This window comes from Lepus europaeus, chromosome 11 (assembly GCF_033115175.1).
Source record: "Lepus europaeus isolate LE1 chromosome 11, mLepTim1.pri, whole genome shotgun sequence".
Lineage (NCBI taxonomy): Eukaryota > Metazoa > Chordata > Mammalia > Lagomorpha > Leporidae > Lepus > Lepus europaeus.
In genome coordinates, this window is record NC_084837.1 from 20080270 (window position 1) to 20368627 (window position 288358).

Consider the following 288358-nt stretch of genomic DNA (forward strand, 5'->3'; position numbering starts at 1 on the left):
TTAGGTGGAAACTGACAATAAAGCACAGAAGTTAAGCGCACAAGTCAACTTTGACCGATCAAAGTCATCGATCCACTGCAAAATAGCAGGAGGATCTTTGGCCTGGTCACCTCTTTGGGCCTCACTTGCTTCATCTGTACAACGGAGATGACAGCAGTGTACATAAGTTTGATGCAGAAAAACATTCCAGGTATTTTAAGTGGAAATGGTTTTAACAGAGCAAGTGCTTACAAAATTATTGGAAGAGCTGGTGCATGTTCTAGCACCAATGACAGCGAGCAAATAGCCAGCACTTCATCTCTATTTTTCAAATTTTGAGCCATTGCCTCTCAGAGGTGGAACTTTCCTGCATCTGGCGCCCTTGATTTGAGGGAATGCGGCTTTCAGATTCCCAAGACCAGCAAGGTAAGCATGTCCCTGGGAACGGGTGCAAATGGATACTAAATGGCAGTCAACAATGTCAAGGGCAGGACACCTACCCCACTGACTGGCTGTTGGGACCATAGGAGGGAATAGGAATAAAGCACTCAGCACAGTGACTGGAAGCTACCAAGCACTATCCTTGTGGTGATTTTTATTTATATTTTTTATTTTATTATGTTACTAAAATGTGCGCACCCCTGAGCATCAGACATCTCTTATTCCCACAGCCCCTTCCTTGCAGAAGGCTCTCTCTCTCTTCTTGAACAACTTTTCCAGTATTAATTCCTAGATGTCCCAGCCCCAATTCCAAGGCCCTGCCTCAAAGCCATCTCATTTTCTCCTAGTTTCCAGCTTGCTCCAGGCTTTTCTCAATTCCCAGTTTCACCCTATCTTTATCCCTCAACATATCCTCAACTGGAAAAAAATGTTTCTCCTGTTTTTTTTTTTTTTTTCAGCACTAGAGTCCAAATTATTAGTAGTCAATCAAACAAACAATCCTCCTTTCCTTTTGGACAGAGAGGGGTTAATCTTCAAACATTCCCAGAGTGAGAATATTTTCTTTCTATCTGTCGATTGCGGAAGAAAAGGGAGCGCAGCAAACAGGCACTGGTCCATTTTGCAGTGGGCTCAATGGCAGCACCTGACAGAGTGACAATCAAGACTGGAGAGGCCAAGGACTGCTCAGATTCCTAAATCGGAATCTTGACTATGTTCTCTGCTGACCTAAGGTTTCAAAAGCCACAAGATCATCAAGAATTTGCATGACATCACCCAGTTCGAGACGGCAAATTCAGCATGTGTAATTCTTTGCTGTCTTCCAGAAAGTTCTATGGAAAAGGAAGGACAACGTAAAAGGAAAGCCAGTTGTGGCGGTACTAAAAATAATACAGTGCTGCCATGGTCTCAGTATAGACTCCCCAAATTCATATGTTGAAACTTAAATCGCTGACACAATCGTGTCAAGAGGCGGGGCCTTTTGGGGGTGATTAAATGATGAGGGCAGAGGCCTCACATATGAGTAGTGATCCTTATGAAAGAGGTGTGAGGGAGATGTCCACCCTTTTTCTTCCTTCTGCCCTGTGAGTTCGCAGGAGGCCCCATCTCAGAGGAGCAGGCAGCAGACCCCAAATCTGCTGGTGTCTCCAACTTGCACTTCTTCACCACTAGAGCCACGAGAAAGTTCTCTTGGCTGTGAATTACCCAGACTGTGGCAAGAGCCCTGAGCAGATCCGATGTCTGATGGCTTTCCTGAGAAAGCAAACAGGCATTGGATGGATGGATGGATGGATGGCTGCATGAGCCAGAGCAGCAGGAAAGAGGTCAGAACCACGGACAGCAAGGACACTTGAGGGGCTGGTGCTGTGGCATAGCCGGTAAAGCCACCGCCTGCAGTGCCGGCATCCCATATGGGCGCCGTTTCGAGTCCCAGCTGCTTCACTTCCAATCCAGCTCTATGCTATGGCCTGGGAAAGCAGAAGATGGCCCAAGTCCTTGGGCCCTCACACCCACATGGGAGACCTGGAAGAAGCTCCCAGCTCCTGGCTTTGGATCAGTGCAGCTCCAGCCATTGTGGCCAACTGGGGAGTGAACCAGAGCATGGAAGACCTCTCCCTCCCTCTCCCTCTCTCTGCCTCTCTTTCTCTCTCTGTGTAACTCTGACTTTCAAATAAACAAATAAGTCTTTCAAAGAAAAAAAGAAAGATATGACAGAGAAAATCGGGAGAGGTGATTCTTTTCAAGGCAAATGCAAGAAAACTTCCCAGAGATCTAGGTTTTCGGGAACTTTATGCCAGCAAAAAAACCTGCCATCTTAGCCTGAAAGGGTCAGTGAGGAAGAAATGGAAGGAGGTTGTCAGATCTCCTGATCCCGCAGACAAGAAACAGGCTGGTAAAACTATACAGCTGCAAGCAACGCTACACTTGACAGGAAAGGAAGAACTACGGACGCAGGTGGAGGGGAAATCTTCCTCGCCGTGTAAGAGTTGTGTCTCCTCCACACTCCTTCAACTCGCCTTCCTCCTCTCAGCCCCCCATCCCACCCCGCTCCGCCAGGCTGAGCTAGTGCATCCACAGGAGCCAAATGCACAGATACTGCAGCTCCACCACCTTCGCCTCCTACGGCAACGAGTCAAGAAATACCGTCCACCCCTAATAGAGTTAGAAGTAGAGGCTTGGCCACGCTATTCACAGGAAGCTGATGGATAATGCTTAGAGTCGATCACCGGGAGCAGCACACCCTTGGCAGTCCTTACACACATGGAGGGAAGCACTTGAAGACCTAACATACTGAGAGAGGGAGCGCAGGGAGGGGAAGGGATGAAACAAGAGCTGGCCAATGTTTAAGTGACTGCCATGGACGGCACTCGCAGCCCACGGTAGGAATGAGGTGGAGTTAGACTTGTTCTTCATATGAAAACTTTAGTGCCTTGTGCATTCATTTTATAACGCTAGGACTTGTAAGATCACCAGTTAAATAGATGGTTTCTATTTTTATAATTCAAATTAGACGATTTAGGCGAACACTGTTGTGTGAGCTTTATTCCTGGGATCCTGAAAGTCCCTACCTTTCCCCAGAGTCCCACTGCCTGCAACAGCGACTCCCAGTGGGCTGGTAATGTCCCTGTTGCTGCTTCCCCAGTGCCTGAGCCAATCCCCAGTGCCCCTTATGCAGTTCATTAGGCCTCACACTTCCCACATCGGAGGAAAATTCCCTTTCATGCATGCACCCATCCATCGCCATCCAAGTGATGTTACCGGAGAAATTGCAGGGTTCTTGTCTTCGCGCTAGAAAGAATTCAGGTGTGAGACAGAGAGTAGTGGGAGGTAAAATAGCAAGGTTTATTAAGGAAGGAACATCTGTAAGGATGGATGGGCACCTCTCCCGACAGAGCCCGAGAGACTGGGGAGGAGGAAGGAGGGAGGTTACATGTTGGGTGGAGAGATTACACCTGACCAGGCCAGGCGGGCGGCTCAGCAAAGATGCAGAGAGCTGAGCGCGCAGTCAGGTTGAGGCTGGGGGTTTTTAAGGAGATGGGTCTTGCTTCCCCAATTCTGCTCCTGTTGGAACAAAGGGCTTTTTGGATGTAAATAGAAAAACTTCTCTTGAAGGCGTGAAACAAAGGACTTTATGGATGCAAATGTTATCAGACAAGAGGAAGGGAGCAGGGTGTTTTGAGATGCAGATACTAGGCTGCACCTGGGAGATTGTGGGAGATTGGCAGGCAGAAGGGGTGGGGACCTCCACCTGGCAGGTTATCAGGTAGAAGGGGGCAGGGCAGGATGCGAGGGCCAGGCTGCCCCTGAAACGTTATCGGGATGACTTTGAGATGCAGATGCATATGCTGGACATAGATGTCTTCTCTTTAGGCCTGTTACACACACATAAGCTCATAACTGACTTCCTACCTAACAGTGAGACCAGCTCTTGCCTTCAACTTCACATGGCTTGAAAATAACTCCCGGCGGAACTTGCCAGAACGCTCGGTGAGAAGCGGAGGAGCGGCGACTCCCCAAGCTGCGCACAGTACGCACTCCTTCCAGCTCCCCGACGCCGGCTTCGGCCTGCTCACCGGCTGTAGTAGAAAATGGTGAAAGAAACCACTTACTATGATGTTTTGAGGGTTAAACCCAATGCCACCCAGGAAGAACTGAAAAAGGCTTACAGGAAATTGGCCTTAAAGTACCACCCTGATAAGAATCCAAATGAAGGAGAGAAGTTCAAACAGATTTCTCAAGCTTTAAGAAGTTCCTTCTGATGCAAAGAAAAGGGAATTCTATGGCAAAGGAGGAGAACAAGCAATTAAGGAGGGCGGAGAGGTGGTGGTTTTGGCTCCCCCATGGACATCTTCGATATGTTTTTTGGAGGAGGAAGGATGCAGAGAGAACGGAGAGCTAAAAATGTGGTTCATCAACTCTCGGTAACCTTAGAAGACTTATATAATGGTGCAACAAGAAAACTAGCTCTACAGAAGAATGTGATTTGTGACAAATGTGAAGGCCGAGGCAGTAAGAGTAGAGTGCTGTCCCAGTTGCTGCCGAGGTACTGGAATGCAAATAAGGATTTATCAGCTAGGACCTGGAATGGTTCAGCAGATTCAGTCTGTATGCATGGAGTGCCAGGGCCATGGGGAACGCATCAGTCCTAAAGATAGATGTAAAAGCTGCAACGAAAGGAAAATAGTTCAAGAGAAGAAAATTCTAGAAGTTCATATTGACAAAGGCATGAAAGATGGCCAGAAGATAACATTCCATGGTGAAGGAGACCAAGAACCAGGCCTGGAGCCAGGAGATATTATCATTGTGTTAGATCAGAAGGACCACGCTGTTTTTACCCAACAAGGAGAAGACCTTTTTATGTGTATGGACATACAACTGGTCGAAGCATTATGTGGTTTCCAAAAGCCAATATCCACTCTTGACAACCGAACCATAGTCATCACCTCTCATCCAGGTCAGATCGTCAAGCATGGAGATATCAAGTGTGTGCTAGATGAAGGCATGCCAATTTATCGTAGACCTTATGAAAAGGCCTAATCATTGAATTCAAGGTAAACTTCCCTGAAAATGGCTTTCTCTCTCCTGATAAACTCTCTCTGCTGGAAAAACTTCTCCCTGAGAGGAAGGAAATAGAAGAGACTGATGAAATGGATCAGGTAGAACTCGTGGACTTTGATCCAAATCAGGAAAGACGATGCCATTATAATGGAGAAGCATATGAGGATGATGAACATCATCCCAGAGGGGGTGTTCCGTGTCAGACCTCCTAATGGGGCCAGTGAAGAAGCACTGCTGGCATTTTGTGTGCAGCAGTGGATGGATGAGTGAAGGACTATAGCCGTAATATGCTCACTACTTGCTATTGTTTTTGTTTTAATATTCAACTATAGTAGTGTTTTAAAAGTTAAATGAAGAATAAACGCAAATATAAAAGCTCAAAAAAAAAAAAAAAAAAAAAAAAGAACTCCCAACCTTTCTTGCCTTTTCTTGGCACCATTCCCCGACCCTTAAAAAAAAAAAACTTCCAACAACTACCACAAGGGTTAGACTTGAAGACATTTGAGAAAACGAATCTCCTCTGCATTGTAAGTTTCCTACCCACTGGACCCTTGATAAGTCCTCACTTACCCCCACTCTCAAATTCGGGAGTAGATTAAGCTCCAGTAATACTGGATGGGTACCCTACAAACAGGCTCAGCAAGTTTCCAAACAAACAAGAGTGTAACCAGCCTCACCACGGTGACTCCCAGCGCCACGTTCTTCTGAGTGACTGACACTTCTGAGGGCCAGGGATGACTCTTGCCACTCCAAGAAGCCTGGGTGTCCGATTGTGGACCATCTCAACCTTACACCTACCAGAGCCAGTAGTCAAGGCCTCGGCATCCATGTAAACCCCTGCCTGGAATGATCTCTCCGAATCCACAGCTGCAGGTTCCCCAGGGGAGACGCTGGAACTTGAAGCTGCAGTGCGGATGGGCCCAGCGGATGCCATGCCCAGCACCACTCGCTCAGCTGGGCCCACTGTGTGCGGATGGCCCCGAGTCTAAACTCTTGCCTTCCATTTTTGAGCTATGAGACTTTGGGCAAGTCCCAAGCTTCCCGGAGTTGTCTAATTTCCCCCATCTGTACCATGTAGTCTATTAATAACATTTGTACATTTATCTGCTATGGGGTTGACATGAAATGGTGTTCAACATTTGCATAAAGTACCTGATGCGTATTCACGGAATGTTAGCTTTTAATATCAACAACGTCATTTTTGTTCTTATTACAGTTGACACACAGATTATCCGGCTTTACTAAAATGGCCCAGGAGACAGAGGTGAAATCCCAAGCTGCCATTAGAAATAGAGAGAGTTGAAGTCCAAAGATTGATCCCTTCGGTGGGGAAGGCGTCTCAGCGCAGGCAATGTGGAAAGAGCACTTTGACATTTGGATCACTTTCAACTTCCCTGTCCATTATCACAAGCAACTTCGCATGGGTCACGCCAAGGACATCCCAATGAAAAGCTAGAAGGATGACTTCCAGCAAAAGCCAGGGGGAGATCACTCCTGTGCGCTGAAGGCCCACTCAAGGGTTAACATCCTCGGGGCAGAGCAAAGCGCGGTGACAGCTTCCAACAAGCAGCTATTTTTATCTTGTGTTTTGAGCATCTGACTCAAGCTGGGTAAAAGGTTCATTTTCTCACTTGGAAAGTTTTCAAAACACCAAGAGGATTTGGTCAAAAGGGAAATATACCCACTACAGCCAACTCTTTCTCAGTGGTCAGAAAAAAAGCACCGGCAAAAAAATTCATCATCAATCTGCTTCAGGCGATATATGGACCCATTCAGGGGACGTTGTCACTTGTTTATCAGTAGTGGACAGCAGCTTCCTGCACCCAACAGCAGCTGTCACCCTGCAAAAGGACATCTTTTCATTTTCATGGAGAGTAGTGAACATTTTAAGGCAAAGCAAATGACAAAATATTGGACTGCATGTATCTGCCTTCTGGCTATTTCTGCCCCTGTGCCACGCGGATGTCTCGCAGGCTTCCCTGACAACATCTTACTTTTCTTTCCGGTCCTGCGCAGCGGCCAAGGCGCAAGTGTTGCCATCTACATACTGTGGATGGAGAAGCTGAGACCCTGAAACCTGGTTACACAGACACAGCGGGGCCAGGCAGAGCTGGGAACCACTCCATGGTGGACTTCCCCCCAGGTCCCGATGCAGGGACAGTGCAGTGCCATCAGGAAAAATGGGGACGAGGGCCAAGTTCATGAATAACAACTTGCAGCAAGGCAAGATGTGAATGTGGTGACTGAGAGAACCAGACAGCCTGACTGCTCCTCTTTTTCCCCAATGAAGAACTTGATATCCAGCACCCAGAGCATCCTCCGCCCACAGGGTAAGAATTCTGTTTTCATAGTGGTGAGCAAAGAATGAGGTCCCATGCCTCTTGGTGCAGTTTATGCCCCACAATTTCTTCTGCCAGATTTGTAGTGTGGGAACTTCGTCTTCGTACTTGTGCCGGGCTCCGTAGTTCTGTCCTTGTCGGGAGTTGCTCTAATGACTTTGCTGAGGTCACTGAGCCCACTCACCCGTTTATTCATCACACTGAGTCCCGGCTGCAGGGCGTAGGGCTGAGATCCTGGGGACACAAAGATGAGCATGTCTCTGTTGCTAGTGGCAAGGGGTTCAAGCCTAGCTGGGGAAATGGACATGGAAACCAGCAGATCTGCAGAGAAATGTCCTGGAGGCGAGGAAGCATCCCTCGGTGAGCCGTTCTGGGTTTCTCCCTCCTGGTCACCTGGTGCCACCGCAGCTCTGCCCTGCCTGCTCTGCCCAGTGCCCCTTCGGTGTTGACATTACTTCTGCCATCTCCCTCACTGCACTTCCGGTGTAGACCTACACCGCCTATAGTTAACATATCTAGACCACAGAGGACAGGTTCGCGCCTAGAACACCGAATTTTCCAGATGTTTCGCTCCTGGGCAGTGTTCCCTGCAGAGTAGATCAATGCTAATCCTTTAACTCAAAGCAAGGTCAAGGTCTTATTTCCCATCCCCCCCTCCCCGCCCTGGTACACATCTGCAGATTATAATCTACAAAGGATATGAAAAGAAAGGATACCTGGGCTGAGCCTGGTACTAATTCTTATTTGTCTGATGCACAGCGATGATAGGTAAGGCAATGTGCTCCTCGTCTCTGCCTTGAGCATGTGCTGTGGCTCCATCCGTCAGGCAGGTTGTCAGAGCACAGCATTTCACAGAAGCTGGGAAACGCAGGGCTGGCTGCTAAACAATTCGAGGAGATGAGAGAGAAGAAAGTGAGCCTGTGTGCTGGCAGAAATGTGTTCCATTCAGCCAGCAGGGGAATAGGCATAGCAATAAAGTCGTTAGACAGAGGTACTGGATTGCATTTTATATATTTTTTAAAGATTTATTATTTTGAAAGGCACAATTATAGAGAGAGGTACACACACACACACACACGTCTTCCATCTGCTGGTTCACTCCCCAAATGGCTGCAATGGCTGGAGCTGAACTGATCTGAAGCCAGGAGCCAGAAGCTTCTTCCAGGTCTCCCATGAGGGTGCAGGGGCCCAAGGACTTGGGCCAACTTCTGCTGTTTTCTCAGGTGCATTAGCAGGGAGCTGGATCAGAAGTGGAGCAGCTAGGACTTGAACCGGTGCCCATCTGAGATGCAGGTGCTGTAGACTGGGACTTTAGCCCACTGTGCCACAGTGCTGGCCCCAGAGGCATTGGAATTTAAAGACAAATTCCAAATTGATGGCTGCATTTCTCTTTCCTTTATGATCCTGGGATCAATCTCTGCTTGGAATACATTGATAAATAGCCAGCCAGCAATGACAACCTCAATGAAACTAACATCCATATGCATTAGCAATTGTAAAGGTCAATACGTGCGCAGAGAAAATGCAGAGAAACACCCCCAAGCCACAGTTCTGCTGATTCACGGAGTGGCTGGACCTTAATAAGCAGGAACATGGGAGTAGGACAGCCACCACCTACTCGGTCACATTAGCCGTCTGGCTGGTGATCATTTTATGGCATCTTGAGGAATTTTAAACACATATAAAACATCCAAAGGATATATTTTATCTGCTAGACTTAGTGTATTTTTTCTTTCTTATTAACACCTTCAACACCTTTCAACAGTGTTGCATCCTGGTGAGTTTTAGATTACCCAGGTTCTTCCAGGACAGAGAACGCTTTCATGAGGGTGTGAGAGAGACTCATAGTATGACCTCTTCCGAAGTCAAGGTCAAAGAGCCAGCCAAGTGTTTCCAGTGGTGTCAGAGACCTTGGCCAGGCTTGGGGCCTGGAGTAGAGCTTCTAGGTAGGGACGCATGTGACAGTAACACAAAAGGGCTCTCCACCTGCAGGTGGCACTGCAGTCCTTGGCGATGGAGCTCCGGGGTGCTCTCTAATTGCGGCCTTTGTTCATCATCACTCTAACCAAAGGGTTCCCTTTCATTGGCTTCTCTGCCCTCATGAGTCATTCATGCTGCGTCCTGAAATCTGCTGCAGCAGGAAAGTTAAAAGCAGCTCTAAACCCTCTGTGGTGGTTCCCAGGTCACCCCCGGTCACGCCCAAGAACCCCAAGGGAGTGACAGAGGAGAGGATCTGCTCACAGAAGCAGTGCAAAGCTCAGGGAGGTGAGGGGGCCATGATGGTGGTGCCGAACACACCTCTCCAATGCACGTTCCAGCCCCAGACACCGGGCGTCCACAGGGCATCGGCAAGCGCATCACCACTTGGAAAGACTCCAGCTGTAGGGCAACCCCGGGCACCTCACAGAGAAGGGGATGTCCCCTCTTCCCCCTGGGCCTGGGTCAGCTGGACATGGAGAAAGCGGCGGGCCACACTCTCCCCAAAGGCACAGGTCCACCCTTAAGGAGAATCTCTTTGCTTGCTCTGCTGGACTGGTGAGGACGGGGAGCTGGTGGGGGGAAGGGGAGAGTTTTACAAGCCCTTTCTGATTTCTAATGGGAAGGACCCCAAAGAAGAGCCCGTTAGGAGCTGGGGAAGACGAAGGTGTTGGGTTGATCTAGGAGAGAGGATGCACACTGGTGGAGGGGCACCTAAAATATTCTGTACGATAAGGGGAGGAAGTGGGGAGGGCAGAGGGGAGAAGGGGGAGACTGTGAAGTTTCTCTGGGCAGGGTATGATACGATGCAGTCTCTCCTTCTCCCTAGGAAGCCATCTATGAAACCAACCTCACAAAACAGTGCTTTTGGAGTTCTCTTGTCGGGGGTCGAGGGGGAGATGGGAGTCTGAGGAGGGGCTCAGTGTTTGAGCAGGTGCTGGGGCACCAGCACAAGGCAGGAGCAAGGAGCGCCTAATGGGCTGAGTCTGAACCGGACATAGTAAGGTCAGCGCCAAAGCAGTGAGGGGCAGCACTCCACGTAGGTCTGATATGTACATGGCCAAGATCATTTGCAGGTGACAGGGCCACTTTCCAGGAGAGTCCTGGGAGAGATCACAAGGGACCTGGGGACAAGGCTCGCTCAGCTACCTCTGCCGGGGATCTGAGAACAGAGGCCCTCTCAGGCTGAAAGCAGGATTTCGTGGGCTTCCGTGGAAATGTCCATGTTGATAAGAAGCTGTTTTAAGCTCACCAGATGTTTGGTATGATGGTTACACTTGCCTGTAAGTACAACCAGGTCCAGCTATCATTAACTTAGTGGTTTTCTAATGTGAACCGTAGTCCTTAAACATCAGTATTGGGCCAGCACTGTGGCATAGAAGGGTAAGCCTCTGCCTGTAGTGTCAGCATCCCATATGGGCACCAGTTTGAGTCCTGGCTGCTCCTCTTCTGATCCAGTTCCCTGCTAATGTGCCTGGGAAAGCAATGGAAATGGCCCAAGCACTTGGGTCCCTGCACCTGTGTGGGAGACCTAGAAGAAGCTCCAGGCTCCTGGCTGCAGATCGGCCCAGCTCCAGACATTGCAGCCATTTGGGCATTTGGGGAGTGAACCAGCAGATGGAATATCTCTCTCTCCTCTCTCTCTCTCTCTCATCCCCACCCCCTTCTCTCTCCATATCTCTGCCTTTCAAATAAATAGATCTTTTAAAAACATCAGTATCAACTGGGATCTTGACAGAAATGCCATTTGTCAGGCCACACCCAGAGATACTCGGGAAGAAAGTCCCGCTGATGTGGTCACATAAGTCCCCTTGGTGATCCCCATACACCTTGACCCTGCAGAATACTTGTCTTACATGGTCCCTGATATTTGGTGGCATCAGAACTCTCAGTAGTCACAGAATGCCTGGCACGCACCCCAGGAATTTTGGCCTTGTAGGCCCTCAGTGAGCTTGGTATCCCATGTTCAGCAAGCTCGGCAGAGGATTCTGGTACCTATCTGTTGTGGGTCTCCCCTGAACTCATGTGAATGTTTAAACTCTGGTGTCTAAATATTAATTGATTGGGGGCAGAGACTTGATCTAATGATGGCATCTAAGGGAGGGCGCTGGTGTGAGATCTTTGGATTGTTTGAGGGGGTGTTTCTAGTGAGAGGTCTGAATATTTAAGTTCCAGTTCTGCCTAGGTTCTCTCTTTTCTCCTCCCTGCCTCGCCATGTGATCAGCTTCCTGTAACCCAATCCTGTAACCTCCAACTGTGAGCTGAGATAAACCTCTTCTCGGGTATTACAGGTAAAGTAATGAAAAGTGGGCTACTAAACCATCCAAGTTTGGAAAGTACTAGAATAGTAGTTAAGAAGAGACTGAGTCCCAGAGCCTGAAACTACAAGCCAATGTTGCCGGCCAATGAAACCAGGTACTGAAACAAGTATGGCCCTCCAGGTTGGGTAAAGTAGCTTCATTAGCACACTTCATTACACAGAGTGTCCTGCAAACCACGGAGAGGAAGCCATGGAGATTGTATACAGGGAAGAACGCTTCATCTACAAGCCTGAAGTGCAACCTCAGAGAACTCAAGTAGCCATGGAATGAATGGGGCCCGAGATAGAGAGAGAGGGAGAGGGAGAGGGAGAGAGAGGAAGGGAGGGAGGGAGAGAGAGAAAGGGAGAGAGAGAGAGAGGGCGAGAGAGGGAGAGGGAGAGGGAGAGAGAGAAAGGGAGGAAGGGAGGGAGGGAGGGACCCAGAGGCTAATTCACATCTCACAGGGAGATGGCAGATGTGGTCCAAGTGTCCAGTGCAGACATGACAGGGTGCTGTGCCTCTCCAGGCAGGCTCTGGAGTCCCCTGTAGTGGTAGGGGCTGTTACAAATGCAGGTCCCTAGGCTCCTCTCAGTTGAGCTGAATTGACTGAGATGGGGGACCAAGAATTTAAATTTGTGTTAGACCACCTTAGCTGTGTCACACACATTCACCTCTGAGACCCACTGGCCACCAAGTGTAGAACAAGGTGTAAAAGGCTGCTTAGGGCCATCTACGTTCTAGCATGAGGGCAGGGAAAATCATCGCAGTCCCAGGGCCAGAGCCACGTGGCCTGGATGGAGGCGCATGGAGGACCCAGGTCTCCCAGTCCCACCCCAGGAAGGACAATGGGTCGCTTGCTCTCAGCAAGGCCACGATGAATTGTTGGTTTCCATGACTTGGCTAAGAACTACTGCCTGAGATCGGCACTACATAGGATCTTAAGTATCTGAAGTGTCGTACAGCTCTGTGGTAAGAGTGCTTGTCTGATATTTAAAATATTCCTCAGGGTGCCAGCAAGGTAAGACAATGCCTACCCAGCAATTTACTAAGAAATTTCCTGGGGAAATTGCTCCGATATAACTATAAATAGAAGACGTCCCATAATATTTAATTCCCTTGTTTCTTATTCTTTTTGTGATTCCTACTTTACTTTTGGTGCCCATGCTAAAAATACCTTAAGAAATAACAAAAAAGACTATAGTGGGTACATAATTTGGAGAGAGCAAGGAAGGGGTGCTGCTACAGAGGCTGGAAAATCGGTTCCATTCTGCGGGGGTGGGGGTGAGAGGGCGGAGCGTGGAGGTCAAGAGGGGGACTGGGGAAAGGAGCTCCTATCCTTGGGGCTCCCGGAAGTGGCCAATGGGAGAAACTGTCCAAGCGTTCTATTCCCATCCCCTACTGTCTCCTTACCAAAGAAGGAGCTGGCCGAGGCATGGCCGGAATGTTTATCACCGGTTACCCTATTGGACAGCAGGTGTTGGAATACACACGCCTATGAGCACCGGAGGATTGAGAAGTAACTAGTCACCTTACCAATTTTCCTAAATATTTGCAGGCCTGCTTCTGCAGTATAGGCTGGGACTATGTTTTTAAAAACCTACTGCTTAGAGTGCAGCTTCATGAGAAGTCAGCTGGCCTTCGCACGAGCGTTTCGGACTGGTGATTTCACCCAAATCCATTAAACACATAAAATCTCTTATCGGAAACTCCAATTAAAACTTAAGACTCATAAAAGTGGATGGAGTGATTGTAGGAAAGCGATCTAACACGGTGCAGAGTGTGAGGAATGATAATGCTGGCGATGTTCGCAATGCCTTTTGCCCAAGGAGCTAAAAGCATATTCTCTAAGGGAGCAGGTTTTCGTGCCTATTTTGTTAATTATTTGACCTTGCATATATCCAAGTTTTTCTACCTGTAAAAAGGGTGTAACTGCTTAGCCTAACATCTAGAGATAATAATTACTTTATATGCGGTGTCTTCAGTAAGTTCATGGAAAATGAATGTTATGGGGGAAAATAGCTGTACATGGATTTCAAGGTTTTTTTGCACCCAAATCAACTTATATATATGAATTCTTCTTCCAAGAACTTTTTGAAGTGCCCTCATACAAAGCCAGGGACCAGGTGTCTTGTTCATAGCAGAAACCAGGGTAGGGTGGTCCCTTACCTTCAGGCTTGTAAACCTTATGATACACTCAAGGGAAGCTTTTAGGCTGCCAGTACCTGGGGATTGCCAGTGTCCATGCACAACAGGGCAATGGTTCTCATACTTAATTTGCCTAAGAACCAACTAGAGGGTCCTATAAAAACAGACTCTTGGGCTTACATCAGAGATTTTTTTCAATGACTTTGGATTGGGCTTGAGAAATTCATTCATCCGGGAATTATGTGTACCAGACACCATTAAAGACATTGGGGGAAGGGAGCGGTGTGTGGCATCGAATAGACAAGAATCCATTCATAGCCCTGGCGATCTACTTGCATTTGTAACCAGTGTCAAACTCTGAAGGGGCCACCCCTTGAGGACCAGAGCAGCAACAAAAGTCAGCAGGCCAGACGCTCTGCCACACCGTAGAAACTTGACCACATTTCCGAATTTTGAGTATTGTTCTTCTCCATGGGGACCCGCTTCTTGGCCATCATCTCTGGGGTCTTTCTATTGAGGAGCACAAGATTCAGGAAGGAGGGCTCATTCCTCCCTTGCTTTTCATCCCGGTGCCACACATCATTTATCCCTGTTTCCCCGGCGCTTCCCAGAGGACTCTGCTCACATCAGTCTTTAAGGAGCCTGTGGAGAGGGGCCTGGCTTCAGGCGCTTTCACAAAAGGACTCCTTGTGAATGGGCTCCTTGTGAATGCGTGTGGATTTGGCCCCCCTGGGGGTTCAGAAGGGAATTCCCTTGTCTGGTTCTCTCCTGAACCGTGTGTTTTCTTTGAATGGAAATTAGCCTTGGACTGAACTTACTCCAAGTCATTTCGTTTACATTTTCCTTTCCGTACCATTTTGAGTTGGGGAAATTGGTTTTCGTTCACGCCTCCCGCTTCCTGTGGCACAATGGCTCCATTCTGGGCTGCGGTGGATTGATTTCTCTTCGGCTTTGGACGCATCCACCCTGAGGATGTCCGGGAATCTCAGCTGACCCAAAACGAGAGCAGAGCCAAGGACGTGCAGCTGCATTGTAAGCTCTGGCATTTTCATAAAAAGCAAAAACAAACAAAACAGTTATTACGTGCAGTGCCTACCTTTAGACGATGTGTTAATACACAGAGCAGCAGAAAAAGAAAAACCATCATTTCACTCCAACCAACCTCCAGTGCCCTAAGATGGCAGCAGATGATCCAGTGAGCAAACTGAAGGGAGAACAAAGCGACAAGGACAAACACGACTTCAGGGTAGTGAAGAAAATGAGGAACTAAAAACGCCCAGATCTCAGGTTCATTAACAAATGCATCTAGCCAGTCACATCTGACATCCACGTTTTGTGATTTATGTCTTGCTTCCTTCCCAGAAGGTATTGAGGCTGCTCGTGGAGGCGGCGTAGCTAGCACAGCTAACATTTGAAAGGGAAGGATCATCTCTCTACCTTCAGCTCGGCCCTCCTCACCAGTTCTCCAGCCACTTAGGAATTCAGATGGATCGGGACAGCCCATGACTCACTTTTCCAACACCTCATCTATCTCAGGCTAGCAGCCGTTCTTAATCTCATAGGCCTCCCAAACAGCCCAGTCTACATGCACACAGGGGGTTTGTAAGGACAGCAATAAAGAGGTCCAAGTAGACATCTCACTTTAGTTTCATTTTTAAATGTAATTACAGAACTTTAAGACAGGATTCTCCAGTTTTGACAATTTTCCTTTTCCATGTCCCTCCAGGGCCCTGTCCTCCTGTGTACATATTATATACCCATGCCCACCTGGTGTGCAATTATTCTGCACAATATTATATTGCAAACATTTTCTACATTGTGTCAAATAAAGACTTCAAAAAATGAGTAACACAGAGTGTAAAAGCAAGCAAGCAAACTAACGTGGTACGGGAGGCGGGCAGCTCTTCCATCTACTGGTTCACTCCCCCAGATGCCCACTACAGCCATCACTGAATCCAGGAGCAGTGACTCTATCTGGGTCTCCCACATGAGTAGCAGGAGCCCAAGGACTTGATCCATCCTCTTCTACCTCCCTGGCACATTAGTAGGAAGCCAGATCAGGGGCAGAGTCAGGATTCAAACTCAGATCCTTTGATATAGGATGTGAGCGTCCCTAGCAGCAGTTCAACGTGTTCAACAGTCTGCACTCCCCCTTCAGTTTTAAGTTGTCACACATTTTTAGATTTTTCAATTGCCCTTTGTAATGGCGATCTAATTGCCTGTACAGTCGCTGTATGGTGATAAGGAGGGAAAAGGAGGCGGGTGGGTGAGCAGGTGGCCACGACACAGAGTGGGAAATGAGCTGTGTTGCTGTTCTTTACTGAGTCCTGGAGCACTTAATATTCCAGGGAGAGCACTCTGCCGCCGAAGAGTTTATTTCTGTGACAATTTATCTACCACGCCTAAGACGGAAGTTGTCCTGGTCACGGTTTTGTTCTGAATCCCCTCTGTATTCATTTCCTGTATTAATATCCTGCAAGTTCTGTGAAAAGCAGACACAATCGCTGGCATGAAACACCCCATCCCCAGCTTCTGCACGGTGGCTTTGCTACGAGAGGAGGACTGGGTGCTCCTTCACAGCCCAGCAGCCTGTGGGTGCATACATGCACACGCACATACGTGCCCATGCACGCACACGCATGCACACATTCCGCTTTAGCAGAGTCACAGAGAACATAATTATGAAGATACACAGTGCAGAGGGAGCAGGTACGTACCCCCGTACCAGGCGCTGCCAGCTGTGTTCTCACAACCTAAACCTTCTCATCTCTAAAATGGGGCATATGATAAGGTAAAACGCGTGGACATAAAGATGGGTACTTGGCACACGGCAAACACCGTGTACATGTTTATTATTGATATCACCTTTCCACTCACCTTACAAAGACAGCAGAGCAGAGGTCAGAGTGGCAGGACACTTCTGGATGACAGTAATGATGATGATAAAAATAACGATCAAGGCCGGCACTGCGGCTCAACAGGCTAATCCTCCGCCTTGTGGCGCCGGCACACAGGTTTCTAGTCCTGGTTGGGGCACCGGATTCTGTCCCGGTTGCCCCTCTTCCAGGCCAGCTCTCTGCTGTGGCCGGGAAGGCAGTGGAGGATGGCCCAAGTGCTTGGGCCCTGCACCCGCATGGGAGACCAGGAGAAGCACCTGGCTCCTGGCTTCGGATCAGCGCAGTGCGCCGGCCACAGCGGCCATTGGAGGGTGAACCAACGGCAAAAGGAAGACCTTTCTCTCTGTTTCTCTCTCTCACTGTCCACTCTGCCTGTCAAAAAAAGATCAAACTTTCCACTACAATCCTCCTCCCATTTCCCTGTATCCACTAGAGATAAAAAAAAAAAAAAAAATGGCACGGGCTTTACAAAAATTTTAACTCAGGGACAATATGCAAGACCATGTGGATGCATTTTGAGCCCATCACCTAAAGAGCAGCTCCTGGAAGTTTAAGCTTTGATTTTGACTGCAAGCACACAAGTGAATGCTTCTATCATTGGCTGGAGGAAGGTTCTCTCAGCCCCAGTACTTTCCTGTTTGTGCACCATCTTCGTGCCAGGACACTCTCCCCTCCACAACAACCTATTTATAGGCTAGGTATTATTATTCTGGTTTTTATTCCTGTTTATATATATTTCTTGTTTTTAGAGGTGTGGGAACTTGAGGACAGAAAGATTAAGTGATTTTCCTAAGGCCAAGTAGACTCAGAATCTGGAATTTAAATTCAGGTCTGGGTGATTCCCAAATCCATTCTTTTCCCACTGCACCCACTCAGGCTCATTGTGTTGTTCGCACAAAGATGACTTGAGCCCTGGGGGCTTGTGCGGCTGACTAAATACCCCCGCTGATGCCCACAGCATCTTCTCCGAACTTCTGGGTGCTGCCCACACATCCTGGGCTCAATGTCAGCCTTGTAAACCCTGCTATTCCTCCCTACACTCACACCCACTCTGCTACTCGGCATCTATATTCTGCCCTTGGCCTGTGTTGGCTCCTCCCTCCCACCGACCCCCTCAGGGAACAGAGGGGTGTGTAGCAACACAGAGACAATCAGATAAAGTCTGCTGGCTCTGGTCCCGCTGTCTGCTGCCCACTCTGTTCCCACGTCTCTTGACCTTTGGTCTTACTTTGCCTCCTCTGCCCATGTCTCCCCCTCTCATTGCTAGAAAGCAGGCTTTGGGGGCCAGCGTTGTGCTACAGCAGGTGAAGTCACCAGCTATGACACCAGTACTCCACATGAGCACCTGTTCAAGTCCTGGCTGCTCTACTTCCGATCCAGCTCCCAGCCAGTGCACCTGGTAAAGCACTGGAAAATGGCCCAAGTGTTGAGCCCCTGCTACCCATGTGGGAGAGCCAGAAGGAGTTCCAGGTTCCTGGCTTCAACCTAGCACAGCCCCAGCTGTTGCAGTCATTTGGGGAGTGAATCAGCAGATAGAAGATTGATCTCTCTCGCTCTCTCTCTCTCTCTGTCCATCTCTCCCCATTCCTCTCTCTGTAACTCTTTCAAATAAAAAAAAAAAAAAACTTTTAATAAAGAAAGGCTTTGAAGCATGGGGGAAGACTCCTTGCCTTTGTCCCTTAAATTCCATCTGAGGGGGCCGGCACTAAGGCACAGCAGGTTAAGCCACCACCTGCAATGCCGGCATCCCATATGGTGTCTGTTCAAGTCTTGGCTGCTCCACTTCTGAGCCAGCTCTCTACTAACTGCCTGGGAAAGCAGTGAGGATGGTCCAAGTGATTGGGCCCAGCTAGGAGATCCAGATGAAGCTCCTGGCTCCTGTCTTTGGCCTGGTGATTGTGGCCATCTGGGGAGTGAAACAGAGTGATGGAAGATTTTGTCTGTCTTTCTCTCTTTGCAACTCTGCCTTTCAAATAATTAAATAAATCAAAAAAAATCCCAGCTGGCACTGGGAACAGGGACCCCTGATTCCACTCTGGTGGTGAGGGTACATACCCTTCCCTCGTGATGGAAGCTGGGAGAGATGAAATGAGAGATGGATGGGGGCCTCACGCTGAGTTGCTGTCTGAAACATCAGGTGGAAGGGGCTCACGCTAAGATCACAGGCTTAGCACACACTGTTGTGGGGTCAACATGCCCCCTCCCCTCTCCTCCAACGAGTCCTGTGTGGAAACCCTACTTCCCAGTACCTCAGAATCTTTGTGACCTCATTTGGAAACAGGACCAATGTAATTAGTTGAGGCATCTTACTGTTTTCTGTTGGTATAACAAAATACCACAGGCTCACTAATTTCCAAAATAACCAGGTGGATTTTGGCTTGTGGATCTGATAGATCTTGAAGCTGGGAAGTCCAGGAGCATGGTAGTAGCATCCGGTGAGTACCTGGGCTGCCCCAATTCATGGCAGAAAAGCAGAGTGGCTAGCACAGCCATGGGAAACAGACCAACACGAGGAGCTGCTTCACTGGATGGCAACCTGCTCTTTCCGGGGCTAATCCAGTCCCGAGGGAGTGAGATTCGCCCAGTTCCTGGGAGAGTTAACATACTCCCTCGCGAAAAGCATTAATCCTTCTTTTGTTTTTAAGATTTATGTATGTATCTGGAAGGCAGAGTTACAGAGAAAAGAGGGACAGTAAGAGAGCTCTTCTACCTGCTGGTTCACTCCCCAAATGCCTGCACCAGCCAGGGCTAAGCCAGACCACAGCCAGAAGGCCAGCATTCCTGGTGAATATCAGGGACCCACGCACTCACCTGCTACCTCCCAGAATGCGCATTAACAGGAAACTGGGGTGCCAGACCTGTGGCGTAGCGGCACCCCATATGGGTGATGGTTCAAGTCCTGGCCGCTCCACTTCCGATCCAGCTCTCTGAGATGGCCTGGGAAAGCAGTATAAGATGGCCCAAGTCCTTGGGTCCCTGTACCTGTGTGGGAGACCTGGAGGAAGCTCCTGGCTTTGGATTGGCCCAGCTCTGGCCATTGCAGCCTTCTGGGGAGTGAACCAGTGGATGGAAGACCTCTCTCTCTCTCTCTCTCTCTCTCTCTCTCTCTCTCTTTCTCTGCCTCTCTCTAACTCTGTCTTTCAAATAAATAAATAAACCTTTTCTTTTCCATTTAATTTTATTTTTAATTTCAATTTTTGAGAAACTTAATTAACTTTAATGAAGCACCCAAGAATGATATATCTTTTGGGAGCACTAAGACATATAGTCATAATAGAACTCTTTGAGGACAGAAGTCCTATGTGGGAAGTTAGTGCACAGTGACTCCTGTTGATTGATAACTTAACTAGCACTTTTTAAAATTTTTTAGACAGGCAGAGTGGACAGTGAGAGAGAGACAGAGAGAAAGGTCTTCCTTTTGCCGTTGGTTCACCCTCCAATGGCGGCCGCGGCTGGCGCGCTGCGGCCGGCGCACCGCGCTGATCCGATGGCAGGAGCCAGGTACTTCTCCTGGTCTCCCATGGGGTGCAGGGCCCAAGGACTTGGGCCATCCTCCACTGCACTCCCTAGCCACAGCAGAGAGCTGGCCTGGAAGAGGGGCAACCGGGACAGAATCCGGTGCCCCGACCGGGACTAGAACCCGGTGTGCCAGACTAGCACTCTTAATGTATGATATTGGTGATCACTCTAGGTTCTTGACATGAGCTACCTAGGCTATGGAAGCCTTTTGAATCCACAGACTCCATCAATATTTGGACAAGGCCATAAGTAAAGTGGAAGTTCTCTCCTCCCTTCAGAAAAAAGTACCTCCTTCTTTGTTGACCACTTCTTTCCAATGGGGTTTCATCCTCTGAGGTCCTTCATGTAGGACATTTTTTGCCACAGTGTCTTTGCTTTTCATGATGGAAATGCTCTCATGGACTTTTCAGCCACACAAGAATTCCTTCAGGGCTGATTCTGAGGTCAGAGTGCTATTTAAAGAAATGGGCATGAATCTGCTGTGTGGACTGCTTCCCATGTTAGATTTAAAAAGGAGTGACTGCTCTATCTATTATTATCAGACCCTTAATCCTATCCATATGATCACTTTAACACTTAAGATGGTATTTTTACCACCCAGCTTAAGGGGATTTGGGATCTCATGGCAAGTTTTAAAACTGTACCCTTAGAAGTAAGTCCATAGGAATGTATGCAGAACTGTACAGCTTTACAATTATAAGCATCATACTCTTCATAATTACAACTTTAGGAACATGGTGATTCTTCCCACCATTCTCACCCTCCCACCCATACTCCGAACCTCTCTTCCTCCTCCCTCTCTTATTCCCATTCCTATTTTTTTTTTTACTAAGATCTATTTTCAATTGACTTTATACACATATGTTTAACTCTATGTGAAGTAAAGAGTTCAACAAATATTTAAAAAAAAAAACCCTCTTCCTCAACAGTCAAGACAAGGGCTGTTCAAGTCATTGCTTCTCAAAGTGTCAATTTCACTTCTACAGATTCCCTTTTAGGTGCTCTATTAGTTATCACAGGTTGGGGAGAACATGTGGTATTTGTCCCTTTGGGTCTGGATTATTTCACTAACTATGATATTTTCCAGATTCATCCATTTTGTTGTAAATGACTGGATTTCATTTTTTATTGCTGTATAGTATTCCATATTGTATATATCCCATATTTTCTTTATCCAGTCTTCAGTTGATAGATATTTTGGTTGATTCCATGTCTTAGCTATTGTGAATTGAGCTGCAGTAAACATGGGGGTGCAGATAACTCTTTCATATGCTGATTTCATTTCCTTTGGGTAAATTCCCAGGAGTGGTATGGCTGGGTCACATGGTAGGTCTATTCTCAGATTAATGAGGTATCTCCATACTGTCATTCACAGTGGCTACACAAGTTTACATTCCCATCAACAGTGGACTAGAGTGCCTTTCCCCCACATCCTCACCACTATTTGTTGTTTGTTGATTTCTGTATGAAAGCCATTTGAACTGGGGTGAGGTGAAACCTCACTGTGGTTTTGGTTTGCATTTCCCTGATAGCTAGTGATCCTGAGCATTTTTTCATGGGTCTATTGACCATTTGGTTTTCCTCTTTTGAAAAATGCCTGTTTAATTCCTTTGCCCATTTCTTCACTGGGTTGTTTTGTTATTGTTGAGTTTCTTGATCTCTTTATATTAATCCTTTATCAGTTGCATGGTTTGCAAATAATTTCTCACATTCTGTCAGTTGCTTCTTCATTTTCCTGAGTGTTTCTTTTGCAGTACAGGAGTCTCTCAATTTGACGCAACCCCATTTGTGAATTTTGTCTTTAAATAAGTCTTTAAAACCCAGGTAACTGGATTGGAAGTGGAGGGGAGACTTGAACCCAAGCACTCTGAACTGGGTCACAGGTGTCTCAAGTGGCAGCTTAACATCTTAAAAGGCCCTACTGCTTGATACCGCATGATAACAATCAGATTTCAATGTGCATTTCAGGGGGACACGAACCACATCCAAACCATAGCACATGGTCCTAGTGGAGTGACCCCTAATTCAATATGGCATGTGTCCTTGTGCAGAGGGAGCTTCAGACCCTCCCAGGACGATACCACGTGAAGACGGAGGATCAGGGTGCTCCTCTACAAGCCACGGATGTCAACAATCACCACCATGGGGCGGATTCTTATCCACGGCCCTGGAAGGAGCCAATTCTGGCAGCACCTTGGCCAGAACGGCCAGCCTCCCTCAGCTGGGCCAGCCCCCAGTGTGTGAACTTTGTGAAGGCTGCCCTGGGAAGCCACTTGTTAGAGAGAGGCCTCTAGGAGTCACCTGGAAGCTCATGAGGAGCCAGCCCTGGGGCAGATAGGGTGCGGCAAAGTCAAGGTAACACGAGTGCTGCCAGGAGGGACTACAGGTAGTAACAGGTTCACAGCCAGCCCCCAAGGCCTCCCCGAGTTCTATGGAGAAAGATCCAGACCAGAAACTGTTTGCCTCCACCAAACCCCTGATGCCAGGGGCAGGCTCGTGTCTGCCTGGGGAGATGCCAAGAAGTTAGATTTTAAGCTTGGCATGATCTTCATGGCACAGACTCATAGCTTTCAAGAACCTTGGGCCTTTGTGGCCCATTAGAAAAAAAGCAATTGAAATATTTTATGTTTCCTTGGTGTAAAGACCAGTGTATATACTGGATCCATCACTATATGCTCATTATTATTATATTCACTTTCTTTTGATTTTAACAGAAATTAAAACATGTTTATGGGCCCTTGAAGCCTGATGGGCCCAGGCACTATGCTTATTGTACTTGGAAAAGTCAGCCCTGCCACACAGATGGAATGAAGACCCACTGGGGACACAGAAAGCCGCCCTGCACTGTATGATTTTGCACAAAGAACCTGACCTTGCAAAGAATCACCGGCAGGTGCACTGTATTAAGCTCTCTCTCCATTCTTCAAAAGTCATGCACTCATGGCACAGGTTGCATTTCTTGTTTTCAAAAGTCCTTAGTTTGCCTTACAGCTTTCCTTTACCTCAGGGTGAACCAAAAATAAATAAATAAATAAATAAACACCCCAGGTATAGGAAGAGAACCAGGCTACATATTAGCTGCCACCACCTGCAGGTGTGGGACCATAAATCCACACCCCTCTGCCAAGGCAGCCATTGTACATTGTCAGGACCATACATAAAACATCCCCTATGCGCTGTATTATTGGTCTTCCTGATTTACTGTATATACAGTCTCCAAGCTAAATACCAATGGAAGTGCCCAAAAACACATTCTCTCCCAGCCCCTGTCGGAAAAGCACATTGCCCAAGTAATGTGTGCTCATTCATCATCGACTTCCCCTTCTCCGACGTGCGTCTCTACAGCAGCGCCCTGGGAAAACCAGGAGCACAGAGAGGGGGAGGCAGACTCTTGGGCCCTCAGGCCCAGGCATTGTAACAAGCCAGCCTGTTTCAGAAATGAGGCTAAGCCATTCAGAGAGTTGGCATCTGAGTCCTCGTTAGTGGGACTTTCCCTGGGTTTCCTTGATGTACTATCTGAATCCATCTTCCCTGGGTGCTCACATAACAAATTGCGTACATAAGCCCACACCAAATGGCTCTTCCCAGAAACCACTGGGAAGTAAGGGTCCGTTTCTGCAGAATCCCAGTGACTTTCTGTGGGGGACCCCAGAGCATAGATCCCTACTCAGTGACAAGCCACTGGAACACAAGCACCAGGAGCTAGAAACCCGTCCCCTTGTTACAGGGTATCAGGGTGCAGAGGGGCGTGTTGGCATGGAAAAGCACTGGCTTCCTAAACCGACCTGGACTTGAACATCAGCTTCCTAACAACTGCACAGCTGACATCCAGGAGCCCCCGACTCCTAATCTACACAAGGAAGATCCTGGTGATGTCAATTGGGAAGTCAATCAACAGGTAACTGCCCACCCCAGGTTGGCAGGCCTGACACTTAGGAGGGCCCTGTGCTTGGATACATGCTCTGTTGTCACTGTCGTGCTATTCTGTGTGCTTTCATCTCCCGACTTGCCATCGGGACGTGCACTGAATGGACAGTGGAGCGTGCACTGAGCGGAGAAGGTGCTCATGATTCGCACATCTGCTTCTGTGACCTGCCTACCTTGTGCTCCCCTCCAGGCTTGCTGAACTCCTATCGTTTCGGGGGGATAGAAGGGAGAGTTCCTGGAATTCCATGATCATGTTCTGTAGCGACACGTGTACAACCGAGTGGGAGCTGACAGCCCCGAGTGGCCACACTTTGCATGTGAACCAAACTTGCTTTGAAAACATAAAGAAGGCAACAGGTGACTCAGAAACACAGATGACCGAGGGATCCTGCCAGAGTTTGTCTGATTGATGTAACTTCCTTGTATTAGCCAACCACTGAGGCTGAAAAGGATGTAAGGGAGAGCGAGACAACCCAAGGTTCTTTGTCCTTTGGATCCTCCGTTATTCAGTGAGAGTAGAAATGGAGAGTATTGGTCAGATGCGTACATACCAAGAAACAAAATAAAAACCCAGGTGAATGCTTTGTGTAGCTTATCTCTGGAAAGAACAAGATACCTGTGTATGTGCGAGCTACAACTTACGAGTGAGGTAATTTCATAGATTCCACATGGGAGTTAAGCGCTGTCATACAAGGGTCTTCAAAAATGCACAGAAAAAGTGTATTATGCAAAAACAATGCACAGCTTTCAAAACTTTTGTACCAAAATAAACATCCCATAATTCCATTTTCCGTGAACTTCTTCATGTGTTCTGAGCACACCCTGCTCTCCAAGTGTGGTACCGTAGGGCGGGGGTAATTCCATCCACTTGCCAGTGACTGGCTCAGGACTCAGCAAGAACTTCAAATCTGACCAATGAGAAGCTCGCCAGGAGCTCCTGGAAAAGTTCTGTCTTTTGTTCCCAGAATGCACTCTCTCTAGTTCATCTTTCTAGAGGAGGAAGGATAAACCAACAGAGAGGGCACAGAGTCAAGAATTCATAAAACGCATTTGCAAAATAAAATGCAGAAAAAAGTAGAGTTTAAGCTTCCTGAATAAACCACCTAAATGCTGGCCTTCCCTATGGACTGCCAGTAATGCGCACCAGCTGTTTCATCCTCACTAATTGAGTTCAAGATGGACTTCCTGTACCCCGATGCAGAATGAGTGTTGATAAATGTTTACTGAGTCGGTGGGAGGATCTAGCATTGAAAAACCAGCAGTCATTCCTGGCATGGACTTTGTGAGTCTTGTAGGAGGGGCAGATCCAGCAGGTGAAGAGCAAGGTAGAAGGGCATGCTGGGAGGAAGAGGGAGAATGGCAGGTGCAAGAGCAATAGGCAGATAGGCAAGGCGTGTGGGAGGGACATACTCTGGAGAGGCAAGCAGTGCCTTCGAGGACAGTAGGTACCAGGGAGGGGCTGCCTTGAGTTATGGTAGGTCTGGGGTTTGCTTGGGGCATGCAATTAGTTGCAGGAGAACCCCATGCTAGGGCATGGCTCAGAAGGACTTGGGGGTAAGGATAAGATCTGCAGTCATGCAGTCCATGGTAAGATCGTAGGAGATCTTCCTCTCTCTTTCTCTCTCTGATTTATTTATTTGAAAAGCAGAGTGACAGAGAACTAGAGAAAGCAAGAAAGAGCAAGAGAGAGACTGCAACAGCTGAGGCTGGGCCAGGCCAAAGTTAGGAACCCAGAACTCCATCTGAGTCTCCCACATGCGTGGCATCTTCTGCTGCCTTCCCAAGCTCATTAGCAGGAAGGTGGATCCAGTGCCTAGGGCATGTCATGTGCCATTGGTCGAGCTGCCCCACTTAATTGTATCCTCCATACTATACACCTTGTGACTGATGATCACGCAAATATACTTCTGCATTGTCAAAAATAGCTCAAACCAAACCACAAAAGAAATGTGTAATTCACCCATAGGCAACCCATAAAAACTTCCCTTCCAAACTCTTAGTCAAGAACTGGAGGGTCTGAAATTCAACTGATTTCTAACCTCTGGATTAGTCTAAGCTTTCTGAATTGGATATGGAAAGGTAGCTTCCTCCAGCCATGGTTACTATTGAGATTTACAGCTTTCCTTTACAAAGCAAAAAAAAAAAAAAAAAAAAATTAAAAATGAAGAGGAACCAGAAAAATCTGACTTCCTATACAGGATACAGCAGGCTTAACCTGCTGTGTCACAATGCCAGCCCCTCATCTGAGTTTTTTCCAATCACACTTCAGCCTGTGATGGGGAGTGTGGCACGGCAGGACTGCCTTCCTCTACATGGATGGGACTGTGGTTGAGGGTGGGGATCTGAGGACCAGACTGGACTAGGGCCTGTAGGGCACAATCCATCAACGAGAAAGGGCAGGGCTGGGCAGTGATGCTGGGGTGGGGAGAAATGTTGAGCTTGCTGTGAGGTTGTCTTGGTTCATCATCCACAGAATTTGGATATAACACTAGTCATATAAGAGACAGAACACAGCCACCAATAGCCAGCTTTAATTACAAGATCCTAGAATACTGGAGTTTGGGATCAGTTTTTATTTGGCAGCTTTCCTAGAGCCAGAATCAGAGACAAAATGAATAAACACTTTGTGCTAAATTCCGAGATGCAGATCAGAGCTCTGGTTGAATGAATTTTCTTAAAAATGGGTGCCTTCTCGTGCATCCAAGCAGCCTTTACACACAAGTGAGTGACACTTGATAGCTTTCTCTGTGGACTCACTTTCCCTAATTATGATAAAAATTATGCTGTCATCTGACGCAAGTCAAAAATGAAAATAGTGGGAGAATCTGAATATGCATTATTATATTCATTACCATGATTGAACCATTAATGTATATCAAAGTCTTGATATATATAAAAATAAACATGCCTTTGTTTTAAAAAGTCAGTGAAAAATCATATTATCCTCATTTTTGTCTTTGCTGTTCCCTTTTCTGGAGGAACTAAGAAGTAATGAAGCGTCAAGAAGGTAGTCTAACTTCAGGGGGAAGCTTCTTGGAGCACCTGTTGTCTTGGGCACAGAGCCCTCTATCTGCAGGGTGGCCCCTTGTCAGAGTCCACACATCTCTCCTTGCTCCCTACAGGAGGCTGAAGGGGCTACTTTTCCTTCAGGCCCTGTGATGAACGGATTGGTGATCCCCACCTTGAAGCTTTCCACTCAACCCTCCTAGAAGACTCAGCAATTCACTCCCGATAGTTCCATAGGGCAGGCACGGTCCCAATCAGGAACAAAATGAACAAGCACTGGTAACTAAGCAGCTTCCTGAAAGGGGCAGAAGTTCCCCCAGGAAGCAGAGGGTCAAGTGCTGGTGCCTACTGGAAGAGGAAGACCAAAGTCCTTGCAATGGACAAGCTATTCTTTGAGATGTAATCAGGCAGTTGACTCTAATAAAAAGACCACTGTTGACCTTAGCTGCAGCTCCCTTAGGTGGGGGAATCGGCCTGGGATTGGAACGCCCAATTCTTCCAATGTGTTGGACCCATCACTATCTTCCACCATAGTCTACAACATCCAACAAGAGGAGAATACCAACAAGCTCTGGTTGCTATGTGAGGCAGTTCTTAGACTGCAAGTCGGAGGAGGGGGTTAACAGCATCCTACTCCTCTCTTGGGGAAGAGGTAGAGATTTTGAAGGAAGGGTCCAGGCTGCCTGTGAGAAGTGAGGGATGGGGAAGGGACTTGAAGCCAGGGAGTGGAGAGGGATGGAAGGACTGTGGTCTAGAAACACACGCATCATAGATATCTGTATGGGGAGCTGCTTCCCATTGTGCTACTGTAGGCAGCCAAGCAGACTGCTGTTGTTGCTTGTTCCAACCCTTATTTGTCCCGGATGTTAATTGCCTGACATTCCAGAAAAAGCCCCTTCCACCATGCTACCTCCACCCTCCTAGAACATGGAGTTCATTCCAAACTATTCTTGGTTGAATGCAGCGGGCAGATGCTAGTGGTTCTGGAAAGCACTAGAGAAAACTCAGGTGGCTACAGACAGCCTGACACGACCTCCTGCTTCTGGAGGTTACTGCAGATTCCCCAACAGCAACATGCACAGTCTAAGTCATACTCAACTGAGCCACCAACTAAGAGTGCCACCCAAGAGGCCACACATTCTTAAGTGACTTTGAAACAAAAATCTTTTTTTTTTTTAAACAACCTTTCTTACTGGAAGTGTGTTTTTCTCCCTAGAGAACTTCCACATAGCTTTTTAAGATTTATTGATTTATTTGAAAGGCAGAGATACCGAGAAAGAGAGGGAGAGAGAGGTCTTCCATCCACTGGTTCATTCCCCAAATGGCAACAACAGCCAAGGCTGGACCAGGCCAAGCCAGGAGTTTCTTCTGGATCTCTTACGTGGGAACAGGGGCCCAAGGACTTGGTCCATCTTCCACTGTTTTCCCAGGTGCATTAGCAGGGAGCTGGATCAGAAGCAGAGCAGCCGGGACTCACACTGGTTCTTGTATGGGATGCCGACGCTGCAGGCAGAAGCTTCGTTCTATACCACAGTGCCAGCCCAAAACAAGAATCTCTTTAAGAGCAACCACACTTAGTGGTGAGGGGCATGTGGCACACTTGACTCGAGAGATCACAGCCAAGTAAAAGTAAGACCCGAGGAGTGTGGTGAGAACCACAACAGCCCCAAACAGCAAGACTCCAAGATGCTCCGGAATGATCACAGGGATGCAAACCCGAAAACTCACTGAGTGTTCACAAAGTGCCAGGCACTGCTCTCAATGCTTCCTCAGTGAGAACTCATTTCACAGTACGTTTGCAAAGCCAGTACAAGCAGAAGTTTATGCATGGTCTCGACTGTTCCTCTTACAAAATACATCAAGCATTCAAATGATCTCTTCTCTGCTATATGTACTCCATTGTTCACCCATCACAGTTGGCATCCCCAGACAACCAGCAAGAGCCAATCCCAGACACCCATGTGGCAAGGCCAACTCCAGATTTTCCTAATGATGAGGCTCCTCGTCCATGTTCCAGAGATCACAGACAGCTGTGAAAGTCAGCACCCTTCCTGGGTGATAAGGATTTGCATTGAAAGAATGGTCTGTTGTTTGAGCAACATGAATCAAGCAGTGTTTCTAAACAGGCTATCTTTTAACCAAAACCAATTTAACTACCTTTTTCTGTTTACAATTCATTAATTTTAAAAATATGTTATTATACAAAACATAGACATCATTAATTAAAATCTCTACAATCAATTTAGGCTCTGAGGGTCTGGAACATTTAAGAGATAATGTACATGGGTTGCTATGGTAACTCGTCAAGTGGTAATTCTGAACCTTCCTGAATACAAGCCGATAAAGAAGACGCCAAGCAATCTGGGGACATAGTGGCACCAGGAATTGAGTTCATCTGTGACTTACGCCCTCTGCCATGTTGTTTACCAGTTATCTACCATGGGGAAGAAAAACAGAAGGCCTAAGAGATTCCATTTCAAAGCTCCTTAAAATCGCCTGTTTCGATCTATGGCTGATTCTCAGCGGAGGAAGAAGTGGAAAGGGTACACAAGGAGACACCACTGCTATCAAATGCCGAGCTGGAAGCAGCAAGACCAACCACTGCTTCAGAATGGCAGGAGGCAGGTGCTTTCCCTTGGGGCACGGATTCTGTTTCATGCTTAGATTAGAACCCATCGTCAACTCAGGACTCCAAGCCAGTTACCAACCCTAGACAACGAGGAACCAAACTCACCAGCTGGACCCCGTTCTTTTCCAGCCCACCCCGGGTGGGATTTCACCAGCCACTGGGTGAAAGACAAGGCCCCCTCTCCCCTCGTCATACGTGTGGTTCAAGATACCTGGATGAAAATGGAGGGGGAAAACCTACCCAAGGTGGTCGGGAAAGACGGACAGCCAGAACAATTCCGAGGACATTGTGAATGGCAGGTCCCGAAATGACTAAGCTGGAGAAGTTCCGAAAGAATGGAGATGATGGAGCCCACGGTGTGGCTGTGTTGCTGTCTACAGCGGACTCACCTTCCCCCCGCTGGCGCTGCAGCAGTTTGCGGTTCTTACAAATCTTTCTCCGCTGGGTTCGTGTCTCGTGATCACGAGAAATGAGGAGCACAGCCAAGGAAGGGTGTGGAAAGCAGCAGCGGTTTGCTTCAGAAGGCAAAAGTAAAGGAGGGGGAAAAATACAAAACAAAACAACACACCTCAACAGCACTAAGGATCCCTAAAGAAAGGGACGGGGCGAGGAAGACTCTATAGACAGGAGCTGTGTTGAAGGCTGATTGTCAAGGGTTTTATAGGCTGTAAAGGGGCCATTCTCATGATTGGTCCAGGAAAGGTACGGTTTTCATTGGTTAATTGGATAATAGTTCCAATCAAGACTCAACAGAAAGCACATGAAATTCCCCCAAGACACAGAATTCTCACTACCCAGATCAGTTACTAAAGTACAGAAAAACCTGAATTACAAGGACTAGGACATGACATCACACCCCCCACCCCCACAGAAGCTGGTGGCTTGAATTTTCCGACCTCCAGATAGGGAGATGGGCCCCCTGGCCCCTATCTATCTAGCCAGAAGTCTCTCTCTCTCTCTCTCTCTCTCTCTCTCTCTCTCTCTCTCTCTCCCTGACTGGATGCACTGGTGGGGTGTGCTCCTGTGCCCAGAGTGAGGCCACAGAGGGGTCTCCTTTGAGAAGGTGTGTGAGTGTGCTGAAGTTGTCTAGAATGCAACTGGAGATAACACACCGACCCCCAAAAGGGCAACTATTGTCCTAGTTACCAGCACAATTCCAATACTTGGAGTTGCACTGGCGACTATTTAATTTCTTAGGAACTTATTCAGCTTCCTACCTTGGCACTGGGGAGTTGCTTATAAAACGACTAAGGGAACTGGAAGGAGATCTAGTGCTAACCTAACTCAGTGTTGTCCACACCTGGGCTCAGTCTACTTTTCAACACAAACCAGCAGCCACACATTGATAAGTCACACTGGCAATGCAAGAGTTACTCTTCTCTGAATGGCAACCTCGGCTGGTACAGCACAGCATGGGAAGGTGCACCCAGACTTCCTTCCTTGTCAAGGATCATGTCCCACCCTAGCTTCCACAGAATGACCCCAGCCCCCTCTGACTGCCTGCACCAGAAGAGGAAAAACTTGACTCAAGTCAACTTGCTATAGAGCACGGTGATGGCTATATGACATTGCAAATGTACTTAGTAGCACTGAATGGTACACTTAAAAATGGCAAACTTCATGCTATCTATATTTTATTATAATGAGAAATTGCTACCATCAAGGTTTTTGAGAGAGAGAGGGGGAGAGAGAGATGTTCAGTGTGGTGGGAACTTATCAGGCAGAAAAAATGATATATTACACAGATGTTCATTTGCACATTTCTCTCCAGCTGCCTGGTATCTGGACACCTTTACCATGGAAGACTCTGAGCATGGAAACCATAGGGTGGCATCTGGTGGGGAGGCGACTGGACTGTATCCAGAACGATGCTCCTGCCCAGGACTCTGAATCTCGAGGGAGGGTCTTAAAGCTGCAGGTGCAGCTGGAGACTGGCTCCACAGAGTGGCAGGGCAGTGCGGGGCAGGCTGGTGCCACCAAGGCTGCCTCCTAGGCCAGCCAGGGGAGCTCCACTGTGTCCTGTGGTTCCAGCCCACTTCCCTGGCTCTTGTTGGCTCTGCAGTGACATCCTAGTAGTTTCTTTTCCCCCATGGAAATGACCTTGTGTGAGTTTTTGTGTTTAACAATGTTAAAATGCAAAGAGGATTATCCCCTTGTTGTGCAGCAACACAGTGTTGCTGTGGATTCGTTCTGAGAGGAGGAGTGTGGTGGGGGCAAGAGGCGTGGAGTCCCCACACAGACCCCGGAATCCAGCGAAACCAGGCCAGAAGTGAGCAGCCTGCAGACTCTTTTATTTCAGTTGCTACAGCAGCTTATATAGCCAAGGCAGCCAATCCGGTCAAGGGGCGGTCTATGCCCTAACCAGTCACAGCCTGTTGCTAGCGGTTTCCTAAGCCATCCAATCACAGCCTATTGTCAGTCAGGCTCTGTTGCCATGTGGTTTCTGAAACCATCCAATCACAGCCTGTTGCCAGGCAGGCTCCATTGCCAGCGGCCATCTTGGCATGGCCTTCTCATTCTACCATAATACAGTTCTTCAAATCAAGTAAAAATGTGTTTTGTAACTGAGAATCTTTTTTTTTTTTTTTTTGACAGGCAGAGTGAATAGTGAGACAGAGAGACAGATCTTCCTTTTTGCTGTTGGTTCACCCTCCAATGGCCTCCGTGGCTGGCACACCATGCTGATTCGAAGGCAGGAGCCAGGTGCTTATCCTGGTCTCCCATGGGGTGCAGGGCCCAGCACTTGGGCCATCCTCCACTGCACTCCCGGGCCATAGCAGAGAGCTGGCCTGGAAGAGGGGCAACCGGGACAGAATCCGGCTCCCTGACCGGGACTAGAACCCGGTGTGCCGGCGCCGCAAGGCGGAGGATTAGCCTGTTGAGCCACGGCGCCGGCCGTAACAGAATCTTAAAGTGATTTTGTAGCTACGAGTCTTCTGTGGCTCCCAGCCATTGACCCTGTCCATTTTCACTGGAGCAGGGGCTCCGACCATCAGGGCATGGTTTCCTTCCCTACCACAAAATGCCAATTCCCCAGAAGATGGGAAGGGTTGGTTTCATGTGCTCTGGTTTTGGTTTCGCTGCCCCCATTGTTGCAGTGGGACTTCCCAAAGAAAAGAACATAGTTTTCCCCCAAAAGCCTTAAGGACAATGGTGCAAGCAGCAAGAGCTGGGTCACTCCTCCAGGGTGATGCAAAAGGAGCCTTAGACTACCTGGGATCCAGGATCCAAAGGCCAAACCAAAGAGTCCTGTGTAGAGACAAGAGCTCATTCCTGCTCTGGAGCCCAGAAGGGGAAACTCCCTGCACCTCAGTGCTGTGGGATTGAGGGCTGCTGGCTGACCGACATGCCCATGTTCCCACCTGTCCATCCTCCCTCGCTCCTTCCTCCCTCCCTCTCTTCCTTCCTTAAATATTTATTTACTTGAAAGACAGGATGACAGAAAGAAAGAGAGACAGAGATTTTCCATCTGCTGGTTCATTCTCCAAATGGCTGCAATAGCCAGAACTGGACCAGGCTGTGCCAGTAGCCAGCAGCTCCACCTAGGTGGAACCTCCACGGGTGGAGGAGACTCAAGGACTTAGGCCATTGTCCACTGTCTTCCCACAGCAAGCAGCAGCAGGGAGCTGGTCCGGACACAGAGCATGCAGGACGTCAATCTGCTCTCTGCTATGGGATGTCATCTCAGTACCCGGTCCCCTCCATCACTCCAGCCAGGGTGCCTGCGTTTGGGAGATCCGGGAGCCTGCAGGACGGTAGGGTGTGGCACCAAGCACAGCGCCCCCTGAAGGTGAATCGCGAGCATCGTGTCTGATGGGAGTGCTTGAGGCCAGGCTTCGAAGCTAGCAGGTGGACTGTTAAGGGGTGAAGGAATTATGAGAAAGCTTCCATTTCTTGTCGTAGAGAAGAGAAAACAGATGGAAATTCAGAACGGGAAGGACTCAGAGGTAAGCCGGGTCCTCTCTGGGAAGTCTGAAACACAGGCTGAGGTGGAAGTGACCCTAACGGTATTGCCATTTTCTTTCCTTAGCACCAGCCTCCTAGTTAGCCTCCCCTCGCTTTGCTTTCCGTCTGCCTGCTTATTCCACTGGAGGAATTATGTGCTTATCCCAGGGAAAGAGGAGGGGCAAAGACAGGGTCGCTAAGGAACAGGCTGTTACTAAGGCATCCTTGTGATGGGGAGTAGCCTTTAGGAGGCTGCCCAGTGATGGTTCTTGACCAAAGTAAAAAATAATAATAATAATAACAACAATAATAACCAGACAGATTCTGTTATGGAATTGGCACTGTCTTTTGTAGCGATATCATACTATTTTCCATGACAATTTTATGGGGTTTGCAGAAATTAAAATAGTCATTAAAATGATTACATTAATGCCCACACAGGCATGCTGGTGTTTGATATCCTTGTAATATTTTAAGCTCTCTGCATAATCAGATTAGGTAACATGAACACATAACTCCAGTGCTAAGCGCTAAAGGCCGCTGTCATCCCAGGAAAGATTCCAGCATCGGCAAACAAATTAATTCCTGGGCAAACCAGAGAGAAAGAGCAAAGGCTCTGATCCAAGGTTTCTTGTTTTCACAGCATGTCCAAGTTAAAGAGACACGTCCTGGAGCCAGTCATTGGAAATCGGGGTGCAGGTGCCACCCCCTTCACTCCCACTCAAGCTGCGTAGAGGGAAACATGCTCTTAGGAGAAAAACACGTGCCAGTGTGGTAGGAACTGCTGCTACATTTGAAGCTGTCAGCCAGCTTTCCCCCTTCATGCCCTTGGGTGAATGACTTGAGCGCTTTGGAGCGGGGAGCTGCCTTTCCCACACCATGAGAATGGAGATGGTGTCTGCCAATCATGCAGAGGTGCCGCGAGGATTAATTTAGTAGTTAATGTTTCTGTTACACTCTGCCGTGCTTGGATGGATGGTGCTACGGAAGCACAAAGCAGCGATAGATGACCTCCACCCACCACTGCTGCCTCCAACAGCTCTCTAGCAGGTGTGTGTTGCTTGCACAGAAATGATTGCTCCAAAAATGGACGATTTCATCCAGGTCCTTCTCGGACTGTAAATTGTTCCCCCTCCTCTCACGGCACACAGAGGCTCTGTGCAGAGTTCACAGTGCGTATTGTCCCCCAAATGGCCATGTGCACACTCTCCCTTGCGTGCGTGCCTTATCATCATTACTCACAGGTCTACCGTGTTCCTCCCCATGCCATGGGGCCTCAGAATCTGGTTCTTCCTTTGATGTTGAATTTTGTACATGGGCACATTTTATCTAGCCCAAGAGTCTGGTGTTTTAAAATTTGGCAGTACGACCAAGAGCAATCCCTTAAACACGTCTCAAAAATAAAAGAATTCAAAAAACATTGATTCTCCAAGTCTGAACATGTTCTGATGAGATTAAATTAGCTGCTGCATTGCTGCTGCTAATAGTGGACACGACTTCTGCTGCTGTTAACTCTGCCTATCATTTTGTTAAAACTCTAGCAAGAATCCTACAGCAAGTGGCTAATAATCCTGCAGAAATTCCATAGCTTCACTACATGTGGGGGCAATGCAAAAAGTTTATGGAAAACAGAGTTTTTTGAAATGTGGTCATTTTACTCATAATATGCATCTTCATGAATGTTTTGAGGCCCCTTCATATGTATGGCTTTCAAACATTTTTTTACACCAACATAAAGTTTTGTTGTAATTCCATTTTCCTCTAATTTTTTGAAGTCTTTATATGTGTTTGGATTTAGTGTCTTTTCCAAACATGATTAGAGAAGGAAAGAAATTATTTCAATTATTACATCCAAAGGTTTTACTCCTCCCATCTTTTTACTTCCAGTTCAACTTTTAGAGTATATTTTTTTCTCTTTGCATATTATTCTTCACTCCTATGGTTTGTGCTCCTGGGAGTGTCTGACCACGTACTGGGGACTTGCTGGAGTCGGGGATAGTAAGATGATAGAGGTAACTGCTTTTGAAAGAAGAGTTTATGACTTACAGTTCCCAAGAGGATGGGCAGGCCATGTCCTGGAGGGTTCCTGGGGCACCCAGGTCAGGCAGGAGGCCTACGAAGCGGGGAGAACAGCATGACCCACACACTTGGCTTTGGTTTCTGTGGGAAAGGCTGGGTGTTGCAGAGCAGGCCAGCGTGAGAAGGCTTAGGATCGGATTGCATGAATCATTCCAGTGGGCTCCAGGCTGTAGGGCTGGTCTCTGGCTGCCTTGGGATGATTTAGGACAGATGAAATATTGGCTGGGTGTGCAAGAGTTAGGTCAGGGAGGCGGCTGGGGGCTGAGGCCTCGTTGGTCTGTATACAAGAGGTTTAACGCCAAGAATCAGCAGTTTTGGGAAGGGCACTCCCTTCCCAAGTCCATAAGGCCTCCAAGATGTTAAAGCATTGCAAGATACAGAAAATTTAAAAAATATTAATAAAGGGAGCTCTTCTGGCATCTTCCAATAAATCTTTAAAAATAAGTTTGGCTCCATAATTCACTTTTTATGTCATGATCAAATCCATGCTTTCTAAGGAAGAAAAGTTACAAAATTAATCACAGAAACTGCTTCCACTCTGTCTACCCCTCGGTGAAATTGCTAGATATGTACTTGTGCCATAAAAAGTTTGTAGCAAGTGGATTTAAAGTCAATTTATTTTGGTGCAAGAAATTGGAAATTCATGCCTACAAGTGGTCTTCAGAAAGTTCATGGAAATGCAGTTTATAATAAAACTATACATGACTTTCAAAATTTTTTACACCAAAAGAAACTTAACTTTAATTATATTTTTCCCTAGACTTTTCGATGTACTAAACTGCATGAAAGGTAAACATTTAAATTACTTGTTTGTCTTTAACTATTTGTTGTCCTCCATGAAGTGTTTCAAGGTAAAACCGGTTTGTGAGAAGCTGACGCGGGGATCTTTGCAAGAGCGAGAAGCTGACAGGCATGGGGACCGCCTCTCTTCCCCGTGGAGGTGAATTGGGTGTGTGGCGGGGTGCAGCTGGCCCCTAGGGGTGCGCTCTGCCACACCTGGCAGTGAATGGCCAACGTGCATGAGTTGCGGCATTGTTTGGAAGCTCCGTTCTGACACGTGGCTCTGGTTGGAAGCCCTTCCATGCAGGCGACCTCTGTGGGTGAGGGTTCCTATGCTGGCGCTATCCAGGCAGGCAGTCCCTGGCAAATGGGACCGTGTACCATGACGCCCCAGACCATGCTCATGGCACATGTCATTCTGTCTGAGCAAGGATACAGCCTCAGACTCTCAATCCACCGTTCTCAGGAACTCATACACAGTTTCCTGGGGTGGTGTGAAAGAAGAAAAATATCTAATATATTTATACAGAGGAATGAAGATCTTGTTTTCATATATTATTTCAATTAATTTTTAGAGTATTGTAGATTTAAAGACAACCAATACATTATTGGTATTATTATTATCATTTTAAAGATTTATTTTATTTATTTGAAAGACAGAGTTACAGAGAGAAAGAGAGAGAGAGGTCTTCCATCTGCTGGTTCACTTCCCAGATGGCCACAATGGCCAGAGCTGCGCCATTTCAAAGCCAGGAGCCAGGTGCTTCTCCTAGGTCTCCCATGTGGGTGCAGGGGCCCAAACATTTGGGCCATCTTCTACTTCTTTCCCAGGCCATAGCAGAGAGCTGGATCGGAAGAGGAGAGCTGGGGCTAGAACTGGTGCCCATATGGGATGCCGGTGCTTCAGGCCAGGGCTTCAACCCACTGTGCCACAGCACCAGCCCCAATACATTATTATTGTTGAAAGGAAATTAGAGACCTAATTAGATATTTGTGTTTAAAATAGATCGTTGTCTTATGAAACATGCAATGTAGCACCCAATCCTTTCCAACTTAGCATCAGATGGTCATCTATTGCTTTACACTGTGTGGCATCACCCCCAATAGAACTGTCACATGGGGACTTGACTCTATGGTCGTGTTGGCTCGGTTTGGTGTGGGGTGATTGAGTTGGAGTTGTGCTATCAATCTCGCTCTCCCTGCCCCGCCCACAGCCTCCCCCACCCCCTAGAAGCTTTGCGGAAGAAGGAACCTGATCCTGGTTAGATACTACCCTTGCATCCACGGTGACCAGTTCTAGGCTGAGACCATCAGGAATTCTTCATGGAGTTTCTTTGCGGAGCATCAGGGGAGCCCTGTTAGCTGGGCCGGGAGGGTGCAGGTTGGTGGTGTGGACAAGTGCAGGCCGGAGTCTGCAAACACAGCCAAGAGATGGAGAACTGGAGACTTCCCAGGTGCAAGAGGCCATTAATTTCCTGTTTCATCCCCGTAGGCTAGTTCTGAAATTGGATTTCTGAATGTTGAAGCAATGGGGTTTAAGCTAATACAGAAGCATTTAGAGGCCGGTGTTGTGGTGCTACAGGTTAAGCTGCCGCCTGTGACGCCTGCATCCCATCCCAGCTGCTCCACTTGCAATCCAGCTCCCTGCTAACGTGCCTGGGAAAGCAGCAGAAGATGGTCCAAGTGCCACCCATGTGGGAGAACTCTTGGCTCCTGGCTTTGACCTAACCTTGTCCTGATCATTGTGTCCATGTGGGGCAAACCAATGGATGGAATATCCCTCTCTCTGTCTCTGTAACTGCCTTTCAAGTAAAACAAATAAATCATTAAAAAAAGATCTCTGTCTCATCTTTTAAATAAAATGAAAAATAATTTTCAAATAATTTAAAAATGATATTTAAAATATATAAAAGGAGTATAATTATTTTTTATGAAGTGCTATTTTGTTGTGTTTCAATTGTTGGTGCTTATTATTGAAGAGATATAGGAGTTATGTACAATATGGTAACAGCATTTACTGTCCACCATGTGATAGGCATTGCTCTAAATACTTTCCATGAAGTGAATCACTGATTCTCACGAAATCATTTATGATGTGAATTCTCATCACTGTTACACAGATAGACACTGGGGCACCCAGGATCTGAAGAACACAGTCAGGTTTACACAGCCTTCAGTGGCAGAGCTGGGACCTGAATCGAGGCAGACGGGCGTGGGTCTGCATTTTTAGTCACTATGGTGATACAAATTTACAACCTAGTTTAATGCTAGTGTGAAAGTTTTTCAAGATCATGTCTAATAACAAGCGAACAAGGCATAAATCCTGGCTCCTTTGAATGTCTGTCTGGCCCCTTGTCCAGCCTCCCAAGGTGAGCAAGAGCACCTGTGACCCTATCCACAAACCTTAGCCCAAACTGGTGCAGCCCTTCTCCCTGAAATTGCCCGTCTTCCTGTAAGTTAATTCCAGAATGTTCTTACACCAGCAGTGAATTAACGTGGATGTATTAGGTGCACTGCAGTGTATCCTATGGGGTAAATATATCTAAGAAAGCCAGGTGTTATGGGCTGAGAGAGGGGATCCCTTCTGTTCGGGGATCGGAGTCACAAGCAGTGACTGCCCTGCTCAGCTGGGGAAGTCCTGGGGCTGACGTTTCTGGCTGATGGCTGTGAAGCTGGTCCTTGCAGCTCCAGTCCTCGCCGCCCTGGGTCTCGGGTCGCTGTGGACTTGTCACATCCCGTGCTGCACGGAGTGACTTGATTACCGGCTCCACTCCTGAAGTCGCCCCAGCTGCTGCTCGTTCAGCTCCTGCATTCATGAGCAGCAGTGTGCTCCCCGCAGCTGCTTCTAAAATGAGGCACGAGCACCAGGGGTGGCTCGCACAGTCCTCGGGGCAGCGATGACCGTCCGCATCATGGCAGCAGCGGAGGACGTTAAGTGAGCACTGGCAAGTGCTTTTACAGAGTCCTGCCTCGTCGGGCAGAAACACAAGAAGGCACACGGGACGCAGTTGGTGTGTGGCTGCTCTGCAGGGGATGACGGCGAGGGGTCAGCTTCTGAAATCCAGGAGTACCCGACACCAAGAAGACCATGGACCTTTCTCGAAAGGCCCCTGGCAGCCCAGGGGCTCCTGCTCTCAGATGGTTGATAGGGAAGGGCAGGGCTGCAGGGCAGGGCTGCAGGGCCGGGAGGGAGACGGGTATGGAGATGGAGAGCGGGGTTGTTGTCTCCGTAAGCATTTTTCTCTCTTCAATGGAAATCAACACTCTGGCTTCTTTAGGCTGGGTGACTTTAAGCCCAGGGCCAAGCCCACCAGACACCCTTGACAAGTCCCCCGTGTGGGCTTTGATTGGGGGTGGCCTCTTCTCCGTGTTTGTTTGACCTTTGTCCTATCCCTTTTTCCCCATGGACTCAGAGGAAGGCTGTGGCTGAGCGCTCACACACGATTCGGAGCCTCAGCTCAGCCGGACGTTTGGGATCTTGACAATGCCATCATTGGGTCCACTGGCTCTCCACACACGAGTGCCACACTCACCGACTGAAGCGCCCCGAGTGACACCAGCGCCGGACCCGCCAGCACCTGGCTGTCTCTCCGCTCCCAGGCACAAGTCTCCTGGTGACAGAAGGAGAGGACCCACTTCCCCACCAAAACCAACGCTGGCCACTCAGCCCTTTAGGTGCAAAAGAGGGTTCGATGGGCAGAATTGGATCCTATTTGAATGATCAGAAGCCCTGAATCAATGGATTGATTACAAATTGCAGGTGTCACCTGTGGTGTGTCAGGCCACAATGGGACCACAGCTGTGACACAGCTGTGAGTACACTGCACGCGGGGCTCTCCTAACACAGCCTCTCCCCAAATACCATTGTTTCTGTTTCTTTGTGTGTGTGTGTGTGTGTGTGTGGATATTTTGCCTGTAGTAAGAATGTAGTCTATCTGCTTGGTGTCTACCTCTACTTACTGGCTATGCCAACACGAGCTATATAGACGTCTTTGTACATAGGTGCCGTTAGGTGATTTTTGTCTGACACTAATAGGTATGATACAATTATTAGATATCATAAATTATTTAACTTCTAAAATGTTCTATTACTTTTCTTTCAAACTTCTAGTATTGCTTTAATTCAAGAGTATTAGGATGGCAGGTGAACCACAAATCATTTTTTCTCCAACACACACACACACACAATGAAAAATGTTTGCTATTTTTCCAACCATTTGACATGTTTTCTTACTAGATAATTTTCCCCGCTGAGGCTTACCATGCCACTAAAATATTGCTTTTATCTTTTACCTATTGGGAAGCTACGTGGGATTTTGGTGGGTTTTTTAAAAATTTTATTTATCTGAAAGGCAGAGTTACAGAGATGGAGAGAGAGATTGTCCAGCTGCTGGTTCACTCCTCAGATGACTGCAGTGGCTGGGGCCGGGCCACCCTGGAGCCAGGAGCCAGGCCATTTCACGGCACGTCCTGTAACTGGCTGTGGGTGTCCAGGCTAGCAACAGAGTCAGGATTTTGCTGAGGTTTACAGCTTGGCACTCACAGCAGCCCTGGCCTCCTCTGTGAGTCTCAGACGTGTTCCTGCTACAGACGTGCAAGACCTCACCTTTTCCTGCTCTCAAAAGTACATCCCAGAACCAAGACAGAAATGGAAGTCTCAATATAAAATTACTTTAAGTTTAGAAAGATTACTTCCAGGGGCTGGCGCTGTGGGGTAGTGGGTAAAGCCGCCGCCTGCAGTGCCGGCCTCCCGTATGGACACCGGTTCAAGACCAGCTGCTCCTCTTTGGATCCAGCTCTCTGCTATGGCCTAGGAAAGCAGTAGAAGATGGCCCAAGTGCTTGGGCCCCTGCCCACACGTAGGAGACCTGGAAGAAGCTCCTGGCTCCTGGCTTCGGATTGGCCCAGCTCCAGCCGTTGCGACCAATTGGGGAGTGAACCAGTGGATGGAAGACCTCTCTCTCTCTCTGCCTCTGCCTCTCAAATAAAATCTTAAAAAAAGAAATTACTTCCACATATCAACAGTGTTATCCTCTGGGTGATGGAATTATGTTTTTTTTCCAATCATACTTCCCATGTTTTTAATTGTTTACATTAGCCCTATATTGGTTTTGATTTTGATCACAGGCTTATTTTTTCAAGAAAGTGTGTTTTGAAATCTTTCAAAATAGTGTTCTAGGCTTTCATCCTAATAGGGAAAAAGTCATTAGGGCCTTGGGAATACGCAGTTGTCTTCTAAGCTTCTTTGGAAGGCCTATTTGTTCTTTTTTATCTAATGGCGAGTGGCAGTGCGTCAGGAAGGAAAAGACCATGCGTCCAGACTCTGCAGAACCCCCCGGCAAACACGGGGGGATCCCAAATATTCCCACGCGAACAACCAAGCAACGATTATGGTATTTCAATTCTAAGATGCAAATTCTTCACAACCTAACATCTCTAAATTTAGGATGTATCTTGTTAAAAATAGCTTTCCTGAGAAACAACTCACATACTATGAGTCACTCTGAAGTGCACTGGTTTTTAGTATATTCACATAGTTGTACAAGCGTCACTCTCTCGCCCAGAGAAACCCTGCAACTATTAGTAATCACTCCTTATTCTTCTCTTTCCTTAACCTCTGACAACCACCAGCCTACTTTCTCTCATGGATTTGCTTATTTCTGACATACAGTATGGGGACTTTCATGTCTGGCTTTTCACATATTATGCATTGGAGGCTCTTTTGTGTTTGAACTGTGTACCGGTATCTCTATTAATTTGTATGGCTGAATACTACTACACTGTATGGATACAAAGATACTTTAAAATGTTCAAGGAACAATGGGATTAAAGGGTATGTTTATTCTGGTGCCAAAAAAAATTGAAACCCATGCAGTTTCTCACATGCATTTTTGTGAACTTTTTGAAGATCTCTCATATGCATGGCTTCTCAATTTTCTTTGCATCAAAATCAACATTTTTAATTCTATTTCCCATAACTTTCTGAAGAACATTCATAAGCCATGATTTTGCTCAGTTGGACATTTTTGGGTTGTTAACACTTTTTGGCTATTATGAATAATGTTGCTACAAATAGTCATGTATGTGTTTTCAATGAACATTTCTTCAATTCTCTTGGGTATATACCTAGAAGTTGAATTACTGGATCACACAGTAATTGTGTTTTCTGCCAAACTCTTTGTCCGATAAAATAATCTCCAGTATTCAATATCTCTGTCAACATTTGTTAGTCTTATTGGCTTCGGCCATCCAAGTGAGTAGAAAGTGTTATTGTGTGGCTTTAACTTGCATTTTCCTGCTGGCTAAGTTACTGAACATGTTTTTAATGTGCATATTGGCCAGCTGCATATCTTATTTGAAAGATATCTAGTGAAATTTTTGCCCATTTTTTTAAAAACATGGTTTTTATTGGTAGTTGTAAGCATTCTATGTATGTATGTATATATATGTGTGCATACATATACACAATATATACACACCTGTGGATGCAAGTCCTAAGTTAGATTTGTGATCACCAAATATTTTCTATTTCATAGCTTTTTATTCTTTTGACAATGTCCTTTTTAACTTGAAGTTCAACTTGTCATTTTATTGTTGCTTACGGTTTTTAAAAAAATATTTTTATTTTACTTGAAAGAGAGACAGAACAGAGAACTTCCACCTGCACCAGCGAGGGCTGCTGGGTCACAGAAGCCCATCTGGGTCTCCTATGGGGACGGCAGGGCCCCGAGCTCTTGACCCATCACTTGCTGCCTTCCAGAGTGCACGGCTGGAATCCCAGGAGGTCGGACTTGACTCAGCACTCTGAGACTCGATGCAGGCGACCCAAGAACTACCTGTCCCCGCTTCTGGCATTTTTTTCACATTGTATTTGAGAAATTTTGGGGTCATCCAAGGCTGCAAGGGTTGAATCTATGTTTTCTTTCAGGAGTTTTGCAATTGCATCTCTTTGATCTATCTTGAGTTAATTTTTCTATGTGTGAGGTGGGACTGGCACATGCTTTGCCTGGTGGATATCCCTTCGACCCTGCTGTTTTTCCTCCTCACTAAGCAGTCCCATCACCCTTGCCAAATGGGACATATCTTAAGATCATAACTGGCTGTGGTTTTTAGAATAATGCATCTTAAAATCTGTGACATCTTAGATTTGATGAAGTATGAAACATTTATTCCTTTAAATGAAAACCTATATAAATGAGCATTTTCTTTTTTTGGAAGTGAAACACTTAAGACTCTATGAGTGTCAATGCAATGAGAAAAGTGTCATAAATACATATATTTCCTTATGACAGATACACTATTTTAAGGCTTGAAGGCTCATACATTATCTCTGTTGCCAGAATGAATGAAGGTTGCCACAAAAGTAGCAACGTGACTACAGCAATCATGAAGGAAGTCCATTAATTCTACAAGCCAGGTTATGTTCTGCTGGATGTTAAATACGTGTGACAGGTGTACTCACAGAAATAGTAATACACACACCAAAGGAGGTTCTTCAATAAAACAAAAGTGGAGAATTTTCAGGTTCCGGATTTAAACATGTATTGTGCAGGATACAAATAATGAGTAACTCACTCAACTGGGACGAACTTGCCAAGTTCTAGAAATGCCAAACTCCTTCTGTGTCAGCTTTCTATTCAATGACCTGAGGAACCCAGTGACAACCACAGACCCCAAAGACAAGGACTCACACATGTACGGAGATCCATTTAATAGTTTCTGAAGATTTTTCCTGTAAAATGGCTTGTATTTCCACAGGTACAATAGTGAAGAAATAAAAACTTTTCAATTTGACATGAAATATAAAAGAACGATTTTACAAATATATCCATAAAATTTAACTGCTCATAACACTATACGTGGTAAATATGACCACCCCCTTAATGTCCGGACTGTTTAATACAGAGAAGCAATCTGTCATCTCAGCTGGGAAGAAGTGACTTCCCTTTTGTTCAGTTTTGTTTAGAAACATGTTTAGAAACAACGAAGTAGACCTGGAAAAATAGTTCTTCCCCATCTTTCTCTAGGGATTCTTCATGAGGGTAAAAACGTATCTGTGAGGATGTACGTCTCACTAAAAGGAAAATACTGAGCCGCCTTGTGTGTCACTGCTTCAATCCTGTTTACATTCTTTTCAAAAGTTCCTGATGCTGTTCCCTGGGACTCCGGGGCACAGAGAAATGGTCACAGAGCTGTGCTTTATTTCCAGCACCGGAAGAGCTGCACGCTCGGAGCCGGCAGAGGCGGCACAGCCACGGGAACAGGACAGGATGTGGCTTAAAGGTCCCGTGGTTTGTCTCTCAGAGATTCCACTGCTGTGGGGCGAGACTGCACGTAGCCCTCCTGTCTTACCCAGCACTGGCGATGGTGTGGCCACACACTCTCAGAGAGAGAATGGCTTCAAAAGAGAAAACAAAGTGAGCAGAACCACACAGAACTGGGGTCACAACTCCAAACCTCGATTACACATAAGTAAAAAAAAAAAAAATGTTCTCCTTACACTCTCAAAAGTGCCCAAACACCACCACCAAGCTCCCCAAGAACAGAGGTTTGAGTTTTTCTATGTATGCAAAAGTAAAAGGCATTGGAGCTTTATGAAGACAAGAGTTGCCCTCACCTTTCCAACTACGGTACAAGTAATAACTTAGAAGAATGATTGCCCTACTGGTACTGGAAAATAAATTCTACTACAATCATGTTTACGCCAGGCCCTGGCATATTTCTGCATCCGGATTCATTAGTCTCCTGAATGGAGCCCATCGTTTTTCCAATGGCTTTCTCCTTTCTTTAAACCCTAACCCTGAAATTCTATAACCAGTCATACCACGAGGCTTCCCTGAGGCACAGAGGTACCAAACTCTATAATTAACTATCGAGGAATGATAAATATGCTTTCTATTTATATTAAAAGATTTCAATTCTTTTGGGCCACAGTTGAGGGGGAACCCAGAAAGCTAAGTACTTATTCTGCAGTGTGAACTGTAGCCCTTTTTGCAAACAGTTTAGCCAAATAAGAGAAATGTTGAGAGTTACAGCATACATGACCCGACAGCACCGATTAGTAATAATAAAAAAATTTTGGATTAGAAAAATACTCAGAGTTATAACCAGTTAACTCTGAATCATTGTGGTTTTTTTTTTGTTTGCTTTGTTTTTGTAGTAAATTGACATAAACAACTGAAGAAAAAAAAAAAAAGAACATCACCTATGGGAATACATCACTTGGGATTCTCTCCCGGAAACTTACTCACAAAGGCATCTTAGCCAGGATAAGTGGGCAGCAATTTCCTTCCGTGTCCACAAGGGGCCTGAGACCTGCCTTGTAACGTGACAGCAAGCAACACTGCGACACAAAAGTGGCCTTTTCTGAACTGTATTATTCCACTCTGCTGAGCTAGAGTTCTTCATTCCCACACACAGAGGTGTTTCAACCCTGAAAAACAAAATCTCCTTCGTCCACATTTTAAGGGAACCACATTGAAGGGGGCCACGCTGAGCATGGTTTCCTTGGGGCAGACCAGGCACCTCTCTGTGGTCCCCTGGGCAGGGGGAGAGGAGGCCTCACCTGGGACCCAACGGGAGAGATGTGGATCCCACAGAGGGTGGCTTTGCTGTCACCGCTTGAGAGTCATTACCCAGAGTTCAACTTACACTTAAACTCTCTGCGCTTATGAAAGTCAGAGACTTTTCAAGCGGAAAGATCACTTTATTTTGGGGTGCATGTCTCAGGCCCAACTACTAGACATGGCCCCTGCAATGGTAAATCATGACATTGGAGCATAACTTTCTGGAAAAAAATATTCTTTTTTTTTTTTTTTTTTTTGGTAGGTAAAAATCTGGCTTTTCTTGATGTGAGGCCATTTATCTTACAAGATGATTTTTAGGGTGTCAAGAATCCTCCAATCAGCTCCTAGCCACAAGCAAAGGGAACAAGCTGCCTCCTTTATTATCCTTTGGAGCCCAAAGAATCACAGGCTAAACAGACACTCTGTCTCGGGCAAAGTGAATCACAGGCGACTCTGGCTACGTCAGAAGGCATTCACTGTATTATTCTAGGTTATTCCATGTTTCCGCCTCTCATTTTCTGGGCACAGGAAGTGGAGGCTGCACAGAGCAGAGGAAGCCACCAGGAAGAGGACTGTTGTTGGATTTTTGCATTGTTAAAAAAAAAAAAAAAGGACAAAAACAAAACCCAAAGCCAAAAACGCCTCATCCTACACAATGCTCTCCATTGTAAATAAAGCTATTTTTTAAAACGGAGAGGCTGAACTTTGAAAATATGAAGTCCAATTAAGCAGCAGCGGTCACGAGGAATCTGTCATCACTTTTAAGGAAAAGGGCAGTCAATAGATCAGAATGACTGAACAGAGGCAAAATATTTGCCAGTAGGCAAAATGTGGAAGAACCAATTCAAGTAAGGATATAACAGTATATTAGAGTCATATAAATTACATATGTCTATATACAAACATTAAAAAAGGTAGCTCAACTCTGCAGTGGTCAGTGTAAGAGGATGTTAGCTTAAATAGAGACTAGCCCCAGGTGGCAGGGACCTATTTTATCTCAGCCAGCCCCTAGCAGTCCACGTCTTCAAGGATCTCTACTGTCTGGGTGTGGTGATGCTGGTGGTACCGAGAACAGAGAAATGAGCATCCAAGAATTATTAATCAAAACGAACGAAGCTAACGGAGAGGGATGCCGGTGCACGTGAAATTCTGGTTTAATTATTCTTCAGTAAACACTCGCTCACTCTCCCAAAATCAAGAATTTCAAATTACCTCTGCAGATGTACCACTTGGTGTGTGTGTGTATCTAATGATCACATATAAATTTAGTCTGATTTGCAAACATTTTCAAAACTTCCAGAGCTCCTTAGGCAGCAGGGGAAGGTGACAGATGGTGGGAACTAAGTGAATAGAAATGATTTTCGCTCTGATTTGTTGCTTTGAGGCTCAGGGATTCTTGGCTTTCTTATGATCCAACAAGTGGCTTCAAAAAGCAGCAGCTTATTTTTAACCACTCTTGTATCTTACACAGTTCAGCAAGCAAAGGAGGTTGGTATCACAGTGCAGAGGCCACGCCTCCTGCTGTAGGAAGCACCCTCTGTTATGGAAGCTTCGAGAACTGCTGCGGTTTAGTCCACCAAACCGTTCTGGCTAAGCGAGATGGGTATCATGGACCAAGAACGATGCGCACGAGTAACAAAAAGCTGACGGAAAACTTGCGGGAAATTCTTTGAAATGCCAAGTTATTTGATGAATGAGTATATAAATTCCACTGAAGTAAAAGCAAAATTAGGTGAATATTGTCTCCCCCAAAATTAAGAAAAATAAGTCAGAAGAGAAGCCCCAGATTCTGGGACCCTCCCCCGACTTGTGCCTAAGGCCCTCTGCTCCCCCCCACACAGAGGGAGCCCCCTTCGGCCTCCGGTGGGGTTCCCACCACCATAGAGGCTGCCCAGGGGCGGCCCCCTCGGGTGCCCACTGAGCGCCAATAACCGGCCAATGCATGTCTTCTACAGGTGTAAAACAGGACTTGTCCAAGTTTAAAAAGGAAGAAACAACAACAACAAAAACACTTGGTTTAAAAAAAGCCCAAGGTTACAAACCAAAGCGTGGCATCGGCAATGCAGTTCTTAAGAAAGATGTTATGCTTGGATCCAGGCAGAGCCCGCGGGGGCTGGGACCCCTGCCCGGTCCCTGCCCCGCCCGCGCCCTCCTCTCATCCACAGCCTTAGGAAAAGGTCCACTTGAGGGCCAGGGGCGGGATCTTCACAGTAACTTGTTAACAGAAGTCGAGGGGCGCGGGCGCGGGCGCTAGTCGATCGGGCCCTGGAAGATGAGTTTGATGCAGTTCTGCTCCCCGACCAGCTGCGTGGCGCAGAACGGGCAGGCGGCGTGAAAGGCGTGCGTGCCGTGGGGCAGCGGGATCTGGGACCAGTACTTGGCCGACTTCTCGGAGCACACGTGTCCGCAGGGCGTGAAGGCGTGCGTGGGCGGCCCCGCGTCCACGTAGAAGCCCGCCTCGCAGCCGAGCCACAGGGGCACGTAGGGGCCCACAGTCCTGCACATGGGGCACTCGCGCTCGTTGGCCTCCGCGTCGCTGCGGTGGCCCCAGTCGTGGTAGCCGTGCACGTGGCCGCAGCTCAGGTAGGCCCAGGGCTGCTTCTCCTCCACCACCTCCTTGCGGCTGATGCTGGGGAAGGCGAGCGTGTTGAGCCCCACGGGGCACTGCGGCCGCGCGGCGTTGATCTCCTGGCGCAGCGCCTCGATGTGCTTCTGCGTGGGCGTGTGGAAGAGGCCGTCGGCCGTCCTCCAGAGCAGCGTGGCCCCGCACAGGTCGATGAGCGAGCCGTCCTGCAGCACGTTGCTCTCGTTCTCCACCTGCACGGAGGGGGCGCGGTCAGGGCAACGCCCCGCCCGGCCCCGGGCACACGGGGCCAGCCTGCCCGCCCCCTCCCTGGGAGCACAGACGGGGAGGAGGCAACCCACTGCACGGAGAACCGGCCCCGGGCGTGCCTCGGGTTCCCCTCGGGCCCCGCGCACGGCTGACCCAGCTTTACACGCCCAGTGGACACGGGGGCTGTTCTCGATGAACTTTACAAATCTCCCTAAATTTTTATTTTTCATACTTTTGTATTTGAAAGGCCAAGTTAGAGGAGAGAAAGACAGAGAGAGAGAAATCCATCTTCCATCTGCTGGCTCGCTCCCCAAAGGGCCCCCGCGGCCAGGGTCGCGGGTCAGCACAGGTTTCCCCGGATCTAAGCATCACTTCAAGGGGCTATAATTCAAAACTAGCCCGTGTGTGGAGCCCACGACATTCTGGCACTGCCTCTCCTCCGCCGGGCTCACCCAGCTGCCTAGGTGAGCACAGCACGCGGCCCAGAGCCGAGCGCTCCTGCTCTCACCTCGCGGGCCGAGGCTGCGCTGTCTCCTACCCCAGGGCGTGGGTCCCAGGACGTGGCTCCGAGTGGCAGGGAGCCCAGGCTCACGGGCGTGAAGTCCCCCATGCCACACCGTCCCCATCCCTAACAGGGACGACACCACTTCCCTCGGAGGGCCACTGCACACACGCACACAGGCCTGGAACCAGGGCACAGCACGGCTCCCGCAGCCACAGGCTTGCACGCTCCTCTCTGGTCCAACGATCAGGGACCAGGGCGGCCAGTCGAGGTCAGTTTTGTGCACAGCTATCCGATGCTCAGAAACAAAAAGTTACTTGGGAAAAGAAAAAAAAAAAAAAAGATCTGCGTTCACATTCCTTTTCCCGTTTATAATTCTTTGAAAAACGTTCCAGCGAAATTTCTGGAATTTGCTTGGCCTGAGAAAAGCCTCCTGAACTGGTTCAGCCGAGATGCTGCAAGACCAGGCTTAACTGTGCGATGCAGAAGCTGGGCCCACGGCGGGGACGTGGTGGACGATGGCCCCCAAAGCCAGACTGTCTAAGGACAGACGTCCAGGAGAGAGCGGCAAGGCGGGCGGGCAGAGCTGCCTGCCCTCTGCTGTGTTTCCAGCTTTCCCCCGGGGACGCACGCAGCCACTGTCCCCTACATTTTCCTGTGGGAGGGCCCGAGAAGGCCCTCTTTCCTAGCTTCTTCCTAAAAATCAGTGAAAAGTAAAGGAGGGGAGAGTTTAGCTTTCTTTGGTGGCTGTGCCCTATGGCTCTGGCAAGACCAGAAACCCAAAGTTTCCCATAGAAGGTACTAGAATTGGTCTCCATAGAAGAAGATTAAAAAATATACACCACTTTAGGACATGGTGGTAAGTGTGATATTTTCAAGAAAACAGTCACATGGAGTTTAGAAGTCCTTTCAAGTTAAGACGTCAGAACCATGGCTCTGGAGAGCAAGACACAAAGTTCCACGTTAATGCTTACTATCATGTTGGGGGGGGCAGTCCATTGTCTAGTGGATCATATTTTCATTCATAAGTGTGACTAATTAGTGTTGGAAGACTCAGGATTTTTTCCCAAATCTGTGAGGTCTTACACCAAATCAAGCGAACCAAAGCAGAACTCTGGTGAGGAATCTAAGGAAAGACTCCGTTCTTAAGCTGGTGAGGAGGGAAAGGTAATTTGCTTGCCCTACCGGAAAAGCTTAATCCCGATGGCCAGGTCGTCCTCCTCCTCCAGGGGCTGTGGGATTCTGCCCTGCTCCGGGAGAGACCACAGTCCCCCCAGGTAGGGTGCGGCACGGCGCCGGCTCCCTGGGTGGAGGCCACTCACCAGCTTGCCCCGCTGCTGGGCCGACCTGGTTTCCCGCAAGGTGTACACGTCCCCACAGACGGAGATCTCGCGCCAGGCCCCGGGCTGCGACTCCTCGGTGAAGCCGCCCCGCGGATGCATCACCAGCACGCCGTTGGTGGTGAGCCCATCCATCTGGCCGTCGGGGTTCTTCCACTTCGCGGCCTTTTCCTGCAGAGTGGTCACAGAGCAGAGCAGTGACGTCACGGCCACGAGACGGCGGCCAGAGCCTGGGCACTCAGCAGTCTCCTTGCAAGACTGAGCAGGGGCAGGGAGCTAATAATCACGGGGAAAGACCGTGCAGCCGCCCAGGACACGCCCGGTGTGCACCTGCAGACTTCCAGAGCTGCCCCCCGCCCTTGCTCCCTACCCAGCCCCGCCCTGTGCTGAGCCTGGGAACCCCGCGCTTGCACAGTGCTCTGTGCCTGTTACCCAGAAACGCTCCGTATGCCCTCAATGTTGAGCCCCAGACGGCAGGGCGGTCATCGAGCCAGGCCTCTGCGCCAAAGGCACAAGCTTCCAGCAGCCGTGAAGCCCAGCGCGTCCACACGTTGGCGTGAGGTTCTCATGGGAGGGGTGCCCTCACCCTTCTCTGGTGGTGACAGAGCCCAGACGTGGCCCACGCGCCCAGGCTGACTGCCACGCCCAGTCCCTTCCCAGCGCCCGGCTTCGGGGGGCAGGTGACTGGGTCCTGGCTGACCAGACACCAAAGACGACTCAGAGGCGGCTCCTCCCTCATGCAGGAGAGGCCCCTTGGCTCCAAGAGCCAAGGAGGAAACAGCAGCTCTGCAGCTGCTCTGTAGGCTGTGCGTTATCCTGTTGCAAGGGGATGCTGGGGTGCCCGGGACACCTCCTCCAGGAAGCGGGCGCACTGAGAGGACAGAGAGCAGAGCACGGAGACCTGAGTCCCTGGTGTCCCAGAGGCCCTGCAGCGAGCAAGCCTGCACCTGGCCTTCCCTCGGACGACGCGGGCCAGTGCCCGGGGAAGCCATGTTAGTGTGTTGTCCCCTGCAGAGATACCCTGACTCCAAAGGGAATCAGAGTAAAGCTAATAGTCAATGGAACTTTTGGGGTGATTTATATGCGGGCAGAGGTTCTCAATGTCTTTTGTCCTCTGTGGTATCACGTGTCTAACAGCCAGCGTGGAACACAGCCGAGGGCCACAAAACACTGCTGAATGAATGAATGAGTGAAGGAGGAACTAATGTTCTCCTTTGAGCCCTGCCCCACTGGCTTAGATTTGGCCATCTACGCTTTTCTCTGAAATAAACCTCTTGAATCACCCGCAGATACAGAACCTACCTTGTTCTTTGTTGTATTTCCTGTACCTAGCACAGTGCCTGGTTTCTAGCAACGTACACTTGTCAGTTATCTGTTTCTGTGTTAGTAAGTGACCCCAAATCTTAGAGGCTTAAAACAAAAAGGAAAAGAAAAATCCAAAACCCTACCACAAGCATGCTGCACACAATGTTAATACACATACTTTTAAAAAAGTAACATACACCTTACCATTAACATAGCAAATGTAACAGATAACAAGCAATGCCTTAATACTCACCCCTGGCAAATGATCTGTAAAACAACAGTGGCCACTTTGGGGACAGTACTTACCCCAAGGAATATGTTTCTGGAGGAGTCGAACCCGGCCGCAAATATCCGTGCGGTGTAGGGTTCGTTCCTGTCGCACACGATCCTGCAGGCGAACCTGGAGATAGTGCTCTGGGTGATCTGGGCCTCCTCGGCGCCCTGACTGCCGGAGATGGTGTCGGTGACCACGAAGTCGATGGGGCTCTCCGTGGATCTGCCCACCTGTGTCGGCCAAACACTCTGGTGACTCAGCGCCCTCTGCCACGCCAGTCGGCACGTAGCCAAAGATGCCTGCTGTGCTCCTTTTCCTGGGTAAATACGGGGTGGGGGGTGCTACGGTCCCACCCTTCACACTTCAGACAACGCTGACTTCATCCATCCTACTCTATTCTCCTATGGAAGGCAACACCCCGAGATCCACCTTCCTAACACCGCGGTGCTGACGGCAGGTGTAACTCCACGGCGCCTCTCTCCGTTTGCTTGTCTGCGTCACTACAGCTCCCGGCCTGTTGACTGGCCCACCTCACAGTTTGAATATTAGGAAAACGCTCAATTTTCTATTCCAGAAGAACACTTTCGATCTCCCCCCTGCATGGGAGATTTTATCTCCAGGATCCAGGGAGAAATGCTGAACACTGCTTCTCCCTACCCTGCTGCCCCATCTCTGGGTACAAAACAAAACAAAAAGCGAGGTTTCAGGTTTTAAACGTTAAAACTGTTTGTTTAAAACCAGCCAATGATTTTCCTCACCAGCAAATCCAACCATGACCTGGAGCAGAGGGCAAGAACTGGCCCACCCAGACCCAGGAGAGAGCGCCGGGGGCCATCCCGCAGGGTACAGGAAGACTGGGCTATAGATGAATAAAAGACTTAAAAGGCTGCTCTTGGCATGTTCATGGTTGAGGTTTAAGGAACTCTTTGCGGGAAGTTTAACACATTGCCAATAAGATTCCACTGGCTTGCTTTTGCTGGGAAGGTTTAAATGCTGCCAGAGAGAACACAGTGGAGTTCCAGCAAAGCTGTTCCTATTCAATGAAGGCAAACAAGACAGGTGTTGCTCTCTCCTGGGAAGCAGGAAGAGTTAAGCAATTGTTTACAAACAAGGAACTCCTCAAGATGGAATATCAAAAACATTTCTGCGATGATGTTGTGACCTCCAACTAGAATTAGGGATAAATGTTATACGTGCCAAAGAGCAAGCAGATTTCTTTTTAAAAAAAATATGTATTTTATTGATTTGAAAGGCAGAGATACAGAGAAAGAGAGAGTGAGTGTTATCTTCCATCTGCCGGTTCATCCCTAAATTTTCGCCATAGTTGGTGTCGGGCCAGGCTTAACCCAGGGACCAGGAATACCATCCAGTTCCCCCACATGGATGGCAGGGATTCAAGCACCTGGGCCATTATCCACTGCCTTCCAGGTGCATTAGTAGGAGGCTGGACTGGAAGCAGAGCAGCACCCTGATAGCTACCTGATGCCTGTGTTGCAGACAGTGGCTTAACCTGCTGAGCCACAATGCCAGGCCCCCAAAGAGATCTTGTAAATCAAAATCATTTACATGTAAGTGAGTAATTTCTCACTAAATGTGACAACACTGTTCTCTCCTAACAACAGTGACCTCGATTGTGGTGATGGCAATGGGCAGACTGCATAAGGCCGCTAGGCACAAAAGGCCACCAAAGTCAACTGCTGGGGTGGGTCTTGGATGCAGGGGTGGGGAAGGGCGGGCCCCTGTGCCATTTAAACCCTGCAAAATCATCTGGGCTGGCCCTGCCAAGGCAACTGCAGGCAGGACTCGAAATTCAATACATCTGTAGCAGGCTAGTTTTTAAGTTGATAATATTGTATGGCCTGTGAATGGTGCTGTAACTATCCAAACGGCTTTTGGCAGGAAAAAGCTTCGCCTCTTCTGGAGCGGTTAAGACATGGGCTAGGTTGCCCACATCACACGTCTGAGTGCTTGGGTTTGATTCCTGGCTTCCGCTTCTGAGTCCAGCCTCCTGTGAATGCACATCCGGGGAGGTAGCAGGTGCTGACAAGTGACTAGGTCCCTGCCCACCCCCACGGGAGATCTGGACTGGCTTCCGCTCCCCTGCCATTGTGCCACTGGCGACTGATCCAGTGTGTGAGTGCTCTCTTTCAGTCTCTCTCGTCTCTACCTCTATCTCTATCTGTCTCTGCCTCTCAAATAAGTACACTAAAAAAAAAAAAAAGTTTCCAGTCAGTTTGCAGGGCATTTTAATCTCAAAATTCTATCTGAAACATAAGCATTGTAATTTGCATGAGGGAAATGAAAAAAAAAAATCTTGTTTCACTTGCTGTCTGCTTGCTTGCTGGAACAGTATTATTAAATTTATTTTGCAAATCTCACATATACATTTCTCATGCATAGACAATCTCCAAAGCCAACAGGCAACAGACATCTACTTTCTCTTCTTTTTACAACCCTTAATTTCTTGTGCTAGGGAAATGCATCGGGAATAAACTAAACTACTGGTCTCACTGCAACTCATCCACCTGAACAGATGTATACTGCCCGAATGTATGCATTTCAGGCTAAGAAAACATATAACTTGTTAAAAATGCAACAGAACATCTAAATTAGAGCTACAGGAAAATCATATCACACAGTTCATCTGTCTTAAGTATAAAATCATCCCCACACGGGACTCATTTAAAAGCTGGGTGTGGAATTCAGGAGCTCTCCTGATGAAGATGGCTCTAATTCTTTGAGAAAAAAAAAAAAGAGTTTTCAAGGGGCCAGCACTGTGGCACAGCAGCTTAAGCCTCCACCTGCAGCACTGGTATCCCATATGGGTGCCGGTTCAAGTCCTGGCTGCTCCACTTCTGATCCAGCTCCCTGCTAATGCACCCGGGAAAGCAGCAGAGGATGGCCCAAGTGCTTGGGCTCCTGCAACCATGTGGGAGACTCAGAGGAAGCTCCTGGATCCTGGCTTCAGCCTGGTCCAGCCCTGGCTGTTGCAGCACTTAGGGTATGAACCAGTGGATGGAAGATCTCTCTCTCCTCTGTGTGTCTGCCTTTCAAATAGATTAATCTTTAAAAAAAGATTTTTCAAAAAAAATAAATAAATAAAACCTTCAAAACAGATTTTCCCCAAAACATTCAAAATATGACAAATACATATTGCAAAAATACTTAACAAATACAGAAAAGCAAATAGGAGAAACTCTGAGACAAATCTATCCTGAACCTGGGTTCCAATGAAGTGTAGGAGTGAAATGTGCAACGTTTCACAACCCCCTGGTCCAGGGCACCCCCGCGATGGCACAGTCGCTCTCCTAACTGCTGTCCACCTCCGTGGAAGGCGGCAGAGGCTCCTCAAGCTCTCCTACCAGCGCAAAGCTAAAAGCACACCTTCTAGAATGTGCACGACGGCCCCTTCCTGTCAGCACAAGTTACTCTCCTGTAGGAGGGCCACGTTCTGAGCTCATCTAAGCTCATTAAATTAACGTCTTGATGACTGAAGTACCTGAGATTGACCGGGAAACATGAAATTCCATTCCGAACGGCCGTGCTGCTAGGATCAATTATTCTAACTCATGTAACTCATCTGACTGGTCCTGTTATATTTGTTTATCAGTTCACTTCCACTTAAATCTAACTTCCAGAGCGCTAGTCAAATCTTATATGTTAGGACACAATCCTAATACTGCTTTTGCCAAGGAAAAATAACTCCTAAGTTGCTGAAAAATCGCTCTGTGCAGAACACTTGCTGCCTGTACCTTTTCAGACTGCTGGATCGATGCGAGGTTGTTTTAAAGGCGACGTGTTGTCAAGCCAGGATGTTGATGAATTTCATCCGTATTCATGTGCTGGCTCCAGTGAGACTTCTAGTCCACTCAGTACTTTAAAGCTTATACATGAGGGTGCTTCTAAAGGTTCATGGAAGGGGCCGGTGCCATGGCACAATGGGTGAAGCCTCTGCCTGTGATGGTCAGCGTGCCATAAGGGCACTGGTTCGAATCCCGGCTGCTCCACTTCTGATCCAGATCCCTGCTAAGCTCCTGGGAAAGCAGCAGCAAATCTCTCTCTTTCTCTCTCTCTGTCTCTCCCTCTCTTCTCTGTAATGCTGCCTTTCAAATAAAAATATAAAATCTTTTTTAAAAGGTTTTATGGAAAATGGAATTAAAATGTGTTTGCTTTGGTGCAAAAAACACATTTGCAATTCATGCAAATATTTTCTATGACTGTTCTGAATACCTGCTGTATGCATGGATTACATACAACGTTTCCGAAGTTCCCTTGTGCCAAGGAGAATAAGGGAAGTTTGGCTTTGCCAGATGTCAGCTGAAGCCAGTTTAGGCTAAAGCACCTGCAAGGGTCTCCCTCACCGTCCCCCGCCGTCCTCACCTGAACTTCATGTCCTGACAGCCTTCCTACGACCAGGATCAAAGCCTGTTGCTCCCATCCGAGACCCCAACAGTGCCCTCTTCCCCAGCATGGCAGTGCCTTCTCTCCTCAATCTTCCTTTTCTTCCAGTGCTCTCCAATGCATTCTGCAGAGTTCCAAACTCTGGCTAAAGACCAGTTTTTGCTGCATTTTACATTTCAACCTATCATTGAAATCTTTCAAAACTACGGTCACAAAGAGTACCAGAGACACCTGCATGGAGGTTTCAGCAAAGCCAAAGTGCAACAAGGGTCTCCAAACACCTCTGCTGGACATCCGTGCACATTTCCCTCTGCACGCGGGGGGGCCCAGTCTGAGCAGCTCCACTGCGGCCCAGGCTCCCATCGTTGCAAATGCCTTCCTGGGGCGGCGCTGACCCAGCGTGGAAGACACCTGTGTCTCCTCTCAGGCTACTTGGGTTTGATCCCCTGCTCGGCCCTGACTCCAGCTTCCGGCTAAGGCAGACCTGGGAGGCCGGTGGGATGGCTCAGGTAATTGGGTCTCAGGAGACCCAGACTGAGCTCCTGGCTCCTGGCCCCACCCAGCAGTTGCAGGTTTTTGGTAGTGAACCAATGAATGGGAGATCACGCTCTGCCTTTCATTTTCAAAAGGCAACACTTCCCCTTGGCTGCAAGCAACCCTCAGCTGGAGCCCCCCTTCTCTGTCACTCAACAGCAGCAGTGCCTGGCAACCTTCTCTAGTCCCTCCCTCCCTCCCTCCTCCTTAGCCCACTCCTCTGAGCTCCCCTACCCCAGCTTACTGAAGCACTCATGCTAAGCTGCCCATGGTCGATACATTGTTACACACAGGGTTTCCAACAATTCAGCAAAACTTACACCATCCCTACCCAGGATTAAAGTAGTGAGACGCCTGGGGCTGGCTGGTAAGCGGGGCCTTCCCTTCTCTCTGCTCTCTCCCTGTAATCCTATCAGACCCCATCTCTTAGCCCCAAAGCCCGGCTCTCTCCAGCTCCAGGCCAGCCGCTGGGATGTCCCACAAGCATCTCAAATGTGACCTGTCCCAGGCAAGATTCGGATCCTGCTCAGTGACAGGCTGGCTGGAGCTGAGCATCAAAACCTCAGGATTACCTGTGATCCTTCACCCCTCCCCCAGAGTAGCCCTGCATACACCCTCCCACCTGCATCCCCAACACGCCACTTTCATCGTCCTCTCTCAGAATAGTTATAGTTGCCAGCATCTCTTTTGTCTCTTATGTACCTGGGTTCCCTTAGCCCAGAGTCTAAACTGGGCTCCCGTTTCCACAGTGGCCCCTGGATTCTTCTCCACACGGTAGCTAGAGGTGTCTTATGGAAAACAAACCAGATAACTCTCCTCTGCTTAAAATCCTCTAACAGCTTCCCAAAGCCCCTGGACTAACGCCAAGCTTCTGACCTGGCCCAAAGGACCCCTCTTTCTCTGTCCTCTGCCACGGGATTTTTGTGCAGTGACTTAGGGGCTGAGCTTTGGACACACAAACTTGTTAAAAGGATGGAAGAGTTAAAATAAATGTCTTTTTAAGGCCTTCTAAGAGTTGCTTAATTCTGCTATTTAAAGTGACCTAACATTGGGGACTGGCATTGTGGCGCGGTAAGTGAGAGCCATTGCTTGTGACACTGGCATCCCATGTTGGTGTGCCTGGTTGGAGTCCCAGCTCCTCCACTTCTGATCCAGCTCCTTGCTAATGTGTGTGGGAGGCAGCAGACGATGGTCCAAGTGCTCAGGCCCCAGCACCCCTGTTGGAAACAGAGTTTCTGACTCCTGGCTTTGGCCTGGCTCAGCCCTGCTATTGCAGTCATTCGGAGAGTAATCCAGTGGATAGAAGAACAAACTCTCTCTCTCTCTCTTTCTGATTCTGCCTTTCAAATCAATCTTTGAAAAATAATAAAATGACCTAACATTAGCCCTTCAATATGTTCTGTGACCAGAATCAGATTGCTTTAATACAAATGAGAAATGTAGGATTTCTTAACAAATTCTTGTTTGCGCTGCCATGCTTGAATGAAAGAAGTTGACAGCACACCAGGGATGAGGAACTCAAGAGACGGCGCCTCAGTTCCTCCACTCACGCTTTTCTGACGTTGGTGCAGGTTACGTTCAGATCTCTCAGCTAGGTAATTAAGGGGCTGCTTTAAGGGGGTGTTTCTCAGAGTGTGGTCCACAAGCCTCTGCGGCTCCCTGAGACCCCCCCCCCCCAAAGAGGTCCAGGAGGCCAAAACTGCTTCCACGATGACACAAAGATGCCCTCTGCCCTGTGCTGCCCTTGGCACTGATCACCGATGGCGCTACAGCGGAGGTGGGCAAAGCTGCAGCGGCTTCGGCGTGAAGCGAGGCAGCGGCTCCACGGCCCCAAGCCGAACTCCGCTCCTCACTGTGCGCTTGCAGGGAAAACAAGCTGTTGTGGTTTTTTTGTGTTTTTGTTTTGTTTTGTTTTGTTTTAGTTAAATCATGAGTCTTTAATACTCTGTGTTACGAAATGGGAAAGATGTGCATAAAGCACTCTGAAGTTAGCAACAGCTGAAAAAACTCAACCAAATCTTTGATTCATTCTGCAGAGACGAGAAGGAAGAACGTGAACAGTCTGAATAGCCCGTGACTGCACACTGGTGGAGACGACAGGCACAGCGTGTCCCTAAGAACTCCTGCGGAGCCTAAGAAACAGGAATTCAGTGTCTCATACCTAACAGTCTATGTGTATGCGTATGTTCATGTGTAGGGGTGTGTGCGTAAGCATGTGTGTGTGTGCATGATCACTCCCCAAATGCCTGTGCCAGTTGGTGCTGGGCCAGGCCAATGCCAGGCGCCCAGAGCTCAATCCAGGTCCCCCATGTGGGCAGCACAGACCCAGGCAGCTGAGTTGTCACCTACGGCCAGGGTGTGCATTAGCAGGAAGTTGTAACAGAAAGTGGGTCTGAGGCCGGCGCCGTGGCTTAACAGGCTAATCCTCCACCTTGCGGTGCCGGCACACCTGGTTCTAGTCCCGGTCGGGGCGCCGGATTCTATCCCGGTTGCCCCTTTTCCAGGCCAGCTCTCTGCTGTGGCCCGGGAGGGCAGTGGAGGATGGCCCAAGTCCTTGGGCCCTGCACCCCATGGGAGACCAGGAGAAGCACCTGGCTCCTGGCTTCAGATCAGCGCGGTGCACTGGCCGCAGCGGCCATTGGAGGGTTTACCAATGGCAAAGGAAGACCTTTCTCTCTGTCTCTTTCTCTCACTGTCTAACTCTGCCTGTTCAAAAAAAAAAAAAAAAAAAAAAAGCTTACATTTTCTAGAATTGATTTTGGCATCAGGTATGATGTTAATAACTGCCATGCTTTCTTGACAGTTATTTCACCATCATTGATTTAATAATGTAACTCTCCATACCGAAATGCTAAGCCTCGGCACTCCCAAGCTGTATCTGCTCTCTTCCAGTGTCAGCCTAAACTTAAATCTGCCGGCTGCTTTACAGGCCAAAATCTTGGGTGTATTTGTTAATTCTCTCCTTTTAAAATTCATTAATAAAAATATTGTTTCTTTATTTCTCTCCTATTTTCTTCATGTGTATTTCTGCCTTTCCATTATATTCCACTGAAGCTATTCTTGAACCCCTCCTGTACTTTCTTAATTGCTGTGATTTTTTTAAAAAATAGCTTTTTGAGATGTTTAGATCCTTCATTTTCATTCTTTTTCCCCTTCTCTGTTTCCTTTTCAAATTTTTAATATGAAAGCACTTAAGCCCTTACATTTTCTATAAGAGAGTGAGATGCCGGCCACATCCTGTAGTTCTGCCATACAATTCCTGCAGTTAGATTTCTGAAAAGGCCTCTAATTGTAGTTTTGATGTCCTCTTTGATTCATGTTATTTAGGAAGTATTTTCAATATGTTGGCTTTTAAGATTTTCTTGCTATCAATGTCTATTTCTATTGCATTTAGATCTGAGAATGTGGCCTTTGTAATTTCCTAGTATAGTTTTAGAATTAGGATTTTCTTAGTCCTTCAAAATTCAAATAGGAAAAATGTTTACCTCTTCCTCCCAGACCTCAGCAGACACTACTGTGCTGGGTTTCTGATTCCACAGCAAATTACAGAACTGAAGGAAAGTGTTTAGAAGATTCCATTGAAGAAGCTGTGTTACCTGGAACATGTCCGTATCTTTGTCATGTGTGTACTCGACCACCACAGTCTGACTCCTTGACAAGGTGTAGGATATGCTGTGCTGGCTTTTGCAGCTGATAGCCTGGTAGTGAAATAAAACAAAAGAAAACTCATTAAAATGTTATTGTCGCAACTTTTGCACAGCTCTGCCTGTCGTTAGCAGTTGGCAGCCCCTCAGCAGAGGCGGCGAGGCCAGCACTTCCCCTGTGGTCGGGGCCTGTGCCCGCGTCAGAGGTGCCCTCGGTCAGGATTCAGGCTCCACCCAACGTTCCGTCTTGGCGTGAACAGCAGTTCACCTGGACCAAGTCAGAGTTCCTCCACCAGCCTGCAGGACTTGATCTAATCACAGTCGCAGGAAAAATAGACACGTTCTCCACATTACCAAAGCTCAGTGATAGAATTTTTAGGCCAATACAGTGATTTACTCAAAATTTTAACACCTATTTTACTCAGCAGGTAAGTTAAGGAGAATGTGTTAGATTTTCTTAGGTGACAGATTATAAGCACAGTTAAGAAATCATTGAAAACTGTCAACGTTCTGTTTCCGTATGTAGAATACACTATTCTAGCCAATAATAATCATGCTTATATTTCGTTTACATCTCATTTAAGTCTTGTATAAGCAGTTGCTTAACCCAGATATTACCTATTTAATAAGTAAGGTAGCTTAACTTAGTCCTATTTTCTTTTTTTCAGATTAGAAAAAGCTAATATTCTTTCTCAAATAATCCAGGAGTAAAAAGGTTAAGATATTGCTCTTTTTTTCTCCATAATGATATATTGGAAAACATCTTAAGTTGTGGCCACATACTTTTAATATTTCTGAGTCAACAAAGAAATTGATTTAAGTTGTACTCCAAATTATTTCAATTACATTTACCCATTACTGTAACCTAATTTATCTTTATTTCCAGTCTTTTACGTTAAGTATAACAAATAAAACTTTAATAAGCCTTTTTATTAAACATTTATTGGATGATGACACTGTATGAAGAGCAAGAAAGCATTTAAAAGCAGTTGGACAGACACAGCATGTTAATGAAAATGTACTCTCAACATTCATATTTGACTAATATAATTGCTTCCAGCAATGAACAGTACAACACTCCAAATCGGCTTTGAAGTTGGTCTGGTTCGTCTCACGGCTATTTAACAGTCTGTCCTGCGGAGCTTCACATCTGAATTGATATTTTATTTTCTGTGCTTCATTAAGATGATACAAGTATTAGAAACAATACAGGCCAGCGCCGCGGCTCACTAGGCTAATCCTCCGCAAGGCTGGCACACCGGGTTCTAGTCCCGGTCGGGGCGCCGGATTCTGTCCCGGTTGCCCCTCTTCCAGGCCAGCTCTCTGCTGTGGCCCGGGAGGGCAGTGCAGGATGGCCCAAGTGCTTGGGCCCTGCACCCCATGGGAAACCAGGAGAAGCGCCTGGCTCCCCGCTTCGGATCAGCGCGGTGCACCAGCTGCAGTGTGCCGGCCACAGCGGCCATTGGAGGATGAACCAACGGCAAAGGAAGACCTTTCTCTCTAATGTCTCTCTCTCTCACTGTCCACTCTGCCTGTCCAAAAAAGAAAAAAGAAGAAAGAAAGAAAGAAAGAAAGAAAGAAAGAAAGAAACAATACAGATCTTTAATATAGTCAGGAATCTAAAGATGCTTCTTACATTACTCATCTCAGCTAACAAATGCAAACTTCAAGTTTTTTTAGTCTCTGTCAGATACACGCAGTAGTACTGACTGTGGCATTTTGTTAAGGGACACATTTATAAAGAAAGAAAGTGGCCATGATGGATGTCTGAAGGTATTGGACTGTGGTAACCACTTCATAATGTGTGCATGTACCAGACCATCGACTACAATTTTTGTGTGTCAATTATTTCGCAATGTAGCTGGGTGAAAATGAAATTTTTCTTTTAAAAAGTCTGCATTTATTTATTTTTACAGTCAGTGAAAAAAACAAAAGACCTCTTTTAAGAATGCACTAACCTCAAACTTGGAAAACTAGTAAGTGAGGGTGGTATTTTATAAAATAACGTATCTTAGGGTTCCTTAAAAAGGATAACGTTTACTATGATTCAGCCTACAATGTATCAATTCAAATACAACGTTCTTGGTGCACACAGGTTACACAGAGCAAGAATGTCTGTAGTTCGCCAGTCACCTGCACACTGAGGAGTGAGCAAATGCCTGAACAGAAAATCTTCTAAGTCGACATTTCCGTGCGATGGTGCCTACTTAAGGGCAGTGTTTTTGAACTTTCTACAAAACTGCCTTAATGGAAGAATTCCTTGCATCCTGAGGAGGTGTGAGTGGGCAGGCCTCCGGCGAAGCCTTTTGTATTAGACCTCTTACATTCTGACTCCTGGATTTCCCACTTCAAGGTGTCTCGCCAATGTGCTGGGAAACCCACGTCCCCAGTGCACAGCGTGGCCCCGGGCAGGGTGCCCTGCGGATGCCTGCCTGCCACTTAGGCAGGCACCGGGAATAGCCCAGTGTCTCCAAGGTGTCTCATCCTAAAGGATTCTTGTGACCCAAACCCCGAGCCTGTGGAATACAGGAGGAGGTCTGATTACAAGGACACAGTCACTGTCCCTAGAAGCCGCCGCAGTCCCAGACCAGAGGAGGAACTGCTGGTACTTTGGGGCTTTGAAAGAAGCCTTGAGTGCCTGACCCAGCACACCCTGACCGCTGAGCCCATGTAAAGAAAAGTCATCGTTTCAAACTTGCACTTTTTTTTTTTTTTTACATTTCCTAAGGCAGAATGGTCAGGCTTAGGAACAAATGGAGTGAAGAAAACACAATTTCTGTGCCTTTTTGACTAAGCCAAGTCCTTGCTTGGGGCTAGGATGTGGAGGCTCCTGGATGAGAGCAAGAAGAGGAAGTGGGGGTAGAGAGACTGCAGGAGATTCCAGGACCCAAGAGGTGGGCGTGGCTTGGAGGCAGCAGGTGATGCACAGCCTGGGGGTGGGGGCAGGGTGCTGAGGGAATTCAGTGCTGTCCACCCAGGAGTCAGCCCTAGGGCGGGCAGGGGTGAGCGCTGGTGCCTGGGTCCACACAGGCGGCGCAGGCAAGGAGCAGAGGCACGGCGGGTCCAGGGGACAGAGGCCAGCCCGAGTGAAGGGTGGCTCTGCAAAAAACGATGGCAACGAGGAGTGGGGGCGGCCCCCAGTTCCAGGCTATGTAAGCGGGGTGGGGCAGGTTAGGGAAAGTGAGTATGTTTTGAGACCAACTTCTGTTTTCTTGGGTCATGTCTCACAGAGGAGCCGGCGGTAAGCATTTGTGTTATTGTTAGAAGTCTTAATTTTTCAGTAATATTCTCTTTAACATTTGAAATACGATGGTCAGAAATACGGTTTCTAACACATCACAGATTCGTGGCTTGAATCCATCAGGAGTCGCCACAGGCTTCTACTTCAGAAATGACGTTAGAGGGAGCTGGCGGGGCCTCCTCCCGGCCCTGCTGTGAACCTGTTCACAATCGTGGCTGCGTGGCACCGTGATTCCCCCTCATAATCCAAACGCGGACACCACGCCGGCACTGAACACCGCCAAGCACACGGCCCCAGTGCCTGCGGCGTGGACAACACTCGTTTCTCATGTTGGCTTTCCTAAGTTCTCACAGGGAGGCAGGCTGCTTGATGGTCCACCCTCCCGCCACCACGAGGCAGCCCCAGCATCCAGGGCAGGGCAGGAGCCTGGTGACAGCCGAATGAATGAATGAACGAATGAACGAATGAACGAATGCGTGAGTGAGTGAATTACCCTGCTAGAGACGGGCAGGGATTCAGAGCTCCCTCCCTCAGGTCTGCCCCTCACCCTCCCTATTTCTCAGAGCAAAGAAGCCCATGGTGCTGCTCCCAGCTCAGATGTTCAGAGTCCACCAAAGCCATTCCACTCTGGGTATGGATTTTTCTGGGGTGAAAAATACACAATGAGCCAATTACAGAGTCACAGAATGAAGGATTCCACCTTCAGCCAGCCTAAGAAAATAAGCATCGCTCTACCGTCTGAGGAGCCCAGGGCAGGACCTCCCGCCTGGCCCCCACCCCCCAGCCCAGCCCTCACCTCTCAGCTGTGGGCCCAACTCGCTTAGATCCCAGCTTCCTGCCCGCCAGGCTCGGCTCACTGGCTAGGCTCTACTACTCAGGAAGAAGGGCAGTTGGAAAGCATCGTCCTGGTTCAACTCAGAACCAAAGACGAGACGTCGGGACTCCCCTGGGTCTCCACCTCCAGGGTGTCACACAGCCTGGAAGCCAGGGCTGCAGAGTTCTCTTCTAAGCCGTGGGACCCTATGCGAAGGCTCCACAAGCTACAGCAGAGGCGCAGGCGTCACATCCCGCTTTGTTAGGAAGCTGTGGGGTGGCGCTCAGCCCCACGGTGACGGGGAAAGGGCTGCTGAAAACCCACTTTATTATCAGTACAATTTCATCCATGCTCCACACGCTGCAAAGCGAGCCCACTGGCTGTCCCAACCACGCCGACGCCAGCCCTCCCGGTCCCTCGGTCATCACAAAGACGACGTGCAGCTTGCACTGGGGTGGCTGCCTTCAAGTCAACAGGGAGGCTGCAGACTCCCAGAGGGGTCCCTGGGGGGCACTGCCGTGTCTGAGATGCTGAGCCAGCCCTGGGACCATGTGTCCCCAGGCTTCTGGGGGAGAAGTGAGGGTCGAGGGCTCCCACGGGTTCAGCATCTGGGGCCCTGCCGTCTAAAGCATCCCTCTGTGGTCTGACCCAAGCACAGAGGGCTTCCTCCATCCCCCAGCAGCATGGTTGCATCCCCAGGCCTCCTCCCAGTAAGGCTCTGCCCAGTTTCCATCATTACCCTCCTAATCACCCAACAGGGGGCCCGGCGACACTTGCTGGTTTCACCATAAGCACTAAGGCAAAAATCAGAGCAGAGCAAACAATGCTGACGTGGTCTTGTTTTCTCTCCTGAAATACAAAGCAGTTGTAGGACACGCTGAGCTCACAAGAGTGCTTTGTTTCCCAGAGGCATTTTATCATCAGTCCCTAACAGCCCTGACCTTCTGCTCTGACAATCCCGAGCTACGAACAGATCCGTCTCCCCTTGGACGCGGGTGGCCTTCGTAAGCTGCTGGGTCCCAGAGATGCACTCAGCAGTGACACCCGGATTTCTGTAGTTCTCAGCCAGGCAGGCCCGAGCCATGTGCAGAGACCCTGGAGCACGCACCACCCCAGGGGAGAGGGAGGCCCAAGGGCACGTGGGCCAGCAGCTACTCTGCAGTGGCCCCAGCATGCCTCATGTGGATTGCCGACATGCTGCCCAGCAGTGCCTTTCCCAAGCGCCTGAGCCACAAAACGATGGTTTTTGGGAAGTCGCTAACTTGGGGTCGTGTGCTACACAACAGCAGATAAGTCTAACGATCTGTTTGCAGGCCTGCAGGTGCCGGGGTTGCTTTTCCTCTCACGTTGGGCACTACTGGCCCTGGTGTGGGCACGTGATCTACACCCATGTGTGCAAGACAGGTGTGTCCGCTACAGCAGGTGGCATGTGCCTGAGCACAGCTCCTGAGTGTATGCTGAGAAGTTCGCTGAGTTTAGAGCACACGTGGATTTTTATTGCGATAATCTCAGTCTGCCAGAAGACTGACAAGTGAAGACAATTTACTGTCGCTATTTGAAATGAACACTTACAGATGAGTGCGCACTAGGAAACGGTAAGGCTTTCAGAGTCACCGGAGGAGGCAAAAGCCACCATATGTCACGGGGACATTTTTTAGTCCTTGCGTGTTTGCAGCAGGAATAGAGGCGGAGATTAGGAGAGCAGAAGAAAATAACTGCTTATGCTAGAAACTGAAGCGGACTTTGGCCAGCGGCATGCATTGCGGACGCCCAGGGTGGGGCCTCACCACACCAGACCCAAGCCATTTAAGGGAATGGGGTATTTGTGTGCGTGTGCATCTGAGCTTCAAGTGCAATGCAATGAAATTCTTTCTTGTCAAAACTACACCTCATTTTTCTATTACTGAGTCTTTCTGAGAACCAAATGACTCAAGAGTTTAATAAGCCCCCTTGTCTAGACAGCTGGGATGCTGACTCTGGGCTGCCGGGCCACCCAGCAGTCGGGGAATGAAACGAACGCGGCTTTGGAAAGCGCCCGCCCAGCACAGCGCAGGGAGGTACAACTGGTCCTACCCCCGCCTTGTGGCTGACAGGCTATTCCCAAGGGCTCTGCGTCCTGCACCCCCGCACCCCTGCGCCTGTGTGCGGTGGTCTCCCACGCTGTCACAGCAGTCAGCGTCCGGGGGCCAGCAGACACCAGGAAGAACAGCTCACGGGGCCGAGCCTGCCTGCCTCTCCCTGCTCCCACTCCCACCAGCTGCTCTCTGGGGAAGAGTTCGAGGTGTCCTAACAGCTTGCCCTATGTGGGCGGTCCTAGGAGATGAGCTGAACGCTCGACTGGGGAGACACGGACCCCCTTGTCTCTCAGAATCCACCATGAATGTCGCAGGCGAGGACTCCACACACAACTGGGCCCTCTTCACCGAGGCGGGCAGGCCACGGAGGGGCTCCCCCGCCCGCCGATCAGTGTGTGCACTGCAAGCAGAGTCGTTTTCAGTCCGCTTCACTATTGACTCGAATCTGCAATTTAATGCTTCGGAGCCCATCGGGTGATGTCAATAAACAAATGCTGCAGAAAGGACTTGGGGAAGTCAGAGAAATAACAACAGTGGTCTCTCACCGCAGGGCCTCACTGCATGCCAGGGCCTCGGGGCCCCAGGACACTCCGTGCTTCTGGAACAACATTTTTACTGGTCACAGAAGCATCCGTAATGCAACTCTTTTGGGGTAGGTCTGAGTGGGACCAATAGATTGCACGTTTTTGTTGTTTTTGTTCAAAACCAACTTGTGAGATTTATGTTTATGGCAGAACACACACATGTGTGTCCAGATCAATGAGTCTGCTGGGACTCGTGACCGCCTGGAAAGAACTGTGGGCGGATTTCATGGGCCTGAGGACAGTGCACTCAGTGGGGCTGGCACAGGCGGGGTGGGTCCTAGTGGGAGTCGGGCGCACATGGGCACGGATCAGCCGGCTGCCCCATGAGGTCACTGGTACTTGCTCCTGCCACTGTGTGGCCGCAGTGCAACAGGCACTGATAATCCAGCACACACTGGGACCTCGAGCAGAAGGAAAACGGCTGTGCCCAGCCGGCTGCCCTGTGTGGCTGCCCGGTGCCTCCCGAGCTCCAGCCCAACCTGCACTCTAGGTAGGAGGGCAAGAGCACCCGTGGGTGCTGCACAGCTCCAACTGGCTGGTGGCTTCCAACGCTGAGCAAACAGCACATGGGGCGGGCTTGAATCCCAGCTCTGTCCCAATTCCTCCTCCTCCCTGATTCTCCGGTTATCACCTTTATAATCCACGGACAGAGGGAGTCCATGTGAGCAGCATGGGGTGGGGGGCACAGCCTGGCATCTTCCTCGCTCCCTGCACTGCACACCTGGACTGAGCGCACTGCCGCACGGCCCCAGGCGGTTACCATCAGCTCCCTGGCGTCCACAACACCCACTCTGGGGATGACTGTTCTGCTTGGCTTTAAATATACACCGGATATTGACTGTATTCATTAGACAGTCCTGGTATGACAAACACGTTTTTCCAGAACGAATAACGTTTATGTCAAGATGACAAGTATAATTAGGCAATAAATCCTCCATCAGTCGGGTTCAAACTGCTACTGGGAAGACGAGGTCTCTGCCACCCTTGTCCATGTGTGTGTTAAAATATGGATGAGCGCTGTTTCTAGACAGAGGAGGTGGCTGCAGGACTTCACAATTTATGCCGCACAAATCCACTCCACGATCGTCTATCTTTTCAAGGACCCATATTTCAAACAAGTGCCCAAACTATGGCTATGATAAGAAAGTCACAGAGTACTAACTTGGATTTCATTGAAATCAACAGAACTTCTACTTTCTGATAAACCCAAAAGATGAGCCGATTTTAGAAGCAATGACTTGGACCTTGGCAGTTGTCACTCCTGCACCTGCCCCGGACTGGCTTACAGAACTACGTGGCAACCCTTGGCCGAGAACGAACCATATGCGGGGGCAGGCCAAGTCAAGGTCCCGCAGTGGGCAAGCAGCGACAGCAGGCAGGGACAGAACACCTGAAAGGAGCCCGTTTCTAACCTGGGTCACTCCTAATTACGGCGAAGCTGGATTTTGGGTGGTGGCACCGGTTACGAGAGATGATCTGAAGTGGGAGAGCTGACAAGGGGGATGGCTGGAGATCGGGACGAGACCATGAGCTTTGGTTTGTGGAGCTCTGTCCCAGGAATGCCACCACTCCCAGTTAGATGAAAAGCTCTTTGAGGGCGAGAACTCCTGCCTCAAGTTAACCTTCCAATTGGGCAGTGTATGATGGGGCTAAAAGTGCAAACCGGGCTGAACTCCCTCTCCACTGCCTGCTGGCTGTGAACTCTGGGAAGGGCTCCGTGCCTTGGTTTTGCCGTCTGCACTGGTGCTGGGCTCTTGTCCTCAGAAGGCCACTGCTGACTCAGAGCAGAGATTCAACAACTTCTGCATCCACCCGGTTTATCTCAAAGTGCTGCACACGTGAAGCGTTCGCCTTCAAGTGCTGCATTGCGTTTTGGAACTTTCAATCTCCCCTTTTAATGGTTTTGGCTCATGTCTTAGGAGGACCGGGGGGAAGTGCAGTTTTCCTACACAGGAATGCTATGAGTCAGACACATGTCTACAGACGTAAACACGCTCACAATGCTAACCGCACACGCTGCGCTGGCTGCCAAAAATGACAGCCCGTCTATTTTTAATCAAAGTTCTTCTTCTGGTCTCAGCTTAGAAAGGGCACACTCTGACGCGGACCCTGGAGACATCTCACACGGGCCCTGTGGGGAGCTCCCAACACTGTGGGAGGATGAGGAGCAGGCAAGGTCCTGAACGTGTCCCAGGTCCCATCCCATAGTGCAGGGCGATGCTCTGAACACGCACGGCAGGCATCGCCGCCAGCCACTGCAGAAGGCATCTGGTAAGGGGTGGGGAATGTGACCCCAGGCAAACTCAGTCTTCAAAACACCAGGGCCATTTGCTTTTGAACATTTTATGAAATGAGAAGACATGAAGATAGAAAATTCTTGTGACATTCCAAGTGTTTCCATGAAAATTAAAACATTCACAGGATTTCTCATTGTATGCCTTAAAACCAAGGGGGTAGGCTGGGAGCAGGGAGGGGGGAAGAGGGAGAGAGAGGGACAGAGTGGGGGGGGGGAAGAGAGAGAGAGAGAGAGACAGACAGACAGACAGAGACCTAACTATAGTCTCACATAAGAACAATGGCTGGTAAACTTTATGGGGCACTATTTAATTAGTCAACAAGGCTTTAAAAGCTGCATGTGAAGCTGTCCGTTGTCACACTCCACATTAACTTCTCTACCATTTATGTGCTGGCATATATATGAGCTGCTCACCCCAGAAAGCCAAGTCCATTGAAAGAGTGAACTCTAATAAATATGAATCATAAATTCAAAAAACACCTTTCAAATGAATGAGCTGGAAAACTAAAGTTCTTGTTCATAACTCCTTTTACCTCCTGCTCTTCTAACAATGCGTCTACTGGACCAAACAAGGATGCCTTGCTTCTAGAGAGCAGTGGGGCAGAAGTACCCAGGCGCCTGGAGCATTCTGTGTGTTCCAGTGACTCAGTGGCAAAAGCAAGTCCCAGTGTGCTGGCATGGGCAGGCAAGGCTCCAGATGCTATAAACTGAATCTGACATAAATAGATTTTATACTAAGATACCCAAAGAACTCCACATAACTATTCTAATATGTAGGCCAATTTCTCAGCTGTCAAAACAATCCCTTGACTACCAAGCAATCAAAAGACTAAAATTTACACTTGCTCCAAACAAAACACAAAGCCCCATTTATTTATGGTGATAAAAGCAGAAGTCCTCAATGAAAAGATGTAAGGGGAGGTGGGCTCAACTTTCCCTCCTTGAACTTGGGATTTATTTTTTAAGACTTGGGCCATATTTAAGGTTTCTCCATCCATGAAGAATCTCATTTTTCTTTATGGAATATAACCAGGCCAGTAAGTCCACATCTTGGTTATACACAACCACGAACACATGTATCCTCAAAAAGGTAGTTGGTATTTCAAGATGTTGAATCTGCTGGAATCACATGGATTTTGATTCGAATATACAAAATTGAGTGTAAGAAAGTGGCTGTCTTTCCTAAATGGTGGGCGCTTGGATGTATTGGATGTTACTCCTCAATTTCATTACATAATGTTCCATATCAGCGCTGTGTCTCCGGGCCATATTCTGAATCCAGTTTATAACCTGTAAAGTACTACAACTATCTAGCAATGTTGCAGGACTCAGGATGCCACCTGTCAAGTGCTCGGAGTCCAGCGTCCACCCCTATTTTTACAGTCCATCACTGTGATTGCTGTAGCATTCAGAATCTCAGATACTTCAGTGCTTCATTTTCGGGGGTCCTCTAGGTTCTGATCAATTTGTAAGAGAAACAGTATTGTTAACTAGGTATCTTTTGCATGAAGTACCAAATATTATCACAGAACGGTAGGTCCCTTCCAATTCTAGTCTTTATCACAGAGGCACTATTGCTGTTTTTGTGCATCCTCCCAGAGAAAATTCTGTGCTGATACTAGCAGATTATATATGTAAGAAATGATAGTGTGCTATACACAGTATTCTGTTGTCTGCTTCTTTTACTACATAGTAACCTGTAGAATGGTCAGTGTCATAGTCTCTCTTTAAATACCCAAATGTAACCTGGTTTATTTAATACATCCCTATTAATTTATTTTAAAACTTATTTATTTGAAAGTCAGAGCTACAGAAAAGAGAGAGAAAGAGAGTAAGAGAGAGAGAGAGAGAGAGAGAGAGAGAGAGAAAGAGGAAGAGAGAAAAAAGGAGAGAATCTTGCATTAGCTGGTTCACTTCCCAGATGGCCTCAACGGCCTGAAGTGGGCCGATCTGAAGCCAGGAGCCTAGAATTTCTTCTGGGTCTCCCACGTGGGTAGCAGGGGCCTAAGTACTTGGGCCATCTTTACTAGTTTTCCCAGGCCACTAGTAGGGAGCTGGATCAGAAGTGGGACACAAACTGGAACCCATGTGGGATGCCAGCATTGCAGGCAGCAGCTTAATCCACTACACCATGACACTGGATACCAATACATCTCTTTACAGTAGAGATTAATTTAAAAAAAATTTTACAAGTAATGTAATAAATATTCAGGTATTAATTTTCCATATAGGAAAATGTATCTATAGGATAAATTCTTAGAAATAAAACATATGGATCAAATAGCATATTTTATATCTATTTTTAATATTAAAAATTACTGTCAAAGTATTTCTTACCAGAAGTATACAAGGCCATGTTTCCCCTCACTGGTCACCAACATAAGGAATTACATTCTAAAATGTGAAAATGATTTCATTGTGCCTTTGGTTGGTATTTCTATTAATATGAATGAGGCTTAAGATTTTAACCTAAATTTCTTACCAATGTTTCAGGCTCTTTGAACTACAAAGTTTTTTGTTTAACAGTTACCTTTTGGGGGGCCAACATTGTGGCACAGCAGGTTAAGCTACCGTCTGTGACGCCAGCATCCCCTATGAATGCCTGTTCAAGTCCTGGCTGCTCCACTTCTGATCCAGCTCCCTGCTAATGCAGCCCGAAGGCAGTGGAAGACGGCACAGCTCCCTGCTATGGCCTGGGAAAATAGCCAAAGACGGCCCAAGTACCTGGGCCCCTGCCACTCACATGTGAGACCTGAAGAAGCTCCTGGCTCCTGGCTTCAGCCTGGCGCAGCCCTAGCAGTACAACTATCTGGGGATTGAACCAGCATATTAAACATCTTTCTCTTTCTGTCTGTCTCTCCCTCTCTCCATAGCTGTGACTTTCAAATAAATAAATAGATGTTTAAAGTAAAAGTATCTGGGCCATCTTCTGCCTTCCCAGGAGCATTAGCAGGGAGCTGGGTGGGAAGCAGAGCCGCTGGGACTCGAACTGGGACGCACGCAGGATGCTGGTGTTGTAGGCAGCAGCCCAACCCACTGTGCCTCAACGCCAGCCCAGGTAAAGGGATCCTGAACTGCTAGGTCATGAAATCCTAAGCAAATGACGTATGGCATTCAGCATTCACGCAGGGGCCTTGCAGCAACTCACAAGTGAAACAGGTCACTTAAAAAAAAATGCATTGGGGTCATACTCAAAAACACCTCCCCCTGTGCACAGTCTATAGCCACATCCTACCTCCTGGCTATCTTTCCCAAAGAAACCAGGGATATTTTATAACACATGAATTAGGGAGGTGGCGGCCACAGCACTGGGGCACACCACGCAGGTGGGAAGGGTGACTGAGCAGGAGGGAAGGTGGCGGGCTCGGGCCCAGCCAGCCGTGAGCCCGTGGGCAGGTTACTAAGATCAGCAAAGGAGGAAAGCAGTAACACCCACTGTAAATGCCTCACCAGAATATACTGCCCCTATAGTTATCCCCTCCCCGACCTGACATTATAAAGATTATTTTATGTTTTTGGAGAAATTAAGTATAGGGGATAAAGGTCATCTTAAAAAAAACCACAATAGTGTGACATGAAAATCTGTAGATAGTCCATTTCCACACAGCCAAACAATGCAAGAGATGAACTGACACCGATTTTAGGGGTCCAGATCCGGGCGATTCAATCAACCACACTGCTGCTATTGATGAAAAGGTCCCTGCATTAGGTGGTGTGCAGCAAACTTAGAACCGCAGCTGAAACGTGGCCTGGGCCAAGCTGGGTTAGTAACCCTGCTTGCATTCAGCTGAAAGAAGGCAAAGGAACAGGCTCATCGGCCTTAGGAGTCCGCCTGAAAATCGCTGCTTTCAAATAAGCCCGCTGTCTCTAACACTTTATAGAGACAGAAATGTAATAAAATCCAATGCATAAAATGGGTGTGCTGTTTTGGGGATGGAGTCTGCACCACATGGCGAGCCCTGGGGACACTGCCCACAAGGCGACTCTGGGAGTTAAGCCACGTGAGCACCACAGCAGGGCAGCCTCCGCCGCGTTCCAGGGCAGTCAGCACTCCCTGTCAGCACGCGCACACTGGATGTATCGCATCCGATGAGATAACACTCACATGCATGAAATCCTCTGCCCGAATACAAATCTAGCTAAAAAATGTGTATCTATATATATAAGAAGAAGCCCAAAATAAATGTATAAAATAAGATAAACATTCACATCTTACTAACCGAACCAGAAATCGCTCTGTGTGTATGGTACTTTTCGAAGGTACGGGATTTTCGTGTATCATTTTACTTAATCATTAGATCTAGACAACCAGGCGGCAGGTCGTGCTGTCCCCATTCTGTAAAGTTGACATGAGAGTCTCCCGGGAGTGCACAAGTCCACACTGCCTGGCACCCTTTCCTCATTGCTTTGTTCCAGATCTGGGAGATGGGATTTATGTGAACTTTTCAAATCCCCCTGTGAGGTCGCAGGATTGGCACTGAGGTCCAGACACTGATCAAATCCTGTTTCCAGCACTGGAACGAACGGAAGGCACCTAGGATAAACCAGGGAAGGAGGCCACGGGAGAAGTCACGTTCGTGAGAACGGGTCACCAACAGGAGCAGTGACCAAAGCCAAGAGCGAGGGCAGGGATGTGGAGCAGAGAAAAGAGCAGAGGCTGGTACATCTGGCTCTGTAGACTCACAGGACACAATGAACAAGTATCACCATGAGCCGAATTGAGCTCACTCTTCAGAAGTTTCTAGAACCTGCTTTATAGTATGCCAGCCTTGCAATGCAACCCATTCAAAACCATTCCCAAACCTAAACCATCTGAGATGCTTTGTGGTGGGCAGACACTTATCTCCATGTAACCAGAACGTCTCAGGAAGAAAAAAACAAATCCGGACCCCGCCCCACACCAGAGTCCTTGGAATATCCGGAGACAGCTGCCCCCGAAACACCTCTCATCCTCTGATTGTCTTCAAAATCTGCGGTCTGAAATTGCTTCCCCGGGCTCCACTTCTGTGAGCACAGGTTTTACCATCTGCGTTCACTGTGACGTCTCAACAGAACTTCGTAATGCACAGATGGCATGGGCAGAAGCAAAGTTAAGTGATTCTGCCTTTGTCACTCCTGCTTCTCAGCGTGCCCCGCTGTACCATGTACTGCCAGAGCTTTACAGAAGTTTGTTTCCTGTATTTTTAAAGTCAGTTGTACTGAGGCACAACGTACACTGCCCAGGACTCACCAATTTCGAGGGTACAGACTTGATGAGTTTTGATGACTCCAAACCATCAGGCCGCCAGCATCAAGCTGTGCTGATGAGCTCCGCCTCCCCAGGCAGGCTCCGCCCCACCCTGCCCCACCCTTCCAGGAAACCTTACTACACCTGCACCCTCACTAAAATTCCATGTAGATGGAAACATGTAGGCATTGGGAATCTTTAAACTGGCAACATTTTTTGAGATTTACCTGTTTTACTGCATATCTTGGTAGCTACTGGTTACTCTTTTCTTTTGTGGATACACTCTTTTACTATAACTTGTTTATCCATTCATCAGTTGGTGGCTATTAAGTTTTTTCCCTCCATTTTTGGTTATCTCAAATGCAGCTGTGAATAATTTCATTCCTTTTGGGGATACCTACACAGGGACTGCTGTGTCATGTGATAAATATACATTTGACTGTTTTTTTTTTTTTGCCACCAAAAAAGCAGTCTGGGAATTTGATTGCAATTATGCTGAATCTAGGTCAATTTTTGGAAAAATGATATTCAATAATATAAAGTTCTCTAATTCATGAACATGGTATATCTTGCTATTCAAAATTTTATTCATTTATTTATTTGAAACACAGAGAGACAGACAGAGACAGATGGAGGAAGTAAGCTACCACTGCTGGCTCATTCCCCAAGTGCCCTTGATGGGAGCAGGAACCCAATCCAGGTCCCCTGCGTGGGCACAGCCTCCTCTCTCACTCACCTCTGCACTGTCTGAGTTTTCAGCATGCAGTGCTGCACGTGCTTTCCTGTCCTTATCCTCAAGTATTTCTAAGAGCATCTTCAATGCTTGGTTTTCCAACTCTCCATTCTCAACTACTACTGGTTTCTGTATACTGGTTTTATATCCCATAGACCTGCTAAACTCACTTATTAGCATGAGTAGCTGGGTTTTTTTTGTTGCTGTTGTTGTTGGTAGATCATCTTCTTTTTTTTTTTTAACAGGCAGAGTGGACAGAGAGAGACAGAGAGAAAGGTCTTCCTTTGCCGTTGGTTCACCCTCCAATGGCTGCCACGGCCGGCGCGCTGCAGCCAGCACACCGTGCTGATCTGAAGCCAGGAGCCAGGTGCTTCTCCTGGTCTCCCATGGGGTGCAGGCCCCAAGCACTTGGGCCATCCTCCACTGCACTCCTGGGCCAAATTTCCATCTGTTATATTTTCTCCTTCTGCAAGAGAAATTATATATATATGTGTGTGTGTGTGTGTGTGTATACACTATATATATATGTATATATATATATATATATATATATATACATACATATATATATATATATGTGTGTTTGCTGGTGATAACCATTTTCAGCTTTTGTTTTCCTGAAATAAGTTTTAATTTGTCTGGGGCCAGTGCTGTGGCATAGCAGGTTAAGCTGCCATCAGCACTGCCAGCATCCCATATGGTTGCCGGTTCGAGTCCTGGTTACCCCACTTCTGATCAAGCTCTCTGCTATAGTCTGGAAAGCAGCAGAAGATGGCCCAAGTGCTTGGGCCATTGCACACTCAAGGGAGACCCAGATGGAGCACCTGGTTCCTGGCTTTGGCGTACCTCAGCCCTGACACTGTGGCCGTTATGGGAGTGAAGCAGCAAATGGAAGATCTCTCTCTTTCTCTGTGTGTGTGTCTCTCTATTATTCTTTCAAATAAATAAATAAATACATCTTTAAAAATGTTTTCATATTTCTTTCAATTCTGAAAGAAGTTACACTACATACAGAATTGGGGGACTTGGGCCATAGACATATTTTCATCCAATTTTGGCCTTTCTCTCCTCCTATGCCCATTTTTCTCTCTGGCACACCAATCACGCCAATCATGCCAATCACACATATTTGAGACAACCTGGTCTTTCCCCAGGACTTACTGCAGCTCTATTTTGTTTTTATTTTCAGTAGTTTTTCTTCTCTTGCCTCATGCTGGGTACTTCCTACTGTGAGAGCTTCAAGCTCACTGGTCTCTTCTTCAGTGTCCAATGTGCTGTCACCCCAACCCAGTGCAGTTTTCCCTTCAAACATTTCACGTTTCACCTTACGTGTCTCTCCTCCACATGATCACGTACATGTTTCCCTCCACACTCCTGCTCACAGGGGATGTATCCGTGGCAGTGGTTTTAACCTCATCTCTTTCTTGTCTGTTAACTCCATCTGTAATCTCTGGATTTGCCCCTACAGTCTGATCCCCATCCCGACTCCCTGTCTCACTTCACCACTTTATGCGTTTATGGTTACTTCTAGGGGATGCCAGACGAGGTTCATTGTATGACTTCACGCTGGATTGGGCTAAGGGTGTTGAACGTGTTCTGGCACGCGGCTAACTTGGTCTGGATCGGTTTGCTCGCTCAGGACTTGCCTTTTAGCCTTTTCAGAGCAGACTCTGGGTAGGATTCACCCTCGCGGCTTGCTCTCCTGCAGACTCCTGCATCTTCCCAGAGATCACACGGCTTCTCCATGCTGCAGGTGGGAACATGAGCCAACCCAGCCCAGTGTGAGTACCGCTGCTGCTTCCTGCCTCTTCCTCTCATATCCCACACAGGCGGGGCAATGCTCCGCCATGCCCTGCAGGGCGGTCCCCAAGGCAGCTGCCCAGAGCACCTCCTCCCCACAAAGCCCCTCACCCCTAGCACTTCCCTTCACCAGTTCCAGCTGCCTTGGCCTCTCCACCTGCAAACCACTGTCTCGTCAACCCTGTGATGTCACACGGCAGTTTGCTTCCTCAACCCCTTTGCAGTCCGACATCCGCAAAGTCACTCCCTGCACTTTTCTTCAGTGCCCCAGTTATCTGCCTGTGTGTGTGTGTGTGTGTGTGGAGATTCTCTATAGCAGCTGGTTCTCCAGAGGGGTTCTCCAGGGGTGGAAGTGGAATTCATCTTGCACACATGGTGTAATTTTCTTTTCTCTGTGTGTATGCGCCTCTCACCGCGTACCTACCTCCCACCCTCTAGAACCCAACTCTACATATGAAGGTAACTCATTTGTAGAAAACAGAATGAAAGGTAAATTTATTTTGGTGCAAAAAATTGAACTCTATGCACGAAAAGGTCTTCAAAAAATCAGGAAAAATATGCTTATTACAAAAATACTATGCAAAGAGTCAAAAAAAATTTTAATAAGAGTTTATTTATTTGAAAGAATTAGAGAGACAGAGAGGAAGACAGAAAGGTATCTTCCATCTGCTGGTTCACTCCCCAAATGGCCACAACTGCAGGGGTTGGGCCAGGCCAAGGCTGGGAGCTAGGAGCCAGGAGCTTCTTCTGGGTCTTCCATATAAGTGCAGGGGCCCAAGCACTTGGGCCATTTTCTGATATTTCCTAGCCCATTAGCAGGGAGCTGGACAGAAGTGGAGCAACTGGGACAGGAACCAGCACCCATACAGGATGCCAGTTTTGCAGGTGGCGGCTTAACATGCTGCATGTACCACAATGCCGGCCCTTCACAATTTTTTGCACTAGAAAAACTTTTATCTTTTAATTCTATTTTCCATGAACTTTCCAAAGTCTCCTCCTGTGTGTGTGCATACATGTGTGTACATACACACCCATGAAGAGGAAATCCAGTACACCTGGAGAGATGACAATTTTAGATTTAAATAATTCAACTTCTTGAATTATTACATTCCTAATAACATTACGTATTAATGAACCCTCAACCCAGCTCTCAAGTTCTCTTTCATTTCCTTTTGAGCACTTAACAAAAGCTGCTGCTTGTTTCCCGTCTCCCTCCAGGCCCACATCACAGAGCCTGCTCTGAAAGGAAGAACAATGTTCCGTGTTGTTCACGGCTTTTATCTCTGGTATCTAGAGTAATTCCTGGTGGGCACACACAGTACGTGGTTATTTAACTGTGCGTGCCTCTTCTATAGCAGATAATATTCTTACTTATTAGAAAGCGGATTTTTGTTAAATAAACTCCTACCTGCCCTAGAGGCCCCCGACCTACTAAACTTCAGCCCTAACTGTGAGCCCGCAGACACTAAGAAAAAAGGTAAACATTAAAATTCACATTGAATTGCGCCGTGGCTCAACAGGCTAATCCTCCGCCTTGCAGCACCGGCACACCGGGTTCTAGTCCCGGTCGGGGCGCCAGATTCTGTCCCGGTTGCCCCTCTTCCAGGCCAGCTCTCTGCTATGGCCCAGGGAGTGCAGTGGAGGATGGCCCAAGTGCTTGGGCCCTGCACCCCATGGGAGACCAGGAGAAGCACCTGGCTCCTGCCTTCAGATCAGCGCGGTGCGCCGGCTGCAGCGCGCTGGCCGCAGTGGCCATTGGAGGGTGAACTAGTGGCAAAGGAAGACCTTTCTCTCTGTCTCTCTCTCTCTCTCTCTGTCCACTCTGCCTGTCAAAAAAAAAAAATTCACATTGAAAGGAAGGAAATGTAAGAGCAGATGCTTGCACGCTTACCCAGCAAATAACAACGTAAGTGACGCAGGGACCCTATGTGCCTATTCACGCAGTCGGCGCCTTCCAGTAGCTACCCTAGAACCTAAAAATGAAGACCAAAAACGCGTTCTCAAAGACCGCCACGTGCAAAGGAATGGCCTGTGCAAACCAGAGGACTAAGGGTGCAGGGGACCTGTGGACATCCACCTGCAGATGAGATCTTTCGCAATTTCCGAGGTGCTAGCCTACGTTCCTGGCAATTTTATTTATTTTACACATTAGTTACTTTCCAAGAAATTTTGAAGTTTTGTGATACTTAACTACAGTTAAATAAGAAAAAAAGATTTAGTCTCCACATAAAATCTTTGCCAAAGGAAAAAAAAAAACCTCAAATACGTGAAGGCTTACATTCCTAATTAATTTTTATTTTGAAATAAATGGCATTCTGTCTTGCCTAACCATAACTGACTCCACCATGATCACCAACACACGTAACACACGTAAGCTCGATGTCCTTTTAAATGAATCAGTGACACTTATGTTGTCTAAAAGTGCTTTCAAAGCTCCTTGACCTGGCAAGTGATAGGCGGGGCATGACCCGGTCCCAGTGACGACACTGCCACAGTAGCATATGGTGTGCACCCCTCTCTGCCTGGAGAATCTTATGGGAAAGCAGCACTGTGCTACCGAGAACCATATAAGTCATTTTAAATGCTCCAACCCCCTTGTCTCAAGTCTGGCCACAGTCACAGCATCCCTGCTGCCTTCTGCTATGACATCATTTATTTGTCTTTGCTTATTTTTTAATGTTTATTTTCATTTTATTTGAAAAGGAGAGAGGGTAGGGAGAGAGGGAGGGAGAGACAGAGAGATCTTCCGTCTACTGGTTTGCTCTCCAAATGCCTGCGACACTAGAGCTAGGCCAGGCAGAAGCCAGGAGCTGGGAACTCCATGAAGGTCTCCCATGTGAATGGCAGGGACCTGAGCCACCACCTGCTGCCTCCCAGGGTGTGCATTAGCAGGAAGCTGGATCAGAAGTGGAGGTGGGACTCGAACCCAGGCACTCTGATAGAGGATCTGAGTGTCCCAAGCAGTGACTTAACCACCTTGCCAAACACCTGCCCCTACCTGTCTTTCAATGGGCATTCCTTCTTGTGTAGCTGCACAACTCATTGTTGCCTAAGAAACATTTACAAAATAAGAATTATGGTGCACATACTGGGTGCCTCTTGTTGTCATGTCCATGTAGACAAGAATGCCTGACACATATGTACTCTGTGCCGTCACGTCACGTGTGCCAACTCTGGGCGCGGCACTCTTGCAACTTGTCCTGACTGGGCCTGTTGCCTTCCGCCATTATCAAGGCCCGTGCGTCCCTTCATTTACGCTTAGCAACTCCTCCCCAACGGCTGCAGGGGCCAGAGCTTGGGTTTGGGATTTGGCTGGAGTCATCCTGTCCTCCTTCCCTTCCCTCTGCATGACTTCCCGTGGTGCAGACCGAAGCCCACACTCCTGTGGCCGGCATTCACGCCTCTCAGGGGTTTGGCCTCCTCGCGTCCCTCACTGGCCTCAGCCCCCAGCACCTGTCGGCTGCATGTCTGCCTCTTCCTCCTGCTGCTGCTTCTTCTTCTTCATCTTCTTTTTTAAAAAAAAAATATTTATTTATTTGAAAGGCAGAGTCACAGAGAGGCAGAGGGAGAGAGAGAGAGAGAAAGAGAGAGAGAGGTCTTCCATCCTCTGGTTCACTCCCCAGTTGGCTGCGACAGCTGGAGCTGCACCGATCCAAAGCCAGGAGGCAGGAGCTTTTTCTGGGTCTGCCACATGGCTGCAGGGGCCCAAGAACTTGGGGGCCATCTTCTACTGCTTTCCCAGAGAAATGGAGCAGCTGGGACTCGAACCGGTGCCACAGCGCCAGCCACAAGACTCCTGCTTCTTGACCCTCTTGCCTCTGGGCCTCTCAGCCTAGCTGGTCCTTGTCACACTTGCCCTTAACAAACCTGTGCGCTTTCACTGAGGCCACCTCTTGGGGGAAGCTTTCCAGGACTGTCCCAATGGTCAGAGTCACTTGTCTTTCCTGGGTGGTTTGAAAATTCCTTTGTGCTCCACTTCCTTCTGTCGCAAAATGGGAACACGGATCTGCATTCTGTCACTTCGGAGTTCTTGAAGAGTTCAAGTGAGGTAGTGCGTGTGGCTGCTCTAATCTCTGACATCCGAAACAGCCGAAGACAAAATAAAAACGGGCACCAAACGCGAAGTTCTCACTATTTACTATGCTCAAGGAAGCTGGATATCTGGCTGCCTCACGTGACGTGCTCAGTGCAGAAGCAAAGTTAGCAGAGTAGACACCGAAAATCATTTCTGTACTCTACTTCACATTTAGGCAACAACTTTTAATGGCTTAGATTAACCCGATATTCTGAAAATACATTTTAACTCGTTACATTAAATGCAATCTTGCTAAAAAATTGCCAAGTGGAGCGGCAGCCCTGGAGCCAGCTATGTGGCAGCTAGCCTAATGGGATAAAATAGCATTCACACTTCTCCTTTCTTTCTTGTCTTCTTGGCAATGAAGCTGTAGGCACTTTTAGACGGTTTTCAGACATTTCCCCAAAGTATAGACATCTGTCGTTTATATTTCAAGTTTCCCCAAATAGTGCATGCCATCCTTCCAGACTGGATAAGAGACCACTCCCTAAACGGCTACTTTTTTTAAAAAAAGATTTATTTATTTATTTGAAAGTCAGAGTTACACAAAGAGAGGAGAGGCAGAGAGAGAGAGAGGTCTTCTGTCCACTGGTTCACTCCCCAATTGGCCACAGCGGCCAGAGCTGCGCTGATCCGATGCCAGGAGCCAGGAGCTTCTTCCAGGTCTCTCACACACACAGGTGCAGGGTCCCAAGGACTTGGGCCATCTCTGCTTTCCCAGGCCATAGCAGAGGGCTGGATTGGAAGTGAAGCAGCCGGGACTCAAACCTATGCCTATATGGGATGCCGGTACTGTAGGTGGCAGCTTTAGCCGCTACACCACAGCGCCAGCCCAAACGGCTACTTTCTTAACAAGACTCCAGGGAGGGATCTAACAATGCCTGACCTGACCTTTTCCTTTAGAAATACAGGTAGAGGTGCACACCTGGAGGAGACTCACCCTTGGGGTGCAATGACACCTGAACACCTGGAGGAGACACCCCTGGGGCGCAGTGACACCCAAACACCTGGAGGACACTCTCCCCTGGGGCGCAGAGACACCTGCACACCTGGAGGACACTCTCCCCTGGGGGCACAGTGACACCCAAACACCTGGAGGACACTCTCCCCTGGGGGCACAGTGACACCCGAACACCTGGAGGACACTCTCCCCTGGGGGCACAGTGACACCTGCACACCTGGAGGACACTCTCCCTGGGGTGCAATGACACCTGAACACCTGGAGGACACTCTCCCCTGGGGGCACAGTGACACCTGCACACCTGGAGGACACTCTCCCTGGGGTGCAATGACACCTGAACACCTGGAGGACACTCTCCCCTGGGGGCACAGTGACCCCCAAACACCTGGAGGACACTCTCCCCTGGGGGCACAGTGACCCCCAAACACCTGGAGGACACTCTCCCCTGGGGGCACAGTGACCCCCAAACACCTGGAGGACACTCTCCCTGGGGTGCAATGACACCCGAACACCTGGAGGACACTCTCCCTGGGGCGCAGTGACACCCAAACACCTGGAGGACACTCTCCCCTGGGGGCACAGTGACACCTGCACACCTGGAGGACACTCTCCCCTGGGGGCACAGTGACACCTGCACACCTGGAGGACACTCTCCCTGGGGGCACAGTGACACCCAAACACCTGGAGGACACTCTCCCCTGGGGGCACAGTGACCCCCGAACACCTGGAGGACACTCTCCCCTGGGGGCACAGTGACACCTGCACACCTGGAGGACACTCTCCCTGGGGTGCAATGACACCTGAACACCTGGAGGACACTCTCCCCTGGGGGCACAGTGACCCCCAAACACCTGGAGGACACTCTCCCCTGGGGGCACAGTGACCCCCAAACACCTGGAGGACACTCTCCCCTGGGGGCACAGTGACACCCAAACATCTGGAGGACACTCTCCCTGGGGCACAGTGACACCTACACACCTGGAGGACACTCTCCCCTGGGGGCGCAGTGACACCTGCACACCTGGAGGACACTCTCCCCTGGGGGCGCAGTGACACCCGAACACCTGGAGGACACTCTCCCTGGGGGCACAGTGACACCTGAACACCTGGAGGACACTCTCCCCTGGGGGCACAGTGACACCTGCACACCTGGAGGACACTCTCCCCTGGGGGCATAGTGACACCCAAACACCTGGAGGACACTCTCCCCTGGGGGCACAGTGACACCCAAACACCTGGAGGACACTCTCCCTGGGGCACAGTGACACCCAAACACCTGGAGGACACTCTCCCTGGGGCACAGTGACACCCAAACACCTGGAGCACACTCTCCCTGGGGCACAGTGACCCCCGAACACCTGGAGGACACTCTCCCTGGGGCACAGTGACACCCAAACACCTGGAGCACACTCTCCCTGGGGTGCAATGACACCCAAACACCTGGAGGACACTCTCCCTGGGGTGCAATGACACCTGAACACCTGGAGGACACTCTCCCCTGGGGGCACAGTGACACCCAAACACCTGGAGGACACTCTCCCTGGGGCGCAGTGACACCCAAACACCTGGAGCACACTCTCCCTGGGGGCACAGTGACCCCCAAACACCTGGAGGACACTCTCCCTGGGGGCACAGTGACACCTGCACACCTGGAGGACACTCTCCCCTGGGGGCACAGTGACACCCAAACACCTGGAGGACACTCTCCCTGGGGCACAGTGACACCCAAACACCTGGAGCACACTCTCCCTGGGGTGCAATGACACCTGAACACCTGGAGGACACTCTCCCTGGGGCGCAGTGACACCCAAACACCTGGAGGACACTCTCCCTGGGGGCACAGTGACCCCCAAACACCTGGAGGACACTCTCCCCTGGGGGCACAGTGACACCCAAACACCTGGAGGACACTCTCCCCTGGGGGCACAGTGACACCTGAACACCTGGAGGAGACTCACCCCTGGGGGCACAGTGACACCTACACACCTGGAGGACACTCTCCCCTGGGGGCGCAGTAACACCTGCACACCTGGATGAGACTCACCCCTGGGACACAGTGACACCTGCACACCTGGAGGAGACTCACCCCTGGGGGCACAGTGTCACCTGAACACCTGGAGGAGACTCACCCCGCGACACAGTGACACCTGCACACCTGGAGGACACTCTCCCTGGGGCACAGTGACACCCAAACATCTGGAGGACACTCTCCCTGGGGCACAGTGACACCTGCACACCTGGAGGACACTCTCCCCTGGGGGCACAGTGACACCTGAACACCTGGAGGACACTCTCCCCTGAAGGTGCAGTGACACCTGAACACCTGGAGGAGACTCACCCCTGCGACACAGTGACACCTGCACACCTGGAGGACACTCTCCCTGGGGCGCAGTGACACCCAAACACCTGGAGGACACTCTCCCCTGGGGCGCGGTGACACCTACACACCTGGATGAGACTCACCCCTGGGACACAGTGACACCTGCACACCTGGAGGAGACTCACCCCTGGGGCGCAGTGATACCCAAACACCTGGAGGACACTCTCCCCTGGAGGCACAGTGACACCTGAACACCTGGAGGAGACTCACCCCTGGGGCACAGTGACACCTGCACAACCGGAGGACACTCTCTCCTGGGGGCGCAGTGACACCTGGAAGATCAGTTTCAACCCAAGAGGGGCCCTCTGGTGGCCACTGCAGAGCCCTGTCCTAAATTGCTGAGTGTTTTCAATCCAGGTTTTTCAGTATGTTAAGGCCAGCAGGTGGATGGATCACAGTCTCAACAAATAAGTGAAACCAAGGACCAGGAATCCAGTGGATGACAGGATCAAAATATATGCAGTGACATCACATCTTAGCAACAGGCCACGTGCATCAGGATAAAATGTTACAGGGAGACACATGTAAATTTCAATGCGTAGGTTCAACCACTTCTCAGGAAGGGCCATGTATGCTCCAGATAGCTTCCTGTGCCATAGCCCCCAGACACCCATCAGTCAGGGGCATCGCTAACTACGTGAAGGGCAGGCAGCACACCGTGTAGTGGATGGAAAGAGAATGATTGGAGGAAAGTCTGTGATAAATTTTGGGAGATAGACCCAAGCTAACGACGTCATACACAGACCACTCTCATTCTTGTTTTTGTTGCTGGGAGGCTTCCACACATTTATTTCACATTATGCACCTGTTTGGGGGCAAAAACGTTAGCAACATTTGAGCTTTCACTACGTAGCAGACACCACTGCATACTTTATCAGCTCATAGTCTTTCTAATGAAAACATCACGTATTCATGTCTCCATTTTATTTAGGTACAGAAAACAAGAATATAAGAAGGCCATGGCGTCTGACCCTGCCTGCATGGTACTGCAGTAGGACGAGGTTCTCCAGTATTTCTGCAGTGTAAAGGTTTTGGGAATCCTGTAATACTGTTGTAACTCACAAAATGGAATGTGTTTCGGCACTAAGAATGAGCAAGACTGCACAACGTGACTCAGGGGCGTGGAGCAATGACTGTCAGGAAGAGAGTCAGAGCTGGTACCTCCGGGGCAAGTCACCTGGAGCAAGGAAGGTTCCTCATCAGTGTACTACAGGGAACCGCCCCTACTTGTACGGATTAAACAGAGACAGCACAAGCCTGGGCCAAGCCCCTACATCCTGGCACACGTCGACCTGCCTCAGCAAACACTGCTTCTTCCACAATGAACAGCATCCTGGTGATGAGAGGCAGGCCACAGTCCTGAGGCACAGGGGGGCGGGGATGGGGCAGGAGACGGGAAACCCAGGGTGAGGGAAGACAGAACAGGAGCAAACCGTCCTGGGAGTGATGTTTTCACACCAGACCGGTAGCTGACTTTAAATAATTAAAGTGCTATTCACAGGAGGGGAAACATTGACTCTTTCTATTTTGCTCTGACAGATTCAAAACCAATATACAGAAGACTCGGGAGAGGGGAATTGACTTGGGCACAAATAATAACCTGTGTAAGGGTGACAGCTGTTGAAAAGATGCCCTGTTGAGGGCTGGCGCTGTGGCATAGTAGGCTAAGCCTCCGCCTGAGGCGCCGACATCCCATATGGGCGTCAGTCTGTTTCTGCTGCTCCACTTCTGATCCAGCTCCCTGTTAATGTGCCTGGGAAGGCAGCAGAAGATGGCCCAAGTGCTTGGGCCCCTGCACCCACATGGGAGACCTTGGAGGAAGCTCCTGGCTCCTGGCTTTAGATTGGTGCAGCTCCAGCTGTTGTGGCCATCTGGGGAGTGAACCAGTGGACAGAGACCTTTCTCTCTGTCTCTCCCTCTCTCTGTGACTCTGCCTCTCAAATAAATAAATATTTAAAAGGAAAAGAAAACGATGCCCTAAGGGGGCGTCACAGAACGAGGGGGAGGTGTGTGGCAGAGGCCATCTCCACTGCTGAGGAGCGAACTATATCCCTTCCTCAAGTCTCTGTAATGCAGACCTGATCAGTCCACGGCCACCGTGGGAGCACTTCGGTTCCAAACACCTATCAGTTTAGTAAGAGGTGGTATTCTGATGAATCAAACTGACGGTGAGTCTCATCTTGATAGATAAGAAGCAGGACCTGGAAGAAGACATCTGCCCATAACGGTGGACAAGAAGAAAGCTTCAAAGTCTCCAGTCTCTGAGACAGGGGATGCCCCACCTTGCCAACTATGAATCCGCTCCTTGGGCACTTGATACACACGCTGAGGATTTGCTGTAATTGATTATTTTATATGTTCATCATAAATTTTAAGTATCTGTAACATTCTGCAATCTCTTAGAAACATTTAGTGTAAGCACATCTTTCAACGACATCTTTAGATGGCACAACAGCCTGGCCCCATATCTAAGCTGGTTATCTAGTACACTTCAGTCTGTACATCGGACTGCAGAGCCTGCGCGAACTGCGGCTTCATTTATTCTAGGAAGAAATGCAGAAATCTGCATCAAGGAGGAACTCTGATGATGTAAGCCTAACCTAGCCCTAGCCCCAAACGCGTACTAAAGGCTTATCTCAGCATCAATCAGAAACTTAAGAGCTGGGAGATGGAACGTTTCAACTTGGGAGAGAGCGGTGTGGACATTCCTCATTCGCTCACTGCATTCGCCTTGGATTTTCACCCAGGCCCAGCCTATCAGTGCTTTCTTGCTAGTGAAGAGGCATATTTCTAACAATCCAGTCACTGGCATCAGCACCTGCTTTTTAAAATTTCTCAGTATCTTATCTCTACCACAGACCAGGAAAAGTGATTCAGCTGGAGAAGGTACAATGACTTGGGCGCTATGCCATCGCACTCAACCAACTGACAGCACACGCATCACGGCCGCAGGGGAAATAACGTGATTTCATACCTCGTTTCAAAAGCATCTCAAGCGAATGAAATCTGAGCTGAGGATTTCTCCATCCAGCCCAGTGGAAACAGCATAATCAGTGGTGGGACTCCAGCCACCTCTGGGAGGAAGAAGCGGAGGGAGGACAGCACTGGTCCAGGGTGCCCTCCCGCCTGCAGGTGCCCCGCGGGCAGTCATACCCCGGACCTCCTGGTCAACATCAGTGCCCACAACACAAGCAACGAAGCAACCGTCACCCCTCTGACACGTGTGATCAGGCAGGAGAGTCCAGAAGGGATATATTAAACCAACGTCACTCTGGAAGTCTTGAGGTGGCTCCCCAGGGACTTCACCATAATAACCTCTCCTCCCTGCCGCCTCGGAGACCGACTGCCACAGGTGTGAACAGCCAAGAGCTCCAAGAGGTCGCGCTCCTGAATGGCGGCTCCCTGTCCTGTGTCTTAAGCCACATGGGAGTGGGAATTACAGCCTTCCTCGGCAGGCTGGTGCACGGCCTCTGAGCTGCTCTCTGCCTTGATTTTCCAGGGACGTACTCCTAAGGCTTTGGTGCCCCCTCACAGACACACACCCCCATTCTCCAGTTGGAATCCAGCGTCTCCATGCTGGCTACTCTCTCGTGAGGCTCACAGCTGAGTCCGTCATCCCCGCCAAGCCTGTTTTCTTTCTCCTGGAGCGGTTAGGACACTGCTGATAGTCCCCTAGGTTTCTAGCATGAATTCACCTCTAAACCTTCTGTCACAATGGTACAACCGCTCTGAACAGGAGCCCAGGGGGTCATCACGGAGCTTCCAGGATCCTGGCCTCTGTACCCCTCCCACCACAGCTGCTCCTTCCAGAACCCCAGCCCCTGGCCCCCCAGCCTGGGTGGGCCGTGCACCTCCCACCCCCTCCATTCCCTCTGCTGTTTCCTGTGTCCATCCCACATCTTCCTCTTCTGTGTTACTCCCTCGTTGTGTGTAGCGGATCCACAGTAGTTGAGTTCTCTCGCACTTGACTGTTTGGCTGGGTATAGAACTGTGGGTTAGAAGGCATTTCCTCTAAAAAGGAACATATAATTTTATTACCCAGAGAGGGTCAATGCTATTTGAGCACTAAACACTTAAACATAACCTGATTTTCTCCTCTCTTAAACATTTTTACTCCATTTTCTCCATCCACGGTGTTTTGAACATCACAATGAAGTGCCTTGGTGTGGGTCATTTTGAAGTCCTTCCAACAGAAGGCAAACTCCGTGATGGCAGATTTTTGTCTCCCTCCCCTTGCTCCTGTCCCTCTACTGCATTTCACGGTGCCTGTGCCACGAAGACACTCAGTGAACACGGAGGGAAGAAAGAGCAAAACGTGCCTGTCCTTGCTGAGCCCTCACAGTGTAGAGGTGCACAGAGCGCCCTGTGTCACCCCTTCCACCGTCCAGTCCAGCACACAGGAACCCGTCAGCTGGGGGTGACTTCCTGAACTGATCCTCACACACTCCTTTCCCTCGTCGTTCTTCTCTCTTTTACCTAAGCTGCTCTCGTCTTGGGTCACCACATGTTTTCAGGGGCGCTTGTTTACTGGGGGCCTAACACTGGGGACCATGAGTCCCATGCATTTCACTGCAGGAGCAAACTCCTGCAAGTCAGATGGGAAGAGAGACAGGGAAGCACTCTTTACAGGCACTGCCAGCAGTGCTAATACAGGCAGGTTTAAAAATCAAGACGTAGAGAGTGCCTGGCACTACTCCCCTCCGCAGCCAGGCCCTACCTGGGCCACAGCTACCTCACTCAGACGACTTAAACCAAGGCAGGCAGTGAGGTGCTCTCCTGCTCACTCCACTGAGGATTTGTAAAGGCAGTGGCTCTAACATACGCCTTCCTTAAGGACCATTTCCCTATTCTCGTTTCCAAGAAAGAACACACAGACGTTCTTCTTCTTTCTAGGCTGCTTCGCACTTAGGGAATGCACAGAGCAAGGCCGGCAATCAATATTATTTGTGGTGTAATAGCTCATGTTTTTCATTATTTTAGCCGTTTTATGGAGATGAATTTAGATTTAAAAGCTCTATCTCCAGCTCACTAACAAATGGTAGCATAAGAAGCCCTCTCTGAAAAATATGTGGTAGGACTCAGAGTTAATTCATGCTTCTAATCAAAACCAATGAAAGAAACATTTTTCACCATTAACAATAAAGCATGTTTAATTTACTGCTTGAGTTGGTTTAATCACATCTAGGAAGCTTTCATCTACCTCCCTAACTTGGGACTCTAACCACTTTTATTTCCAGAAAAGAAGTTTTATAAAAACTCACTGAACACATCTTTTCTCGTGAACCTTGAGATAACTTTCAACTCACAACTCTTCCTGGTTACATGTCTTTGTCAAACACGTTCAGAGGCACGGAGTCATCCCTCCTCTGGCTCTGACACACACTCCAGGGCTGAGTCCCCGCTCTAGTGGCTTCATTAGTCATCGTGGTACTGCATTAACTAGATGCCAAAGTCATCGTGTGCAATTTAGAACGATTCTCATCACACACGTAATCACGGCGAGCCTGTACAGCCTAGCGTCCCTACAGTCAGGAGGAAGGAAACCCAACAGGGAAGTTACTGAAAAGCACTCATGGACTCAGGTGTAACTTGAGAAGAGTGCAGATTACTGTGTCAATGAATTAAGAACAGTAACGCCTTCAACTGTGACTTTCACTGCCTCCGAGAAACATTTATGGCAAAAATCTAAATTACAACTAAGGGATTTTTTTTTTTTTTTACTATATGTACAATAAGACTGAAATCAGCAGGACAGCTAATGGATGCATAAAACATCAACTGACGTAAAAGGTTGGGTGAGATTTTAAGAAATTTCATCTCTTCCTTTAGAGACAGAGCATGAACCTCCTCTGTAAAACATAATCTTTCACAGTCAAAGTAACCACGAGGCACACGAATCCAGCAGATCTGGTTATGACCCATTACCGCTGAGTGACTACCAACTTCTGCAGGCAGAACTGATTGACAAACACGTTGAAAATCAAATTGTTAGCTTTTTAAACAACTTGGGAGCTCTCCAGATTCTAATTTTCTATTCAAGGAAATTCCTCTTAAGTAAAGATAGACAGAATCATGTCAGGGCCTTAACATGTCCACTCAAACAGGAATCACACCCAGCGTGGGTGCTTGGCCTAGAGACTAAGACGCTTCCAGTTCACAGCACAGGGCCAGCTCCCAGCTCCGGCTCCCGACTCCAACTTCCTGCTAATGCAGGCTCTTGGAGGCAGCAGCAATGGCTCAAGTAACTGGGTTCCTGCTACCCACACGGGAGACCTGGACTGAGTTCCTGGTTCCCAGCTCCAGCTTGGTCCTCCTGGTCACTGCGGGTATCTGGGGGAGTCAACCAACAAAAGGGAGCTCTCTCTGCCTCTCAAGTAAATTTTAAAAAATGCATCATTGTAATAGCATATACTTTACTTTTATTTGATGAAGGCATGTTATCCATAATTTTACAATGAAGATCTGGCTTAAAATCATTCACATGAGAAAGATCGGGTTTGGGGGTAGCAGGTGGGGGAGGCAGGCACGTCTGACCACTGGCTCTGTCAACTGTATGGAAATGTGCTACAGGGCTATGACAGAAAGACGCTGAGAGCATGAGAGGAGGGTCCTGGCCAGTCCACACACTCGGATGAGCCACGGCCGTGCCCTATTTGAGGTATTATGAGTAGTTATGAGATGAAATTCCTGAAAAACCAAAAAACTCGATGTCAAACTGAGGGGAATCGTCAGAAATGCTGCTGTCTGGAGAAGCGGCTGGAGACCCTGAGGGCGTTCGATTCACAGGACAGAGCGGGATGGAAGCAGGGAAGGAAAGGCCATTTGGAAAAGAGAGAATATTAAAAGATCGGGAGAGATTGAGGGGAGACAGAATTTAGCTCAGTGCAGGAAAAAAAGGCTCTAAAAATTAGAGCTGTCTGACTAGAATGGGACCCTGAACAAGCAGTGAGCAGAATATCAAGCAGGGCCTGGATGTCTTCCCGACATTAATTCTGTGGGCCGTCCCAGCCCCTGCAGTGCAAGTGGCCTGGCTACGGAAAGAAGGGCTCAGGAGGAGAAGCGAGGACTTTTATTTCTGGGGTCACTGCTCCCACTGAAAACGAACAGTGCTGGATGAAACATTAAAAACAGACAACTATGGCGTGGTTGTTCATTAAGGAGATTAGAGCTCAAAGACTAAGTGATGGCAGGACCTTCCTCTCCCCACTCCCCATCAGAGGTAAGCAGGGGACAAGAGGTCCCTGCCCTTGGGGGGCTTGCTGGAGTGGGGGTTGACTTTAGGTTCAGTTTTCACAGATGGGTGTCAGAAACATGGGGAGAGGGGCCGGCACTGTGGTGTAGCCGGTAAAGCCACAGCCTGCAGTGCCGGCATCCCATATGGGGGCCAGTTCGAGTCCCGGCTACTCCACTTCCCATCCAGCTCTCTGCTATGGCCTGGGAAAGCAGTGGAAGATGGCTCAAGTGCTTGGGCCCCTGCCCACACGTAGGAGACCTGGAAGAAGCTCCTGGCTCATGGCTTCGGACTGGCCCAGCTCCAGCTATTGGGACCAATTGGGGAGTGAACCAGCGGATGGAAGACCTCTCTCTCTCTCTCTCTGTAACTCTGACCTTCAAATAAATAAATAAACAAATCTTAAAAAAAAAAAAAAAAAAAGAAACACAGTGAGAAACCCAAGGCCTTCCCAAAGGACCCCATTCCCAGTGTCTGGCAGAAGCAGAACAAAACCTGCTGCCTGCCTCAGATCCTGGCACTCAGTGAATGGGGAGAGATTCGTGTATCTCCAAGAACTCACAATCACGGCCAGCCCTGATAGAGCTGTGGCCAGTAACTCGAGGTCCCCGAGAAGCTCAAGTTGAGCCTTGAGTCTCCGTGGCCCCAGGGGTCGGGAATGGCCCCAGTCACCTTCGAGAAGCACAGGCGACCTGCTCCGGAGGAACCCGTCCTCGACTCTTGCCTCAAAGAACCCTTGCAACACAAAGGCACTTCAGATAGTGGGTGGAAGAAGGGAAGTAAAAGATGTTTGTTTTGGGGAAAAATTTTTGAAACTCATGCATAGTTTTTTCATAATATGCATTTCCATGAAGTTTTTGGAAGACACCCACATATGCATGTATTTCAAAAATTTTCACACCAAAATAAGTTATTTTAATGCCACTTTTCTAGACCATTTTGAAATGCCTTCATAAAATTCTAAGAAACATGAATCCATAGTAAAACAAACAAACAAACAAAAAAACCTAAAAGATAAACATGCAAAAGTATGGCTTTATTAGTAAAAGTTGGCAGAAACCACAGAGTAGAATCAGAACGTTACCACTGTGGCTACTGCACTTAGCAAAAACAGAAGTCAGAGACAGAAGGCAGGTGCACACATGCGCTACACACACAGCACCCAACGCCAGCCGGGATCCAGGTACGCTGTCTCCTTTGTTCCTCACAAGCATCTGAACACAAGGGCTTTGGAGCTGCTGGGAAAGTTACTACTTACATTGTAACTAAAGTCTGGAAGTCAGGTCTCTCCCATGAACTCATCACACCACAGCTTCCCTCTGTGCACAGAGCTACGCCAAGACAAATGCTATGCACATACTTGTGTGTACCTACCCATACACAAGTCATACTCCAACTGTGTGTTTTAAGTCAACTTCAGGGATGCTTATTTTGCAACATGGTAAGATAATTAAGTAGCTGAATTGATAAACTCTTAAAAATTTAATTCTATCAACCTCACAAAAGAGTTAACAAAAAAGAAATCACAGCGAATAAAATGTTCACAGTGCTCCGTGGACACTGCCGCGTGGACTGTGACTCTGATGCTGCACTCTGACCTCATCGGTGACTTCCAGTGCCGAAAGAAGTTAAGGAAAGGTGGGAAATGGTCCCACTGATGTGAGTTCCAATCTTCAACCAACTGGATGTAAAACTCAGTAAAATTCAACATGTGGACATTTCATTGCAAAGTGAAGAGGTTAATAATAAACTAATCTGCATTTTTTTTAAAAAAATGTATTTATTTATTTGTAAAGCAGAGTTGTCAAAGTGAAAGGGAGAGGCAGAAATGGAGAAATCTTCCATCCGCTGGTTCACTTCCCAAATGGCCATAACATAACGGCCAGGTCTGGGTTAGACTGAAGCCAGGAGCCAGTGGCTTCTTTATGTCTCCCACATGGGTAGCAGAGGCCCAAGGACTTGAGCCATCACCTGCTGCCTTCCCAAGGGCATTAGCAGGAAGCTGGATGGGAAGCCGAGCAGCTGGGACTCAAACCGGTGAGGGGTGTGGGGTGCCCGTGTCTCAAATGCCAGTTTAACCTGCCGCACCACAACGCCAGCTCCTGTACTTCCTGTGGCTCCCCATTATTCACACTCTTCCCTTAGCTCTTTGCACTTGGGTGCTTCTGTGCACTGATACAACACGGACCAGGTAGTATCACCCAATGACAGCGTCACTCTCATTCTATCGGGTTTAATAACTCAACAGTTATCTGACGCTGCTGGAAATTCAGGACCCTGGTGCTGCTTCCCACGCTTCCTGCCCCAGAATCGTTTATCACGGTCCCCACACTCCAAATACGATCATTCACTGTTGATGCTGACAAACCAGAGGGCTGCGAAAAACGCGAGCTTGTATGACGACTGTCTGCTTGATGTCATACTCTAGGGAAGAAAAGTTAAACCAGAACTTCCAATCCTTAAAACGTATTCAATTCAATTTGACAGATTTTCCATCTACAGCTCCTAGTGCAACCTTGTCTGATACTCCACTAAATAACTAGAAAGACACAGAAAACAAGAGGGGGTGAAAATCCCACTAAAACAGAAGCAGAAGCAAATTTCAAGGACCAAGAGTTAAACTGCTTTCTGAATTTGATTCTTTATAATTACCACAGCTAATGAAACTGAATCAAAGCAAGCAAGCAAGTAAAAGGAGACACAGGAGCCCCAACCCCCTCATTTCAAAATCGGACACACCCTTGGACCGAGCGCTACAGATGGCCTCTCCTCCACCGTCTTCCCCAAGGCTTCCACGCAGGCATGGGATGAGCAAAGCAGCAGGCAGACAGCTCCCGTCTGCAGGGCAGATGCTTATGAATTAGAAATGCGCTAAGGAAATGAAAACAGCCATCTCCCAGGCTGCTCTGCAGCTGAAAGATCTGGAACTGCTCTGAACGTGATGGTGCTCCGTCAACAAGCACCGCTGGGACCACTGCTGCCCCGAGGGGTCAGGCCTGCACTGCCGGCCCCCGCCCACGGGCGTGACCACAGCCGCGCTGGCAACCTGAGGCTGGGGCTGGCTCTAGAAGGTGGCCGAGGTGACACAGAGCGATAACCGCCACTGGCACCAGCAGTGAAGTCTGGGAGGCCCGGCCACAGCCCGGCTGAGACACCAACAGCCAGAGCAAGGGGACCGGAACAGATTCCCACTGGGACCCAGCCAGGACAAGAGGCCCAGCTGCCCCTGAATTCTCCCACGACCCCTGTGACACCCTCCCCTCTCCCAACCCCACTAGCCTCGCTCCAGCAGCCCTCTCTGGAATCCGGACCTGCTCCCATGGGCGCCACGACGGCCAAGGGCGTCATCAGCTGGCGGGTGACCGCACATGGAGGAGAAGCGGGGACGAGAGCAAACACTGGTCAAGGACTCACTGACATCCCTTTCCATCAGTGGGAGAAATCAACAACTCCCCGGAAACAAAACCCAACACCGGTGCTGACTCTCAGCAAGGCAGGCGGGTCTGTGTCGGGCCAGGGCCTCACAGGACACGCGAGGTGACTGAGGACGGGCTCCGGAGCCGCCAGCCTGGTGGACGCGCCCCACACGCGGCGCACAAGGGATCGCGCCAGGGGTCTCGGCTCCCCTGAGGAACAACGCGCACCCTCAGATTCCCTAATGATCCCACGTATGGGGCGATTTGCTCAGGCACTACAGTAAGCATATTATTATTTTTCCCTGCATTATTATCTATTTCTGGAGCAGGTTAACATTTCTGTCACTCAGCGTTTTTCAGGAGATGACAATACAGCAATGTTTGCTACTAAACGTTGAGGTGACAATACAGCAATGTTTGCTACTAAACGTTGAGGTGACAATACAGCAATGTTTGCTACTAAATGTTGAGGCAGAGACGATCTGAAACCCGGCCCCTGAGCCTCGTCTCAGTCTCCTTAGACGTGAAACAGACAAGATACCCTGGGGACAGGAAGTCAAGTGGGAGGAAGGAAGGGGCCCTCTGCTCATCAGGCTGGGAAAAGCCCAAGTCTCAGTGCCCAAGATGGAGCCTGGGCCATGAATGGCCCCTGTGCCCCCTGCCAACCCCAACCGCGCTCAGCACATGCCCCTAACACTGCCACCCCACCCTGTTCCCTCCCCCCCCCCCCATAACCCCGTACCTTCCCCTCCCCTACAGCGCTCTGGCTGCCCCTGTTCCCACAAAGCAGCAGAGAGCACACTCCCAGGCCCGACCAGGTTTCACTGTTTCAACCTGAACTAACTACAAATCTAGTAAACCAAATTTTTTTTTTAAATCTGGTTTTTTACCTAGAATACATAAAGTTATTGAGAATTTTAGTTACAGGATGACAAAATGATACGGACTGTGAACAAAATGCAAATGAATGAAAGAGATCCAACATAGGCCTGCTTGGAAAAAGCAGGGTCTTGTAGGTATATCGTAAAGATCCGAAGTCCAATGCATCCGGTTTCTTAGGAACAGCTGTGGCTCTACATGGGAGGGGGTCACACAGGGAGTACAGCAAGACAAGTGGTGATGTCCGTCCCTGCACACAGCAGAAGCGTCTCAATACCCATCCTAAACAAACGCAGCCATAGCCCTCTTGTCTTTCTTGAGACAGCTGTGGGGCTGGGAGCTTCTTCAGCCGGGGGCCAGTCTCTGCAAACCGCTCTGTGTGCACTGGGAGCACTGTGTGATGCTGCACGCCCAGCAGCAGTGAGGAGATGCCCCCGGCCCTGGAGACTCAGGCCGTGCGGCAGTGCCGAGCCCCTGCTTGCTTGGTGTGCACAGTGCTTCTCTTGGGGGAGTCTCATGACTCCATCTGACGCTGACCCTGTCCAGCCTGGCCGGGGCGCTCCTGCAATGCGGCTGCAGAGCCCTCTGGATGGCCGCTGTCCTCTCTCGGCACGTCCTTACTTGCTGGCTCAACGCCATCAGCAGGCTGTGCGCTCTCCCACCAGGCCCTTCAGGCAGCCGGATCTTCACAGAGCCCTGGCTCCTCTCGGAGCACAATGGTATTTAGAGGCCACGATCTGGGCGCCAGGGGTGCTCCTGGCTGCTACGGCTCAGGGCACAGGACCAGGGAATTCACAGAAGTCTTCAGACCCTTACACACACACACACACACACTCATGTCTGGCGGGAGTTCATGCTGACAGCCCCGATTCAAAAGTACCCCAGTAGTGTTCAGTTTCACGTTTCCCCTTCCATATCGTGTTTCTGCTTCTCTTCTCTGAAGTGAGAAATGTGATACCCAGTACCCAAGGTATCTTCAGGTCTCAGCCAATCCTCCTGCCATGACTGACCTCCCTCCCATCACTGCGACTGAGCCCCCAGTCTCAGAGTGACACACTACTCGCTCAATGTGGCTTCCAATGCCGAAGCGTCAGGCTGCAGCCCACATGCACCCAGCACTCCCTTCCCAGGACCTCCTCGCCCACACTGGGCACGGCTGCCGGCCCCCCACCATCAAGGTGCCCCCTCCCCTGTCCCCACAGACAGCCGCCTCGCCTGGGTTTGACCTCGGTCTGCTTTCTACACAAGTGCAACTGCTCCGGGCCACACTGCTAAGGAAGAGGGGAAGAAAAGCTCGGTCATTACCTTTAAAGTAAAAGACGAGCAGAACCAAGACTTCGTCAGGCCGTCACTTTGACTTTATCTAACGGCCGCCTTCCTGCAGGTCTGCACAGGCATTTAGGTTTGCATCCCGGAGCCAGGAGGCCTCGTGCCTAAGGCACGCTGTGGGGTGCGGGGCCCAGGAAGCACAAAGTCGCCCTCTGGGGTGAGCACGTCTGGCCCATGGATCTCATGTGCAGGCCCTGAGGGCGGGTGGAGCTGAGCACAGCCAGCGGTGTGGTGGGCTAGGGCTGCCTCCTCCCGCCAAGGCCTCCGGCCAGGCCGAGCCCTGCAGGAGGGTGCACCCAGTAAGTGAGCAACCACTGGTGGTGTGGCTGGGGCCACGTAAGGGTTCCACACAGCATATGGGGGACCGGGCAGGGTACAAATGGGGACAGCAGGTGGGCATGAGGGCCTGGTCTCTACACTCTGATTCAACTATTTACACATAAATGCTTCTATGAGTCTCACAACGAAGCAAAGATGACCTTGCTAAAATACAACAAGCCTTGCACCAATGTAGTCAAACATTCTCTTCCATGTACACTAATACAGATACTAAACTATTACACATAAAATATATTACCTAGATTCTGAAGTGCTCCTGTGACTTACAAATGCAAACGGGATTCCAACAACTTACAGTGGGTGGGACTTGCCTGTGAGTTCAGTTTCTAGAAGGCAGGGAATGAAAACCACACCACCTTATGCTGGAAGAATCCTTCCCCCACTGGACTTCCAGCAGCTGACTCCTCTCTCAAGGGCAGCGATTCACCAGCTGAGTTTCAGAGGAAGCTATTAATGAGATTTAAAAACACCCACAGGGGGCAAAATCACGGCGGCCCTTCCGAAGGAGGGGACTCCAGCTAACTGACCACGTGGACCGCACCAGGTCACAGACCAGCAAGTGAATCCCAGAACCTGCTTCTCCTTGAATCTAAGTCACTCATCTCCGTACTTCACTGAAAGACATAATCCTTTACCTGCAAAGTCAAGCCTTTTGAATGAAGTCAGCCTGTTCCAGCGAACGCCGAGGCCAGCCCGGGACATTCTGGACACTTCTGAACCCGTCCCGATCCCAGGCCGAAACTTCTCCAAGTACACGGGCGCAGTCATCAGTCCCCTTTCTTCTGCTACCTAAGACGCTACGCTCATCTGTTTCCAGGTCAGATCCATCTCGGCCGCCCATTATTCTGCAGGCTGTGACGTCAGCCGCCCCAGTAACACGACCCCAAGTGTGCACTGATCTGTGCCAGCCTTTTACACTTAGAGTTGCCAAAGGGGGGTGGGGTGGTTATTGTATCATTCAAAATGCAAATTAATCTAGAATTTTAGCGAACAGAACTCAGCAGAGAAAGTGATATCTAAATAAGAGGAACGGATAAAAAAAATCGACTGTGGTTTCTTTCACCTCTGAGCTCCAGTAAGTTTCTAATCGCGGGAGCAAAATCCTCAGTGAATCTGGTGATAAGAATAAGTGATCAGTAATGTTCTCTAGGATGGAAAGAGTAAAGGCCACCACGACATGTATCCAGCTCAACAGGCCTCCTCACGGCAGAGTGGCCTCTCCGTAGCCGACGCACATCTGCTGCCGCGTTTTGCTCTCTTGTTAGTATGACTTCACCAAACCTGCACTCTCGCCCTTCCTCTGCACATCTGCACTCCACCGGGGAACTGGACAGTACGGGAGCAGAGACAACGCTGCCCCTCGGAGACCAAGGACCGGCTCGGCCCGCCGTGGCTGAAGGAAATCTGGGCAAGGGAGCCAGTGTTCTGGAGCTGCTCATGTATGAGCCCAGGGGAGAACATCAGAGCCCCAGAGCCTCCAACTCCTCTGCTCAGAAAGCTTTGGGAGCCCAGGAACATGCTCAAGTAGGCCCCCGAGTAAGCCCTGCTCCAGGCTCCGCGGGGAGGGGATCCAAGGCCGGCGAGAGGCAAGGTCACGCGGCAACAGCGCGGTAGCAACTGGAATGTGACTTGGATCTTGGCCATGGGTTCCAGGGGACAGGGCTACGAGCAACAAGGGGGGACGGGGACCCCAAATCGAGCAGGGGCCAGCTGTAACCACTCCTTCTCCCTCCCCTCCAATTCTGGAATAATCTCCCCTTTTTAAAAAAGAGATGTATTTATTTGTTTGAAAGTCAGAGTTACAGAAAGAGAGAGAGAGAGAGTTAGAGAGAGAGATCTTCCATCTGCTGGCTCACTCCCCAAATGGCTGCAATGGCCAGGGCTAGGCCAGACTGAAGCCAGGAGCCAAGAGATTCTTCTGAGTCTTCCATGTGAGTGGCAGGTGTCCAAACACTTGGGCTATCCTCCACTGTTTCCCAGGCTATTAGCAGGGAGCTGGATCAGAAATAAGGAGCCAGGACTCGAACCAACACCCATAGAGGGGATGCCGGCATTGCAGGCAGCAGCTTTGCCCACTAAGCCACAGCGCCAGCTCCATGATTTCCCTTTTTAAAAATCTTTATTTATTGGCCGGCGCCGTGGCTCACTAGTCTAATCCTCCACCTGTGGCGCCGGCACCCCGGGTTCTAGTCCTGGTTGGGGCGCCGGATTTTGTCCCAGTTGCTCCTCTTCCAGTCCAGCTCTCTGCTGTGGCCCGGGAGGGCAGTGGAGGATGGCCCAAGTGCTTGGGCCCTGCACCCGCATGGGAGACCAGGAGGAAGCACCTGGCTCCTGGCTTCGGATGGGCGCAGCACGCTGGCCGCAGTGGCCACTTGGGGGTGAACCAACAGAAAAAGGAAGACCTTTCTCTCTGTCTCTCTCTTTCACTAACTCTGCCTGTCAAAAAAGTAAAATAAATAAATAAATATTTATTTATTGAGGCTGGCTTGACATCCCGTATGAGTACTGGACGGAGCCCTGGCTGCTCCAGTTTTGATCCAGCTCCCTGTTGATGGCCTGGAAAAAGAAGCGGAAGATGGCCCAAGTGCTTGGGCCCCTGCCACCCACATACGAGATCCAGATGGATTTCCTGGTTCTCGGCTCCAGCCTAGCCCAGCCCCAACTGCTGCAGACATTTGGGGAGTGAATCAGCAAATGCAAGATTGATTCATATTCTCTCTCTTTCTCTAAAAGGCAGAGAGAGATTTTCTATCTACTAGATCACTCCTCAAATACCCATCATAGTTAGGGCTGGACTGGGGCCAAACCCAGGAGCCCAGGCCTCAATCCAGGTTTCCCATGTGGGTGGCAGGGATTCAAGTACAAGGTTCATCATTTGCTGCCTCCCTGGGTACACATTAGCAGGAAACTAGAGTCAGAAGCAGAGCCAGGACTTGAACCCATGCACTCTGTGATGGGATGCAGATGTCCCAAGTGGAGTCTTAACCACTCTGCCAAATACCTGCGCCTGGAATAATTTCTTTGTTCTCCACTTGCCAACCTACCATTCTGTTCTGTACCTGTGTCCCTCTGCTACCTTCTCTCCTTTAATATCGTGGCTTTCCCAACCAAGCCCATTCCAGTGAGTGCACACACACACACTCAAAACCGTCGCAGTCGTCACGGAGCTGCCAGGTTGTGCAAGGCACAGGGTGCACCAGGAGCTGGCCACCAGCTGGCACTCCGCTTCCTGAGCCACACACACTGGTACCAGGTTGTTGCCATCCATAGAGAGAGGGAGGCCTTGCTCTATTCTGCACAAAAGCACCTCCCGCTCACCAGGCCTAGTGCCCTAAGAGTAGCACCATCCCAGACAGGGCACCATCCTCCAATCAGTATGGACTAGGGCTGTTCTGGTTCCCAGCCTCTGACGCCATCACCAGGAACCAAAAAGACAGTTCTTCCATCAAAACAAATTCCTCTCAGACTGCCTTGGATTAAAAAAAAAAAAAAAAAAAAAACTGTCATTTCATGACACAGTATAACTCCAGCATCTTCTTCCCATGGACTTTGGGCTCCCTCTGACCCACATCTGGCAAAATGACTTCTGGGATCTGGGAAAACGGATCACAGCTGCAAAATGTATTTAACTGCGACCCACAACCGCAGAGCGACACAAAGGAGCCCTTGCCGTGACGATTCGGTGAGGTGACAACAGACACAGCTTCCAGCGCAAGACAGGGACGACTCGGCAAGCTTTCCAAAGAATTGAGGAAAGGAGGTGGAGAAACTAGTAGAAAGCAGCCCACAGGTTAAAAGGCTGGCAGCCTAGGGCCATGCACAGAGGAAGTCGATACCTGGAGTCAGCCCCTTGAAGCTCTGTGTTCTCGTGAGCGCACAGGCAGGAAGCTGACCCCGACCGAGCCCCCTCCGTGGATGCCTGCGCACCAGCATGTATGTTCAGCTCTTCACCTTCCTTTTCACAGAGGGTGGCTGACACGAAGCGAACTGAACGGTTAGTCTCAAAGGACGACATAACCACACAAAAGGTTAAAGTAGACCTGGAGTGCTTAAACCAGCAACTACTTATAGAATTCATCCACACACAGTCAGCCATTCACGGATGGTTTCAGGAAGCCAAAGCTATCCAGCAGTAAAAGGGCCCTGTTCCTGTCCACACAGCAAGGGGAGGGGGCGGGGGGACTCAGGCTTTGTTTTAGCCTCACCCCCTCTCCAGCTGTAAAAGGCCTTGTTATCGTGGCCATCGGCAGATGTTTTGGAGAAGTTACTCATGTCCAGTGTGGGTCTGGCACACAGGTGCCTTCTGCAGTTTGCTTTAAAAAAACAAGGTGATTATTCCTGAGCCCTGTGGGCAGGTGAGGACTGCAGGGCTCAAAAGCACATGCCTGTACCTAGAGTTTCAGCACCATCAGCTTGGCAGGCGCCTCCTTGGACGGCCTCGCACGCCGCAGGTGCAGGGCATGCCGCAGCCTCGAGCCCACTCCTCACTCTCCAAGTGGCCTGGGCCGGCTGCCTCCCCTCCCGCAGTCTCAGTCCTGGCCGCCTGCACTGCTGTTTCATGTCCTGGGAACTCAGCAGCACTGCCTGGGCCCAGGGTACCCTCTGGGGGGCTCCGCCTCCTTCTCAGGTGCCGGAAACAAGAACACGCATGGTGCCTCCTCTCCCCAAGAGCCAAGGTGCTACAGGCCTCAGGGTAGCCTGCAAAGCACAGGTCCGGCTGCCCGGAAGGCAGGGTCAGCTCTGTGGGGAGAGGCGTGGGCTTTGTCTCAAGTGTGGATTGGCTGCCCATGCCACGGGGTCTCCCGGGCCCTGCCCCGCTGGCAGGGGCATCAGGGGCATGTGCCTCACCTGTGTCACGCACTGTGACAGGGACAGCATCGTGCGCCTCTGAAAACACGGAATGCAGGCCCTGTGCACGTGCATGTCACAAGGTGCACGGGAAATTTCCATCACGGAGAAACCAGGTGTGGATTTCAATTTGGTTTTTGCACCAACATAAACTTACCTTTCTTTTCTTTAATTTTTAAATTTTAAAAAATTTATTTGACAGATACAGTGAGACAGTGAGAGAGACAGAGACAGAAAGGTGTTCCTTCCGTTGGTTCACTCCCCAAATGGCCGCTACGGCCGGAGCTACACCAATCCGAAGCCAGGAGCCAGGCCCTTCCTCCTGGTCTCTCATGTGGGTGCAGGGGCCCAAGCACTTGGGCCATCCTCCATTGCCCTCCCGGGCCACAGCAGAGAGCTGAGCTGGACTGGAAGAGGAGCAACCGAGACTAGAACCCGGTGCCCATATGGTATGCCAGCGCCGCAGTCAGAGGATTAACCAAGTGAGCCACGACACTGGCCCCAAATTTACCTTTCAATTCCATTTTTCCAAGAACTTTTTTGAAGTCCCCTCATCTCTAACTTCAGCTCCGGAGCTGTTCAGGTTTTCTGGAAAGCCCGATCAGATTCTGGATGTCAGGCACCACGGTGGTGTTGCTCAGTGCCTCCTGTTTCCATGCCCACCCGCCTCGCCCCCGCCTCCACCCCGCTCATGGCTCAGCAATGTCTACCCCGGCCCTTCGGCCCTTCGGGGACTTCATAGTCAAGCTAGGTTCCCGCCCTGTCCTCCTCAATGACCGAGCAGACTGGCCCCTCCCTCCCTTTTCTCCTACGCGCATTGTACTTTGTAAAAAAAAAAAGCACACTGACTGTTGCATCTCAAAGTTTTGGCAAAGTGAGCACACGGTAGTGGATTCGCTTTCAACAGTGCTGTCCTTTCATATGAACTGTTAAAAAACGCAAAACACAGAGCAGCTGCTGCTTGGTGTCTGAGTGTTTTTCCAGGGAGAAAATGTTGATGTCTTTCAGAAGGGAAATACTGATCACTTGCTGTGTCTACAACTGGTCGTTTCCAAACCGTCTTTTTCTGTTCAGTTATTTTCTCCCCAAAATACCAGCTTCCAGCCGGAGTGTCCTCTGAGTGTCAATAGTCCGATGCACCTGCTGGAGTGCTTTTGCCTGAGTGAAATGAATCTGATTTCAGAGCGGCCGAGAGTCCATGTCACTCCGGTGGTGTGGCCGCCGTGGCCCCCCCAGTGCCGGCGCAGGGCTCTGTCACCTACTGTTAGCTGTCATGTGCCTCTCGTCCTAGGTCTCAGGCGGAGAGGGGAGCAAGGAACAAGTTGGTGCTAACCACCTGCAGTCTGCCCACGAGGCCCAGGGCTGTGCAATAAGACCAGCCCCAGCACCTGCTGTCACCTGTCTATCAAGGCCACTGGTGACAGGATTCCCATGGCACATGACACACAGCGTCAGCCCCCCACTTCAAGCACCTGCTCCACAGCAGGTTTTTCAGTCCCAAGCTGCTATGCAGAGCCCGTGTCCATCAAAGACATGACAAGTGCCCCTTCCTGTAAGGATGCCAGCGGCCTCGTGGCCTTTGTGCATTGGGCTGACTTATACACCTGTCAAACAGACCCAGGGCTCAGACACAATGAGACGGACGTGTGTCACGTGTCACTTTTCACTTACCAACCTGATTACACCTGCTGAGGTTTCTGCTTTTAAATTGGCTACAGAAACAGAAGTGGAAGAGTAAGCTGGTTAGGAATCAGCCATGAGGGGCTGGCATTGAGGCGTGGTGGGTTAAAGCCTCCATCTGCAATGCTGGCATCTCATATGGGCGTTGGTTTGAGTCCCGGCTGCTCCACTTGGATCTAGCTCCCTGCCTGGGGAAGCAGCGAACGGTGGCTCAAGTGCTTGGGCCCCTGGATCCACATGGGAGACCCAGATGAAGCTCCTGGCTCCAGCCTGGCCCAGCCCCCATCATTGTAGCCATTTGGGGAGGGAACCAGCAGATGGAAGACCTCTCTCTCTCTCTCTCTGTAACTCTGACTTTCAAATAAGTAAAAAATAAATCTTAAAAAAAAAAAAGTAGCCAGCCATGAATAAGAACAGTGGCCTGGGAGCTGGCCTGAGGTAGCCTCACAGGGCTGCTGGGTTACTTGCTGATGCCGACTGCTCCAGCCTCTCCCAGGCTGATGGACAGGCTGCTGAGACGCGGGTGGGAGAGCCAAGTGCTCAGGGCTAACCTTGGGCGGTGTGTCTGTTCCAGGAAGGGAGAGGACAAGGAAGCAGCGGGGCCTGCACAGTGCACACGGCAGCAGAGCTGCGTGTGCGGGTGAGCTTGCCTTTCCTGTGCCGTGGACTCGCTCGTCTCTCAGGGCGGGTTCGGTTCCGATCTCACGCGTCTGCGCTCTTGGCTCCAGGGCGGGGTGGAGGCTGCGTGTGTGGCCGGCACAGAAGCCGCCGAGGCTCCTTTCCACCTCGAGTTCTCCCCGTGGAGCCCAGCGTGTCACCGGGGTGCTGTCCGCGCTGTTGAGCAGTGTGAGCCCCTGGTGCTGGGTGTGCAGGCAGCCGCGTTCCTGCGGGAGACACACCTGCTCACACCCGCCCAAACAGGGTCGCCCCTAAAGGCGGGCAGCTCACAGAATTTAGATCCTTTTTGTCAAGTCACAACCCTCTGACCCGGATGTAGCGACTGAGTCCTCCCACGGTGTGTGCTCCTTTTCCAGTGCACCGGGCCAGGGGCTTGGTTACAGACCAGTCGCGAACACCGCTCTGTAGGCAGGCAGGGCTGTGCTCAGTGCTGCCTGCAGTCAGGAGTCCTGCCCTCAGGCCCAGGGCCGGGTTTCTCACCTCACCCGGCAGGTAGTTGGCGCTCGGCCACACATGGCTGACAGTTAGTGCCTATCTGGAGGCTGATGGGCAGTGCGGTGTTCAGTGCTTCCCTACACAGTGACGCGAGAACGTAATCAGTGCTCCGAGCAGATGGCCGCTTGACCACAGGGTCTGCACCCTCTTCCTAGCACAGGCCAAACCAAGAAGAAACCATGCGATCACGTCCATCCCCCCAGATGCCCCCAGGATGGGCTGGAGAGGAACAGAGAGTAAACACATGGGTATTCTCCCAGAGCAGTGCTCATGGCCCGGCCACCATGAGTACAAGTAACGCTGCCAAGGCCAATGCCTCCACCAGCAGCATCCCGAGTGGGAAGCACAGAAGCAGCAGCATCACCCCCGTGCCCAAACCCATCCCCGGCACTGCTCAAGGTCACGACGCAGGGCTCCAGGCTCCGGGCCTCAGGGCCACAGACTCCCACCCCTCCATGGAGGAGAGGAAGCCAAGCTTCCCAGCCTTGCGTCATGACTGACATAAGAACACACCTGTCTGCTGTGGGACCCAATTTAGGATCTGGGTGTTGTACTGAATCATGGCCTGGTGACACTGGGGCATGTCTTTAAAAATGTTCAGAAACTTGATATAGCCTCCAGAAGAAAATCAACTAAGGAAAGTAAGACTTTTGGCTGGCATCTCCCTACCCGTTCTTAACACTGCTGCCTCCAAGCCCCGATCTCACCACCACCGGGACCCACCAACTTCACCCCCAAAGAGAGCCCTTTCGCTCTCTGCATCCCGGAAACACCGCCATCCGGTTCCCCCCTTCCCAGCAAACTGTCAGACTTCTCGGGAACAACACTCCACACGCGGCTTCCACCTTGCTTTTTTTTTTTTTTTTTAAGATATATTTTATTTATTTAAAAGGCAGAGTTACAAAGAGAAGCAGGAGGAGACATAGAGATCGTCTATCCCCCAGTTCACTTCCTGAGTGGCTGCGACGGCTGGAGCTGAGCCAGGCCACAGCCCGGAGCCAGAAGCTTCATCTGGGTCTCCCACATGGAGACACTTGGGCCATCTCCTGCTGCTTTCCCAGGTGCATTAGCAGGGAGCCGGATAGGAAGAGGAGCAGCTGGGACCTGAGTCCATATGGTGCCCATATGGGATGCTGGACTCGTTATGCCACAACGCCAGCCCCTCCACCTTGCTTTTTGCTGCATTCTGTCCTCCATCTGCTGCCCCAAGCTGCCCAGTGAGAGCTCGTCTCCGTCACCCCTGCTAAGTCCAGCCCTGCTGTGTGCTCACTTTAGCACAACTCCTCTCTGGACTTCCTCTGCCCTCACTGTGCAAAACCTGCCTGGGCCTGAAAGGGAGGGTGCAAACCAGAAACCACAGTCAGCAGCCACAAGCTGTCACGACAGCCAGACGCGCTGCAGGAGGCGCAGTGGCATTGCCGGGAGGGGTTCCGGGTGCCGAGGACGAGCTAAGGAGCAGTGTGTCTCCGGGGCCAGGGCCATGCTCTTCCCAGCCTGATGCTCTGACAGTTTCCAGTTTCAGGAATATTCTAAAGGCGGACTAGAGGCCATAGGAAGAACTGCAGGTCTGGGAAAAGACCCCAGCATCTGCTCCTCGGGAGGGCGCGCCCAGCAGGGGTAGACCAAGGCCACCTCTGCACCAGCACCTCTGGTGCCCCCGATTTCCCAGGCATGGCTCAGGCCTCCCTCCCCTGCCAGGCAGGTGTGCATTCGCTCTGGGTACACGGTCAGACGGTGCCGAGCCGGCCCCACCTCCAGGCCACTTGCAGCTAAGGAGCTGCTGCAGGATGGTGAGGAGCCGACAGAGTCCTGGTGCATTCCTCTATCAGCTCAGGCCTCCCTCCCCTGCCAGGCAGGTGTGCACTCGCTCTGAGTACATGGCCAGACGGTCCCGACCTGGCCCCACCTCCAGGCCTCTCGCAGCTAAGGAGCTGCTGCAGGATGGTGAGGAGCCGTCAGAGTCCCGGTGCGCTCCTGGCTCAGGCCATCGCTGCACCACTGCGGCTGTGCAGCTGTCACCTGCAGAACCCTGATCAGCATCCTCCTTCCCCAAGAGGAAGACAGTGGGCGCTCAGCAAGCCCAGCACCCGCCACGCCTTCCTCATCTCTGTGCCTGCAGCTCCCCACAGGGGCTCCGCCAGGCCTGAGCTGGGCCTCCCTCCCAGGGGGACGGCCGGGATGGAGGGTGTGGGGTCCCAGCCCCCGAGGCTCCGTGATGCACTGAAAGTCAGGCCTGGTGGGAGAGGTCAGGGGAAGCAGGGAGACATTCATGGATGATCCAACAGAGCACAGCTGGATCTGTGAAAAGCAAAGCAATGGAGGGCAGAATGCGAAACAGGAGCTCAGGGCTGCACAAGGTGACGGAGGAGACGTGTCGCCGACTGCAGACCCCAGCCCCAAGCTGGTGTCGGACACATTACCGTCCTAGTGAAGCCGTGCTGCCTGCCCGTCCTCCCCCAGCAGACGTCACCGCCCTGCTCGCCTTGGGTAACAGCCGCCTCCACTGCTTCTCTAGTGACCGCGAGCCCACCCCTAGCACACGACAAGCTGCAGACCAAGGGAGGGCCCTGGTCAGCTCCTGACCTCAGAGCCCCCATCTCAATGTTCCACAACAGTGCACTGCAACTCCTGCAGGAAAGCCGACGTGCAAGCACCTGTGTGGGACTTTGAGTGTTGGATGCATGGAGTTTTTCCTTTCGAAAAAGGATGTGACTTAGCAAGATCTGCAATTGAAAAAAAAATTGAAGAGAATTTTTTGTAAATATCTCTACCCCATCGCCGGTGGAATTCAGTCATCTGGTAGACTTATAACAAATACAACAACACACATTTGTTTAATACTTTTATAATGAAATCTCCCTAAAGCTTTTATGTACGCCAAACATCCGTCTTTTTTATATTCACCCATCCATCTGCCAAAAAATATTCTGTACTCAATCAACGCCAAGGACTATGAAGCTGGGCACACACAGCAGTAAGATGTACTCCCTATCCCGGCAAAACTGGAAAGCATTCTGCAAATACACACAGAACACAACAGAAGATGGTTATGGAAAGTGCACAGGAAGTACCACGGACGAATCCAACGCGTCCTGTGGGTGATGGGAGGAGGGGAGAGATGGCAACTGGCAAGGCTGTGACATCTCCACTCTGCCTACCAGTGAGGAAAAACTCCATCATCTCATCACCCTCTGACGACCTCCATGCTGGCCATAGCCAGCAGGCGCCTGTGTGGCCCGCAGCGCTCACTGTGACTGACAGCAGGGGCTTCTACTGGGGGAGGGCCTTCCTCCTCCTCCTCCTCGGGGGAGCAAAGTACTTGACCGAGGTGAGGAGCAAATGCCCCGGCCTGGGACTCTACCCACCCTGGTGGTGGCTCCCCTGGAGGCTGTGCAGCAGGATGCTGGACGACAGGTGAGCCTCCTGGCTGGAAGACAGCTGAGCTGCGTGGGAGTCCTGCGCACACAGTCTGCTCGGGAGATGTGAGCCCCAGGCAAACCCTCTGTGTGGCTAAGACCCAGGGCGGGGCAGCACCTACCACCACTCCCACCACCCATTACACAACCGCTACTCCTGCAGTTCAGGAGAGAAAGGCTCACTTTTCACTCACAAGGAGGGCAAACGTTGACCATGGTCAGCCCTGGGTCAGAGCAGCTGGGTCCCAGCTCCCGGAGACTCGCCTGCCTGGCACCCCAAATCCTGCCATCACTGAGCTCAGAGGCCAGATGGAGCCTTGGCCTTTTAGCTCACCAACCTCATCAACTGCAAAGCCTTCACTCTGCTCTCCCACCCCCAAAGTCATCCTCTGGGCCGCAGAACTTCTTGACATCTAGAAATCTTTTTCTTTTAAAGGTTTATTTAAAGTAAGAGTTACAGAGAAAAGGAGAGACAGAAACAATCAATTTCCATCCACTGGTTCACTCCCCAAATGACTGCAACGTCTAGGGCTGGTCCAGGCTGAAGCCAGGAGCCTGGAACTCCCACTGGGTCTCCCATGTGGAGGGTGGCAGGGGCCCAAGACCTTGGGCCATCTTCTGCTGCTTTTGCAGGTGCATGAGCAGGGAGCTAGATTGGAAGAGGAGCAGCTGGGACTCATGGGATGCTGCTGTTGAGAGGGGCAGTTTAACCCGCTGGACCACAGTGCTGGCCCCAACATTTAGAAATCTTAAATTTGAACCAACCAGATCATAAACTTCTCTCAACTCTTTCACTTGGAAATGCATTAGTTTGTTGCAATTCATCAAGCCTTCTGCCGTTGGTGCCCCTTTGTTTTACATTTTTTATTCAAGGAATACATGTACTAGAAAGCAGTTACCAGAGGCTGGGGAGAGTACGGGGGAGGGAGGATGGAACAGCCTGCCAGTGGGTACTAAGCCGGAATGAGATAGGAGGTATAATGGCTGACACTCTACTGCACAGTAGGGTAACTACAGATAATGATAATGTACTGCATGTATTTTTACATTTTATTTGAGAGGCAGATACACACACACACATACACACGCAGAACTCTCTTGCACTGGTTTGCTTTCCACATGCTTACAATGGCTGGGGCTGGACCAGGGCCACAGCCAGGGGCCTGGAACTCAACCCAGGTCTCCCACTCGGATGATGGCAGGGATCCAGTGACTTGAGCCAGCACCTGCTGCCTCCAGCGTAGCAGCAGCAGGAAGCTGGAATTGGGAGTGGGGCCAGGACTTGAATTCATATACTCGAGTAAGGGGTCGGGAGTCCCAAGCAGCACTCTAACTGTTCGGTCAGATGTCTGCCCCAGTACTGCACATTTTTACAGAACTAGAAGAAAGGATTTTAAATGTTTTCACAAAAAAATGATAAACGTTTGCGGGAAACAGATATGCTCATTCTGATTCAAACACTACACAATGGATAGTGTATCAAAACATCAGAAGGCACCCACAAATCTGTACAAATTTTAATGTGCCAACTGAAAAGATTTTTTTAAAAATGTAAAAAAAGAAAAACCCAAATTGCTCTAAAGGCTTAAAGTCCAACACAGAAGTCTCTGCCCTGCCTCTTTAACACAGATTCCTCCATCCCCGAGAAAACCACTTTAAATTCTTGTGCTTGTTTCCTTTATTAATTCTGTAAATTTTAATAAGAAATACTTTTTTTAAAATTGTATTTTTTATGTGAAAGGCAGAGATAGATGACAGATAGATAAACGATCTGCTGGTCTACTCCCCAAATACCCACAACAGCTGGGGCTGGGCTACATCAAAGCGGAGCTGGGAACTCAACCTGGGTTTTCCGGGTGAGTGGCAGAAGTTGAAAGCAGAACGGAGACGCGAACCCCAGGCACCCCAACGTGGGACGCGGGCATGACAAGGTGGTGTTTGAACCACTACACCAAATGCTTGCACCAACTCGTCATTGAAATAGCACACTTGCCTATTCCGGGTAGTATTTACTGATTCATCTACCTTCTTCTCCCTCCTCCATACTCCTCCCCATCAATGTATGTCAACAACCCTTTCTATCCTTCCAATAGGGCTGTACTGGCTACTGCTTAAATCAATATTCATGGGCCGGCGCTGTGGCTCACTTGGTTAATCCTCCGCCTGCTGTGCCGGCATCCCATATGGGCACTGAGTTCTAATCCCAGTTGCTCCTCTTCCAGTCCAGCTCTCTGATGTGGCCCGGGAAGGCAATGGAGGATGGCCCAAGTGCATGGGCCCTGCACCCACATGGGAGACCAGGAGGAAGCACCTGGCTCCTGGCCTCAGATCGGCGTAGCTCTGGCTGTAGCGGCCATTTGGGGGGTAAGCCAGTGGAAGGAAGACCTTTCTCTCTGTCTCTCTCTCACTACCTAACTCTATCTGTCAAATTAAAAAAAAAAAATCAACATTCACTGTTGCCTTTATTTTGATGATGATGTGAACACTGTTCACAGCTGAGCCTGATTAAATTTCCTTTCTTGTTCAACTGTTTGTTTTCCCTGGAGTTTTGCTGATCCTTTGATTTGCTCTGCTCACCTTGTTTCTATTGATCATGGATCTCCTATGGAGGAGTGACTCTCAACACGGTCCCACGCATGAGGGAATCCCTGGGGGCCATGTTTTTCCCTTGGAGGTTCCTTTGTAAACCTTCCCCCACACCCCCACCCCGTTCTTTATGTCTGCTCTCCAGCTGCCATCCTGGGAATTCTTGGGGTTCCCCCTTGCTGGGCTTGTCCTGGATCCCATGCCCTGCTCTCTGCACGTCCTCCTTCAGACAGGGTCCATCTGCAGCCACTTCCTGGGCAGGGGCACAGGACAGTAACGTGTGCACACCCTCTCCTATTGAGGGTGCCTCCTCCTACACCCACACCCAACTATTCGAGAACAAGCAGTTTTAGGCTGGCAAGCATTTGCACTCACAGCTTTGCAAACAGTGCTTCACTTGTCGCCGGTGGGCAGCTCTCTAATTTCTGCACCTCTCGGTGTGAGGACTTTCCCCTGGGAGAACTGCTGGGTTCTCTCTAGGACCCTGAATCTTGCCAGAGTGTGCTCTGATGGGGCTCTTCCTCACCTCTGTCCAGTGTGAGGGTTCAATCTGCAGATCCATTTGGCCCGGTAGTTAATAATCCTTTCCAGGTTCAAATACTCAGATCCCTGCTCTCAAACCTTTTGGTCTCAAGACCTTTTTACGTGCTCTCAAAATGACTTTAAAAAAAGTGTTTGTCGGCCGGCGCCGCGGCTCACTAGGCTAATCCTCCGCCTTGCGGCGCCGGCACACCGGGTTCTAGTCCCGGTCGGGGCACCGATTCTGTCCCGGTTGCCCCTCTTCCAGGCCAGCTCTCTGCTATGGCCAGGGAGTGCAGTGGAGGATGGCCCAAGTGTTTGGGCCCTGCACCCCAGGGGAGACCAGGAGAAGCACCTGGCTCCTGCCAACGGAACAGCGCGGTGCGCCGGCCGCAGCGCGCTACCGCGGCGGCCATTGGAGGGTGAACCAACGGCAAAAGGAAGACCTTTCTCTCTGTCTCTCTCTCACTGTCCACTCTGCCTGTCAAAAAAAAAAAAAAAAAGTGTTTGTCTATGTGTTATATCCACAGGCATATTCTGTACCATGAGTTAAAGTTGGAAAGTTTTAAACAGTCATGAGCTCACTAGAGAAACACAACAGTAAACACAATAGATTTTTATCACAAAATACTTTATGAAAACAACCCTCTATTCTACAACATGAAAGGACAATTTACTGGGCTCTAACTTCTGCTCTTCACTGTCTGGCTGGACACACCTGCTCTGCACTGAGTCTGAGTGACCCACGATCTGGCTGAGGTTTCTGGAGAAAACCCAGACCCGGGTAGCTGCTGTGATATGTGCGTTCAGCCGCTGCCTGGGATTCCTGTGTCCCGGATCAGTGTCCGGCTTCCTGCCAACACAGCAGAAGACGACTCAAGTACTTGGTTTCCTGCCACCCTGTGGAGACCTGGATGGAGTCCCTGGCTCCTGGTGTCAGCCTGGCCCAGCCCTGGCTGGTGTGGGCATTTGAGGAATGAACCAGTGAACAGAAGCTCGCTCTCTTTTTCTCTCTCTCTGTCTGTACCTCCTTCCCTGCAGCTCTGTCCTTTAAATAAATAGATTGATAGATAAATGAATCTTGAGAGAGAGAGAGAGAGAGAGAGAGAGAAGCTGTAGCTGGTACTGTAATATCCTTTTCAGACAACAGCAGCTGTTTCTGAGACCACACACTGAAACTCGTCAGACTGTCAGTTATGTAAGGTTAGCTGCAGTGTGGAATCTGAAACCTTATCAATCAACTTTCCTTATTTTTTTAGGATTTATTTTATTTATTTGAAAGGCAGAGATAACAGAGAGGCAGAGAGGCAGAGAGAGAGGGAGAGAGAGATCTTCCATCTGCTGGTTCACTCCCCAGTTGGCCACAATGGCCTGAGCTGTGCCGATCCAAAGCCAGGAGCCAGGAACTTCTTCCAGGTCTCCCACATGGGTGCAGGGGCCCAAGGACTTGGGCCATCTTCTACTGCTTTCCCAGGCCACAGCAGAGAGCTAGATCCAAAATTGAGCAGCCAGGTCTCGAAAGGGCGCCCATATGGGATGCTGGCACAGTAGGAGGTGGCTTTGCCTACTATGCCACAAGGCCCACCCCCCATCAACTTTCTCCATCACAGTAAAATCCATTGGCCTAATTGACACTTTGGGTGGATCGTTTAACTATTCATGACTCTGTAACATGATGCAGTGGTCGTTTGGGACATCTCAGATCACTGATTGAGGTAGACAGTCCAAGTGTTGACACATTTCTTATACAAACTGGAAAACCACACTTACTGGTAATACCATCACCAAGCTCATCGGAAAAGTCTTAAGAATTAGCAACTGTCAAGTCTCAGTAGCAGATGTAAGTCTTCTAAAATCCTACTTTTGCTTGAAAGCTTGAATTCTAACTATGCCAATAAAAGTTCCCTATAGTTTTCCTTTAAACGCCTAAGCCTGAATCACCGTATTCAGATGTCATACTGTTGGGTAAGATCAGCATTTCAGCAAAGTGGCCAGGTAAGCTTACAGATCAAACAGCTGCATCACGCTGTGGGATGGGACAGACACGGTATACCCACGCCTCCCATCTCATCACATACCACACACAGGCACGTGCATTCAAGGTGGAGATTTAACCAAATCAACGCTTACTGCTGCAACAAGTCAACCTGCACTGCCTTGAAGACTGCACGTGCTCTGTGGCGAGGAAGAGTAGCTTGCCCACAGCTCGGAGCCCCTGCACTAACACACACTCAAGCGCCAGCCATCCTCCCCACCACTGCTTCTGCGCCAGTAGTGCCAATGCCAACAGGGGAAAAGGCAGATCCTCCCCTGCTCCCACATCTCCCAGGGAAGTGAAAATACTGGTAAATCTTGGAGCAGATTCTGCTGTGCTGGCTGAACAGCCACTCCCCCTCTCATCCTATCCCACCCCAGTGTATGGATGTCACCTCCTCTGGGAAGCCCTCGCTCTCTCCCTGAAAGCAGGTCAGGTGCCCACCCCCCCACCCCCCCCGCATCTGCTCCGGCATGCCCATGGCACTTGCACGCCGCGCTATGGTGAGCGAGCTTCAGAGGGGCTCCTGAGACACCCCTCTCCCACGGATGCCGGCCTCCAAACTGGCAAGCACTCAACAGTGATACTTTCTTTGCTTGCCAGACTGATTCCTGTACGGTTAAAGCTGTGTGTGTGAGGCCAGCCGGGGCTCCCTGATAACACAGCACTCTGCATTTAGGCACCCAGGCCGTATCTGCCACACAGGGGGTACCTAGCTTTTCTTTTCTTTTCTTTTCTTTTCTTTTTTTTTTTTTTTTTTAACAGGCAGAGTGGACAGTGAGAGAGAGAGACAGAGAGAAAGGTCTTCCTTTGCCATTGGTTCACCCTCCAATGGCCGCTGCGGCCGGCGCACCGCGCTGATCCGAAGGCAGGAGCCAGGTGCTTCTCCTGGTCTCCAATGGGGTGCAGGGCCCAAGCACTTGGGCCATCCTCCACTGCACTCCCGGGCCATAGCAGAGAGCTGGCCTGGAAGAGGGGCAACCAGGACAGAATCCGGCACCCTGACCGGGGCTAGAACCGGGTGTGTCGGTGCCACAGGCAGAGGATTAGCCTATTGAGCCACGGCGCTGGCCCCTAGCTTTTCCTGTTCTACGTCTGGAAAGGATGAGAGCTTTGTGCCCGCCTTTCAAGTCCCAGCCTGAAGCCACTGGGATGAAGGCCGGGGTCTCCTGGGCAGCCAAGGGCACCAGGGTCCACTTCAGCAGGGCTGTTACTCTGCGCTCCTGGCCCAGCCCGGGCACGATGCAGGGGGCCCCCTCTGCTTTCTGGCCAGACAAGGAGGCTCTCGGCTGCCCTGCCAGCTGCCACCCTGTCCAGCCTTTAGCTACAGGGCTGGGACTCTGCAGGCCCCCTCCTGGGCAAGCCATCACCCCTCTTCACTCACCGCTCCAGGTGACAGGAAGGAGTAACTGTGCTTGGTGCGCGCCATGTGAACCTGCATTTCTATGTAATGTGGTCTGTGAACCTGCTAGAAAATCGGGCCCAGGCAATATCCATGTTCTCATGGGGCTTCTGGTTTGCTCGCTGGAAGCGCTCATTAAATTACACATCCCTCCAAGTTACTGAGCATAATATCCCCAGTTTCCGTGACAGCACCTGGTACGTAGCAGGTGTTCAAAGAAGTATTTGTTGAGGCAATTAAATGAGGTGCTGAACATGAAGTTCAGTTAGCACAGGGATGGGACACAGTCAGCAGCCCACGGTGGGAGCTGTTCTGGCATTGGTGTGATGACAACTACGCAAATAGCAGGGCCAATGCAGCGATGACTCAGTGAGCTTTTGCTCTGTCAGTCTCCCTGGAAACGTGCGATGCAGATTATCTGTTAGGACCCAGTCGTCCTAGCACGCATCTAAGGGCAGAGGGACGCGGGACAGCTCACGAATCTCAAGACCGCGTTCTCTCCGCTTGGTGCTAATGTCCACCGGCTCCTCGGGCGTCCAGTGCAGACGCAGGATTCCACAGCCATGTGATCCCTGAGAACACAGGGCCGTTCTTCCATAACTGGCTGAGCACACGTGGACGAGGCACCGCGGTCACACTTGCAGCAGGGACAAGCCTAGCAAGGGCAGGTTTAATAGGAGGAGCAGCAATGGCCTCAGAGCTCAGAAAGCACCGGACAGGAGTTCCCTCCCAGAGGTAAACTAACAGCCAGTGTATGAGTGCGAAATCACCATCAGATTGAGAAAAACCCACAGGCAGCGGGGGAACAAAGGGACTGGCGGTAAGGTTCAGGGGCATCACCCTTTTTCCGGCACGGACAGGAAAGCGCTCTGTTTTCTAGGAATGCAGAGCCACTGGAAAATCAGAGTGGCCTGGAAGGTAACAGAAATGTCACTCACAGCCTCGCTCCTAAAAGCAGTCACTTGCTGGACTCCGAACTGGCCGCTTCCCTGAGCTCCTGCTCCCCGCACAGAGACGCTAACCTGGAGGGGAGCCCTTAAAAGGCTTACGGAGCACAGGCCACCCCAGCGAAGGAGCACGCTGTGGCTACAGAGGCGTCTTCGCCTCGCTCAGGACCTGAAGCGTCTGTCCTCGGAAGGACGCTGCGCAGTGGTCAGGAAACCCCCGCTCCAGCAGAACTGTGGGTTTTCTCTGATCAGGTCCCAGAACGGGTCACAAGGAATCTGCTGGAATCGAGTGGAGGCACCGACTCTGTAATCAGAAAGCTCCCCAAGTTGCCACTGGTTCCCCGGAGGCCACCCACCTCCTGCAGTGTCCCTGGTCAATCAAGCATGTGCTCAGTCGAGCGCCAACCTCTGTGAGACACTGGCTGCCGGGCGGCGCCGGCCCGAAAGCTGCCTGCTGCCCGCGAGGCTGTCTACGTAGTGCAGGTTATTGCTTAGTCTGCAGGAGAAAGCAAAGCCCACTCTCCCCTCCGCCCCCAACCACCCAGGCTACTCGGAGGGGCCAGCGCTTAGGTCAGCGGCACTCAGCTGTCGCCCTCCCCACTACTTCCCAAGCCCAAGCCCCAGCACAGGGTTAAGTGTGCACGAAGTGGGGGCCAGGGGGCCCTGAGCACAGACCCCTGCAGCAGCCCTCAGGCGGTGCTGCCCGTGGTGAGAACGCCCCACACCGTCCACTCCATGGGAAAACTCCCAGGTCACCCAGGTGCATTCACTTTTGAGACCACTGAGCGGCTTTGCCTGTGAAAACCTCACTTTGCCATCATCTGAGGCCCCAGTGAGCATCAGGAGCAACGCCGCGCCCTCGGCCTCCTGGGGACCCCTCACTCCATCCCCCGCCCTGCATTTCCACACTCAGCACCTTCAGCACTGAAGCATGTTCACGAATCGTTGATACTGAAGAAATAGGAGGAAACCCTTCCCCGATGCCACTTCTCACCAGTTTCACACTTGCCTCGCCTCTGCCCGGGGACCAGATAGCTCCCTGCCTGCACTCTGCCCATGCAGACTCATCCGTATCAGGGCCAGCCCCAGCACCCCATGTTCTAGGGAAAGGACACCCTGCAAGGTGCCCCTGACCATCTCCTGGCAAAGCTGGGTGGGCATCTGAACCCCTTGCAGTCCGAGTCAGCTGGCCACCATCTGGTCTTGCAGGCCCCTCGGTCTCTCTCCCTGGCCTCGGACCCTGGTCCACGGCCCCCTCCCTGCCTACAGGCCCAGTCTTCTCTTCTGAACCACCTAGACGCCCTTCCCAGGGCAGCTCACTCCCTCTCCCTCCCAGCGCCATCTTGGTGCCCCCGCCTCGCTAACCTTACCCAAGGCTCACTTCCGAACTCCAGACATCCTACACCTTCTGACTCCCAGCACTTGGAGGTCTCACAAAGGCCTCAAACTCAAAACATTGAAATCAAAGAGCAAAGTACCTTCACCTCCACCTGTCCCCCCCCCCCAAAAAAAAAAAAAAACCAAGCCCAAAAGACCCTGGGCCCCTCCACATGTCAGACCAACCTTCCATTTCTTTGCAACAGCAGCTCAGGAGTCATCCAAGCTTTCTTACATACCCGCCACATCCAGGCAACCTAAAGGTTGATCCGAGCATCCAAACCAATCTACTGTGCAACAATCACTCTGAGATGCCCACTTCCCCTGATGTTCATGGCCACAGCTCAGCCTGAACCTCACCTCTCCCTGCCTGGCCGGCAGCCACTAACTGATCTCCAGGTGTCCAGCAACTCGGACATCTCTACATCATCACAGCCATCCCCTCCACAGCCGCCCTGAAGTTAGAGTTCAATCTCACTGGCCAATCTGCTGTTGAAAGAAAGTTCACGCTGTCCCTTAGTGCCTGCCTGACGCCTGGACCACCAAGTCCTTCTACTTCCTTCCCAGGCCACTAGCAGGGTGCTGCTGGATCAGAAGTGGAGCAGCCAGGACTCGAACCAAGGCCTATGTGAAATGCCAGCATTGCAGGCAGTGGCTTAACCTGCTATGCCATAGTGCCAACCCCTGTGGCTGCATTTTTTAAAAATCCCAAATCTAAGGGATGAGCACACACTGCATTCGGCTGTCTTCCCTCTTTAACCTTCGTAGAGCAGCTGCCCTGCCCTTTTAGAAAATCATCTAACCTTTTGGCCTTTCATTTGCACAACTTCTGACGAGCTCAGTTCAGGTGTGCTGGAAAGTGCTGGTATATCTGGATTTCCCGGTTTCTTATGCTCAGATTCAGGCTACAGAGGCCGCGCAGAACACCTCGCGGACGGTGCACTGTGTGCTTCCCATTGTAACACGCCAGGAGACACAGCCCCCACCCCCCACCCCCCAGACCTGGCCTTGTCCTGGCACGAGCATGCCACAGCCACGCCCACACTGCTGGAGCCCCACCCCTTCCCTAACTGACCGTCCAGCAAAACTGCCACCCAGGGACCCTCAGCCACTGAGACAGCCTCTCTGATGAGGAAGACAGGGACGGAGTCGGCAGGACACAGGCTGCGAGCAGGCCTGGAGAGCGAGTTCTGAGGGAGGCAAACGAGGGTCCCAGGAGGGCGGTCCCCGCCGAGAACAGAGGTGACAGGCAAAGCGATGAGGCCAGATGGAGCCAGGGGGAGACGGGAGCCTGGAAACCAGCAGAGAACCCAAAACTAAGTACAAAGAAAAACGAGCCAGCTATTAACTGCAGGATTATTTTAGAGTTCAAGGCAAAATTTGCTGAACTAATTTTCTTACTAAAGGGATGACGTCCTATCTACTCCTTCCTTTCATTCCCGCAAGCACAGTGCAGTCACCCTCATTCGGCTGCAGGTGGATGTTCGAAGCTGGGTGACAGTGTGGGACTGGGACTGGAGACTTGGTGTGTCACAGTGGTGTGACCTTGGCAGGTGCGTCGTCTACCTCTGTGCCTGTTTCCCCATCTGCTACACTGGGCAACTCAACTCACCTCACCAGAGCGTGGGAACAGACAGGCCGTGCCAAGTGTCAGAGCCATATCCAGCAAGAGGGAAGACCCAGGACCTTTCCGTAATCACAGAGTTCATATCATTGCAGGCTTGTGGTTAAGAAGCCTCTTCTTCCTGGAAATGACGTGAGCTAGGGGAATTCAGCCTTTGTAGAACAACGCGGACTGACTGACCACGGGTGGGACCGCTGGGAAGAGTTAGCTAGCTGAACTGTCGGTTAAACACCCCCTGCTGTGTCTGGGTGAACCACGGGGCAGCTGAGCCACCAAGAGCAAAAGACAGCGCCGACCGCTCCAGAGCACGCTGCGTGCACTTCACAGTCTACGAGGCTGCGACAGTTCCAGCCGGAGTCTGAGCTCACGGCTCAGCCCAGCCGCACAGGGAGCAGCAGTGTGCCATCCTGCACTATCGACACCCACGTGGTAAGCCCTTACAACTGTCAGTTGAGGGAAACGTAAATTCAGGAGTTGTGGACTACTGCTACCCTTTAGAAAATCCCAAGGTTCTTCCTGGGTAACGCTCACGAGTGGGCACGATACTGTCCAAGACTCTGGGGTAAACGCCCATCTCACATTAGGTCCAGGCCAACTGAAAGAAAAATGAAAGATCAGCCATGGGTTCCAGTCTGCCTAAGTCTTCTAGCTTTCTCCTAGGTGCCTCGGGATGGACAATCGGCAAATCCAGATCCAGCCTCCGCAGAACACGGGCATGGAAGCACTTGGCGGAAACAGGCCTGACCTGGCACCCTCACCAAGGCTCCGGGCAGCGAAGTGCTCGGCAGGGAATGAGTTCATTCCAGGCTTCCAAATGCAGAGGACTGCGCTCTTCCTTGGGTCCATTTCAAGCCTGAAGATTAATGTTCTTTTGACTAGTGCTTTATGCCGAGATCAGATGCATCTTAATATCAAAGATGACTGTGTGTGCCTTTCCAATGTGAAAAAGAAAACCTACAAGAGCCAAACAAACTTGCGCAGTGTTTTCAGACAGTCTCAGGGCATAACGATCCCGAACGGCCTCGAGACCAGGCAAAAGCAATGAGCCAGGCATTAAGCAGGCTGGTTTGAAATGCAAAGGTGACGCGGTGGAAGTGCCAACAGTGCTGCTAAGGCCCGCTGGGATATTAACCAGTCCAGCAGGAGAGACCTGAGTCAGGAATTCGGTTACTCAAACACGAGTCACGTTCGCCTGAACCGCCGAGCGTCCTCAACATCGAAACTCCACTACTTCAACGTGTGGGGGTGGATTGTTGGCTGAATGGTGGTCCTGTTGATCAGTCCATCACTTGTAGAAAGATTTCTTCCCGTCTTCGGGCTCACGTCTGGCTCTAGATCCTGCCCTGCATGGCACCAGAAGGCAACAGAGACTGCGCTGGCTGGGGCAGCAGAGAGCCAGAGTGGAGTCTCTTCTCCCCTTGGCGCAGGCTGTGTGATCCCAGACGGGTTACTTAACCACTCCATGCCCTCAGAATCTGCACTTTGAAAAATGGGAACGCTGGGGCCGGCGCCATGGCTCACTTGGTTCATCCTCCGCCTGCGGCGCCGGCATCCCATATGGGCGCCAGGTTCTAGTCCTGGTTGCTCTTCTTCCAGTCCAGCTCTCTGCTGTGGCCTGGGAAGGCAGTGGGCCCCTGCACCCGCATGGGAGACCAGGAGGAAGCACCTGGCTCCTGGCTTCGGATCGGCGCAGCGTCGGCCGTAGAGGCCATGTGGGGGGTGAACCAATGGAAGGAAGACCTTTCTTTCTGTCTCTCTCTCTCACTGTCTAACTCTATGTCAAATAAATTAAAAAAAAAAAAAAAAGAAAAATGGGAATGCTGAAATCCCTATTTTGCACAACTGTCGCAAGAAACAAGAACTAGAGAATTAGCGAACAGCTCATGGCACGCTGCTGGCAGACCTCTCGTAATTACAGCAGTGCTGGGCTGTGGGTGTGGGGAAGAAAGGCAGGTGCAGATGCACTGTCTTCTTCAATGATAAATATTTGGAAAATGAATTATGACTGAGAGTACAAACAATATAAGCCTTTATAGAGGCCTTGATCTTTGGTTTGAAATCACTGCTTCCTGTTTTGTAAGGACTCCCATTAAACAGGTAAACTGCTGGGGCTGGCACTGTTGCACAGCTACTGAAGCCGCCACCTGCAGTGCTGGCATCCATATGGGCGCTGGTTTGAGTCCCGGCTGCTCCTTTCTTCTTCTTCTTTTTTTTTTTTTTTGACAGGCAGAGTTAGACAGTGAGAGAGAGACAGAGACAGAGAGAAAGGTCTTCCTTCCATTGGTTCACCCCCAAATGGCCGCTACGGCCGGTGCTGCGCTGATCTGAAGCCAGGAGCCAGGTGCTTCCTCCCAGTCTCCCATGGGGGTGCAGGGGCCCAAGCACCTGGGCCATCCTCCACTGCCTTCCCAGGCCACAGCAGAGAGCTAGACTGGAAGAGGAGCAACCAGGACTAGAACCCGGCACCCATAAGGGATGCTGGCGCCACAAGCGGAGGATTAACCAAGTGAACCATGGCACCGGCCCCACTAGCTGCTCCACTTCTGATCCAGCTCTCTGCTAAGGCCTGGGAAAGCAGTAGAAGATGGCCCAAGTCCTTGGGTCCCTGCACCCACATGGGAGACCAGGAAGAAGCTCCTGGCTTTGGGATCAGCCCAGCTCCAGCCATTGCAGCCATCTGGGGAGTGAACCAGCAGATGGAAGACCTCTCTTTCTCTCTCTCCCTCTCATTCTCTCTCTCTCTGCCTCTGCCTCTCTGTAATACTGCCTTTCGAATAAATAAATAAATCCTAAAAAAATAATAAAACCAGGTAAATAGCTGACTGCCAGAAAACCTAAGCCTGATGCGGACCTGCTGTCTCCCAGGTGCGCGTGCCACGTGCTGCCACCCATGCAAGGGGAAGTGACCCCCACAGTGCGGGCGAACCCCAGGTACACCTGATCAACATCGAGCCAGCAAAGCCTGAGCGGGCACTGCTTGTCTATGTGGCAGGGACACAAACATGCACTACAGCTTAATTCAATCCCCAAGTCCTGGTACATATATATACATAAATACCAAAGAAACAGCTGGTGGGCTCACATATTTCAATTTCTCACCAACTTTTATCTGCCTATCTAACCAACAGCTTTGTGTTCAGATCAGGATGAATGTGTCAGACTGGCCATTCAACTTAGTTATTTACGGGGGTTTCCACCAAACTTGATAAGTTTAAGTTCTGCTTCATGGCTAACCGTGCCCTGAGAAATCAACAGCAAGAACCATGGAACGTTTCTACATTTAACTAACAGATCATTTTAAATGTAATCTTCGGTTTTAATATTCCCAGTGGTTTTTAATGAAGCTTCAGCATCTACCATCTGTGATCAGACGCTGCGCTCTCAGAGTTGTTGGTCTTTAACTGGACTCTGCCTCGGCAGCAACACGGGAGGACCGGGAAGGGAAGACGCAGCTGAAGGCCCGGGTCAGTGGGGACGGCAGCCCCGGAGGCAGCTCAGGGACACCACGTGCTCACCCTCGGGGTGGGGGTGAGCTCACACGTGACTGCACTGCAGCCGCTCTTGTTGACAGAACCGCAGCAGAGGAGAGGAAAAGACAGGAGCTCCAAGTAATGAAGTTCAGGAAAACACACCAAAAAATAGCAAAAAAAAAAAAAAAAAAAAAAGGAAGTCAAAAGCTGGCTCTTTGAGAATGCGAGGCCATTCACGCTGGGAAAACACGTTTAGATCAATGTCCCCTTAAATGCTCAGCCCTGGAGTGGGCTCTCAATACACATCAATCTCATGTAAGAATGTTCCCCCCCACCCCCAACAGACATCCAAGACATCCAGCGTCCTGTCTGACCACCCACTCGAGGACTGTGGTGGCTCGGCCACGTTAGCACAGAAAAATCAACGGTCACGCCTGCCTGAGCTCTCCCGTCTAGGGCCTCACCTGCTCCCTGGGCCTCCTAACTGTTCTCCCTGCTCCCACCCTTTCCTTCCACGTCAGAGCCGGGGCACCCTCTCAGACCATGAAGCTCCCCCTTAACCCTCAAGAGCCTTCCAATGCACCTAGCCAGAAAGCAAGGCCCCTCCCTTACCAGGCCTGGAAGGGCCCAGCCCAGGCGCCAAGTCTCAGGAAACCAGCCCCCCAGTCTGCCCCAGGGCCTTGGAACAGGCCGCTGGCTACACCCTGCTGCTCTCCTTGTAAGGCTGGGATCTATCATCCTTCCTAACCCTGCATAACTCAGGCCTGTGTCCCTGGCCCTTAGGAATCTCTGGCACTGCTGGCCTCCTTCCGGCACGGAGCACACAGCCATGCTACCTATCTGCTTGTTTGGCCACTTATTTATTGCCTGTGCCTGCCACGGTGACCTCAATCAGTGCAGAGGCCACGTCTGCGCTAACTCACTCCCTGCGGAGCCCAGGGCCTGGTACGTGCAGAATTTAATCACCAGTAATCAAACAAACAAACAGAAACATACAACTGGAGGAAAAATCTAAATAGATGACATAATAATAGTATTTTTAAAAAATAGATGCAAGTGGAAAAAAAAATTCCAGCTTTGATTATATCAAGGTTAAAAAGAAACCTCAAATACAGGACTAATAAAGTTAAGGGACAAAGAAAGCAAGCGTAACCCTCCTAACAGAGCCTTCCTAATGCATTTGTGCAAGTCCAAGGTGGGTAAGAAACTTCACCACCAGCTGGGTAGTAACGCTAGAGAGCGCACAGATTCCCACGCTGGCACATCAGGCTGCAGAATTGAAAACCACCCTTAAAGATCTGACAATGGTCCCATGGGTCATTTCTCGAGTGGGCAGAGAGAATGAGTGCAGCGTGGGGAGCGAGACCGTGGGGCCGGGGGAGGGGGTGCGTGGGAGCCCCCTCTGGTGGGGAACCCCACGGAGGGGCTGTGAAGCACAGGGACAACGCAGTTTCCGGAGCACAGTGACCAAACCAGCGCCGGTGGCATCCTCCCCATCTCATTCCCGGACAGCAAGGCGGCATCAGGCACCAAGATGTCTCTGTGCAAACTCGGACATGGAAGTGCCAGCTCCCGAGAGACCAAACGCGTCTCACAGTCACAATCTGCCCCACAGCCAGCAACGCTACCCAGTCTCCCCCGGCCCAGCAATCACAGGGATTCGAAGCCACATTCTGCCATCGGGGGGAACGTCAGGGAAGCCGGGCGCCACGCCGTCCCCTCCCGTCCCATTGCCCAGCCCAGCCCAGAAGCCCTCGGGGGCCCAGACCCCAGCCCCACCCCCACATGACTCATTATCGCCTCCACCCAGCCTCACTTAATTTTCCCATTGTGGATTCCACCTGGGTCTCAGGTGGAGATTAAATTTCACAAAAGAAGAAAATATTGCAACCAACTCAACCATCGTGAATGCTAAGAACATGTATTTTCTGAGAAAAGTTTTCATTTGTCTCTGGCCAAAAATTATTCAAACGCCATGGCACTTCATGAAATCACATGAAAAGCAATGGATTCTAGAAGCCACTGGTGGCCGCTGTTCATTTCATGGGTTACATGAAGGCTCCCCACAGGCAAAAAATTAGAGTTCTCCCCACAACGTTCAACTCTGTAAAGTCCTTACTGCTTAAGGACTGAGCAGTTTTCCAAGGAGGCACATGCTGGATATATTTTTTTTGTTTGTGCAACAAATAATTAGGTTTTAAATATGTCGCAGGTACTACTGACTTCGGCTTATTCTCACATAATATCCTAAAGTAAAATAAATGGCAAACTTTTCAAAACTACTTTCAAAAATTTACAAAAACTGATGTCTTAGTGCTATGAAATTTAAAAACATACTAGGTACCAGAAGGTTCATTCACAATGGAATATTTATTATACAGCAATGAGCAAATCATTATATCCAATGGGATACTTTACTCACAAATATAATGTTACAAGGAAGCCAGAAATGAAAAAGTGTGTGCTATAGGCCCTATTTATGAGAGTGTGAAAACTATCCTACCGACCCACGGCAGGCTGCTGGTGACCCGGTCACTGCTGCTGGGCAGGGGGCACTCAGTACACAGGTGTGGATGGGCATGGTTCACTTTAAGAAAACTCAACACAGTCTACACTTACGATCTGAGCACAGGCTGAGCTGGAGCCAGGAACTCAACCCAGCTCCCTGTGGGAGGGGCAGGAATCTAGTCACCACCGCCTCCCGGAGCGCACACGGGAGCAGGAAGCTGGGAATTCCGAGCCAGAGCTGGGACTTGCACCCAGGCGCTGCTTACGGAACGCCGGCATCTTGACTGATCTGCGTACTTGAGAGAAAGGCTTCTTAAGATACAAAACACTCGGTCGGTGCCGTGGCTTAACAGGCTAATTCTCCACCTTGCGGCGCCGGCACACCGGGTTCTAGTCCCAGTTGGGGCACCAGATTCTATCCCGGTTGCCCCTCTTCCAGGCCAGCTCTCTGCTATGGCCCAGGAAGGCAGTGGAGGATGGCCCAGGTCCTTGGGCCCTGCACCCCATGGGAGACCAGGAGAAGCTCCTGGCTTCGGATCAGCGAGATGCGCCGGCCGCAGCGGCCATTGAAGAGTGAAACCAACGGCAAAAGGAAGACCTTTCTCTCTGTCTCTCTCTCACTATCCACTCTGCCTGTCAAAAAAAAAAAAAAAAAAAAAAAAAAAAAAAAAAAGATACAAAACACTCGAAAAGAACTGCTTACCAGAATTCCCTTTTTACTAAATTTTAAGGGATCCAGATTCAACATTAGCTCCACTCGGCTTGTAAGACTTAAATATCAGTGCTGTTTAGAAGTTCATAAACACAACGTTCTTGGGTTTATGGTACCAGGCTGCAGGGTACAATAACAGAAGGGACTTCTCTTTAATTCTGGGGGGAGATCATGGATAGTCATGTTAACAGTTCCAACCAGCCACTCCAGGATGACTTAGACAAACTTTTGAAATCTCAGTCCAAAGGCTCAAGGCTGCACACGGGAAGAAGCCCAGAGCTGCCCCTCTGATAAACAGCAAGCAGGGGAAGCTGAGGCTGCAGGCTGAGGAGCGCAGGGGGAGGAGCTCAGGCGCAGGCAGGTGTGCCGCCCCCGGCAGGCCCTGTCCTGGGGTCCCCGTGCGCCACCAGGAGGGTGCTGACTGGTGGCAGAGCTGGTGGGCTCGAGGGTTCAGAAACTGTTCCTTACTAAAGCCTTCCTGCCGTGTCAGTTCCAAAGTCCCGGGGGAAGCCTGCATTCAGATCCTGAAGATGCAGTTCTAACTTGGACCCTCTCAGAGCGTTTTAGCTGAGCTTCCTGTGCAACCGAACAAGCGACAGGTAAGTACCAGCCCGACACCTCACTGCACGCTGAGCCTGTTTCATAACACGGTGGATACATTCAACAGAAACCGTCCCTGATATCATTAATGTTAATCAGCTGCTACCGCCTGGGTGGCATGGGACGTGGCCCCAGGGGTCCATCCCCTCCAAACTCGCGCTGGATCACCAGGAGCACACACTGTGCCAGGAGATGGGAGTACCGAAATGAGAGCCCGGCCCTGCCTCCCAGAAGCTGCCTCGTGGGACGCCAGGAGAAGCCAGACCGCCCTCCAGAGCTGGAAGTCGCTCGCTCCGCTCACCTGGATCACAGGTGTCACCAACAAAGAGCCTGAAATTCGGTACCACCTATCAGCCAAGGCGGCACACCAGAGGGTCTGCAGGACTCTCACAGGGGCTAAGGCCAATAATGCACGGGTACGTGAGAGGCAGAAGGGGAAAACCACCGGCCACAGATGCACAGGTTTCCGGCAATGTGCCGTGGCAACCATCCCCGCACGCCAGGCAGCCACGTGGCGCTTCCATAGGACTCACTCTCCTTGTAGAGCCCCAGACTTCAGCCGTCAGCTCAGCCTGGCCGTGCTACCAGGCCGTGGGTCCACAGAGCACGAGCGTGGCGCTCCTTCAAATGGCCGTGTCTCCCAAGTCACACCCGTGGAAGAGGCTGGGGTGGATGCCGGTTTGTGCCACCTGCTAAGTGCAGCCACAGTGTAATTAACAGTCCTGGGCCCCTGGCACCGCCCCGCCTTTGTGCCCCGACACAGCATCCTGGACTTCTTCAAGGAGTCAGGCTGAAAAAAGTTCCTTCCAACTTCAAAGCGCCATGCTTTAAAATGGTAAATTTACAGCCATGGATTCTCTTCCTCCATGAGAACACAGGTGCAACCGCCCGGGTCAGGGTCATAATTCAAATCAGTTTGTATAAAAGCAAAATTAGAAATGCAAACACAAATATTCTCCCACACTGACATGTTAAAAGCACCTCTTTAATAAAACCGTGCTTAAGGACAACCCAATTAAATGATTTTATTCCGACGAACACATGCTTCAAGTGAAGCCTGTAATTACTGCATATCAGTAATGCAGACAGTTACGCCGATAATCAAGGCGCTGCGTGCTACAGTCGGGCTGCCCTGCTCTGGAGCTCCAGACCCAACAGACTTTTTTTTTTTTTTTTTTTTGATAGAGAGAGTGGACAGTGAGAGAGAGAGAGAGACAGAGAGAAAGGTCTTCCTTTGCCGTTGGTTCACCCTCCAATGGCCGCTGTGGCTGGCGGCTGCGGCCAGCGCACCGCGCTGATCTGAAGGCAGGAGCCAGGTGCTTCTCCTGGTCTCCCATGGTGGGGTGCAGGGCCCAAGCACTTGGGCCATCCTCCACTGCACTCCCGGGCCACAGCAGAGAGCTGGCCTGGAAGAGGAGCAACCGGGACAGAATACGGTGCCCCGACCGGGACTAGAACCCGGTGTGCCGGCACCGCTAGGTGGAGGATTAGCCTGTTGAGCCACGGTGCTGGCCCCCAACAGACTTTTAAAAAGACACAAAACCCTCTCTCCTTGCCCTCCAATCCCCTGATCCGTTTCCAATCCTTTCATCTCCTCCAATGCAAGGTTCAGGGCTGCTCAGTTTGGACAAGGTATCCTGCATTTACTAGTCCATAAGGTGGTATTCACAAGTTTTCTCCCGCTGCTCTAATGGATGATACAACAGAGCAGCTAGGCAGCAGTACAAGTTCATGACCACACAGGAGTCCAGTAGCCCCGGCCAGTTTCTCCGCCAGAGTCTTACAAGGCCAAAATCAAAAGGGCGCCAGGGGGTGCTCCTTCACGGCGTCCCAGGGAAGACTCTTCCAGACGCAGCGGATGTGGGCAGGACTCAGCGCCCTGCGACCACAGGACTGACGTCCTTGGGGGCTGACTGCTGGGCAGACCCGGGGTCCACAGCCCCCTGCCTCTACCCTCAGGTCTTTCCTGCCCCTTCTGCCCTCGCATCTCTGGGTTTTCTGCCACCCGTGTCCACTTTGACAGACCCCTGGGGTTGCAATGTGCCCATGGATACCCCAGGATCATCCAGTTTAAGCTCCATGGTCTCAACTCCACCTGTGAAGTCTCTTTCACGTTGGAAGGTAATTGCAGGCTGCAGATATTAAGGCACAGGCAACTCTGGGGTGGGGATGCGATGGGGGGAGGGCACTATTCTGCTGACCACATAACACATACAGAAAAGAGATGCATGTCCCTTTTCCTACAAAACAAGGAGTGATTCTTCTGCCCACACCACACAGCAGAGCAGAGATGTACATGACGTTAGGTGTCAGTACGCACACAGACTCGCTGTTGGTGCTGGAAAAGACACATACTCCACGCGCTGGAAGAAAGAGGAGAGGACACGAAAGTCGGATGTGAGCGTCAAACCACCCGGCTGCCCAAACTAAGAAACCGGGATACTGCGATCCAGTCCTTGAACCTTCTGTAAGTGGTCACGGTGGGCACTGTGAATCGTATTTCAAATTTTAATTTTAAGCACAATGCAAAATTTTACCTGCAATTTTATCTAGAAGACACTTCGACAAATCTGCCTGGAGAAACGGTACCAAGGAACTCTGTTTCAAACCCCAACGCACTGGGAGGAAGCTGCCTCGCTCAGACACGGCGGCCCCACCACGGCTCACTTAGCTGACTGCACAGACGTGACTCGGGCCGGAACCGTGGGGCGGCAAATGAAGCTGTCACCAAGACACTGGCACTCCATATGGGTGCTGGCTCACGTCCCAGCTGCCCCACTTACAGTCCAGCTCCCTGCTAACGCACTGCGAAAAGCAGTGGAATATGTCCCAAATGTTTGGGCCCCTGCCACCCCTGTGAGAGACCCAGAAGAAGCTCCTGGCTCCTGGCTTCGGTCTGGCCCAGCCCTGGTCACTGCAGCCATCTGGGTGGAAGATCTGTCTCTCTCCCTCCTTTTGTCTCTCCCTCTCTGATTGTAACTCTGACTTTCAAATAAGCAAGTAAACAAAAAAAAATCTTTAAAAAATTATTTAAACAAGAACACCTGATGTTCATTTTGGAAAAAGCCGAAGTGAAAATCTAAACCAAAAAGTATAGGAGAAAAAGATAACTCACAAATTACTGTAATTAACACTATTTGCAATGAGAAAACAATTAAAAACTTTTATAAAACATTAGACTATTGATGAGCCAAAATTTATAGAAATGTAATTGATTTAATAATAACCGTTTATTTCAAGTGAACAGATTTCAAGTACTTCATATATAGTTTTAAGAACATACTGAAACATCCCACTCTCCCACCTCCTTCCTCTCTTACTTTCTCTTAACTTTTGCACTGACTTTTTTTTTTTTTTTGACAGGCAGAGTTAGACAGTGAGAGAGAGAGAGACAGAGAGAAAGGTCTTCCTTTTTCCATTGGTTCACCCACCAATGGCCACTGTGGCCAGTGTGTTGCGGCTGGCACGCTGCGCAGATCCAAAGCCAGGAGCCAGGTGCTTCTCCTGGTCTCCCATGCGGGTGCAGGGCTCAAGCACTTGGGCCATCCTCCACTGCACTCCCGGGCCACAGCAGAAAGCTGGACCGGAAGAGGAGCAACTGAGACAGAATCCGGCACCCCAACAGGGACTAGAACCCGGGGTGCCGGTGCCGCAGGCGGAGGATTAGCCTAGTGAGCTGTGGCGCCGGCCATTGACATATTTTTTTTAAAGATTTATTTATTTGAAAGTAAGAGTTACACAGAGAGAGGAGGAGACAAAGAAAGAGGGAAAGAGAGAGAGAGGGAGGTCTTCCATCTGCTGGTTTGCTCCCCAGTTGGTCACAACAGCCAGAGTTTCTTCCAAGTCTCCCACGCGGGTGCAGGGGCCCAAGCACTTGGGCCATCTTCTGCTGCTTTCCCAGGCCACAGCAGAGAGCTGGATCAGAAGGGGAGCATCAAGACTCGAACTGGCGCCCATATGGGACATTGGCAGTGCAGGCGATGACTTTACCCACTAAGCCACAGCACCAGCCCTGGACATACTTTCAATTTAGTTTATAATCACAAGCTTAATCCTCTGCTAAATAAAGAATTCAACGAGAAGTGTATAAAAACAATAACAAAAAAAAAAAAAAAAACACTGTTCCTCAGGAGTATAGATAAGAGATACAAACAATAATGAAATCTCAAGATGTCAATTCTGCTCACTTACGTTACATTCTTTTGTACTCTGTATGTCAGTTACCACAAATCAGAGAAAACATACATACAGCACAAAATGGGGTCATCACCTAATTGCAGGTCTATTTATGAAACTAATTTCATGCCAGGGATGAAAACTTAACCACAATTTTTTAAAAAATGAAGTATATAAATTAAAAAACGTTTAAGCATTCCCACTTCTTCTCTCACTAACACGGCCGACTCATGAACCCGTGTAAGTGACGTCTGGTGACTGATCACACTATCACATGCGGGTCACTTCCAAGCCACCTGCTCCTATCAGACCCTACTGATGTGACCCTGTATTTGATGGATCTGTCACAGGCTAAGCAATGTGCCAGCCATGATTTAAGAGACCAAACTCTTCCAGTAACATCGCGATTTAACTGAAGACAATGGATGAACTTAACCTTAATAGATACAGATGTTCCCACAACACAATGTTATTCGTGATAAGTCTTTCATTACTTTCTGCTGAACTGTAGCCAATTTAATTCATCCATCCCTAATATACTGAGATTTTTACAATCACTCTATTATCATGTAAGATGGGAAACTCACTTATTAGATTATCCTGTTTAATTATCTAGCTTAATTTTATAAAATTGCATTCACCCTGTAATCTAAAGCACTTCGAAAACATTAATTGGTCAACTTGTAAGAATCAAGGCATCAAAAAGACTTTTATCCAGAGTTAACTGTTCCCAAGTCTGCCATCAAATACCTGTATCTCCGTGTGATGTTCTGGGAAACTCAATAGCTTTTCAAGTAGAATATTTTGTTGCATTTCAAATCTGTTTGTTGTTCTAACATCCTCTGCTTCTCTGTCGCATGTTTTTCTAACATCCTCTGCTTCTCTGTCACGTGTTTTTCTAACATCCTCTGCTTCTCTGTCGCAGTCTCCTCTATGTGGTGGTCGGGGCTCTCTCACCTGTTATTTGTCAGATAAATATTTCCATTTTAATCACTGCAGTGTTCCTGTCTCCTAAAACCAAAGAAGAATCTGACACTGGTTCCAGCGTCACGTAACAAAGGCAAATCTCTACACTATAGCCGTCCAGTGTCTGCCACAGCCAGCACCCAGGTCTTCACAGAGGGTCCTCCTGAGTGTCGCGTGGGCAGCACCACTCGCTGCTCACCGGGTCTGAGTTCTTCCTTGCTGCCATCCTAAGTTCTCGGACATGATTTCTAATTCTCTGGCATTTATTTCACGTAAGGTAATGAACAGAAAGCTTTTTAAGAGGAAAACGTTCAGTGGTTTACTTACATCCAGAGATAACCACACAAATGACCAGGTGACAGCAAGGGGGCTGGGACCAGACGTCTGGAAGGTTTTCTAGAACCCTGAGTGAGACAACTGTTTATCTCCCTAGCCTTATACCTGCGCCAACTCTACAAAATTTATAAGGTCTTCATGTCGGTCTATCTCTCTAAAACAGTTTTCTTGAGAATGGCAGTAATTTCAGATGTTTTTCCTTCTAGCTCCATGAAATTAACAAAAGCTATCATACTGTCTTCAAAGTCTTGAATACTGCATTTTAAGTAAATTATTAAAACACTTCAACATGAAATGGTTGAAACTTTGTCAATGATTACACTTACTGCCCTGATTTGTAAGTTTCCCCAAAAAGTGTTTTTTCACCTCAGTAGATGTATGCTTTGCAGTGCTCAGTACCTTGAGTTAATATGTACATTTCTATAAAAACTATTTTTGAAGTCTCAATAAATATCAGGAAATTACTCTAAACTGAGCCACATATTATAATAGCACCTCACATATGGCTGTCTTTCGCTCTATCAATATTTTTAACATGTTTTGAAAGTTGTTATTTTAAGTTTTTGGAAACTGACTCATGCTTACATTTTTTGTTGATGTAACCAAGTTATCTTTCATTCTAGACATACAGTTTAGTATCACAAGCCACTCTGGCTTGCAGTACATCACTACTGTTTATCTTTTTCCCTAATAGGTTCAGAATATTCATGTTTATGACACCTAAATGCATAAAATTATCCAAACTTTGTTGCCTCTTTTATTATAAAATATTGCTAGATTAACAAAACTATAATAATCTACTTCATTAAATTGATTCCTCAACTTATAAATACCAAGGAATATCACCATTAACTGCTAACCCAAGCATTATAATGCAATAACAGTGAAAGAAACCAAAATAAGAACCATCTAAACCCAACCACTTAGAAGCTGCAGCCGAAGGAAGAGCCGACGACCGCCTTCAGCAGGCGAGGGGCCGCTTCGTGAAGAACACGCAGCACCGCCGAGACGCAGGCCCAACAGCAGCCCCGTCCCAGGAGCCCATCACACAGCTGTGGTCCTTCTCTCAACCAGCACTCCAGCACTGCTGTTCTCTCCACTCTGAGACGGACCCACTGGAACAAAGTCACGTGTAGGTACTGTTCCGATGTATGAATATCCAGAAAAAGGACGGTTCGGGGAAGCACGATCTAATAAGCAGGGCGACTATGAGGAAGTCTTCCACTGCAGTGCTGCTACATTTAAACCATGTTGCTCAACAAATACTCCCTGATCAAGCTCTGGAACCTCTCCATCACCATCACCACCATGCTATGGACTAGCTAAGTTAACAGCAAAACAGCTGCCCCATCTCCTAAGCAAGTAGAGGAACACAACCACTCGACTTCTCCGCCATGCCACACCACGCCCTCCACCTAACACCTTGCAGTGGTTCCCACAGAGCGCATTCTCTGACTCTCTGCTCTCCTGCCCGACTCCCCTCTCCCGGGCAGGAAGCGCACATACCGCTTCCCCGGAGATGCCCGGCTATTCAGCCTGAACTCGCACCCCTTTCCTCCCAGCCCTTCTCACAACGTGCAGCTCCACGTGTATTCCAGCGATGCTTTACGGCCGGCGTCCTCGCTGCACACCTAGCTCCAGGCAGATGTGTGTTGTTCGCTGCAGAAAATTCAATACCTGGCATGAAGCCCGGCCTTGGAAGGTGCTGGATAAATATTTGTTGAATAAACGAAGGGTTGAATAAATTGCCCAAGGCCCTGCGCCTATGTAACAGAATATCCAAAAGTAAAACGGGGCTCTAAAAAGCCACATTATACGATCAGAGAAATACCTGGATTACTCCCAGAGCAAATATGAACCCAAGTAAAGATCGTGCAAATAGGGGTTACACACCAATAGCACACGCACACTGGCCATACTCATCCAGCTCAGCTGGGACATGGCCTGGAGGGAACCAAAGAAGTCTCATCTCCCAGATGCAAAAGGCTAGCCCTGCTCTGCCCCCAGACTGTGGGCCAGATAGGGGTGACTGTGGCAGCAGAAGAAGCAACGTGGACTGAAGGCAAAGTGCTCCAACCCCAACAACAGGAAACCACTGGTCCACCCCCTTTCAGGCTGCAGAATTGGAAATTTCAGGGCAAAGCACCATTGACCCAGGTCACAAAGTTTTGCCAGGCACTACCACAGCCACTGGCATTCTGAAGGGACATGAGTGAGCAACAAGAAGCAACGGGCTGGCTGGGTCTGTGCAGGGCACGGAGCCAAGGACTCCAGAGGAGCAGCTCCGAAGGAGCCAGGACACACCTGTAGATGCCAACAAAGACTGGCTCAGGCTGGCACTGTGGTGTGGTGGGTAAAGCCACTGCCTGCAGCACTGGCATCCCATATGGGCGCCGGTTCATGTCTCGGCTGCCCCTCTTCTGATCCAGCTCTCTGCTATGGCCTGGGAAAGCAGTAGAAGGTGGCCCAAGCGCACCTGCAAGGGAGACCTGGAAGAAGCTCCTAGCTCCTGGCTCCGGATGGGTTCAGCTCCAGCCACTTTGGCCATTTGGGGAGTGAACTAGCTGACAGAAGACCTCTCTCTCTGTCTTCTCTCTGTAACTCTCCCTCTCAAGTAAATAAAATCTTAAAAAAAAAAAAAGACTGGCTCAAGGGCTGGCTGCCTGTGAGATGGGGCAGACAAGAAAGCACACACACGCTAGTGGAGGGGCTGGAGGTCGCGCTCACAGCAGGCTGGCGCGTGGGAAAATGGAATGGAAGGGGCAGTTGACACTAACGTCCCAGGATGCACGGATGCGACAGGGGTCAGGAAGAAGGAGAGGGCGGGCTGGGCCCTGAGATCCGTGCAGGAGCGGGAAGGTGAGCAGAAGCTGGGGAGCAGGCAGCTTAATGAATGATGCAGACAAGAGGCGACTGACAGCCCGGGCAGCAGAATGAGATCCCTTCTGGTTCCATGGATTCCAAGAGACGAAAGAGTGAGCAGGGCACACCCGTCTGCAACCCAGTGCTTGAAGGCCAGGTGTGGGAGGAGCGTGGGAGGAGCGTGGGAGGAGCCTGGGAGGAGCAGATCAGCTTGGCACAGCACAGGCAGCCGCAGCCACCCTGCAGCAGGGAGGGCTTTGCCACAAAGGTCCTGGGGCCATGCAGGCAGCAGAGGGGGCTTCCGTGCTCACTCGCCCTACAGACCAGGATGCGGCACCTCCCGCGGGCGAGCCCTGGAGGCAGAGATGCTGAGATGAGGAAGATGGGGGGCTGCCCTGCTTAAGCTAAGCGTGCCTGCTCTCCTCGTCTCCCACGCCTGCAATGGAGAGACAGGCCTAGCCTACAGATCCTCTCTCCTGAAAATGTAAAACCTTTAAAAGAGACGGACGGTGCTGGAGTCAAATCACTTTATGACATCCTTGAAAGCATACATGTTAACCACAACATGTTAACAACACATTAACACCTGTGGACACTCCACTTCCCTTCTCTCGCCAAACCTGGTTACTCGACTGTTCCCACCTTATCCTACAATAATCTCTCCGTGTCTGCCTTCTTTGTGTCGGTCAGAATGCTTTCTGTTGCTTACAACCAAAGTACCTTATCAGAGTCCTGCCTGCGGCCACTTTACTCAGCTCATCAGAAAGTAAACGGAGGCCCTGAGAATGCATTTTCCCCAGATGACAAAACAAGAGGTCGGGGCAGGTGGTAGGTACGGCGCGGGGGCCTAAGCATCCCGCAGCAGAGTGCCTTTCTAAGTTCTAGCTCCTCTGCTTCCAATCCTGCTTCCTGCTACTGCATATTCAGAGAGGCGGCGGTGATGGCCCAAGAGTCGGGGCCCCTGCCACCCACAAGGGAGACCTGCATGGAGTTCTAGGTTCCTGGCCCCCAGCTGGCCCAGGCTTGGCAGCTGCAGGCATTTGGGGGGTAGTGATGAAACTAAATAAACATCAAATATGTAAGTAAGTAAAAGGGTCAAGGCCAAAACCCAATGCCCTATTCTCAGTCCTGCAGGTAATATTTGCAAGCACAGATTTAGACAACTACCAAAAGATTTATAATCTGAATAACTTGATGTAAAATCGAGGCCTAAGGGACAAAACACAAAAGGCTAAGACAGAAGCAGTTAGAGGTAAGAAAGGACTAGGCAAGAACCAAACGGCAGCATATGTTCTGTCCCGACATGGACCCTGAGAATCAAAGGAAGATTCCTACCCATTTCATAAACCGGCAGCCGCTGTGTTAACACAAGACTAAGGTTTACAGAAGCAAACGTAAGGGCTACAGATCCAGCAGAAGAACACACGAATGCTGACAAACAGCCAGAAGCCCGGATCACAACACCTGTGGCACATCACACACTTAAAACACGTGTGTCCCCAAACATGGGTTCAGAGACCACCTCTCGTGCTTCCTCGGCCCTCCGAGACTGTTGGTGCTTCACCTCTTTCTTCAGAGTCCGTGTAAAGCTGCGTTTCCTTTGTTTGTTTTTTTAAAAGTCCTTTCCTCCCTAAACTTTTTAGTTTATTTCTCTTTCTCTGGCCAAAACCTGGAGCACTAAGGAAGAATCTGCCCTTCCCTGTTTTCCTGGGCCTCCATATTTTCTTTCCCACTCCTTTCCCCTCTAACACAGGGCAGTCTTCCCCAGCACTTTCATTCCAACCGGCTCTGTCCCTGGCACCACTTCAGAAACAACACGGGTATTTGAAAACAAAAGCAGGGACAAAGGGACTCTCCAAGCTAACTCTGTGCATGAACACCACGCACACTTCCTGAGTCATTCACTTCTCTCTGAAAACGGGTTTTCAGGGACGGGCGCTGTGGTGTAGGGGTAAAGCCACCGCCTGTGGTGCTGGCATCCCATATGGGCGCCAGCTGGAATCCCAGCTGCTCCACGTCCAATCCAGCTCCCTGCTAATGGCCTGGGAAAAAGCAGCACTAGATGGCCCAAGTACCTAGGGCCCTGCCCTACATGGGAGATCCTGGCTCCTGGCTTCTGCCTGGCCCAGCCCTGGCCATTGTGGTCTCTGGGGAGTCCAGTGGACGGAAGATCTGAGAGCCATCTTCTGCTGCTTTCCCAGGCCATTAGCAGGGAGTTGGATAGGAAGTGGAGTAGCCAGGGCTTGAACTGGTGCCCATATGGGATGCTGGTATTGCAGGGGGCAACTCTACCCACTATAGTACAATGCCGATCCCAATAAATCTTTTAAAAAATGGTAATGGGCTTTCAGCAAAAACAGTAATCACGATTTTTATTTATTCCAGATGGTACAAACCCTTGATGATGAACACACCTGGCCCCAGATGAAATACTTTAGGCCAATACCATTGTTTTTTTAGAAAAGGAAACTACTGGTATATTACACACCAAAGCATTTAATGAAAACTGTCACGAATCTATTCAGTCAAATCTATCAAGCAGAATGGAAACTCAGATTTTCTCCCACTTATAGACCAGAAAAGAAATGAAACAATTTTATAAGAAGAAATTTAGTATCTGGTTCATTTCCTATTTATGAGAGGAAATCTGCTCCGTTGACTTCCATCACTCAGCTGTTTAGTTCCCACATTTCTAATTGGCACCAGAGTCCGATTCCATGCACACGCACACTCCGTGAAAACACCCACTACACACAGTTCACAGAAGGAACGCGAGTCTCCGTGAGATAGCGTGGTACCAAGGTTTCACACGGAAACGCTAAGATACAGGACATCACCCATCTTTCAACCACGGCGACCGCCATCGACGCCGGCTGCTCTGTGTGCTAAAGCGATGACTCCTATGATGGCAGATGGTCCCTGCCCACGCCTCCCGAGAAGACACCCAGGAATATCCTGGGACACTTCCATTGTTAAAGAGGCGGGGGTTCGGGGTCCAGGCCAGGGATGCTGCCACTCGCCCTGCAGGGCGCAGCACCTCTCCCCCCACGGCTGAGAAACTCTGCCCTCCGAGAAACCAGGACTGGAGGCAGCTGGCCAGGCCCGGACCCCCGGCTCTGTCCAGCTCCATTGGGCCCCCTCCTCGGTGGCCGCCTACCTTGGACGCCTGCGGTGTGGAGATCACGTGCACCGTGCTGGGCTTGACGCCGTTCGCCTTGGGCCGCTTGTACAGGGCGAACCTGCTCTTCCTGCGCCCTCGGTCTCCGTTAGGTAAAGCACCATTGTACCTGGAGGAGAGCAAAGAGCTCGTTTACTTCTGGGAAGAAGGGACGGGCAGGATGGACACACAGCACTGCCCACTTTGCGGCCCCCGCCGGGAGGCGCCACGGGCGGACTTCCGCAGCAGCCAGACTCCCATCGCTTCCCCGCGCTTGGGAGCGACATGCCAGCAATTACGGGCTTCCTGCTGTACAAAGCAGACTCTTCTTTTTGGAGAGAAGCAGGGTTTAAATCAGCAAGCGTGTGTTCTGCAACGCAGCCAGCACCATTCCCACAGACCCCGGAGAAACACTTGGGAAATGGTTTTAAATGAACTAGTTAGAAAATAGCATGCCACTTAAACCTCATCACGCACTCGCAGACCATGTTAATGCTGTCTGGAGGATCTTTATTTGTAACAAGACCAAATGCAGTTACTTGCTTCCTTATGCGTTTCAAATTCCCTACATTCAATCCAGTTTCTCTCAGAAGTGTACACTCCCTGGTTGGCCAAAAACAGCTTGCAAAAATTACACACAGGTTTTAATCCATCAACTGTCGAAAAACTTAAAAATTCACCTGGAAAATTTATGATGTCCGTGCTGGGGCTGGATATAGTTTGAGTATTTGGGGAGCCTGGTCCTTGGGGTGGCGATGTTCAGAGGTGGTGGGGCCTTTAGAAGCTGGGGCCTTGTGCAAGGTGACTGGGCCACTGGGGGCACCACCCTCAGAAGGGATTACAGCAGTTCTCACGAGACCCTTAGCTCCCACAAGACTGCACCACTGCAGTCAATGCACCTGCTGGCTTCTTGTCTCACACGCTCTTGCCTCTGTCACACTGTCCCCCATGAGGTCTTCCCCACAGCCAGCACCGACTAGCGCACTAAATTAACATCTTGTTACGAGGTACCCAGCATCTGCTAACTGAACAGAGCCACAGAAACTGAGCACAAATTGCTAACACAGAGCTAAGCAGCTAAGTCGGGTCTAAAGGCAGAACTGCCGTCACCTGTTTCCTGATGCTGGGTGAGCCGGCCCTGGTGTGTCCTGACCACTGGCCCATCCTCCCTGACATGGTTATTCTTGGCCCCCACGCTGGCAGAAGCTCTTTTCAAGAAACAAACTAAAAAAAAAAAAAAAAAGACTGTAACACAATCTCCCTCGGCACATCAACGTCAGGGGGCCGCTGGGCTGCGGGCTTGTTCCTGTCCGTGTGGTCTTTACCCACTGCTGCAGCTCCCCCCAGCAGGGCGGGGAAGCCAGGTGTGGGAACCTCGGAGCGGCACACGCATGGGCACCAGGCAGCGTGTGCTTTACGTGGGGGGAGCCAGCAGCTGCGACATGGCAACAGCCTCATCACTGTAAGTTATTCCTACTGTGTTTTTAATGTTTCCCTTTCCATCACAAAGGAGTGTCAGCTACACAAAATGCCTCTAGAACAGGGAATTCATTTCAAGCCTCCTCTTCTTTTTCTTGGGCAAGATCAGAAAAATGTACATGACTGTCTTGTATTTCTGACCACTACTCTACAGCGTCCACGAGTAAACAGCCAGTGTGCACCCGCTTTGCTTGAGTGTATCCTCACACCACTGAGTCAAGATGCACATTCCACACGAGGGGAAACACGCGGGAACCAATGAAAGCACTCTCGAGGGGCACTGTCACTGCTGTGGCCAACAATCCTAGCGCCCCATCTGGCCCCTTGTGCTGGGCCTCTCCCTTCTCCCAGCCCTGTGCCACGTCTCTCCCTCCTTGGTGGGCACTTCTGGTCGGAGAGCGTGCCCAATGCTCCTGGGGCCATCTGCTCACAACAGCACTCCTGCCTCGGAACTCCATCCCTGTTAACTCCTCCCACAGGGGACCCCAGCTCCACCTGTGAATGAAACAGCCCTGCTAGCACCATCCTGCACCCTAGGTTGACTAGCTGCAGGTGGACATCTGGCCCACGCTGGCCAGGGACATCCTATCCCGAGAGGGGGGCCCAGACAACATGCAGTCTTGGGGTGGCTGGAGCTATGGGACATGAGTATGGGCACTGTGCAGATGTCATGGTCTCTGACACGGCTGGAGGAGCAGGTGAATGGAGCAGCAACTCACAGCACAAAGGGATGGAAAGGGGTCCTACTGGCTCATGCACTTGACCCTTGGTCATCAAAATCTTTCTTCTTTCAACAGACTCAGGTTAGCTTCAGCACTTATACCCCCAAAGCTGTATTTCACATAAAGAGGGGGGAAAACCCAGGAATGTCAATCTTAAAACATGCAGGAGCATTTTAACTTAAATTGCTTGAGCACAGATATTGCTGGCAATGCTAGTAAGAAGCCAGTGTAGGTACAGAATGTCTACTTACCTAATACACCTAGATGATGACTAGTGAAAATCCTGCTGGAAATAGTTAAGCTCACAAGCCCGGCGTCATGGTGAGACAAGCTTCTAATCAGGCTAAGCTCCGTGGCCGCTCAGTCAACACTGCCAATGCCAGGCTCCGGCACTGCAGCGATGACTCCCAGCTTCCTGGGCTTCGTGGAGCATGACAACAAGGGTGATGAGAGACATCTGGCACAAGACACACTCACAGCACAGCACAGCACACGTGGGAGTGTGGAGGAGATGCTGCTTCATCTGTTTTGAAATCTGAGCAAGATGGCTCAGTGAGGGGTGCAGGGCCGGCACCAAGCTCAGTTAGAGAGAGGAAGCAGTGGGGGAGAGAGGGGAAGGTGGGCAGGGGCTGAGACTGGCAGCCTGGAACTCCAGGGGAAGCAGCCTGGATTTTTACCGGAAGCTGATGTCCACGGCAAGTGCCGTGGGGGCACAGTGCGGGGCGGACCGGAGGAGGGACCCAGATTGGGGGCAGGATGATCAGACGGAAGAACATCACAGCCAGAGAGGGCGCGCAGGGCAGGGCAGGGGGATGGTGACTCCTAAGAAGCCACGGGCCCTTGGGGAGCTCTGAATGTCACCTCTGGGAAAAGTCTCTGCAGATGCGATTAGGTTAAGCAGTCTCAGGATGAGCTCCGGGATCACTGGTGGCCATAAACACAAAGGCCACGCGTCTGCAGGAGAGACACGGCCCAGAGAGGAGAGCACCCGTGGAAGTGGGCACAGAGCGGCCCTGCCGACACCTTGATTTCAGACCTGTGGCCTCCAAAACCACGAGAGAACCAGAGCCGGCGGTTTCGGGCCAGGTTGAAGGTAATTTGCTGTGACAGCCACTGGCAACTCTAAAAGCCTGAACCGAAACAGCAACAGTGGAAGCGAGCGGAGGAGAGAGAGACTTCAGACTCATTCTCCACGTGGGGTGACGTCACAGTCACCCAGGAAGCTTTATAAAGACACAGAGGAACCCGAATTCAGGAAGTCTGGGAGGGGCTCCAGGTGGGCGTCTCCACAGCCACCATGGAGGACCTGGCTCTAACAGCAAGTCAAGGGCTCCCGGTGACTGCTCCCACGCACAGAGTGAGTGACAGATACAGGGCAATCACACAGGCCTCTGGGCTGGCCAGGGCGATGGCCTGATTAGAAAGAGATACAGGATCTGTGACATCCAGGGACAGAGGGGGGAGGCGGCTGGGGAGACAGGTCGGGAACTGCAGACAGCCACGGACCTAACCTTCCCCGCGGGCGGCTGCTGGAATCATGAACATCAACAAGAATGTTCGCTTTGAAAAGGGCAGAGCAAGGGAGGCTGGGACAGAGCTGGGAAATGAAACCAACCAGGAAACAGCTTCTTCAGAACACCGGGTTGGAGGAGGGGAATGGCAGGCAGGGAGGAAGGCCGCAATGAGGGCGTGGGATGGGGTTCAGGACGAGGATCTGCAGAAAGGGGACCGCTAAAAATAGGAGAAGCCCAGGGGCCAGGTGAGAGAATGAAAATGCACACCACCCCTGGGAAACAGTGGGGCACTGGGGGCCTCACCCACCCTCAGACAGACGGAGCCCAAACAACCAAGTGCTTCCACCCCAAGCCTCTCCCCTCTCTCCCACTTCCTCATGGCCAAGAACCTGGACGGAATCCCCTGCTCCCACTAGTCCACGTCCAGCGCGAGCTGGCTCATTTCACCTCTGCCCCAAATCCACAGGTGCATCTGATCACCTGTCGTACACCTGTACCCCATTCCCGGCCCCCCTCCCCCGAGAGTCTCTACAGGAGGCACACCTTGAGGGCGACCCAAGAAGGCCTCATGTGCCTCCCACAGGTGGGCCGAGTCTGGAGCCTGCTTCCTAGGGCTGGCCTGGCCTCACTTGCTGACCCACAGGATGCATAGGAAGTGATGTTCTGAAATTGCTAGAGCCAGGCAGGGAAGGGCCTGCCTGGGGCTCTCGGAAGGCCTGAGCTGCCGTTTAAGAAACCCAGCTGCCCTGGGACTGCTGTGCCATGGAGTCTGCGCCATGGTCAGCAGCCCCGCTGGGGTGCAGGCCAACAGGGACTGCCCAGCCCAGCCCACGCATCAGCTGAATACCGCCGGGGGACCAATACACTCCTGGCCCCCAGAATCATGTCGTAAATAAAATCGTGGTGGTCTGGGGTCGCTCATTATCCAGGAACAGGTGCCTGCACAACAAGCCCCAGAGCCTTTGGCACAGTCTTCCTCTATGCCTCCACGTGGGTCCCTGTTCTACATCGAGTTGAAGACAGCCACCTCTTGACAGAGACTGCCACCGTGGCCCTGCCTCCTGCCCCTCACCAGCTGACCCTCTGCCCAGGGAGAGTAAGAACTCCGAGAAACCGAGGCTCTCTGTGCCTCCAGCACAGGGCACACCAGGGGCGACACAGCAGGCGCTCGGTGAGTGAGGGGCCCCCTTGTGTGCGGTGCAGCACGGCTCAGACCTAACAAGGAAACTGCTCAGGGAGGCAGAGAGGTGGCCGCCGAACGCAGGAAGGTCCAGGCAAGCCCCGGCCCCGCGGCTCAGCACCCAGGAGCGCAGGGATGACACGGCCCATGCAACACCTTCCGAACTTCACCTGACTTCTGCTTCAAATTCCGGAGACTTAAACAGGTCCACCTAGCTAGCAAGCATGAGACGAAAACTTGACTCCTGGTGCACGCAGTTGACATTAACAAGAAAGGTATCTGGAAGCTGCAGCGTATCCTGAAGCGCACTGACACGCCTAAGAGGCCCTTCCAAGGGACGGGGGCTCTTCTCCGTGTACGATTCACAGTTCAGATGTTAATGCACGGTCTGCCAAGAAACCCGGGGAAGGAGGCACTGTCCGTCCGAGAGACGGACACCCACACACCTCCGCGGCCCGGGAAGGAAGGTGGCGCCACTCCCAGTTTTGTCTGCCTCGCAATTTCACACTCTTTCCAGGAGACAATGCCTACAAGTTTTCGATTCCAGGCGCTCATTCCAGACAGAAAGCTCTGCCCTCCGGGGATGTCACACACACACCCACAGAGCACAGGCACCCGGAGTACTACACAGGCTGTGCACCGTAGAGGAACAGGACAGATACTCCAAGACGGGGCGGAGGCTGGCGCACTCCCGGTACGTGGGCCCGTCCTGAGATAGCTCACTTAACTGCCCACCTGGAGCCCTGAGGAAAGCCCATGGACACCAGGCTGTGCCTGACACTGGTTCACAGAGAGGCAGGGCCGACCCCCATACTCTGCAACGTGTCACCTGCGCCCCGAAACTCCCCACCCCAGTCAACTGTAAGTAAAGCAACAGCGCTGAGTCCACCGCGCCTAAGAAACGCTGCTTACTGGAGAGCCTCCTAAAGTAAACAGACGTCAATGTCTGGCCAGAGAACAAATTACGGCAGCACCATCACACCATCATAGCCCGGCCGCCAACATCACCGGCTGCGACTCTGAACGGCCACTCATTCAGAAAGCCTTCCTGAATCCACACGTGCAAGTCGGAAATGGTCTTTGCGTCAAGGAACTAAGACCTATCCAACAGGAAAATGTGTGTGTGTGTGTGTGTGTTCATTCCCGGTGCAGCCAGTGACGTGCACGGGGTGGGCCAGCTCACCACAAATATCATATGTTTTTCTCTGATCTGCGGTAACTGAGTACAAAAAATGTAACGTATATGAGCAAAACTGACATTTTAACATTTGATGATGGTCTACAGCTCGTCTCGACTGTTGAGGAACCTCTTACTGTTTGTTAAAATCTTAGTGGGGGTTAAACTTATGATTATAAAATAAACTGAAAGTAGATCATTGTAAAAAATTGAAAGAATAAAAAAGGAAGGAGGAGGGAGGGTGGGAGCGTGGGCGGGAGGGGGGTGGGGTGAGTGGTATCACTATGCTCCTAAATCTGCATATATGAAACACATGAAATCTGTTCACCTTACATAAATAAAAAACGATTTTAAAAGAAAAAGAATCTAAAAATGTTACAAGAAATGATTTTGATATAGTACGTGATTTACACAACTGAAGACAGTAATGATTTACCATTATATATTATTGAATATGTGCCATTTTATAATTCCATACTTCTTTACCTATTTCATAGTTAGCAATTTTGAAAAACTTCCTAGATTCCTTTTCCCTCACTGGGACCTCTTCCTAGCTGAGCCTCTCCTCACGGGATCTCAGATGGCCAGGAGGAGGAACTGTCAATGGGAGGCTGAAACACGCACCCCCACTCCTTCCTCCCCGCTGCAGAGTGCCCTTGGCCTCGTGGCGCTCACAGTCCTGCCTCACTCCCTGGCCAGCACACTGGTGGAGGCCACGTGACTTACTGGGGCCAATGGATCGGGTGCTGAAGTGTGCTCCGCTGCCGTGCACGGGAGGAGAGACGACTACGGCAGACCCAAACCACCGAAATGCAGCCCCGGGCACAGCTGCCCCAGCACAGCCGGCCCGAGGACTCGCAGTCCCACGGTTTCTGGACAAGTCCAGCTCCGTACACAGCACACTAACCCATGCTCTGCATGTCAAGGGCAAAGTTACCTAAGCAGCTTCCTTAGCACCCAGGTCTTGGGGCTAAATATTCACCAAATATCAAATATATACCCTTTGGTAGTTTTCTATAAAAGAATACTACTTCGTTCAGAAGGAAGAAGTCTAGAATTAGAGATGATTTCATATGCATCCCTCTTAGATTGGTTATGAGAAAATGGAATTTTTTAAAAATGCATAGGGAAGATGTTAATGTTATATTGCTCATCCTTTACTTCTCTTCTCAATAAGTCATTATGCCCATTAAAATCTGTGATCCCTGAAATAAGCCAAATCATATGTATATATAAAAAAGTCTTAATTCCTCTTGATCAAATTTATACATAAAAGAATTAGGACAAAATCATGAATCATTTGGCGAAGCACTGATTCTCTGAAATCTTTTCATGTACAACTTTTACTACAGGAAAAATCTAAAAGCATTTGAAAGGCTACCTGGAAAAAGAAGTATCTTAAACCGTCACTGGCCTCAGCATCCAACATGTATTAAGCGATCAGCATTTCAAATAAAGAAACTTGATAGTACAAAAAAGTTTGATTATGGGTCCAAAGTTCAAGAGTAAGTATTGAGGCCAGAAATGGAAACTAGCATTGGAAAATCCTTGTATCCATAACTCTCCCTTACTACTAAAATAACTGCTGCCAATCTCTTTTCCTTTTTGCATAAATTTCCTGGCAGGCCTCTCTTACTACTCCTAATAAAATCACACTGATATATGTGTATCTTAAAATTTTAGAGCATGCACTGGTAATTTTTTAGAAATTCCAAAAAATATGGGCACATCAGGGCAAGCAAACCCAGCCTTGGAACTTCCCTGGGCAGTGTCTAACAAACTACTTACTAAAGAGATACCTACTTCCTATTCTATGCAACAATAAAATCCCAAGACAACTTCTTAGAAAATATTTAGCTTGTTCAATTGTGGATGACAGAGTTTTGAGGGGACAAATGACTTTAAAACAAATTCAGACTTATGAATACTTTTTAATCAGCTAGAAAGCACAGCACAATTTGTAGCTGTATATGATGCACACTGATTCTATGCAGGCCCATTTCCTTTTATATCACTTTTCTTCTAGAGTACATCTGATCAATCCCTAAACCATGAGATCAGGAAGTATTAGAAATAAGAATGTAGGGGCCGGCGCTGTGGCATAGTGGGTAAAGCCGCCACCTGCAGCGCCGGCATCCCATATGGGCACCAGTTTGAGTCCTGGCTGCTCCACTTCCTATCCAGCTCTTTGCTATGGCCTGGGAAAGCGGTGGAACATAGCCCAAGTCCTTGGGCCCCTGCACCCATGTGGGGGACCCGGAAGAAGCTCCTGGCTCCTGGCTTCAGATCAGCACAGACCCTGGCCATTGTGGCCAACTAGGGAGTGAACCAGCAGATGAAAGACCTCTCTCTCTCTCTCTCTCTCTCTGCGTGTGTGTAACTCTGACTTTCAAGTAAATAAATAAATCTTTTTTAAAAAAGAAATAAGAATGTATACAAAATCCAGTTATTTCAAGAAATGGAAGCACTCTCTACTGCTGCATTTTAAAACTGCAAAGTAGTAGATAAACTAGCTCAACTGCACAAAAGCGTTTTTGAGACTCTTGATGGTAAATGATGCTTGCCACAACTCCAGTGCTACAGAAGCATGGCACCCAAAGTGCATTTCAGCTTGCGGCACCAACCCACCAGCTGCACAGTTAGGGAGCAGGCGGAACCTTCTTGCTCTCCATGAAAACACAGAAACACGAGAACTTCTCCAGGATCACAGACAACACATTGTTACAAGGATTCTTACAATCCGGCCACGTCTATCATCGGAATACAGGGAGTATGCAATCAAAGGCTTAAGAATTAGAAGACACCAAAGGTCCCCTCTCCCCCGAAAAACATTCCCATTTACAAAATCTTGAGCCATCAGATTCTCGGGAAATGTCCAGCCGTTTTCAGAGTGGCACAATTTGAGAGTGACAAATGACCTTAGAGATACACTGGTTCATGGCATAGATGTGCGCTGCTCAACAGGCCCGTGCTGTTAAAATTGAAAACTCTGCTCTCCACGTTAGCCACACCCCACGTGCTCAACAGCCACTCCTGATCAGTGCCCAGTGGCTACCGTGCTGGATGTCCAAGACAGAGAACATGGCCACTGCTGGGCAGCACTGGAGCAGCTTTCCACGTGTGCCAAGGGAAGAGGCACCCTCGAGGTCACACGGCCAGTCAGTGGCAGGCTCAGTTCCGTTCTCAAGATTTATGCATTTGCACAGAATTTGGACTCTACATTTCTAAAAGAGCTTCTGGAAACGATACCAGGGCTGGAAGACACCCTCAAAGTTCCATTTCTCTCCCTGGTCACGAAGATGCCCCACTGCCTTTTGAGGGAAAGGAAACATTCCGGTAGCAAAGACAATGCTTCCCTTGGGACTGCCACATTTTCCCCGGGGACGCCTTTTGGAATCTGCAACATAAACTGCTCTCAAAGTGTGATTCACCAATAAAAACTCACTGCATGAACAACTTCCAAATTCAGAGCTCTTACAGATATTGAACAGGCATTCGACGAAATTCTTTGCCATTCTAGATTGTTTATAAGAGCCAAGAACAAAAGGAAATTTCCTAAAACAGGAAGAACATTCAGATCACAAGTGAGAAACAAAGCAAGGACGTCCACTATTACCACTTTTACTAAACACCGTTCTGAGAAGTCCTAGCCTAATCCATGAACTTGAAACAGAGGACGTCAAACAATGTCACTGCCACAGCAATGAAACGGTTAAGAGCTACTTGAGAAGAGAAGGCACAAGCCCATGGAACAGAAGGGACATTTTAGAAACAGACGTCTCAATATACAAGAAAGTAATAGGGACCGGAGAAAGGACAACCAGTAACTGAGAATCAGATTATTCAATCAACCGTACTTGGAAATGGATGCCACTTGGAAAGGAGGGAAAAAAATGTTTGGAGTAGCTTCTTACAATCCACAATGAATTTTAAAATATTCAAAAGATAAATATACATAGTCATAAAATTAAAGAAAAAAACTAGGTTCACTTCTTACCCCTAAATTAGGAACAACGTTCTAAACACGAAAGCAATAGAAAAATCCAAAGAAAAAAAATTGGAACACTTGAATATGTAAAATCCAAAACTTCTGCATAATGAAAAGTATAAAATTATATATCCAACAAAGCTACAAAAAAAAATCACAATATTGCGTCACAAGCTTAGTATTTTTAATAGGTAAATGATTTAACAAATAAAAGGGAGAACACAGATATCTCCACGGATATTTCATAGAATGGGCAGAAAACAGGAATAGGCAATTCACAGAGAAATCAAACAATGGCTAATGAACCTCATCAATAGTTCTAAAATGTTCAATCTCATCAATTTTAAAATGTAAATTAAAGCAAGATTTCATTATTTGCCAACCTAGTAATCTCATTTTGTTCAAGTCACACTGCTCTAACATATCATAGGTGAGAAATCTGGCACAATAATTACAAACTAACTTAGCAACGTACACCAGCACTCCTACAGAAACATTCATGAATTGTGCCACAGCAATTCTAATTGGGTAACTTCGAACTGAGGTCAAGCTTCATGCAGTAAGGTGTTAATTATGTCATAATAATGGCAAGAAACTGCGAATAACTAAGCGTCTGATAATAATGGATCAATGAAATAAATCCTACAATTCCATGGGATGAGATCATATTTAGCACAAATTCCTAATAGCAATGAAAGAGCATTAGGAGAACCAAGGAATACAAAAAATATATAGGGTACACCTGTAATGTATTGAAAATATTTAATAATGCTTGAGAAGAACTAAGTATACCAAAATATGAACAATGGTTATGAAAGTAAAATTATGATTTAATTTTTATATTTTCTGTATGTTCAAAATGTCTACATTGAGTATCATTTATTTAAATTGGAACTGAAATTATCTGAAGCACATCTTTTGTTGACTAAGTTGTCCTCGATGCTTCCATTTCTAAGGACAGGTATTACTCCAGGTTCAAGACCACACAGAAATAAAACCAGCCCTCTGGCTGAGAAGAGGCTTGGGATGTGTGTTAAGCAGAGGGCCATGGAGCATCCAAACTGCTCACAATCCCCACCCCCCATGGTGTGTCCAGCACACGGCAGAGGCAGGCGCCATGGCAGCTCTGACACTACGCAAGCTCTCCATGCACCTGTCACTCTTCCATCCTTGGAGCGAGAAGTAACTCCAAGTCTTCTGCTCCTGCGGCAGATACTCTTGGTGAGGATTCCGTCACGGGGACGCTCACTCAAAGTTCTCACTCACGTCATTTATCCCCGGAGCACAGATTGGCTGCTGAGGCCTCACGGCCTACTTGGAAATGTTCCAGCCTGCAAAGCTTGTTTCTGGATGAATTCCAGAAAGAAGAGCATTCTCAACACCACGCACCAGGCAGCGGCCGACACGCACTCCTCTGGCCTGGGCCCACCTTCCTGCACTCTCTAGCTACGTGCGGATTTGCCTTTCACTCTGAGCCTGGCTAAGGGCAGGACAGCAGGCAGCTCAGAGACTCGGCAGTCTCACCTGTACTGCACTTAACAAAGTGTTACACGGGTCTGGGCGACACACCGAGGGAACACGCGCACTGATGCGCTGGGGCCGGGGGGCAGCTGGGGGCAGAAGAGAATTCACGCACTGGAGGGGACAGAGCACGCACAAGCGGTGTGGTTCCAAGTGCTACCAAAGGTGCTCCAACGAGGCACGCAGGGCCCTGTGGCCAGGACAGGGCAGATGACAGAGCCAGGAGACTGCCGCGCAGCACCTGCCTGCGCTCAACCTCACTCTCACCTTCCCTAAGTCCTGGCCGCCAGCACGGCAGAGGAACCCGACCCTCTCTCTCCTTTCCTGAAATTCCTAAGGTCCAAAAGGCAAATCCCTTTCATCTCCTTAGGCCGCAGTCTTAGCTGTGAGCCTGGATCGGGTTTCTCGGGACCCAGGGTAGAGTGGCCCTGCTGGACACGCCACAGGGAGGCTGGCTCGCGGTGGCTTTCTGCGTCCTGTTAGCCCAGTGCCCACGTCTGCTCAGCCACCGCACACTCTGCCTCTTCCTCCTGACCGCCTGGACACAACGCTGTACGGGCTTCTCCAAACACTCTGCACACCCCAAACGTAGACGAACAATGCTGAAACAGCCTGACTTGACGTGAAGTGCCGACTCCCAGGGCTCACTAACCGCGGAGGCCTGTGGCAGACACGGGCTAACTGGAGAAAACCACTCATCTTAGAGAGACCACCGCAAGTCCTTATCTAAAAGCGGTGACAAAGAAGACATTAAACACAGGGCTACCAGACAATGGGAGGAACTACGAGGCTACACCGGACAGTCCACGTATACAGCATCTGTTACACCACACCTATGCCTGCACGGCTGAGCTGAATTTCTTTACTGGGGACGTGGCTTGCTCCTGCTGGCCCGATCTCAACGTCAACCTCCAGACATGCCTGCCGGCGCCCCTTGGCTTCCGCGGAGGACGTAATCCCATAACATCTCCCCCCTGAGCCTCTCTGCTCTGGAGGAGAACAAAGCCGCCTACTTGATGGACCTGACCCCTGTGGGGAAGTGAGGTGGCTAGCCTGACTACGGAGGACAGGAGCGCAGAACTCGCCTCTGAATGGACGGTGTCCATGATGTCTGTATCCCAGCCTTCTAGAAGAGTCTTCAACCGCGTGCACAGCATCACTGGGGCCAGCACGGAGAGTTACAGGGGAACAACAGGTGTTCACTCTCCCACCATCACCTAAAGAGGAAGAAGGCAGGAAAAACCCTGGCCCTGTACGCGGGAGGTCAGACGGATACCAGCCTTTCAAAATAGCATGACACAAAATGTTTGCATGATACCTTGGAAGATACCTGAGCTCTCAGGCCAAGAACAAAAATCCAGAACAGGCGGCATCTTCAACAGGGAGCTCAGCATTTTATTCCTACATGCTCCTGAGTGAGGCGACGTGACTCCCCACGGCCAAGTGCACATCCAGCAGGATGACCACAAAAAAAGACTTCACGGGTGTGATTTAGTTCACAAACAACACAGCACACACCACACCGGGCTCCAACCTCCAGGGACACTGAACGGTGAGACCGCCTTGCTGACGCGCTGGGTCCGACAGCTCTTCTCTCATAGCACCTCCTCCCTGGACACCCTGCTTCCAAAGGCAGGCTTCTAACTGTATCAAGCCCATTGCCACAAGTGACTGCACTCAGCAAACTGCACAAATGAAAAAACAAAAACAAAAACAAAAAACAGAGGGTGAACTGCAACACACCACATCCTGGGCCGAGGGCATAAAGCAGAACCATGCATGGCAAGGAGCTGAGCCAGGGAGGCGCTCTGCAGGCAACGTCTTCCCTTCCCAGGGACCATGGTTATGTGGCTTAAGGCCTCTCGGGAAGGTTCACACTTGTAGCGTCTAACTTCACAGCTCTTGCTTCCGTTTTATGACAACTCTGATTGCCAACGCTGGTTCAAGTGTTCTGTTTGCCTCTTTAGAAGGATCCACGAACACCAAGGCTTAACCCCTCGTGGGAAGGATGGGGATCACACACACATCCACGCCAGCACAGCACAAGGACTTTTTATCCCTAAAACAAGACTTGCAGGAGGCGGTACCTCTGCAGTGGGCTTGGGTCTCCAACTAAGACAGTGCTGACAAAACAGGGGGATCCCCCAGGCCTCCTCTGATGTCCCTGGACTGCCTCCCGCCCCTCACAGGTGCCTGCTGCCCCAGCCCCCGGCCCTGACTTTTCTTCCCTCTTGCTGAGTGCACCCTTGGTGCCGAGAGCACAGTCCCAGATGCCGGAGTCGCCGACATGAAAGTCCCTACTACAGGGGAGTTCACGGTCTACGGGGCAAACGGAAGCAGAGACACAGCTCCAGTTCTCGGGGACAAAGCCAAGCACACGTGCCTGAGGAAGTGCTAAGGGAGCACAGCACGAGAGGGGCCGGGGCGGGAACAGGGGTCTGGGAAGGTTTCTCGTAGCAGAGGCACCTGTGCTACGTCTCGGAAGGATGAGCCCACCTGGCAGGGCAGACCCAGCGCGAGAGGACGCATCTCCCAGGAGACCACAGCGGCACCTGCCCAGGCCTGGAAGCAAGAGTCAGGGATACGTGAGATTCCCTAAGCACCCCATGGGAAGATGAGCAGGCAGCGCAGCGCGGTGGGGGCCCTGTCACACCAAGGGACACCTCCACTTCATCCCAGAATGCACACGTGCGCGTGCACACACATACACACACACAATCACGTGTGCAAGTCAGGAGGCTCCACGCCTGGCTGGGCCAGGAAAGAGAAGTTTCCTACGAGGCAGGAGCTGAAGGCAGGATCTGGGCTGACCTTCCGGTTCACAGTCACAGGGTCAGGGGCCAACGGCCCAGAGAGGAAGTGGAGGGGAAGGAGGCAGAACCACGGGGAGAAAGATAACAATCTTGGTGCTGACCTTTATATTGTGGCCAAAAGCTACGAGGTTATCTGCACTTCCCATCGAATGCTATTAAAGCACCAAACCTAAATCTGCCTGCTCCCACACTGTCCGCACAGAGGACATTCAGTCTTGTACCAAATCGGACTCCAAGACCCTTGTCACGGTCGTGATGCTGCAGTCAGAATGCCACCAGGGCAGTAACACGACAGGACCCGACCTGCCATTCTCAACACACCCCCCAAACCACACGCCCCACATCACGGGTGCTAGGATCTCCTCCCAGCTCATGGACGGCTCTCCTATAACTTCTGAAACACCTGGGCCAGAGAATTCCACCAGACATGGTGAGATGGGGGGGTACTGTTGGGGATCACCATGGGTATGTTTTCTCCAGGCCCCAGTGACCGCAAACAGTTCACATAAAACCAGAGTGTGTGGGGCTGCGTTGTAGCACAGTGGCTGAGCCACCACCCCTAATGTTGGCATCCTGTATGGGAGGCCGGCTCAAGCCCCAGCTGCTGCACTTCCCATCCAGTTCCCTGCTAATGTGCCTGGGAAGGCAGCAGAAGATGGCCCAAGTGCTTGAGTCCCTGCCCCTACGTGGGAGACCCGGAAGAAGCTCCTGGCTCCTGGCATCAGAATGGCCCAGCTCAGGCCGTTGCAGTCATTTGGGAAGTGAACCAACGGATGGAAGATCTCTCATTCTCTGTATAACTCTGACTTTCAAATAAATAAATAAATCTTAAAAAAATCAGCGCTGGTAAAGAAAAGAAGTAATAGTAACATAAACTTCAGAAAGACGAGCTCCATTTCTTCCCAGTGCTGTTCTGCCCAGCAAGGTGCTGGGTGGGGCCCAGAACACACAGAGACAAAGACACCCCCTTCCCATCCAGCGGCCTCCCTCTGCCCAGGGCACGCACCGCTGTCCCCTAACCACACACAGCCATGCACTCGGCCAGACAGAGCTGCTTCTTTAGAACGTGGCTTGGTAGTTTTTTAAAAAGTCAGACGTACACTGTTTCATGAGACCCAGTAACTCCACTAGTAAACATCTACCGAGGAAGACCAGCAGGTGTGTCCACACAGAGACCTCACGAGTGTCCATTCGGAGCATCGCTCCCGAGCGCCAGCCCTCAGAGATGGTCCAGGCATCTGTCAACCGCTCAGTGGATACACAACATGACACAGCAGGCTGCGAAACACATCTGGTCATGGAAACACAAAGTACTGGCACATGCTCCAACATGCGTGAACATGGAGAACAGGCAGTGAAACCATAGAGGCCAGACACAGAAGGCTACCACCTGCATGACCTTACCCATGAAGCTTCTAGAAGGGCAGAAGAGTGGTCGCCAAGAGCCGGGCATGGGAGCAGCAGGAGCAGGTGCGAGAGGGAAGCCACCAAGTCCCAGACACTTACTAGCCCACTGAATTACAGGTTGGAGCAGGTGAATTCCACAGCACGTGAAGTAAGCCCAATGAAGCTGCAACGAGGAGGGGTGGAAACCAGCACACGCTTTCTCTCAGTGTGTGAGAATTCCACTCCGAGGACTGAGGCGGGACACTGACTCCGAAAGTCCTCCTCTCATGGCATGGATCTGGAAAACTTCCCCTTCCCCCTACACACACACACACACGCACGCACGCACGCACTTGCCCACCTGGCCAACTCCTTCTCCTCTCAGGTGTCAACTGCTGAGCTTCTCCCGGCACCAGATGCACCTGCACACCAGTGAGTGTGCACCCTGGGAACAGGACGTTTGCGCCTCTCTCTGCTGAATCGCCGTCTCTCCCAGGGCAGCCGGGACACACTCTCAAGGGCCATGATACGTCTAGGAGCATGCTTCAACCTCTCATTCGGGTGCGCAGTCGCACTGCATTGAGAGTTAGGCTGGAGCAGACCATCAGCACTCGCACCGTGTGGCACCAACAAGAAGCCAACAGGGGCAGGGTTACAGCACAGGCGCTGCCTGAGGGCAGTGGCAGGCCAGATGCAACCATACCGCACAGGGCAAGGCCCAGGACGCCAGCAGTTCCCAGACGGGGCTGCTGGCCGGAAGACTTGAGTCATCCGTGGCAGGAGAGGCATCCTGAGCCCAGAAGCGTCGGCCTGGATGAGTCAATGCAGGCTTCTGGAATCGCAAAGAGTGCTTTGTTTCAGCAAAACAACATCACACACAGAAGCACAGTTATGTTTGGATTGTCATGACTTTGCACTTGGTACTTCATCACGGACTGGCCTTGGTTTGCAGTTACAAAAGGGACAGAAGCACAGGGAGCTGATCCCTAGCTGCAGGTTCCCACACACCTACTTTGTAACAAAGGGAACCAAGTAGCACCAGGTGGCCCACATAACAACAGGACCCCGCACAGCTGAAGCCAGGGGCACCCAGAACACCCACCCTTTACAGGGCTCTATCTTCCCCACTACAGCCCAACACGTGGCACAGGAAAACCCACACCCACACAGAGGTGAGTAGCTGAGCTGCCACTGACACTGCCCTCGACTGCTCTGTTCCCCAGACTAAGCAGCTGGTCACCATCCAGGCACCGCTGTCCGTGCTGAGATTCAGGGCAAGACCTGGAGGAGGAGGAACGAGAAGATTGCAAATAAAAGGGAAAACTCAGACACTCTGGCAAGTGCTAGTCTAAACAAACAGCACAACTCTTGACACTTGTAAGTGTCACAAGCGGGTCTCTAAGCCTCCGCAGTTCAGCGACTGCGTGAAGCGTGTACCACGTGTGATGGGCCGGTTTACGTGCTAGTTTGGCCAGGCCACAGTCCCCAGTTACCCAGGCAAGCTCTAAGCTAGGTGTCGCCTTGCACGTGTCTTGTAGCTGTGGTTAACGTCCGTCCACCATCTGTTAACCTGACGTAAAGGAGACTGTCTTGGATAATCCATTCCGAGCCCTGGAGAGCAGCCGAAGCTCCTGGAAGGGGGTGCCGGCGGGGTGCAGCAGCTTCCCACGGCCCCAAGAGCTGCACCCGCTCCTTCCTCACCGTCGGCCCGGCAGCGCCCACAGTCGCCTGAGCCTGCTGCAGCCACTCTTCTGATATACCCATCCGGTTAGCTCTACTTCTCTGGGCGCACCCTCAGTAGCACCACAGGACTGCACAGTAAACCAACACGCTGTAGTAAGGAGAAGCAGGTTTCTGGCTGTGTAAGAAAGAAGATACAGAAAGATACGGAGAGAGGACCTCATGGTGTTGGACAGCAATCGGAGGGATGAGCACAAACTAATGGTCTTCCATGTGTGTCTATGTGTAGACAGTACACACACACACACACACAATCAGCGTACAAATACACACGCGTACCCCGCTCTGCCTGCCCACCCAGAGGGCCCACGAGCAAGCACAGCTCACCCAGTCCCAGGCCCTGATTTCTATGCATCATTCTCAACACCAGCAATCAAGGCTCCTGGGTCAGTGGTCGACTCCAGGGCCGAGCAGGGAAAATGACACGACGAACCGAAAATATCTTGTGCCAAAACAGTGCTGGACAAAGCATGGGGCTGGCCCACAGGACACAGCAGCCAATAGTGTGGGGTCCCAACGGCCAACTCTGGAGTGATTTGAGTGGTAAATTAATAAAGCTTTTGGATGACAACCCACAGAATAAAATTAACATCCACACCCCGTTTGATGTAACTGAATACAACACACAGAGGTGGAAGAGAAGGGATCCCTTACAGGGCCATTCCGATTAACAAACAGAAGGAATGGAGGAAACACAGAATCCCCAACACCACTGAGGATGCTAAAATCTACAGGGGATGCGGAAGGACAAACACAAACAGCAGCCACAAAGCGTCTCGCACCACGGTATTTTTCAGTGTTACAGAGAAAACAGCAACTTCAGGCAGACACCGCTAACCAAGCGAGCGGGGTCAGACTCTTCATCATCACGGGCTCCTGGCATGACGCCCGGAGAAAGTATTCCTCCTGCGGACTTTCTGACAAAACCACATGGTCTCGGCTCATCATAGGAAGCTGCCAGACCAACCCAGATTGAGAGCGGGCCTGCAGAACGCCCGGCTGGCACTCAGCGAGGCAGGCGTGGGCGTGAACACACTGGAGGTGGCCCCGGGCTGCAGGCGGTGAAGGAGACCCGACGCATGCGGCGACGTGCGCTCCTGGGCTGGAACACAGAGCAGACCACGGGGGAAACCTGAAACCCACGCGAGACCTGTAGCAGGAGCAAGCGCTACACTGGCGCTACTTTTCTGGCTTGTTCGCCGTTCCACGGTGAGGAAGGCTGGCAACACCAGTGCAAAGGTCCATGTGAACTCCCTGCGCTACCTGGACAACTGTTATGAAATAGGAAAATTACTTCAGAATAAAAAAGAGGGGAGCCACAGTTAAAAAAAAGATCTACATCAGGCCCTATTTTTAAAAAAGTTTTAAAAAATCATGAACTTTTTCATTTAAAATAGGAATACTGTATACTCCAATTTTATTGAAATAAATACTAAAGCAGCAATGTTTATTGTAGTTTTTTAAAAAGCATGCCATAGTCCCATCCTCTCTGCTGAAAATGAAAGGAACGGTCCCCGTGGAGGCGGGGGATGGGGGCGGGGGGATAAAACCAAGAATTCTGTACAGGACCAGAGAGTCCTTCGGGATGCAAAGAGGAGCTGAAGCAGTCTCTGGTTCATTCACTGTTTCACAGACATCTGCCAAGTCCCTGCTGGGCTGCAGCACCTGCCAGGCCCGGGGACACTCCTGTGACAGGGTCCCTACACCACAGAACTCACAGCGAGAGGGACGGGCAGAAACCAAGGCAGCAAACAACACACAACCAACCTGGCCAGGGCCCACAAAGGACACAGGACGCTGTGACAGAGACGAAGGGACAGAGGAGGGAGAACACGCCACAGGTGCCAGACCCCCGGCCTGGGGCCCCACGCAGCTTCAGCAGCCAGGTCACCCCATCTGACTCGACTTCCTGAAAGGGCCCCCAGACCGCTGAGGGGCGGGGGCGGGGCGGGGCAGGGCAGCTCGGCCTGGGCACAGCAGGCCCCTCCAGGCGATGGGGTCTGACCCACTTGTCCTTTTGTACATTTTTTGCATTTTCCATGTGTATAAACACATATACATACATACACGCATGTATGTGCATACACACAGGATGGCATATTACTCAGCAATAAAAAAAGAACAAAACCCTGTGTTTTGTAACAAACGGGATGCAATTGGAGGCCGTTCTGCTTAGTGAAATACGAAGGACAAATAAGTCCTTATGTCCCAGGCCGCTGAGGCGGCGTGGGCAGGCCCCAGTCACATTGCACACCAAAGAATTCCCTGGGGCTGGGAAAGGTCGGAACCGTGCTGGCCCTGAACCGGGCAGCCGCGTGCACCATGCCTTGCATTTGCTAACGTCCTGCCAATGCCTTTGGACAATGCCACAGGGCACTGTCCCTGTAACCAGATTCCAAATGAGGAAAATGCTCCCTGGAACCAGCCATCTCCTTAGCCCTTTGAGGCAGATCCCGGGCACCCCCACGCCACTGGGCAACTGTGCAGCAGGAGCACCAAGAACACACGGACACACACGCAGGATTCTGGGCTGTCTCCTCCTATCCTTCATTTTCTGCAATCACACACACAGCAGACAACAGTGCCGGCACCACTCTGTCCTATGTAGCCTAAAACAAGCTACACCTTCTCTCACCCAAGGGAGACCCAGGCTTCCTAGGAAACCACTGAGTGCCACCTGCCGGCCACCCCTGCCCGCTAGGCCCAGCCCCGCCACCACCAGCCTTTGGGGATCCCACCGAGCCCGACACCCTCCCGCTCTTATGTAACTGAAGTGCCATTGAGATGCCATCAGCAGCTAACAGGGCGGCTGAGCGGTAAGGCACCAGGGAGAAGGAGTGAGCGTGCCCACGCTCCGGTCAGCGCGAGGCTCCCATTCCCCTGGCCCTCCCTCCCGTGCCTTCTGATGAACCTGAACCTCGATGTCCGTGGCTTCTCAAGTCACAGCCCGCCACCTGCCCACGACAGCCCATTGACATGGGTCACTCACTGCACATGAGGTTGTCCCCGCCTCATGGTTGGGGACATCCTGAAAACCCCACTGAGTCCTTGGCATGAAGTTAAAAATGAAAGCCAACTCAAGGCCCGTGACCTTCTCCTTCCCTGCCGCTGTCCCCAGGAAGCCCCTCCTGGAGCCCCAGGGACCCTGCTGAGGGCCACGCTGCACCTGCAGGTCCCTGGTTAACCCAACGGCCTTGGCTGAGAAACTCCCAAGAGCAACTTCTCTTCAAAGCAGGAGCCATTTTCCAAAGATTCGCTTCAGGTCTTTTCCTGTGTACACCTCTCTGCAAAGTCAAAATGCAACCTAAGGACACGATTGCCTTGTGATGCTGCATTTACGACTCCAGAAAACTAGACTCACCGGGGCTTCGTGCACAGCCGCCCCTGACGGCACCTCGAACCCACTTCCCGGGAGCAGCCACGACGTGGGTGAGGGGCCTGTGTTTCCTGAGTTCCCTCCACAAGTGCCCAGGGTGCTCCCAGGAAGGGCGCACAGCCCTGGGACACGAGGACCGGGCAACCAGACTCGCAGCTCTGCCCGGCACATGTCCGAGGCACGGGCAACAGCATTCTGTTTGCGTTTTGTTCAGATGTGAACAAAACTGGGAAGAATGAGGGCCGATGGATGGAGGGCTCCTTGTCGGGCTGTCAATCAGATTCCGTGACAGCTGCCTTTCAGGGCAATGAAATGGGCCGGGGACAACTGAGCCACTGGAGCCCCTGGTACTAGGACCCCACAGACCCCACCTCCTCCTGTGAGGGAAGAGGCTGGTCTGTGCCGATCCTTCCCGGCTGGCAAGTTTGCGGGATGGGAGTGGCAGGCCGTGCGCACCTGCTCTCTGTCTCATCTGTGCTTGTACAGCCTCACTGCTCACTGGAATCGGATTTTTAGAAAATTAACTTTTGTTAAAAAAAAAATTCACAATATGCAAGGGGGAAAAAAAGTCAAACTGCAGCATAAAAAAGCCCCCAGGCACTGGACTCCAAACTCCAAACTCAGATTTAAAGATACGAACCAAAATACAGGAGGAGAAAAGGAAAGGGAAATACCAAGGAGTAAAAAAGCAGCAAACAGGGGAAACAAAAGTCAGTTTAATAAGAAAGTCACCATCAAGGCTCAAAGCAAGAAATTCGGGACATTCTGCTTAGAAAACAGGCACCAGCACACGAAATACCTATGAGTGGCCTTCAAAACGTTCCTGCAAAGTGGCGCTGAAAGCAAAGCTTATGTTGGTGCAAAAATATCCGGAAATCCACACATGGTTTTTTTCCTAACATACATGTTCATGAGCTTCCTCAACACCCCTCACATGCATGGCTTTCAAAATTTCTGCACAGAAATCAACAGCGCTTTGGCGCCACTGTCCACGCACTTTGTGAAGTGCCCTCATTCATACATATGTACATTTATACATAAATGTAATTTCATAATTTAAGACATTTAAGCTGTGAAACTACCAAACTCAGATGAAACCCAGTACTCTGAAATGCTGCTCCCTGCGGCGGCCACACAGGGGCCCCCTCCCCACACCCTCTCCCCAGCTCTGCCCCCTCCCTGGCCCATCTGTCTTCCTCTCCTTCCTCCCCTTCCTCCTCACCCCTCCCAAGTGCAGCGAGGAAGACCACTGGGCACATGACTGGGCACATGGGGGGTCCGAGACACTCAAGGATGCCAGGGCGTGCCCACCAGGTCCCTCCACCCAGCGCCCCCAGCCCCTATGGCTGGACCAGCTTGAATCACGCATGACCCTTGAGCCCTGGCCTGTCCCACCCCTCTCCACACATTCCTGGACTTCATCAGCAGGGAAGACTCGGAAGCCGGGCCGTGAACAGGCACCTGAGAAAACAAATCTCCCAACGACACAGAAGCAATTGTTCCAGCCCGAACCGGGCGCTCCCACCACCAGGCTACGGGGACTTCAGACAGCCTGAGTGAGCAGCCCTGGACTGACAAGCAGCTACAAACAACTCGCTCCCACTGCTCTTAGCGTCACCACAGAGCGACCACAGAGAGAAACACGATCGATGCTGAGATGAGCCTGACGCACTGAGCTTGCAGCGTTTCACTAGTCCCCCATTATCCACACATCTCTACTGGGGGAGAACGGGCTGTCCACAGAGTGCACCCAAGTTTCTGAGGTCAGAACTTCACCACGGAAAAGGAAGCGAATCCTCGGATGCATTTGTTCAGCAGCTGCCATTGCGGTCTTCGCCTGCACAGAAAAAGGAAAGGAAAGAACTCACGAGCACCTTCGCGTTTCTGGAAGGCGGGAACATCACAGAACCATCTGCACTTGGATTTGATTAAAAAATTGCAGGAATTCTGAAAACAGGAAATGCTCAACTCCTGAAAAATGCTCAGTCAAAACTAATGTAAAAATACGCCATTCTGAGACGCTGCACCTTTCCTAAACACACGTACAATTTTCAAAGAATACTCTTGAAGTAAGGAGCCTGGGTTCAGCAGAGCAGGCCAGGGTGCACCCCACTGGGCACAGGCCTGGCGGCTCCACCCCCCTGGATGCTTGGGAGTGCACGATGCCACTTCCTCCAGCAGGTGCACAGGCACCAGCAACAAACTGGCCTACAACAGGTGAGCCCCCGGCCCCACCGCAGGCTGAAGCTTCTGGAATTAAGTAGCTCTTCTGAAACAAGAATGAGCCGCACTCTAGGCTGAGAGACTTCTGACGATATCGAGCTGGCCTTAACTCCTAAAGCATGACGGCCACTCACAGATCTTAACTGCAAACGACCAGCCCCAAGTTCGGGCACCCTCCCAGCCAGCCCTGTGCAGGCATCGGCGCCCACAGGCCTGTGGGCCGCCAGTGTTCAGGCACTAATGCACTGGAATCCCCCACAGGTGGACAGCACGCACAAAACCGCCTTCTCGGCACCGCCCTCTGCACACACGGGAGCCTGGTGTTCAGGAGATCAGTGACGCGAGGGGGAAGGGAGAGAAGCTGGCCCAAGTCTGCTGTCCTGGCCACGGGAGGGTACGCGATCCTACGCCCCGCTGAGCCCTGCCAGCTCACGTTGTCACTCTCTTCCTCCCCTGTGATCCAGAGACAGATCAACGTCATGTGGCCTAAAAAAGCTTTTTCCCCCATTACCCACTTCAAAGACGAAGAAGTAAATTTCTCAAGTTTCACGTGAGAAAAATCGTCACACGCTCAAGAGCCTCTGTCCACTGAGCAAAAGCAGAGCTACTGTGGAATTCCTGCGTTCACGGGAAGACGAGACACACGGGCAGACACGGACCCCCTCGCCGGCTCCCTGTCACCTCCTGGGCAGCAGGTCAAGGACACGTGTCCGCGGGGAGGGTGTGTGTGGAAATCCTCTGCTCCGCTGACACCCAGCGAAACCTTCCCAGGTGATGTGGACCAGCCACCAACCAGGCCTAACACGGTCACCTCCATCCAAGGGGGCTGAAAAACGGGCGGATGCTGTGTCAATGGGCTCTCTTCACAGAAGCCTCCAGAACACCGGCACAGTGCACATGGAAGGGATGACCTCATGGTGTACACCTGCGATGGCGGGGGGGGGGGGGGGAGGCGGGGGCAGGGGAGGAGGAGGAGAGAAGGAACACACACACACACACACACACTCAACTCAGAGGCAGGCAGACCACTGGCCGCAGTCCCATACAAATTCTGTACTTTACACATCAATTAAAACCTTGGCACTCAATAAATGACACTAATAAATGACATCAGAGAGCGGCACAGTGCCCAAGGTCAGTGGGTCAAAGTAGCCAGTTACTATCCTGTGCGCATTTAAACAAAAGGCGGCCTCTCACCAACAGCCCTGGGGAAGGGGACCTACCCCAGGCAGCTCCAGCTTGGCTTTCCAGTCCCAAGGCCACCTCTCTTCCCAGGGCCCAACACGTTACAGGGAACTGTTCCAACGTCACCTGGCAGCAACGTCTCTGAATCACATGCCCCACAGAAGCCCCGGGCCAGAGCGCTGATGTTGTTGCCACGAACTCTAAATCCACAGCCTCTGGGCACCACCAAAGGGGACCCAGGGAACCCCGGGCCGACGGAGACGCCTTCCCACAGTCCGCCCTCACGGTGAGCTGCATCACCTTGAATGTGGATCTCTGGGGCCAGTGTCGTGGCACAGCGGGGAAAGCCACCACCTGTGATGGTGGCATCCCATACAGACACTGGTTCAAGTCCCAGCTGCTCCATTTCCAATCCAGCTCCCTGCTAATGTGCCTGGGAAAGCAGCAGCAGATGGCCCAAGTGCCTTGGCCCCTGCACCCACCTGGGAGACTCGTAAGAAGCTCTTGGCTCCTGGTATTGGCCAGGCTCATTTTGGGAGTGAACTGGAGGATGGAAGTTCTCCCTCTCTCTCTCTCTCTCTAACTCTGCCTTTCAAATAAATAAATGCATCTTTTAAAAAATGCATTTTAGCTTCTCATTCATTTTTCTCATGAGAATAAAGTTTCTGCAGGCATTTTCCAGAAGATTCCTTTGGGTCCCAGTTTTCCTGCCTTTTTAAAGCCCACAGTGCTATTCAGTGATTGTCAATACTCAGGAGGATCCAAAGAAAGACCCAAGCAGTCTCCAGGAGTTGTGCTTGAAAAGGCAGAGGCATGAGCCACGATTTAAAAGAGAAAGCCCCCGAAAGAGATCCCAGCTTAATCATCAAGCCAGCCTCCAATCCACTGGTCCAGAGTCAGGCTGAAGCCCTCCAGGTACCCGGGGAGTTCACCGCAGGGCCTGAGGCTCAACCATCCTGGAGAGTGGAACGCTCCGCATAGCACACTGCTGGTCTTAGCCTTTTTTTCTTTTTTAATCCAGTTTCTTGTGTACAGAGGAAACAAGAGTTCTGTCTTTTGAAATATATCTTATCTTTTGAAGACTGCTAGCAACTAAATAATGGTCACCATGTGTAGCTAATACCTCTGTAAGAGACAGCCAAAAATGTCAGTTCTTGGAGAAATCTCACGTTACAGGGATCCCCCCTAAAATCTCTGGGACCCCACGCCTGCGCGTGACTTCTCACTTTGAGAAGATTCCTGCGTTTCTGGATCATCGGGCACTGTGGGCATGTGCCCAGCACACACCAGAAAGAAGATCCACAAGGCAAAACTAATATGCCTGCTACCATAAGGCAGCCTGCTAGTCTAACCCAATCAAAACGAGATGAACAAATTCATTAAGCCACTTTGTAGAACCCCAGTCCACAAAGCGCTCACTCCGAGGCTGGAGCACAGGCTGGAAGCAGCCGACGGCTCTCCCCCTCTTGCCGGCGGGTCAGGAGCCAGCATGCTGCTCACGCTGCTCACGGGGCTCTGGGGCTGCAGGGACTCCACCACCCACTAGGACCTTTGTTCAGGATCACGGATGCCTCACGTCGCTCACCCTTGTACACATACCGCTTTTAAGAGCTTGTTTCCCTTTGGATTTCTTATAAATCACACAAATAATCTGCATTTGAGACAGTCCGTTACCTGCTATGGCCCTGTAAGAACTGGAATGGCAATGGCGAAAGGAGAGGAGTATTCATTCGGGAATTCTAGGAGCTGACGGAAGGCTGGGGGAGCCGTTGGGGAAGGGGGCAGAAAGAAGACTCGCATCCCTCTGCGGGCCTCAGCTCTCTCTGGCAAAAGGAAACTGTTCCATGACAAGCCCTCTCATTCCTCACTATACTGATGTCTAAAAGAAGGGGAAAATACACTTGAACCGGCGTTCCAAGCACCCCAGCTGTCTTGCTTCAACTACGTAACCAGCTGCACTCAACACCTTGGGTTGGAGGGAAAAGAAGACAAACACGGGAAGTCTGCAGGGACCCGAGACAGAACGCACGGATGGGCTGAACAGCAGACGTCACAGGCACGGGGGAAGCAGCAGGTTCTCCAGGAACCCAAGGAAAGGAGGTGCACACGGAAGCAGCAGGTGAACACACACACTCACTCACACTCACAGTCACACTCACAGCCAGCACACAAAAGGAAGGAGCAGCTGTGATGAGGACCAGGACAAAATCATCTGAAGAATATTTTTCTGAGACTTCAGAGTGAAAGGAAAGGAAGCAGAGAAACTAATTTTGAGTAGAAAAATAAAGATTTATCATTGTCAAAATCACTGGGTTTGCTGATGTTTCTGGGAAGATTATTTTTTTAAAGATTTATTTATTTATTTGAAAGGCAGAGTTACAGAGAGGCAGAGGCAAGCAGAGAGAAAGAGCCAGGAGCTTCTTCCAGGTCTCCCACATGGGTGCAGGGGCCCAAGGACTTGGGCCACCTTCCACTGCTTTTCTAGGTGCATTAGCAGGGAGCTAGATTGGAAGTGGAGCAGCCGGGACTTGAACCAGCACCCATATGGGTTGCTGACACAGCAGGCGGCAGCTTTACTTGCTATGGCACAGCACCAGCCCCATTCTGGGAAGGTTTTTAGTATGACATACAAGAAAGATCATTTAAAGCCAAAAGCTAAGATTACTCTCAGCTCCAGGTCACAACCCTGCCCTCTTCCACTTGAACCCTTCTTTTTCTGAAGTCTGAAATCCAGCTGCATCTCGTTCCAGGGCCACGAGCAGACACCCTGTGGACACTCTGAAGCACTCGGTGATCCACTTACCCCGGGAGACAACGACAGAAGAAAACCTCACGGAAGCTTGCTGAGACCTGTAAGTATAAACTCTATTTCAAAGCAAATGGTGCATTCTACGGGCCGGAGCAGGGAGCGAGGGACAGGGGAAGAGATGGCTAGCCACAGCAGACCACTACGTCCAGGGCCACGTGTCTCCATCCACATGGCGGCGCCAGCGCTGGGACAGGGTGCAGCTGGGTTAGCTCCGGGCCCTGCGAGGAAGGGGCCCTCTAAGGAGGGGATGTCGACAAGACACGGAGGACTCTTGAGAAATCCTCGCTCCTGGCTGGTCAGGCAGGACACCAGGCTGGGAGCGACACCTGTGCTAAAACCTAGCCGGGGAGCAGAACATGGCTGGCAGAGGAGCTGCCCGTACTGGTGCACAGAAGCCCAAGGAAACAGGAGGGAAGGACATGGCACAGGGGTGGTGATGGAAGACAGGAAATCGGTTCTCCCGGGCTTGCCCGAGCCCCGACTGTATAGACTTCACCTGTACTGAAGGCGCCAGTCCCTCGAATAACCCAACAGAATGTAAAGGGCACTTTCAAAACTCTGTAGGAAGTGGGATGAAAAGATAAGCTTATTGTGGAATAAAAAAAAATGTGAAACCTATGCAGTTTCTTCATGCTGTGCGTTCGCCATGGACTTGCTGACTGCTTGCATTTGCTGGAGCCATGCCCTCGCATGGCTTCTGGGCCTCCCAGGCGGAGCTCGGCCGCCCATGCGTGCAGAGACCCCAAAGACCACAGGGCAGCGCCGCCGGCGGCCCCCGCCACAACGCGGAGTTTGCATCAACAGCTATGAACACAGCCCTGCTCCGACCAAGAAAAACAAAGGGGGGCTTACTGTAAGTGTATTTTTAGCACCAAGCAAGTTCTGTGAACGTGAGGCTGGTGAGTGTAAGGTGTGTAAAGTGGAGCACATAAAAACGTAGGTATCTGAGCACTGCCTGGAAACGCAGGTGCGAAACATGAAAATAATTCAGCACAATGGGCGGTTTTCCCTCCTTCTTTCAAAATTCCCCTTCCTGCTCTGTACGTGTCCTTTCAGCATACAGCTCTTAAAACGCGGTATTACCTAATCCAAACGACTGGCCTTGGACAGCGTTCCCACTACCAAATCCTCAAAGTGAAGTGAGGAGCGTTAATGACTGGTGTTAACAGCTCCCAGTGACAAGACTCCGCGACATCACTTACAGCTGCTCACCTGGGAGACCCCCTGCGAGTTCCGGCACCGGCAGGCCAGGCGCTCCAGTGCACAGAGACACCTGCTAAGTGCAGAACAGGCAGCACAGCTCCAGTGTCCACATGTGGCCCGAGTGGGAGCAACAGGAAAGACCGGGCAGCATCCTGACCCTCCCTGAGGGCAGGCAGTGGCAGCAAGCATGGGGCGGGCCGGCTCCGGTGGGCTGACCACCTGCCTGCTGTCTACGCGCCCCGGCAGCCCCTGGGGGACCTGGTGTCCTCGCACACAGCGTGGCCACCGCCACTGAGCAAGCCAGTACCAAACAGTAACCTCCGACCTTCTGCAGAAGGCGTCCCGGAGGTGATGGGGCCGCAGCACAGCGCTCCAGGCTTGTAAAGCCCAGCCTTGTACAGCAGGATGTGAGTTTTTTGTTTTTGTTTTTGGTGCTAACAAAAAAAAAAAAAAAAAAGTTGAAAACCATATTGGAAATTTCTGCAATTTCCAAAAATTTTTACAAAAACAAAAAGCTATACATGGGTTTCAATTTTTGTACCAAAATAAACATTTCTTTAAAAGTCATTTTTACATGAACTTTCTGAAGTACCCTCGTACTACAGAGACTCTGAGAGGCGCAGGACCCCGGAGCTCTGACGGGGGGACCCAGGAATCCCCGACTGACTGTGCAGCCTCACCCAGGCCCCTCCGGCTCCGGGCATCGCGGCTCCCTCACTGGCCCAGTGCGGATGACGTCACCTCCTCCGGGGCCGCGAGGCCAGAGCATCTGCCACGTGGCCCAGACATGCGCTCTGACCGGCACTGCTGGGGTGGGGGTGGGAGGTTAGGGAGCGAGAAGGAGGGCTGCACACAGACCATCAAGGCGATGAAGACTGGCGTCTGCTCGCTCCCGTCGGCGGGCAGATGGGCATTCAGAGGGGGAGACTCACCTGAAGGGCACGCTGGCAAACACAAAGCACTCGCGTCTCCCCCTCGGCCGCTGTTTACGTTATCAGAACCTGCTGACTGCCTCACCTCCCCGCAGCGCTGCCAGCCTGCTGCCTCTCCCCCCACATAGCACCTAATACTGTGCGTCAAGATGCTCGCGTGGTCCCTCGGTATTTCACCATCTGATATCCTAGGACCACTGCTGTCAGAAACGCTCTTCAGAATCCCTGGCCCCCATGCACCTCGCTGCGTGTCTCTAGGTTACACCTGCACAGAACAGAGATGCACCAGCCCCGGTAACCCATCTACCGATGCCTGGGAACTGGGGCCTGCTCCAAGCTAACAGAGCAGGTGAGCGAGCGGCACGCTGCAGACAGACAGCTGCTGGGTCCTGCTTTTCAGATGCGCTGAGGCCACACCGTTGCTGTTACGGGCACAAGTGGTCCTGGGTACTGCCTGTGAGGAGCAGATGCCATGCCGGGGGCAGGGGTTCCCCTTAATCAGTACTAACAGGAAGACCACGAGACAGGACAAGACTAAGCGACATGCAGGGGGCCTTAGCACCCAGGCAAAGACAGATGCGGAACCCAGGAAGGAAGGTGCTGGAAGCCCCTTGCCTGAGCTCTACGTGAAGAGTACGTGGGACTCTGAAGCATCGGCAACAAGGGAGCAAGGACAGCAGCGGGGCTCGGGGCGCCGCGGCCCCAGCTCGTGGGGTGACAGGGCTTTCCTGCAGGCGGCAAGTGCAACTCCGCGCTCACAAAGGAACGGACTCTGGATCCTTCCCGCGGGCACAGGCAGGCCTCCCCTGGAGTACTATGTCAACGGTGATACACTCAGGTCAATACGAAGGCAGGCGGGTGAGGATTCGTTTTCACTGCCTAGAAATCAAATATTTAATTACCAGCACCATAGCTAATATAGGCAAGTTTCAAAAGAAAGTGCATCTAAGTTGTGAACACAGGAAAAATGTAATCCTACCAGTCACTTCCTTAAATGAGTGACGTTTGGCATCGCTGTACTTAACGAGAACTCCCAGACGTGGCAAGGGCTTGGATGAAAACAGCGCAAAACTGCCTCTGAACACGTGCAGTTACGGCAGGATTTAAGAACCACTGTGTTGCTGTCAGAAAGCCCAGGTTCAAATCAACCTCACTAGTGACTCCAGCCCTGCGACTGGTTCGTCATCCGCATAAGGATGAGTAACAGTCCCTCCCTTGGTCACATCTCAGGCCATCGCCACCACCCAGCAGCCAGCCCCCTGGGCACCTCCCCAGGGAGAGGAAGAACGGGGCCACTGAGGCAGGATAGCCTTGCTGGAATTCCCTCCTCTCCGCAGGGGGTGGGGAGGGGGTGGGGAGGGAGAGGGAGAGAGAGAGAGAGAGAGGAGATTCAGATCCTGTTGTCTCCTCCTTAAGGACCTGGAGCTGCAGGTTTTGATCAGGAGCCTCCACTGTTCAGAGGGAGTGCGGTGCCCTCTGAGTAGAGGTGGAGAGGGGAGCGACGGGCCACGCAGCGCGGGCAGACGGGCAGCTGGCAGTGATCAGAGGCCCACGTGCCTCCTGCAGACCTCGCCAGAACCGCAATCTGCGCAGTGACACGGCCAGAGGGCCTGGTCTGCGGGGGATCGGTGCCAGCCTCCCCACACAACTGCTGCCAGCACAGCTCAGCAGGAGACCCGGAGACGGCCACGACCCTGCAGCGCAGGGACAAGCCCACCCTGCACACATGGAACGGTGTGGGCGGAAGAGCTGGCCCTGCTCCCCCAGGAGACCCTCTGCACGGTGTGCACATGCAGGGGATGCCCGGGGCCGCCGGCAGCCAGCGCTCACCAGTCTCTGACTGCTGACTTCTGGGCTGGAGTGGTGTTCACCCCCAAAACACCTCTCCAGCCACCGTGTGGCGCGACACCAGCAGCCCGATCAGAGCACTGGGCTGGGCCCCAGCTCCTCCACTCCCTATGCAGCTTCCCGCTACTGCACCCCGGGAGGCAGTGGAAGGTGGCTGCTTTGGCCCCTGCCACCCACATGGGAGACCCCGATGAAGTTCCAGGCTCCTGGCTTCAGCCTGACCTAGCCCTGGTTGTTGCAGCGTTTGGGAAGAGAACCAGCGATGGAAATCTCCTCCCACTCACCATGTCTGTGGATGCTGCTCTGCCTTTCAAACAGATAAAAATAAATAGATACCCAGTCCTTCCTTTCAGGCTCTCCGACCCATGATTTCCAGGCCCACTGCCACCTCTCTGCTCAGCCACCCTCAGGGGCCTCCGCACCCCACCAGGCCCGCATGGACGCTGCTCACCCCTTCCATCACAGGCTCCACAGGATCTCCTCCTGTTACGAAGGCAGATTTGCCCCCTACAGCACACCCCATCCAGCCCCGGACTTCTGCTTGGTGGCCCCTTACCAGGTTTCACTTGTTTAAAATCCACGAAGGCAGGAGCCACCGGGCTGCCACCTACCACATCCCAAGCCTAAGCACCCGTGGACTCATGGACAACGTGCCAGCCCTACTCCCCACTTCCTCTCCTGCCCCAGGCACTTCAGCCTCAGCCAAACCCCTCCAAGTTCCCAATCCCCGCTGCCTTTATCACCTGTGCCCTGCAAAAACCCAAGTCACCCTCCACACCCTGCTCCAGGGCTCCCAGCCCAGGAAGCCCTACCCGCCTCCCAGCAGTGTGCGGCCTCATCAAAGCTTCACAGCCACATGGCTCAGCCCTCCCGACAAGGGGCGAGGGCTCGGACGGCCCACTCGGAGAGAGTCTCATCTCACAGCTAATCCAGGGAACAGTAACGTGGCACCTCTAACAGACCCTGGCACACAGCACACAGCTCCTCACCCCATGCTCGCCCAGCCCTTGGAGTGCCCACGCCTGGAGGACACCTTCCTTCCCTGGGAACCTGTCTTCGTCAAAGAGCAGCTGTAGCAGCCTCCCCCGACACAGACGGAGCGGCCCAGGTGCCTGCCTGAGTTTAGAGGGTAGCTGATTTCTAGGACACACAGTCGGGTCCTATCTTTAATTAAAGACACCCATGCAGAATACAGTAAATAAATATAGGTAGCATCCCACCAGCCTTGGAGTACTTTTAAATTTTAGAAACTACAGAATTATAAAAACTACAAACTTAACTCATCACAAGGAAATTTAATTATTTAAACTTCTTTTACACTTAGTCGATAAATTTTGAATGCAAATGTTGTACCCTTACACGTTTTAGTCCTTCTGATTCAAAGTAGAAAACGCAAGGCCAGGCACTTGGCACAGTGGAGCCCACGTCAGAGCGCCTGGATTCCAGTCCCAGCTCTGCTCCCGATGCCAGCTTCCTGCTAATGTGCAACTTGCCAAGGGACTGGCAGCAGATGACGGCTCAGGTAGCTGGGTCCCTGTCACCAGCGTGGGAGACCCAGACTGAGTTCCCAGCTTCCGGTTTGGGCACAGCCCAAGCTCTAGCTGTTGAGGGCATTTGGGAAATAAACTAACAGATAACCACCAGCACCACCAAACAAAACGCATCCAGTTAAAGACAGATACTTTAAAAGCAGAAAATACTAAAACTCTGCAAATGGAATGTTGGCTACTCTGGCAACTAGAGGCATTTTTTTTTTCTGTCTATGGCCATGTGTTCGACTTGGTGGCAGTAACTGGTGGATCCCTGCACCCTGGGGACCGCGCAGGTTGCTGGCAGCGGAGAGAACACGGGCCCAGCCCAGACCCGCACCATGCAGGAGGCACCTCTGCCATCAATCGCTTCTCACCTGTCCTGGAATCACCCTGTAAGACGTGCACAATGTGTCAATTATCTCGGGCACTGTCTCACCTTCTTAGTGCCAGCCCTCACAGACAGGTACAACCCAGGTAAACCAGCTTTCCATCCTGTCTTTTAACCACTCCAGTGTAGTGTCGAAACCCCCCAGTCCAGGCGTCACCCCTGGACCCACGGGATGTGCCAGTACAGACTGCCTCCGCCACTCGAATCCGTTAGTGCTTTTAGTTCACGTCAGGTGACCTTTGAAAGCCCGGCGATCTGTGTCATCCATCAGCTGTCCCGGTGAAAGCAGCTTACATCCCAGCTGACAGAGGCACCGCCCTCTGCTAAGCTGGCTGCCGCGAAACTCAGGAGAGAATACTGATCGCGGAGTTGAACGAATTTAGGCCGACTCGCGACTCACGTACCGACGATAAAGTGAGGCCACAGGTACCTTTGCTGGCCAAGATTTCAAACTGTACAGGACTCAATGTTTGGAATAGTTCATTCAAAAGGCGGAAGCTGTGCTTATCAGAATAATCAATAAGCTAATGGGAATTAAAAAAAAAAAAAACTCAAAGAATTTCTTTCCTCCTTGTCAGGTCTGATGGCTGAGCCATGTGCAAAGGTGGCAGAGGGCGGCTGAGCCACCCCAAATACAGGTTAGAGTAGCACCGGTTCGGGGGCTGTGCCTGGTAGAGGTGGCTCCCCGTGCTCCGCGGGCACTGGCTCCAAGCTGACCTCCCCATCAGCCTCTGCGGCTGACTGGCCGCTCCCTCTCCTCATCTCTCGTCCCCAGAGCCCCTGGCTCAGGTGGGGGAGTCAGCTGTCTTCACAAGGGGAGCTGCCTTCTAAGAGGGTGTGGCGGACTGAGCCCTGTGTCCTGTGGACTCCACAGCTCGAGGCCCTAACTCCCTGTGTGCCCCAGAACGCATCTGGAGCCCGACTCTCTAAAGAAGGAAAGGTGAAATGAGGCCACATGGGCGGGCCCTAACCCAGTCTGACTGGTGTCCTCACAAGAGGAGGAGGAACCTCCAAGGGCAAGGAGGAGAAAGCCGCGTGAGGACACCACGGGCCAGCCACCTGCGTGCCAGGAGAGAGGCCTCCGGAGAAACCAGACCTGCCAACACCTTGATCTTGGACCTCTCCCTCCAGGACGGAAAGAAACTGCATTTGTGCTGCTTAACACACCCAGCGCCTGTCTGAGGGCAAAATGAGAGGCTGCGGCACCCATGCAGGCAACACAGGTCACATGGTGCCACTTCTGTGCCACAGAGCCTGGCCACGACCCATCCCAGCACCCCCCAGACTCAGGGGAGGGGAGCCTTCCCACCCTGATGGAAGGCCTAGCGTGTCCACACACACACACACACGCACACACATGCACACACGTGCATACGCACACATACACACACGGGGGCAGGAGGAAGTCACACCAGCAACGTGGGACAAACATGCAGAAAGTCGCCACCGGCCTTCTTCTACCCGATCTCCACCGGCTACACCAGCAGCAGGGAAGCCAGGAGCCCCCTCTCAGCACCGTGGCCACCACCACTGAGCGTGGTCCTCTCCTGCAGGGGCAAACACTCGCGAGCCGAGGGCGTGAAAACCTCCCTGGAGAAGCACAAGCTGCTGACACCCTGCAGTCACCTGCACTGGGCCTCTGCCTGTCTGAGCCACAGAGAAAAACAGATTCCATTCTTGGTGGCACCCAAACACCCGTGCCGTGCCACACAGCGGTCCCACGTGCTGCAGCAGCGAATGGCCCACAGGACCACCAGGGGACAGCACACCCCTCTCTGGCTGTGGGCCTCTCCTCCCAGCAATCAATCAAGGGCTCTACAGAAACCTAACTGCACACCCAGGGCAGGCTCTAATGACCATTAGAGGGTTCTGAGTCGGAGGACAGGAGATGGTGCCTGGGAAAGCACACAGCCACTGCACGGAGCGCCCGGGAGCCCAACAAGAGACTGCCCGCACTGGCTGCGTTCAGGTAGACTGGGACTAATTAGAACACAGGCACGAAGCCCGCAACACTGATTTCAAATCCCAGCGACAGAGTCTGCATGAGCAGGAAAGCGCGGAGCAAGCAGAGCGAAGCGCTGGAGAGTGGTGCCGACGGCTGCAAGGAAACCTCCACCCAGCCTGGCTCCCGGTGGGCTCCAGCCCGCTGCCGAGAATGCCCCTGATGCATATGTATTAGGTTTGTCACCCCAGAGGCCTGCAGGCCACAGGATCTGCAGCCACCGTGAACAGGCAGTAATGAGCACAGCCTTTCAGGGCCACGGCGGCGCAGTGCGGTGCAGCTCGGAGCGGCTGGTGGCATCACAACAGATGGCCGGCTTCCCTTCCAGGCGGAACTTTCTGCAGGTGACAAGGCCACTGTTAGGTGACTCCCGCTGAGAAAAGCAAACGGAAGTTGAAACCAGAACAGCTGACTGGGTGCAGGGCAGGTTTAGGCTCTGGCTTGGGCCCTAAGGGTTGCTTGCATTGCTTCCGAAACCGCAGCGGTGCCACAGAACTGGCTGACGGAGGCCCGGCCATGCCTCCAGGAGGAGGGGGCTTCTGGAGTGCCCAGCACCCCGAGAGAGGTGGAAGCCGGGGTCCCTGGCCTCCAGGGGAACTCTGCGGGAGGACCTGACCGTGTTGGAACCTGACTACCACTGCGGGCACGTGGCAGGCAGCGCGGTGGCCACGTTTGTTTACACTTCTCTGTTCCCTCTGATAAACTGTGTAGAGACTTCGCCTCCCTAACGAAGGCATACTTAGGATCTCTGGCCGCTCAAAGTGGCTTAACCAGAAAAGCCGGTGAGCAAAACCCGAGAAGGCCGGGGCTCTCCGAGGAGACACTTTCTCTGAAAAACTTCTCCTGATGACTCCGTCTACAGGGGCCCCAGCGCCTGTACCCTAGCACTGTGCCCTGCTTTTATGCTGTGTTTCCCACAGCGCACGCTCTACCTGCTGTTGGCCTGTGCATCTCTCCCGGCAGAAGGCAAGCACCACAGCGGTGGTTGGGAGGTCGCCTGGGGCCAGGCACGGCGCTGGTCTTCAGCCAGACCTTTCCACATCACTGAGTGAGCGCTCGGGCACATGGAACCCAGGGCGAGGTGTGCCCGGAGGCCTCAGGCGGCAAAGGGACCAGGAAGGAGAAGCAGGCCAGCCGCCTGGGGCTCCCACCCTTTCTCGCTGCCTCCATCTCTGGTCTGCCCTCTTCAGGGATTCTGCGTCTGCTGTCTCACACCTGAAAACCCTGCACCAGTCCCTTCATGACCCAGCCCACCCCCACCTCGCACGTCACTTCACCCAAGTGCGCTTCTCCAGCCTGCTCCCTGAAGGAGTCAGGCAACCGGCCTCCAGGTCTTAGAATACTCCATGCCCCCCTTCCTTCTCACCTGCATCCTGGCTGGCCCTTTCTCACTCCGGGGGTACCTGCTAACGCACCTGCCATCACGGCCTAGGCTGCGAGCTCCCGCATCTGTCTTGTTCACCTGTGTGTCCTTTCGGACGGAGCACAGCATCTCACACCAGGGGTGCGCAAACACTGGGAGAACAAGTGACTGTCCATCAGCAATGGCTGCTCACGAGGGGGCTGTGACCGAGCCCAAGGACACACGACGCGGCTGCTGTATTCCCAGAGCCCGGGACAGCAGACTCCTAATAAGTATCTGTTGAATGAATAAATTCCTGGCTTGCGTGATGCAGCTCCACCCCCTACCCTCCCCACATGGGATGCACGAGGATGAAAACGGTATTAAAGGAACATCCCTGAGCCGTCCGTAAGATGCGCACTAAGTTGTCATAATGTACTGGCCACGCAGCTCAGGACATTGTCACACTGTCACAACCGAGCGGCTGAGACAGTGGCTGGGAACAGGAGACTCAGAGCTAAGAACTAGGAAGTGCGCTCTACTCTTACAACTTTATTTTAGTAGGAACGAAAGAACTAACATCATTCTAACCTTTCCTTTTCTTTAGAGAGAGTGGATTTCTCCACACCTAAGAAATCTGTAATTAAATAGGTCATCAGAAAAGACTTCACAGAGTTATTTTTCTCCCATACCAACGAGGTCCACCAAGTTCCTGCTGCCTGCACTGGAAAGCCAACTCCTGCTTCTGCGAGGCCACACTGTGACCGCCAGCATAGCAGATGCAGAGCCACTGTCCCAGGGTGACAGTGCTGGTCTCCTTCAAACACAGCAACTGCTGGGGGGGGGGGGTTGCTGTGGTCTTGTGTGTGTGCGAGTCTTAGCTTGTGGATCAAATATATTTGATGAAGTCGCTGGTTCTATGCTCACTGGCAGACAGCACCCCCATGTAGCGATCACGTGATGAAACACAATCAAAAAATGGAAAGTCCTCGCCAGGGGCGCGTCAGTCTGCGTGCGTACAGAGACGAACCAATCTGGGAAAGTCAGCCCAGAAACCACAGAGCGACACAGACAGCCACATACTCCAAACAAGGCTAAAGTTAGCAAAGCAAAATATAGCAACCCAAAGCCTGCCACATCCCAGGCCTTAACAGTCTGCAGAAGTGCCCGGCAGCCACACCCCCAGATCACCCCACACGCTGAGTGGCCGCACAGACTCCGTTGTATTTAACAGAAACAGAAAAGCGTTCAGAGGGCTTCTAGCCTGGAAGAGTTAGGAGTGTTTGCCGTTTCTGGGCTCAGGTGAGAGTGGCAGCTCAGAGAGAGATAAGTGTTGGGTTGTATTTGCAGGTTTTCTGCCACTGCCAAAGGCCAGGCTGGCGTAGGCAAAGGGCTGAGGTTACGACAAGCAAGCCATCCAAGAACTGGAAGCTGCTTGTTGAAAAACTAAAGACCGGAACTCCTGGGCCTGTCGGAGAGAACGCTGGACAACAGGCAAACCCTGCCCCCTCCTGCTCACATGCGTACACACGGGTACACTTCATTTTCAGCCACTGTGCCAAACCCAAACCTCTTTTTGTGCCCAGGATCCCTCTGTCAGTCTGGCGAAGCCCACCAAGCCCTGTTTAAATGAATAAGCCAAAACACAAAGGACTGCAAGCGAAGTCGGTCACTTAGCCGCCAGCACAGCTCCAACCCGCGGTGGTCACGCAGGTGCTTCTGTGCTGACGCGCTGAGCAGCACGTCTCACGGCAGGTCTTATGTTGCCCACACTCACAAACAGAAATGCTGAACTTCAGATGAGCACTGTGAGAATAAAAATACACTTTTTCTCCATCCCAGTCCCAGGATTCCCTGTATTCCACCTGTGGACCTTAGGTTAGGAGCCCTCGGCTGAGGCAGCCAATGACAATGCACGAGCTAAAAGCGCCACATGAGAAAAACCAAAGCACTGCAGAACAGGCTACCCACCAGCTGCCGAGTGAAGGGGGCTGACGGAGCAGGCACGACGTGGGCTGCCGGCCAGCAAGGGAGCCGCGCACTGCACACGGAACCCAGAGAGGGCAGCCTGAGGGACGGCAGGCACACCCTGCTGCACCTTGAACCTGAACACGAGGACCCAGCTCAGCACAGGCAAACCGTGAGCCTGCACAAAGTTCCTTCCGGGAACCCTGGCTTCTTCACGCACGCTAGAAAAAGGCTGAGCACCAGCCTTGGACCTTCCAGGCCCAAATTCTATCATCATTCTAACATCGCTGCCTTCCTTAAACTTGGGACAGCAAGTTCTACCAGACCTGGATGCTCCTGTACAACCTAAAACAAGTGACTCCAACTTTCCTAAAAAGCCTGTTGAGGGCACATCTACTTCCTAAGAAGCAATCGCAAGCATCACTCTCTGCTATGGAAACACACGATGTGTGCTCGTTTGAATTCTGGGGCCATCACTTCAAGAACACACACACAATAACACCAACTAACGTCACACTCCTTGACAGAGGGAGCGTCCCTGCACATTTTCCACATCTGAATCCACAACAGAACGAGCGCCCTTGACGATGACCTAAGCCAATCACGGCTTCTTGCTGCTGGAGACACAGAGACGACTAGGAACTAAGACAAAATCACAAAGCGACTCCCAAGAGAGTAGGACTTATATTCATGCTTTACCCACTACAAAGAACACTCTCCCTCCCTCCCTCCCTCCCTCTCTCTCTCATATCCCGAACCACTTCCCCAACTTTAAGTTGTCAGCCAAGTTTTGACTTCACAGCAAAAGACCCAATGGTTACCCAGTCATTGTCTCCGGCTTCTATTAACCCCTGTGCACTATGAGAGTGGCTATGTGGCTATGATAACGCTAAGTGGTTGGAACCATGAAATGATTAAATTCCACTGATGCTCCCAGGGAGTGATGCCCTGCTCGTGTCCTCAGGAAAAGATGCAGAAGTGCTGTGCCTGGATCACCTGTACCTCCATCCGCTCTGCAGGACTCCCTAGGAACGCCGATGAAATTCGGAACAAAGCCAGAACGGTCACTCATCCGGTTTTTATAAAGGGGCATTTTAGAAGCAAAAGCTTCTCTCAATATCAAACACTGGGCATTCTTAAAATCAGGAAGGGTATTTTTAATAAAGATTTATTTATGTAAAAGAGTTAGGAAGAGAGAGAGATCATCCATCCGCTGGTTCACTCCCCCAGATGGCCACAACAGCCAGGGATGGGCCGGGCCAATGCCAGGAGCCAGGAGCTTCCTCTGGGTCTCCCACGTGGGTGCAGGGGCCCATCACTAGGGCCATCCTCTACTGCTTTCCCAGACCATCAGCAAGGAGCTGGATCGGAAGTGGAGCAGCCAGGACTCAAACAGGCGTCCATGTGGGATACTGGCATCGCAGGAGGCGGCTTCACCTGCTGTGCCTCAGGGCCGGCCCCAGGAAGGATTTTATTAACAAGAGAATCTTCCAGAAGTTCTCTCTGCCAGTGTCTGTGTGCTAGAGGATCAGACATACACAGGGGACGTGAGCCTGTATGCAGAGCCAGGGCACCGCCTCAAGTCCTAGGGGTAGGATGTGACTAAGAGTCTCTCAAGATCTCCCTACTTTGTATTTCACCCGCGCTCTTCTGAAGAGCCAGCCGTGTCCTCGCGAGCACTTCCTGGGAGAGGCCTTTCCTGACCTCCAAGCAAAAGCAAGCAGACTCATCTCAGACACCCAGCTCGGCTCGCACCACGCGTGAAAGCAAGTGTCACGGTAAATCCCGCACCCCTGGAAGGAGTCCCGTCTCAGGGGACCGCCTTCTGTTAGCCTTGTCACTCAACTCCTTATTTGCTCACCGGTTTCCTGGGGTCTGCGCCTGCCAGGTTCCCCACTGCAGCGCCCTGGCTCCTAGTAGGTGCAGGAGTAACTGCAGCGTGTGCGGTGCGTGCCACGGCCGCACCAGGCGCCCTGCCGCGCCTCCCTCCCGCAGCCGAGGACCCGCGCTCACGCAGCCCACCTCCGGGCAGGCCACCTTTCGTGGCCTCGGAGTTGCCCCGCGCTTCTGGCCTGGAAGACAAAAACCCTCCCGGGCCGGCGCGCGGCTTTTCCGCACCCTCTCGGCGGCGACTTGCTCACAAGGGCATCACGAAATCCAGTCCTGACCCAAGTCCATCTCCCGGGTCAAGGTCAGAGAGTGAAATAGCACACCCGGAACACAAGCGCACAACGCGAGGCGGACGCTCTGACGGGCGTCTTCCCAGGGCCATCACGGGGGCAGGTGAGGGAAAGGCGCGCGCGCCCACCGCACCGACCACCGCCGCAGTACGGCCGGCCAGACGCGGGAACCAGCGCCGCCGCGTCTAGAAGCTTCTCGGAGAAGCCCCTCCCGTCAAGATGAGTGCTAGGTCGGCACTTCTGGAGGTACTCAGTCGCCCAGACGCGTTCTCCAAAGTTTCCTGAGTCTCGGAGCCAGGGTCCCGCCGGCGCAGCCCCCTCGGGAGCCGCGCGTCCCGGGGGGCCAGCGCCCAGCCCGCGCGGACCCCGAGCCGCCCCGGCGCCCAAGTTGGCGGCGCGCACCCGCCCTCGGCCCGCCTCCCCGGGCTCACCGCGGGGGGAAACAATAGCCGTGTCACCCGCGAACTCGGGGAGTAGCTGCAGGCTCTAATTGCTGCCGCTTCCCAGCGGCTGATAATTACTGCCTTCCAAAAAAAAAAAAAAAAAAAATGTGCTTTTCACCCGCGGGGAGGGAGCCCCCGAGCCTGGGCAGCGAGGCGGGCGCGCTCCCCGCCGCCGCCCGCAGGCATCCGCGAGGCCGAGCCGGAGGTGGGGGGAGACCCGGGCACCAGCGGACGCGGGAGCGCCGCGGGGATGCGGTCACTCCCGGCGCAGGGCCGGCGGGCCTGTCCGGGGCACGGACACTTCGCTGTCCCGGCCGCGGCTGCCCGCGGCGGTCACCGGAACAATGCGCACAGCGTAGCTGCACAGCCCGCTGTCCGCGCGGCCCCAGCCCGCAGCGCGGCGCGCCGAGTCCGGGGAGCGGAGAGCCCCGAGGCCCAGGGTCCGCAGGGGCCCCCGGAGGGGTCCCCCCCGCCCCGGGGAGGGAGGGCGCGGGGGGCCGGCTCTCGGCTCCAGAAGACGACCCCGCGAGGTGTCCGCGTCAGCGGCGCCCGAGAAGTCGGGCCCCTGCCGGAGCCCGGGTCCCCGAGTGCCGCGCCCCGCGGGGCCGCTCCAGCCGGCCGCCGCCACTTCCCCCGCGCGCCCGGGAGCGGGCACCCGAGCTCCCCAACGGTCCCCAGAGAGCGCCCAACCGTCTCGCCGCCCCAGCCCGCTGCTCCTCCCCCCCCCCCCACCCCGGCCAGGGCCCCCAGACTCACCCCAGGACCACCAGCTCCCCGTATTTCACCGCCTCCTTATTGGGGGCGCAGGGCTCCTCCGGGCCGGGGGAAAACATGGAGCCGCGCTCGGCCGCCGCCACGGTCTCCGCCGCGATCCCCGCCGAGTCCGCGCCGCCGCTACAATCCCATCCCGAGAAGGGGGTGAGCGCCCCGGGGAAGGGCACCGCGGCCAAGGGGGCGCGGGGCGGCCAGTCCCGCGGCTGCTCCGTCGTGGCGGTGCCGCTGCGCCCCGCCTGGCTCCCCGGAGCTCCGCGCGCAGCGGCCGCCCCGAGCCAGACCAGGCGACAAATGGGAGCGGGCAGCAGGGGGACCTGCCCGCGCCGCCGCCGCCGCTGCCGCCGAGGCCCCGCGGGAGGGAGCGGGCGGGGGCAGGTGGGAGCCGCCCCCTCCCCGGCGCGTGGGGCCGCCCGCGCCCACTCCCCGCCCCCTCGCCCGGCGGCGGCTGCGGCCCCCGTGTTATGTAAACATAGAGTAAAAGGGAAAGGAAGTTCTTAAAGGAGCAGCTCTGTTTTTGTTCTGTTTTGTTTTCTTTTTTTTCTTTTTTTCTTTCTCCCTCGCTCGCTTCCCTGCACTGGGAGCGCGGGGTCGCCAGCCCCGGCGTGAGCTCGGTCGCCGGCAGCCGGCCCGGCCCACGCTGGCCCCGGTCCGGCCCGGCTGGAAGTGGCACAGCTTCCTCTGGGGGGTCGAGCGCGGGCCTGCGCGAGGTCGCCGAGCGCCCGCAGCCGCACGCACCGGGGTCTGAGGCCGTGCGGGGCTCAGCGGAGGCTGCTGCGGCCCCCGCGGCTGCCGTGGGCAGAGCGCCGCACACGGCTTAAAAAAAAAAAAAAAAAAAAAAAGTTGTTTTTTGATCCAGGCGCTCCCCGCCTTGCCCGCGCCTTGCTTGGGTCCCTCACCTGGCCGGATACTCTCCCGAACGTAAAGGTTCCTTTATGACCATGATTTAATCCCTGCGCTATGTTTGCTGCCTGTACGTTTTTAAGCAGTTAACTACCGGGGCTTTAAAATATCGTGGACTGCAACAGTCTACTGCGTGCTGTTTTCCATCATTCGGGATTTTATTATTTCAACATCCACTAAGCGCTCGTGGCAGAACCTCTGCGTATCACTGCCAGTGTCTGCCTCTCCCGGCTGTTAAACACTGCAGGAGCTGCCGTAGGTATAACCACAAGGTTGGCTCTGACCCTAAGAAATGATAATAATAATAATAATAATAATAATGGCAGTAGCCTTCCGTGGGGCTTTTGAGGACTCTGTGTAACACCCACCCACAAGTCAGGACTGTGGTGCCAGCATGCCTCAAGTAATTTTGCTCTGGTTACTAATGTTTTTAATTACAGCGCTAGAAACAAATCATTCCAAAAAGCCACGTGGTTGGCAAGTCAAAAATAAATGTGATCAGTTAGCTGATTTCAGCTGCTTCCAGAAATCCTATCCTTACCCGGAATGTGGCCCATGCTCTGTAATTTTTTATGTGTTATTGAAATCTGCCGTAGTTTTAACCAACAATCCTGTGCTAAAGGTGCGAATTCTTTGTCCTGGCTGGTGCCAGGTGTGAATGTGTGTGAATTTCTGCTTGATGGATGTGATCTCCATCTACCCCTTGTGGCTGCCCACCCTACAAAGGAGTGAGGGCTCAGAATCCTGCTGCAGGCGCTCCCTTCCGGCCGCTGGGGTACCTGGCTCCGTCTGCCTGCCTGACACTGGGGTACCTGGCTCCGTCGCCTGCCTAACTTCTCCAGGCGGCTCTCCAGACTACAGCCCCACCCCCTCCCCACCCCCCCTTGTCTCTTGGCCTGCTGTGCTTTTGTGCATTGCTTCACACAGTGCTGGCTCCATTTCCTGCTCGCTGGGTTCTGCATCTGCTCTTAGGAAGATGGAAACAAATATTTATTAGCCTCCTGGTCAGCTCCAGGGGGCATGCCAGTGTGGGAGGGCCCTGGCTTCCAGCTGTTGCCCCCTGCACCTGGGACTTCCAAGGGGGCACCTCTGGTGCTTTGTGGCCTCCCTCTGCATCCCAGTGACTTAAGGAAGTGTGGCTTGCAGTGAGCTTTTGTAGCAATGGGGGCTTTTTCTCCCAGGCAGGTCAGGGGTCACAGGTACTTCAGTTCCGTGAACCACTCTTAGCCCTGAAAGCTTCCCACTGGGAAGGGGTATTCTATTGATCTGGTACCAGAATACAGGAGTGGGGCTTGGAAATGAAAATGAGCCGATGGTTTGTCAGTGGCCAGTGACATCTAAAGGGAGCGTATGCCACTGTCTGATTTAGGTACTTGGTTTTTTTGTTTTTTTTTTTTAAGTTCCCTGATTTTGCCAAAACTCCCAATTTTTTTAATAAAAAAAAAGACATTTATTTATTTGAAAGGCAGAGTTATAGAGAGGCAGAGAGAGAGGTTGGTCCTCCATCTGCTGGCCTGCTCCTCAAATGGCCACAATGGCCAGAACTGAGCCAATCTGGAGCCAGGACCCTCCTCCTGGTCTCCCACGCAGGTGCGGGGGCCCAAGGACTTGGGCCATCTTCCACTGCTTTCCCAAGCCATAACAGAGAGCTGGATCAGAAGTGGAGCAGCTGGGACTCGAACCAACACCCATATGGAATGCCAGCACTGCAGGCAGCGGCCCTATCCTCTACGCCACAGCACGGGCTCCAAAACTCCCAATTTTTAACTGTCAGCAATTCATTCAAGCTTTTTGTTTTGTTTGTTCGGTTGTTTTTTTCCCTTTAAACACAAACATGACCCCACCCAAACTGTGTTCGTTTTCTAGATGGCACCCATGGTCCAGACAGGCTTGGCTGTCTGGCGTTTCACGGAAACACAGGAATAAAGGCAGTGCTCAAAGGGGGCCGAGGGCAGGGCTAGGACGGTGACAGAGTCGGGGTGCAGCGCAGGCAATACACCTGATGTTCCCAGAGGATGCGTGATGTCCCTGCTAGCACCTGTCTCTGCCCGCCCCTCGGCAGCACTATGGGCTCTCAGCACCCAGCACCCCGGCTGATAGGAGGAATCTGACTGCAGCTGGGTCTGTCCCCTCTTGGTTGTAATTGATTTAGTTAGTAGCTCCAGGCTGGTGGGACAATCTGGCTCTGCCATCTGCCGGCCCCACGGAAAGCCAGGGCGGGTCTGGCTGTCCTGGCGTCCCTGCTGGCCTCGGCATTTGTGTCCCCTCCCTGACCCATGCACAGCCTCCCACAAGGAGCTAATGCTATTTCTTGGGCTACCAAAAGGCATCTATTTACTTTACAAAGAAATACTACAAGGTTTTTCATTGATTTGTTTCCCTGTTACATTCAGCTCTTTTATGTGAGAATTACAAGACTCAGTGGAAAAGTTTGTTTTTCTTAACCATACATTAAGTAAAGCTGGTTCAGTACCTCCCAGTATTTCTGTATGAAGACTGTATTTTAGTAACCCGACCTTTTATCTTACACACTTAGGTTTACAAAGAATAAAAAAAAAATATGTATTTGGACAAGCTGATCAGGGCATACTATTTCATGGAAGCTTGGATTACATTTTATTATTTTTTAAGATTTATTTATTTATTTGAAATTGAGATTTACAGAGCTAGAGAGAAAGAGAGAGAGAGAGAGAGAGAGAGAGAGAGAGAGAGTCTTCCATCTGCTGGTTCATTCCCCAAATGGCTGCAACTACTAGGGCTAGGCTTATCTGAAGCCAGGAGACAGGAGCTTCTGCCAGGTCTCCCACTTGAGTGCAGGGGCCCAAGCACTTGGGCCATCCTCCGCTGCTTTCACAGACTGTATCCAAAGTGGAGCAGGTGGGCCAGCGCCGTGGCTCACTCGGCTAATCCTCTGCCTGCGGTGCCAGCACCCCGGGGTTCTAGTCCTGGTTGGGGCGCCGGATTCTGTTCCGGCTGCTTGTCTTCCAGTCCAGCTCTCTGCTGTGGCCCGAGAGGGCAGTGGAGGATGGCCCAAGTGCTTGGGCCCTGCACCCGCATAGGAGACCAAGAGGAAGAACCCGGCTCCTGGCTTCAGATTGGCGCAGTGCGCTGACCGTAGCGGCCATTTGGGGGGGTGAACCAACAGAAGGAAGACCTTTCTCTCTCTCTCTTTCTCTCTCTCTCTCTCACACACACTGTCTAACTCTGCCTGTCAAAAAAAAAAAAAAAAAAAAAGTGGAGCAGGTGGGTCTTGAACTGGCACCCATATGAGATGTTAGGGTGGCAGGGGGCAGTTTTACCTGCTGTATCACAACGCAGGCCCCTACATTTTATTTTTAAACTATATGTTTTTGTTTGTTTTGTGATTGAGAGAGTATTTTGTCAAAAGTTTGGAAAACATGAACAGAAGCACTTTTTAAAAATCTTGTTTAAATCACCCATAATCTTCTTATCTAGAAAAAACCTTGTTTATCATTTTTGTGTATTTCTTTCATCTTTTTATTTTTAATTTTCAACATGGTGGTGATAATATGGTTTATAATCACCCTTTATAATGCTTCTTATCTTGCTTTTTTCAGTCAATATTATTTTAAGAGCAGTTTTCTTGTCACTAAACTTCATGAACATTTTGTTATTTCATCCACATATATTAGCCATTCTCTCATATGGAAAATTTCTAACTTTTGCTCTTATAAACATTCGCATTTGTTGCTATTCCAGGAGAATAGAATTCTATGAGCAAAATTATCACATCAAAAGATAAAAACATTTGTAAGCTCCTTTGGTGTGTATTTCCAAAGTGTGGTGCCTGCCAGTTCACACCGCCAGTTCACACACCGCGAGTCCTGGTAACTGGGAGTGGGCCTCAGGGAGCGCTCTGTAACTCTGCCTTTAAATCCTTTCTAATTTGGCAGGTGGTGATTTTGCATCTGCATCTCTGTGGCTGTCACTGTGCCTGTGTTTGCCTTTCCTTGCGGTAAAGCAGAGAGTGTGAGATGTGCCCTGCTGGCCGCTCTGCAAGTGTGCAGCACAGGGCTGTGGATTCTGCAGCTCTCTGGGACTTCTCTCCTGCATGAATGTGTCTTCACACCCAATGGACAGCAGCTCCCCGCTGCCCCCTCCCCCCGCCCCTGGCAATGACTGAATGCTGCAGTCCTTCTGTGGCTAGCTTATACCCCTTACCATGTAGCCTCAGAGTAGCATCCAGCGCGATTTCCTTCCTTACGTGGCTGAATAATACTCTGTTGTATGTGTGCTCCACACTGCTGGGATCCGGTCATCTCTCAGTGGACATTTAGATTGGTGCATATAAACACTGCTGCTCTAAAGATGGAAGCACAAATATCCTGATTGCAATCCGTTTGGATGAATATCTAGAAGTGGGATTGCGAGATCATCAGGCAGTCCCATCTGTAATCCTTTTAAGAACATTCATCAAGATTTCCGTTGCACTTGTACCATTTTACATTACACAAGGATTCCAACTTCTCCACATGCTTCCCCACATTTGTTATACATTTGTTATTTTCTGTTTTGGTGTGTGTGTGTGTGTGAGATAATGGCCACTCTAACAGATGTGAAGTGATATGTGGTTTTGATTTGCATTTCCCTGATGGTCACTGACACTGAACATCTTTTAATGTATGTGTCAGTGGTTTGTGTATTTAAGCCCTTTGCCCATTTTTGAATCAGGTTATTTGGTTGGCTTTTGTTTGCTTGTTTTGCTAATGAGCTGAGTAGGTTCTTACATATTTTGGATCATAGCCTCTTATCAGGTATATGGATGGCAAATAAATTCTCCCAGCAACATTTTAGTTTGATGTGGTCCTACTCGCCTGTTATGGCCTCGGTTGCTTGTACCTTTGCTGTCATAGCCAAGAAATGATCTTCATGTCGTGAAGCTTTTCCCTTGCCGTTTCCAGAGTTTCACAGCGTCAAGTCTTTCATTTACGTCTTTAGTCCCCCTGGAGCTGACCTTTGTATACACTGTAAGATAGGGTCCAGGTGTATTCTCCTGCATGTAGATTGACAGTTTTCCCACCCTCATTTTGAAATAGACTCTCCTTCCCCCAGTGTGGAGTCTTGGCACTTGGTCAAAGCTCAACTGGCCATATGCACATAGGTTCAGAACCAGGCTCTGTTTGCGTGTCTGTCTTCACAAATGTGCCATACTGTTTTGATCAGTGTAACTTTGAATATGCTTCCTAGCAGGACGTGTGAGCCCTGTAGCTGGAGATGAGAGGTCTTTGCTTACTGACTCAGTCTCCTTGTCAGTGATAGTCTTCTTCATATTTCTTCTTGCTTCATCAGTCTTGGTAGATTACGTGTTTCTAGGCATTTGACGTGTTACCCAACTTGATACCCAACTTGTTGGTGTATAATCTTTCCTAGTAATACTTTATCATCCTTTCTGTTTCTGTGGCATCCTTTGTAACGATTCCTCTTTCATTTCTCATTTTATTTATTCCAATCATCCCCTTTTCTGAGTTATTCTAAGCTAATCACGTTTGTTAATCTTTTCCGACTAAACTCTTAGTTTTGTTGATTTTTTTCCATTCCCTACTTTGTTTCTGCTCTAACTTTATTATTTTCTCCCTCTTACTAACGCTGGGCCTAGTTTGTTCCTCTTCCTCTGATTCTATGAGATGTAAAGTCAGGTTGTTTAGTTTGGATCTTTCTTCTGTAATGTAAGTGTTTCTCACTCTAAACTTTGCTCTGAGCACTGCTGTTGATGTATCCAATAAGTCTGGATACATTGGGCTTCTTTTTTGTTTTTCTCAAAATATTTGCTTCACTCCCCTTTTGATTTCTTCTCGACCCACTGGTTGTTCAAGAATGTGTTTTTAAATTCCCACACATTCGTGACTTTTCCAATTTTCCATCTGCTATCAATTTCTAGTTTCAACCCATTGTCCTTAGGAAAGATCATTGGTTACTTCAATCTTTAAAAATTTGTTAACACAGGCCGGCGCCGTGGCTCAACAGGCTAATCCTCTGCCTAGCGGTGCCGGCACACCGGGTTCTAGTCCCAAACCGGGCACCGGATTCTGTCCTGGTTGCCCCTCTTCCAGGCCAGCTCTCTGCTGTGACCCGAGAGGGCAGAGGAGGCTGGCCCAAGTGCTTGGGCCCTGCACCCCATGGGAGACCAGGAGAAGCACCTGGCTCCTGCCATCGGATCAGCGCGGTACGCCGGCCGCGGCGGCCATTGGAGGGTGAACCAACGGCAAAGGAAGACCTTTCTCTCTGTCACTCTCTCTCTCTCACTGTCCACTCTGCCTGTCAAAAAAAAATTGTTAACACTGGTTTTGTGACCTGACATGCGATGTTGGGGAATGTTCTGTCACTGTTGGGTTCATACACTCACCTAGCCAATTTGTTGGCTCATAAGGAGCTGATGGTCAATAGAATCTTAGATTTTCATCAGATCAACATCTTTTTTTAAAAAATTATATTGCAGGGTTTATTTTTTTAAAGATTTATTTATTTTATTTGAAAGGCAAAGTCACAGAGAGGCAGAGGCAGAGAGAAAGAGAGAGAGAGAGGTCTTCCATCCGCTGTTCACTCCCCAGATGACCACAATGGGCAAAGCTATGCTGATCTGAAGCCAGGAGCCGGGATCCAGGAGCCAGGAGCCAGACCTGATCTGAAGCCAGGGTTCCCACGTGGATGCAGGGGCCCAAGGACTTGGACCATCTTCCACTGCTTTCCCAGGCCATAGCAGAGAGCTGGATTGGAAGTGGAGAAGCCCGGACTCACACCAGCGCCCATGTGGGATGCCGGCACTGCAGGCCGTGGCTTTACCCGCTGTGCCACTGTGCCGGCCCCAGATCATTTTCTTTTAAACAGAATCCATATCACCAGGACCTATGCAATTGAATTACTGAATTGCAGTGAAATATTAAATATTTATTCCTAGTCTACTCCCAATACGTTGGCTTCAGACAATCCAACTAATTCTTTTTTTCTCATTCCTTTAAAAAAGTTTTAATTATTTAACTAGGTGGCCCGCACAAATGAAGTGAGAAATGTCTTCATCTCATGTTCATCATACAATTCTCCACCTTAGTGGAAAACACTGTTAACAATTTATTGTGCATTTTTACAGCAATATTCTCTGTGTGTTTATGTAAATAACAGCTAGGAAGATACACAGGAGTGGCAGCACACTGTACACAGCATCTCACCAGGAGCCTTTGAGCAGATGACAGGGTCAGAGTTACCTGTGCAAGATCTGAGGGGGTGCCGATGTTTCCTGCAGAGGCACAGCAAGTGCCAATGTCCTGAGGCCAGAACAACCTTGGTATATGTGGGAACAGGAAGAAGAAATCCATATGATTAGAGCTTCCTGAGTGAGCAGGAAAAGAGCAGAAGACAAAGCTGGAGAAGTAACTAGGACCCTGATCACCAGACCCTCCAGGGTAATGGGGTGAAGATTTACTTTGCTGCTCTCTGATACTGGAAATAGCCCACGAGCTGGATAGAGTTGTTGAAACAGTGAAAAATAAAGACATCGAACAATTTTGTCTGCAGAGATGTCATGAGAGACCATAAAATGCTTTGCTGAAATCGAGGTATACATATTAAAAGATATGTAATAGGGGCCGGCTCTGTGGCATAGCATGTAGAGCTGCTGCCTGCAGTGCCGGCGTCCCATGTGGGTGCCAGTTCAAGTCCCGGCTGCTCCACTTCCAGTCGAGCTCCCTGTTAGTGCACCTGGGAAAGCAGCCGAGGATGGCCCAAATGCTGGGACCCTGCACTCATATGGGAGACCCGGAAGAAGCTCCTGGCTTCTATCTGGCCCAGCCCTGGTCACTGTGGCCATTTGGGGAGTGAACCAGCTGACAGAAGATATCTCTCTCTGTCTCTCCTTCTCTGTAACTCTGCCTTTCAAATAAATAAATCTTTGGGAAGAAAAGAGTGAGACTGTACTGGAAGGTGCCTCCATACCCCATTCACCACGGAGACAGGGGCCCAAGGAAAGAGCTTAATGGAGGCATGAGAAAGGCATCCTAGCAGAGTGGAGGATGGGCTAGGTTAGGAGCCAGGTCTCAGCTCTGCATCACAGTCTTATTATGCCTGCCTCAATTATCCCATCTGTGAAATAGATAGAATTTCCTGCTTAAGGTTTTGAGACAAGCAGATGAGATAACACATGAGATGAAAAACTGCACTAAAAGTATTAAAACACATTACTCTTATCATTCTCCAGCAAAGCCACAGGAACAATATTGCGGGAGAGAGGGTATGGATATATCGAATGATAACACATCAGTAAACACATGTTGAAAGCTCCCTTTACTTGTTATGTGCAGCCCTGTGATAAAAAGCCAATTTGACAAATATTTATTTAGTGTCTATTATGTAGAAATTGCAGGGATGGACAGAGCAGGCGGTAAGGACCAGCAGGAACCCAGATTCCCAAGGCTGATTCACAGCCCCGACAGTTCAAAATTACTCAGGGGCGTGGGATGTGGGGCCCTGTGGCATCCACACACCCCATAGCTTTTCTGCTAGTTGTGAAATGTTCCAGGTGTAGCAAATATAAGAACCTCAGGATCAAATCAAGAAAGGAACCCCAATGAGAATGCTATGTTACTGTGAAGTGCTGTGCACTCACATGACTACGAGAAAGTAATAAAAGATTAGCTTACAGGAGGGCTCCATCTAAGACGTGGATCCAATGTCTCCTCCATCTCCAAGTAGCCCATGAGTGTCCCTTTGGCCTTGGATTATACAGGATGCGCTCATTTTATTCTTTCCCTTTCATAATCTTCATTAGTACCATAGCTGCAAAATCAACACATGAGGCAGTGTGACCTGATCTCCATTACCACGTGCCAGTTTACACGAACAAATCCAAGGGCACACGGAACACGGCCCAGCACAGATGGAACTGACCCCTGCCGTCAGCAGTTATAGGAGGAGCAAGCACCAGATCGCACAAGTTATTATTACTCCTCTAAGATAAATAAAAAGATGAAACTGACATTTTTCTCTCCCTCCGAAAGCAATTAAACCAAGGTTACAGTGTAACAACAATAATGAGAGAATTAAATACTGTAAGACCCACAGAATCAAAACTCTTAATTCACAGATTATTCACCTGCCTGTTAAGGTTCAGTTCCCATTAACCTTTCTCTTTGCTGGTCCATCACAGGAGGGAATCTTTCCCCTCTGGTGTTCTGCTCCGTGTTACTATTGGCTGGAGTCATCGTACCAGGAAAAGCTGATGTTGACCAAAAGCAAGCCACAAACACACAACAGGGAAGTAAGTAGAGATTCTGAACTGCCCAAACCCAGCATTTAAAGAGATATTCATTGCTGAGAGCAAAGAATCAAACTTAGTTCCTATATGAAACAGTGACTTTTTTATTTAATGTTAAACATCTTGTTAATTGCATCCTCTACTATGTCCAGATCAATAGATACTAAAAGCTAGTTAAAAAAAAACAACTTAGAAAATTAAATCTCTTGCTCTCTTTCCTCCTTTAAGCATTTTATATTTCATAATCTTTCCAGCACTTATCACAGATTTCCCATGTTTGATATTATTCATCATATTCAATCAAGAAGTTTCTTACAACAATCTTTTATAATAAAATCATATGGATATTGAGTTGAACTATGCTCTAAGCATTTTTATTCATAATTAGTAATTTGATTTGGCAACTTTTGAGGCTGGTGACTGTATCAGTTATGTATTGTTGCAAGACAAAAGCAGTGGCTAAAAACAAAAACGATTTATTTGTTCATGAGTGTGTGGGTTGGTAGCTGGAGCAGAGCTCTGCTGGGTGGTTCTTCTGCTCCACGTGCCTTGGCTATTTTATGGGAAGTTCAGAGTCTGTTGGGTCTTCAGCTGGGAGCTCTGTGTTCTCAGATGCCCTTTTCCCAAGTCCAGGACATCAGCTGCAGTGGCTGGAACACTCTCTACTCTCGTGGTCTCTCTTTCCCTGTGAAGGCTCAGCTCAGGGGAGCCACCAAGGCATCATCACAAGGCAGCAGTCTTCCAAGAGTGAGACATGAAATTGCAAGTTCAAGGGTTCCTTGTTGCGTGGTGATACTGGTACCAATAAGTGAGGTGCTGCCAAAGGAACAATGTAAAACTTGGGCCTTCTGCTTTGGGACTGGGCAGTGAGCAAAGAAGACAAGTCCAGTGGAGCCTGTTACTGGAGGCTGGAATAGCAGTGAGGAGCTGTTCTTGGAGAGTGGAAAAAAGGACAGGCAGCTGGGGCTGGTGCTGTGGCACAGCGGATTAAAGCCCACGCTTGCAGCACTGGCATCCCATATGGGCACTGGTTCGAGTCCAGCTGCTCCACTTCCGATCCTCGGATAGGCTCAGCTCTAGCTGTTGTGGCCATCTGGGGGGTGAACCAGTGGATGGATGACCTCTCTCTCTCTCTCTGTCTCTACCTCTCTCTGTAACTCTTTCAAATAAATAAAATAAAAAAGCATAAATAAAAAAATAAAATAAATAAAATGAAAAGTAAGCAAAAATTTTTTAAAAGCACAGGCAGCATCACATGGCAACAGGAGCAATTTGCAAAACTGAGAGTCAAGCTGAAAGGAAGGCATTGTTCCTAGTGCATCAAGGAAATTTCTAGGCAGAATATTCAAAGTGTCATTTGGCTTCATTTAGCTGCACATGGTCAGTTACAAGAAAGAAAGGTAAAGAGGGCTCTCCAGTTTTTAAACGAAGTTTAGAGAAAATGGCTGTGTTGGATTAGAAAAGAAAGCTGTTTCTTGGCCTCCGTCTGCAGTTGGCAAAAAGTTCTCAAAGTGCGAGAGTGCAGAGTGAGGGCCAGAGTAATGGGGTGACCGCAGGACTCTTTGATCTGACCTCCAAAAGACGCAAGGTGGCACCTCGTGAAACCTCTTGGCTTGACGAAAGGGGCTTAAGGTCTAGCCCCCATCAGCCTCGCTTGCCTCAAAGAAGAGAGTCTGTTTCAAAAAGAACTAGGCTATGCCTAAGTGGGAGACTGGGATTGAGGTCCTGGCTCCTGAGTTCAGACCCAGCCAAGCCATGGCCTTTGTGAGCATTTGAGGAGGGAACCAGCAAACAGGAAACTCTCTCACTCTCTCTCTCTCTCTCTCTCTAATAAAATTTCTAGAAGGGATTTCTCTTCCTTTCCTATATTCCACTCCCCAGGAAAGTGCTGGTGTGATTTCCTTCACAAAAGACTGGCTTTCATTTCATTTCTGAAGTTCTTACATAAGTTGAATTAAACTATACGTACTCATACTCCTTGTGGGGTGGATTCCTTCACTCAGCATAACGATTTGGAAATCCTTTCACAATGTCATGTGTATCAGTAGTTTGTTCCTTTTGATTACCAAGTAGCCATCTATTATACAGATACATCATGATGTGTCTATTCATTCAACTATTGATGGATATTTGAATTTTTTGCAGGTCATAGCTTCCTTTTGAGCATTGCAGGCAAAGCTGCTATGAACATATGAATATTCACATATGAGTCTTTTATTTCTCTTGAGCAAATTCCTGGAGGGAAATGGTTGGATCCCATGGTTATGCTATGGTTAACTTTTTTTTTTTTTTATAAAAACCTGTCAAATTCCTACCTACAGTGGTTAAAAGTTCCATTGTTCCTCATCACCAGTAATACTTGATATCATCAGAATCTTAAGAATTGTTTAACTGTTCTGATGAGTGTGCAGTGGTATGAGTATTTCATCGTAGTTCTAATGAGTATTTTTTGGATGACTAATGACATGGAGTATCTTTTCATTCTCTATCTATATACTCTTTGTAGAAGCATCTTTTTAAATCATTTGCCCATTTTTAATGTCTTTTTATTTTTTTAGTTCTAAGAATTGTTTAAATAGCCTGTATACAAGTCCTTTGATTAATATAGGTTTAGTGAATATTTTCTCCCAGTTTGTGACTTAAATTTTCATTTTCTCATAGTGGATTTTTCACAAAGCAAGTGTTTTTAATTTTGTTGAAATCTAATTTATCAATACTTTCTTCCATTGCTTTTACTTTTTGTATTCTAAGAAATGTTTGTCTATCTAAAGGTCACAAGTGGTTTCTCCTTGGTGTCTTTCTAGAAGTTCTGTAACTTTTAGTTTCATATTCATATCTATGATTCATTTCAAGTTAATTTTTACATAGGATCTGAGGTTAGAGTGGATGTCAACTCCTCCCATCCGGATATCCTGTTGATCTGGCATCTTTTACTGAAAAGACTTTTCCCATCTAATTGACATCTTTGTAAAACATCAATTATATATGTGAGTCTGAATTCTTTATTCTTTCACTGATTTTTATGTCTTATGTATTTGCCAATACCAACCTGTCTTGATTAACAAAACTTCATGCTAAGTCTTAAAAACAGCAGGGGTAAATTCTCTAAGTTTGTTTTCTGTTTAAAAAATTACTTTGTTGGGGCCAGCACTATGGCACAGCAGGTTAAGCCACGGCCTGCAGTACCACCATCCCTCCTGGGCACCAGTTCGAGTCCTAGCTGTTCGTCTTCCATTCCAGCTCTCTGCTATGGCCTGGGAAAGCAGCAGAAGATGGCCCAAGTCCTTGGGCCCCTGCACTCCCATGGGAGACCTGGAAGAAGCTCCTGGCTCCTGGCTCTTGGCTTCAGCCTGGCCCAACCCCAGCCAATGCAGCCATTTGGGCAGTGAACCAGAGGATGGAAGACCTCTCTCTGTGTCTTTCTCTCTCCTTGTCTGTAATTCTGCCTTTCAAATAAACAAATATGTTAAATAAATAAATATAAATAAATCTTCTTAAAAATTGCTTTGTTATTTTACAGCCTTTCTATTTCCGTATAACATGTAGAATCCACTTGATCATTTCTACAAAACATCCTGCTAAAATGTTCATTGGTATTACCTTGAAGCTATACTTCAATTTTGGAAGACTTAAATTTTGCTACTGAGTCTAGGAATATGACTTTTTTTTTTTATTTACTAAGGTCAACTTCTGTCAGAAATGTGTTTGGTAGTTTTCAGTTACTTGGATTTTTTAAAAAAATGTATTCCTAGGAATTGACTGAATCCTTCTTACCCAACTGTTATTGGGATTTTTAAAAATGGGATCATAAATAAGCATGAAATTGATGTTCTCGCCCCAGTTTTATGTGAAAGGCAGAGAGACACAGAGAGGGAGGGAGAGCGAAGACTGGTGGACAGATACCTTCCAAACAACAGTCCACTCTTCAAATGATGGTAACAGCCAGGGCTGGGACAGACCAAAGTCAGGAGCCTGGAAGGCCATCTCCCATGAGAGTGGCAGGGACTCAAGTCTTTGAGCCATCACCTGCTGTCTTCCAGGGTGCACATTAACAGGAAGTCAGATAAGAAACAGGTGGCCAGGCCCCAAACCAGGCACTCTGATATGGAATGCATGTGTCCCATGGGGCCATTTAACCTGCTGTGACGCACAGTACCCACCGCAGCTGAAGGCTTGTGTAGATCACCTTTGTCAGGTTGAAGCAGTTCCTTTTATTCCTAGCTTGTTAGGAGTTTTCTTTGTTTTTAAGTAATTATGGATATGACATTGAATTGTGTCAAAGGACTTCTGTGCATCACCTAGATGATCTTGTTTTTTCTTTATTAACATAATTGCAATGACTGCTGTTTCAAATATTAAATCAACCTTGCATGTTTGGGATAAATCCTATTTGGTCATCATATGTTATTGCTTTATATGTTATTGAGTGTAACCTGCTAATTCTTTGTTAAGGATTTTTCCCACTGTATTTATCAGACATTGGTCTATAATTTTCTTTTGGGACGATCTCTGTCAGGCTGTTTATTAAGTTTTGCTGGTTTCATGAAGCAAGTTGAGCAGTGATCTCATTTCTATTTTTTGAAAACACTGATGTAAAATGGGTGCTATTTCTTCCTTAAACATCTGATGGAATTGGCTGACGAAAGTATCAGAGCATGGACGTGTCTTTAGGAGAAAGTTTTCCATAAACTCCCAGTTTTTTATATACTTAGAACTATACAAATGGTCTTTTAATGTCAATTTTGCTAAGTTGTATTTTTTTAAAGATTAGTTATTTATTTGAGAGAGAGATATATCTTCCACCTGCTGGTTCACTCCCCAAATGGCTGCAGCAGACAGTGCTGGGCTATGCTGAAGCCAAGAGCCAGGAGCTTCATCCAGGTCCCCCAGGTGGGTTCAGAGGCCCAAGCACTTCCACTGCTTTTTCCAGATGCATCAGCAGGGAGCTGGATGGGAAGTGGAGCAGCGAAGTCCTGAACCAGCACCCATACGGGATGCCAGCGTCACAGGCAGCGGCTTCACCTGCTGCGCCACAGTGTCGGCCCCCCCAAGTTGTAGTTTTCAAACTATCTGTTTTGTCGAGGTTATCCATTTTGCTGGTGTGCGGTCGTGTATAGTGTGTTCTAATTATCCCCTTTGTGTCTACAATGGATGCAGTGACAGCCCCTTTTGCGTTTCTGATACTGGTGACTTGCACTGTTCTTCTCTCGGTGAGTCTAGAGAGGGGATTGTCAATTCCTGCTCACCTTTGCAGTGCATCCCTTGCAGCCTTGGCATTCTTCTCTACGGTCTATTGGCTTTTCGTGCATTGACTGCTGCTCTCGTCTGGGTTAGAGCTTCCCATCCAATTACTTTAGGTTGACTTTGCTCTTCTTTTTCTAATATTTTAGAGCAGAACTTTAGGTCATTGATTTTAGACCTCCTTTTCTAATATAAACACTCAAAATATAAGTTTCCTTCTGGGCACAGTTTTAGCTGCATCACTGAGATTCTGACATGCTGTATTTTTGTTGCCTTTGGGATAAAATAATTTGCTAACTTTCCTTGAGATTTTATTTCTGGCTTATGAATTATTTAGAAATCGTTTTTAATTTCTCAAATCTTTGGGGTTTTCGCGACTTACTGATATCTTATTAATTGAGTTGTAGATTGGAAAAGCACTTTGTATTGTTTTGCTCTTTTTAAATATGTTGAGAGTTGTTTTATCGCCCTGCGTATGTTCTGTCTTGGAGAATGTATCACGTGCACTTGGAAAGAATGTGGATTCTGAAATTAGTGAGTGTAATGTTCTATAAATGTCAATTCTAGTTGAGTGACTGGTAGTGTTGTTGTTATTCATTTTGTCTAGTTTTTTTTTTTCAAGAGTAATGGTAAAAATGCACTATAATTGTGGAATTTCCTATTTCTCATTTTTCACAAGTTTTGATTTATTTACACCTATTGTATCTTACTGAAGATATGTCCTTTTGATCATTTTTCTTAGATGCCTTTTCTGTTGTCTTCTAAAGGACACCAAAGCTGTACTCTTTGTTTGGAAGTTTATTTCATCGGATACTGAAATAGTCACTGTAGCTTTCTGATGCTTACCTTTTGCCCAGTTCAGCTTTTCACATACTTTTACTTTCAACCTATCTGTATCTTTATATTAAACTGTGTCTCTTATATGTGGTATCATCTTGCTTTTATAACACTTTTTCAACTTCTGCTTTTTAATACAACTGTTTAACTATACTGTCTAACATGGTAGCCACTATCCCCAGGTGTCCATTTAAATTAGAGTGAGTAAAATTTAAATGAAAGTTTTAAGCTATGTATTTTATTTTTTCAAAAGGTAGAGAGGCAGACACAGAGACAGAGACAAAGATAGATCTCTCATCTGCTGGTTCATTCCCCGAATGCCCATAACAGCCAGGGCCGGACCAGTCTGGAGCCAGAAGCTCAGAACTGAATCCAGGTCTCCCACGTTAGCGACAGAGACCCAAGAACCTGAGCACCACCTGCTGCCTCCCAGGGTGTGCATCTGCGGGAAGCTGGAGCCAGGAGCACAGTCAAGCCTCAAAGCCAGGTGTTCCAGTATGAGATGTGGGCATCCCAGGCAACACCCTAACCACTGTGCCGAACCCCGGACCCTTGAATAACACTTGCATGCAGTGTTTGAGTCACAGGAGCTACATTTCAAGTGCTGTATTGGAGCACTCGCATGCTGGAGCGTGCCCTCTTTTGGGAGCTTTTGCTGTCCTGGGAAGAAGTCCAGCCCAGGCCGCTGAAGGATGAGAGGCCGAGAGAGGAACAGAGGCACCCTGGGAGCAGCCAGTACCGACTGCTGTCCTAGCGCTGTCAGAGGATGGCAGCTATGAGACCTACCCCAGGCGAGACCGTGCACAGCACAACCGATTCATTCACAGAACTGTTCTTCTCCCCCTACACACTTTTTTTTAAGATTTATTTATTTCAAAGGCAGAGTGACAGGGAGAGAAAGAAGGAAAGATAGAGAGAAAGAGAGAGAGAGAGAGAGAGAGAGAGAGAGAGAGAATCTTCCATCTGATATTTTACTCCCCAAATGGCTGCAATGGATTAGGTATGGGCTAGGCTGAAGCCAGGAGCCTGGAACTCCATCTGGGTCTCTCATGTGGGTGCCCAAGCACTTGGACCATCTTCTGCTGCTTTCCCCTGCATGCTAGCAAAGAACTGGATAAGAGATAGAGCAGCTGGCATCCCAGGCAGCAGCTTAACCACTGCACCACGACACCGGCCCCACAATCACTGTTTTAATGCATTAACCTGCGGGGTGCTGTGTAACCCAGTAATGGATTAAATAAGATCATCACTACCTTCCTTCTATTTAGTGTAGTCTTAATCAAGGGTGTTTGGTTATAAGCATCAAAACCCCATTGAACCCATCTTTTATCAAATGAGGAACTCATAACAAACTCGAGTAGGTAGTTTATGGGTAACACAGGCACGGCGAACAAGATCGAACCAGAACATGGCAAATCCGGCAGGAACCCAGGCAGCTGTGATCTTGTCTGTGTTCCTAAGGCGCCGGCTGTGTCCACTTTCTTTGTTTCTTTATCTTTTTGCTTCTCTCTTTGGGTTCACTTGTTTCAAAAACATTTTTTTTTCTAATTGAGAAGGAGAGAGAAAGAGACAGAAAGAGAGCGCTCCCATCCACGGGTTCACTCCCCAGATGCGTGCAACGGCCCCAGGCCAGGGGCTGAAGCCGAGAGCCAGGAACTCAATCCAGATGTCCCTCGTGGGTGGCAAGAAGCCAACTGCTTGAGCCATCATCGCTGCTTCCCGGGGTCCGAATTAGCAGGGAGCTGGAATCAGGAACCAGAGCCAAAACCGAACCCAGGCTCTCTGATACATAATGTGGGCAGCTTAGGCAGTGCCCTAACCACTCTGCCAAGTGTCCACTCATGTACCCACTTCCATCTCATTCTCTCGTTGCAGTCACCTTTGACTATTTCTCTACTCACCTTGTACAGGATGGCCACGTGCTATCTCTCCAGGTTATAGATCCTTAGCTCATGTGACGATCCCAATTCCAGACTGTAGGAGGAGAGAATTCAATTGGTCAGTCTTGAGCCAAGTGACTCCTCCGGATCCCACAAGCTGGATTACGGGTCAAGGTCATGAAATTCAAGCATAGCCTCTGTGGGAGCAATTTTTAGAGAAGATAGGAGAGAGTACAGGGGGAGTTGAGTGTAGACAAAACATCACAGAATTACATTTGGTACCACTGGGAGGGGTAAAAGTGAGTATGGCCAAGGAGGACCCCTTAGCTGAAGTGAAGGGTGTGTGGCTGAAATGACAGATGTATGGGCTGAATTGTTTGGATGTATAGAAGAGGGGTCTTGTTGAAGATTCGGAGGCAGGAGGCGATGAGCTCAAAAGGGAAGCAACAAAACTATGTTCACTTAAAACCGTCTCAGGGAGCATCTACTATGTGCCAGGCCCCGAGTAGAGCCCTGCAATTATTTTAATACTATGCCCTAGAGCATCCGAAAGGCCCCTGCTGGCTGGAGACGGCACTTCTGTGTTCTTGGGAGAGGACAACAGGGTTAGAACAACACTGTGCTTAAGAAACTGCTTAAAGGCCAGCGCCGTGGCACAATAGGCTAATCCTCCACCTTGTGGCGCTGGCACACCCAGTACTAGTCCCAGTTGGGGCGCCGGATTCTGTCCCGGTTGCCCCTCTTCCAGGCCAGCTCTCTGTTGTGGCCCGGGAGTGCAGTGGAGGATGGCCCAAGTGCTTGGGCCCTGCACCCCATGGGAGACCAGGAGGAAGCACCTGGCTCCTGGCTTCGGATCAGCGTGGTGCGCCGGCCACAGTGCACAGGCCGCAGTGGCCATTGGAGGGTGAACCAACGGCAAAAGGAAGACCTTTCTCTCTCTCTCTCTCTCTCACTGTCCACTCTGCCTGTCAAAAAAAAAAAAAAAAAAAAACAAAAAACAACTGCTTAAAGAAGCACAAAAGGAAATTTAATTTATTTGAATGGCAAGGACACAGAGACAGACGGATCCTCTATCTGCTATTTCACTTCCCCAGATGCCTGCAGGAGCTAGGGTTTGGCCAAGCTAAAGCTGAGAGCCAGGAATTCAATCCAAGTCTCCCACATGAGTGACAAGGATCCAACTACTGAGCTACCCCCTGCTGCCTCCCAGGGTGCCCATTAACAGTGGAGCTGGGACTCGAACCCAGGCACTTAGGTGTGGCATGTGGGCATCTCAAGCAGAGTCCTAACCATTACTCAAGACACTCGCTCCCGATTTTACTTGTCAGTCCTTGTTCTCTGCCCTGTTGTGGAGGATAAGGTATGAGCCATGTCAGACTCCCGCACAGACTAGGGAGAAACACAAAATGGGGTTTTATTGCAAAGTGTTCACTAAGAAGCAGTGTCAAACAGGACCCCGTGTTCCTCCTGACGTTGTGCTGATAACCGCACAGCCTTCACCAAGCCTGTACCTCTCTGTGTTCTTCAAGGGGAGGAAGTGATAACAATACCACCAGTAACACCCCATGGGTGTGTAGGATGTCCCAGGTACTGCCGAACGGACTTTACCGAAGTGACAGTAAAGTCGCTCACAGTAGCTGAATGACGTAGGTGCTCTTATCGTTGTCCCCATTATATAGAAGAGAAAATTGAAACATAGAAATTTAAGGATTCTTCTCAAAGTTTCATAGCTAGTGAGTGGCAAACAGAACCAGACTTTAGACTCAAAAATGTGTGGTTCTTGGAAGCCATGCTTTTGAACAGTATGCTACAGTGCCTCTTACCTACTTTTAAAATTCTTTTTCTTAATTTTTTTTTATTTGAAAGGCAGAGTTACATACAGAGAGAGATAGAGAGAGAGGGAGTGAGGTCTCCCATCTGCTGATTCACTCCCCAAATGGAAGCAATAGACAGATCTGGGCCAGGCCAAAGCCAAGAGCCAGGAGCTTCTTCCTGGTCTCCCATGTGGGTGCAGGGGCTCAAATACTTGGGGCCTTTATTTGCTGCCTTCCCAGGTGCATAAGCAGGGAGCTCTATTGGAAGTGGAGCAGCTGGGACTCAAACTGTCGGCACTGCAGGCAGTGACTTTACCCACTACGCCACAGCACCTACTTTTTAAATTCTATGACATGCCTTTGGTGTTGTCACCTGAGTGCCCTTTGATGTGTCCATGATGCTCAGCAGTTTTGGTCACCCGTACACTACTAGCATGGGTCACCCCTGGTTCCTCGGGATGTGCCTCCCTGTCTCAAAGTGACTCCAAGCACGGGGCAGGGAGGCCCACCCACAAAGGGCTGCGAGGGGGAATCATGGCCTCCAGGAGAACTCCAAGCTCCTGAGGCCAGGCTGGGCATGCCGCACTCCCCCTAGGTGTACAAGAGCTGTTCCTCCTTCCGTGGAGGCCGGCGATGAAGATGGAACCCTGCTTACTCACCCTCTCCACTCAGAGGGCAAGGTCAGAGAGGGCCTGGCACACCCAGGTCCTCTGCTGCCCCCAAGCACCTTAGCTACCACAGTGGCCCAACTCTACCTGGGGTGCCCACAACCTCCCTTCAGCCTTCTCCCACCTCCCTGAGCACAGGACAGAGTTCACAGTCTTGCTAAGGAAGCCCCTTGCTTGTTCAGAGACTGGAGATGTAGCTCAATCAACCCCCACCCTGTTCTCCATAGGCCCTGGGAAGGAATGGCCTAATCTCCTCCAAGCAGCAGAGGTTTGTCGTGCTTCTACTGGTGGGTGTGACCCCTGCAGCTGAGTCCCTGGCCTACATCATGATGGGTGAGGGAGAGACTTGAACTTGTTGCTACAGGAAAGTAGGCCAGCATGCGAATGTCTTGCATCTCTGCTAACTCCAAATTTGCTCAGATTTCTTATTGAAAGAATCAGTGTCTGTATCCTGAATGTCAGCTTATCAAGTTCCGTGGCCAAATGTGAGTTGGCAGCCCTTAGTCTTTCTTATTTTATTTTATGTATTTGAAAGGCAGACAGAGAAGGAGGGAGGGGAGGGATGGGTGTGGGGAGACAGAGCTAGAGATGAACAAACATGTCTCCCATCTGCTGAGTCACTCCCCAAATGCCCACAACACCTGGGGTTAAGTCAAGCTAAATCCAGGAGCTAAGAACTCCATCTGGGTCTCCCCTGTGGGTGGCAGGGACCCAGATACTTGAGCAATCAGCTGCTGCTTCCCAAGGTGCACCTTAGTAGACAACTGAAACTGGAAACGGAGCCAGGACTCGAACCCAGGCACTCTAGACAGGAGGCTGGGGTCCCAAGTGGCATCTTAACCATGGCGGCAGACGCTGCCCCCAGCCCTTGGCTTGTTTCACGTGAACTCCAGCTAACAGGGCGCTGCAGTGAGGTCTTTGGAATTATGGGAAACAGGAAGTCACTCAGGGAGATTTTGAGGGAAATCTCTAACTGGAGTGAAAAAGGAACTGGGTGTGGTGGGGGGCAGGGGAGGTGTGGTGGCTCTAGGCACCTGTGGGCCATCCGTGGTTCACAAGGTGCATGATTTCTACCTGTTGCCACTTTTCTCTTTCTCTCTCTACAGGTGGGCTGACTCATGTTTGCTTCTCTCTTTGGCTTCTCCAAATTTCTCTGCCATAAGAGTTCCACTTCTGCTCTTTTAATTTTTGAAAGGCAGAGTTAGAGAGAGAGAGAGGGAGAGACGGATCTTCCATCTGCTGGCTCATTCACCAAATGGCCACAACAGCCAGGGTTGGGCCAGGCCAAAGCCAGGAGCCAGGAGATTCTTCCTGGTCTCCCATGTGGGTGCAGGGGTCCAAGGACTAGGGCCATTCTTTGAGGCTTTCTCAGGTGCATTAGCAGCGAACTGGATCAGAAGTGGAGTAGCCAGGACTCAAATGGGGACCCATATGGGATGCTGGTGTTGCAGGCAGCAGCTTTACCAACTATGCCACAATGCTGGCCCCTCTACAGATTTTTTAACATCAGCTTAAAAATTACAGGGGCCAGAGTTTTGATGTACCTGGTTAAGCCCCTGCCTGCAGTGCCGGCACCCCATATTGGAGCCAGTTCAAGTCCCAGCTGCTCCAGTTCTGATTCAGTTCCTTGCTAATGCACCTGGGAAAGCAGCCAAGGATGACCTAAGTGTTTGGACCCCTGCACACATGTGGGAGACCTAGAGGAAGCTCCCAGCTCCTGGCTTTGGTTTGGCTCAGCTCTGGCCATTGCGGCCACTTGGGGAGTGAACCAGCAGATGGAAGACTTCTCTCTCTCTCTCTCTCTCTCTCTCTCTCTCTCTCTCTCTCTCTTTCTCTCTCTCCTTCTCTCTCTTTGTAATGCTGCCTTCCAAAATAAATAAAATAAGTCTCAAAAAAAATTACATGCCAGTCTTGAGTGGGGTTGTCTCTCCTGGTCCAATCAGCTGTGGTGGAAAGGAAGAGTCATGTGTTAGAAAGGTGTGGCCTTGGGCCCTCTCAGGTACTGCCTGCCTCCCTAGGTGCTGCAGGGTCCCAGGAGGCTCCATAAACACATCTACTGTACGTGGGGTATTTGGGGACACAACTGATGCAAGATCTTGGGAACAGGATTTTAACATTACCAATTTTTTACAATTAAAATGGGGGAAGGGGTCAGGCATTTAGCACCATGGTTAGAGCACAGCTTGAGATGCCAGTATTCCCCATACCAGAGTGTCTGGGTTCAAGTTCGAGCTCTACTCCTGGCTCCAGCTTCCTCCTCATACCCACCCTGGGAGGCAGCAGCTGATGGCTCAAGTACTTGGATCCCTGTCACCAGACTGAGTTCTGGGCTTCTGCCTGGCTTCAGCCTGGCTCACTCTTGGCTACTGCAGGCATTAGAGAAATGAGCCAGAGGATGGAAGATCTCTCTCTCTCTCTCTCTGTCTCTTTCTGCTTTTAAATATTAAAAAATAAAATAAAAATGACACCTTTAAAACCAATATACAGCCATGTCTAGCCAATCAACCTTTATTTTAATCATTAAAAGGTAAGAGTATCCATATTTTCTCTTGGTAATTTTTCACTCAATTTATGTACTATTTTTGAAGAAAGCAGATTTAAAAAAAAAGATTTGTTTTATTTGTTTGAAGGACGAAATTACAGAGACAGAGAGGTCTTCAATCTGCTGGTTCATTCTCCAAATGGCCGCAATGGCCAAGGTTGTGCCAGGCCAAAGCCAGGAGCTAGGAGGTTCTTTCAAGTCTCTCACATAGGCACAGGGGCCCAAGCACTGGGGCCATCTTCCATGCTTTCCCAGGTGCATTAGCAGGGAGCTGGATTGGAAATGGAGCAGCTGGGACCCGAACTGGCACCCCTATGGGATGCTGGCATTGCAGGTGGCTTTACCTAACATACCACTGCACCAAAACTCCAGTCACAGGAAGCAGAGTTTTAAACGAATAATTTCTCAAAGAAAATTTAGATACTACTTAACAATTTCTTGCATTTTCCTGACCTCCAAAAGAACCCCCAACTTTTCTGATCGTTTTCCTGGAGTTCGATTTCCGTTCCCTCAGTATCACTTTTATTCGTGCCAGGTAGTCATTACATACAAAGCTATAAGAAGCAACAGGAAATGTTCCAAAGACTTATCCTTGTTATTTGGATTCTAATATGGGACTTACAAAGTGAGAGTTCACAAAATTATCCTCTATAGACAATTGCTCATGGAGAAATAGTACATGGATAAAGGTACATTTTAGCAAATAAAAAGTGTAGTAGTATTAGACAGAAAGAACAAGACTGATTTTCACCATCTTTATTTTAAATGTCCTCCTGGCCCTCTTGTCAAAAGTATTGCATTCTTCCAGAGACAGGTTTCCATGGAGATTTTTGGAGATTCTTATGTTAGAAATGCCCATAGCTTCCTCTTGCCCACACCCACTTCCTGAGAACTTTTGCTGTTAAGAACCTTGAAGAGAAATGACTCATTCCGTCGTAACTGGACCAAGAGTGGGCACGTGACTCTAGCTGGCCCATTCAAATCCTTTCTCCCAGAAACTTCGGAAATTGAAGCATAAGGAATGAATGAGTCAACTTCTTAGCCTTAAGAGCCATCAAGTTGGACAGAATCGGTACAAACTGAGTACCCCTAGTCTGAGATGCTCTAATACCTGAAATAATCCGAGCACTGACATGACACTGCAAGTGGATAATCTGGCACCATGAGTCTTTGTTTCATCATGCACAAACTATTAAAAAATATTGTATGGAACTACCTCTAGGCTATTGGTGTAAGGTGTATATGAAGCATATATGAATTTTGTGTTTAGACTCAGGTCCCATCCTCAAGACATCCCATATCCAAAATCTGAAAAAAGAAAAAAAAAATCTGAAATCTGAAATGCCTCTGGTCCCAAGCATTTTGAATAAGGGAAACCCCATCTAAATTAGAATGAGCTTTAGAGCATCCCACAGTTAAATCCTGCTGAAGTTGCAGACTTTCCAAGACCTAGGGAAGATGGCACTGACAGCAGAGGAGAAGACAACACTCGGGGCAGGACCGAGACGTCTGGGTCCCCACAAGTTCCCAACTCTGTCTTTCGATTCACAGAATTCCCTCAGACCTTTACAGTAAATCCCCTTATTCCAACCAGGTGAGTACATTTCTTTCCTTCCTTCTTTTCTTTCTTTGTAATGAGGTTAAGATCATTAGGTTTTTTATGTGCATATTTTTAATCCGGATGAGGATTGCATTTAGTAGCAGGTCAAAAGATAGCAAGAGATGGCCTTCACCATTTCCAGTGCTCTCTGAAGAAAACCTGAAGTCAAGTACCAAAGCATGCATATCTTAAGTATCAGCAAACAACAGCAGTTTCATCCGGAATGGGATTTGGTGAGTGACTTCTGTGACTGAGATGGGACTTAATAGGAAAGCTCTCCCTAAAACAGCTGGTGCAATCATTGCAATCGCTCAGCAGGTTCTACTGAGTGTCCACTTCAAGGGCTAGGCACCCTCAACAGCTCGGGAGCCCCCAAGGAGATTGGGTGAGTTGTGAGTAAGCATCCAGTAAGACAATGAATCAATCACCGCCGCTATATAATACGTCTTAGTCCTCTGAACGCTAAGTTTTCAGATGGAAAGTACTGGGCTGGAGAGTGGGAGGTTCGAACCACACATTAAAAAGTTCAACCTTTTTTCCTTGAATGTTTCTGATAATGGGTTCCAAGTTAAACAAAGCCCCGTGAGTTTCTGAAACAATTCTGAACAAGTCCTCAGACACCCACTAGAAACTTACTATGTGCTAGACACTGAACATACACTAAGATGAAAAGGTCTGGGCTCCTTGTCAAAGAGAGCCTTTGTACTAGAAAGTGAACTGAGATAACCACATCCAAAAGCTTTTACATCCTGTCAAGTGCTAGCATTCACTCCCTCACTTCCTGTTTGCACTGATGCCCGGGGATAGTGTTGGTGGATCCCACAGCTGTCCAGGAACTTCGTGACTCTTCTTGATCTCCTATCATGAGCTGAAATTCTGTCCCACCAGGGACAGATGTGATTGCAAATAGTGCCATCAGAACTTGGTAAGAATACTATTAATCCTCCTGAAAACCCGGAGCCTACTTTGTGGACAAAGTCTAGGAATGTCCACTTAACCCTAAAAGCCACAGCATCATTTTTTCTTGTTGTTGGAGAAGAGGGCAGGCAGTGTAACCCTTTGAATTCACAGGTCACGAGCAAGTTAACACATCAGTGGTCAGCAAAGGCAGGCAGTCAAAAGAGAGCTTCCTGGTACAAGGGCTGAAGCTGTCTATCACCTCAATGGAATAATCAGAGTATACAAATAGCTTTGGATTCCCAGCCCAGATTGCCTCTTTCTGTCATGGCAGTTCAAGAAATGCTCTCAGAATCAGTTAAAACCCTCAGCACAGCTGAGATGGGAGACTTAAGGGAAAAGCACAAGATAAAAAAAAAATATTGAGAAAGCATGTTGCCGAGACACAGCCGTCCCTAAGTGCTTCGTAATCATAATGTTATGGTTGAGTGCCTATCAAATTATAGCTGAAGACCAAGCAAAACACAGACCTTTTTCCAGAGCAGTTACTGCTTACTTAATGGTCTGCTAGGGCAAAGGATAAATTCTTGAAAATGTCAGGTATTCAATAAGGCATTTTCTTAGAAAGAGAAAAAAAATATCCTTCCAGAATCCAGGCTTATTACCTAAGATAAAAGCCAAAGTTCACATCCAGCAGGAATTCACCAAGGCAAACACAAATGTTACTGTGTGAGTCCCCAAAGCCCCATGATCAAACCAAGAGGTTTCAACTGCACTCAGTCGTTCAGCAACGTCTCCAAAATGAAACTCTGTCAAGGCCAAAGACTCCGCAGCAAATCCTCTCAGCCAAGATCCACATGAACCCTAGCACAAAACCCTCCAGAACAGGTGGAGTGGAGCTGCGGCAAGACGCAAAGAGCAGGTAACTGGAAACCAGGTGGGTCTGGCTTTGGATCTCACAACCACCCTTTGCAGTTCTGTGACTTTGCACAAGCTACTAACGCCTTGGGACCTCGATTCTCTCTTCTGTTAAAAGGCAGTACCCAGACCTCCCTCCATGGGGTTATAGCGAGAATCAAGGGAGGTCACATGTGCGGCATCATACCTGGCGTGAATAGACACTTAGCCAAGATCAGTGCCTCTTCCTTAGGATGGCCTAGAAATGTCACTTTATAGTTTGCTCTGTGCTATCCTTTGCCTATTTCTTCCATTTGACTGGAGAGGCCACACTTGCAGAGTAAAGCGCATAGCAAATGGAGCTGGATTGCCCGGGCTGACAGCCTGGCTTGACTGTGCTCCACAGGGTAACATCGGGCTGGTTACTTAACTTTGCATTTGCTTCCGTCGCTGAGTTCACCTAGGGAAAGCACTTGGACAGAGGCAGGTAGAGAGTGAGCGCGGTGAGATTTCGTCGCTATCATTATTAGCATGTTAACTGGGTGCAATGTGCCAGTCATCAAGGAGCCCACTCCAGTGAAGTTTCTCCCTCCTGCTGTCAGTCGGCTCTTGGTGTATCTCCCCAAAGTTGCTGCGACAGAAGTTCCCATCTCAGGAGCTCTTCCACACTGTGACCTGTCACCTTCCGCCAGCAGGTGGTGGCCCCCATGCCTCAAATCTGCGTGGTGGGGATGACACTGTGTGCCACTACAGTCGCTCAGCTTCCACGTTGCCCTGCGGAGCCCTGAGGCCACTCTGCTTGTGAGGAAGCCCAGCCACCAGAGAGGCCACGTGCAGGCGTTCTGGTCAGTGGTCCCGCTCGGCGAGTCACCTTGGCCCAGGGGCCAGACAGGATGGTGATGTCACCTCCGGAGGCCTCGGACCCACAGCCATGGAGCTCCCCTAGCTGAGGCCTCTGACTTCCTGGAACAGACCCAACCCCGTCCCTGTGGTGCCCTAGTCTCAATTCCCCATCCACAGAGCATGCGTGAGCACATAGAGTTAAACTTTAAATCTGTCATGGAAACTGATAGATTTTTGGGATCATTTGTTTTGCAGTGGTAGTGACTGGAACTCTTTCAAGGAAAAAGCCCCACTATTTTAAATCTCTGTGGAGCTCACATCTGAAAAATGTTTTTGATAAACAGGAAATGGGGTTCGCATCCTAATTATTCTTAGTGGTCATCAGAACATTAGGTACTTTCTATCTACCTCGCACCTGTGGATGGGCAGGGCCAGGAAGGGGTGTTTATGTATTACATATCAGGAAGGCTTGCATGATCCTCTTCTCCAATACGCCAGCAGTTCATTTTCTAGAAATAATGCTCCCAAGAAGAAATTCCTTTTTGGTAACTGGAGCAACAAAAGTCTCTGTGGTGTTTCCTAGCTCTGAAATAGACATCATTTAGGAATGCTCAACAACTGTGCTCAATTATTGCTGAGGGTTTGCAACAGCCAGCGAGCCCAGAGTCACAGGTATCTCCCAACAACCTGTGACCGTGGCGGAGGGGGGTCTCTGGCAATAACCAATCCCTGCCTGTTAGCTGGATCACTCTCACCAGGGGAGAGGCCAGTCCTAGGCTTTCAAACAGGAAGGCTTGTGGCAAGGTAGGCAAGAGACCCAAAGGAAGGGTTTGCTCTGTGTTAAGTAAGGACACAGAATGCTGCTTTCTCCGAGATTTCTCTGAGATCAGCCATCTGCCGTGTGTGTGTGTGTGTTATCAGGTTATCCGGATTTCAACCAGAAGTTCCAGTCAAAGCTGACCTCTAACATTCCGCCTCTCATGGGCAGACAGAGCCCTTCTGTCCACTCAGCCCTGGGAGGGCCTGAGCTGGTGCAGGGAGACACAGGAGCAAGGATGTTGAGTAGTGACGTCATCCCTGTCACTTCTTCCAGCTCTGGACCTCTTCTTCCTTGGAAGAAGCCTGTGCACCGTCCCCCCCCCCCCCCCAGATCCCCCCCATCATGCAAACAGCTTGCCTCCCTCACCCCCAGAGCTGTGACTTCAGCGTGGGCTGTGCCACTAGAGACACATGGATTTGAAGCCTGGCTCTTTTACCTACTAACAGTGTGACTTTGGGCAAGCTCACTGAAATTCTCTGATCATCAGTTTCTCAACCTCAAATGTGAAGACATATCCCTACCTCGCGAGGTTCTTGCATGAATGAAAGAAATAAGCACCTTGAACAGTGCTTAGAACCTAACTAAATGCGGACTGTATATTTTCACTGTTGCTTAGAATCGATGAATACACAGCATAGAGATGAGAGCAGGGGATGTCTTTGGAGTCCTGGGCCCTTTCTCTAAAATGCCCTTCAGATTTCATGGTTATTTCAGGAGTGCTAGGGATACGCACAGAGGTAGCCAAGTACAAATATTTCCAGTGCTCACCCCAGGCACTGCCTGCAGAAGTCATGCCCCGATGGGGTCAAGGGTTGCTGGCTGAAGCGTGCATGACTGTACAGATGGCAGCTCGCAACAGGATTGGGAGTGAGAGCAGGTGGGCTGATGCAGAGCACCCCACAGGCTCAAGAATCCAGGTACCCCTTGCTTTCTGTTCATCACAGGAGGCACTCTCCTGCCAGTACATACATCCTCTGAAGATCCATTTGCACCTGCCATAGGGGTAGGCTACCTGGTTCAAATAGACACGAGTTCTTGAAGGAGAGACCAGCATAGCTCATTTCATGTTTATGTAGCAGGCCAAACCCGAGACACAAGCACCACTCACTTGATTGTGCTACAATGGCAGCAACCCCCAGGGCCTTAGGAACGCAGCTAAGGAAGGAAGTGCGGTTTGAACTTCTCCTTCCCCCTGTTTCCCCTCCCCCTTCTCCTTCAGTGCTAGGACAGTGGCCCAGCTTCAACCAGCACCCTTGCTGGTACGCTGTCTCCAGGGTCCTCTCTCCACTGTTTTCCTCCCCCAGCATGTCCTAAACACAAGAAGGCCAGCTCGCCTTCAGTCCTCAGCACGGCACCACTCTCATTGTTCTTTGCACAAATCTGTGGTCAGCTTAGACTAGCTTACACAGTGAATTAGAAATGATCAATAGGCCTTGAGACTTGGGATCCTGTGCCATGGGTTGAATGGTGCCACCCGCTCCTCCCCCCACCCGGGGAGATGTCAAAATCCCAACTCCAGGACCTGTGCACGTGACGTTACTTGAAGAGTCCTGCAGATACAATTAAGTGAAGGGTTTTGAGATAAGCAACTGACACGTGTCCTCATAGGAAGACAGGAGCGTGCAGGAGAGGGACATGTGAAGACAGAGGTGGAGACTGGAGTGACGCAGCCATAAGTTAATGAACCCCTGGCACCACCGGAAGCTGGCAGAGGCAAGGAAGGGTTCTCCCCAAGCAAGGCCCTGCCAGCACCTTGATTCTGGGCTGTTGCTCTCTGGAGCAGTGAGAGAATCTATTTCTGTTGTTGGAAGCCACGCAGTATGTGGTCATTTGTTATGGCTTCCCTAGGGCACCCAGTAACCACAACTACCACAATCCCAGGGACCCACGGAGCACAGATTTCCCATGCATTATCCCAGCGGATCTTCCCAGGGAGTAGACACCTGACCTCACCTTGACCACTGAAGACCCGCAAGTTCAGAAAGGTTCACTCAACCCATCACTCCCATGCCCTGTTATCCGAACAGTTCCTCTAAGAAATTGCCGTTGATTTTCTTTTTAAAGAGAAGCATGGGGTCCCAAATGTGTAGGAAATTGGAACAAATGTTTCCCTCTCTCCTTCCATTTCCTTCTCTCCTCCACTTGGTCATCAGAGCTGGAGGCCTTCAGTCCCCGTTGTCACATGGTTGCTGGCTTCAGAGAAGCAGGGAGGGCCCAAGGCTGCAGGGAGCAGTACCAGACAGCATGACATCGCCCTGAATGGCGCTGATGCTTCTCTCTTCCCGCTCCTTTGTTCGGGCTCAATCCACGCCGAGCCTAGCCCTTCTTTCTCTCATCTGTGAACAAACCCTTCAGCGGTTCACTGCGTCCCGGGCAGCTGTGCCTAAGCAGCTGTTTAATTAAATGATATTATCAAATTTGGGTCACAGTTCCTCATCCTCTAATCTTCAATAACAAGTATGCTTCCGGTTGTACGTTTCAATATGCTTCAGCAACATGTTCTTTCTGGTGGCCTCATCAGAATTCTCCCTTGAATTTTCCTTAGAAATCAGAAGCTGCGGCTGGCGCCGTGGCTCAACAGGCTAATCCTCCGCCTTGCGGCGCCGGCACACCGGGTTCTAGTTCCGGTCGGGGCACCAGATTCTGTCCCGGTTGCCCCTCTTCCAGGCCAGCTCTCTGCTGTGGCCCGGGAGGGCAGTGGAGGATGGCCCAAGTGCTTGGGCCCTGCACCCCATGGGAGACCAGGAGAAGCACCTGGCTCCTGCCATCGGATCAGCGCGGTGCGCCGGCCGCAGCGCGCCAACCGTGGAAGCCAATGGAGGGTGAACCAACGGCAAAGGAAGACCTTTCTCTCTGTCTTTCTCTCTCACTGTCCACTCTGCCTGTCAAAAAAAAAAAAAAAAAGAAAAGAAAAAAGAAAGAAAAGAAATCAGAAGCTGCCATCGGCTCACACCGTCCTAATTTATGGAGGCCCCAGGCAGCGAGGACACCAGCCATAACCCATCAGATTTTTCCTCCTTGTGCCTGTCATTCTCCTCTTTCTCTGCAGTTATGCCACCGTTCCAGAATCTTCCTTCATCGGGCTGAGAGGTGCTAACGTTGGCACGTATTTATTGAGTGGCTCTCCTGTAGGTAGCACTGTGCTCCAGTTGCTATAGAAATAAGCCAGAGAACCCAATTCTGTATTCTTATGTCTCACATATTCAAATTTAGATGAGCTATGACGTAGCACTGACAAAAAGAACTTATGCTTTCTCCCAAGGGAGAGAAACGCAAACCTGTACTTCCATTTGAGTTCCTTCCACCGACAAAGCCGTCTCAGGAAGACCCAGGAAGTCATTACCCTGCTCCCTTTCATTTTATTTGGACTTGAGTGAGCCTCGTTTATAGTGGAAGCTAATTCTGGGTATTCTTGCTGCCCCTGGAGCTTCATGGAAAAGATGGAAGAGAAAGGATGACAGTGGTGTGGCAAGGTGCATCTCCTAGTGTTTGAGATGACAAATCCCTCTTGCTTTTCTAGTAGTACAGCACATCAGGAGGATCCACTCGGAGACTGGTAAACCTGAGACACAGTCCAGGTAAAGTTGGTCCAAAATGTGTACTAAGACTCAAAAGTCCCGGCTGCCCCTCTTCCAGGCCAGCTCTCTGCTATGGCCTGGGAGTGCAGTGGAGGATGGCCCAAGTGCTTGGGCCCTACACCCGCATGGGAGACCAGGAGAAGCATGGTAGGATCAGCGCGGTGTGCCAGCCGCAGCGCACCGGCCGCAGAGGCCATTGGAGGGTGAACCAACGGAAAAGGAAGGCCTTTCTCTCTGTCTCTCTCTCTCACTATCCACTCTGCCTGTCAAAAAAAAAAAAAAAAAAAAAAAAAAAAAAAAAAGAAAAAATAATAATAAAGAACCAAACCCTAACACAGAGTACTGAGAGAAAAACAGGCAGCATACTCAATTTCTGACTGCCTTTCTTTTAAGCCAAGCCATCTTGGGTTTTCCTTGAAGAGAAATTGAAAGCCAGTCCAACACATACACTCTTCTTTAGCTCTGGGTGCTGAGAAACTCGTGTTCAAGTTTCAAGTGCTGCTGCTGAGAATAAAGCCCTTGAGAAAAACCCAACAGGAGGGAAGAAGCGAGACCCAGGAGAGCGCGGATCAACCTCCCAGCGATCTGCATCTTGGCCTTCCAAGCGGCATGGTGTATGGGCCCGGGCTTCCAGGGACTGCCGGCGACCCACCTCAGCCTGGAAGGTGCCCCAAGGTTAGCATGTAAGTCGCTCGCTGAGGGTCTGAGGGGAGCCAGTGACATGAACTAAGGAGGTGCAGTGCGCCTCTGTCCTTGGGAAGAAGAAGAGGGGATCATGTTGATTGAGCTTCTACCTCTACAGGAGGAAGTGTCGACAAGGGCAGTACCAGGCACGAAAGGTGGTGGCTGAGCAAAGAGAAGGGGTCTCTGGAAGCACACATTACTTAAGAGACAGCAAGAGGACAAAAGCCTGGGCTGTGGCGGCCGCGTGGGCTCCCCCAGCCCAGCCATAGGCGTCTGCAAACGAGAGCAGCGGTGTCCACGGAGAGGTAGCGGAAGGTCCTAAGTGTCCTCACCATGGAGCTGGAAGGAGATCCAGCTTCTACATCCAGCACGTGACGGCTGAATAAGCCAGGCAAGTCATTTGTCCCCTGCGTGTTGCAGTTTGTTCAGTTGTATGATCGTGATATCCCACGTGGGTTCTGGCGAGAGCTAAGTGAAATCATGCTGACTTTCACATCTGGAGCATAGCAGATACTCAATCAGTATCATCAAGTGTTGTTAGTCCTGTTGCTGCCACTTCAACAGAAGCCAGATCATAGCTACTTCCTTCTTCTTCTAGTCTGCCTCCTGCCAGCAGGACACCGGTATGATCACATCCTGTTACAACTTCACGTCTTCAGGAATCCCAAGTGTACTCGGCCTATATCTGCCTCCCCATTTCCTGGCTGGGAAGATCTTCAACCTCGTGCAGAAATAGCAGCTCAACCTGATGAATTCTGCCACACTTCACTAGACCAGTATCAACTTAGGCTTTGCATCGCCAGGAGCATACAAGCTTCCTGTCGCTAATTTGCAGGTTCTCTCGTGTCTTAGGGCTTTCAAAACTGGAAGTGGTCAGTTTCATTACCGGTGGTCTGCAGAGTCCATTCTAAAATCATTAATCTTTGTAAACTCACAGGTGCACCCATCAGCAAGGTTCCTGCAGAGTTTTCATTATCCTTGGCTACAGAGTAGATGGATATGCAGGCAAAATCCTCCTCATAGCAATAAGATCACATGACTTAATTAACAGAGAAATGATTGCCAACAGCAAGTGGTACAGGACTCCTGAATTTAAAAAAAAAAAAAAAAAAGCTGCTGAAAACAAGGTGCTGGGAGTCATTGAGAGCATCCAGCTCATGAGGGTTATGCATAAAAGCTCCTTGAAGGGCAAGCGTTTAGCCTAGAGTTAAGGCACTGAATCCCTGTCCCAAACTGGAGGGCCCAAGTTCAAGTCCCAGCTCCGCTCCTGATTCCAGCTCCTTAAATGCAGACCTGGGAGACATCTGCGATGGTTTGAGTGCTTGGGTCCTTGCCACCCACATGGGAGACTTGGATTGTGTGCCTGGGCCGGGCCGCTATGGGTATTTGGGGAGTCAACCAGTGAACAGAATCAATCTCTCTCTCTCTCTCTCTCAATCTCTGCCTCTCAAATACAAAAATAGAACTCATTAATTAAAACAAAAAAATCTGGAAAACTCACAAAGAGATTAGTGGATACACCAAAAAGGACTGGACACTTCTTTGCTCAAGCCTTGAAAGCAGAGGGAAAATGAGAAAGGTGTGTATCTTTACTTGTTTTTAGAATCCATACACGGCAGCTGAGAACAGCCATACATTGTCTACCTGCTTTCTTTTCTTCCCTCCCATCCATTCTTTCCTTCCCTTCCTCCCTCCTTCCTTCCCTCCTTCCTCCCTCCCTCCCTCCCTTCTTCCTTCCTAGCTTCCTTCCTTCCTCCCTTCCACTTTTTCCTGGTTTTTAGCCTCAGGCAAATAGGACTAAAACAAGAAACAGTGAGCAGTAATTGCCTGACTGAAGAACAAACAGGCACACAATGACGCAAGCCGCAGCGAGTCTCCCAGGTCAGAAACCACTACAGGAATGGGGAGGCTCCAAGTCAGCCTCCAATAAATCAAGTTTTGGAGGCACAGCTTCTGCAGAGCCATAAAAGAAGAACACAGGCAGATGGAGGAAAGAGAAGCTACTTTACCCTGCAGAGCTAAGTTTAGATGCCGTTCGCTAAAATGTTTGCTGCAGGGTTCAGGGCTTGGGGGAGAATTAGCTTAACCAAAGAAACAGAGAATGCCTCCCCAAGTGTGGGGAGCTTTGTAACCAGCCTGGTGACCACCAGTGCCATGGAGAAACATCCCTTTATGCTTTAAACAGCAGCAACAGAAAGTAAGCCCAAGGATGGAAATAAAAAACCTTTGTAGATCATTTTCCTAGGAACGACCAAATCGGGTGCCTTGGGAAAGAAAAGCTTTTGTTTAAAATCCTGTGAGCATGATTTTCAGAGCAGATGGGGCCAGGGTCAGTTCAGGCTTCTTCGCTTGCAGAGATGGGCCCGATTCGCCACTAATTAGCAATGTGCCCCACTGGTCAATGGCCCTCCGTGTCCATTTGCGGGCCAGGGCCTGGGCAACCCCCCAGGGCACCACCTGAGACCACCACCCATAAATCCTCCTCAGTGGCTGCCCATCAGCTCTGTCCAGCGTTTGCAATGGCAGCCTGCAGGCAGCTGCACTTCCTCCTGACTGCCATTTTTAACTCCTCTGAAGGAAATTCTGGTTTCTCAAATGCCACTGGCCTAGGAAACACAGATATTTTCTGTCACACCACTTCCTCTCCCCACTTACTCAATGTGTGGGCACTTCCCAAAATGTGTGGGAAAATCTAATCAAAAGACAAGTTCATTTTGAGGCAGAAAATTTGAAAGCCATGCATATAAGGATCTTTAGCAAGTTCATGGAGCATGCGTGCCGTGCAGAAATGATACCTGGATGTCAACGGTTTTTGCACCCAGAGCAAGGGAAAGTGGAGGATCATTTTTTCCTGAATTTATTTCTCTCTCCCTTTTGTTTTAGTGTCCACGTGGTAATTTTTGAGAGTGCAAATATCTGCAATTGACTTTACTCTTGTCTCACGCCATTGGCAGGCAGGACATCTGGTCAACCCTTCTGCCAGGCAAAACAGCATGCATGACTGCAGCAGCTGCCCCGGGCGCCTCCTCTCTGCACCTTCTCCATCAGCCTCAGGCACTGACAACCGATGGGGGAGCTGGGGCCTTCCGGCTGGCTTTCATCTCAGCCACAGAGGCCACCGGCCACTCCCTGAGGTCCCCAGATATGACTGGCTCTGGGAAGTCCATGAAAATCAAGGTTTTCTGATTTTTTTTTTTTGGTTCCTTTTTCCAACGCAGTATGAAGGGAAATACATCAGCAATTTCAGAGATGGTACAAAGAGGTAACAATTCTGCTGAGGGCAAACAAACAAAATAAAACAAAACAGTTCTGCTTCAAATGTGTCTGTGCGTGTGTGTTTCTGTGTGTGTGTTTCTGTGTGTGTGTGAAATGTTCAGGGAAATTTTACACTTACACCTTATCTTCATAAACTGTCCAGCACTTTTCTTTTTTCTTCACAATAGCATCTTCATAGGAAAAGTCAGTAAGTATGGATATGTCCTACTAGGGTAATGCTAGAACAAGTATTATGTTACCTCCCGAATTAAAATCTCTCACCCCTTCTATTCACACCTCAAATTGGAACTGTGGATTTCTAATGTTTTAGATTTTTAAGTAGAACAGATTTGTTATCTTTGTCTCTGAAAACATGAGGCAAGCATTGTAACATTCTTACCGATTGTTTTCTGCCATGAGAGTCTTCAATTCCTGGGGACAAGAGCCAGCAGTGAAAGTGTAGCTGGTAACCATCATCATCATCTTTTATCCGCACTTAATAAGAGCCTGAAGCTATGCCAAGAACTGTTTATCTCTTACCGTATTCTCTCAGGATACTAGTGTTAGCCTCCTGTGAGAGATGACAGCGCGGGAGGTCAGGTTTGCCTGGGCTCACACAGCTAGGGGGTAGCTTACCTAGTTCATCCGGGCCAATCGGAACACTAGCCTATCTGCCCTGAACAAATGGCAAATGATTGTCTCCACAGAGGAAAAGCTTACCTTGGGTGTGTGGGCCAATCCCGTTATCCATAAACAAAGACTACAACCAACACTCACGGTCTCTCAAAAAGTTAGTGCAATAGGTGTATCATGAAAAAAAACTACGCTTGGATCTCAAACTTTTTCTGCATCAAGGTAAACGCATTCTGTAATCCCTTGCTTCCACGACCCTTTCGAATCAGCTTTGTATTCTGGTCCAAAATCCAGCAATCAGACAAACCAAAACAAACCCTAGATCTCTAGGCAGGCCAACGGGTTCGTAAGGAAAAGAATGCGTATCCTCCCTCCGCCTGCCACCGCCCCGCCCCTACCCCAGCAGGGCCTTTTGTTCCTTCCCTTTGTCCTTTAATCTTGCCTTTGCCAGATTCTCACATCACCCTAAGTCCAAGGACTGCAGACCCTAATTCCTCTTTCCCAGTACAAGTCCTTGTGGGAGAGGCCCTGATGTGGCTAACCAGGGCTCACTGAGTTTTTGTAACAGATACAAAGCTCCCACCAAGGTCTTTAAGAGCAACTTTCTTACTGTTTTCCCCTCTTTACTGAGAAAAAGGAAAACCAAAAAGGTGTAATCTTTTCTGTATCTTCCTTCAAGCGGTGACATTCTCCCGTCTTTATTGAAATAGTGTGCGTGGTAGAGGCATAAGCAAATTGGAAGAGCCCGTTTACTCCAGGGTCTGACAGCTTAACCGAATTTCCTTGGTAGCAAGGCTTCCGTGAGAAGATTCAGGGCTTGCACAGAGGGAAATGCATATTCACAGGCGAGTGTCATCCCACATGCCAGCCTGCCACGGCGACAGTGATGGCGCGTTCCTTACGCCGTTTGTAGTGGCAGCAGCCACATTACCATATCCACGCCGAGGACCCGCCATCCCCTTCATCGCGGGGAATCCTGGCACCGGAGAAAATAATGGAGCTGAGCCTTTATGCAAATAGTCCCGGGAAGTATGGACCGCTGAGCATATGCGCCCTACTCCGCCATAAGGAGCATTAGTATTGGAACGCCCCTTTCTGCCAAGAACTGGAGCCATCCTGTCGCGAACTATGAATGTCGAGATCAGTCACCGCGTTGGCAGCCAACCGCCCATGCCCCCACGAAGTTGAATTTAATTGGTTCTTGGAGGACCCGCTGAGCGCTCCTCCCTGAACCGCGCTAGGAGGATACCTGCCCGCGGGTGCACCGGCCAGGTCCGCCCTGGGCTCCCAGCGGTGGCTACAGCCCGTCTCCCGCTGGCTCGAGGCCTGGCTGATCCCTGCCAGCCAACCTGGCCCGGCAGCACGGAGATCGACTGGGCTGGGGGGTGGGGTGGGGATTTGGCTGCCCTCTGCGCACTCCCAGCTTTCTATTACACTGTCTCCCACGGTCGGCTAGTCCCACAGTCGGCTTGTTTGCACCATAAAAGGATGCACTGCTTTCTTGGCCACAGGAGAGCGTCTTAGGCAGTGACACGAGAGCTGGTGCCTGTATTTCTTCCTCTGAAGTGTGCACACGTGGCCCTGCCTCCTCAGCTGGCTACTCTCCACACCACATTGCTGCCCGGGGAGCCGCCCTTCAGCCACTCCTCCTCCAGGGCTCTGCCCCAGCTTTGGGAGAGACATCATACCCAGGCCTGAGCCAGAGATTTATATTTTTCCAAAAATGTTTTGGGGACAGCAACATTCTACACACACCTGACCAACTAACAGAGAACAGTGATAATAAATGCTTCATACAGGCAACGTGCTTTAGTGACCAAGAACTTTCAGGGGCCAGTGTAGAGGCACCATAGGTTAAGCTGCCACTTGTGATGTTGCTAATTTGCCTGGGAAAGCAGAGGATGATGGTCCAGGTGGGCCCCTGCTAACCATGAGAGTGACCCAGTTCTGGGCTCCTGGCTTCATCCTGGACTAGCCCCAGCCAACGCCATTTGTGAAATAAATCAGCATACAGAAAAACCTCTCTTTCTTTCTGTCTCCCCACCCTCCCTGCCAGCCTATCAATCTGCCTGTGGAATAAATAAATATTCAAAAAGAAGTTCAGGGGTTGGTGCTGTGGCACAGCAGACTAAGCCTCTGCCTGTGGAACCAGCATCCTATATGGGCACTGGTTCGAGTCCTGGCTGCTCCATTTCCGATCCAGCTCTCTGCTATGGCCTGGGAAAGCAGTAGAAAATGGCCCAAGTGCTTGGGTCCCTGCACCCACATGGAAGACCCAGAAGAAGCTCCTGGCTCCTGGCTTCTAATCGGCTCAGCACCAGCTGTTGCAGTCATCTGGGGAGTAAACCAGCAGTTGGAAGACCTCTCTCTCTCTGCCTCTGCCTCTCTGTAACTCTGCCTTTCAAATAAAAAAAAATCTTAAAAAAAAAGAGTTCACAACATTGTCTCCTTTGAGATACTAAGACAAATACGAAATATACAGGACATACACATAGCAAAATATGAGGCATATGTGACAAAGATTAATTTTATTTTATAGGAAAAAGGGTTAATTGATGTCACATCAAAGGAAGACACAGGCCTTGGCCTTATATAAGGAAACTGGCTTCAGTGATCAGATCCCCCACCCTGCCACATAGCAGGTGCAGGCATAGTTCCAAGAAGCCAAGACACTTACTTAACATCACACAGCTAATCATTTCCTTCAGGGGAAGAATACTTTAAAAAAACTCTCTGTAAGTTGTAGAGGCGACTCCCTATGTATGATCCATAAATCGCTTCATAGCTCAGTGCTTGAGGTCAACTTCCTGCCTCTCTCTCAAAAAAAAGGTCAGATCTCACTCATCCGAAGGGAATACTGCACGGAATTCAGTCCAGGCTGCCGAGCCCCTGAAATGGGACTGGGTCACAAACTCGACAGAACAAATTTACCTATCCATAACCATAACCTTAACCATAACCATAACCATATAGCCAAGGCCACAATACAGTGACATTCTCACTGCCTGAGACGTTACGCTACCATTTGGATGTTATAAATCAGTAAGGCATGATTCCATCCTGAGTTCTTGCTCAGCCCACTAGGGTCTCATTCTGTATATAGAATATTCTCTAATACAGAGTCACAAAGTTGCCTCTCCACTGGCAAGGGAGGCTCTTGGGTTGAGACCTGCCCTTAGCATGATGCTGGATCAGATCCCCCCATCCCTGCTGACCCTGGGTGAGGTTACTGCTGGGCGATGGAGTTCCCAGGTCTGGTGTAAGCTTAAGCACTCCAGGTCATTGGATTTCTGCCATTCCCCTCCCCAAAGAGCTTGTAAAAGATGTGATGGCGATCTCTTTTGGTTACTCAAATATATTCAACTAGTGCAATCGTTTATCCAATTTTTAAATAATACTATGTGCCAGGCACTGTTCCGGGTGCTGGAATAAGGATGTGAATAAACACAAACAAGCAAAAACAACTGTTCGACCCTGTTGGACATATATTCCAACAGGGAAGACAATAACAAGGAAGTAAGATACTTAGCTGCACAATAACGAGTGCTAGGGACAGAAAATGAGTGAAGTAGAAAGTGAGTGAGCTTTCCTGAGATGGTTACATTTGAGTAAATAAGGAAGTAAATGGCCATAAGAAAATGTGAGAGAGGAACAATCCTCAGAGAAGATCAGCAGATGCAAACGTCCTGGGGCAGAAGCCCATATCACCTGTGTTTGAGGAAGAGCAAAGGGGCCAGCTTGCCCTCATTGGCATGAGTGCCAGAAAATCGGCAGGAAACGGGGTCAGGTGATAACTGCACGTCTTGACGTCTATTCTAGGGGAGACAGGAAGACGTGGAAGGTTTTGCACGGAGGGGTGCAAGGCAGAAACGGAGGTGGTCACCACAGTGAGTGATGTGGAGAGCTGACCAGGACAGCAGACTGGAGAAGCTGGCTTCAGGTTGGTGGCGAGGAGCCCGGTTCTGGCCAGGCTAAGCTTGAGCTGTTGGTGAGGCAGCCTGGTGACGTCAGGTGGAAGATGGTTTCCAGTCTCAGGAATTTAAGGAAGAGATGCAGAATGAAGGTGCAAGCTGGGGGCGTCGTCAGCACAGCCAAGGGCCTGAAGCTGAGACTCGCTCACCGGAAGTGGTAAATGCAACCGGAAGTGAGCGGCAGCTAAGGGCCGGGGCATGGGGAGAGCCCGCGCTCAGAGACTGGGGAACTGAGGCAGTCACGGTGGAGTGAGGGAGGAGCAGGAGAGGGGGTTGTTTCCAGGAGAAGGCGCCCGACCTTGACCTCACGTGCTGGACAGGCTCTGAGAAGCTACAGTGGACATGGCGATTTGTAGAAGGCTGGTGGCCTGGAGCGGTTTCAGGAGAGAGGTGAGGGGCCCAGATCTTCCTGTGTGGCTTCAGGAGAGAGGAAGAGGGGGAAACTGGAGGGTCACAGGAATGACTGGAAGATGTGAGGTCAGAAGAGGGTGACTTTGTTTAGATTGATTTATTTATTTGTAAGAATTACAAAGAGAGCCTGCAAGGGAGAGGGAGGGGAGGGGAGTGGGAGGAGGGGGAGGGAGATGGAGGGGGGAAGGGGGAGAGACGGAGAGGGAGGGGAAGGGAGAGGGAGGGAGAGGGAGGAGGAGAGGGAGGGAGAGGGAGAGCTCTTTTTCAAATACTGGTTCACTTTCCAAATGGCTTCAATGGCTGGGGCTGGGTCAGGACAAAGCCAGGAGCTTCATCCAGGTCTCCCACATGGGTGCAGGAGCCCCAAGACTTGGGTCATCCTTCACTGCTTTCCCAGGCCATTAGCAGGGAGCTGGATCAGAAGCGGAGCAGCTGGGTCTTGAACTGGCGTCCAGATCGGAGGCCGGCATCACAGGGTGATTTTTAAGGTGGCAAAAACAACAGTGTGTTTATAAGCGGAGGGGAATGGCTTGTAGAGAACTTGCAGGTGCAGGAAAGCGGGGGTGGGGGGGATGCTAGGGCAAACTTGCATGGGGAGGACGCAGGGACAGAACAGTCTAGGAAGAGACTTTGGCAGCAGCAAAACCGGGCCGCCAGGGTGAGAGGAGAGAAGGAGGAGGCGGGGGCTTGGAGACATAAGGTACACTCCCGGGCCGGCTCTCGCATCACTTCCATTTTCCCGGCAAGAGGTGAGTTTCAACATCGTGTGATGCTGACGAATGTCAGGTCTGAGCACTCTGACTAGCAGGAGTGTGCCGCTATGATGAAATCCATGCCCACCGTAGCAGACTCTGGAGTAGATGGCTCTACTGCCCTAGCACCGGGCCCGTCTTTCTAGAAACAGATTCCTGATTGACTGGGTCTGAGGATGTCTCATGCAGCCCAATGCATTGCTCCCACGGGACTGAGGGACCAAGCCTCTCGTTACCGTAATTTCGGGAGAGATGGCCTTTTCTTTCTTGCACGCAGCTCCTCACTCTCACATCTCTTTTCAGACAATCAGAAGACTGAGCTATAGGGCCAGTGGTTGCAAACAGCAGATCCAAGAGCAACTCCAGGTGACTCTTTGGCCGGTGCTGCATTTTAATGGTTTTCTCAGGTTGACACTGGATTTGTCCCTGATAATTTCTTTCTCTGCTTTTGTAACTCTTCAAAAAATTATGCTTAGGGGTCGGCACTGTGGCATAGTGAGCTAAGCTTCTAACTGCAATGCTGGTACCCTATATGGGAGCTGGCTCACGTCCCAGCCGCTCCACTTCTGATCCAGCTCTCTGCTATGGCTTGGAGGGCATTGGAGGATGGTCCAAGTCCTTGGGCCCCTGCACCCATGTGGGAGACCCAGAAGCTCCTGGCTCCTGGCTTTGGATGGCACAGCTTCAGCCATTGTGGCCACTTGGGGAGTGAACCAGCAGGTGGAAGACATCTCCCTCTGTCTCTCCTCCATCTGTAATTCTGCCTCTCAAATAGATAAATATTTTAAAAAATCATGCTTAAATCTCTGAGGGAGATGTCTGCAGAACTATGATGGGTAAAACAGACACACACTTCTGCAGCTTAGAATTTGAGATTTTTCAAAGAGTCCAGGCAGGTAGCCAAAGGAAGGGGGATTCGTTGTGTCATCCAGTTTTGACAGTTCTGGCAATAGGTATTTTTATCTCCCTTTTTAAGATAAGGTTCAGGGAAATTAAGCAACTTGCCCAAAGCCACGAATAAGTAGGAGCCATGGACTTGAGGCCTGGGCTTGCACAGCACGATGGCCATGCTCCTTCCACTCCACTCTGCTCTATAACCAATTAGGAAGAGCAAATGCTGGGTCAGTAAGTGACGGAGGGTCTTTCTTCCTGTCCCTGAGCTCTCCATGTCATTCAGACATTCCTACCTCAAGCCCTTGTTCTGTGGGGTTTCTGCTACAAAGAACCCTTTGTTCCACCGTGGGCTTCCTGCCAAGGTGACTGAGGTTTTCAGAGGTCTCTCTGGTCCGTGGACATCCAGTCTATTTGGTCTACCACTCTCCTTGCCAAAACTCAGTAAGGGAAGAAGTCTAGGCGCTCGAGTGGAATGCGAAGCTGCTGTTTTTGTCTCCGAGATTGCTCGCTTGCAAAAACAGCTTTGCCTTCACCCCAGGGCGGTGCTGCCTGCCCGCTCTGCATCCCAAATAGGCCTCTGAGGACTTCCAAGTGGACACGGCTCGCTGCGAGTGGGCTCTTCCGAGCACCTGACCTACCGTGACCACTTGTGTTTCTGTTTGCAGAGTTCCGCGCCCCTCAGGGTCATTAGCGGGGAGATGGATGCCATCCTTCACCATCCTCCGTGAGCCCCCTCAGCGCCTCTGCCCTCTGCCCACCGATCCTTCTCCTTCCGCTTTTTTCAAGGTAGGAAGCCATGCCCTTGGCCTTTTCAAGATAATCTGTGTGTTCTCAACTGCGCGTCCACCCATCCGCTTCATGGAAATTTGTCTCAACTTTTTCAAGTTCAACCTCAACCTGACGTCCACATAGCCCCCAGTCTGAAAATTGTCCTCCTGTCTGCCTAAGCCACTGCCCACTGTTTTTGGAAGAGATGCCACACTGGATACTTTTCTTTTTCCTTTTGTGTCAACCTGGCCAGAGAAGTCTACTGAAGTCTCCCACACGAGGTGTCACCCATGGGCTCCCGGCTCCCAGGACGAATGTCATGGGCTAGGTCTTGGTTCCGTCGTTGGCTCAGGCGGGTCCATCTGGGTTCAAGGCCTCGCCCCAGCACTTCTCAGCTTTGGCAGGCACATTCCTGTCACGCCTGGCTGATAGCCCATAGCCCACTAACGTAGGTTGTCGTTCGTCCCTTGGCCGTCAGCAGCTACCCCTGCTCTGTGGAGCTGTCACTCTCTTGACTTGATTATCGATCCCCGTTCTGCCGAGTCCTTTCATTCTCCTCCGATCTCTAACGGTTTTCTCTGTCCCCGCATCAGTCTCATTCTCTTCTCTCTCTGGTTTCCCTTTCCATCACGTTCTCCCTCTCTATGATCTCACTGACTCTTCCCTCCACCCCCACCCCCACCCCCACCCCCACCCCGAGGGGGCTGCTACCCTTCTACCCCAGGCCATGACTTAGCCGATTGGCTGCGGGTCCCCCCTGGTGTCTGCTCCCCTGTGGAAGCCCATCTCCAATTCACTTCTTCCACGAAGCCTTCCAGGCTCATCCACCCTTGGCCAGGACAAGGTCTTCCTTGGCAAGACCTTCACTGCTTGGCAAGACCCTCACTGCTCGGCAAGACCCTCACTGTGTTAGCTCCTACATTAACCTGTGAGCTCCACCGGGCAGAGCCCTGTGTGTGCCTGCTTTCCTACGGCGGGCTGATCTGAACACCAGAACAGAACTCGGGAAAGGCAGGTGGGCTCTGGTGAGCTCTCAAATGCCCGAGCACCTTTGGCCCTGACCGAGCTATGGGGCGGCTTGGGGAGGACAGGAAGCAGGGGTGAAGAGGAGCTGAAGGAGAAAAGCATCCAAATGGTCAAAGTGGGGAGGGAGACAGCAGAGGGACCACACTCTGGGAGAGGATGGAGATGGGAGAGCCCAAGGAGAGGCCAAGGACAGCCTGCCTGGGGGAAGGGACAAAGAAGACAGAAGATGGAGTCTGTTCCCTCGGCCACACTGCTCTGGGCCTTTGTTTCTCTAATGTAAATCCCCTGGCACTGTGAGAATAAAGCCAAGTTTTTATAAGGATATTTTAAAGCTATTGTTATTTTTAAAATTATGTATATTTATATGTATATCTGAGAAGCAGAGAAGCACACGGAGTACGAGAGACAGAGGGAGAGAGAGAGAAACAGAGAGACAGCTTCCCTTTACTGGTTCACCTCCCAAATGCGTGCAACAGCTGGGGCTGGGCCAGAGCCAAAGCCAGGCGCTGGGGACACCTGGAGGGTGGAAGGAACTCAACCACTGGAGCTATCATGGCTACCTTTCAGGGCCTACCCTGGCAGGAAGCTGGAGCCGGGAGCCAGAGCCAGGAGTGGAACCCAGGACTCGCATGTGAGGTGTGGCTGTCTTACCCTTCTAAACACTCACTCCGCTGACACTTGTTAGTTACACAGTTTTGGAAGATCTGCAAGCACAAAGTATAAGAGGGAGAGAGAGAGTGTTTATCTCTTCATAAGTAGTCTTCAAATCTTGGAGTGAAACAAATGTCTTTACATATGATTAGAAAATATACCCTGACATTCCTTTTGTTTTTCTAATGAAACATGATAAATAAGACACACTAGCCACACTAACTATAATTACCTACTGAAGGCATTCTTAAATGTCTAGATGAGAAATAGTGATACTTATACAGGGAGTGCATATTTGTAACTTAGTGTTTCACCAAAAGAGGGGAAAGCAGTACATTAAACTCATGTTTACTGGAAGTTATCTTTCCCTCATTTTTTAATCTCAACAGTAAATATTACAGTTAATTAAGCCAGAATTCCACAGGCTTCTCTTCTAATGCGATCCTTTAAAAGCAACCCTACTTAAGACCATCTCCTACTCTGGAGGTCCCTTCTAGAATGTTCCATGGACAGTTTTAGAACTTTTATTTCTGAAAATTGTCATCCGAATGTTTTCCACAACAGGAAAAAAAAAATCCAACAGCTTCCTATTTGTGGCACAAGAAAACAGCCTCAAAAACACATTTGGGCGATGGCAGATCACAAGACACTTGGAGTCAAGATATCAGATTTCAATCAGAAATATGTAGACTGGATATGAATAAACTCTTCCGCAAATCCAGCCCTCTCTGCTGGCTGGGGATTCACAGGAATGGATCAGTAACACTCGCAGATGACTCCAGAGAAACAAGGCTCCCATCTGTAGACAGATGCAAAGGAGGACGTTTCTCTTGGGTGCGTTGCTGGAGACGTGTTAGAAAGAAAATAGTCTATCACATCCTTTAGACACCACCGGCTGGCACTATCTTGCCAACAACTCACGGGTTTGGACTGCTAAACTTGGAGGATTGCGTCATCTGTCTCAGAGGTCTGCAGGCTCGCTCCCACCTCGCTCCCCCAGGAAAATGAAGACAGGGAAGGGTGATGGCGCCCCAGCCTCAGCAGCCCGGTATGTTTGCTGTCTGCACTCACAGGCAGAAGATGGTCCTTGTGGTTTGGATTAGAGTCTAGAGGCTTCCCCAACCCCATATTTTAATGGCCTGATCCCCAGAATTATATGTTAATGGAGTAAGGATGAAATTGCACCCAATCATGGTGTCTGAAGGTGAAACCTTAGAAAGTGACTCCTGCCAATGCGGTGGATAGAGTGGAGCCCCTGTGATTGGATTGTGATGGCTTCAGGAGAGACCTACAGACATGAGACTGGCATGTCCTCTCTCTGCTGTGCCAACTTCCACCCTTACCAGATGCCTGCCAATGCTGCCACCTGATCCTGGATGGTGAACTTCCAAAACTGAGCCACAATCAACCTTCTTCCTCCATCAGTAACTTCCCTCAGGTATTTTAGATATAGAGGCAAAGAGCTGATAAGGAGCTAGTTTATATATGGCCACATCCTACATCAGATATCTTCCACTGGACCCTACAGCTCTCCTCTCCACTCTGCTCCATCCTCCACCAGGGAGCAGACCTGCCCAGGCTGCACCAGGGGGGCTTGGTGAGCACACACAGTGGGAAGAGGCTGGAAGGGGAGATGTGAGGGGGATAGGTATCTATTTTGCCTGATGGCAAAGGCTCAGCTCTTTTACTTTATCAAGGGCTCCTGTCAAGTGCCCCTCTCTGCACAGCCATTCCCTTTGGATGCTTGTAATCACTGTCCCTTCCCTTCCCTAACCGTGGTGAAGTTAACAACAGCCCCAGTATTCAGTAGCCCTAAAGTGATTAGACAGCAGGGACCATCACTTCCTGATGGGTCCCCAACTGAGATATAGGCTGACAGCGATGGATGATTGGTGATTGTCACCAACAATGTAATAGTGGAAATTCCAAGACAGTATATAGATGCCAAAAATGAATGTCGTGGTTCTTTGTTGTTGTTGTCCTTGGGCAATGGAAGAAAGGAAAGCCAACAAAACCTCATATATTTCTATTCCTGTCATAAACCTTTATCTTAGTGGATAAGATTGGGCCACAGATCACATCAATGTAGGGTCAGGTATTTGGTCTTAAAATTTAATCAAGGCTTACTAATCATTTTCCTTTGCATATTAAAGATATCCAAGTGTTAATAATAATATCAAGGGGAATTATTTATAACAAGAATGACATTAAACTTTAAAACAATATTGTCTACAATCAACTAATCTTTGATAAATAAGCCAGAATCACTCTCTTGAGAAAGGACAGTCTGTTCAACAAATGGTATTGGGAAAACTGGATATCTGCATACCTAAGTATGAAACAAGACCCCTACCTTATACCTTATACAAAAACCAACTCACAATGGATCAAGGATCTAAATCTATGACATGATACCATCAAATTACTAGAGGAAAACATTGAGTAAACTCTGTAAGACAATGACATAAGCAAAGACTTCTTGGACAAGACCCCAGAAGCACAAGAAATTACAACAAAAATAGACAAATTGGGATTACATCAAGCTAAGAAGCTTCTGAACAGCAAAATAACCACTTAACAAAGTTGGCAAATGACAAAATGGAGAAAATATCTACAAACTCTGCAACTGAGAAACGATTAATATCCAGGATACATAAGGAACTCAATAAACTCAACAACAACATGATAAACAATCCAGTTAAGAAATGGGCAAAGGACACAAACAGGCATTTTTCAAAGGATAAAATACAAATGGCCAACAGACACATGAAAAAATGCTCTGGATCATAGCCATCAAGGAAATGCAAATCAAAACCACAGTGAGGTTTTACCTCACTAACTGGGGTTAGAATGACAATCATTCAAAAGTAGAAAAGTAATAAATACCAGTGAGTACATGGAGAAAAAGGTATCCTAATCCACTGTTGGTGGGAATGTTAACTGGTGCAGCCATTATGGACACTAGTATGGAGACTCCTCAGAAATCTGAATATAGATCTACCATACAACCCAGCCTTCCTGCAACTGGAAATTTACCCAAAGGAAATGAAATCAGCATATGAAAGAATCGTTTGTATCCCCATGTTTATAGCAGCTCAGTTCACAATAACTCAGATATAGAATCAATCCAGATGTCCATCCACTGATGACTGGATAAAGAAAATGTGGTATATATACATGATGAAATACTATTCAACCATAAAAAGAAATAAATCCTGTCTTTTGAAACAAAAAGGATACAATTGGAGGCCATTATGCTTAGTGAAATAAGCCAGTCCCCAAAAGGCAAATATCATCTGTTTTCTCTGCTATGTGATAGTTAATATAGAATACAAACAAAAGTGTAAGAATGAAACTGATATCTTATGATTTGATTACTGTTTATAACTGTTGTCTATGTTCTTGTGGGACAGTGGTCTTTTTACTTTTTACCTGTTGAACACTATCATTATTGGTATATTAAGCCTGTGACTATAAGGCAAATTTAAAATATGTTATTGCCAAAATTAAAGAAAAAAAGGAAGGAAGAAAGGAAAGGGGTATTGAGGGAAAGAAGGGGGAAAGTGTGGTTATCTTCTCAGAACTGTATGTATGAAATGCATGAAATCTGCTCTATTTATAGTAATACAAATTTAGAAACATCAAATTTTAAGCCCCTAAATTCTTTCCTAAAGTGAATTAGCTTTTTCTCTCTTCTACATTTTTTTATTCTGTATCTCATTATGGGGCAAAATGAGACATTTAGGAAACCTCAAAATAAAAACGCTTAATTTTAATAAGGAAAAAAGTCCCCAATATTGTCTATAGATGAGATTTTTGAAAAACACCCCAGCTGGAGTTGGGGTTTGTTCCATGGTGTGTCCTGGTTTTGGGCTTTTCTCTCCTGGGTTGTTACCATTTGCCTGGCAACAAGATCATCACTTCTTTAGTAATCAGTTCTCCTTACTCCATTTCCCACTTGGAATTATTTCACCCTCCTTAAAGAGGCAAGCACATCCCGGAAACTGGAGTAAGATATGGGCTCACCCTGATCAAATCCTTTTCCTTTCAATCCAGTGACTTTTCTGGTGCCTAAATTTGCCTTTTGGCAAAGTGAGATTTAATGAGAGGTAATGCGCCCGCACCTCAAAAACTGAGGCACTGGCCGGCGCCATGGCTTAACAGGCTAATCCTCCTCCTTGCGGCGCCGGCACACCGGGTTCTAGTCCCAGTTGGGGCACCGGATTCTATCCCGGTTGCCCCTCTTCCAGGCCAGCTCTTTGCTGTGGCCCGGGAAGGCAGTGGAGGATGGCCCAGATCCTTGGGCCATGCACCCGCATGGGAGACCAGGAGAAGCACCTGGCTCCTGGCTTCGGATCAGCATGATGCGCCGGCCGCAGTGGCCATTGGAGGGTGAACCAACAGCAAAAAGGAAGGCCTTTCTCTCTGTCTCTCTCTCTCACTATCCACTCTGCCTGTCAAAAAAAAAAAAAAAAAAACTGAGGCACACAAAGAAGCTAATGATGAGTCCCCGAGGATTCAAGGGGACCCCAGTTTTACTACACAGAGCCTGTTTTGCTACAGCACACAGCACTGCACCTTGCAACAGACACATGCAGTGAAAGGCATAGTCTTAAAAATCATTCTTTCATAGTAAATTAGGATTCATTATAAAAATATTAGAAAATGTACTCATCTACATAAGATGGAAATATAGATTTTTTTTTTTAAAGGAAAGGTATTCTCCTTCAACTGTCAGCATCTTCCAGCCAGTTCTTGCTTGATGAGTTTGGGGCCATAACTGTCAAGACTCTCTCTCTAGATGATTTATTATTGTTGTTGTTATTAACACTGAAACAGAGCTTTGCTGTTCATCACAGGGGAACGGGTTTGGATCAATGAAATAAGGATCAGGACTACAGAGTGTGGTGGACATGATCCATATGCCTTTCCCATCTGCCATAATTCATTCACTCAAAACACATTTAGTAAGAAGCAGATAACTGATGCAGTATAAATATTGTGAAGCTTTGGGCCGCAAGCTATTGGAGCACAGTTAGTTCTAGAGTTGTCCAGTCCTAGGGAAAGGCATCTACGTTAATACTTGAAAGATGAGCAAGAGTGTACCCATCAGAGTAGCAGGTGTAGAAAGAGGTCGAGGCATAGAGGTCAACACATGTGCAGGTCCGGTGGCCTGGCAAGGCTGGATGGGGGCAAAACCAGAGGGTCAGGTGTGCCGGGCTAAGCAATCTGAACTTGACCCTGTTGACACCGGAAACCTTTAGAACTCTGAATTGCCTTTGTCTCAGAACAAGGCATAATCATCTTTGCATGTTTGAAAGGTTCTGTTATCGGGCATTTGGATAAATTTGGAGCAGGCTTGGAAACCAGGCAGTGGTCACCATGAGTCCAGGCATAAGGCAGTGTGGGTTTGCATCAGAGCACTGGTCTGGAAGGGAGAGAAAAGTGTGCCTCTGAGAACTGTTGCAGAGACACAAATCAGAGGGCTGCAGGGTGAGGGGAGCGGCAGGAAGGCATGAGGCAGGGTGGGAGGAGTCGGAGATGATTCTGAAGGCTCTCGATGGTGACCTGGAGCAGCACGCCCATGAGGGAGAGTGGATTCGGATGCAGACCTGCACAGCTGTGTTCATGGAGCCATCCAGATGGAGGGGTCCGGTGGACAGGTGGAACCTGAGGCGGGCTGAAGACACAGATTTTGGATGTCACCAGTTCATAAGCATCAATGCCGTGGGGGTGGAGGGAATCACACGAGGACACACACAGGCTAGGAAGAGGACAAGAGAGGAAAACACCCAAGTCCAGTGGGGTGTGCTGTGTCCACTGCCCAGCGCTCCCTCTTCCTTTCTTTTCTCCTAGTGATGGTTCTTCAGTTATCCTTGGGCCAGCCACCCTTCCCTGATCCACCTAATTTGGATGAAGTCCATTTGTATGCTGTCTTGCCCAGTAGCTACTATGCCCTCTGCTGCATGTTGGACAGAGTATATGTCTCATTGTCCTGACCCCAGGGATTTGATCAGCAATGTGGCTGGATCCTTCCAGAGTACAACTGGCATCACGCCAGTGCCTGGAAATCAGCCGTGGCGGAGGTATTTACACCCCAGGCATGAGCAACCACTCCCTACAGGTGGTACCTCCCACCCCACCCAGGAGAAGCCGGCTACCCAGCACACTGCTGACCGTGGGCATAAACCCACTCAGAGCAACACAGGTGTTCCCAGAGAGCTGGGGCCTAGATCTCAGACAAGGGATACCCTTCCTCATTCTGGATTTCAAACTGGGATGTGTGCACATGGCCAACTTGCTTGCTGTGTGGAAGACCTCCCTGTGATAGAATCATTTTTAGAGGGAAGTTGAAGAGATGGAGAAGCAGCACAAGGTTTGCTGCTGTCTTGTTTTCTTCGATTTTTAAAATCTATAAATTTAAAAATGTGACCTACCATAGAAAATTCTGGGGCTGGCACAGTGGTGTAGCAGGTAGAGCAATTGCCTGCAGCACTGGTGTCCCTTATGGTTGCTGGTTCAAGTCTGGCTGCTCCACTTCTGATCCAGCTCCCTGCTAATGTGCCTGGGAAATCAGTTGGAGAATGGCCCAAGTCCTTGGGCCCCTGCATCCACATGGGAGACCTGGAGGAAGCTCCTTGTTCCTGGCTTTGGACTAGCCCAGCTCTGGTTGTTGCAGCCATTTGGTGAGTGAACCAGTAGAAGGAAGATCTCTCTCTCTCTCTCTCTCTCTCTCTCTCTCCCTAACTCTCCCTCTCTCTCCTTCCCCCACCCCATCTCTCTGTAACTCTGCCTTTCAAGTAAATAAATAATTTTTTTAAAATATTTATTTACTTGAAAGGCAGAGTTACACAGAGAGAAGGAGAGCCAGAGAGAGAGAGAGAGAGAGAGAGAGAGGTCTTCCATCTGCTGGTTCACTCCCTAAATGGCTGTAACGGCCAGAACTGCACCAGTCAGAAGCCAGGAGCCAAGAGCTTCTTCCGGGTCTCCCACGCGGGTGCAGGGGCCCAAGGACTTGGGCCATCTTCTACTGTTTTCCCAGGCCATAGCAAAGAGCTGGATCGGAAGGGGAGCAGCTGGGACTCAAACAGGCACCCATATGGGATGCCAGCTTTACCTGCTACGCCACAGCACTGGCCCCAATAAATCTTTTTTAGGAAAGAAAATTCCACATATGTTCATAATCTATATAGTCACTTAGCAAATAAAAAGCTCCAGCTGAATGCACATTGCCCAGCTCAAGATACAGAATATTATCAATTCCAGGGACCAGCACTGTGGCACAGCAGATTAAGCTACCACCTGCAATGCCAGCATCCCATATTGGAATGGTGGTTTGTTTGAGTCCTGGCTATATTGCTTCTGATCCAGCTGCCTGCTAGTATGCCTGGGAAAGTAGCAGAGGAATTCCTAAGTGTCTGGGCTGCTGCCATCCATGTGGGAGGCTCAGGTGGAGTTCTTGGCACCCTGCCTTGTTATGACTCAGCCCTGGCCATTGAACCCATTTGGGGAGTGAACCAGTGGATAGAAGACCTCTTTCTCTCTCTCGCTCTCTCTCTCTCTCTCTCTCTCTCTATCTCACACACACACACACACACACTGCCTTTCAAACAAATAATTTTTTTAAAAAACTGTATTACCGTTCCTCTAGAAGCCTATGGTACACTCTCAATTTTCTCTATCTTGGCTTTTGTAAGAATTTCCTAGTTTTTAAAAAGGATTTTACTATCTATGTATACATTCTTAAATATAAAGGTCTCCCTCCACCCCGCCCCTGTCCCCCACCAGTTAATCACTTAAGAGAAGCCAGCTTCGGGGATGTGAATAACGGAACATGTTTACAGGACGACATGAGTCCGTGGAGAGACAGACTGACGATGCAGAGACAGAGAGAGTATTCTAGCACATGGTGGTAGGGAAGAGGGAGGAACAAGAAGCTCACCAGACTGGCAGAGGCCTTGCCTGTGGAGCAGAGGACTGCACGGTGCCTCTTTCTGATACAACAAAGAGGATCGGTGTCTGCTCCTGAATGCCCTTGGCTACTGCTCAGGTGCAGCTGGAAAGAGAAGGCTCCTCCAGTTTCATTGTAGCCCATTCTCTGTGAGCTCTGAGCCTGTGTTGGACAACGCTTTGCATCCTGGAATGCTGGAGCTAGCAGCCTGGGATCTCCCCTCCGTTACCCCTTGGGCCTGGCATCTCTAGGCTCAGCTCTTTTTTTTATTATTTGACAGGTAGAATTATAGACAGTGAGAGAGAGAGACAGAGAGAAGGGTCTTCCTTCCGCTGGTTCACTCCCCAAATGGCCGTTACGGCTGACGCTGCGCTCAACCGAAGCCAGGAGCCAGGTGCTTCCTCCTGGTCTCCCATGCAGGTGCAGGGGTCCAAGCACTTGGGCCATCCTCCACTACCTTCCCAGGCCACAGCAGAGAGCTGGACTGGAAGAGGAACAGCCGGGACTAGAACCGGTGCCCATATGGGATGCTGGTGCCGCAGGCGGAGGATTAACCAAGTGAGTCACGGCGCTGGCCCCTAGGCACAGCTCTGGCTCCTGGAACTTGCTTCTCCTTGCCTTCCTCCCTGGCATGGAGTTCTGGCACTGGCTTTGTCCCACGGAGTCTCAGGCTAGGGCTCGGCACCCCCTCTTGCTTTTGGGAGCACCTAACACATTGGCCCAGTTGGCGCTCTTTCTCTTGCCCTAGTTTTGTTTCTAAGGCAACCAGCTCCTGTGGCAGGTGAAGGGTGGTAAGGAGATGGGCGGGAGGGGAGCAGAGTAGATCTCTCTGAAGGCAGGGGCCTGAGCAGTTGAGTTGATGGAGCCTGCTCCTGCGACCCCTGCCGGCTGACCCTGCATCGCCAGCCACGATGCCAGGTCCAAAGCATATTTCTGGGCCCTCTGGAGGCTCCTTGCCCAGGAGTCTTGAGACTTTGGATCCATTTCCCAAGTTCCTTCCTGCTTGGGATAAAGTGTATGCATCAACAGCTGTGGCTTCATCAAAAACAAAACATTTCTATAAATTCAAAACTCTGGATTCCTTGCCTTGTCTCTGAGCTTGCTTTTGAAATACTAATTAGCTGGGAGAAATCTGTGCTTTGTGTTTCCAAAAACAGAGGGGGAGGAGGGTTGGGGAGACCTTGCTAAAGATAGCTCGTTCTGGTGGGAGACTTTTTTTTTCTTTAAGAAACTGCACCTACATGTCTGTGTATCCCAACAATACTTAGCAAAGGACATTTCCTGTCTTTAAAAGTATGGGAGGCACTCAGTGAGGAGGCTGGCACAGGGCAGGCCACAATGCACAGCTTCGTAGCTTTGTGACTGGGGGCTGGGCGGCGTCAAACGTTCCTCGGTGAGAGAACTCCCGGCATGCCCTGACTCTGGCTCTGAGAGGATACACCGGGCCTTATAGGGTGTTTAAACCAAGCTGACCACCAAAGCTTTCGCCTCATCCTAATGGATGGTGGAGGTCAGGCTCTCCCTTCATTTGATGAATGACTGAGGCCTCGCCACATTTGTCTTGCACCTCAAGCTTGTGATAATGAGGTCTTCCTAATAAGGCAGCCACATACTCTGGCGAGTTCACTGGCCGCCTTTGCTTCGGCCCAACTGCTTCATACGAACTTGACAGTTACACAAGAGTCCTGCTGGCCAGAGGCAGCAGTAATGAGACATGAATGCGAGAATGTTGCCAAAGAGAGCAAGCCCCAAAGAGGGATCCTAAAAATCTCCCACAAATCTTGTCTTTACTCATCCATAAAATGAACAAAGGAAAAAGGTCACATTTGCTTCCCCATCCGGGAGGATTCTGGGAAGTGAGTTGTTTCCATGCTATGTCATCAGCTTGTTAACTCTGCACTCCGGCAGACAGGGGCATGCCGAGCTGAGCGCTACTGCCCCTGACCTGCAGAAAAACGTGGCAGGTGGGGAATCGCGGCCATTTCTCAGCAGCAATGTTGAGCACCGGAGAGCGGCTATTGGTCGAGCGAGAGCATCGGGCCCTGGGTCCCAGAAGACAGAAAACTGAAGAAGAAAGGCAGAGCCGGGCTTTTGCTCGGGGACCTCCTGGATTCTCTCAATCTGGAATGTGTTTCAAAGAGGAGGCAGCGCTCACGTCCGCTGGCAGGAACACGGGCATTCCTGCAGTCACAATGCCCGTGTTTTCCAGAATACATTTCATAGCGGCTCAGCAGCTGTTACCGTCCTGGGTTCCCTCTGTCGAAATGCTGACACGGAGTGCACGCAGGCCTCGCCCCTCCCTGAGCTCCCTCACCGCTGGGGGGTGCAGCGCGGAGTGGCCGAAGAACAAATGGGGTTCGGAGGGTCTGTGGTTTAGCTTCCTGATACTCTCCTTAGGATTCAGTGCTGTGAGGGACATTTCACCTCCAAGCAGGAAACTATAGGCGCATTTCTTTCTCTTCATTCATTCATTCATTCATTTGTACTTTATCACTTATTTCTAAAAACATATACATTTATTTTAAATTTTTATTTACTTTTATTTTTTATTATTTGAAAGACAGAAGGGGGGGGGAGAGCAAGAGAGTCAGAGAGAGAAAGAGGCAGGCAGCAATTTATCTTCCATCACTGGTTCACTCTCCAAATATCTGCAACAGCCAGAGAAGGGCCAGGCTGAAGCCAGGAGCCAGGAGCTCCATCTGGGTCTCCCACATGGGTGACAGGCACCAAAGCACATGAGCCATCACCTGCTGCCTCCCGGGAAGCTGGATCACAAGAGGAGCCGGGACTCAAACCAGACATCGTGACCTGAGATTTGGGTGCCCACGGTACCATTGTGCCAAATGCTCACCACAAAACTCACACATGTACTAAACATGTTCTTTGGGCCAGGCATTGTGCTACACATCAGAAAATCAAAGGGAAAACCAAAACCAAAGCACAATACTAGTTGTTGAAGGACTCTTGGGGTCTAGTCGAAAGAGATTGTCATTGGAAAAAAAAGCAGCCAAACACAATCTTACATTTGCTATTAATGGAAGTGTTTCGGGGATGTGGCAAAGAAACACAGGAGAAGATGGCCACTCAACTCTGGGTGTGTGCGTGTGTATGTGTGTGTGTGTGTGTGTTTACATACAAGACAGGCAGAGGCAAGCTGGTAAGAAAATGTTCATAGAAGAGATGACCCTTGAATGTAGTCTTGTACAGTGAGATCTGATGGGTAGGCACCTGCCAGGCAAGCCGGGAGGTGGGGGACAAAGCTGCCTGGAAGAGACGGAGACAAAGAAATGCTTGGGTTCAGACTGGAGAAGGTCCTCTCCTCGCCCTAAGAGGCTGGGGGCTTATCCTGCGGCCATGGAAGGGTTTAGACCTTGCAGCTGGGAACATCCCACGGCAGCGTGGAAGGGAGGAGAGACTGGGGCGGGAGGCTGAGCAAACGGCCCAGCCAGCCTAGACCAAAGCGGGGAGGGGGGGAGCCGCATCGAAAGCACGCCAAGGAGGAGAGTGGCTGCGGGACGAGGGAGACAGCAGCCCTGAACCAGGCAGGTGTCGGGAGATGGGTAACGCAGCTATGGAGAGAGGGCCAGCCCAGAGAATAAAGGGCTTCTGAAACTAAAGAGTTCAGGCCCTCTGCACTTGCGAAAGAGCTGCGCCTTTCTTTGAGCTAACCTCTAATTAAAAAGTTTGTATTTCTTTTATGAGGGTAGGCAACAGACCAGAGTAGAAATCCCAGATGAATTCATTTCACTTTTCACTTAAGGCAGGCATCTTGAGATACTGTTCATAACAATCACTTCTTCAAAATGACGCCAGCGATTCGGCCTGCTGCTACATATTGTTATTTAATGATCCGTCAAAAGCATACACACTCTGCTTCACATTCGGTTTCACTATTTTAATAACTTTATTTAGATATGACTGGTTTCATTAGTAATCCCACTTATTTCATGCCAAGTATTTAAAAATATTATTCCAAGAAGGAATGCGTGGCCTTCAGCAGGCTGCCAAATGCATCCATAGACCAAAGAAAGGTCGAGGACCTCTGGTCCAGTGTTCGAAGGCACCAGGACTAGTCAATAATGCACGGGCTTCTGATGAGCAGCGATCCGCCGGGAAGGATGTGGCCTATTCCGGAGCCCCATGAATAGATCAGGGAGGGAAGCAAATGGTTGAGTGAAGAAGAAAGCAAAGCTTGTACTTGTTCTGTTTGCCACGCTCTGGCCTTGATAGAGCCCATGTCCTGCTCCAGTTGTGCACTGAGCAGGGCTCGTTTGTACTGGTGGGGAACTGTGATGACGAGAGCCCTGGGCCGACGGGATGGCGAGCGTGGAGCACAGCGTGGCATGCTCTTAGAACACACATCGCTTGGCAAGGAGGTTGACTTGCCCATCAAAATTGGTTATGATGAGAGGAACATAAAGCAAATGGCAGAACTGTCCCTAGGATGTCTTTTCTTTCCCCGAATCCAGGTCCTGGTGTTCCATCGGCCACAACGAATAGTTGGTGGTGACTCTGGGCTGAAAAGATACAGCAGTCAGAGAGTAATCATCTCATCTGGCCACAGGCTAGATGTGGCCCCAGGCTCTGTCCCTTTGCTAGGCTCACAAAGCCCCCTCACTTCATTGAGCACCTCCTTTTTCAGCCGGCTGGGGCCAAGACATTGAACTGGACACTTGGTGTTCCTGCTAACCTGATCATATTCTCTAGTTGCTCTGGGGAGGCAAAACACAAAATGTCCACACGGCTTCAACCCTTAAAAAATTGTGAAAGTTGGGGCTGTGCTATGGCGTAATAGGCTAAGCCTCCTCCTGGGGTGCTGGCATCCCAAGAGGGCACTGGTTCAAGTTCCGGCTGCTCCACTTCCCATCCAGCTCCTTACTATGGCCTGGGAAAGCAGCAGAACATGGCCCAAGTGCTTGGGCCCCTGCATCCCTGTGGGAGACCTGGAGGAATCTCCTGGCTCCTGGCTTCAGATTGGCACAGCTCTGGTCGTTGCAGCCATCTGGGGAATGAGCCAGTGGATGGATGACCTCTCTCTCTCTCTGCCTCTCTTTCTTTCTCTGTGTAACTTTGACTTCCAAATAATCAATAAATGTTAAAAAAATCAAATACCAGTACATACAAATGTTGATAAGCTGTTACAAAAGTTCCACAATTAAATTTACAATTTAATATCACATACACGACACTCTCAAATTAAAAAAAAAAATTGCAAAAGTCTAGGCCAGCATTGTGGTCTAGCTGGTTAAATCATCACTTGGGATATTCACATCCCATATAATGGGGTACCAGTTCAAGTTCTGGCTTCTCTATTTCTGATCCACTCCCTGTGAATGTGCCTAGGAATCAGCAGATGTTGGTTTAAGTGCTTGAGTCTCTGCCTTAGCTCTCGGTCAACCTGACCCAGCCCTGTCTATTGCAGTCATTTGGGGAGTAAACCAGCAGATGGAAGATCTCTCTCCTCTGTCTCTGTCCATCTGCCTCTCAAATAAACAAACAAACAAATAAATCTTTTCAGAAAGCTGAAAGTCCAGTGCAGGAAGTCACAACCACACAAGTCATGTCTAGAAATCTCACTCATGTGCATAGGGTTGTCGATTTGAAGCAAAATTTGTGATGTGAAAACTGCAAACCAGTTAAAAGTCCTCAAGAGGCAACTAGTCCATTGCTTACAGCCCATCCCTGCTTAGGAAGTCCTCCCAAGAGGTTGAAAAGAAGACACCAGGAAAGACAAATACTCCGACTATATTGTTAATTGAAAAAAGTGCACGCAACTGTACACAGGAGGACCACATTTTTTAAACAGAAGTGTGTGCAAAAGGCCTTTGTGTGTTTGTAAACATCTAGATAAGAGCCTCAAAGATAATCCTTGCATGTAGCGAGGCTTATTTTGGATTTCAAGAATGGAATAGGGTAAGGAGGGGGAGGAGGAGTAGAATTACCAAGAGAAATTTTCACTCCACTATTTCCATAGTGTTTGAAAATACAAAATTACTTATTGGAAGAGCAACCAGCTTTCATCACGTGTGACAGTGATCATGTGGTAACTGGTCTGCAAGCTTGAATTTGACAAGGAAATCACGCAGCACCAGAAGCAATTGTGTATCAGTAAGGATTAGGGTTAACTGTGAATAACAGAGCAGAGACCCGAAATACCAGTGTCTTACCCGAGGGAGGGCCACATTTCCCTAGAGGGAGACAACCTGGACTTAATTTGGCACCTCTCTTCCCTGATGGCTCCTTCAAGTTCGATTTTCAACTCTTCTGTCTCACACAGTGTGGTGGCATCCTTGTGGTCTAAGGTGGGGGTGGAGCCGTGGCTGTCCCACTCGTGTTCTCACAAGCAGAGCAGAGGAAGGACATGGAGAGGAGGCATTAAGGGGCCAACCCAGTCCCTGGTCTCCAGCTTCCATAGAGTCTATGAGAGTTCCACGCAGAGACACAAGCTTGAGGTGCCTTCCCTGCTAACCCTAGACCAGAGAGGCCACATCTAAACCTCTCTTCCTCAGGGCTCTTCCTTTTCTGCCTGCACTGCACCCCTCTCCTCCAGCATTTCCTTTCCTCCATCTCCCTTCTCCATTCACTAACATCTGTTGGCCAAGCAGCACCACTCAGAGCTAAAGAGTTGACTTGCACTGAGGGTCCTTTGGGGACTACACCCAGATCCCCATGGCAGGATGGCAGGGACCACCAGGAAACCATGATTTTCCAAGAAGATCTGGAGGATTAGCTTCTAGGATGCCAGACAGAGATACAAAGCACAAGAGACAAAGCTGGGGCCAGCGCTGTGGCATAGTAGGCTGGGCCTCTGCCTGCGATGCTGGTACTCCATAAGGGTGCTGGTTCAGGTCCCAGCTGCTCCTCTTCTGATCCAGCTCCCTGTTAATGCACCTGGGAAAGCAGCAGAGCATGGTCCAAGTGCTTGGGCCTCTGCACCCGCATGGGAGATCAGAAGAAGTTCTTGGCTCCTGGCTTTGGATTAACCTATCTCTGGCCATTGAGACCATTTGGGGAGTGAACCAGTGGATGGAACACCTTTCTCTCTGTCTCTCCCTCTGTCTGTATCTCTACCTCTCAAAGAAAAGGGAGAGAGAAATAGAGAATGAGAGAGAGAGAGAGAGAGAGAGAGAGATAAAGTCTTCCAGCCAAATACAGGATTCTGCTCCTAGCTGTAGCTATGGTTAATTATGGTGTGTGTGGGGGGGGCGGGGAGAGACAGAGAGAGAGAGAGAGAGAGAGAGATGAAGTCTTCCAGCCAAATACAGGATTCTGCTCCTAGCTGTAGCTATGGTTAATTATGGGGTGTGTGTGTGTGTGTGTATGTGTGTGTGAGAGAGAGAGAGAGAGAGAGAGAGAGAGAGAGAGAGAGAAGAGAGAAGAGGATGTGTATTGTCTATGTGAAAGTTTAGCTACTTGATCTCTCAACATCTCTTTCACTAACACCGCTCATGGGAGAGTTCCTTTGTCCTGCATCATAGTTCTTTGTACTTTTTCTCTCTCCTGCTGGACCATACACTTGTTGAGGGCAGAGACTATTCTGGTGCCTCTGTGTATCTTCTGGCATCTAGAAGAATGCCTGGTCTATTGAAAGGATGACTGCACTGAACATGTTTGAAATCTAAAGTCATGCATGAGTCACTACGTCCTCCAAAAAGGCAGGGCACAGCCACACGAAGACCGTGGGAGGCCTTCCTGAAACCAAAAGTTTAAAAAGGGAGAGGATCGAAATAGGAGGGAGATGTGCAGAAGCAAGGCCACATTCTTCCCTCGGGCCTCTGTCTTCTGCAGCCTTCCTTCACTACAGCGCCGGACTCTGTCCCATCCCTTCCCCAAGCTCCTGCCGCACTGACAAACTCTCCCAGACAACGCTGCTTGCTCTGTGTCTGAAGCCCTTTGTGACTTCCACCAGCACCGGCAGCTCCTTCTAGCCATGGGTCTTGCCTCCTCTGGGGGGACTTCAAAGACTTCAGGAGAACATGGAGTTACGAGAAAAGTTCTTTTTGGTGCAAAATCATTTTAAATATTTGCTCCTGGGGTCAGCAAGTGGACATCACCATTGTACACCTGCCGAGGGCCCACAGCTTGGTATCTCAGTGCTCCTTGGAAGTCAACCAAGCTGATGATCCCAGCCCAGCTCCCACTCCACCTCAGGCCAAGTGGGATTGTGGCAGAGACGATGCATAAGCAGGCAGGCTCCCGCGGTGGTGGGAAAGGCAGGCATGTGCTGCCTGGGCTCTTAGTCCTCTTCCCTTGGCCCAGTCAACACCTTTTTTTGGGACACAACGTAAATAAAGTTAATCTATAGATTGCAAGGCACTGTGAAGGCTATCTGGATCTCTGGGTCTTGGGACCCATCCAGGCTGTACTGGAGTGGTGTGTAGCAGTAGTTCCCATAGTGTTTTTTTCTCTGCATACAGTGGTCACTTGTCAGCCCCGGGGAGAGTGCTTATAACAGAGACATTGGCAAATGTTACCCATCAGAGCCTTTTTTCAAAATTTGAGAGACAGAAAGAGAGCTCTCTTCTGTTGCTTCACTTCCCAAACGCCTGCAACAGCCAGGACTGGGCCAGGCTAACGCCAGCAGCTGGGAACTCAATCCAGGTCTCCCACGTGGTTGGCAAGGACCCAGGTACTTGAGCCATCACCTGCTGCTTCCCAGGGTGTGATTGGCAGGCAGATGGAATCAGGAGCAGCGCTGGAACTCAAACCCAGGCACTCCCGTGGGGGATTCGGGCATCCCAAATGGCATCCTAGCACCAACCCCCTGCCCCACTTGTGGCTGTTTTTGAGAACAGTTGTTGAGCATTTATGAGCGCACGACTGACTGAATGCATCAACATTATTCCATATCACCCACCCACCCACTTTTCTAGAGAATTCTGGACCAGGCTTAATTGAAACAATGACTGACCAAGACAGAGTTTCAGGCCATACATTTATAAATCAAATGCTTCCCCCACTTTCCTGCTCAGACACTTTCACAGCTTTTGATGTTTAGTGCTTTCCAACTGACTCTTAACGGTTCTTAACGGTGCACTTCACAACCAGCTAAAACGAAATTAGAGCATCTTAGGGATTTTAGCTAACTTCCCGTGTCATCTCAGGGAGAGTGAAAAGGCTAGCTCATGCAGACCTCTCTCCATTCACAAATTGCTCCAGAAGTTGTGCTTAACATTGACTTTTGTTCACATATATGAGGAGTCTTGAAAAACTTCAGAGAAAAAAAATTATGAAAAATTTTAATAATGAAAAACACTGTGCTTTTATTTCCATTTATTACTTTTGCATCAAAAATAAATCTATCTTTTAATTCCATGTCCCATTAACTTTTTAAAGTATCCTCAAAAAGTTCACAGAGGGGCTGGAATTGTAGTGTAAAAGGTTAAGCCACTGGCTGCGACACCAGCATCCCATATAGGTGCTTGTTCCAGTCCCAGCTTCTCCACTTCCAATCTGGCCTCCTGCTATGGCCTGGGAAAGCAGAAGAAGATGGCCCAGGTGCTTGGGCCCCTGCACCCATGTGGGAGACCTTGATTAAGCTCCTGACTCCTGGCTTTGGCCTGGCCCAGCCCTGGCCATTGTGGCCATTTAGGGAATGAACCAGAGGGTGAAAAATCTGTCTCTCTCTCTCTCTCCCCTTCCCTCCCTCTCTGTAACTCTCCCTTTCAGCTGAATAAAATAAACCTTAAAAAAAAGTTCATGGAAAGAAACACTGTCTTTTATTGCCATTTTCCACAGGCTTCTGAAATACACTAGCATGTGTTTGTGTGTGTGTGTGTGTCTACATTTTTTCTCATTCAACCTTTTTTATTTCTGCCTTCTAAGCCCAAAATTACCCTAAGATTACATGGGAAACTACCTTTTTCTTGGCCTAGTGATTCTAGCACACAGTCTGAGAATTTAAGTTCTACTAGAAAAAAGTAAGAGACCATTGAACACAGAGCATTCCCTGGGAGCTTGAGACAAAATTACAGGTGTCTAGGCCCCGGGTTGGGACCGGGACATTGCTATTTTTAGCAGCTCTCCAGGTGAGTTGAAGGGAGAGCCATTGATGTCATCACCTCTCACTTTTCAGATGGCAAACCAAAGCCCAGCTCTAAGAGCCCTGTCCAAAGTCCCAGGGTGGCTGAGTGGAGGCAGAGCTCGCCTAGGACTGAGTTCTCCGGGATCCCAGGACTACAGATCTTTCAAAATCATGGCCAAACCCCTTTTCCGGTTAACAAGCTCAGTTGCAGACACGCAGTGGTGTCCAACGGCAGAAATCCTATCAGGCCTGGCTTCTTTGTTCATGAGTTTCATTGACCCTTGATCCTGAGCAAATGATCTTCTTATATTTTCCAGTGTCTCTAAAATTAAAGGGAGAATCTTTGTGATATGACAAGAACACTATACAGTCAGGACCTACTGTATCTAATCTTTGTCATGTCAACCATGGGGCCTGACCAAGGCCACAAGCCCCTGAATCCATATGTAAATACGTGGGGTGTTAGTGCCTCAGCCACACATTTGGAGTCATTGGATCCTGTGGTTCAGGTGTCGACTGTGACATCCTATATCCTGGCTCCCAATCCTGGCTCCATAACCAAGTAGGCTGAGGCCTTCGGTCAGCTATTTAAGTGTTCTGTGCTCCAGTTTATTGCCCTGGAAAATAGTTTCTCCACCACCACGTACTGTGTGGATCCAAGGGTAATGTACACACAGCCCATCCCCTGTCCAGAGCCACTCAACAAATAGTTGCTACTGCTTTCTTGAATCAGCCTATCTCAACCTCTTTGTTAAAGTCGTACTGGGAGAGGAGAGAAGGGAGAGGACTGGAGGGGAGGGGAGGGGAGGGGAGAGGGAAGGAGGAGAGAGTAGGGACAGAGAGGGGAGAGGAGAGGAGGGAAATATTAGAGCAGCTGGAGAGTGACAGCCTTTGAGTGACTTGTGCCCAGAATCACTGCTAGCTAAGAGGAAGCTGCCCTGCACCCCTAGGGGAACCAGTGCAGGAGGCCAGAACAGGGCACCCTCTATGAATGGCATGGGTTCTTGAGCCACCTGTTCTCTCCCATTCCTCTCACTTGGCACTGGGCCTCTGTTCTGAGCTGCTCTATCCAAAAGGACCGACACAGCGCTGCTCTCACAGCCATGCTCTTACCTCCTGCTCCGGAGCCGTCCTCAGCTCAAGTCTGCTTTTCCCCCAACACACTCGTTCAGTAAGTAGCTCCCTCCCAGCCCGACAGGAGATGCTATCAGAAACCCGTCCCCATTCATAACACTGATGTGACTCTGCTCGTTGGATCAGTTTTTAATGAAAACTCCCAAGAGATTAATGCAGCACAGAGAAAGGAACAGCGAATGATGAATGTCTTAAAGCAAAATGAGATACCGTTAGGAGATGGTAGGGTTGCAGCTGCTTTTAGACAACGCTTTTATGAGAGGCATTGGCAAAGCCTGTCTGAGTTTCAAATATTAGCACAGCATATTTCCTTCTTGTCATGATTGGAGGCAGAAAGTATTCTTGTGCAGGGCCCCAAGTGGAGCTCCATGTCCCCCTTCAACGGGAGCCTCTTCCTGGAAAGGTGTGCTTCCAGGGCATAGAAGGCAGCAGAATTTGATGCAAAGGAGGAAGCAGAGACCCAAAGGTGGTTTCACATGGTTTTTGGAATCTCATTACATGCAAACCTGACTTTACAAAATGCTTTAGGGGCTGGCACATGGAGCACTAGGTTAATCCTCCGCCTGCAGTGCTGGCATCCCATATGGGCGCCAGTTCTAGTCCTGGTTGCTCCTCTTCCAGTCCAGCTCTCTGCTGTGCCCTGGGAGGGCAGTGGAGGATGGACCAAGTGCTTGGGCCCCTGCACCTGCATGGGAGACCAAGAAGAAGCACCTGGCTCCTGGCTTTGGATCGGCACGCGGCATGCAGCGCCAGCCGTGGCGGCCATTTGGAGAGTGAGCTAATGGAAGGAAGACCTTTCTCTTTCACTGTCTCTAACTCTACCTGTCAAATAAAAAAACAAATAAAATCTTTAGAAAAATGGTTTAGCACACAACTATTTACTTTTCAGAAGGAGTCATCGTCCACCCAGGCATGCATGAATGTAGGTGTAAACATACATATTTTCTTTTCTTACTTTTCTCATTGGTCCCAGCCTTTTCACTTCTCCTTAATAATTGCCTGCCCATAGCACTGTTCTTAGCAACCTGACTAAGTTTGAATTTCCTGGGAATGATGGCCAGAGGGAGGGAAGAAACCTCCCAGCATCTCAAAATAAGCACCCTCCTACAACTCAAGGTCATCTATTTCCTATTGGGATGATACATAGGCTCGGACTGATGGAGGAGATGGCGTCTCTTTGCTGAGGATTAAGACTTTCCTATAGAATTTTACTGAAAGGCAAACGTTAATAACACTTAATTTACACAAAAAGTTATTTGCCCATAATATTTCAGGACTATTAACTCTGGAGTAGAAAGGCTTAAGACATTAGCCAGGCCCAAGCCTCCACTTTGCTGGAGAAAGCAAGATCTATGAGAAGACAATCTTTCCAAGGTCATCGAGCTGGCCAGAAACAAGGTTAGAATTAGAACCCAGGACCCCGACTCATAAATAATCAAGTAAAGAGATCATTATTGAGCAATTATTATGTGCCAAGCACCATGCTGAGGATTAGAAAATGAGAACCAACCAGCAAGATACTCCTATATCCCTGTGCTCACGCAAGGTTGGGAAGGTAGACCTGTAAATATGAAACTGAGTGCTGTGAAAAGAAGGTGAGAGGGGACTTGCCTTTGTCCGAGGGCCGGGGACAGCTTCCCTGAGGAAAGAGCATCTGAGCGGAAATCAGTGCGGCCGAGTAGGAATTCACCAGATGAAGCCAAGTGGCCTGGCCCCAAGACCCTGAGTATTTTCCAGGACTCATCACCACGTCTTGACTACCGAACCAAGCAAACTCCAGCTGGTCTTTTCCCAGCCACCTTGACTTTGTCTTTCCTTCCGTTCAGATAGGTGTAATTCAAGAACATCATGCCCAGTTCCTAATCCCGGTGGCCGCAGGGATCTGCAAGCACCAGCTGTACTTAGGAGGGAGGGAAAAACAGCCTGGAGAGACGTTTCCGGTGTGATTTTAGCCATTCTAAAAAGAAGGCATAGATTGGAACGCATTCTAAACTCATCCAAACATTGATTCTTGGTCTTTTTATATCATTCCAGAGATGAAAGATTCCCCTTACCCCAAGTCTCTTGATTTCACTCACTCCTGTTAGCCTCAATCTCTTATTTATACTCTCTCACTTTTTTTCTCTGAAATGCAAGAGTAAGAATGGAACCATGGATACAAGAGATCATGATGCCAGATAGGAAATAAGCACTTTGGGTTTATTAAAGAGATTCAATATCCTGCTTTTATCGCAAAAACAAGGTCACTTAAAATGCATCAGATGCACCCCACATATGGAAACAAGTGGGAGAGAGTAATTAGGGGGAGGACCCCAGGGCGGGCACGCTCTGGACGGTCAGAGCATCCATTCTCCTGCAGGTGCACTGCTGATTGGAACCCCTCATTTGTCTAATCTTGTCATCCGCTCGTCACAGCCCAACCCACTGCACTTTCTTAACTGCAAAGTCTTGAGTAGTTACAAGTTTTAGTGAGACATAAAACACAACCAAGCAAGTCTGCATTTCAACTCTACAGACCCCTGGACATGGGGTTCCAGTCCTGATCTCAAACGGGGAGAACAATGGCATTGAACTGTGTCTGATAGAAAGAACATACCTCCTCATCTTGAGAGAGGAAAGCTTGGGCAGCAAATGATCAGATACATTTATGAGGGTACATCAACAAGCTCATGGAAAATGCATGTTATGAAAAAGCTATGCATGGATTTCAAAAATTCATTCTACCAGAATAAATGTATCTGATCCCATTTTTCCATGAACATTTTGAGGGCACCCTCGTTTTATCCAGTGTTACTCCTATGCTTCTGTGTTTGCATAGGCTCTTGCATCTTTTACCATGCCAAGGCTCAATGGGCGCTGTGATCCTGTGGGCTCCTCAGCATGACCATTTTGAAAGAAGTAAACATTCTTTACAGTTCTTCTCAGCTCGATTCTTCCAAACGCGTGTGAAAATCAATACCAAAATGGATGAGGATCCAGGCTGCAAGGTTACACATGAACACTGATTTAGGAAATCGAGAACATCAGTGGCACTATATGGATGAGCCACTCAAGGCCTGATATATGGTTAGTCCTTACAGATGACCTCAGAGATAGGGATTAGCTAGAGGAGTTATCTTCACCACAGCCACGGACTGGAAAAACAATGCAGCCATCTGCCCCATTTATTCGGCTTCCTAATCTTGCTTCAGTCGCCTCTTCTCAATTTTTATATCTGTCAGCAATGCCAACCCCTCTCCATCGATGCCAGGGCAAAAGCCTGGTGCTGGCTCCCTCCATTCCCATTGTTAATTGTCTACACCATCCATCACCAGGTCTGTTTCTTCCTCCACTAGCCTCTCAGATCAGGTCATTCGGCTTCTTTTTCTGTGTCATCTTCCAGTTCCAAGCCTTCACCCCCTCACCTGGGACCCTGGCGTGGTCTGCTGGGTCTGTGATTGACGGACTCCATCGCCTGTGTTTAAAGAAGTCCCTATTGCGTAAATCTTGATGGGAGGCAGGGACCACTTCTTGCTGCAGAAGCTCGAAAAGTCAGAGGAAAGGTTTCCCAGCCTCTTTGGCAACTGGAGCTCAGGTGCCTGCCCCAGGGCTTGGCCAATCTGAAGAACCCATGCTGGACACTAAATCCGGGGCAGAGATGCACAGGTGGTAGAAACAGCTGAGAATTCTTTCATGGCAGCAACCATGGCAGCAATGGCAGTGGTCGCACAAGAAGCCCTGGCATAGCAGCTCAGCGACCGTACCCAGGGTCAGCACCTGTGCTGTTGACCACACCAACTCTATGAGAACAATTTTGACTGTAATTCTAACTATAATTCCATGAGCCTGGTTCTCTAACCTTACCAGCATGACTGTGAGTGATGCGATGATATACCTGAAAAGTTTCTTTCATATTTTAAACACCAGGAACTGATTTTCTTTTAAATTCTAAGTACTTTCAATGATATTCCAATTTCTTACTCCAAGCCATTGGCCAAACTATGAGCCACAGTACTTTTACAGTCCTCACCTTTACCCTACCATTTCTCTGTGGAAGAAGATACAGTGGATTCTACACGAAGCCAATCTCCTTATCTTGACTTCCAGCATCCTGAATAATCCAACCTTTCTTGATCTAAAGGCAACTGCCATTTTCTCTGCTGTCTAGCCAGTAGCCTTCAACATTTTTTATAAGATCATAGAAATACCTAAATTAAGAACCAATACACATATAACTGTAGCAAACACTTCATGACAAATCCCTACTCTTACCAATGGCCCATAAACTCAGATGGTTTCTCCATTTCACTTTGTAAAAAGTACTGGTTGATACTCATTAGGTTGATTTTGTAAAGCATAGGTTTAGCCTACACTGTGGTTTTCGGATCACCCACATTGTTACCAGTTCAAGACATGGGCAGGAAGCACATAAAAGAATTAACTCAAAGCTATCAATCCCAGTTTCCCTACTAGGGTTTCTTATATTTACACAAATCTTGCAGGAAAAACAATACAAAACAAAAAACAACAAAGAAGGCCTATGTACTATCTTGCTCAGAACTATTGAATAGTACTTGCATACGTAGTTAAATCAATTACTAATCTTTTTCCAAACATCTAATTTTGCTCTGCTAGGGGAGGTGATTTTTGATTCCACATTCCCAAGGCATTGCTTTTGCCCCGGGCTGGTCTCTTAGAAGAAGTCCTGCCTGTGTCTAGGGTTAGGGCGCTGTTTACCCTGATTTGACCTAGGATGCTTTGCTGTAGAAACTCAAACACCTGTGGAACAAATCATTGCTGACGTTGATTCAATGAGTGAGGCAGACTTACATCATTAAAATGATTTGACTAAAGTGATGAGGATAAAAAGGCAGGTCTGCCAGGGTGGGCATGAAGGGCTATGATGAGCCTCTTGAACTGCATGTCTCTTGATGGAAGCTGGGAGGTTGATTCGGGAGGGGGAAAACAGGCAGGGGACGAGGATTGGGGTCTAGAAACAGAGCTGACCAAGGATGGGAAACTCAGGGCTGAGGGTGTAGGCCAGCCCCTGCCCCAGGACACCGCCCCCCAGCCACTCCCTTGTCCTACCTCCCACTCCCTTCCGGTAGGTTTTGGAGGTCAGTGCGCTTAATCCTTGTGTGCGATGGCCTAGCCTGCGTGTTCTGCAGGGCACTCCGACCATTTGCTCACCGTTGTGAAGATCTAATAGGCAGTGGGCATACCCCCTCGGGGTCAGGATGCCACACCAAGGTGAGCAGGGAACAATTTTCCTTCCAAGCACCCACAATGCTTCCTATTGCAACACATCGTTGGATTCAGCCGTCATCGTGGCTGGAATGCTGGCCATGTGGAATCAGAGACACAGAACAGAGGCTTCCCCTGGGAGCTCGGGTGAACATAAGTCAGGGCCCTCTCTCTCTTCCTCCTATTGGCTGAAGTCTTCTGGACTCGTAGCTATTTCCAGTAACTTCAGAGCTGTCTCCAGCTCTCTGCTTCTCAGCGTTTCCCCTTTCTCCACATTAAAAGAGGCACGGAAGAACCGTCAGGATAAGGCCAGACCAGAAAAGCCTCGGCAAACAGTAACATGTATCCTGCATTTTGCATGCTGATGGGCCCACTTCTGCTCTGCCTGCCTGCCCACCCGCCCACCCCACCCCTCCTGTCCTCACATCACTTCTCAGAAATCCGGGATCTTGCTGCAGTGAGAAGCTGCTGGGAGTGGAAGAGATGGGCATTTATTTGTTTTTCTCTCTGTAAAACTCATAGGGACGTCTTGGCCTTTCTCTCTACTGCCGTTTGGGGGTGGGGCTAAAGGAAGAGAAGTTGAATAATGGGTCCTGGAAAAGAGCTGTGGACGCTGGAATCGGTCAATAACAAGTGATCCTGATGCCGCCCCTCCCCCCGAGCAGAGGGCTAACCAGGCCCCTGCTCAGACTTGGGTTGAATCCTGCTCTCGCTCCAGCTTCTTATGTGATCTTGACCTCCCTAAGCAAAGCTTCAGTCTCCTCCTTTGAACGCCAGTGAGCATTATTATTATTACTACTACTTTATGCCCTGCAGGAACAAAGGTGTGTGTCCTACCCTACAGGAGCTTGCCCTGAAATGCAATCTACAAGTCACATGTTCTGCGTCTCTGCCATCCCAGGCTTTCACCACCATGGTCCTCGAGTGCCCTCTGAGAATGTCGGTCAGCCCCTTTCCCTAACCCGATTGAGCTCTGTGGGCCAGGGAGCTCACCTTACTCCACCCGAGTTCCTCTGGGCTTTTCTCACAAATGCCACCCTGGGCCCGCTAGCTGGTTGACGTCCTAGTGATGTGACACCAACCTAAGGATGCCAAGTAGACTCTTCCTTGTCAACAGCGTGTATGGTACACAGCTGGCATCCTATTCAGAAGCAGTGAACTGTGTGCTGAAAATTGATGCCTCTGGTGGCAGATGAATGGATTTGTCTCCAGCAAAATTTCTATTTTCAAGATGAAACGTAGTGCCTTTCCTCTCCCCCCTCCCTCCTTCTTTCCTTCTTTCCCTCCCTCCCACCTTCTCCCTCCCTCCTTCTCCCTCCCTTTCTTCCTTCTTTCCTTTTTTCCTTTATTTTTTTTTTGCATGTTTCCTCCCAGAATGTATTAGATCGCATGGGGGCATCTTCATTTATTTTTGTTTTTAAATAAGGGCTGTTGACATTAGCTAGATAGTATTGCTTCTTGCAAAATGTCTACATAATACATCTAATTAGATTCTGCTATTAGCAACATAGAGGCCCATTCTTTTTTTTTTTTTTAAGAAATCTGGAGGACATCAGAGTAAACTAAAATAATTTCACCATCTGCAAAAGATTTCACAGACAAATAGCACTTAAGCTGAGCAATCCCTTGATAAATTTGCCAGTAGGCTGATTCTCCTCGCCGGCATGAGGGAGGTTTGTAGCATTGTGCAAGGCATACACACATGCATTTTACATGAGCAAATTCTAAACCAACTGGCCATGATTTTTTTTCCAATTACACTTTGCCCAAAATAACCCCCTTTAGAACATGTTCTCAAAGGTTTTGTCTCCATAATTGTAAGCTGTTCATGGGGCCCTTGAATGCATGGAGAGGGAAAACAAACTCAAAGCTTTCCACCTAACCACAGTTAGCTCTTACAGTGGAAGCTGCCTATTTTTGTTCTCTCTGGAGAGAGAATCACAGAAGATTTGTAGGTCTGTCTCAAAATTGATTGTGTTCTTGGTTTTACCAAGCTCCAACTTAAAAAAAAAATCTCAACAAAAGAAACATGCAAAATAACACGTATCATCCTTCGCCAGCTCTTGCCAGTGAGTTTGCTCAGAGCTTGGGCTGCTTGGGTACCATGGCTCATTGGTATTTACAATGGAAGCTACAAATTGCTTGCAGCAGGAACACACTGTGAACATAGCTGTAATCTTTCAGTGAATTGACTCCAGGCTCTCATTCATTGCTTAGACATTTGGGTCAGTTTTATTTTTATTTTTTAGGTGGTAACTCAGTAAAATCTAGAGCCAAGACCCTCTCAGGAATACCACTATTTTAGAAAGTCTCCATTAGTCCATCTTTCAGCTTTTTAATGGGGGTGGTGTTGGTATTAGTAAAAAGGTGCTATCTTATCTGTGACACCATCCATGCCCCTGTTGCCACCTTGCACAGTAAGCTCCACCCCCACCCTAATGGGATTCGCTGCTCCTACTTCCCTGCCCCCCCCACCCCGCCCTGCAAAGGTTTAAAAGGACCTGCTTCCTGTACACATGCCCTCTTTCTTCTCCGCCCATTCCCTCCAATCTATTTCCCTGTCAATAAACCCTTTCCCTTACTCTGGTGTTTGGTGTGTTTTGTGGCGGCCTTACAGTTGGTGAGCAAAAGTCAAGTTTATGATTCTAGAAGCAATCTTAATTTCATTTTAAAAAATATTTTTACTTTATTTGAAAGGCAGAGAGACATAGAGAGACATATGGAGAGAGATCTTCTATCTACTTGTTCACTCCCCCAAATACCCAAAACAGCCAAGACTGAACCAGGTCAGAGCCAGAAGCCAGGAACTCCATCCAGGTCTCCCATGTGGGTGACAGGGACCCAAGCACTTGGACCATTATCTGCTGCCTCCCAGGCTGCACATGGTCAGGGAGCTGGATTGGAAGTGGACAAGGCATGACTCAAACCAGGCACTCTAACATGGGGTGCACATGTCCTAATAGGCAACTTAATCACTGTATGAATGCCCTCCCACCCATTTCGTTTTTATTCTTGCATAATTAGTGATCCTTTTACCAAGCAGAGATGCTTTGTGTGAGCTAATATTTCAGTCAGTAAAGGTAGAACAGGTGGAGAGAAGTAGAAAATGAGAGGAAAGAGGCTTAGGAGAGAAAGGTAAGGGACTAAAAGAAAAGACTGGTTTTACAAGCCTGTACAAGGAGAGTGGGACAAAAGGAATGAATGATTGGATTCCCCATCATCACTGGGAGTGAGTACAGAGCAACAGGCACTGGGAGTTTCCCCAAAACATCCCTCCAGCTTTGATCCCAAGATTTCCAATGCATAGCCAAACCCAGCAGCCACCAACGTGGCCTGGCTGAAGGTGATTATTCCTCTAGCCCACAGTGGCTGGAGGCACCCTGACCCGCAGGATCTGGATGAATGTGGCCTGGACAGGCCTGCAGAGGTCCAAACCTCCCTGCTCCGAGATCCCCGGAACAGTCCAGGGAGTGCTGGTCGAGAAGGGGTATGGGTGCGTTTATGTTCCCATTCTTCTTTTTGGCTCAAGGAAACTGTCCTTGCTTAAAGAATTCCATTTCTGGTTGTTCTCACTAATGCACATATGTCATCTTTTTTTCACATCCTGATGTGAAATATTTTAATTTCTAAAAACATTTATGCAAGGCTTTTTATTTGGAAGACATCTTATTGAATATTTGGAGCAAGAAAAGATTTTTCCCATCTATATTATTGGGGTGTCATTTATCCATAATGCAATGCACTCTTTCTAAGAGTATAATTCAGTAAGGCTTTACGAATGTAGTTATTTTAGAATCACCTTCATAATCAAGATATAGAAATGTCCCGGTTGCCCCTCTTCCAGGCCAGCTCTCTGCTGTGGCCCAGGAGTGCAGTGGAGGATGGCCCAAGTGCTTGGGCCCTGCACCCCATGGGAGACCAGGATAAACACCTGGCTCCTGCCATCGGATCAGCGCGGTGCGCCGGCTGCAGCGCGCCGGCCGCAGTGGCCATTGGAGGGTGAACCAACGGCAAAGGAAGACCTTTCTCTCTGTCTCTCTCTCTCTCTCTCACTGTCCACTCTGCCTGTCAAAAACAAAAACAAAAAAAAGAAAAGAAAAGAAAAAAGAAAAGAAGAAAGAAATGTCCATCATACTAGAACGTCCCTTGATCTCTTATCAATCCCTACCTCACCTCACCCCAACCCCAAGCTCAGATGATCACCCATCCGCTTTCTATCCTTATTGATTAGCTTTGCTTATTCTAGAATTTCACAAAAATCAAGTCATACAATACATATTATTTTATGTCTGGCATCTTTTGCTCCACATAATATTTGAGATTCATCTATGTTGTCAGGTATATCAATACTTAGGTATTTTTTTTCTTCTCTGAGTAGGCTTCCATTGTGTAGATATATTGCAAAATGTTTATCCACTCACCTGTTGGTAGATATATTACGCTGTCTGGTTATTGTTAAATCTTCTGTGAACACAGTTAAAAGTCAGTACGTAGATATGTTTTTGTTTTGTGGGGAAAAACACTCATGACTGAGAAGGGTTGGTCCATATGGCAGTTAGGATTCCTCTAATAAAGCTGCGGTGCCAGTTTTCAAAGCCACTGTACCACCCAGGAGTTCCACCAGCAACGTATGAGCAGAGCAGGCAGACGCCTTGACATCTGCACCAACACTTCCTGGCAATGTTTCTAATATTGGCTGTTCCAGCAGACATGTAGTGGTGTGCCATTTAGCGGTCTTAGTTTACACTTATCTTACAATTAATGATACTGAGCACCTTTCCCCGTACTTACTTATCATTCAGATTTAGGAGAGAGATGAAGTGCCTGATCAAAGCAGGTTCTCATCTTACTAATAAACTGTGAGAGCTCTTATAGGTAAAAGTCCTCTAATAGACACATGTTTGGCAAGCATTTTCTCCCACTCTGTGACTTGTCTATTCAGTTCCTGAATGCCATCTTCTGATGAGCAAACATTTTTAATTTTGAGGAAGTCAAACATATCGATGGTTTCTTTTACAGTTCATACATTTTCAGTTTCATCTTGGAGACTTTTGTCTGTTCCAAAGAAGAGATACTTTAAATAAGTATTTCGGGCAATTTTAAATTGAATGGCAGACATGCCGGAGGACCTCCTCTGCCAAGATTTCCCAGGAGTCTCTCTGTGCAGAGGTATTTCAGGCCAGATCTATACCCTGCTCGGCCCTGCAACCCACTCCGGATGGTCACCCCCACCCCATATTCTGCTCCCCCCTAATCTATAACCATTCCAAACTCCTAAACCCATGAATAAAACCTTCAGGATGTCCATCAAGTCAAAAGTGTTTTCCAGAACACAGTTGTCATTAGAACAGCAATGGCCTTGACATGACTGAATCAATGCAAACTCCTGACCCAAGTCTCTCATCAACATGTTGGGATTTCAGCTGGATTTATCTCTTATCCCAAAGCTCTGGGAACCCCAGAAATGTGCTCTCACTGTGCCAGACTTCTGGCTGTGATGTGATGCAGCTGAATAAGAACAGAATGGACCACTTCCCTTCATCGCAGCACTCTCGTCTCCCGGTCCTATGACATTCAACCCAGTCACCCACAGCACAGAATCACATAGTGGCGATTTCTCCCTATTTCCAATTCCTGATCCTCTTCCACCAAATAATTCCACACGGAATTCCCAGACACTGCAGAGTCACGTCCCAAGATAGACTCTCAACCTTCAGTTGCTCTTCCCTGGGTTAAATGCCAACTTTATAATTCATACATATTTCTTGAAGATTTTTATCCTCTGCTGAATTTCAAACTGTTTTGTCACCTCACGTTTAACAGTATTCCGACGAGAATTTGTCTTTCCACCCAAAGTGCCTCTCCTTTCCAGCTGTCCCATCTGAAGCAGCATTTCCTAGGCACTTGGGACTCTCCTGCCCTCATTATCCTGGTCGGTCCTTTTGAAATGCCCGAGACTTGTCCCTGTCTTCCCTTGTCCCTCATCTCAGAGCAGGCTCTTCTTGTTGGGGTTTCTGGAGTCACTTTTGACCTATTTTGCTCAGTTCTTCCCCCTTTTCACTGCTGATCCCATCATTACCATCACTTTCATCCTGGGCCGATCTTTCAGTCTCTGTCCTATCACCTACCTGCCCTCACCTGCCTGCCTTTCTACCTCCTGGAGACAGACCTCCCCCTACTCCTTCAAGTCCTTTCCCACCAGAAGTGTCATTTCTGTCCCCTCACTCCCCACCGTGTGCACGTAGGGAGCTCCTTTTGTCTCTGAATTCGTTGCTTGGCTTGCTGGCCCTCCCTGAAGACTCTGAGGTTCTCAGTTACTTTCAGCCACTTTTCACTCACTTTCTAAATCCTGCTCTTTCAAAACTTGCTTCATCTTTGCTTCTCAAACTAATTTCTCTTTTCTCAAAACTACTGCTTTTTTTTAACCTGACACACAATTTTTACATGTTTAGGGGAGAACCATATGATGTCTCTATACATGCACACACTATGTCATGTCCAAATCAGGGTTCACATAGATTTCCTCCAACATTTATCATTTCTTCATGATGAAAACATTCAAAATCCTTTCTTCTAGCTTTCTTTTCTCTCTCTCTCTTTTTTTTTTTTTTTTTTTTTTAAAGAAAAACATATGGTACAGGAGGGGAATTTTTTTTTTTTTTGGCCAAGGGCCATTTGGATATTTACAACATCATTCACAGGCCACACAAAATTACCAACTTAAAAACTGCCCTGCTGTAGAGTTACTGGATTTCAAGTTTCCAAATTTATTGGTTGCCCTTGGCAGGGCCAGGCCAAATGCTTTCGTGGACCTGATACAGCCCCACCCCCAGTACTGTGCAGTAGGATCCCAAACCTTCCTACTCCCATCCAACAACTTCGCACCTGTTCGTTAACTTTCCCCACCCCTCCCACCCGCTTCTCTCTCCACACTCTGGCAACCACCATTCTCCTCGTGATTCCTATGGCATCAATTTTTAGAATCCACCTAGGAGTGGAATAAGTCACTGGATCCTGTCCAGCTTTTGGAAGCACACAGAGAGTAAGAGGTCACAGACTGACAGCGCAGACCCTCGGCCAGCCGGGACCTGCACCCTGGAGGTCTCCAGGCAGTAGATCTGGACTCTGCTTCTCCCCTCCGTGTTTCCTTTCCCATCACTGACTTAGATGGGGACCGAAGCTTCCAGAGAAATGCATATGACTTGATGAACCCTGTCTGCTACTGGCAATCACACAGAAGCAGCCATTTCAGGTGGACTGGGTCGCCTTCCATAGGAGCCAGAGCGCCGCTGAGAGTTTAGAAAGAAGGTATCGCCGGGAAGGAGGAGGTTAGCCCCGAGAGCCAAAACAGAGAGGTGATTTCAGAAACAGTCCGAGAGCTGATACCCGGATCTTTCTGACCTAGCCCAGGTGGCAGCACTAGTCATGGCAGAAAAAAAGACCTACTTGTGTGAAATGGAACGAGCTGTGTATTGAGCACTGTCGTGCTCTGGGGCTCAATAAACCTTATTGACAACCCTCCCTTCTCTTTCCTTGTCTCCCTGCCTGGGCTGAACACAGAGAGCATTCTTCTCTCCCTGCCAGAGGGCTGACAAGATCTCTGGGCTCGAGGTACCACGGCATCATTCCAGTTTCCCCAACAATGAATGCAGTGGGTTCTCACCTCCACAGGTGGCTACAAGGACAGGAGCCAAGTTTCACCTCCAGAGGGGCACCCGTGCACCTGCCAGGGCTGCAGCCACACATTCTCAGTTTGTCTTGTGGCCACAGGAGTGAGCACAGGGCTGCAGCACAGGCTGAGGCTCACTCAGTACTGTAGCAGGGGCACCTGTACCCAACTGAATGTCTCAGAGTGGATCCGGGCTATCTTATACATCCAATTGTCCCCACATCGTTTATTGACTGAATTCTCTTTTCTCCATTGACTGCCTTTGCACCTGTGTGAAAATCAATTGACTGTATGTGTGGATCTCTATTCATTCTATTAATTCTTTTCTGTTCCATTGATACATTTGTCTCTACAACAATAATGCAATGTTATAATAAATCAAAGAAAGCGAGTCCTCCAACTTTGTTCTTTTTCAAAGCTATTTGGTCATTCTAGTTCTTTACATTTACTTATGAACTGTAGAATCAACACTGATTTCTTCAAAGGCCTGCCCAGTTTTGGTTGGAATTACATTAATTCTGTAAGACAGTTTAGGTGGAGTTGGTATATTAACAATATTGAGCTTTTCTGATCCATGAACACAGTATATCACTCCATGTACTTGGGTCTTTCATTTCTCTTAGCAATGTTTTATGGTTTTTCAGTGCAAAGGTCCAGCATATATTTTGTCAAATTCATCCCAAGTATTTCATATCTTTTTTAAAAAGATGTTTATTTATTTGAAAGGAAGTGAGAGAGTGAAAGAGATACAGACACACACACACAGGGAGAGAGAGAGAGAGAGAGAGAGAGAGAGAGAGAGAGCCTCCATCCACTGGTTCACTCCCCAAAGGGCCACAATGCCTGGGGCCAGGTCAAGTTGAAGCCAGGAGCCAGGAACTCCATCCAGGTCTCCCACATGGCTGGCAGGAGCCCAGGTACCCAGGCCATGCTCCACTGCTTTCTGGGGTGCATTGGCAGAGAACTGGATCATGAAGCAGAGCAGCCAGAACTCAAACCAGCACTTTTATATGGGATGCTGGTGGAACAAGCTGTGGGTTAAAGCACTATTTCACAGCACTGGCCTCCACACATTTTCCATCTTTAATGCTATTGTAAGTGGTGTTTTTTTAAATGACTTTTAAAAATTATTTATTTATTTATTTGAAAGGCAGTTACAGAGAGGCAGAGAGAAAGAGAGAGAGAGAGATTGAGAGAGAGAGATGTCTTCCATCCACTTGTTCATCCCCAAATGGCTGCAACAGCCAGAGCTGAGCTAATCTGAAGCCAGGAGCCAGGAGCTTCTTCCGGGTCTCCCACAGGGGTGCAGGGGCCTGAGGACTTGGGCCATCTTCTACTGCTTTCCCAGGCCATAGCAGAGAGCTGGATCGGAAGTAGAGCAGCAGGGACTTGAACCGGCGCCCACATGGGATGCCGGCACTGCAGGCAACAGCTTTACCAGCTACGCCAGAGCACCAGCCCCGTAAATGGTGTTATTTTAAAGTTTATAATTGGTCATCTCTAGCATAAAGAAATAAATTTATTTTTAAATTATTTCCTTCTTTCAGACAACCTTAGCTTTTTGTCAATTTGGTGAGATTTCTCCAAACACTATCATATAATCTACAAAGACAGTTTTACCACTCCCTTCCCAGGCCTTGTCCCTTAGTTCTTTTTTTTTTTTTTTAATTTTTGCCTCCTCCTTTTCCTTCTCCCCCTCCTGCTTTACCTTATTCTTTTTAAAAAAATTCTTAGGTTGGGGCCGGCTGGCGCCGTGGCTCACTTGGTTAATCCTCTGCCTGCAGTGCCGGCATCCCATATGGGCGCCAGGTTCTAGTCCCAGTCACTCCTCTTCCAGTCCAGCTCTCTGCTGTGGCCCAGGAAGGCAATGGAAGATGGCCCAGGTGTTTGGGCCCTGCACCCACATGGGAGACCAGGAAGAGGCACCTGGCTTCTGGCTTCGGATTGGCACAGCTCCAGCTGTAGCTGTCATTTGGGGAGTGAACCAGTGGAAGGAAGACCTTCCTGTCTGTCTCTCTCTCACTGTCTGTAACTCTACCTGTCAAATAAAAAAAAATTCCTGGGTTATTAGTTATAACTCTTTGTTTCATTTTAATGGTTGTTTTAGGGGTTATAGTACCTGCCTCCATTTAATCACACTCTACCTTAAGGTGGCATCATACAGTTTCACATGTAGTTTAAGAATCTTGCATACTTCCTTTTCCCTATATTTCTATAACATACGTTATTTTGTTTTTATATAGCAATTATCTCAAAATTATTAAAAATTTGTTGAAGTGCTGTATTTACAGACACGTCCTGTCGAATTTCCATCTGATGTTAGTTTGCTTCTGCCAGAAGGACTTCTCGTAACAGCTTTAGAAAGGCGAGCTTGTTGGTGAGGAATTCTTCTAGCGTTTGTATGTCTGAAAGCCTTTGTCTTCGATAAATGATTTCCCGCCTGTAAACTTTTAGATTTAAGGTTGTTGGTTTACTTTTTTTCTCTTTTAGAACTGCAAAGATGTTGCTTCGCGGTTCCTGGTTTACACTGTTTTTGGTGATTAAATCTGTACTTTTTCATCTTTATTTTTCAGAAAACACTGTGCCTTTTTTTCCCTTCTGGAGTCTTTTAAGATGTTTCGCTTTAATTTTAAGCAATTTAATTATGATAACCTCAGTGTAGTTGTGTGTGTATGTGTGTGTGTGTGTGTGAGAGAGAGAGAGAGAGAGAGAGAGAGAATGAATTCAGGGTTACTAAGCTTCTTGAAGGTAGGATGATAATTTGCATCAAAGTTGGAAAAATTCTGGTCTTCTTCAAAGAAATTTGTTTTCACCCCTCCCTCTTCTCCCACTGACTCTGATAACGACATCTTGGGCCACCTGAAGGGTCCCACAGCTCACTGCTGCTCTGTTTATTTTTTCAGTCTTTTATCTCTGCTTTTCCTTTCGGTTTGTTTAAATTGTGGTGTCTTTACGTTTCCTAATGTTTTCTGTACCAGTGTCTAATACAGGAAGTGAGGACAATGGGCAAAAGCATGGAGAACTCAGGGGAACTAAAGTTGCCTCCTGCTTTTTATCTTAAAACTGGGGCAAGAGTGATAAGTAGTAAATCTGGAGAGGAAGGCAAGTATCAGATAAAAGAAAATCGCAAGCAACTCTGGGACAGAAAGTTTGGACCTGTAGGCCAATGCTGCTCAAACTTCAGTGCACATGAGAATCTACAGGGGTCCTGCTAAAATGTTATTTCTGATTCGGAAGGTGGGGAGGGGAGGCAGACATTCTGAATTTTCTTAACAATTTTCTTAATTTATTTTTATTTATTTGAGAGACAGAGAGCTCCTATACCCTGATTCACCCCCAAAGCCCACAACAACTGAGGCTAGGCTAGGCTGAAACCAGGAGTTTGAAACTCAGTCTGAGCCCCCCACATGAGTAGCAGGGATCCAACCACTTGAGCCATTGTCTGCCACCTCCCAACATATGCGCCAAATGCCTGCTCCAAGATCCTGCATTGTGTACCAAGCTTCCGAGTGATGACGCCTATACTGCTGCTCTTTGGAGCATATGTTGAGCAGCAAGACCACCATGTGACTCAACCAACTAATCTGAGGTTGGCATGCTGAAAAGGCCACATGTGGACACTCTAGTGGATGATGGCCATGGAGCCCAGCCTTCCTGATTCTAGGGAAGCCATCTTGGAAACACCAGCCAGCAAGCTCAGTTGACACGAAGCTGAGGATCCACCCGGACAAGCCCAGTCTGTGAATTATGGCACTGTGATATAAAATAACGTGGTGCTGCACAAGTTTTGTTGGGTAGCAATAGCTAACCAGTGCCTAATATGCTCTAATTACATATTAGAATCGATTGGGGATCAATTTAAAAATTGATGCTCAAACCCTATCCTCAGAGAATTTGATTCACTGATCAGAAGCGGGACCCAAATATTAATAGTTTTAGAAGTCCCAGATATATGTCTTTTATTGGATTCTGTATAGATTTTTATGTACAGAGTTTATGACCATTGCAATAAGCAATCAAGAATCATGAAGTTGTGATTTAATAGGTCTAAAATGTGGTCCAGAAATGATTGTTTTTTGTAAATGTCCCAGGTGATTTTAGTACTTGGCCGAACTTAAACTACTGACTTTCACTAATATATTTGTATCTTTGCTATTTTTGTGCAGTCCACAAAACCTTGCTTCTCTGTCCCATCTTTGTCATTAAATTAGATGCTCACCTGGTTTTCAGAGAAGAAACTCAGGCTGCTGTTTACCCAGACTTTTTCTCTGGTTGAAGCAAAACTTAGGTCACTCTGGACTTACAGAATTCAATAGCTGTATTGTTTATTTACCTGTAAACAACTTCTTTGCACCAAGGAGTCATACAATAAGCAATTGTAGAATGAATGCTATTGGCCTGAGTATTTCAGCTTTCTAATTTGTTAAATTTCCACAAACCATTTTTTTTAATAAATACATATTTATTTGCAACATGTTCACTGGCAAGTTAGACTTGGGATTGATCTGGAGTTTAGGTAAGAATACAGCACATGAATGAGATGAACTGGTTGAATCTGTTTTTTATGCCAACAGCGTCTAATCAGGCTCAAGTCCTTCAAGTCAGTTTTCTGATTAAATACCCCAATTACCAGTTAATTGCTAGAGAATAGAGGCAACTGACTCATTTATCTCACAAATTCCAAGTTGGAAGCCTCAAATGAGCAAGAATAATTCTGGCTCCACAGTTAGTTAAATGCCAGACTGAACCTGAGCCACGTCACTGTAAAATATGCCCTCCGGCTTCACAACCTTACTATATAGCACCGGAGAGATTTAGCATTAATAGGGTATTTTGAAAGTGTGCTATCACGGCAGAAAGCTAAAATCCAATAGGGTGAGCACACATGGATCCACATTTTCCAAAATAAATACTTCACATGACTCCTTAATTAAAGTCATTAATGATAATTAGCCTCATGGGGAAAATGACTCATCTGATTGGTAAAAATACACTTGGTTTCATTTTGATCTATTGTCTTTTTCCCAAGGTTATAGATGGGCTATTTTTCCTCGAACACATGTCTACTCCCCTGACAAGCAAGATGACAGGAAGCTCTAGATGCCCTTCCTGTCAAGTTTGGAAAGATGTGGAGTAAAAATCTAATGCTATATAAAAAATCCTCTCTCTCTCAAATAATTGCCTGCTAGTTTCCTTGAGGAGACACAGAAAGCACACATTGGATGACCAGTGATAAATAATGCAAGGTTTACTCACTTCATTGTCTTCCTTAGAAAAATTAATTCAGGGATTTAAAGTTATTATTCACCTAAATGCATGGATCAATTAATATGCATTGTTTACTCCTTGGTTTTAAACAGATATCAGTATTACGACAGCTTGGCAGGGGTAAGGGGTGTACAAGTTGCAATATGGATACAGAATCCTTTCATTTTTCTCATTCTCAGCGTAGATTTGATGGTGAGGATGAAAATCCACATAATTACCAGACTGACACCACCCCACCCTACATGCTCATGGGGGATCAAGGTAAATCCAATAGGTGAGAGACAGATGTGCTATTATTTTGGCCAGCGGGGGTGGGAGGGACAGAATCACGGTGGTTGGGAAGCTGTTTTGTTAAAGCAATATGAGGGCTCTTGAAAAAGTTCATGGAAAATGCATTTCAAAAATTTCTTGCTGCCAAAGAAGCTTGTATTTGAATTCCCTTTCCCACAAACTTTTAAACGTAGCCTTGCGTAAGCCTTGACGAGTGGCTGCCCATGGATATTCAATTTAAAGCAGATCTAGGTGACACTGCTCCCATCCTGGCTGCTTCTCCTATTCCCACATAAGAACCCTGAACTAATACACAGGTACTGGTTCATGACCGAAACTAGGATCAGCAGAGGGCTCTACGCCAGAACATTACAGTCAAATAGCACAACCAGCTGCCTCTTGTGTGGTGCACTGGGACCATGGTGTGGCCCTGGGATCTCCTTATCAGGATCTAAGGACACATCCCCTCGGCTCCCTGGAGTACTGGCTGCTGCAGCATCATGGCTAAGTTGCCCTTTGGGAATCTGCCAACAGCTAAAGGGAGCTGCCTTGCCCTGTGTTGTGCCGCCTCCCTCCCCAGGCTGGGCATACGGGGAAGGGGGGATGGGTGTGGGTGGTGGTGGTTATACAAAGAAAGGCTCAGACCCTTGCATGGATTGTGGGTAACTCTGAAGGGCCATCCAAGCCCCTGAGCTCCCTGTGGGCTCAAATAAGGCCTCTGTTACAACCATATCATTCATTGTCTGTCTGCTCCTCGTGCCAGACCCTGCTTCCCTCAAGTTCTGACCAGTGGGTATCACTGCTCCGAGCACCCCCACAAACCTCCTGCAAAGAAATCTCCATCTCAGAGTTTGGAAAGCAAAATATTGGCGTAGCTCAGTTCCTGGAAATCTTCTTGGTCGTGTGTGTGTGTTGTGTCCAGATTAGTGATCAGAGATTTGGGAAATGCGTTGACTTGGGTCAAGGTGGTACTTATGATCTCTTAGACATCACGGGACTGAGCTGGTCTGAAACTGCACAGTTGATTCCTTTGGGAAATGTAGAAGCCCATCCTGATTTGTGTGGTTGGATGGTGTGCACATAGCTAGTACACATCGCTTGAAGTCGATTAAGTCTGTAAGTGCTGGAGAGGGCAAATTGTGTTTTCAAAAGCCAGGCACTTGAGAAGGGCTCTTTACAACAACTGATATGCTCACTACAGATTACTTTCCTCTTTAAAGCAAAGCATCAAAGGGCCTTGTTTAGGAAACACGTTATCGGTTCTGTCAGTGATTCATTTTAAAAATTCATTTATGCTAATATAGATCTCTTTTCCTTCCATTTACTACAAGTTATTGTCATTTTGCTTTTGTGATTAGGGCTGCCCAAATTAACACTGAAATATCCTCGGTCAAATCAGCATGTGGTTGGGCCCGGTGCCGTGGCTCACTTGGTTAATCCTCCGCTTGCGGCGCCAGCATCCCATATGGGTGCCGGGTTCTAGTCCCGGCTGCTCTTCTTCCAGTCCAGCTCTCTGCTGCGGCCTGGGAGGGCAGTGGAGGATGGCCCAAGTGCTTGGGCCCCAGTACCCACATGGGAGACCAGGAGGAAGCACCTGGCTCCTGGCTTCAGATCAGCGCAGCACCAGCCATGGCGGCCATTTGGGGAGTAAACCAATGGAAGGAAGACCTTCCTGTCTGTCTCTCTCTCTCACTGTCTATAACTCTAACTGTAAAATAAATTTTTAAAAAATCAGCATGTGGTAATAGCTAAGGCATATTGGATGTGTCGTCTGTCCCAAGTGCTTTCTGGGTATGAACTCATACAGTTCTCTCCTGACATGGGTACTGCTGTAATCCCCGTTTTCCAAATGACGACACCTGTCCAAGCTCACAGACCTTGGGGGAAGCAAGTCAGATTTTGGACTCAGGTGATCTGGCTCCAGAATCCGTGCCCTGAGCCACCTCCCTCCTCCCTCCACAGCACTGAGGACTGAGAAGAATTAAGGCAGGCTAGAACATCTTGGAAGTTCATGGCAAAGGAAGATTGCTCATATCTGGAGAAATCAGGAAAAGTTTCATGAAAGGGATTGATGCTTAACCCAGTCCCTAAAAAAATAAGTAGCATTTAGAGGTCATGTGAATCTCTCTCTCCTTTAAAAACAGGCCCTCAAAGGAAACCTGACTTCCTAGTAGTTTCAGCAATGAGAAAAAGGGCAAATTGGCAGGGGTGAGATCGAAACAAAAAGCCTAGCATTTCTACTTTTTTAACTAAGAATAAACCATTGCATGCCTGGCACTGGGAGGGCTATAAATACTTTGTGGGTATGGGCCATGTCTGTAGAAACATCATTTAGCTGTGCAGATGAGGCATTGAACTCGAAATGGTAACAAGCAATGGCTATAAAATTCTCTGTGGTGAATGCCAGATGTGAGTATAACTGGATGAGCAGGTAAGAGAAAACCAACCGATGTCAACAACCCTGCCCTCCACCTCATCCTCAAGATGTATTTCCAAAGACTCCTTAAGAGACAGTCCCATGGAATTCGCCAGAAAGAAGAGAGCTTACTGGGAAGGGTTTGGGATGGTGGTTGTGGACATGATATGGGAAACCAGAGTGCAGCAGATTTCTTGACACCGGATGAGGGCTGAAGGTTTTGGTTATCTCAGGACGGTCAGGATGTAACCCTGATAGCAACCCATGGCAGCTACCACATCGAAGAGGAAAGTGACAGAGTGGAGTCTTAGGGAAGGCTGCATCTGGGGTCTAGAGTCTCACCTTTTTAGAGACCCCTATGTCCCATGTGGCATGGGAGGGAGAACTGATTGGTATCAAAGGACCAGGTGACCTTGAACAAAGAATATCCCAGCAGTACCCAGTAAGGGCAACAGGCCAGACCATGGCAGATTGAGCTCTGGGGGTTTTGTGTGATCATGGTGGGAGGTTGGAAACCCCAATAAGAGCTAGATTGATTTTTTTCATCTTGTCCACCAGCCTTTAAATTCAATAGCCAAAAATGAAGTAATGGCATCCCAATAGTGCGACGGAATCACTATTCAGTGATTTTTTTTTGTTAACCCAGTATGGTGGCGTCACAAAATTCATACCAGCTATAGGCAATACAAACACCACATCTCATGGGATGACACAGAAATCACCACCGCCTGGGTGTGTCGAGAAATCTCACGGAAAACAAGAGACTTGAGAGAACACTGGAAGACAATGAGATCGAGACGGGCAACGCTCCACTGGCAAAGACATAAAGACGGGATCTCTTGTTCCTATCCGACAGGATTTTCATGCAGCAAGTGACGTCTCAAAAGAACTAAGCGTGCTAATAACGCTATCTCTGAGATGGCCCTGCAGCTCCAGGCAAGTCTACATCTGTTTCCAGCGAGTGTGTGGCATTTCTCACGTTACTGGACTAAGGCTGCTGCCGTGCCTCAAACTTTCATTCCCTGGAGATGCAGGACTCGGTGATGGGAGAGAGCAGCCTCTGCCCCTCCGTGCCGCACATCTCACTCGGCCACATGGTCCCACACAGCCAGGTTGCGATCATGGTTCTTCAGTACCCTTCTGCCTCCCTTGGGCTCCACCGGGTTCAAACAGGAGAACGCCATGCACCCGTCAGAGCTGCACCGGGCTCCCCTTTGTAGCACTTTCAGACTGCAGTCCTGATGCATGGGTTTCTTTTGCTTCTCAAAGCTAAGCAACTTTCCCTTCTCACCGGGCAGCGAGAAACGCTGATGCGGGCTGTTTCCCAAAGCATTCATTGTCCCCACGGAGGGAAGCTACACAGTCTCAGCTGGGTGTGTAACCCACACAACCACGTCCTTTCTCACTGGATAAAGGATGAGGTCCCATGAACCCATATTCTATACAAATGCTATTTTAAAATACCATTAAGTCTACTACTTAGCTATAGGAACTGGTGACTCTTTAGAAAAGCTCTGATTTCTAATTTTATCTGTGCATGTTTAATAAGAAGACAATGTATGCAGACACAGAATCTGCTTTACTTCCTTTTCTCCACATCTCAAAACTTTGCTGATCTTTGAGCTTTAGTCTCTGTCTTCCTTCTGGTTGGGCTCTGGTTTGCTGTTGCAGGCAAACAAGGAAAGCAGGATCCCTTACTCCTTGGAGCATCTTTTCTGGGCACTTTGATGACAATGAACTCGCTCCCTTGCCTTGCAGTTCTATGTCTTCCTCTTGTTCTTTGTTTCTCATGACAATGACATTATTTCCCACACCATTCTTTTTCTGGCTCAAAGAGCTACCAGTCTCTGACTTTGCTGAGTGGAAAAACTGTCCCCAAAACTCCACATAGCAAATGTTCATTTTTAGGGAGCTATATTCGAGATGGAGGCATGATTCTTAACAGTGAGCAGGTAAGAAATGAGCGCTCTACCATGTTCAAGTTTGCTTCCCAGATGATAGGATGTGGACAGGGTCTCCCCATGGGGATGCCCATGGGGTACCCAGGATATCACTTTCAAAAAAGGTCCTCCAGAAATGTTCTAGAACCAGTCAGAGAAGGATGTTGTATAAGTTTCTTGCACCATCATCAACCATTACAGAGGAAATGCTAATTTGGCAAGTTTCCTTTGAGCAGCAGGTGTCAGAAGTCCATAAATGACATGAGCAGAACATTCCAGCTGGAATCCAGTGGTGACTGAGTGTTGCTGTCGCTATTTTACGTGGCTGTGAAAGTTTTAGTGGCAAGGAGGATGCAGCCACACACCCACACATAAAGAAGCAGAATGAGCCCCATAGTCCAATCCCAGTCCCCACAGGAATCAGGGACCCTCCCAACCTAACCTTTAACTCACATACCCTACGGGGTTTACTCAGGGTATCCCAGCCCACAGAGTGTCTCCCAGGGGACTGAGACAACAGCAAAGCGATGGCTGGAAATCCAAAACCAAGGCACCAGCAGGGTTGGTTCCTTCTCACTGGAGCTGTTCCAGGCCTTTCTCCTTGGCATGCATGCAGCTCTCTCTTCTGCCTCTTCCCACTGGTTTCGCTCTGTTCCTGTGTGTCCCCCTGTCCTAAGGACACCACTCCTGGTGGATGAAGGCCTGCCCCAATGACCTCATTTTAACTTGAGGCCACTCCGAATAACGTCACATTAGGTACGGCTTCTTTCTCGAGTCAAACGTTCCAGGAGCAGGCAGCTTAATAAATACAGCCATTTATCAAACCGTCCAGCCCTTGCCAGCCAGCAAAACATCTCATCCAACACGAGCATGCACTTTTAGAAAACACAGCTTGTGCTGCGTGGCCCGGCCCTGCTGTGCCAATTGCTGCTGGTACTGAACAAGACTTCGGGGGAAAGGAACTCTCTCGGCTTCGCCAATGCTCGCGGTCCGATACCTGCAGGAGAGTCGGTGTCGGGAACACGAATGGCGCGCTCATTTGCACATGTTCTCTGTCAGAACTGTGCAGCGATCCAGAGCTCCCGGCTCTAAATATTTACAAAGTACCATTTATCAGAATGAAAGCGAGTGTTTCTGCTCCACAGTGTTGGCCATATGGTAGCAGCATGAAATCGAAGATAAATGGTGTGGGGTGATTCCAACTGGATTTAATGCCAGCAATAATTATTTTTAATCAGATGGAAAGTTCCCTTGGTGATACCAGGCCATCTAATATTGGAAAATAACTTTGTCAGCTCTGATTGTCTGATGCTGCTCCTACGAATCATCTCCTGGGGTCTTTTGAAGTGAACTTTTTAGCTTTTCTTTTACCCCTTTTTCCTGACTCCTTTCTATGGGAATATTCTATCACTTCTCGAAATCCTGGCTTTGGATCACAGGGTGGCTTTATACAGTTGTATGTAGCATTGAGGGTGTAGCAAATCCTCTTACGATGGCACAGAATTTCAACACATGATTCTCTAGTTTTTGTGCATGTCTTCCCTCCTCCCTCCAGTGAAAGGGGAAGCACAACAAAATGTAAATAATAACCTGTAAGCAGCCCCGATTGGGTGCTGTGTGCCTGGTGTTTGGTGTGTACTGGTGTGTGAGGCCAGAAGGAGATCAGATGTGTTCCTGGGCTAATGAGAGCCCAGATGGGCACCTGTGGCAAGGCTGTGTGTGTGTACCACCACAATCCCAATACATCACAGGAAAGCAACACAGCACTCCCTAGCCAACTGTGTCCTAGAATTTCTAAATTACCTGTTTGACTGAATTCACTTCTGGTTAAATATATACACATACATATATACACTCTTATATAAATATACATTCACACACACACATATACATATATAAATACAGCTAAAATTCTCATTTCCAAGCAACACGAAGAGCAGGTTCATGAGTATGAGGATCTGATAATGACAGGCGGATAAGGGGAAGGCTCTACCTCTGACTCAAACCTCTACTTGCTCCAGGCTGGCATCCTCCACTGTAGGGGCATGTTTTCCTCTGCATTGCTTTATGCAATACTGGGAGGTGACACAGGAAACAAAAAGTCTCACCAGAACAGCATACTCCAGTATCAGGCTCTGCTTGGACGCTTCTCCAAGTCGGCCCAAATGCCAGGGGCCCTCTGTCCTGCGAGCCATGGACTTGGTCCCTCAGCTCTCCTGCAGCTCCCAGTCATAGAGCAAATAGTGACCTAAGCCAAATCTCAGTGGTTTTGGCTAACAAAGGTGAACTTTCTAAAGGTGAGAAAGAGTCAGAAGCGTAGTCTCCTGGGGGTCAGCAGCGAGAATCTGGGACAGAACCTAGCACAGGAGTTAAGTCTTGGTGGCCCTCGGCTCTAGGTCCCTTCACTCGTTCACCTCCCTGGTCCTGGTTCTGTCAATGGCGACTCCTTTTCGCTCCCCCTGCTCCAAACTGTAGGCCAAACCTTTGACATCTCAACTGTCTACACCACCCACAAACTGGGTTATGGCTGCTGCTTCCTTTGGTGTAGACTGAACTTGACCCAGGCTCCTGCTGCCATTCCTAGAGCTGGAATCTCATCAGCAGACCTCTGAGAGGGCAGCAGGAGCCACTGGGTGGTCACAAAGCTGTCCAACGGCACAGCCGACGGCAGTTCTACTGGGGCCGATCTGAAGATCGTTGACTTCCAGGTGCATCCTTGCCTTTAACTGACCTTGCGACTTCGCCTTCAGGCAAACAATCCATCCCTCTGTCACGGGAAGAAATGTCTTGATCCCGCGCCCATTTAGAAGTTCCTATGATGCCTCAGGGACCCCCAAGCAGAGGAAGGCTGGAGACATCGGTGCAAGCGCTGAGAAAGTAAAGGATTCCAATGTCTGCACAGAGATTCTTTTCTCAAGCCAGGTGGTTTCCAGTTCGTGGCTTTTAACAATGAAGGGAGACCTAATCTAGTTGTCCACTGACATATCATTAAAAATAACTTTGGATCATGGCCAGCACTGTGGCGCAGCAGGTTAAGCTGCCTTCTCCAGCACCAGCATCCCATACAGGCACCGGTTCAAGTCCTGACTGGTCCACTTCTGATCCAGCTCCCTGTTAATGCACCTGGGAAAGCAGTAGATGACCCAAGTCCCTGGGCCCCTGCAGCCGTGTGGGAGACTCGAAGAACCTCCTGGCTACTGGTTATGGCCTGGCCCAGCCCTGGTCATTGCGGCCATTTGGGAAGTAGATGGAGATCTTTCGCTGTCTCTCCTTCTCTTTCTGTAACTCTCCCTTTTAAATAAATAAATAAATCTTTTAAAAAAATTTTGGATAATAGAGCATCACATGATTTTTTTTTTCAAGTAACTGAAAGCAATGAACATAATCAAGGACTCTACTTTAGCAAAATTCTTTCTATTCCATCTACTTACTTAGCACTTTGCTTAAACACTGAAAGAGAACTTTGCTATGAATCTGGGACAGGCTTAAGGACTTTGCATGTATTAACTCCATCAATTGTCACAAGCACTGTGGAAGGGAAGTTTAATTATCAAGCCTATTTTACAGATGAAAAAGGAAGCTCACAAGGTTACAGAGCTACTTAGGTAGACTGGCCCCAGAGTCTGTGTGGAGAATAGTAGAGCTGTGCCAACTATGATCTCAGTTTATAGCAATCAACACAAAATGGGAATGGTATTATAGCAATAAGCACATCCATCTACCAATACATAAATTAATAGGAAATTTTAAGTGTCCTATCCATAGTGAGATAAAATTTTACTTTTTATGTTTAACCGTTACCAAACTTTGCAACATACTCTTGCTATTTTTGTCAACTTAATCCTTATAAAGATAACCAATGCAGAAGAAATTTTGCCATCTAAAGATGATTATAGGGGGCTGGCGCCGTGGCTCAACAGGCTATCCTCCGCCTTGCGGCGCTGGCACACCGGGTTCTAGTCCCAGTTGGGGCGCCGGATTCTATCCCGGTTGCCCCTCTTCCAGGCCAGCTCTCTGCTATGGCCCGGGAAGGCAGTGGAGGATGGCCCAAGTCCTTGGGCCCTGCACCCGCATGGGAGACCAGGAGAAGCACCTGGCTCCTGGCTTCGGATCAGCGAGATGCGCCAGCCGCAGCAGCCATTGGAGGGTGAATCAATGTCAAAAAGGAAGACCTTTCTCTCTGTCTCTCTCTCTCTCACTATCCACTCTGCCTGTAAAAAAAGAATAGTTTAAAGATGATTATAGGGAATTTAAAAATTGAATTCCTATATATTATCTACATATTTGTATATACACAATATATGCATTTTTTTCTTACAAAGCATAGTAGAGTAACAAGTACAAGATTTTAAACTAAAAATACTAAATTAAGATAAATTCTACGGGTGGAAGTTGAAGGGCAAAAAGGAATAATATAAAATTTGCAGTTTGTAAAGCCAAGCCCATATATTTTCTCATTTTTTAAATCTTTATATACCTTTTGAGACAATAGAACAGTTTGTCATATATATCACATTTATTTTTAATGTGTATGAGATTTCTATGATATTCAGATTCCTTTGGGTAATTTCAAAAGGGCAATGTAATTTTTTTATTTTTAAATACCAATAGCTACAATAGGCTGAAAACAACACCCTTTATAACAATTTAACTTATGACAAACATTTTTAAGTGCCATTCTAAAAATGTACAAGGAAATCCCATCGTTTTGCAAAGTTTTTTGAAGTGTTATAGAACAAAAATATTCAAAGACCATGGTGCTGATCCATGAGCAGCTGGCAGGGAGTGAGGAGGGCTGGCCACCTGGACATACCTGTGGAGAGAGGGGTTCCAGGCACCTTCCTGCTTGCTGTGAGGACTTTCCACCAGGCTCCTTTCGGGTCAGAGTAGCTCCATTCATTCAAGCAGTGAACTTTATGGAGCGTGCGGAAGCCTGTGGGGTCCTTACTATCCTATTGGATCCAGACTCCGGGATGCTGTTGTCTAGCTCCAAGAGCCCTGGAGTCCAGTGGTTTCTTTCTCTTTCATCACTTTGTGAATTTTTCCCAGATCTGGTCTCAAGTTATATTTATCTTATTTTTGATCCTGGCTATGTCATTTTGGCTCTCTGTCATTAGAACTGAACCCTATGAAATTGCTAGTCCGTTGTCAAAATAGTCAAATATCTGCCATTGTATATACTTTCATGCTAACAAAACCTTTTTTTGTGCTACATGTTTTGCACATGGGCACATCAGAGTGTGAATTTATTGTGACACCTTGACTGAAGGGCTCCATAAACTTTTTAATCCTTCTTTATCTCATCAGTCACCTCACCTACTCAGCCATAAGTCAATCAAACAGCCACACGCTGGAAATTGTGCACAATTCCATGCAGCCATTCTCTCTCCCAGCAAGTGCCTTTTAGATTTGAGAAGGCTGTGAGAGGTGGGAGGTGGTAGTGGGAGGCTGATAAACAATGCATGGTTGAGAAAGAATTTTGCTTAGGTCTACCTCCTCCAAACTACATTATTCTTCCTTCTGCCCTCGTCAGAATGTTTAAATTCAATGAAATATTACAGATCTTAAGAGCTATGGTTGTGTTGTTTTCATTTTTCAGAGAGGGAAAGACTATAAAATATGCATAGTCAGAGAAAATTATGTATTCATATTTCATCTTTATCATTAAAATCTTGACTTGTACCCATTATCAGCGAATATATGAATAGCCCAGCTGATCCAATAAGGCGCCATAGGTAATGGAAGTGTCTAGTGTGTACAGTCTGACTGCTTGATTTTCATGGAGGACAAGACAGAGGAAGCTGGAACACAAAGTTTTTCAAAGAAGCAAGAAACCAATTGTCCACAATCGGGCACACTTCAGTAGGTTCCTCCCAGGCGTAGTGAGTGTGGGAAGCACAGATTCTGTGCAGCCTTGGAAATTTTCAGGCTCCCTGAATTTTTGCTCCTACCCTGCTACATTCCTCTCCTCTACCCCCTAAAATACAAACACACACACACACACAGTAACTCTAAACATCCATTCTACCTTTTTCTTAGTAATATGATACCTAATCTTTACCCAGGCAAGTGAAGAGGGTACAAAAACTTCATAACAAATTCATATTATGAAAATACTATGCATAGATTTTAAAATTTTTCTGAACCAAAATAAACATCTTTTTAAAAAGATTATTTGAATGGCAGAGTGACAGAGAGAGAAAGAAAGGGGGAGAGGGAAGGGATAGGTAGGCTAGAGAGAAGGAGAGTTATCTTCCATCCTCTGGTTTACTCACCAAATGGCCACAATGACCCAGCTGGAGCCAGGCTGAAGCCAGAGCCAGGAGCGCCATCTGGGACTCCCATGTAGCTGGCCAGGGACAAAGCGCTTCCACTACTTTCCCAGGTGTATTAGCGGGGAACTGGATGAGAAGCAGAGCAGCCAGACTCAACAGGTGCTTCCACATGGGATGCTGGCATTGCAAGCGATGCTTGACTGCTGCATCACGATGCCTGCCCCACGCACCAAAATAAACTCACCTTCTAATTCCGTCTTTCCATGACCTTTTTGAAGCCCCCTCATATTGCCACTACTTTCTCAAGGTCATGAAGTAGTTAAGAATGACCGTTGGACTCAGTTCTGGCCACAAAAGTCTGTGTGATATCTGGGCGGTATCTACAAAGGAAGGGGTATGCTCTTGGTCCCCACACCATCCACCTGCCTGGAGCAAGGGTACGATGGTTGGAGTTCAAGAGCCCCGAGGAGGGCAGGGCTGAGAGATGCTCTGACCTGGCTGCTTTCTGACTTCTTTTCCCTGGGACAGATGTCAGCTCCTGTCCCGTTCAAGTCACTGTGACTTTGTTCTGTCCCATGCTGCCAATTGAGAGTGTCTTCAAATTACTCTGGTTCCAAAATAAATTGTGCATCGTGGTGTGTTTCATTTGATGATGAGGCTCAGCATTTTTTTTCATGACAAAGTGGAAAGGCAGTGAGATTTGCCATTTAATTCATTCCACATGAGTTCCAAGTGCTCGAGAAACAGTTGGGCTTCCCTCAAGTCTGCTAGATCATGCTGCGATTTCCAATGACTTCAGCCAGCGTGTTTGAAAACCGTGGTTTCCATGTCATAACTATCCGAGCCTTTATAGTAAAAATAACTCTTTTTTTTTCAAATGTCAAACTCCCTCTGAAAGAGAAGAAATGCTTTTAAAAGCCAAACCACACTAATTGCTGTGAGCTCGCCTTGTGTGTTACCCTCTGCAAGTGCCCTCTCCATGGCTGGATGTACAAACAGACTTGAAAACATCAGTGGAAAATAGAATTACAAGATGAGTTTATTTTGGTGCATTTTTTAAAAGCCCATGCACAGCTTTATCATAATAGGCATTTTCCATGAACTTTTTGAAGACTTCTATGCATGAATTTTTACATTCTTTGTGCAGCAAAATACTTGCATTCTAATCCCACTATCCACAAACTTTATTTCACTTTTAAATTTTAGTTTTAATATATTCAATATAGATAATAGATACAATTCTAAGAATATAAATTATATTCCTGTCCTCCCTTCCTCCTCCCTTCTCCTTCTTACCCCCCTTCCCTCTGCCTTTCTTTCTTCCTTCAGTTTTTTTTTTCTAGATCACAACTTTTTTTTTTTTTTTGATACCCAACCCTTGTCTCCCCTCCATAATCTCATGTGTCCCTTGGTGAATCCCTATCACCCTAAAGGTAAGGCAAATGTTCATTAGGAATGTTTTGATTTAAAATAAGAGAAATTTAACTCAAGCCAACCTAACGAAAGTATCATGTATTTGACCCTGAATTGTCAGGGATAAGGAGGCTTCAGCACAGCTGGAGCGAGAACTGTCCTGAGCAATCTGTCCTGTCACCTCTGAGGGCTTCGTGGTTCCATGGTCTTCAATGCTAGCGTTATTACTCTACATGGTTGCCTCTGATTTGCTGGGCTTAGCTCATGTGATCACCCCTGAATGAATCCCCTGGCTGGGAGAATGGGGTGCTTTGGTTAGCAAGGACTGGTGGTCCACATGGCAACCTTGTAGCCAATGGGACTGAATCAGCAGAGACTGAGAAGAGATCTAAAAGGAGAACACGGATTTTTATCACCCGGAAGGAGCACAATCAGCTCCCCTCCCCATAAAAAAGACAAGCATCTACTACATGCATTCAAGAACTTTAAAAGTAACAGAGACAGGGGCCGGTGCTGTGGCACAGCAGGTAAAGCGGCCACCTGCAGTGCTGGCATCCCATATGGGTACTGGTTTGAGTCCTGGCTGTTCTACTTCCAATCCAGCTCTCTGCTAACACACCTGGAGAAGCAGCAGAAGACGGCCCAAGTCCTTGGGCCCCTTCACCCACATGAGAGACCCAGAAGAAGCTGCAGGCACCAGGTTTTGGATCTGCGCAGCTCTGGCCATTACAGCCATTTGGGGTGTGTACCAGCAATGGAGGACCTCTCTCTCTCTCTGCCTCTGTCTCTCTGTAACTCTGCCTTTCAAATAAATAAATAATTCTTTAAAAAATCAGGACAAATAACCTGCTACTTTCAACTTCTTTGGATGCTTTCTACATATCATCCTTTTCATCTTCCTATATTTTACAGCTAATTATATTCTACAGCTAATTGATTTGGAGTACAACTAGTGCTCATTATTTGTGTAGGCTTCCATTCCTTTAACTTCTCTTTTAAACTTTCTCTGGCTTATCTGGGAAGTGCTTATCTGGGAAGACCTTGGCCATGTAAAAATGGGGTAGTTTAAAATTCTTTGCTTTAAATAGATAGGATGGCTGGATTTGAAAACATTGGAGAATAATGACATAGAGGATGAAATAGCTCCAATTTAGAAAGAATTCCAAAAGAGCATGATACATGTGCTATCCATATTCTATAAAAAGGAAGAATACTCACAACTAGCATAAAAAAGACCATAGAACTTGCCTATCACAAGAGTTTTCAACTTCAGTTCATGCAGGAACCTTAGTGTGAGTCAGACAGAGAAATGAGACCCAAATGGGTTAAAACCAAAGGTAGACTAAGAAGGGTTGTTGACCAGTTGTTCAAATGGTACATGGTGCACTCAAATGTCCAAATGATATCAGAACCCAAGTGTTCTTTCTGTGGTAACTTGCAAAGGCAACAGACGGAATGTAGGCCAAGGAATGGCCATGCTGAAGTCTCAAGTTTGGCATAGGATTCCACTCAGAATTGGTGGCCACAGAGAGAATTCGGTGTTCATCTGTTAACAATAAGCCCTGGAAAAAGTTAGACAAACTCTCTGAACCTCAGAGAATTAGCTCAGCATTTCAAGAACTTCACACCTAGCAGGGACTGTTGGGTACAAATCAAGAAACACAGGCAGGGACAGCATCTCATGAAGATCAGTGGTTTGGTTATGGCTTTGACACCACGCATGCAACAGCAGGACAGATTGCAGATTCCAGCAACCAGAGGGTGCATAACTGCTGATAACTTGCTGATGTCAATCACCATAGCTGAGAAACTTGGGGCTGAGCTTTCCAGTCACAGACATCAGCTATGAGAGCTTCAGAATGAAGAGGAAAAAGAAAATGATGAATTTGAGGCAATCCTCAATCAGTTTATAAAAGTATACTTATTTTCATATCTTGAATTACCTACTGTAATGCTGAGCATTGTGCTCAATACAGATGTATTGAATTAAAGGAGGAATGGCATAAACACACACTCATCTGTCCCAATGTGACCACACATAAAATGAGGGATGACAAGTGTAGCCACAGATGGGAGAATGCTGGCTGGGCTCCCGGTGATGCACACGTAATCAGCTTGCTGCGGGCCAACCAGCTTGCAGACCATACCTCCAGGATCTGCCCAAACGCATGTCCACGTCAATCTGCCCTCCCAGGGCAGGAAGTGATGTGCATTCTGGGATCTATGATTTCCTGAACTTCAGGAAGACACCCATTTGAAGCAGAGATAGGATTTTCATCCCCAGACTGATGCCATCTCCAAGACCAGAGGTCATCTAGGAAAGGAATTTTGTTCTATTTTAGTTTTTAATATTGGGTGGTCTGGTGTAATACTTCAGGACACTCCTAGGCCCTTTGCCCCTTTGTTGCTTATTTGCTTCTCAAACATATGTAAACTTAGGTTTCAGAGGAAATACACGATTTGCACGTCTACTAGTCATACGAGATTGCCAGACAGTTTTTGGAACGACATAGGAGTGAGACAGAGCAGGTGCTGCCAGACTGTCTTGGCCATCATTGGGTGGCAGATGACAGAGCCAGGTTGTCCTCATGCACAAGTGGTTAGTGGGAGCCAGGCCAGAGCTCCAAGCTGGCAGTCCAAGGGCACACGTGGCCAGAGTTGGAAGTGACCATGAAGCATATTCGAATCTGCGGTGTACCTGAGTCAAAGCAAGCAGGTAGGCTGCTGGTCGATGCAAGTTAAACAAGGCAGCTTTCCTTGTAAAGGAGAGACATGGCCCAGAGAACATTTAGGTCAGGGGATGGGGGCTATCAATGCATTGCCTAGCTCCACGTGCCAGAAGTGTCCTTATCCTTAAGGAAAGCTTGGTCAAAGGACATCAGAAAGTTCTAGCATCAGAGTTTCTTTCCTTCTTTTTTAAAGGATGTATTTATTGATTCAGAAAGCAAAGTCACACACACACACATACACACACAGAGCGAGAGACAGAGAGAGAGAGAGAATATCTTGACCTTCCATCTGTTTGTTCACTCCACAAATGGCCACAACAGTCAAGGCTCAACCAGGCTAAAACCTGGAGCCAGGGGCTCCCTGGTCTGCCCCCTTGGTGACAGAGACCCAAGCACTTGGGCCATCTTCTGTTACCTTTACAGGCACATTAGCAGGAGGCTGGATTGAATCTGGAGCAGCCAGGACTCGAACCTGCACTCCAATATGGATGCCAGCATTATTAAGCAGTGGCTTAGCCCATTGCTCCACAACCCTGGCCCATGTCTCTCATACCTATTTGTGCATCACATGCTTCATTCTCAAAACTCTGTTCAGCTGAGGGATTTTGTGACTATGTGGGGCTTCATTTCTACAGAATCATCTTCAGGCACACTATATGAGCATACTCAACAGCTATAGGTCTCCATGGAATGGAGGCTCAGGTCTTCTCAGCAGAATGATTGTTAGGGACAGGGGACAAGGAACATCTTCAGAAGGTGACAGAGTGGAGAGGAGGCCTTCCTTGTCCTCCTGACCATTCTTCCTCCCCACCCCCGACAGCCTCTGGCTCTTGGAGCAGGGCAGGGGCAGCTCTCTGCCTGGCACCAGCAAGAGCTGCAGTCATGAGCCCGGGGCAAGTATGCAGCGTGGGCACTGATGGGTCTTCCTTGGCCATGGCTCCAATTGGCATTGCCATTGGTATTTGTATGCAAGGTCCCTGGGCTCCTGCATCAGGCATAAGCTCTTGGGAAGAGGTGGGAGCACTGGACAGACATTCTCTCTTCACCCACATAAATCCTCAGAGGGTTTCCCTCTGTGGGTTTATAAAAGCCCTTTATCTAATTCATAGCCTAGAGAATTGAGCTTGCTGGCAAGAGGCTTTTTAAGTCACATTTTGAATAATTGCTCAGCAATTCATTGCATAGGAAAACAGGTCCTTTTTGTTCTAATACTTAGCCCAGGAATGCAACTCCTCTCTGCCAAATTCATTAACAAAACCTGGGTATGAGGGCAGCACATCTCTGGCCAGTTTCTTAAATGCACTAAAACTTGCTGATCATTGAAATGTAAATTTTTACCTTTGACTAGAAATAATTCAAGAGTCTTAGCTTGTAGGAAACAGCAATGTCACTTTCAAATGCCCAGGGCAGCTCCAGACCAAGTGCCCATTGTGAGATGAGGCTTAACGTGTGGCAACCAAGAGAGACGGCCACATGTCACCTCTCTGATACACAGCACAAGAGAGAGCCATGAATGACAATGGTCACAGCTTGCAGGTTGGCAGGGGTGGGGGGAGAGATCCCCTCATTGGCAAGACAAAGCCAGCAAGAGCTCTGCAGAGCCCATAGCAGGGCCAAACTGTTCAAGCTCCTGGGTGCAGCCATTGGCGTCATTGTTAGAACCAGGCAGTCTTGTCACACCAGACTGGCCCATGCGAATGGAGGACAAAGAGAGCTCTCTAGACAGAGAAGAGAGCTTGGTGGCTGAAGAACCCCAGGTTAAGGAAGCTGGTGAACCGAGGAGGGACCTGAGCTATCCCAAGGAGCCGGGTTGCTAGACACAAAGCTGTATACACTGGGGGACTGCAGCAAAAATCCTTGCATCCCACGTTGAAGACCCTTGTTCACTCCCAAGTCCAGTGCCCGTCTGCAGAGTCCTGTTAAAGCACACCCGTACAGATGGCTCGAAGAATTAGGCTCCTAACACCTGTGTGGGAGACCTGGCTGGAGCTCCTGCCTCCTGGCTTTGGCCCTGGTCCAGCCCTGGCTGTTGCAGGCATTTGAGGAGTGAATTTGTATGTGAGAGCGTGCATGCTCTCTCTCAAATAGACACAGTAAACATTTTCAAATGTTCATGGAAAAATGAAAGTAAAATGTAAGTTTATTTTGGCACAAAAATTTTTTGGAAATCCATGCGGTGTTTTCCTTATTGCACTCTTTCATGAACTTCTGAAGACTCTTGAAATGCATGGATTTCAAAGTTTTCAGCACCAACATAAACTGATCTTTCAATTCCACGTTCCTTGAATTTTGGAAGCATTTTGTACTCTTCCTAATCATGTGTGTTATTTATATTATGTGTAGCATATCATATTTATACTATATTGCTTATACATATAAAGTAAAAAAGTCTATAAACAATTAAAATATATAATAAACACTTTCAATACATACTTTATATATTTTAAATTTATGTGTTAACATAGATACTTGGAAAAAAATCATCCTAAAAGGCTATTGATTCCATTACCAAGATTAAGGATAATTTTTTTGTTTCTTCCTTGTGCTTTTCTTTTTTAAGAAAATTATTTATTTATTTGAAAGGCAGAGTTACAGAGAGAAAGGGAGAGATAAAGATTTTCTGGCTCACTTCCCAGATAAGTACAATAGCTGGGCTTGGGCCAGACATCTAGAATTCCATCCAGGTCTCCCATGGATGACAGGGGCCCAAGGACGTGGGCCATTTTCCACTGCTTTCCCCAGCATGTTAGCAGGAAGCTGGATTGGAAGTAGAACAGCCAGGACTCTAACTGGCACTCATCTGAGATGCTGGCATTGTAGGCGGCAGGTTAACTTGCTGTACCATAAAACTGGCCACATCTTTTGTGCTTTTCAATATGGTCTAAGCTTCTTTTAGTAAGCAGAGCTTTATATTTACAGTTGTTATCACCATCTAACATTTACTGAATAATTATCTTACTCTTGGCATTTTGTGAAGTACTTTGAAAATTTCTGGAATATGTAATGAATGTGAATTTCAAATATTCTTTATACCGACCATAGGTAACTGGCATCACCATAGTTTGTAAATATGCTATTTTTTTTTAAAAGGCAGAGGATAAGTTCCATTCACAACTCCACTGCTCAGGGTGACTCATCACCAAGTGCAATAGAAACAGTTCATGGGTCACTCCCATAGGGCACTGTCCCTGACTTCTAGTTCTGCCAAGACAGGTAGCATGGTAGCTAAGCCACGCTTCTTAGCGTTCGTGTTCTCAGCATCACTCGGGAGTCTGCAGAGGTAAATAATTACACATTCAATTTGTTGAGAGACCAGAACAAGTAATTACAGAGCATCCACTATGCACAAGGCGCTCCAACTCAGGCTGCAGCTGGGAAACTAAGAGGAAAGATGACCCCTTTGGGGTTGGCAGAATTACAGACAGACGAGCAGGCCACTGTATTATGTGATAAACACTCAGAGAGAAGCCACGGCAGAGGGGTGCAGAAGGCAGGCTGCCATCTTGGGGATTTCTCTATGTGAGCACACATCAGAAGCATCCCAAATGCTCCATTCTGGACCCACTGAAGCAGAGGTTCTGGGGCAGAGCCCTGGGAACGCCCCGCAGTCAGGCTCAGAAATCACCAGTCCCTTCTCCTCCACTTGCATGGTATGTGCCATGGTCTGTTGGCTGACAGTAATTTTCTCATAGATAAAGGAATGAGAGAGAAGTTTCTAGAATGGGAGACATTGAGATGGGTATGGAAGGGTGGGTAGGACACGTTGGGTTTTTTCTCTCATGCAAGCAATGTCCTATGGGGTAATACATCTTGCAGAAGTGATAAAGAAAACACCTTTGCCTGGGAACTTTTTTTCTCTGCTTAAAACAATTGAAAATATTAGTAAGAATAAATAAGAATAAAGTATTTGTGTAAAAATTCCTATCACTGAACATCCAATTCAGCCCCCATTCATCAAACAATTGTGTTCAATAGAGATCTATTTTACAATCTACTTTGAGCCAATTACTTCTCTAATCAGTGGGCAAATAAGTAACATGACCCATGACCTCAAGAGTTTATTTAGATAAGTAATCGATGGAGAGAAAAAAAGAGGAGTAAGAAATAAATGATATGGACTAAGAAAAGTTTGACTTGTTCAATTTGTATGAACCTCGAGGCTGGATTCATATCTTCCCACACTAGCGAACTGGTGACTGAGCTGGGAAAGACACTGCTGGTCTCCTATTCTGTACCCATCTTCTCCTTCTTTACGCTCTATCATTATAGCGTAAAACGTATTTAGCAGGGGAAAATAACCTTAACATTTCAACTTCCTTTCCATCGAGGCAGGGAAGATGTGCTGTAAGCAGAAGTCATCAACTGACGTTTTCTTTTTTTTTTAATTTTTATTTTTTCAGGTAGAGTTATAGACAGTGAGAGAGACAGAGAGACAGAGAGAAAGGTCCTCCTTCTGTTGGTTCACTCCCCAAATGGCCACCACAGCCAGCGCTGCGCCGATCCGAAACCAGGAGCCAGGTGCTTCTTCCTGGTCTCCCATGTGGGTGCAGGAGCCCAAGCACTTGGGCCATCCTCCACTGCCCTCCCGGGTCACAGCAGAGAGCTGGACTGGAAGAGGAGTGACTGGTACTAGAACCCGGCGCCCATATGGGATGCCGGCCCCGCAGGTGGAGGATTAACCAAGTGAGCCACAGCACCGGGCCCTGAGGTTTTCAATCAAATTCTTTTTTCCCTTCTGCCCTTTCTGGGGATGAAAATCCAGATGTAATGGCTGGAGCACCGTGACCGTCTTGAGACAATGTGGGAAAACCTGAGCAAATTCCAGAAACCTCAGCTCCAGTATCCCTGTGGTGTCAAACTAAGACCATCCTCTACCTCCAGATTCCTCACTATTTGAGAAGCACAGATCCTGCGTGTTTAAGCCCCAATCATCAGATCTCTGTTCCTAGCAACAATTCTGCTCAGGCATTGCTGTCCCCCAGAGCCCAGATTATGCCTGGAGACACCTACCAATGTGCTTTCCTGAACCGGTTCACGTAGCTTGCAAATAGAACTCCCATTCACCATGAGAGAATGAGTGAGCATTTGATGAGGAATCTTCTAGCTCATTCCCCTCCGCTGTTACACAGAGAACGGCCAGCTGCCTATGCAGGTACCGGGTCTTGTCTGACACCAAACCCAAAGCTCCCCATTCCTACATCCTGTGTCGTCACTGAGTCAACCCGAGAGAGACTCTCCTCCCGTCCAGAATGCGACAGGCCGTCTGGTCGGCCATACATTTTATTTAATCATTTCACTGGGGATCAATGTCTGAGACCTAGGGGAAGGCTTCGCTGCCATGGGAGAGTGCAGAGAAGGCCAGGCGCCCCTCTCACGCTCACAGAAAGTCTGCTCCTGCCCTCAAGCCTGCAATTCCATTTCCTTTGCTTTGATAAACTACAAGTGATTTTAAATTGAGTCATAAATTTCTCCAGGTCTTTTAAAGACCAACTCTGCCTTTGATTCTCTCACTTCCCATGGCAGTGAAATTTGGCCAGACACACACACACACACACACACACACGCACACGCACACACACATCACTTTGTGCACAGTTCGACTGGGAGCTGCAAATTTACAGGCTGTGCTTTGCAGAATGACCTTGACTTTCTAATAGTCTGGGGTGGAACCAGAGAGATTGCAGGTGTGGATGGCCCAGGGTGGGCGGGTCTCCAGGACAGCCCCCAGCTGCGACTACAGAAGAACCCTGACACCACGGGCTAAGAAGTGAACCATTTGTTGGTGGTTCTAACACATCCTGGAGTTGACTATATTGACCTCTTGTTTTGGAGTCATGCGTGCAAATGAGTTTTTCAGAGCATGCACGATTTCTAACTTACACACTCGGGCTTGGTTACCAAGTCTGAATGACTGCGAAGCAGGAAGCCATTGTGCTCAGTGAGAAATGCTCAGTAAACACCATCTCGCCTGTAAGTCCTTGGCAGCCCCCTGGTGGATCTCATGCCGAGGACCCCCAGCAGGTGCACGGGCTCCCCATGGACCCACTTGCTTCCCCGGAGACAGGGAAGTGATGGTGGTGCCCTTCCACATCAGCAGAAGGGGTACTCGAGGCCTGGACACAGGAGCAGGGTCCCTTCTTCTGCACCCCATACACTTCCGGGTGACTCACTGCGTGCAGAGCAGCCCTCTCATTTCCAAGTCACAACCAGTTCTAGTCTATTCTACAGCAAAAGACAACGTCTCCAACTTGGAAGTTTTGCCTAAAGTCAAGCTCATCCCCAGCACTGCCTGCATGCTGCACACTCTGTCCACGCTACCCCGGCTTGGTCTGACTTGATCACACACAGCCTCGCACTCCCAGCCTCTCCCATTATCTTCTCCTTCCCTGTCCCCACCTCTCCCTCCTGCAGCTGACCTCAGGAAACGCTATCGAGAAAGTAGTATGCACTGGATTCTCTCTAGGGTGTGAACAACCTGTAGACTTCTCACCAACCATTCCTCCACTGTCCTCTCCAACTGTCCTCACTTTAGAAGTCTGAATTTGAGCCCCAGCTCTCCTTCCTGCTAGTGGCATAGGGCCCAGTAAATCACTTTCATGTACAGCTTTCTTAATTCACTCATATCTTCAGTCATGCATTCAAATGCTTACTAAGCGGCAGTATAACAGTATTTAAAATAGGCAGGTGGCCCCGGATTCCAATCCTATCTGTGAAGCCAACAAACATTGTAAACCTGGACAAGTTGGTTAACCTCTGTGATGGTTTTGGCATCATTAAAGTGGCAATAAGAGTGGTACCTATTTTAAAGGGTTGTTTTCTTTTTTTGTTTGTTTAAAATAAAGTCAGAGTTGCAGACATGGGAAGGAGAGAGACAGAGAGACAGAGAGAGATCTCCCATCTGCTGATTCGCTCCCCAGATGGCTACAATGGCCTGTACTGGACCAGGCAGAAGCCAGGAGTCAGGAGTTTTTTCCAGGTTTCCCACTTGGGTACAGAGTACTTTTTAAAGCTTATGGAAAATTGAATTAAAAATAGATTTATTTTGATGCAAAATAATTTTGAAATCCGTGTACAATTTTTTTATGATATGTATTTCCCATGAACTTTTTGGGGACCAATCTATGCATGGATTTCAAGTTTTTGCACCAAAATAAACTTAACTTTTCATTTCATTTTCTAGAAACTTTTTGAAGTACCCTCATCTGTATGAGGAATATAATACACTTGGGGTAGGGCATGCACTTTCTCAAAATTGATAAAGATGCTTTTTTAAAAAAACCTTCCAGGGCCAGTGCTATGGCATAGTGGATAATGATGTCAGCAGTACCATTAGGGTGCCAGTTCAAGCCCTAGCTGCTCCACTTCTGATCCAGCTCCCTGCTAATGTGCCTAGGAAACCAGCAGATGGCTCAAGTGCTTGGGCCCCTGCACCCACATGAGAGACCTAGAATAAGCTCCTGGCTCCTGGCTTCAGCCTAGCCCAACCCTGGCAGTTGCAGCCATTCTGGGGACAGAACCAGCGGATGGAAGACCTCTCTCTGTCTCTCCCTCTCTCTCTGTAACTCTGCCTTTCAAATAAATAAATCTTGAAAAAGTTTAACCACGTAGGCCTGATTTGATTACAAAGCCCTTGCAAGTGAAGGGAGAGTCAGGGTCGTGTGCTGTGATGTGAGAAAGACAGGATTTGCCACTGCTGGCAGTGAGGACCAAGGAGGGGGTCACCAGTCCAGGAATGCCGGCAGCAAGGGGCTGCATTCTGTCCTAGAGCCTCCGGAAGGGACACAGCCCTCTCTATACCCTGAGCTGCGTCCAGCGAGATTCATTTCAGACTTCGGACCTCTGAACGGTATAGAGACAAATCTGTGCTGCTTCAGGCCACCAGCTTTGGAGTAATTGGCTACTGCAGCCACAGGTAACGGTCCCATTTCCCCCATCTGGGCACTGGGGAGCCCACCTGGAGCCCTGCTGAACATGGTCTGGGTCTCTGGGGACTGGAGTCCAGGAGGGAACGCTGGGTTTCTCAGTTTCCCCACCTGCCCCCATCATTAATGGGATGCACCTTCTCAGTCATGTACAGTCCTGCTTCCCGACAGTCTCTGTTCAACGTAGATCATGGGGGCGAGAGTCCTTGGTCATCCCAGCAGTTCTCGTCTGTTAATAAAGACAAGAGCGCGCTAATAATAAGGGAAACAGAGGAGTGAGGAACTAGAGGGGAGCTCTCTGCACTTGCCACTTGTTGTTCTGTCACCTAAAACTGCCCCCCTAAATGAAATCTATTGATTTTTTAAGTAATACAAAAAAAAAAAAAAAAAAAAGCAAAGGGAAAAGGACTTAGAACCAACTTATGCAGGTCTTGTTAGCAAGAGGGAAATGAGATCTGATGGTAAAATAATGAGGGTGCTTTTCAAAGCATAAAAGGAAGCCCCATACTGTGTAATTAAATGAGGAACCAGGGGCGCAGGGCTCAGCTCTGGCAGCTCTTCTGATCCTGGGGGTGCAGGGTTTCCAGTGTCCCAGGCTCTTACACTGGGTATATCACTTAAGGAAAATGGGCCAGGGTCCTGCCAAGTAATTTTAACACCAATGGACCCTGATGTACAATGCCTTAGGATTTTTCTATTTTTTTTTAGTTTTAGGATTTAAATTTTTTATTTATATAAAGGGAACAACTTTCATAATACAGTTTTAAGAATATAATGCTACTTCCCACCCTACCCTCGCTCCTTGGCTCCCAGACTCCTTCCTCCTTTCTTTCTTATTTTTTTTTTCATTTTTGTAAGCTTAACCCTCCACTTAATAAGGAATTCAATGAGTAGTAAGTAGGAAAACCAGTGTTCCTCAGGAGTATACACAAGGGCTATAAACAATAATTAAATCTCAAAATGTCAAATTTGCCCATATACATCATATTTTTTTGTATTCTGTATATTAGTTATCAGAAATCGGGGAAAACATATAGTATTTGTCTTTTGGGGACTGGCTTATTTCCCTAAGCATAATGGTCTCCAATTGCATCCATTTCATTGTGAAAGACAGCTGTAAAAAAGATGTCAAGATGGTTTGAAAAGTGAAGAGCATTTAGTGGAAACCGCTGGTTGAAGCTTGCTCTTGAACCTTCCCTAGGCAGGCAGCAGGTGCTATGCTCCTCTCTCCCAGTGCTGGGCAGCAGCTGTGAGCACAGCCCCCAGGAGCCAAAGTCACACGGGGGAAACCACCAAGCCTCTGCAGGGCCCTGAGCTGCTTAGCTGGGATGTTCTGTAGGTCAGGTGAATCTCACGCACTTGCAACTTAGGCTAATGTCAACAGACGATGGACACCCAGTGTTGGGATGGGACCCCAGCCGAAGCGGAGGAGCACGCGCAGGTTCCAAGCCTCTCCTCCACTCCCAGCCTCACCCCAGTGGGAACCATCTGAGACTGCCATGGCAGAGGGGCCCGTGGGCTGCTCTGCTCCTCTCCAACAGAGAGGTCTCCCTTCTCACCACGATGCCAGGGCAAGTAAGACAGTGGCTGCCTCCGTGTTCCTGACCGGCTTCCCAGGAAAAGCCTTGGGGGAGACTGGGCATGGGGACAGAGACGTGTACCCCGTTAACGTTCCTGTTCCCACTCTCTTCCCTAGAGGCTGTGGTCAGAGCAAGAATCCCATCAGTGGGCTTTACCTTCTACTCCCAGACAGTAGGAAGAAGCAACTTTGTCTTTTCCCATTTTATAAAAAATAGTGCAGGGGTCATCATAGCCGGTTTAAGCCACCACTTGGGATGCCAGTATCCCATACTGGAGTACCAGTATGAGTCCCAGCTGCTCCACTTCTGAAACAGCTCCCTGCTAATGCGCCTGGGAAGGCAGTAGAAGATGGCCCAAGTGCTTGGACCCCTGCCACCCACGTGGGAGACCCTGATGGAGTTCCAGGCTGCCGGCTGCCATTGCAGCCATTTGGGGGAGTGAGCTAGTGAACAGGACATCTCTTTTCTGTCTCTCTCCACCCAGTCACTTCGCCTTTCAAATAAGCAGAACTAAATCTTTAAAATAAGATAAAATAGGAGGGCTGAAGATGCAGGAGAGGCCTCCGGGGGAGAGGGATGGAAGAAAAGGGTGCTTTGAGAAAGACAGTTCTCTGCACGTCGGGGACCAGTGACGCCCACAGACAGGGAAATTTACGACTCTCCATGGCCCCTTCCATCCCCTGCTCTTCCAGGGCTTCGGCAGACTGGGATTTATGGACTTAATATTGCACATACACTTTGTGGCCTCATTGGTTGCAAAAGGTAATCAAACTCAGAGCAGGGTTGATGAACTGCATTCTGCGGAGAACGTGGGTACAGACTGAGATCCCCCAACACGAGCTCCATGGAAGCCCCCCGCTTGGCACAGAGGACAGTTCTTAGGGGGCTAAAGCAGCTCCACGGGGCTGCCCTTCTCAGTAGCCCGAGGCCGCTCCTTCATGAAGCAGCATCTCCTGATAGAAAAACTCAGAAACTGAAATCAAGTCAAAAAGAGTGACTTGACTTGGGGCCAGTGCTGTGGCGAAGCGGGTAAAGCAGCAGCCTGTAGTGTCAGCATCCCATATGGGCGCTGGTTCGAGTCCCGGCTGTTCCACTTCCATCCAGCTCTCTGCTATGGCCTCGGAAAGCAGCAGAAGGTGGCCTAAGTCCTTGGGCCCCTGCACCCACATGGGAGACCGGAAGAAGCTCCTGGCTCCTGGCTTCAGATCAGCGCAGCTCCAGCCATTGCGGCCAATTGGGGAGTGAACCAGTGGATGGAAGACCCCTTTCTCTTCCTCTCTCTCTCTGCCTCTCCTTCTC

At 49.3% G+C, this 288358-nt stretch overlaps 1 protein-coding gene and 1 pseudogene across 2 annotated transcripts; one reads left to right on the top strand and one right to left on the bottom strand.

The window, feature by feature from the left end:
- Positions 1-3988: 3988 nt before the first annotated feature.
- LOC133769381 (dnaJ homolog subfamily A member 1-like) lies at positions 3989-5189 on the top strand (annotated as a pseudogene).
- A 39027-nt stretch (positions 5190-44216) lies between these two features.
- Positions 44217-180508, bottom strand: PELI2 (pellino E3 ubiquitin protein ligase family member 2). Of its 2 annotated transcripts, XM_062205064.1 has the most exons (7): positions 180401-180508; positions 138694-138823; positions 132123-132329; positions 60872-60973; positions 52373-52570; positions 50744-50932; positions 44217-48903 (listed from the first exon to the last, which is right to left on the bottom strand). In XM_062205064.1, exons 1-7 carry the CDS (start codon positions 180475-180477, stop codon positions 48337-48339), a joined length of 1470 nt encoding a protein of 489 aa, XP_062061048.1. In that variant the 5' UTR covers positions 180478-180508; the 3' UTR covers positions 44217-48336. The 2 variants fall into 2 exon arrangements, with proteins under 2 accessions (XP_062061048.1, XP_062061049.1); XM_062205065.1 differs by lacking the exon at positions 132123-132329.
- Between the last annotated feature and the right edge of the window lie 107850 nt (positions 180509-288358).

Excerpts from the sequence above, each read along its gene's own strand:
- PELI2 (XM_062205064.1), bottom strand. The coding sequence starts at position 180,477 with ATGTTTTCCCCCGGCCCGGAGGAGCCCTGCGCCCCCAATAAGGAGGCG. Across the intron at positions 138,824-180,400 it reads GGGGAGCTGGTGGTCCTGGG|GTACAATGGTGCTTTACCTA; the intron begins GTGAGTCTGGGG and ends GCTCTCCTCCAG. Across the intron at positions 52,571-60,871 it reads AAGATACGGACATGTTCCAG|GTGGGCAGATCCACGGAGAG; the intron begins GTAACACAGCTT and ends TGGCCGACACAG.